Below are 242,497 nucleotides of genomic sequence, written 5' to 3'. Positions count from 1 at the left end.
CTCAGCATTTTAACAGATTTTCCTCTAAAGATGTAAGCCATTGGCTGACTGACTTGACTGAAAACTAGTTCTCAGCATTTTAACAGATTTTCCACTAAAGACGTAGACAGAGTTTGCATTTTGAGACAAGGACACAGGGTAACATTTAATCAATCTAATTAACAGCAGGAAATAAATGGGTATTACCCACTAGATTGTGATCGTCATTAAAAAAGGAGTAATGCCTATTTTGAAAGCTTTACAAACATATTTGAGTGATTGAATAAATAAATACACATTTGATTTTGTACATCCCAGATTCAGTACATTGTGATAAATTATAAAAAGAAAAAAACTCGTTATACTTTCCATTTCCAAAATATATTCAAAAGTAAAAATATTAACAAATTTCAATTTCCGATGATTACTACTACTTCACAATAAATGCAGGAAAAATTCCATAATAATTCACAAAAACTCTGTACTTAACAGGAAACAACTCTCATTGGTATTAGATAGATAGACCTTGCATTATTTATACCAAATGACATTTTCTTTTTTTTTATTTTGAAGGTTTAATAAAGTATAATTCAAAAATTGTGTGATTAATGTATACTATCTGATTATTTGGTATGTGTATATTATGTGAAATGATAACAACGATCAAGTCAGTTAACACATCTATAATCTCACCTAGTTAGTTTGCTTTGTTTTGCTTTTGTTTTTGTTTTAAATTTCAACTTTTAGTTTAGATATGAGGTTACATATGGAAGTTTGTTACACGAGTCTGTTGTGTGATGCTGAGGTTTGGGGTATGCATCACATCACCCAAGTAGTACGCATAGTACATGATAGGTAGTTTTTCAGTTCACATCACCCGTTTTTTCTACCCCATCTAGTAGTCCACAGTGTCTGTTTTTCCCATGTTTATGTCCATGTGTGCTCAGTATTTATTTCCCACTTATAAGTGAGGACATGCCATATTTGGTTTTGTGTTCCTGCACTAATTTGCTTATTATTATGACCACCAACTGCAACCATGTTTCTGCAAAGGACCTGATTTCGTTCTTTTTTCTATGGCTCTGTAGTACTCCATAATGTATTTATACCACATTTTCTTTACCCGATCCACCACCACTAATGAGCACCTCAGTTGATTCCATGTCTTTGCTGTAGTGAACAGCATGATGATGAACATTTAGGTACATGTGTCCATGTGGTAGAATGATCTATGTTTCCTTTGGGCATATATGCAATGATAGGGTTGCTGGGACAAATTGTAGCTCTATGATAAGTTCTTTGAGAAATCTCCAAACTACTTTCCACAGTGGCTGAACTAATTCATATACCCAGCAACAGTGTATACGCATTCCCTATTCTCCACAGCTTTGCTGGCATCTGTTATTATTATTTTTTTTTTTTTTACTTTTTAGTAATAGCCATTGTGAGTGGCATGAGATAGTATCTCATTGTGGTATAGATTTGCATTTCTTTGATGATTAGTGATGTTGAACTTTTCAGCCACTTGTATGTCTTCTATTCAGAAGTGTCTGTTAACGTCTGTTGCCTATTTATTAATGAGATTTTTTTTGTTTCTTGATTTGTTTAAGTTCATTATAGATTCTGGATATCAGACTTTTGTCAGATACAAGGTGATTGGTATATATTTGCGAATATTTTCTCCCACTCTATAGGTTGTCTACTTTGTAAATAGTTTATTTTTCTGTGCAGAAGCAATTTAGTTTACATCACACCTGTCAATTTCTGTTTTTGTTGAAATTGCTTTTGGGGACTTAGCCAAAAATTGTTGGCCATGGCCAACATCAAGAAGGGTATTTTCTAGGTTTTCTTCTAGGATTTTAGTTTGAGGACTTATTTTAAAAGCTTTAATCGATCTTGAGTTAGCTTTGTATACGGTGAAAGTTAGGGGTCCAGATTCATTCTTCTGTATGTGACTAGCCAACTATCCCAGCACTACTTATTAAATAGGTAGTCCTATCCCAATTGCTTATTATTGTCCACCTTGTTGAAGATCAGGTGATTGTGAGTGTGAGTCTTTATTTCCTGGTTTTTTGTTCTGTACCATTGATCTACATGTGTGTTTTTGTACAAGTATCATGCTATTTTTGTGACTGTGGCCTTACAGTATAGTTTGAACTTTGGTAGTACAATGTCTCTGGATTTGTTCTATTTACTTAGAATTGCACTGGTTATTTAGGATCTTTTTAGGTTCCATATGACATTGGTAGTTTGCTAGGAATAGTGTCGAATCTTTAAATTGCTTTGGGCATTATGGCTATTTTTATGATATTGATTCTTCCTATCCATGAGCATGTAATGCTTTTCCATTTATTAGTGTCATCTTCTTTTTCTATATGGATGCCTTTCATTTTTTTCTTTCACTTTATTACTCTGACTAGAACTTCTAGTATATGTTGAATAGGAGTGGTGAGAGTGGGCACCTTTGTCTTGCAGTTCTTAAGGGGAATGGCTCCAGCTTTGGCCTATTTGGTATGATGTTGGCTGTGAGTTTACCATAGATGGCTTTTATTATTTTGACCTATGTTTTGTGATGCCAACTCTGTTGAGAGTTTTTTATCATGGAGGGCTGTTGGATTTTATCAAAGTCTTTTTTTTATATCTGTTGAAATAATCATATGGTTTTACTGTCTAATTCTGTTTATGTGGTGAATCATATTTATAGATTTGTATGGGTTGAAACAACTTTGCATCACAGGAATAAAACCTTCTTGATCATGGTGAATTAATTTTTTGATGTGCTGCTGGATACAGTATGCTAGTATTTTGTTGAGTATTTTTATGGCTATGTTCATCAGGGATACTGGCGGGAAGTTTTGTTTTTGACTTTTTTTTTCACTGTGTCTCTGCCAGATTGTGGTATCAGGTTGATGCTTGTTTCATAAAATTAGTTAGGAAGGAGTCTCCCTCAATTTTTTGGAATAGTTTCAGTAGGATTGATGTCAGTTCTTTTTTATACATATGAGAGAATTTGACTGTAAATCCATCTGGTCCAGGGCTTTTTTTGGTTGGTAGGTTTTTTGTTACTGATACAATTTCAGAACTTGATATTGGTCTATTCAGGATTTTATTTTTTTCCTAGTTCAATTCTGAGGTATTATCTGTTTCCAGAAATATATATATATTGTCTCCAGATTTTGTAATTTTTGTGCAGAGTTGTTCATAGTAGTCTGAGATGTTTTGTATTTCTGAAAAATCATTTGTAATATTTTCTTTCTAATTTCTGATGGGATTTTCTTCTTGTGCTGTTGTTGTTAATTCAGATAGTGCTCTATCAATCTTATTTGTTTGAATAACCAACTCTTGGTTTCATGTATCTTTTGTATGGATTTTTGAACCTCAATTACATATAGTTCTTCTCTAGTTTATTTTTATTTTATTTTATTTTATTTTTTGAGATGGAGTTTCACCCTGTCGCCCAGGCTGGAGTGCAGTGGCACAATCTTGGCTCACTGCAACTTCTGCCTCCCGGGTTCAAGCAATTTTCCTGCCTCAGCCTCCTGTGTAGCTGGGATTACAGGCACGCATCACCACGCCTGGCTAATTTTTTGTGTTTTTAGTAGAGACAGGGTTACACCATGTTGGCCAGGCTGGTTTCAAACTCCTGACCTCGTGATCCACCTGCCTCAGCCTCCCAAAGTGCTGGGGTTACAGGCATGAGCCTAGTTATTTTTACTGATAATTTGAGATCTTTCTAACTTCTTGATGAAGGTGTTTAGGGCTATAAGCTTTTCTCTTACCACTGCTTTAGCTACATCCCAGAGATTTTGATAAGTTTTGTCCTTATTTTCATTAATTCCAATGAATTTTTTATTTCTGCCTTAATTTTGATGTTCCCTGAAGAGTTAGTTATTCAGGAGTAAATTGTTTAATTTTAATGTATTTGTGTAATTTTGAGAGATTTTATTGATATTCACTTCTTTTTTTTACTGCATTCTGTTCTGAAAGTGTGCTTGGTATGATATCTAATTCTTTGAATTTATTGAGACTTGCTTTATGACTGACCATGTGGTCAATATTAGAACATGTTCTGTGTGAAGGTCAGAAGAATGTATATTCTGTGGTTGCTGGGTGGAGTGTTCTTTGGATGCCTATTAGATACATTTGGTCTAGTGTCAAGTTTAAGTCAAGTGTCAAAGTTAAGTTTCTTTGTTAGAGTTCTGCTTTGATAATCTGTCTAATGCTGTCACTGGGGTGTTGATGTCTTCCACTATGAATGTGTGGCTAAATAAGTCTTTTGGTAGATAAAGAGGAACTTGTTTTATCAATCTGGGTGCTCCAATGTTGGTTGCATATATATTTAAGACAGTTAGTTATGTCTTCTTGTTGGATTATATCCTTTATCATTACATAACGCCTTTCTTAATTATTATTGGTTTTAAGTCTGTTTTATCTGATACAAGAATAGTGATTCTTGCTCTTTTTTGTTGTTGTCCTTTTGCTTGGTAGATCATTCTCTATCATTTTGCTTTGAGCTTGTGGATTTCATTATAGGTCTCTTGAAGACAAAAGGCAGTTAATTCTTGTCTTTTTATCCTGCCTGCCACTCTGTGTCTTTTAAGTGGGGTGTTTAATCCATTTAAACTCAAGGTTAGTATTGATATGTGAGATTTTGATCCTTTCATCATGTTAGCTAAGTGTGATGTAGACTTGAACATGTAGTTGCTTTACAGTGTCTGCGGGCTATGTGCTTAAGTGTGTTTTTGCAGTAGCAGGTGTCATTTTTCAATTTCACGTTCAGCATTTCCTTAACGCCCTCTTGTAAGGCTGGTCTAATGGAAACAAATTTCCTCAGTATTTGCTTTTCTGAGAAGAATTTTATTTCTCCATTGATGAAGTTTAGTTTGGTGGGATATGAAAGTCTTCATTGGCATTTCCTTTTTTTAAGTTGCTGAAACTAAGCCCAATCTCTTCTGGTTTGTAAAACTTCTACTGAGAGGTCCATTGCCAGCCTGATGGGGTTCTGTCTGTATATAATATATATGACCTGACTCTTCTTTCTGGCAGCCTTTAAGATTTTTCCTTCTGTGTTGACCTTGGTGAATCTAATTTTGAGCCTTGGGGATGGTTGACTTTTACAGCATCTGGCCAGAATGCTCTCTATTTCTTGAATTTGCAAGTCAATTTCACTAGCAAGATTAAGAAAATTTTCATGGCCTGTGTCCTCAAGTGTATTTTACAAGTCTTTCATTCTTTCTCCTTTTCTCCCAGGAATTGCAATGAGTCATATATTTGATCTCCTTATAGAATCCCATATTTCTCTAAGGTTTTGTTCATTTTAAACTTACTTTGTATTTATTTTTTGTCTAATTAAGCCTGGTTTAAAGGACCAGTTACTGAGCTCTGAGATTCTTTCCTCACCTTGGTCCATTTTGCTGTTAATACTTCCGATTATATATCTTGTAGTGAGTTTTTGAGCTCTAGAATTTCAGTGTGGTTCTTTCTTTTAAAAGTTACTAATCTTTCAGTCCTTCCATCATTTTACTATATTCCTTGCATTCCTTGGATTGGGTTTTAATTTTATCCTAAGTCTTGATGTGCTTTCTTGCTATACAAATTCTGAATTCTACGTCCGTCATCTCAGTCATTTCAGACTGGTTAAGAACCATTACCGGGGAGCTAGTGGACTCCTTTGGAAGTAAGTACACACTCTGGCTTTTTAAATTGCCAGAGTACTTGTGCTGATTCTTTCTCCTCTGAGAGGGCTGGTGTTCTTTTAAAGGTGACTAAGTTGAGTACGGTCAGTTGGCTTTTCTTTTTGGGTGTTTTCAGAGGGCCAGACCTCCGTACAAGGTCTTTATTTGTGACTGAGTTCTTGCTCTTGGTTTCACGGGGAAGTATATTAGCAAAAGATATTTGATGTTTTAGTTTGGGCTGTGATCCACTAAATGACACATAAGAGACATAAGAGTAATGACAGTAGATAGGCTCTTTACTCAGTCACACAGCTCCTTTGTCTTTTCTTGCATTTGCAGCCATGCTCCACAGTGTGAGAGGGAGAGAAGTGACCCCCTCAGCAGGTCAACTTCTGGTCCTTGGGGGAGCTCCTCTCATCATTGGCACTGTGCCTCTGTGTCTTTTCTTTCCTTTTTTTTTTTTGAGATGAAGTCTCACTCTGTCACCCAGGCTAGAGTGCAGTGGCACAATCTCGGCTCACTGCAACCTCTGCCTCCCGGGTTCAAGCGATTCTCCTGCCTCAGCCTCCCAAGTAGCTGGAACTACAGGCGCGCACCACTACGCTCAGCTAATTTTTTGTGGTTTTAGTAGAGACAGGGTTTCACATGTTGGCTAGGCTGGTATCGAACTCCTGACCTCAGGTGATCTGCCCACCTCGGCCTCCCAAAGTGCTGGGATTACAGGCATGAGCCAGTGCGCCCAGCTGCCTCTGTTTCTTTTATTAGATGTTCTGGACTGTGGGGCTCCTTTGGGCAGATGCTGTATTATGGGGATAAGCCACACACTTTTTGAACTGGCCCGGTCAAGGGGGACATAACTATTTCCTGTGCCACCCCATCAATCCCCACCTATTCTGAGTGTAGGCTCCTCCCCTGCTTGAGTAATGGCCACAGATCTTGGCTCGGCACTCCCAAGCTGCATGCTGAATTCCTGGGACAACAGGACTGGCTTGTGGTTCCATTCTCCAGATCCTTGGGTTGGCTTCTGGGTACACTAGGAGATCTGAAATGCTCTCAGGCCACCAGGAAAGTACTCAGATGCAAGAAAGCACCCAGACACTCTGAGCTTTTGGTGTTATAACTGCAATTTATACCATTTGACTGACACCACCCTCTTTTTTATATGTCCATGCCCCTAGTAACCACCATTCTGCTGTCTACTTCTATAAGTTTAACTTTTTAAGATTCCACATATAAATGAGATTCTGCAATATTAGTCTTTTTTTGTCTGACTCATCATCAGGGTAATGCAAATCAAAACCACAATGAGATAACACTTCATACCCGAGATGATGGCTACTATCAAAAAAGATAAGAGATAACACAAGTGTTGGCAAAGATGTGGAGAAACAGCAAAGATTGCCAGAAAACCACTAGAAACAATGGGAAAAGCATGAAACAGATTCTTCCTCACAGCCCTTAGAAGGAGCCAACCCCAGGCCCGGGGCGGTGGCTCACTCCTGTAATCCTGGCACTTTGGGAGGCTGAGGCAGACAGATCACGAGGTCAGGAGATCGAGACTATCCAGGCTAACACGGTGAAACCCCGTCTTTATTAAAAACACAAAAAATTAGCCGGGCCTGGTGGCAGGCGCCTGAAGTCCCAGCTACTCGGGAGGCTGAGGCAGGAGAATCGCTTAAACCTGGGAGGCAAAGGTTGCAGTGAGCCAAGATCGCGCCACTGCACTCCAGCCTGGGTGACAGAGTGAGACTCAATTAAAAAAAAAAAAAAAAAAGCAGAAGAAGGAGCCAACCCTGCCAACACATTCATCTTAGACTTCTATCCTCTAGAACTAAAAGACAATAAATTTCTGTTATTAAATCCACTCACTTTGTGATACTTTGTCATGCCAGTCCTAGCAAGTCAGCACACAAGTGACATAATTCCTTTATGAGTCTATGTCCATTAACCAAAAATGGACATTTATGGAGGTCAGGAATTTATAATTGACAAGCATTGTAATTATGACCCAAGCAACATATTGATTTATTTGTTTTGTTTTCTTTAGAATGCAGTTTTCCTAAAACATTATTAGAGTACTACAAATTTTCAGTTTGTGAAATCATTTGAGTCTGTGAAGTTGAAAGCATGTGTGTGTATGCATGTGTGTATCATCTTTCCAATCTAAAGCACGTTCGCTAATACCCTGCAGATGAGAAATCTATCATGAAAGAAGAATTTTTTTAATTTTACCACCTCTTCAAAATGTAGACTTTCTAATCCCCATAGGGATGTCCTGAGAACACCAAATAAAGCTATCCATCCTAACAAGTGTTCACAATTTTGACCAACAAACAACAACCTACATATATTATCTCTAGTTGTCTGACTTATTTCTCATACGAATATTTATCAATAATTTATCATATTGAACAAGTTTTATTCTTAATGTATTGGACAGTGTTAATAACTTTGGAATTAATAATATTTCTATATTCTCAAACAAAATTTATGTCATCCTAATGCTGTTTAATCTCCTTTCCTCTCTAAGAACTCAGAGTCCTCATGATTCACTCTGAGGACAATGGGACAGTATTCTTTAGAAAAACCCAGATGATTTCCCAGCTGGCTCAGACTGGAAGCACACACATCTCCCAAACAATATTCATGAATTACTGATACAGTCTGCCAATCCTAGAATAAAGATTCTAATTCTTCCTTCTGCAGTGACATTTTTATTTCTCCTTTCATTTCATATAGCTCTGGTTCTCCCAAAAGAAAGCTCCTCAAATCTTCAACTCTCCGCTGAGTCATAGGTATTGCTCACAACTTCAATGGCTATATCCTCCAATGTGACAGTGTGCCCTGAATTCTTTGTTGAGGATGTGCTGGTGCAGAGAGTAAAATCAGTGGGTGTCTGTACTTCTATATTAAGCTATAACCAATAATGAATATTGACATTTTGTTCTACTAGATTTATGTTCCAGCTTTGGTCTGTGGTGTCCAATTTAGCAAGTGTAAGCACCTACGTGATTTGCTCATTTTCTGACCAGAAATAAGACGGTACTTCAGATAAACATATTCTTTTCATTTATTAATGTTAACCCATTTCAACAGACTCTAATACATCACTGGATAATCAGATCTTGCTAATTTCTTTTAATTTTGGGTGCCTAGGATCTCCTAGATGATGCAGAGAGAAATAGTGATTCTAGGTCAGTTTATTGTACTCTTTAACTTAATGAGATTAGTTCTATCATTTTATTTCTGAAGCAATGTTAAGTTTTAGTTGATGCAGTTTGTCAAGTAAAAAAATATATATATTGTTTCTAGTAATCCAAACATTTTATACCAAGATCTGTATAGAACTTTATCAAAGGATATTTTCTATGATAGTTGAATTGATTGTATTTTTCCTTTTAATTGGTTAAAGTGGTTAAGTTCATTATTTCCTACTCTATCTATGAAGATCTCAAGAGTAATTTAGGGATTCTACTAATTTTGAGAGGAGAGGATAGGGTGATGAAATTTTGCTATGTTTTTTATGAAGTATACTTTAATGTGCTTAAAGAAATTGGGTAAAATACTTAAATTTACTTTTAATTATTTTTTAATATTCTATAATATTTTACTTTTAACTTACCACACTTCTCCAAAATGTATCATGATTACATAGAAAAATAAGTCCGTGTGTGTATGTGTAAGTATATATAAGCACACATATATGTATGCATATGTGTATATATACACACATATTTACATTCAAATATATGTATACGTATGCTTATATATTATGAATACCTTCATATATAGAAATGTGTACAATATGTATATACAAACATACTTAGATACATACAATATGTCTAAGCTTCATCATTTGGGAATCCTCCTTCAGGCTAACCCTTCTTAAAAATATTGCGTGACACTTAGAAGCCTTGGTTTAGAATTTGAATAATCCCTAACATTGGTTTTGTTGATTACTAGTTTTGCAATCTTAGGCAAATTATTTAATTTTCTGAACCTTTTGTCTGTAAATTAGGAAGACACAGGTATGATGCGTGTGTTGTGATGCTTAAAACAATGATGCTTGTGTTGTAACTAGCATAAGACTTTATACACAGGAAGTGCTCAAAAAAAGTATTTTTTTCAAAAATTATGTAATGTGACTATTCAATACAAAAGGCACTCTATAAAATAAAATGAAATTGATTAGTGTACCTCAAAGATTCAGCTGTGTAGGTAATTTTTTCTCAGTTTTTCTTTTGGTGATTTTATTTATTTTAAATTCACACCAAAAAAATTCATGATGGGAAAAGTAAAATTGTCCCTGCCAACATCATAGAATTCAAATGAGAGATTAATTATGTCATATATAAAGCATCACTTTGAACTTCAGAAAGTCAATTAAATTTAAATTAAAAAAAAACAAATACTCAAACCTTTCTAGGTTTCAAGTTTCTATCTAAGCTATAAGAAAAAGTTACAATATAGTCACTCGTATGTTAAAGTACATGAGTCAATGATAGTGATATTTTTCTGTAATTTATGGAGTAATTATTTTATATGTTATATATATTATTATCTGTACATAAGGTAATAGGTACCAGGTGGAAAAAAAAATAATGTTCACGTTAGTATTACTATGCTTGTTAAGATAATTTTAATTCAAAATCTATTAAGCACCACATATTATTTTACCAGGGCTGCCACAACAAAATACAAGAGACTGGATGGCTTAAACAACAGCAATGTATTTTCCCACAGTTCTGGAGTTGGGAAATCTGACATCAAGGTGTCAGCGGGTTTGGTTTTTGCTGAGGCCTCTCCTTGGCTTGCAGATGGCTGCCTTCTTGCTGTGTGTTCACATGATTGTCTCTTAGTGTGTGCATTTGTCTGGTGTCTCTGTCTGTCTTAATCTCTTTTTAAAAGGACACCAGATATATTGGATTAGAACTCATCTTATTGACCTAATTTTTGCTTAATTCCTTCTTTAAATATCTTGTCTCCAAATGGGTTGCATTCTGTGGTACTCAGATTTAGGGATTCAATATATGAATTGGGGGGAACACAAATCAGCCAATATCACATGAATTCTTTTTCTAGCAAAGAAAGCATCCATTCTATTAGGAGTCTTCCTTTACTTAATAGAAAACCAGCAGAACAGTACTATGTTTATACAAATGTAAATTAATTTACTTATTCCTGTATGAGAGCACTCATATGTGTGTGCATGTGAAAACAAAAGTCATAAAGTCACTGTATATCTGAACACATGAATTTTAGTATACTTTTAAGAGGATTGTCTTTCAGAGACTTAGAAAATCATTTGAAGTTTTCAAATGGAGTTAGACTAGACTGCTGGTTGCCCACATACAGTGTTTTGTATTTTGTGATGAATTATTTCAGACTTTGAAAAAATACTGTGATATTCTCTGGGAGACCTGGAGATTGAATGATCCACAGCAGATAGGAGAGAGGACTTCACACATAAATAAATGGATATGTGTGCTGTGTCTAACTTTTGAGTGGTAACAATCCTTGAATTTGAAGGAAGACGACATTTTCATGACTGTTGAAGCTTTTGGAATCAGGACGTAGAAATGAAGAATGTGGTGAACTAAGGCATTAAAGTTAAAATAAAACCAGAAAATTTTGATAGATTGTGATTAAGTAGACCTTGAACATATGAAAACTTTCAGGGATCCTGATATTTGTCTTGGACCTTTGGGCCCTGAAAGTAATCACCTTTGTTACTAGGGGAAGTCACTTTTTTTTTTTTTAATTATACTTTAAGTTCTAGGGTACATGTGCACAACGTGGAAGTTTGATAAATAGGTATAACCTGTGCCGTGTTGGTTTGCTGCACCCATCAACTCGTCATTTACATTGGGTATTTCTCCTAATGCTATCCCTCCCCCAGGCCCCCACCCCCAACAGGACCTGGTTTATGATGTTACCCACCCTGTGTCCAAGTGATCTCCTTGTTCAATTCCCACCTATGAGAGAACATGCAGTGTTTGGTTTTCTGTCCTTGTGATACTTTGCTGAGAATCATGGCTTCCAGCTTCATCCATGTCCCTGCAAAGGACATGAACTCATCCTTTTTTATGGCTGCATAGTATTCCATGCTATGTGCCACATTTTCTTAATCCAGTCTATCATTGATGGACATCTGGGTTGGTTCCAAGTCTTTGCTATTATGAATAGTGTTGCAGTAAACGTATGTGTGCACGTGTCTTTATAGTAGCATGATTTATAATCTTTTGAGTATATACCCAGTAATGTGATTGCTGAGTCAAATGGTATTTCTAGTTCTAGATTCTTGAGGCATTGCCACACTCTCTTCCACATGGTTGAACTAATTTACACTCCCACCAACAGTGTAAAATTGTTCCTATTTCTCCACATCCTTTCCAGCATCTGTTGTTTCCTGACTTATTAATGATTTCCATTCTAACTGGTGTGAGATGGTATCTCATTGTGGTTTTGATTTGCATTTCTCTGATGACTAGTGACGATGAGCATTTTTTCATGTGTCTGTTGGCTGCATAAATGTCTTCTTTTGAGAAGTGTCTGTTCGTTTCCTTTGCCCACTTTTGGATGGGGTTGTTTGTTTTTTTTCTTGTAAATTGGTTTGTGTTCATTGTAGATTCTGTATATTAGCCTTTTTTCAGATGGGTAGATTGCAAAAATGTTCTCCCATTCTGTAGGTTACCTGTTCTACAGAACAGGTAGTTTCTTTTGCCATGCAGAAGCTCTTTAGTTTAATTAGATCCCATTTGTCAATTTTGGCTTTTGTTGCCATTGCTTTTGGTGTTTTAGTCATGAAGTCCTTGCCCATGCCTATGTCCTGAATGGTATTGCCTAGGTTTTCTTCTAGGGTTTTTATGGTTTTAGGTCTAAGATTTAAGTCTTTAATCCATCTTGAATTAATTTTTGTATAAGGTGTAAGGAAGGGATCCAGTTTCAGCTTTCTACACATGGGTTGCTAGTTTTCCCAGCACCATTTATTAAATAGGGAATCCTTTCCCTATTTCTTGTTTTTGTCAGGTTTGTCAAAGATCAGATGGTTGTAGATGTGTAGTATGATTTCTGAGGGCTCTGTTCTGTTCCATTGATCTATATCTCTGTTTTGGAACCAGTACCATGCTGTTTTGTTTACCGCAGCCTTGTAGTATAGTTTAAAGTTGGGTAGCATGATGCCTCCAGCTTTGTTTTTTGTTTGTTTGTTTTGTTTTGTTTTTGCTTAGGATTGTCTTGGCAATGCAGGCTCCTTTTTGGTTTCATATGAACTTTAAAGTAGTTTTTTCCAATCCTGTGAAGAAAGTCATTGGTATTTTGAGCCTACCAACCAAAAAAAGTCCAGGACCAGACAGATTCACAACTGAATTCTACCAGAGGTACAAAGAGGAGCTGTTACCATTCCTTCTGAAACTATTCCAATCAATAGAAAAAGAGGGACTCCTCCCTAGCTCATTTTATGAGGCCAACCTCATCCTGATACCAAAGCCTGGCAGAGATGCAACAAAAAAAAAGAGAATTTTAGACCAATATCCCTGATGAACATCAGTGCAAAAATCCTCAATAAAATACTGGCAAACTGAATCCAGCAGCACATCAAAAAGCTTATCCACCACAATAAGATCGACTTCATCCCTGGGATGCAAGGCTGGTTCAACATACACAAATCAATAAACATAATCCATCACATAAACAGAACCAATGACAAAAACCACGATTATCTCAATAGATGCGGAAAAGGCCTTCAATAAAATTCAATAGCCCTTCATGCTAAAAACTTTCAATAAACTAGGTTATTGATAGAATGTAACTCAAAATAGTAAGAGCTATTTGTGACAAACCCACAGCCAATATCACACTGAATGGGCAAAAACTGGAAGCATTCCCTTTGAAAACCGGCACAAGACAAGGATGCCCTCTCTCACCACTCCTATTTAACATAGTGTTGGAAGTTCTGGCCAGGGCAATCAGGCAAGAGAAAGAAATAAAGGGTATTCAATTAGGAAAAGAGGAAGCAAATTGTCCCTGTTTGCAGATGACATGGTTGTATATTTAGAAAACCTCATCGTCTCAGCCCAAAATCTCCTTAAGTTGATAAGCAACTTCAGCAAAGTCTCAGGATACAAAATCAATATGCAAATATCACAAGCATTCCTATACACCAATAACAGACAGAGAGCCAAATCATGAGTGAACTCCCATTCACAATTGCTACGAAGAGAGTAAAATACCTAGGAATCCAACTTACAAGGGATGTGAAGGATCTCTTCAAGGAAGTCACTTTCTGTATTGTACTTCGCTTAATACTTAAGCCTCCAGGAAAGTTTTGTTAGATATTGCAGTCAGGTCTAGGCTAAGTATTTTAAATTTTTTATTTTTATTTTATTTGGTTATAAGCGGTGCTCTGATCAGTGACAGAAGTGACTTGGTTCCACCTTTAACAGAACGTTGGTGTAGAGCAAATCAGCACAATCTTCTCCTCTATGAACATGTGTGTTGACTCATGCATACTCAAGAAACCCTGTGAAGCAGCCTTGAAAAGAGATTTTTCTGGCCAAGGTAATAAGCAAATACTTGTATAGATGTTATGACTGTGCAAATGGTTTGCAAGAAGACCTCAGAAATGACTTGCAGAAGAGAATTTTGAAAAAAAAAATTTAACTGGCTGTAACACAATAGAAAGCCAGTCATTAATTGTAATAACTCTCTAGTGTTGATACTCTAAGGTATGAGCATACCTCAGAATTAGGACCAGTTCATATTATACTAAAAAATAAATATTGTCTTAAATGATATGGTGTTATTAGGTCACATTAAAATGAGGAACACTCATTTTGCTTCTATTATAATTATCATGGAGTCATTCACAGCTAAAATATCTGGAATTGGTTCATACAGATATTTACATTAGTCACCAAACACTCACTCATTTGGATAGTCAGCTGGGCTAAAGTAAAATATGTATTATAAAGATTACCTTAATTACTGAAAACACATCCTGGAGTATTTCTGCTTTCGTGAAACAAACAGCCAATAAAAAGTTTCTGGATTTTGAAAGGCCCAATTCACTATGGTATTGTAGTCCATAGAGAAAAGAAGCCTCTGGCATTTCCTTGTTTATCATAATTATGTTGCATTTCAATTATTATTCTAATTAATCATTAAACAGGCACTTCAGGCTTTGCTATGATGATAGAATTGATTTCCACGTTGCTTTGATGTCCCATGAACATGACCTCGTCAGTGTAACTCTAACCTTGAGATGCCTCTTCGTTTCCTTTTAGTAACTAGAGACTAAATCCCTCAGACACATTCTGGAATCTGATGCTCTATATGTCTAATGTGTTAGAAGCTCCATTAGGATGTAACAAGATTTTAGCCACATTCCCCGCAGCACTTTGGAGTACTGCTGCTTCATGAGATTTTTCTCTAAAGTAACCTTTCAAAGTCAGCCACAAAACCTCTTATTCTAGATCATACTGGCATCTGACCTTTGTAAACTTACAAGAAAAAATAGGAAAAAGGAAGATGCTAAGGGAGACACAGTTATCTTTTTCAAAATGCAGCTAAACCCACAAGCTACAGAGATATCATGACCTATAAAGTTCAGAGCTGTGTTTTTTTTTTTTTTGTATTTTTGTATTATACTTTAAGTTTTAGGGTACATGTGCACATTGTGCAGGTTAGTTACATATGTATACATGTGCCATGCTGGTGCGCTGCACCCACTAACTCGTCATCTAGCATTAGGTATATCTCCCAATGCTATCCCTCCCCCCTCCCCCCACCCCACCACAGTCCCCAGAGTGTGATATTCCCCTTCCTGTGTCCATGTGATCTCATTGTTCAGTTCCCACCTATGAGTGAGAATATGCGGTGTTTGGTTTTTTGTTCTTGCGATAGTTTACTGAGAATGATGATTTCCAATTTCATCCATGTCCTTACAAAGGACATGAACTCATCATTTTTTATGGCTGCATAGTATTCCATGGTGTATATGTGCCACATTTTCTTAATCCAGTCTATCACTGTTGGACATGTGGGTTGGTTCCAAGTCTTTGCTATTGTGAATAATGCCGCAATAAACATACGTGTGCATGTGTCTTTATAGCAGCATGATTTATAGTCATTTCTTTCTAACAATTACCCACAGCTATTATGATTTGCTCCCATCACTAAAACTGTCATTGCTAAGATAATTGCTCCAGTTTGAGAAGGTAGAAGATTTAACAAGTAACTAATATGTAAAGGATAGAGAGAAGAAGGGGAGAGGTTGATATGATCCCTGTCCTTTCACACTGTTAATATGCCAGGTGATAAAATGTCTCATTCACTCTGAAACATTATCACTATACAGGCACTCCTTACAGTGTTTGTTCTCATATATGTCCTCGTATTTTTTTTTTCTTTTAAAGTGGCTCTGAGAAATGGCTAATGCACAATCTAATTATGTGATAATAAATGTTAATGACAGTATTATCAGATGATAACTAGGCTTCATTAATGTGTCTCATTATGATTCTCAGTCCCTTGTGGAAGATTGTGAAGAAAGCACCTTAGATATTCCAGATTATATTTGAATGTAGTAGTTACAGAGCCCATATCCAGGGAGAAAGGAAGATATCAGAGACACCTTTAAGCTCTTTCTCTAATTTTGCTTCTTCAAACCTAAGCATCCATCAATCACATCTCAAAATTTATCATATACCTTCAGCATAATAAAAATAGTAATTATAATAATAGTAATAGTCCTGATATGACAAATAATATGTAAGATCATTTTAGTTGTAACTGCTGATATATTTTGGTATAAGTATGCAGGCATTTATGTCCCAAACATTATGACCTTGATTATCCATAAGCAAGTTCAAATCATTTAGAGAGGATACACTTATTTAAAGGTTTGCACCTGTTAAATTTTGGTTCTGCTACACTATATATATATATATATATATATATATTTTGTTGTTGTTGTTGTTGTTGTTGTTGTTGTTGAAATGGAGTCTCCCTCTGTTGCCCAGGCTGGAGTGCAGTGGCACAATCTCAGCTCACCGTAACCTCCGCCTCCTGGGTTCAAGTGATTGTCCTGCCTCAGCCTCTCAAGTAGCTTGGATTACAGGCATCTGTCAACACGCCCAACTAATTTTGTATTTTTAGTAGAGACAGGTTTCTCCATGTTGGTCAGGCTGGTCTTAAACTCCCGACCTCAGGTGATCCACCCACCTCAGCCTCCCAAAGTGCTGGGATTACAGGCATGAGCCACTGCACCCAGCCAGCTACACTATTCTTAATATTCAAAGTAGCACTGTCAAGTTATCACCAAGATTTCATCACAATTTTTATTATTTTTCTATATTTACCCTCTATTTTAACTATGTAAATTTATCAAATGTTTTAATATTTGAGAGGGCAAATCTACTATCACCGTTATTTAATGTTTTGTATTTTTTCTTAATTATTATATTTTTTAAATTGACGTGATAATTGTACATATTTATGGGGTATGTAGTGATATTTCGATACATACAATGAATAGTTAACAGATTCGTGTAATTCACATATCCATCATGTCAAAATTTATTATTTCTTTGTGATGGGAACATTCAGTTTACCCCTTCTAGCAATTTGAAACTATATATTATTGTCAACTACGGTCATCCCACAATGCTATAGAACACTAGAACTTATTTGTCTCTAGCTTTAATTTTGTATCCCTTGACAAATCTTTCTTTATCCTTCTCTCATCCCACCCTTCCCTGTCTCTAGTATATTCCATTCTACTTTTTCCTCCTCTGAGATCAACTTTTTTTTAGTTTCCACATATGAGTGAGAACATGCAGTGTTTAACTTTCTGTTCTTACCTTATTTTACGTAACATAATGTCCTCTTGATTTGTCGAGGCTGCTTCTTATAGTTTCTATTAGAAATATGTGTGTGTGCGCCTGTGTGTGTATAATGTAGGATATTTTAGGTAACTAAATAGTTGTAAATAAGGCTGAACTGTATTTTTAAGGTTTTATTTGTGACTAATAATTTGTCTTATTAATAAAGCCTAGGTTAAAAAAATAAGTGGAAGACATATCTGTCACACACTATATCTTGGGAGTTTTGAAAAATAAAGTGTTGATTTCAGGCAAAATACTTAGTTCAACTGTAACTAAATCAGCAAAGATGTCATGATTCCATAAGGGATCCACTCTAAATATAATGTTAAATGGAATATTTCATTATATTTTAGAAGTAGGGACTACTAGTTTGACATTTATGTTTTTGAGTATATGTGGTTGCATTCTTATATCTAATAAAATATTCAGTTGTCTTAAACTTAACATTCTTAAGGCCTAGGGCAAGAATAATAATCAAAACCTATATAGTGTATGTTTGCATATTTAAAAGTTATAAATCAAGTTAACAAACTGTTAAATAAAGTATGCTGTGTTCTCTCACTTTGACACATATACCTTCTCAATGAAATTCAGGTTTGGAACTAGAATTCTTGGGCCGTCAACATCCAGCATAGAATATGACGACATAGAGAGAGCCGGTGCCCTGACCTGGTCTCATACCATGAGAGGCCTTCTGTGTATACGTTTTGGGTACCTCTGTTGATATGTTGAAACTCAGTCTACCACTGTAGCTCTAGCAAAAAGCTTCCCATTGGCCCACAGGGCCTCTAGTTGTGCACTCTGTATACGTGGTTCACCATGAAAGACAGAACTGGTGGAGAGGAACATGGACGCTGGAAGCAGTCTCAAAACCCTTTGAAGACAGAATTCTAAGTCTTTATGTTCTACAGCATGATCTAAAAGGTGGTAGGTGGGGGTGAGCAGCATCACCTCCAACTAACCTCATCCCCTTGGACCAGGTAAACTCCTTGTACTTTGGGGAGGAATGTGGCCAGAGAGAGGACCATAGTGGAGCCCTTGAAAGCACAGGCTCCAGGGCAAAGTGTTCTTTTGCTCAATTATATGGGCATTCTTCTTATGGGTGTAGTTATTTGCTTATTGCTATGTAATGATTTGGATTTAATAATGCTATATTGAAAGTGCAATGGCCTACAGAACTGAGGGATCACGTTTTAGCTTAAATTCAATAGAAAAAAATGACTCTTTTATAAAAAAAAGTATTTAAATTTGTAAGTTGTCATCCCTATCCACTAAGGGATATTAAATGTATTAAATACTGGGAAATATATATGCACATATATATTTATATATGTATGTATGTGTGTGTGTGTGTGTGTGTGTGTGTGTATAATAGTGATCAGAGAAAAAGACAAATGAAGACAAACAGCAATAAGGATAAAAATAGTCCAATCATATGAACTCCCAGATGCCATTTTGGAGGAAAATAAAAATTTCCATAGAAATCAATAGATAAGGAACAGATATTTAAGAAAATGTGCTTGGAACAAGTGCACATAAAATAACTAAAATTTAGCATAATGGTCATGAAGGAAAAAAATGTTATGCATGAAAACAAGACATTATGGAATATGAGAAAATTAGATGCTGAAGAAAATAATTGATTGGACTAAAATTATTCCATTAGGCACTCTGATTAATACTCATTATTTAGTGGGGAGAAATATAGAGGTTGTTATTAGAAGACCCAATAGGCCCACTATAACCTTTATATAACATTATATATATTTATATTGATCAATTTTACAGCTTCCAGTTTAAATAAAGGTTCATTCAGTCTCAGTAGATGCATTTTCTATATATTATAGGTATCTTTATATAATTACATATATGTGTATATAATATTGAATATTGACAGATTATAATCACTTACATTTATGGCGTATAGAGTTATGCTTTAATGTATGCATCCAATTTGATATGACTAAATCAAGTTCATACCCATCGCCTCTAATAATTACCATTTATTTCTCCTGTCTCACAGAAACTTTGCACTCTTTCAACAATATCTCTTCATTCCTCTCACTCCTAAATCTCTGGTAACTATTCTGTTCTCTACTTCTAGAATTCAACTATTATAAAGTCCACATAAAAGTGAGAACATATGGTATTTGTCTTTCTGTGCCTGGCTTATTTCACTTAGCATAATGTCTTTGTATTAGTCCTTTTACACACTGCTGTAAAGAACTACCTGAGACTGGGTAATTTGTAAAGAAAAGAGGTTTAATTGACACACAGTTCCTGAGGCTGGAGAGGCCTCAGGAAATGTACAATCATGGCAAAAGACAAAGGGGAAGCAAGACACATCTTACATGGTGGCAGGAGAGAAAGAGTGTGAAGGGGGAAGTGCCACCAGATCTTATGAGAACTCACTCACTATCACAAGAACAGAAAAGGGGAAGTGTGCCCCCATGATTCAATTACCTCCCACCAGGCCCCTCCCCCAACATGTTAGAATTACAATTTGAGATAAGATTTGGGCAGGGATGCAGAGCCAAACCATATTGTTCTGCCCCTGGCCCCTTTAAAATATCATGTTCTTTTCACTTTTCAAAGCCAATCGTGCCTTCCCAAGAGTTCCCCAAAGTCTTAACTCATTCCAGCATTAAACCAAAAGTCCAGTCCAAAGTCTTTCTGAGACAAACAAGTCCATTCCACCTATGAGCCTGTAAAATCAAAAACAGATTAGTTACAATGGGGTTACAGGCATTGGGTAAATACTCCTGTTCCAAAAGGGAGAAATTGGTCAAAACAAAGGGGCTATGGGCCCCATCCAAATCCAAAACCCAGCAGGACAGTCATTAAGTCTCGAAGCTCTGAAATAATCTCCTTTGACTCCATGTCTCACATCCAGGGAATGCTGATGCAACAAGTGGGCTCTCAAGGCCTTAGGCAATTCTACTCTTGTGTGTCTGCAAGATACAGCCCCTTTGATTGCTTTCGTGGATTGGCATTGAGTGCCGACAGCTTTTCCAGGCAGCCAGGGCGAGCTATCGGTGAATTTATCTTTCTGGGTTCTATAGGACTGTGGCCCTCTTCTCACAGCTCCACTAGGCAGTGCCCCAGTAGGAACTCTGTGTGAGGGCTCCAGCCCCACATTTCTCCGGTGCACTGCCCTCATAGAGGTTTCCATGACAGCTCCATTCCTGCAGCACACTTCTGCCTGGATATCCAGGCACTTCCCTATATTATCTGAAATCTAGGTGGAGGTTCCTAAACCTCAATTCTTGTGCACACCTGCAGGCCCAGCAGTATGTGGAAGCTGCCAAGGCTTGGGGCTTGCACCCTCTGAAGCAGTGGCCTGAGCCATGGCTGGAGCTGGAGCTGCTGGGACACGGGTCTTCACGTCCCAAGGCTGCACAGAGGACCGAGGACCTGGGCCCAACCCAAGAAACAATTTTTCCCTTCTAGGCCTTTAGGACTGTGATGGGAGGTGCTGCCGTGAAGATCTCTGAAATGCCCTGGAGACTTTTTCTTCACTTTCTTGGAGATTAACATCAGGATCCTCTTGATTTATGCAAATTTATGCAGCCAGCCTGAATTTCTCCCCAGAAAATGGTTTTTATTTTTTTAACCACATGGTCAAGTTGCAAATTTTCCAAACTTTTAATGTCTTCTTTCCTTTTAAACATAAATTCCAATTTCAAACCATCTCTTTGTGAATGCATGTGACTGTACACTTTTAGAAACTGCCAGGTCAGGGCGTGGTGGTGCATGCCTGTAATTTTCCCAGCTACTTGAGAGGCTGAGGCAGGAGAATCGCTTGAACCTGGGAGGTAGAGGTTGCAGTGAGCCAAAATCACACCACTGCACTCCAGTCTGGGTGACACAGTGAGACTCCATCTCAAAAAAAAAAAAAAAAAAAAAAGGAAAAGAAAAAGAAACCACTCGGTCAAATCTTGAATGCCTTTCTGCTTACAAATTTCTCCTGCCAGATGCCCTAACTTATCTCTCTCAAGTTCAAAGTTTAACAGATCTCTAGGAGAGGGACAAAATGTCACCAGTCTCTTTGCTAAAGCATAGAAAGAGTGACCTTTACTACAGTTCACAATAAGTTCCTCATCTCTATCTGAGACTACCTCAGCCGGGACTTTATTGTCCATATCACTATCAACATATTGATCAAAACTATTCAACAAGTCTCTAGGAAGTTCCAAACTTTCCCATATCTTCCCGTCTTCTTCTGAGCCCTCCAAACTCTCCCAACCTCTGCCTGTTACCCAGTTCCAAAGTCACTTCCACATTTTCAGGTATCTTTGTAGCAGTGCCACACTTTCCTGGTACCAGTTTTCTGTATTAGTCCATTTTCACATTGCTATGAAGAACTACCTGAGAGTGGGTAACTTATAAAAAAAAGAAGTTTTAATTGACTCATAGTTCATGGCTGGAGAGGACTCAGGAAGGTTACAATCATGGCGGAAGGCAAAGAGAAAGCAAGGTACATAGTGACAGGAGAGAGCACAAAACGAGAAGTGCCACACATATTCAAATAATCAGTTCCTTCTCATGTCACTTCGTTCTAATCCTCTGTCATTTAATTGCTCTCTGAAACAGCAGAGAGAGGTTGTTTACTTTTAAGGATTCATGTGATTAAATTAGGCTCACCTGGATAATCCAGGCTAATCTCTCTAGCTCAAACTCCTAACTTTAATCACATTTGCAAAGTCATTGTTCCCATGCAAAGTAATAGATTCACAGGTTCTGAGGATTAAAATATGAATATCTTGGAGGGGGGCATTATTCTGCCTATGCAGAATTTTAATTATACTTTCCCCATTTTCCTTCTTTCTTGACTGATTTTTGTCACGATTTGGAAAATTATAAATTTCCCAAGAAATGCCAGGAAGGAATTTCCATATGGAAACATGGCAATACAGCCTGGAAAACACTATGGACAGTTGCATGGACCTCACAGTAAGGAAATCTAACATAGGCTTCAGGCTGGGGAAAGCTTTATAGACAATGGATGTCATAAATAGGTTTTTGAAGAATGTGTAGTAGTTATCTTTGTGAAAGTTAAGGGAAGAGAGGATTGGAGTCATTAATTCACAGGACTGTGATTAAACTGAGACATACAAATTTCATTTTTAGGGGGAAGTTAAAAATAGTTTAGTATGAGTTCAAATGTAGGAGGAGAGGGATATAAAATTTGAGAGTTAAGCATTGGACCTGTGTAAGTCTATTCTCATGCTGTTAATAAAGACATATCTGAGACTGGGTAACTTATAAAGGAAAGAGGTTTAATTGACTCACAGTTCAGGATGGCTAGGGAGGCCTCAGGAAAGTTAGAATCATGGCAGAAGGGGAAGCAACCATGCCCTTCTTCACATGGTGGCAGCAAGGAGAAGTGCCAAGCAAAAGGAGAAAAAGCCCCTTATAAAACCATCAGATTTAGTGAGAACTCATTATCATGAGAACAGCATGAGGGTAACTGACCCCCATGATTAAATTACCTCCCACAGGGTCCCTCCTGAGACATGGGGGTTGTCAGAACTACAGTTCAAGATGAGATTTGGGTGGGGACACAGCCAAACCATATCAGACCAAACATGAAAGTCTAAGAAGCTTTGACTTTTAAGACAACATTAGGAAGTGCTTGAAGGGTTGTAAACAGTGGCACCACAAAAAAAAAAAAAAAAAAAAAAAAAAAAAAATGTGTTTTTAAGATAACTTCAGAGGCTACAGTACAGAGTATACATTTAAATACAATCAATAGATTAAAATGAAATAAACAGGGATATGGTTCGAGAACATGCATAGTAATCACAATGAGAAACATTACAGTGACTTCAACTAAGTAGAGCAAGAAAAACACTAATATACAGCTACTGCAAGTGCAAGTGAATGCAGTAAATTTGGAAAAGAGTGTGGCAGTATCTAGTTGAAGATACACTTTTCTTACCAGCAATTCTGTAATCACTTGATAGGTTCTTCTTGTCTGCCACGCAGAAAAGCCAATGCAGTGAGAACAGCAGGTTTTGCAGCAAAGAAAGAGTTTAATAATTGCAGGGCCAGCCAAGTGGAAGGATGAAAGATAATGCTCAAATCCACCTCCCTGAGAATTTGGAGGCCAGAGTTTTTCAAGGATAGTTTGGTGGACAGCGGGTAGGGACTGGGGAATGCTAATTTGTTGGGTAAGGGATGAAATCATAAAGGGTCAAAGCTGTCTTCTTGCACTGAGTCAGTTCCTGGATCAGGGGTTCATGAGACCAGCTGAGCCAGTTTTTTTTGTTGTTTGCTTTTTGTTTTTTTGTTTTTTTGAGACGGAGTCTCACTCTGTCACCCAGGCAATGGTGTGATCTCGGCTCACTGCAACCTCCACCTCCTGGGTTCAAGCGATTCTCCTGCCTCAGCCTCCTGAGTAGCTGGGATTACAGACGCGCACCACCATGCCTGGCTAATTTTTATGTTTTTAGTAGAGATGGGGTTTCCCCATGTTGGTCAGGCTGGCGGCTTTTTGTTTGTTTGTTTGTTTGTTTCTTAATGGGTTACCTGTCCAGGTGACATCAGCTGGTCCATCAAAATACAGGGTCTAAAAAATACATCAAGCACCAATCTTAGGCTTTACAGTAGTGATGTTATCTATAGGAGCAACTGAGGAGGCTACAATCTTGTGACTTCCAGCTACATTATTCCTGAACCATAATTTTAACCTTATGCCTAATTTGTTGGTTTTACAAAGGTAGTTTCAGTCCCTTAGCAGGGAGGGGTTACTTTTGGGAAGCAGCTATTATCATCTTTGTTTTAAAATTAAACTATGAATTCCTCCATAGTTAGCTTGGCCTATGCCCAGGAATGAACAAGGACAGTTTGTGAAGTTAGAAGCAAGATAGTCAGCTATGTTAGATTTTTCTCACTCATAATTTTTGCAAAGATGGTTTCAATTCCACTCATTTTTGCATAGAAAATGCATGCTTATGTGTACCAGGATACACATTCAGGAATGTTTAGAGTGGCATCATTTGTAATAACTGAAGGATAGATATAATGTAATAGCTATCAATGGCAATATGGTTATACAAACTGTGATGTGTTCATACGTGGAAGTCTGTATTGCAATGAACAGTATCAGGCAAGTGGTCATCCAACAACATAGATGGAATTTAAAAACATAATGAAAAGTTGATATCAAAGAAGCCAGATCTAATAATATCGTAAATGATTCCATGTGTATAAATATTGAAAACATACATGTATACATGCATGCATGTATACATACATACACTCAGAAGAGTTTGGAAAAGGAAGACTTGCTGAGTCTTCTGGCCTCCATCTTTCTCCCATGCTGGATGCTCCCTGCCCTCAAACATTGGACTCCAAGTTCTTCGGCTTTTGGACTCTTGACACCAGTGGTTTGCCAGGGGCTCTTGAGCCTTTGGCCACAGACTAAAGGCTGCACTGTCAGCTTCCCTACTTTTGAGGTTTTGGGACTCGGACTGGCTTCCCTGCTCTTCAGCTTGCAGACAGCCTATTGTGGGACTTCAACTTCCGATTGTGTGAGTCAATACTTCTTAATGAGCTCTGCTTCATATACACATCTATCCTGTTAGTTCTGTCCTTCTAGAGAACCCTGACTAATACAGATCTAGGTGTACATACAAACAGATTTTGTGTACATACATACATGTATACACACATACACGTATACAACATACATCCCTACACATGCCTGTGTGCACACATACATGTACACGTGCATGCAAGAATACACGTGTCCATACATACGTGTGCACATCCACATACATGCCTACACGCATGTGTGCACACATGTGCACACACGTATGCAAATACATGCATGCACACACATAAATAACGTGTGCATACATGCATGTACATACATGCACACACGTGCACATATGTGCATACACACATAATGCATGTACAATATATACATACATGTAGGCACACATGAGCACAATGTATACATGTACACGTGCATACATGTGCATACACGTGCACACAAACGTACATGTGTATACACGTGTATACACACATGCATACACACATGTACACGTGTAAACAAATGCATGCAAACATGCATGTGCACATTTATGCATACACGAATACCTACACACAAAACACACAAACATACAAACATTCTGTGTACACACATACCTGGATACACATGCATGCACACACACACATGCATCCATGCCTGCAGGCATGCATGTGCAGACATATGTGTACACAAATGCATACCCGCAGATGCATGTACACATGGGTACACACACATACATATAGTTATACACATATGTAGATGCATGTGCACACAGGTGTACATACATGTATACATACACGTGTGTGTTCACATGTACATGCATGTATGTATGTACGTATGCATGTGCAGATACACGTGTACAAACACATGTACACATGTATAGTGCACATATGCACGCACTTGTACACACATTTAGGCATACACATGCATATGTAGATGCATGTGTACATGCATGTATACATCTACACATGCACAGACACATACATGTACACATGCATACTGTGTACATAATACATGTATACAGATACATGTGTGCATGCACGTGTACACACATGCATGCATACACACATGCATTTGTAGATATATGTGTAGGTGTGTACACACAACATACACATATGCATCCACACATACACATATACACATGAGGTGGCACGTTCAGCTTTCAAGAGGACCATCAGGGACTTTGTCACCTTGACAACTTTAGCCTTGCCTTCTAGTCACCTTGCCGGAACACTTGTGCCCGTGTTTTTCTAGCACTGTCATAAGAATACTTTTACCTATCAAGGCAACTGGGGGTTAGGAGAGCTTTTTGCACAGGAGGCTACTTGGCTTTGTTTGAAAACTGATGATACATGAGGATTGGGGTGGTGAATCACTCACATGTTTCTTCATATGAAAAATGAGGACTGTGGGATTCTCTGGCTGGATCTCAGCACCTAGAAATGGATCTGGGCAATAGGAACTGCTCAGTATTAGCTACCGCTTTGGTTGCCTTCTCCTTGCGGAAAGCTGGCCTCTCACACTGAATTTGTATCATAGGCACTCATGAGGGTCTTGACTGTATCAATATCTGATGAGAGATTTTAGTGCAGTTCTGTTATCGTGGCTGATTTGCTCATTTGGTAGCTAGCATCCAGCTTCTTGTGAACATTAAAATAAAATAAAATAGATTATGGAGGAATAGAATACAGATACGTAGTAAGGTATTATTTTCCAGACAAAATGGATTTGGATAAAAGAATCTAATTAAGAACTTGTGCATGATTCTTTTAAAATTCTTTTGAATCCATTTTTTTTTTTTTGGCCTGTTTTCAAGTCTCCGATTTTTGTCACCCTTCTCACACCAGGTCAGAGAGATAGCTAATGGTCAGAAGGAATCTTCCAGCAATGACCATAGCGCTTTCTCCTGCCTGCAGATGCCTCTTTTTATTCAGCCTTTATGGGAAGTAGCAGCACCATCCAGTTCTCAGAGAGCAAGCTCTGGAGTAACTGAGCTAACCCCAGTTACCCCAGTGGATTTACAGATTGAGGTTACAACCCAGCAGGGTTCTCTTCCTGGAAAGAATAGCCTTCCCTCTAAGGTTTCAAATAGACCCTGGGTGAGGAAGGAGCCCTAAACAGCTTGAAAAATTGAATGCTCTTTGGGCAAAGCAGGAAGCCGTCCTATGGAAGAGCATCATTTGAGCATAAATCAGGTTATCAGGACAAACAGAGTGTTCAGGAGGTCAAGATGGTTAAGCAGAGACCCTGACCAGAATGTCCGTGGCGGAGAGAAACAATCTTGTTGGGAAAAGGATGACAATAATTGGGGACTTAGAATAAAGGCTAAAAATGATTCAAAGAGAATGCAAAAAGAATCAGGCACAAATCGTTTACTATACTCTGTTATGCAAATCTCACCTTACTATGTGTTTGTATTCTATTCCTCCACAATCTTTATTTTATTTTAATGTTCAAAGAGACTTGTAGGTGCCAATTAAATGAACAAAACAGCCAGAGACAACAGAACTGCCCTAAAAAAAGTCCCGCATCAGCTCTTGAGAGCAGGTTCCTTAAAGGTGAACAATATTCCACATACAAGGACTTTTTCAGCACCATGCATTAGAAATGGAAGTGAATGTTTATTATTTTTTGTATAAGTTGGTTGATATGGCTTTTCAGCTTCCCTCAGTATCATTATCCAAATTTTGTAGATGACACTAAAGCTCAGAGGAGTTAAACCATTTTCCTTAAATCACATAGCTTTAAATAGGAAAACCAGATATGAAAAGCAGATTTTTTTTCTAAATTAAAAAACCAAAAACAAAAACACGTGAGCTCTTGCTTTACCCTAGCACATAGTCTTGCCATCTGTTTTCTCCACACCAGGTGATTCCTGTAACATTCATTCACATAACAAATACAAATAAATGAGTGGATTCATTCATCAGATATTAATTCAGAATCCCTTTTGTGCCTTCCAGAAATCTGGACCATCTCACAACCCCCAGAGAGTCTCAGCTACAAGGAACAAGTGATAATGCCATCCCACTTTTATAAACACACACACACACACATGCAATACACACACAATCATTTAATCATTTTTAATTATTTAATTATTTTTTAAAAATCAGTGACACTTTAGCTGGGCAGGTCTAGATAGGTCTTCTTTGCTGGGACGTGTCTTTTTCTGTCCTGGAATACCCTAAACTTCACATTTTGGCAGCGTGAGTTTTCCCTTTGTGACTTTCTCCTTCTTCCCTTTTTTCCTCCTTCTTTGCAGAGAATGAGTAGCCACTGCACCTTGCCCTGCGCCATCAATGAGAAGATCTGCTCTTAGTAGAGCCCTGCTTTCCCGCTGAAGGCCCTGAAATCACCTGTGTTCCAGGCCACCCACTAAGGATAAACAAAGCTTCCCTGATATGGGGAATTAGCTCAAGTGGTAGAGCGCTTGCTTAGCATGCAAGAGGTAGTGGGATCAATGCCCACATTCTCCAAGCTTTATTATTTAGGTACCCAAACCCGAGTCAGTGTCTGAGAGCAAGACACTGCTCTCGGTGTCTTTGGTTCAAGACATAGGAGCAGCAACAATACAGGACTGGTGACAGCTTCCTGCTGGCATTCAGTATAGTGTAGATCTACTGTGTAATTAATTTTCTGTTTCTTCGAGGAGCTGTGAAACCAAAGGACATATAAAACTGCTCTTTTCTCCCTGTTTCTGCCTGCAGCTTGGTCCTAAATGTGAGACAATTGTGAAAAGTGGAGGACAGAGCCACCTGGTTAAATACAGCCCCAGCTTTCTGGTGAGAGGACTGAAACCAAGATGTGTCAAGTAACTAGAATGTGCCTGGACAGATACTGTAGAAAGCAAAACCATAAAGTTGTTCATGAGCTTGTGGACGCACCTGCCAGCTGTGAATAAGTGGCTCTAATCCCGAACAACTTACCTAAAAAGAGCCTGAGAGCTGAACTGTGCAATGGCCCACTTTCCAGTCCTCACTGACCACTGGGTTGCACACACTTTGGAGATCTCTGAACAGCAGTGTCAAGGCTTTCAAATAGAGTTATCTTTGAAACGACAACACATGAAAGTCTGGTTGGTACTTGGAGCTTAAATACAAGGCAATTGTGTGCCTGCAAAAACAAAAATAGCAATATTATCCTTAAGATTTCAACAAGACACAGTGTCTCATCACATAATCCAAAGAAGTCCAGGTTACAAGCCCCACAATATTCAGCATTATGAAAAAACAGGGAGATCTTAATTCACATGGCAAAGAGAATCCTCGAATAACAATATTGAGAGGACACAGATGTCAAAATCATCTGACACATACATTAAAGCAGATATTATAACAATGCTCCTAGAATCGGGGATAACATTCGTGAAGTGAATGGAAAGTTGGAAAGTCTCACCAAATATTTCGAATACATAAACACCAATTTAAACTTAAGAATTAAAAAAATGTATTAACCAAAACTCTTAGGGGAAATAAAAAGCTTAATTGGAGGATCTCCATAATCGAATGCAGAAGACTAAGGAAAAAGTCAATGAACTTGAAAACAGAACACGAATACCTACATAATCTGAACTATAGAGAGAAAGGAGGATTTTATTGTCTCTGAACAGAGGCTCAGGCACAAATAAAAAATAACAAATCCAACATTCACATTATTGTAATCTGGAAAGAAGAGGACAAAGTGGTCTTTGTGGGATAAAACTTTGAACAATTAATAGCTGAAAATGGTTCAAATTTGTCAAAAGATATAAACCAGATTTTTAAAGTTCAGTAAATGTCAATCAGGATAAACCCAAAGAAACCCATAGCAAGGCATATCATAATCAAACTGCTGAAAACTAAGAAAATACAAAACAATTTTGAAAGCAGCCAAAGGGAAATGAAAGAGAAACTACCAAATGAATGATTGTAGATTTCGCATCAGGAACCATAGGGGCCAGAAAAAATGTCATAACATTCGGTAAGTAACAAAAGAAAAAGACATATCGACCCAGAATGCTATGTGGAGCAAAAGTATCTTCCAGACATAAAGGCAAATAAATGCATTCTCAGTGGAAGGTAAGTAAATACATTCTCATTCTTAGGAAGACTGCTGGAAAAGAATTAGCAAAGATTTGAGATAAGAAAAATGATACCAGAAGGAAACTTAGAACATCATCAGTGAAGGAACAAAAGCAGAAATAGAACATGTCTGGGTAGACATAACAGACTATTATTCTTCCCTTGAGTTCCTTAAGGTATGTTTGATGATTGAAAGCAAAAATTGTAACTTTATCAGAAGCAGTTGTCATTGTATCTAGATGTACTACATACAGAAGATAAAAGGGTAAGTGTAATGGGACTAACTCTTGATGAAGTTTCTTTATTCAACTTGAATGGTAAAATATTGATTCTAAGTATACTGTGAAAGGTTATATATGTATATGGTAAACCCTAGACCACCTACTAACAAGATTTAAATAAACCAAAACAAGATAGAAAGAGGAACATAGATGAATTAAAACAAAGGGAAACAAGGTTAATACATTATTAAATAATAGACCTATCTAAAAACTTATCTATAATGACATTACATGTAAATAATCTAAACGCATTAATTAAAAACTAGAGATCATCAGAATGTGTTAAAAATAAATATGCTGACTAAAGAAAGCCACCTGCTATACACTTATATATAAGAATAAAAGTTATAGAGCAGATTGAAAGAAAAGAGTGGGAAAAGATACCTCATGCAAGCACTAATCAAAGACAGCTGTGATGTATATATAAAAAAATCAGACAAAGTACATTTGAAAGCAGAGAAACTTTTCAGGAATAATGAGGCCTGCTAAATAATTATGATTGTCAATTTTCCAGGGGAATATTGTCCCAAGTGTATATGAGAACATAGAGCTTCAAAACTCATAAACAAAATTGGATACGCAAGGTAAAAACAGAAAAATCCAATTAGAGTTGCCGACACTAACACTCCTCTCTCGGTAATTGGTAGACTTAGTAGAAAACAAATCAGCAAACATATTGGAGAATTAAACCATACCATCCAGTAATGGACCTATTAACTTCATAATGCAAAATAAAAATTTAGGTAGAAGGCAAAGACAAAAGTTAAAAGAAAAGTAAAGATCATGTTATAACCAGGAAATTAAGAGTAGTCCAGCATATAGAAGAGTGCTATTATTGGAAGAGTTATTTAGTTATTTTGAGACATTTTTTGAAAGAGTTATTTAGCTGGAAATGACAGAAAGACTGAAAATGGTGAATCTGGAGGTGGATCTCCCCTTGTCCATATTTATTTTGTCTTTTTTTGAGGTCTAGGGTGTCTATACTTCCTCTGAATTACCTACAGTGTCTGGCACAGAGCATCTCCCCAGTGAATATGTATTAAATGAGTAGAAAGTAATTTATAGATTCAAAAGAACTGGGCAAGAATAATGTTCATTATTTGACAAATCCTTGAATGTAGTGTTTGAAGGAAGACAATAAGTCAAAGTTGACTTGAAAGGTAAGCCCAAGTCCAGACTCTTTTCTGTAATCCCAGCACTTTGAGAGGCCGAGATGGGCAGATCCCGTGACACCAGGAGTTTGAGACCAGCCTGGACAACACAGTGAAACCCTGTCTCTACAAAAAATACAAAAATTAGCCAGGTGTGGTGGTATGCATCTGTAGTTCCAGCTACTCAGGAGGCTGAGGTGGGAGGATCGCTTGAATCTGGGAGGCGGAGGTTGCAGTGAACAGAGATTGCACCGGTGCCTGGACAACAAAGTGAGACCCTGTCATAAAATAAAATAAAATAAAATAAAATAAAATAAAATAAAATAAAATAAAATAAAATAAAATAAAATAGTTAAACCCAGGCCGGGAGGGGTAGCTCACACATGTAATCACAGCACTTTGGGAGGCTGAGGTGGGCGGATCACCTGAGGTCAGGAGTTTGAGACCAGCCTGGCCAACATGGTGAAACCCCATCTCTACTAAAAATACAAAAATTAGCTGGGCGTGGTTGCAAGCACCTGTAGTCCCAGCTACTCAGGAGGCTGAGACAGGAGAATTACTTGAACCTGGGAGACAGAGGTTGCCGTGAGCCAAGATCTCACCAGTGCAGTACAGCGTGGGTGACAGAGCAAGTAAGTAAAGAGGAGGTTTGGAATTAGATATTTGGTGTATGAATGAATGGGCTAAAGTGCAAAAGAACAGGCAGAATAACTGAGCTGGTACAGAGGAAAAAAATCACACTTAAAATCTAAAAGTATCTGCTTCTCAATTTGGGCTTTCCCACTTAGCAGCTTTGACACCTTAGAAAGAACACTTAACTTACCTGAGCTTCTATTACTTCTAAAAAGTGCATAAAGTGCAGGCTAAGACATAGTTTTTTTGGCAAAATTCAGTCAGACTACATCAAGTAAACTCCCTAAGTCTCCTAGTATAATTCATGGCACAAAAACTGGGGAAAAAACAGGGAGGATATGTTTATAAGTTCAGTTTGGGTTTTTTGTTGAGTGAATGTCTCCAGTCATAGAGATGCAAGTGTAGATACACCGTAAGAGTAGTATGAACAGGAGACACCTTGGAAGGCTATTTCTTCCTTCATTCATTCAGTTGGTCACTCAATGAACTATCATGAATTGAGCACTACCTCTGTTTCTTATCAACAAAGGAGACTACGGAAAAGAAGAGTGACTAAGATCTCTGAAGAAGGGAAAAGCTAGATGACTGGGCCACAAGAGAAAAAAAGCAGCAAGACAGGTACAATTGTTTCTGGTCCCTCAAGCCAGAAGGTCCTATCATTATGTGAATACTGGAAACGGGTGGACTCCACCTGTCCTGAGTGGGGAATTCTTCCAGTGCAGCACTGGCTGATAAGCAGTGATTTCCAAGTAGCATTGATTGTGTTCTTTAAAAGCTAGGAATTGATAAAGCAGCAGTGTGTGGGAAATGAGATTTAATAATCTGGATCTCAGCTCTTAGGAACAGTTGCTCTCTTAGAGCAGCAGGCCACCTGTCAATCTCGTATTCTGAAGGTCCTGAGTTTGAACATCAGACAAGGTACAGCTTTTGCCGCTCTTTCCGTTAAGGGAAATGAAATAGGTGTGATAAATAATGTAACACAAATGCTATGAGATAATGATTTCAAGACAGTCCAAATATTAGCTTAAAATTTAAAAATGAGCTTTTCTTTTTTCTTTCTTTCTTTCTTTCTTTCTTTCTTTCTTTCTTTCTTTCTTCCTTTCTTCTTTCTTTCTTTCTTTCTTTCTTTCTTTCTTTCTTTCTTTTTCTCTTTTTCCTTCTTTTGGCTTCTTAGTGGTTTGAATACAAGGCGTGGTGAAGAGATATAAATTACACAAGAAACTACAAGCTATGTCATATGTCTACCTCTCTAGCTGACAAGGGAAGCAGGGGAAATTTCTCTTCCAATTGTCTGCTCTGAAGGTCATCCAAACATAATTATCAGGTGGGGTGGGTGAACTCTTTTATTCTTTTAATCATCCAACAAATATTTCTCAAGCGCATACCTTGTTAAGAGACTGTTTTGGGTACAGTAATTCACAGTGAATAAAACACAGATATTCTCACCTTTGTGATACTACGTCATAGTTGCAAGGAGTGGGGAGAAACAGACAGGAAGCAAAGAAGAAAAATAAACAAGAAGTCATGTGATAATATCTACTGGGAGGGACTCATTAGGCAGTAAAGGACTCGGCAGTGTGGAGGTGACACATTCAGTTTTCAGTAGAAGAATCAGGGAAGTTGTCACTTTGAAGCTATCATTTAGCTTCCCTTTCTTTCAATCTTCTTTCTTTACATGGGAAATAAGGATTGTGGGATATTTTTGGGTGGATCACAGCACCTAGAGATGGACCTGATCAATAAGAACTGCTCAGTAAGCATTAGCTACTGCTTCGGTTGCCTTCCCCCTGTGGAGTGCTGGCCTCTTGGATTGAGCTTGCATCATAGGTGTTCAGTAGGAGCTTGCTTAGTGGATTTATAGGTTGAGGTTAGAACCCACTGGAATTCTCTTCCTGGAAAGAACAGGCTTCTCTTTAAGGTTTCATACAGACCCTGGTTGAGGAAAGAGCCCTAAATTGCTTGAAAAATTGAATGCTCTATGGGCAAAGCAGGAAGCCCTCCTATGGAAGGGCATCATTTGGGCATATATCAGGGTCTCAGTAAAAACATGAGTGCTCAGGAAGTCAAGATGGTTAAGCAGAGAATCTGACCAGAATGTTCATGGTGCGAAGAAATAATCTTGTTGGGTGTAGGATTACAACAACTGGGAAATTAGAATACAGGCTAAATGAGATTCAAAAATAATACAACAAGAATCAGGCACAAATCCTTTACTACTACATTCTTTTGTACAAATCCATTTTGCCTAGAAAATCGTACCTTACTATACATCCCTATTGTGTTTCTCCACCATCTATTTTACTTTTTAAACTTTATTTCATTTTTGTCATCACAGAAGCTTGTTGCTACAAAATAAATGAGCAAATCAGCCAATGGCAACAAAGCTGCACTGATCTCTCTCCTTAGACCTTCAGAACATTTTCCTTAAAGGTGAACAATACTCCACGTTCAAGGACTTTTTCAGCACTATGTGCTAGAAACTATGCTGACTGTTTATTAATTTTTATGTAAGTTGGTCGATATAGTTTCTCAGCTTCCCCAAGTATTATTACCACAGTACTATAGATGACACTGAAGCTCAGAGCAGTTAAACCATTTTCCTCAGATCACATAACTTTAAAGAGGGAAACCAGATATGGGAAGCAGATTTCTTTCTAAATGAAAAAATCATGAGCTCTTGCTTTCACTTAGCACATAGTCTCATCATCTGTTTTCTTCACACCAGCTCACTCATGTAACATTCATTCATTTACCAAATACAGATAAATGAGTGGATTTATTCTTGCTTTCATCAGATACTAATTCAAAATCGCTTCTGTGTCTGCTACACTGTGCTCAAGACTTGCCAGTGCCTTTGTCTCCTCTCCCTCAAATCTCTCCACCCAATGTCTTGACAAATACTGTAGATTCTTCCTGCATAACCTCTCCAGAATCTTTTCCTTCTGTTATCCATGCTACAGTGTTTATGGAGGATGTTTTCTTCACCTATGAAGTGTGATGGGGGCTGAAGCTGCAGCAAGACTCATGCTGTTCACCTCAGGAGCTGACACAGTAAATGTGGATAAACCTCAATCCTTTAATATCTTTATGACTTCTTTCCCAGTTACCCCAGCGAATTTACAGATTGAGGTTAAAACCACAACAGGATTATCTTCCTGGAAAGAATAGGCTTCCCTTTAAGGTTTCACATAGATACTGGGTGAGGAAGGAGCCCTAAATTGCTTGAAAAATTGAATGCTCTTTGGGCAAAGCAGGAAGCCTTGCTATGGAAGAGCATCATTTGAACATAAATCAGAGTCTCAGTACAAACAGAGTGCTCAGGACATCAAGATGGTTAACCAGAGAGCCTGGCCAGAATATCTGCGGTGGAGAGAAACGATCTTGTTGGGAGAAGGATGACAATAATTGGGGACTTAGAATAAAGGCTAAAAATGATTCAAAGAGAATGCAAAAAGAATCAGGCACACATCCTTTACTCTGTTGTGCAAATCTCACCTTACTGTGTGTTTGTATTCTATTCCTCCACAATCTTTATTTTATTTTATTTTTATGTTCACAGAGATTTGTTGGTGCCAACTAAATGAGCCCAACAGCCAGTGACAACAGAACTGCACTAAAAAAAGTCCCTCATCAGCTCTTGAGAGCAGGTTCCTTAAAGGTGAACAATATTCCACATACAAGGACTTTTTCAGCACCATGCATTAGAAATGGAAGTGAATGTTTATTATTTTTTGTATAAGTTGGTTGATACGGCTTTTCAGCTTCCCTCAGTATCATTATCCAAATTTTGTAGATGACACTAAAGCTCAGAGGAGTTAAACCATTTTCCTCAAATCACATAGCTTTAAATAGGAAAACCAGATATGAAAAGCAGATTTTTTTCTAAATTAAAAAAAAAAAAAAAACTTGAGCTCTTGCTTTACCCTAGCACATAGTCTCACCATCTGTTTTCTCCATGCCAGGTCATTCATGTAACATTCATTCACATAACAAATACAAATAAATGAGTGGATTCATTCATCAGCTATTAATTCAGAATCTCTTTTGTGTCTACCACACTAGGCTCAAGACTTCCCAGTGTCTTTGTCTCCTCTCCCTCAAATCTCTCCACCCAATGTCTTGACAAATACTGTAGATCCTTCCTGCACAGCATCACCAGAATGTTTTTCTTTCTTTTCATTCACCTCTGTCATCATCCATGCTATGGTGTTTATGGAGGATGTATTCTGCAGCAGGAAGTGTGATGGGCACTGACGCTGCAGAAAGACTCCTGTTGTCCACCTCGGGAGCTGACACGATAAATGCGGGTAAATCTCAATCCTTTAATATCTTTATGACTTCTTTCTCTTTCTCTTCAATTTCTATTTTCTCATGTTCAAGCTCTGACATTCAAAACTAAACACCTTTCTCTAACATGTTGCTTTAATTATTTAAGCATTCTGCCTGGGATTTTTTCAATTACTCTTGGGAGTTTTCATAAAACTCTACCAACATATCTCCAAGTGGCCAGGCTTTTCAATCACTGCTTCCCTCCGTGTGTATTTCACACACACACACACACACACACACACACACACAGCACTTAAATTGAACAGGTTTATTTCTTCACACAGGAATTCCTACGAACAGCCCGGTTTTCTCCACCATATGTCCACTCCTTCTCTGCATAGCTGAATTTTGATTCTTACACTCTAATATTTTACATATTCTTACACTCTGATATGATCTTGTCTCTTATTCTTTATGGCTCTGCTCTGTAATTTTGTTGTTGTTGTTCTGAGATATAGTTGGACATGTAACTTGTACATGACACACCTTAGCAAGGAGGCAACCTATATCTCAGATGCAAGTGAAAGAAGCACTCCCCAGGGGTTTCCTAAGGTAGTGGTCAGCACGCTGGCTTCATTCCTGAAAGGGCCTAGTTATGAAAACAACAGGAGCTTTTTGCCTTCCAGAAATCTGTACCATCTCAAAATCCCCAGAGAGTCTCAGCTACAAGGAACAAGTGATAATACTATCTCACTTTTATAAACACACACACACAACACACACACACAAAATCATTTAATCATTTTTAATTATTTAATCATTTTTTAAAAATCAGTGACACTTTAGATGGGCAGGTCTAGGCAGGGCCTCCTTTCCTGGAATGTGCCTTTTTCTGTCCCGGAATACCCTAAACTTGACATTTTGGCAGTGTGAGTTTTCCCTTTTTGACTTTCTCCTTGTTCCCTTTCCTCTTCCTTCTTTGCAGAGAATGAGTAGCCACTGCACCTTGCCCTGGGCCATCAGTGAGAAGATCTGCTCTTAGTAGAGCCCTGCTTTCCCGCTGAAGGCCCTGAAATCCCCTGTGTTCCAGGCCACCCACTAAGGATCAATAAAGCTCCCCTGATGTGGGGGAATTAGCTCAAGTGGTAGAGCGCTTGCTTAGCATGCAAGAGGTAGTGGGATCGATGCCCACATTCTCCAAACTTTATTATTTAGACCCTGGGTCTCCAAACACTCAGGTCTCCAAACCCAAGTCAGAGAACAGGATGCTGCTTTGGTTCAAGATGTAGGAGCAGCAACAATACAGGGCTGGTGACGGCTCCCTCCTGGCATTCAGTATAGTGTAGATCTACCGTGTAATTAATTTTCTGCTTCTTTGAGGAGCTGTGAAACCAAGGGACATAAACAATTGCTCTTTTCTCCCTGTTTCTGCCTGTAGCTTGAATGTGAGGCAACTGTGAAAAGTGCAGGGCAGAGCCACCTGGGTAAATACAGCCCTGGCTTTCTGGTGAGAGGACTGAAACCAGGATGTGTCAAGTAACTAGAATGTGCCTGGACAGATACTGTAGAAAGCAAACCCATAAAGTTGTTCATGAGCTTGTGGACGCACCTGCCAGCTGTGAATAAGTGGGTCTAATCCCAAACAACTTACCTAAAAAGAGCCTGAGGACTGAACTAAACAATGGTCCGCTTTCCAGTCCTCACTGACCACTGGTTGCACACACTCCAGAGATCTCTCATCCGCAGTGTCAAGGCTTTCAAATAGAGTTATCTGTGAAACAACAACACATGGAAGTCTGGTTGGTACTTGGAGCTTAAATACAAGGCAATTGTGTGCCTGCAAAAACAAAAAGAGCAATATTATCCTTAAGATTTCAACAAGACACAGTGTCTCATCACATAATCCAAAGAAGTCCAGGTTACAAGCCCCAAAATATTCAGCATTATGAAAAACCAGGGAGATCTTAATTCACATGGCAAAGAGAATCCTTGCATAACAATATTGAGAGGACACATATGTCAAAATCATCTGACACATACATTAAAGCAGTTATTATAACAATGCTCCTAGAATTACGGGATAGCATTCATGAAGTGAATGGAAAGTTGGAAAGTCTCACCAAATATTTGGAATATGTAAACACCAATTTAAACTTAAGAATTAAAAAAAGTATTAACCAAAACTATTAGGGGAAATAAAAAGCTTAATTGGATGATCTCAATAGCAGTATGCAGAAGACTAAGGAAAAAGTCAATGAACTTGAAAACGGAACAAGAATACCTACAGAATCTGACCTATAGAAAGAAAGGAGGATTTTATTGTCCCTGAACAGAGGCTCAGGGACAAATAAAAAATAACAAATCTAACATTCACATTATTGTAATCTGGAAACATTCACATTATTGTAAGAGGACAAAGAGGTCTTTGTGGGATAAAACTGTGAAGAATTAATGGCTGAAAATGTATCAAATTTCTCAAAAGATATAAACCAGATTTTTAAAGTTCAGTAAATGTCAAGCAGGATAAACCAAAAGAAACCCATTGCAAGACATATCATAATCAAACTGCGGAAAATTAAGAAAACACAAAACAATTTTGAAAGCAGCCAAAGGGAAATGAAAGATAAAATACCAAATGAATGATTGTAGATTTCTCATCGGGAACCCAGGAGCCAGAAAAAAATGTCATAACATTCAGTAAATACCAAAGGAAAAATACATTATCAACCCAGAATGGTATGTGGAGCAAAAGTATCTTCCAGACATAAAGGCAAATAAATGCATTCTCATTGGAAGGTAAATAAATACATTCTCAGTCCTAGCAAAACTGCTGGAAAAGAATTAGCAAAGGTTTGAGATAAGAAAAGTGATACCAGAAGGAAACTTAGAACATCATCAATGAAGGAACAAAAGCAGAAATAGAAAATGTCTGGGTAGACATAACAGACTATTATTCTTCTCTTGAGTTCCTTAAGGTATGTTTGATGGTTGAAAGCAAAAATTGTAACTTTATCTGATGCAGTTGTCATTGTATCTAGATGTACTACATACATAAGATAAAAGGGTAAATGTAATGGGACTAACTCTTGATGAAGTTTCTATATTCAACTTGAATGGTAAAATATTGATTCTTAGTATACTGTGAAAAGTTATATATGTATATGGTAATCCCTAGACCACTTAACAACCAGATTGAAATAAACCAAAACAAGATAGACAGAGGAACATAGAAGAATTAAAACAAAGGGAAAAAAGGTTAATAAATTATTAAATAGTAGATCTATCTAAAAACTTATCTATAATAACATTATATGTAAATTATCTAAATGCATTAAGTAAAAACTAGAGATCATCAGAATGTGTTAAAAATAAATATGCTGACTAAAGAAAGCCACCTGCAATACACTTATAAATAAGAATAAAAGTTATAGAGCAGATTGAAAGAAAAGAGTGGGAAAAGATACCTCATGCAAGCATTAATCAAAGACAGCTGTGGTGTATATATATAAAATCAGACAAAGTAGATTTGAAAGCAGAGAAACTTTTCAGGAATAATGAGGCCTCCTAAATAATTATGATTGTCAATTTTTCAGGAGAATATTGTCCCAAATGTATATGAGGACACAGAGCTTCAAAACTCATAAACAAAATTGGATACGCCAAGTAAAAATAGAAAAATCCAGTTATAGTTGCAGTCATTAACACTCCTCTCTGAGTAATTGGAAGATTTAGTGGAACACAAATCAACAGACATACTGGAGAATTGAACCATGCCATCCAGTAATGGACCTATCAATTTCATAATGCAAAATAAAAATTCAGGTAGAAAGCAAAGACAAAAATTAAAAGAAAAGCAAGATCATGTTATAATGAGAAAATTAAGAGTAGTCCAGTGTATAGAAGGGTGCTATTATTGAAAGAGTTTGAAATAGTGACTTAGTTATTTTGAAACATTTTTGAAGACGTTATTTAGCTGGAAATGACAGAAAGACTGAAAATGGTGAATGTGGAGGTGGATCTTCCCTTGTCCATATTTATCTTGTCTTCGTTTGAGGTCTGGGGTGTCTATACTTCCTCTGAATTACCTGATCTTACTACAGTGTCTGGCACAGAGCATCTCCCCAGTGAATATGTACTAAATGAGTAGAAAGTAATTGATAGATTCAAAAGAGTTGTGCAAGAATAATGTTCATTATTTGACTAATCACTGAATGTGGTGTTTCAAGGAAGACAATGAATCAAAGTTGACTTGAAAGGTAAGCCCAGGGCCAGACGTGGTGGCTCATTTCTGTAATCCCAGCACTTTGGGAGGCCGAGATCAGTGGATCCCTTGACACCAGGAGTTTGAGACCAGCCTAGGCAACACAGTGAAAACCTGTCTCTACAACAAATACAAAAATTAGCCGGGTGTGGTGGTATGCATCTGTAGTTCCAGCTACTCAGGAGGCTGAGGTGGGAGGATCGCTTGAACTCAGGAGGTGGAGGTTGCAGTGAACAGAGAACGCACCGGTACCTGGACAACAAAGTGAGACCCTGTCATAAAATAAAATAGTTAAACCCAGGCCAGGAGGGGTGGCTCATGCCTGTAATCCCAGCACTTTGGAAGGCCAAGGTAGGCTGATCACGTGACGTCAGGAGGTTGAGACCAGCCTGGCCAACATGGTGAAACCCCGTCTCTACTAAAAATACAAAAATTAACCAAGCGTGGTGGCAGGCACCTGTAGTCCCAGCTACTCTGGAGGCTGAGACAGGAGAATTACTAGAACCCGGGAGGCAGAGGTTGCAGTGAGCCAAGATCTTACCATTGCACTGCAGCCTGGGCGACAGAGTGACACTCTGTCGAAAAAAAAAAAAAAAAAAAAGTTAAGCCCAAAAAGTAAGTAAGGAAGAGGTTTGGAATTAGATATTTGTTGTATGAATGAGTGAGCTAAAGTGCAAAAGAACGGGCAGAATAACTGAGCTGGTACAGAGGGAAAAAATCACATTTAAAATCTAAAAATATCTGCTTCTTAGTTCAGGCTTTCCCACTTAGCAGCTTTGGCACCTTAGGAACACTTAACTTATCTGAGCCTCTATTACTTCTAAAAAGTGCATAAAGTGCAGACTAAGACAGTTTTTTTGGCAAAATTCAGTCAGACTACATCAAGTAAACTCCCTAAGTCTCCTAGTATAATTCATGGCACAAAAAATTGGGGAAAAAACAGGGAGGATATGATTATAAGTTCAGTTTATGTTTTTTGTTGAGTGAATGTCTCCAGTCATAGAGATGCAAGTGTAGATACACAGTAAGAGTAGTATGAATGGGAGACACCTTGGAAGGCTATTTCTTCCTTCCTTCATTCAGTTGGTCACTCAGTGAACTATCATGAATTGAGCACCGCCTCTGTTTCTTATCAACAAAGGAGACTGCGGAAAAGAAGAGTGACTAAGATCTCTGAAGAAGGGAAAAGCTAGATGACTGGGCCACAAGAGGAAAAAAAGCAGCAAGACAGTTACAATTGTTTCTGGTCCCACTTTTATAAACACACACACACACACACACACACACACACACACACACAAAATCATTTAATCATTTTTAAGTATTTAATCATTTTTTAAAAATCTGTGATGCTTTACCTGGGCATGTCTAGGCAGGTCCTCCTTTGCTAGGACGTGCCCTTTTCTGTCCCGGAATACTCTAAACTTGGCATTTTGGCAGCGTGAAGTTTTCCCGTTGTGACTTTCTCCTTGTTCCCTTTTCTCCTCCTTCTTTGCAGACAATGAGTAGCCACTGCTGTTTGCCCTGGCCCATCAATGAGAAGATCTGCTCTTAGAGCCCTGCTTTCCTGCTGAAGGCCCTGAAATCACCTGTGTTCCAGGCCACCTGCTAACAATAAATAATGCTGCCCTGATGTGGGGAATTAGCTCAAGTGGTAGAGCGCTTGCTTAGCACGCAAGAGGTAGTGGGATCGATGCCCACATTCTCCAAGCTTTATTATTTAGACATCGTGTCTCCAAACACTCAGGTCTCCAAACCCAAGTTAGTGTCTGAGAACAGGATGCTGCTTTGGTTCAAGACGTAGGAGCAGCAATAATAGAGGGCTGGTGATGGCTCCCTCTTGGCATTCAGTATAGTGTAGATCTACCATGTAATTAATTCTCTGTTTCTTTGAGGAGCTGTGAAACCAAGGGACATATACAACTGCTCTTTTCTCCCTGTTTCTACCTGCAGCTTTGTCCTAAATGTGAGACAATTATGAAAAGTGCAGCGCAGAGCCACTTGGGTAAATACAGCCCCGGCTTTCTGCTCAGGGGACAGAGTTTGAGGCACTGCAGAGGAACCGGCCAAAGTATGAGACCCATATATTGAGAGTAACAGAGTGTAAAGTTCAAAAAAATCAAAATATTTAAAGATTTATCATGGGTCTTGATGACATGATGGAATCTCTCTACTCTCTGGACTTATTATGTGTGGTAATAAATTTACTTTTTAAAAGCCAGTTGAGTGTTTTTAATGTTGTGGAGCTATTGCTAAGAGTTTCCTGAGTTTTTTCCAGTAATGTAGAGATCTTTGTGCTAAATATTTCATAAAGAAGTTTGGTGGGTTATGTGTTCTAAATCCTAATCACTGGCATTAACTCAAACCAGCCATATAAAAGGTATGAAAAATGTCTGTCTGGCGTGCACTTGGTTCACTGAGCTTTTGCTTTCCTGTCAGCAAATTAGACATTCTCCTCACTTAGGAGGCCAACTTCTCAGCCACTGGCTCCAGCCTAGCCCTATGGTCTGTCAGTGGCTTTAGATTTAATTGACACATGCCCAGCCCCAACTCTCTCCTGCCTTAAGGATATAAGAGCCATTGTGAGCCGCAAAGTTATTATATCCGAGAACCCAGAAAACCACTTTTGTATATAGCAGTCCGCTGTTTTCTCATTTAAACATATGGGTTGGAATAGCATAGGATCATACACCTGTGAGCCTACCTGTTTTACAAGTTAAAACTTTTTCCTGATTCTTGCAAGCATTTTTTCTCACTCAACCCTACATGCATGTGTGCAGAATTTTAAGGTAAAATTAGTTTTTGTAGACACTGAATGTGCTGCCCTCAAGGAATATTACAATGGAGTAGGGAAGACAGTTGAGCAAACAGCTGTTTACAATTCTGATAAAAGTCACAATTGAGATGAATACTCTGTACACTAAAAGTACAGAAAGGAACACTACTCTTGAGAATGAGTAGCCTGATAGGATTTGCCAGTGTTTCTGTTATTTCATTTGTTCATACCGGTCCCTGACACCTGGTTTCCTTTTCAAGCAACAAAATCCTAAAATCTCCATCATCTGCTGCTTTCACGTTCCTCACCACTGAGGTCAAGGACCCGAGGCTGGCAGGAAATTGAACTAATGACACTTCAAGAAGACCATGAATCTTTTCATTTTTTCAGCTGGAAAGCTGAGAGCAGACAAATGGCAGGGAGGCCAAGTGCTATCAACCACATTTAGAAATTTTATTTAATCTGCACATCTTTATTTGGTAGAAAGTTTTACAAATAAAATTTAACACAAAACAATTTTTTTGAAAAACCATGTTGACTTAAGCAGAGCCAATGATGCAAAGCATAATGTATCAGAAGATTCCTGATTCAACTGCTAGCTTGAAGTCGCCCCCTCCTTGTGTTCTGGAAAGATGGGGTGTTGTTTATCATCCACATATCAAAAAGTAAACAGAAAGCAGTATTTCCGAAACCTTTTCTTTATAAGGAGATCTTCATAAAACTTGCATTATTACCCTTGTTGGATCATAACACACCTGAGAAAGATTGGGTGGAGGAAGGTGAAGAAGGCTGGAAAAGATTTACAAGGGAATAAATCAAGAATCTGGTACAAATTGACTAATGGTATCTTCTGCATCAGCCCATTTCGAGTGAAAAGTCCCCCGTTTTAGAACTTTTGGCTCTTTGTTTTAATGCTCCCTCCTGAGAATTAACAAAAATTTTGATTACTCTGGGCACGCTACCTGATTAGCCCTGCTCCGCAAGGAGCAGTTATATATATATAATCACACACTCACACACACACATTTTTCAGGGAATCCTGCCTAATTTCTTCCGAAGTTCAGCTGTCTCAGTTCACACCAAACAAGTTACACGATTTCATAACGGATAGAGGACAGAAGCTTAAGGAGGGAGGGCCGAATGCACCGGGAACCCTAGTCAAGTGTAGGAAATCATCACGAGCGAGGCGAAGCAGGTCGTGGGAGACGAGACCTTCACTCAGGAACGGGGACGATGTGAATCGTGTTTCTATCGAGTGGCTGGGGGACCGGGTTGGGATCAGCCAGGAGGAGGTAGCCGCACAAGGCTTAGCTGGGTCTCCCGCGCAGACATCTCCTGGACAGCGACCCAGCGCCGCGCAGGCGCTCACGGCCCGGCTCCAGGGCTGCGGGTGGCGAGTCCCTGCCTGCCCGGAGCTCGCCCTCGGGGAAGGACGGACGCCTCGCGACGGCCGCGGACGCACCAGCGCAAGTGGTTCCTTGGAATCTCCCCATGTAATTCCACATGAGATTAAATTTTTAAAGCGCCTCATACTCGTGACCCATGGGTCAATGCCATCTAGCAACCATTCAGTGGCTGAATCCTCAGACAGGCACTCAGCATCCCCAGAGCCTAGGGGCATGCCATATGCCCCCACATAAAGATTTGTTGAATGAATGAAGGTGTCTAACTCCATTGTCTTGCCCTATTAAAGATGTATACTTTCTCTGCCTAGACCATTATGGTAATACCCTGACCTTCCTCATGATCTTTGCACTCAATTCTCAACTCTGTGCCCTATTGGAATGGTACTGAAATGCAAATTCAGTTACAGTCTCTCCTAAATTCATTTACCAGCAAACTTTGCTTACAGTGCTTAAACATTTTATCCTGACATTCAAAGCCCTTCCTAAAAAGCTGGCCTCTCTCGCAGCTTTACTCCTGGAATTCAATCCTATGCACACTCTCAGAAAACAAAATCATTGTTAATTCACCTTCAAAACCTGTTGTTTTATTCTTCTGAGACTTTGCAAATACCTTTGAGCAAGGCATCTTGATAGCTCCTCATTTTTAAATGTAACTGTGGATACCACCTTGAGTGGAGATGGAAAGAAAAGGGAAGCTGAAGGATAATGGATTGTAAAAATTCATGCTTTCTCATTCTTGTCTGGTTTGATAATCAGTGCCTAGAAAGGAGTCAAAGAAGGTTTTCTTTATATATGTTCTAAATAACACAAAACCTAGCTCCGCATTAAAGCCTTAGAATTAGTTTCTGGGATTAATTAAAAAAGCAGTCGACTTCAGACTGTCATATTCAGATTCCCACAGATGTTGCAGCCACAAGGCAGAATACTAACCACTATAGGATCATGACAGGCCACTGGGAAAAGCTGATGACTTCTACTTATTACAAATTTGTCATGCCAATTGCCTTTTCATCAAACCAGTAAGAGCTCAAAAGGGCATACTTTATGATTACAAAGTGGAAATAACTTTGCAAAATCTTCATGGGTAGACGAATCTTGCTTATTTTCACCTGTGGCTAATTATCTTGCTCATTCCAGAAAACCAGAAAGGCTCACAGCTTGCCATCTTATCTTGGTTTAAGAATTCTTTTTGAACTTACCCTGTGAAAGAAAACACACAGAAGAAAGCTTTCCCTCTGCATGTCACTGATTTCTGAACAGGAAAATACAAGAAAAGTATTATCATAACTGTAGACACTGGGTATAAACTGGGGGATCTAGATTGTCAGCTTTTCAAGAAGCTTATATTCTAGGGGAGAGATAGAAAATAAAACAATAATTTAATATGTTTTCCAATTTATTAAAAATTTTATTTAAAAGATGGAGAGAGAGACAGGACATTGATTCAGCTGGAGAGGTCAAAGAAGGGCTCTCTGAGACAGTGACATTTGAGTTGTGGCCTCAGTGTTGAAAATGAGTCCACTCTTCTGGGTCTGGAGCAAAAGTGGCGGAGTTCAGAGGCTGACAGCTGGGGTCTGGGCCTCTGTGGGCAGCCAGAAGATGAGCCAATAGAGTACCCCACTTACCAGACTGACGGCAGAGCCAAATATGAAAATGTTCTTTTTTCTCAAGCCTCGAGACTGCACACCAAAGTCCCAAGCAATCAAGGAAACTCCATTTCCAGTTCCTTGGTGTCTCTAAGGCATAGGCTCAAAGTGAAGCAGACTTTTCCCTGAGGTGAAATGCAGAGACAGTCCCACTGCTCAGCTCAGTGTGGATCATGACCTTCCTGCCCTTCCCTTCTAGCTCACCCTCACCAGATTCTGAGGACTGATGAGGAAGGAATTGCTTTACAGCATTTTCTGCTGAGCATTTATTGCATGATTAGGTCAATCTCCAGCTCACTGTGCACTTACAGAAAAAAAATCTACCAGGTTTCATGTGTGACCTTGAAAAATGTCCTCATTTCTTCTGTTTGTAATTTAGTAGGTTATCCAGAGGAATTTTCCCTGGATGTTATCACATTACACAGTAGACAGAGTACTGCAAAGGTGAGGCCCAAGGCAGATGGAAATAACCACAGTTAACTGCCTGCTGCCACATACACCGTATTCCTGATCTGCCTGTGAGACTTTTTTCTAAGGATTTAGTTTATGCCAAATGTTTCATTCCCTGACTCTGGCTTTCTCTCTGTCTGTCATCTCCAGTGTCAGATACCAGCCTTTCTTATTTTTGAGGCTAAATCTCCACATAAATCTCAGTCTCAATTAGCAAAAAGCTCTTCCCATCACCACTAAAATAACCTTATTTTGGGCCCAGAGTATGGGGAATGGATGTCTGCTCCAACCCTCTGTAATGCAGCCTGCGTTCTCTTGGTTTTCTTTACCTTTTACAGTCCTTTACTTGGAGTGTTAGTGAAATAATTGCCAAGCCCAACCTGTACATGCCCAATGAAGAAAGAACCAAAAACCCCAACATCCATTACTATCTACATTTGAACCTCTGAATAAGTGGAATAGTTCTTCTATTTATCAGACATTAATTCAGAATCTCTTTTGTGTCTGCCACCCAGGTTCAAAACTCCCAATTGCCCTTGACTTCTCCTCCCTCAAATCTTTATACTTAGGGTTTTTATAGATACTGTAGAGCCTTCTTATACAACCTCTCCAGAATATTCTTTTCTCATTTGTCTGTTCTTTCATCCATTCTACAACATTTATTTAGAGTGTATTTTGAATTAGGCGCTGATGATGAAGAAAGACTCATGCTGTTGACCTCAGGACCTGACAGAATAAATGAGGATGAACCTGGATCCTTAATTTTTTTAATAATTTATTTCGCTTTCTCTCCAATTCCAACCTCTTTAAACTTCACAACTAAAATCCTCTTCCTAAAATGTTGCTTCGATTACATAAGCCACCCGCCTGGAGTTAATCCTCTCCTCAATATATCTGCAAATGTCTAGGCTTTCCCAACACTATTTCCATCAATACGCATTTTACAAACATACACACACACACCCACCAATTAAATAGGTATGTCCCACAATACACACTGAAAGATTTCTATACCATCACTGTTCTTTCTGTCCTGTGTGCCATCTTCATCTTCATTTCTCAGCTATATCTATTTTTATTTCTTCTCTTTAATATGGCCTTGCCCCTTGCCACCTTTCTGTAATACATTTCTGGTTTTTTGCTATTCACTTATATGGTATGGTTATGTGACTACATATGAAATACATAAACAGGGATTGAAATTTAAGTTGTTATAAGTTTAAAATAGCCGGTTATAATTATATAATTATAAAATGTTTTAGGTAAACCTCACGATAACCACGAGACAAAAACCTATAGTAAATCCACAAAAGATAAAGAGAAACAAATAACAGCATACTACCACAGAAAATAATTGAATCACCAATCAAAACAGCAAGAGAGGAAGAAAGGAACAAAAAACCCTAAAAAACAACCAGAAAATACTTAACAAAATGTCAATACTATGTCCTTAACTGCCAATAATTGCCGTCATGTAAATGGATTAAATTCTTCAATACAAAGATATAGAATGGCTAACTGGATTATTAAAAATATATCCCAAAAAAGACCCAACTGTATGCTGCCTACAAGAAATTCACCTCACCTTTAAGGACACACAGATTGAAAGTGAAGAGATGGGAAAAGACATTCTGTGCAAATGGAAATGAAAAGAGAGCAGATATACTTATATCAGATAAAGTAGACTTAAAGTCAAAAATTGTGAAAAGAGAGAAAGGGGTCTTTATATTATGATAAAAAGGTCAATTCATCAACAGGATATAACAATTATCAATTTATATGCACCCAACATTAGAGCACCTAAATATAGAAAGCAAATATTCATAGATCTAAAGAAAGAGATAGACTGCAATAGAATAATATGAGGGGACTTCAGTCCCCCACTTTCAACTATGAACAGATCATCCAGAGAGAAAATCAATAGAAAATATTGGACTTGATATATACGTTAGACTAAATGGACCTAACAGACATATACAGAATATTCCACCCAACAACAGTAGAATGTCACTTCTATTTAACATGGTGCTGGAAGTCCTAGCCAGAATACACATTCTGGTCAGGTGCACATGAAACACTCTCCAGGACAGGCCATAGATAAGGCCACAACATGAGTCTTAACAAATTTGAGAAGACTGAAATCATATCAAGTATCCTTTCTGGCCACAATGGCATGAAACAAGAAATCAACAACAGGAGGAATTTTTGAAAATTCACAACTATGTGGAAATTAAACAACATGCTCCTGAACAACCAATGGGTCAAAGAAGAAATCATAAGGGAAATTGAAAAATTACTTTGGGACAAATGAAAATGGAAATACAATATACCAAAACTTACAGGATACAAGAGCAGTTCTAAGAGAGTTTTCATCAAAAAAGATGAAAGATCACAAATAGACTACCTAGCATCCATTACACCTCAAGGACTGGAAAAACAATCAACTAAGCTAGTTACAAAGTTAGTAGGAAGACGGAAATGATAAAGATCAGAAGAAGTAAACAGAAGATAGAAAAAATAAAGAGACCAACCAAACTAAGAATTTTTTTTAAAGGTAAATAAAATTTACAAACCTTTAGCTAGACTGATTAAGAAAAAAAATGCAAAGACTCAAATAAAATCAGAAATGTAATCAGAAATGAATTGAAGAGGTAACGACTGTTACCACAGAAATACAAAGGATTATTTAAAAACTACTATGAACAATTATATGCCAACAAATTGGATAACCTAAAAACTGGATAAATTCCTAGACACATGCAACTTGCAAGACAGAATCAGAAACTCTGAACAGAGCAAAAACAAGTAAGGAGATTAAATCAGTGATAAATCTACCATCAGAGAAAAGCCTAGGACCTGACAACTTCACTGCTGAATTTGATGAAACATTTAAAGAGGAAATACCAGTTCTTCTCGATCTCTTTCAAAAAACTGAAGTAGAGGAAATACTCCCAAACACATTTCACAAGGCCAGCATTACCGTGAACCCATTGCCTGAGGAGAGCACTACAAAGAAAAAAAAATTACAAACCAATATCCCTGATGAACATGTATGCAAATATACTCAACAAAATACTAGCGAATTGAATTCAACAGCACATTTAAACAATTATTTACCATGATCAAGCAGGATTTATCACAGGGATACAAAGATGGTTCAACTTATACAAATCTGTAAATGTGTGATCCACCGTATTAACAGAATGAAAGACAAAAACCATCTCATCATCTCAATAGATGCAGAGAAAGCATTTGACAAAATTTAACATTCCTTCATGATTAAAAACTCTCAAAAATTAGGTATAGAAGGAATGTACCTTAACACAATAGAGGCCTTTATAGGACAAACCCACATCTAACATCATACTCAGTGGGGAAAAAAATTGAAAGCTTTCCTTTTAAGATCAGGAATAAGACAAGGATATCCACTCTTGCCACTTCTATTTAACATAGTACTGGAAGTCCTAGCCAGAGCAATTAGGCAAGAGAAAGAAATAAAAGACATCCAAATTAGAAAGGAAGAAGTTAAATTGTCCCTGTTTGTAGATGACATAATCCTATATATAGAAAACCCTAAAAAACTCACCAAAAATCAAAACTGTTAGAAATAAAAAACAATTTCAGTACAGTTGCAGAATACAAAACAACATACAAAAATCAACATACAAAAGCTAGCATTTCTATACACTAATGGCAACCTAACCAAAATAAAAAATTTTAAAGATCCCATTTACAGTAGCTACAAAAAATACTTAGAAATAAATTTAACCAAGGAGGTGAAAGGTCTGTATACTGAAAACTATTAAACACTGATGAAAGAAATTGAGGAAGACACAAATGGAAAGATATCCTGTGTTTATAGATTGGAAGAATTAATATTATTAAAACATCCATACCCCCCCAAAGTGATCTACAGATTCAGCGCAATCTCTATCAAAATCCCAATGACATTTTTCACAGAAATAGAAAAAAAAAACCCTTAAAATTCATATGGAAGCACAAAAGGCCCCAAATAGCCAAAGCAATCTTGAGCAAAAACAAAACTGGAGGCATCATACTACCTGACTTTAAAAATATACTACAAATATATAGCAATCAAAACAGCATAGTACTGGTGGAAAAACAGACATATAAACCAGTGGAACAGAATAGAGAGGGCAGAAATAAATCCACACATTTATAGTCAATTAATTTTTGACAGACGTGCCTAGACACATAATGAGGAAAGGATAGTCTCTTCAATAAATGGTGTTGGGACAACTGGATATCTACATGCAGAAAAATGATAGGAGGCCCTTATCTCATACCACATACAAAAATCAACTAAAAATTGATTGAAGACAAACATAAGATGTGAGACTCTAAAACTTCTAGAAGAAAACATATGGGGAATGCTCCATAACATTGGTCTGTGCAATGATTTTTTGGATATGAACCCCCCCAAAAGCAAAAAGACAAAAATAGATAAATAAGATTACATGAAACTAAAGAACTTCTGCACAGCCCCCCCCAAAAAAAATCAACAGTGAAGAGACAACCGATAGATTGGGAGAAAATATTTGCAAACCATACTTCTGTAAGTGGTTGATATAAAAAATACATCAGGAACTCAACTCAATAGCAAGAAAACAAATAACCCAATTAAAACATGGAGAAAGGACCTTAATAGACATTTCTCAAAGGAAGACACATTGCCAACAGGCATATGAAAACTTGCTTAATGTCATTTATCATCAGGCACATGCAAATCAAAACCACACCTGTTAAAATGGCTGCTATCAAAAAGGCAAAAGATAACAGGTGTTGGCAAGAATGTGGAGAAAAGAGAATCCTTGTACGTTGTTGGTAGGAATGTAAATTAGTGCAGCTGTTTTGTACAGCAGTTCCTCAAAAAACTAAAAAGAGCACTATCATATGATCCAGCAATCCCACTTCTGGGTATATGTTCAAAAATCGGGCTATTGAAGAGATACCTGCACTCTCATGTTCATTGCAGAATTACTACTAAAGTAGCTGAATCAACCTAAGCGTCTATCAGCAGATGAATGGATAAAGAAAATATTACAACTGCACAATGAAATACTATTCAGTCTTTTAAAAAACAGAAATCCTGTCATTTTCGATGTCGATGAACCTGGAGGGCATTGTGTTAAGTGAAATAAGCCAGGCGCAGAAAGACAAATACTGCACGATCTCACTTAAATGTGAACTCTAATAAACGTCAAACTCATCAAAGCAGAGAGTAGAATGGTAGTTACCAGGGGCTAGGGGAGGAGATGGGAGGTAGGAATGGAATTAGAGAGATGTTTGTCAAAGGACACAAAATTTCAGTTAAACAGGAGGAATAAGGTCAGATCTACTGTGCCGTATGGTGACTACAGTTAATAATAAGTGTATTCTGTACTTTATAGTTGCTAAAAGAGTAGACTTAAGTGTTCCCATCACACACACACACTAAGTAATAGATACGTTAATTAGCTCGAGTTAACCATTCCACAATGTATGCATATATGAAAACATCATGTTGTACATCATAAATATATACATTTTGTACTTGTCAACTAAAAAAATTGTAAAAACCAGTATTTAATGCTCATCTCAAAATATAAAAAGCCTGTGATGCAAAGGGTTTCTATGGTGTAGTCGTTACCACGCTGGCCTAACACATGGAAGGTCCTCTATTTGAAACTCAACGGAAACAACAGGTTTCTCTGGTCTCCCAGAATCTGACCGGGAGTGGCCGCTTCTTCCCGGGAGTCCAGAGCTGCAAGGAACAAGTGATAATCCCGCCTCTTTTAAAAGAAAGATCGTCATCCTGGGATAGCTGTGCCAAATTAGCAGGCCGCTCTGGGCGGGCGCTCCCCAGCTGGGACGTGCTCGCTTCTCTCCCTGAAAATCTGGAACGTGAAATCTTACAGCACCAGACTTTTCCAGTGTCCACTTTCTCCTGGTTACGTTTTCCCCTCTCCCTCGCAGAGGAATAGCCATCATGCCCTTGCCCTTGGCCATTTTTGAGTAGACTCGCCTTAGGTCGAGTCCTGGTTCCCCACTAATAATCGAGACATTTCCTTTGTTCCGAGACGCAAGAAATGGTGGGTAGTCGCGCACATCTACTCCTGAATAAAGGAAAGGGCAGAAAGTTTTGCGGTAGGTGACGAGTGAGCGCAAGTGGTAGAGTACTCGCTTAGCATGTGAGAGGTAGTGGGATCGATGTTGTCACTTGGGGCCGCATGTCCATACAGTACAACGTGGAGAACGGCTTCATTAGTCACCTGTCGAAGAAAACGAGGAAGTACCAGCCATCTTGAATGCTTCACTGGTAAAAGACCTATGGGCATAAAGAAACAGTGCTAATAATAGCCCCTAAAACGTTCAGTGGACAGTACCCATTTTCTAAGTTGTTTTCTCTTTATTCAGAGGAAAGAGGAGATCCCAAGAGGGTGGGATATACCCAATTGTTCCTTTTCTCTCCTTCCTGCAGCTTGACCCAAAATGCCAAAATGCAGCACAGCTCTGGAAAATGCAGGGCAGAGCAGGATGAGTAAAACCCCAGCTTTCTTTCTGGTCAGGGCGCTGTAAAGTGGAGTTCCGAGTCACCGGGAAGTCCTGCTGAGAGTGTGGAAAGCAAACCCACAAGTGGTTTGTCAACTCACCGAGTGCACCCCTGAGTTGCGAATATGTAGCTGTAAAGAGCAAAACCAAATACAGAAAGCTTATTTTTTCCCAATTTAAAAACATGTTTTGTGATTCTACTTTAGACATCTTGAATAGGCAAATTCATGTAGACAGAAAGAATAGAGGTTGTTGGGGAGAGGGAAATGTGGAGTTATTGTTTAATGGGTACAGAGTTGCTGTTTGGGATGCTGAGAAACTTCTGGAAATGGGTAGTGGTGATAGTTGCTCACATTGTAAATGTACGTAATGCCACTAAATTGAACACTTAGAATTTTAAATGTAAAATGGGTTAAGTATATTTTACCACAATAAGAAAACACAAACTCTTGTTCATTCTGTAATTTAGCACATAGTCTCATCATCTGTTTTTCTCCACACCAGCTCATCTGTTCATCCTTCTATTCATTTGACAAATACTTAGAAATGTCTAGATTTATTGTTCCATTCATCAGACATTAATTCAGGATCTCTTGTGTGCCACAGTGTCAAGACTTCTCCCTCAAATGTTTACACCAATGTCTTGACAAATACCATAGATCTTTCCTGCACAGCCTCTCCAGAATGTTTTTCTTACCTTTCACTCATGTTTCTCTTGCCCATTCTACCACGTTTATGGAGGACGTAGTCTGCACCACAAAGTATAATGGGCACTGGAGCTACGGAAAGACTCATGCTGTTCACTTCAGAAGCTGACGGAATAAATGTGAATAAACCTCAATTCTTTAATCTATTTATAACTTCTTTCCATTTCTCTTCAATTACAGTCTTCCTGTTCCCAAGCTCTTTGACATCCAACACTAAACACCTTTTTCTTAAATGTTAATTTGGTTATGTAAGCTGTCTGCAATTTTTTCAAGGGTTCTTAAGTCTCAATGTTTTCCCAATCATTATCTCCATGTGCACAGGCATTTCAATCACTACTTCCTTTCATTTTATAAACAGGCACACACACAAGCAGGCACATATGCACTTGTGCACTACACATCCCAAGTGAACAGGCATGTTTCCTCACACAGGAATTCCTACATCTATGCCTGTTCCTTCAAACTCATGTGCATTCTTCCTCATCTGCATCCTTCAAGGTTCATATTTATCCCTTTACTACAAACTGATCTTTTAATCCCCATGGTTCTTGTCTGTAATACTTTTGTGATTTTTGCTGTTTTCTTATGTGATGTGAATATGTGAGTTCTATATGATGTAACTTAAAAAGACTTGAATATAAGTATGTGTATATATATATATATATAAATCTAACATAAATATATCCTATATATCTTAGAAATCTAAGATATATACATACCTTGAATATCTTAGATATATCTATCTTAGATTTAGGAAGTCTGAGGGTTTCCTCAGTGTAGTGTAGAGGTTATCTCACTCACTTGCCTAACACGAGATGAGGCCCTCAGATAGAAAGACAGATGTTATATAATTATAAAGCGTCTATTCACCGAAGGGACACAACTGTCCTAAATATGTCTGTTTCTGGCCACAGAGCTTCAAAACTTATGAACAAAATGGATAAACCAGAAAGAAAATAGAAAAATCCAATTACAGTTGCAGACGTTAACACTCCTCTCTCAGTAATTGATAGATTCAGGAGAAAACAAATCAGCAAACATTTTAGAGAACAGAACAACACCATCCACCAATGGATCTAATAGACTTTATAAAGCAAAATCACAATTTATGTAGAAAGGCGAGCCAAAAAAATCAAAGAAAAGCAAGATCATATTATAAGTAGGAAATCACGAATGGTCAGAGTGCAGAAAAGTGACATTATTGAAACTGATATTTCTGAAACAGTTACTTAAATAGCAGGAAGACCGATAACGGCGAATCTGTAAGTGAATCTTTCCTTGTCCATATGTATCCTGCTTTTTCTTGAGGTCTGGGCTGGCCAAATGTCTCCTGAAATTCCTGGGCCTACTACAGTGTCTGGCACAGAGCATCTCTCCAGCAAATATGTACTGAATGAGTAGAAAGGAACTGACGGATTCAGAAGAGACCTGCAAGAATAATGTTCAGTATTTGGCAAATCACTGAATGTGGTGTTTGAAGGAGGACAATGAGTCAAAGTTGACTTGGAAATCTAGGCCCAGGAGGAGGTTGAGAATTAGATATGTGGTATATGAATGAATGGACTACTGTGGAGAAAAACAGGCAGAGAGATAATGAGCAGGAGCAGAGAAAAGACTCACCTTTTGGAATCTAAAATAAATGTGCTTGTCAGTTCAGGCTTTGCCACCTAGCATCTCTGGCACCTTAGAAACAATAATTATCTGAGCCTCCAGTACATCTAGAAAGTGCACATTAGGATACATCGTTTTGTTAGCGAAATTCAACTGGACTACGTAAACGCAAGAAATCTCGTAGTATACTTAATAGCACACAAGAAAAAACAAAGGGGTAAAAAACAAAGAGGGTGCCATTATAAGTATTTTGTGTTTTTTTTTGTAGCGGCAATGTCTTCAGTCATGTAGATGCAAGTGGAGATATGAAGGAAGACAGTAGTATGATCAAGAGACAGGTTTGATGGCTATTTCTTCATTCATTTATCCAGGTGGTCAGTGAACTATCATGAACTGAGAACCTCCTGTCTCTTTTCAACAGAGGAGACTATGGAAAGTGTAAGAGTGACTAAGGTTTCTGAGGGAAGGAAAAGGGAAAAAGAGCAGCAAAAGACAGGTACAATTGATCCTGGTAACGCAGAACCCAGACGGTCCTATGAAATACTGGAAAGGCGTAGACTCCTCTGGTCGTGGGTATGGAATCTTCCTAGTGCAGCGTTGATTGATACAGAGTAATTTTCAAGTAGGATTGATTGTAGTTTTTGAAAGCTGAAACCGTAACGTAGGTGGGAAATACACTTCGACAAAATGGATGTTGCCCGAGCTCAACAGCAAGCCCTCTTAGCGCAGCTGGCAGCGCGTCAGTCTCATAATCTGAAGGTCCTGAGTTCAAGCCTCAGAGAGGGCATCACTTCTGCCAAAGAAGTTGGATACACTAAATATCGGAACGCAACGCAAATGCTATAGCAGATAAGGATTTGAAGACTGACCCAATATTTGTAGAAAATGGAAATATAATTTAGGTTTTCTTGTTTTTTCGACTTTCCAGTGGTTTGAGTAAAATGAGTGGTGAAAACAGAAGAGTAGATTACACCAGAAACTACAAGCTATGTCATATAATTGGTCTTTCTAGCTGACACAGGAAGCAGGGGAAATTTCTCTTCCAACTTCCCGCTCTCAGGGTCACCTCACACTAATTATTGGGTGGATGGGTGAAGTCATTTATTCTTTTAATCATCCAACAAATATTTCTTGAACACATATCTTGTTAAGAGACTGGGGTCAAGAGTGAATACAACGCAAACATTCCTACCACTGTGAAACTACATCCTACTTGGGAGGAGTGGGGTGAAAGTGTATTCAGCACAAATATTCCTACTATTGCGAAACTACATCATACTTGGGAGGAGTGGGGAGAAACAGACAGGAAACAATCAAAAATATGTAAGAAGTGATTTGACGATGTCTACTGTGAGGGAATCGCTAGGCAGTAAAGGGTTTGGGAATGTGGAGGTGGCACATTCAGCTTTCAGGAGGACAATCAGGGACTCTGTCACCTTGACAACTTTAGCCTTGCCTTCTTCTAGCCATCTTGCTGGAACACTTGTGCCCGTGTTTTTCTAACACTGTCATAAGAGTACTTTTACCTATCAAGGCAACTGGGGGTTAGGAGAGCTTTTTGCCCAGAAGGCTAGTTGGCTTCCTTGGAAAACTGATGATACATGAGGACTGGGGTTGTCAATCCCTCACATGTTTCTTCATATGAAAAATGAGGACTGTGGGATTCTCTGGCTGGATCTCAGCACCTAGAGATGGATCTGGGCAATAGGAACTGCTCAGTATTAGCTACCGCTTTGGTTGCCTTCTCCTTGTGGAAAGCTGGCCTCTCACACTGAATTTGTATCATAGGCACTCATGAGGGTCTTGACTACATCAATATCTGATGGGAGACTTTAGGGCAGTTCTGTTGTCGTAGCTGATTTGCTCATTTGGTAGCTAGCATCCAGCTTCTTGTGAACATTAAAATAAAATAAAATAAAATAATAAAATAAAATAAAATAAAATAGATTATGGAGGAATAGAATACAGATACATACTAAGGCATAATTTTCCAGACAAAATGGATTTGGATAAAAGAATCTAATTAAGAATTTGTGCATGGTTCTTTTAAAATTCCTTTGATTTTTTTTTTTTTTTTTGGCCTGTTTTTCAAGTGTCCAATTTTTGTCACCCTTCTCCCATCAGGTCAGAGAGATAGCCAATGGTCAGAAGCAATCTTCCAGCAACTGCCATAGCGCTTTCTCCTGCCTGCAGATGCCTCTTTTTAGTCAGCCTTTATGGGAAGTAGCAGCACCATCCGTTCCCAGAGAGCAAGCTCTGGAGTAGCTGAGCTAACCCCAGTTGCTAATCTGAGCTAATCCCAGTTACCCCAGTGGATTTACAGATTGAGGGTAGAACCCAGCAGGGTTCTCTTCTTGGAAAGAATAGGCTTCCCTCTAAGGTTTCACATAGATACTGGGTGAGGAAACAGCCCTAAATGGCTTCAGAAATTGAATGTTCTTTGGGCAAAGCAGGAAGCCCTGCTGTGGAAGAGCATCATTTGAGCATAAATCAGGTTATCAGGACAAACAGAGTGTTCAGGAGGTCTAGATGGTTAAGCAGAGAGCCTCATCAGAATATCCGTGGTGAAGAGAAACAATCTTGTTGGGAGAAGGATAACCGTAACTGGGGACTTAGAATAAAGGCTAAAAATGATTCAAAGAGAATGCAAAAAGAATCAGGCACAAATCTTTACTATATTCTGTTGTGCAAATCTCACCTTACTATGTGTTTATATTCTATTCCTCCACAATCTTTATTTTATTTTTATGTTCACAGAGACTTGCTGGTTCCAACTAAATGAGCACAACAGCCAGTGACAACAGAACTGCACTTAAATAGTCCCTCATCAGCTCTTGAGAGCAGATTCCTTAAAGGTGAACAATATTCCACATACAAGGACTTTTCAGCAGTATGCATTAGAAATGGAACTGAATGTTTATTATTCTTTATATAAGTTGGTTGATACGACTTTTCAGCTTCCCTCAGTAACATTATCTAAATTTTGTAGATGACAGTAAAGCTCAGAGGAGTTAAACCATTTTCCTCAAATCACGTAGCTTTAAACAGGAAAACCAGATATGAAAAGCAGATTTCTTTCTAAATTAAAAAACAAAAACAAAAAAACTTGAGCTCTTGCTTTACCCTAGCACATAGTCTCGCCATCTGTTTTCTCCACACCAGGTCATTCATGTAACATTCATTCACATAACAAATACAAATAAATGAGCGGATTCATTCATCAGATATTAATTCAGAATCTCTTTTGTGTCTACCACACTAGGCTCAAGACGTCCCAGTGTCTTTGTCTCCTCTCCCTCAAATCTCTCCACCCAATATCTTGACAAATAAAGTAGATCCTTCCTGTACAACGTCTCCAGAATCTTTTCTTCCTTTTCTTTCACCTCTGTCATCATTCATGCTACAGTGTTTACGGAGGATGTGTTCTGCAGCATGAAGTGTCGTGGGCACTAGCTCTGCAGAAAGACTTCTGCTGTCCACCTCAGGTGCTGACATGATAAATGTGGGTAAACCTCAATCCTTTAATATCTTTATGACTTCTTTCCCTTTCTCCCCAGTTCCTGTTTTCTCATGTTCAAGCTCTGACATTCAAAACTAAACACCTTTCTCTAACATGTTGCTTTAATTATTTAAGCATTCTGCCTGGGATATTTTCAGTTAGTCATGGGATTTTTCATAAAACTCTCCCAATATATCTCCAAGTGGCCAGGCTTTTCAATCACTGCTTCCCTCCATGTGTATTTCACACACACACACACACACACACACACACACTCTCCACTTAAATTGAACAGGTTTATTTCTTTACACAAGAATTCTTACAAACAGCCCGGTTTTCTCCACCATATGTCCACTCCTTCTCTGCATAGCTCAATTTTGATTCTTACACTATATTTTACATATTCTTACACTCTGATACGATCTTGTCTCTTATTCTTTATGGCTCTGCTCTGTAATTTTGTTGTTGTTGTTCTGAAATATAGTTGGACATGTAACTTGTACATGACACACCTTAGCAAGGAGGCAACTCATATCTCAGATGTAAGTGAAAGAAGCACTCTCCAGGGGTTTCCTATGGGAGTGGTCAGCACGCTGGCCTCATTGGTGGAATGGCCTAGTTACGAAAACAGCAGGAGCTTTTTGCCTTCCAGAAATCTGGACCATCTCACAACCCCCAGACAGTCTCAGCTACAAGGAAAAGTGATAATTCCATCCCACTTTTATAAACACACACAAACACACACACACACACACACACACACACACACACACACACACACACAATCATTTAATCATTTTTAATCATTTAATCATTTTTTTAAAATCTCTGACACTTTAGCTGGGCAGGTCTAGACATGTCCTCCTTTGCTGGGATGTGCCTTTTTCTGTCCCGGAATACCCTAAACTTGACATTTTGGCAGCACGAGTTTTCCCTTTGTGACTTTCTCCTTGTTCCCTTTCTCCTCCTTCTTTGCAGAGAATGAGTAGCCACTGCGCCTTGCCCTGGGCCATCAGTGAGAAGACCTGCTCTTAGTAGAGCCCTGCTTTCCCGCTGAAGGCCTTGAAATCCCCTGTGTTCCAGGACACCCACTAAAGATCAAGAAAGCTCCCCTGACGTGGGGAATTAGCTCAAGCGGTAGAGCGCTTGCTTAGCATGCAAGAGGTAGTGGGATCGATGCCCACATTCTCCAAGCTTTATTATTTGGACCTTGGGTCTCCAAACACTCAAGTATCCAAACCCAAGTTAGTGTCTGAGAGCAGGATGCTGCTTTGGTTCAAGACATAGGAGCAGCAACAATACAGGCCTGGTGATGGCTCCCTCCTGGCATTCAGTATAGTGTAGATCTACTGTGTAATTCATTTGCTGTTTCCTCAAGGAGCTGTGAAACCAAGGGACATATACAACTGCTCTTTTCTCCCTGTTTCTGCCTGCAGCTTGGTCCTAAACCTCAGACAATCGTGAAATGTGCAGGGCAGAGCCACCTGGGTAAACACAGCCTCGGCTTTCTGCTCAGGGGACTGAAACCAGGATGTGTCAAGTAACTAGAATGTGCCTGGACAGATACTGTAGAAAGCAAACCCATAAAGTTGTTCATGAGCTTGTGGACACACCTGCCAGCTGTGAATAAGTGGCTCTAATCCCAAACAACTTACCTACAAAGAGCCTGAGAGCTGAACTGCGCAATGGCCCACTTTCCAGTCCTCACTGAAGTTGCACACACTCCGGAAATCTCTGAACAGTGGCGTAAAGGCTTTGCAAATAGAGTTATCTTTGAAACAACAACACGTGGAAGGCTGGTTGGTACTTGGAACTTGAATACAAGGCAATTTTGTGCCTGCAAAAACAAAAATAGCAATATTATTCTTAAGATTTCAACAAAACACAGTGTCTCATCACATAATCCAAAGAAGTCCAGGTTACAAGCCCCAAAATCTTCGGCATTATGAAAAAAACAGGGAGATCTTCATTCACATGGCAAAGAGACTCCTCGAATAACAATACTGAGAGGACACAGATGTCAAAATCATCTGACGCATACAGTGGAGCAGTTATGATAACAATGCTCCTAGAATTAGGGGATAACATTCGTGAAGTGAATGGAAAGTTGGAAAGTCTCAGCAAATATCTGGAATATATAAACACCAATTTTAAGCTTAAGAATTTAAAAAAATGTATTAACCAAAACTCTTAGGGGAAATAAAAAGCTTAACTGGATGATCTCGATAACAGAATGCAGATGACTAAGAAAAAGTCAACGAACTTGAAAACAGAACAAGAATACCTACATAATCTGAGCTATAGAGAGAAAGGAGTATTTCTGTAAATGAACAGAGGCTCAGGGACAAATTAAAAAATAGCAAATCTAACATTCACATTATTGTAATCTGAAAAGAAGAGGACAAAGAGGTCTTTGTGGGATAAAACTTTGAAGAATTAATGGCTGAAAATGTATCAAATTTGTCAAAAGATATAAACCAGGTTTTTAAAGTTCAGCAAAGGTCAAGCAGGATAAACCCAAAGAAACCCAACCCATTTCAAGACGTATCATAATCAAACTGCTGAAAACGAGGAAAGTACAAAACAATCTTGAAAGCAGTCAAAGGAAAATGAAAAAGAAACTACCATATGAATGAGTGTAGATTTCTCATCAGGAACCATAGCGGCCAGAAAAAAATGTCATAATGTTCAGTAAGTAACAAAAGAAAAAGACCTATCAACCCAGAATGCTATGTGGAGCAAAAGTATCTTTCAGACATAAAGGCAAATAAATGCATTCTCATTGGAAGGTAAGTCAATACATTCTCATTCTTAGCAAGAATGCTGGAAAAGAATTAGCAAAGATTTGAGATAAGAAAAGTGATACCAGAAGGAAACTTAGAACATCGTCAATGAAGGAACGAAAGCAGAAATAGAAAATGTCTGGGTAGACATAACAGACTGTTCTTCTTCTCCTGAGTTCCTTAAGGTATGTTTGATGATTGAAAGCCAAAATTGTAACTTTATCAGAAGCAGTTGTCATTGTATCGAGATGTACTACATAGATAAGATAAAAGGGTAAGTGTAATGGGCCTAACTCTTGATGAAGTTTCTATATTCAACTTGAATGGTAAAATATTGATTCTAAGTATACTGTGAAAAGTTATATACGTATATGGTAATCCCTAGACCACTTACTAACCAGATTGAAATAAACCAAAACAAGATAGACAGAGGAACATAGAAGAATTAAAACAAAGGGAACAAAGGTTAATACATTATTAAATAGATCTATCTAAAAACTTATCTATATTAACATTACACGTAAATGATCTAAATCCTTAATTAAAAACTAGAGATCATCAGAATGTATTAAAAGTAAATATGCTGACTGTAAGAAAGCCACCTGCAATACACTTATATATCAGAATAAAAGTTATATAGCAGATTGAAGGAAAAGAGTGGGAAAGATACCTCATGCAAGCATTAATCAAAGACAGCTGTGGTGTATACATTAAAATCAGACAAAGTAGATTTGAAAGCAGAGAAACTTTTCAGGAATAATGAAGGCTGCTAGATAATTACGAATGTCCATTCTCCAGGGAATACTGTTCCAAATGTATATGAGGACACAGATTTTCAAAACTCATAAACAAAATTAGATAAGCCAGGTAAAAATAGAAATATCCAATTTTAGTTGAAGACACTAAAACTCCTCTCTCAGTCATTGGTAGACTTAGTAGACAACAAATCAGCCAACATATTGGAGAACTGAACCACACCATCCACCAATGGATCTGATCAACTTCATAACGCAAAATAAAAATTTAGCCAGAAAGCAAAGACAAAAATTAAAAGAAAAGTAAGATCATGTTATAACCAGGAAATTAAGAGTGGTCCATCATATAGAAGGGTGCTATTATTGAAAGAGTTTGAAATAGTGACTTAGTTATTTTGAAAGAGTTTTGAAGGCATTATTTAGCTGGAAATGACAGAAAGACTGAAAATGGTGAATCTGGAGGTGGATCTTCCCTCATCTATATTTATCTTGTTTTCTTTTGAGGTCTAGGGTGTCTATACTTCCTCTGAATTACCTGATCCTACTACAGTGTCTGGCACAGAGCATCTCCCCAGTGAATATGTACTAAATGAGTGGAAAGTAATTGATAGATTCAAAAGAGTTGTGCAAGAATAATGTTCATTATTTGGCAAATCATTGAATGTGGTGTTTGATGGAAGACAATGAATCAAAGTTGACTTGAAAGGTAAGCCCAAGGCCAGACGTGGTGGCTCATTTCTGTAATCCCAGCACTTTGGGAGGCCGAGGTGGGCAGATCCCTTGACGCCAGGAGTTTGAGACCAGCCTGGGCAACCCAGTGAAATCCTGTCTCTACAAAAAAAAACAAAAATTAGCCGGGTGTGGTGGTATGCATCTGTAGTTCCAGCTACTCAGGAGGCTGAGGTGGGAGCATCACTGGAACCCGGGAGGCGGAGGTTGCAGTGAACAGAGATCACACCAGTGCCCTGGCAGTAAAGTGACACCTTGTCTTAAAATGAAATGAAATGAAATGAAATAAAATAAAATAAAATAAATAAAATAAAATAAAATAAAATAAAATAAAATATAAAAGTTAAGCCCAGGCCGGGCGCAGTGGCTCGCACCTGTAATCCCAGCACTTTGGGAGACCAAGGCAGGCAGATCACCTGAGGTCAGGAGTTTGAGACCAGCCTGGCCAACATGGTGGAACCCCGTCTCTACTAAAAATTCAAAAACTAGCGGGGCACCTGTAGTCCTAGCTACTCGGGAGGCTGAGGCAGAAGAATCACTTGAACCCAGGAGGCAGAGGTTGCAGTGAGCCAAGATTGTGCCACTACACTGCAGCCTGGGCAACAGAGTGAGACTCCAACTCAAAAAAATTTTTAAAAAAAATTTTTAAAAAGTTAAGCCCAAAAGGTAAGTAAAGAGGAGGTCTGGAATTAGATATTTGGTGTATGAGTGAATGAGCTAAAGTGCAAAAGAATGGGCAGAATAACCGTGAGCTGGAGCAGAGGGAAAAAAATCACATGCAAAATCTAAAAATATCTGCTTCTCAATTCGGGCTTTCCCACTTAGCAGCTTTGGCATTTAAAAAAAAAAAAAAAAAAAAAAACACTTGACCGGGCACGGTGGCTCACGCCTGTAATCCCAGCACTTTGGGAGGCCGAGGCGGGCGGATCAGGAGGTCAAGAGATAGAGACCATTCTGGCTAACACGGTGAAACCCTGTCTCTACTGAAAAAATACAAAAAAATTAGCCGGGCATGGTGGCGGGTGCCTGTAGTCCCAGCTACTCGGGAGGCTGAGGCAGGAGAATGGCCTGAACCTGGGAGGCGGAGCTTGCAGTGAGCCCAGATCGGGCCACTGCACTCCAGCCTGGGAGACAGAGCGAGACTCCGTCTCACAGAACAAACAAACAACAAACAACAACAACAAAAACGCACTTAGCCTATCTGATTCTCTATTACTTCTAAAAAGTGCATACTAAGGCATAATTTTGTTGGCAAAAGTCAATCAGACTACATCAAGTAAACTCCCTAAGTCTCCTAGTATAATTCACGGCACAAAAATATGAGGAAAAACAGGGAGGATATGATTAAAAGTTTAGTTTGTATTTTTTGTTGAGTGAATGTCTCCAGTCATAGAGATGCAAGTGTAGATACACAGTAAGAGTAGTATGAATGGCAGACACCTTGGAAGGCTATTTCTTCCTTCATTCATTCAGTTGGTCACTCAATGAACTATCATGAATTGAGCACTACCTCTGTTTCTTATCAACAAAGGAGACTACGGAAAGGAAGAATGACTAAGATCTCTGAAGAAGGGAAAAGCTAGATGACTGGGCCACAAGAGGAAAAAAAGCAGCAAGACAGGTACAATTGTGTCTGGTCCCTCAAGCCAGAAGGTCCTATCATTATGTGAATACTGGAAACGGGTGGACTCCACCTGTCCTGAGTGGGGAATTCTTCCAGTGCAGCATTGACTGATAAGGAGTGATTTCCAAGTAGCATTGATTGTGTTCTTTAAAAGCTAGGAATTGATAAAGCAGCAGTGCGTGGGAAATGAGATTTAATAATCTGGATGTCACCTCTTAGGAACAGTTGCTCTCTTAGAGCAGCAGGCCACCTGTCAATCTCGTATTCTGAAGGTCCTGAGTTTGAACATGAGACAAGGCACAGCTTATGCCGCTATTTCCATTAAGAGAAATGAAATAGGTGTGATAAATAATGGAACACAAATGCTATGAGATAATGATTTCAAGACAGACCAAATATTAGCTTAAAATTTAAAAGTGAGTTTTCTTTTCTTTTCTTTCTTTCTTTTTCTCTTTCTTTCTTTCTTTCTTTCTTTCTTTCTTCCTTGCTTCCTTCCTTCCTTCTTTCCTTCCTTCCTTCCTTCCTTCTTTCCTTTCCTTTCTCTGTCTGTCTTTATTTATTTTTTCCTTCTTTTGGCTTCTCAGTCGCTTGAGTACAAGGCGTGGTGAAGGCATATAAATTACACCAGAAACTGCAAGCTATGTCTTATGTCTACCTCTCTAGCTGACAGGGGAGGCAGGGGAAATTTCTCTTCCAATTGCCTGCTCTGAAGGTCATCCAAACATAATTATGGGGTGGGGTGGGTAAAGTCTTTTATTCTTTTAAGCGTCCAACCGATAGTTCTCAACACATATCTTGTTAAGAGACTGTTTTGGGTATAGCAATTCGCAGTGAATAAAATACAGATATTCTCACCTTTGTGATACTACGTCAATGTTGGGGGGAGTGGGGAGAAAGAGACAGAAGCAAAAAAGAAAAATAAACAAGAAGTCATGTGATATTATCTACTGGGAGGGAGTCATTAGGCAGTAAAGGACTCGGCAGTGTGGAGGTGACACATTCACTTTTCAGGAGAAGAATCAGGGAAGTTGTCACCTTGAAGATATCATTTAGCTTCCCTTTCTTCCAATAGTCTTTCTTTACATGGGAAATGAGGACTCTAGGATTCTCCGGCTGGATCTCAGCACCTAGAGATGGATCTGGGCAATAGGAACTGCTCAGTAAGCATTACCTACTGCTTTGGTTGCCTTCTCCCTGGCCTCTTGGATTGAGCTTGCATCATACGTGTTCAGTAGGAACTTGCTTAGTGGATTTACAGGTTGAGGTTAGAACTCACCGGGATTCTCTTCCTGGAGAGAACAGGCTTCCCTCTAAGGTTTCATATAGACCCCGGGTGAGGAAAGAGCCCTAAATGGCTTGAAAAATTGAATGCTCTTTGGGCAAAGCAAGAAGCGCCACTATGGAAGGGCATCATTTGGGCCTATATCAGGGTCTCAGTACAAAGATGAGTGCTCACGTGGTCAAGATGGTTAAGCAGAGAATCTGACCAGAATGTTCACGGTGCAAAGAAATAATCTTGTTGGGAGAAGGATCACAACAATTGGGGAATTAGAATACAGGCTAAATGAGACTCAAAAATAATACAACAAGAATCAGGCACAAATCCTTTACTACTACATTCTTTTGTACAAATCCATTTTGCCTAGAAAATCATACCTTACTATGCATCCCTATTGTGTTTCTCCACCATCTATTTTACTTTTTAAACTTTATTTCATTTTTATCATCACAGAAGCTTATTGCTACAAAACAAATGAGCAAATCAGCCAATGGCAACAAAACTGCACTGATCTCTCTCCTTAGACCTTCAGAACATTTTCCTTAAAGGTGAACAATACTCCACGTTCAAGAATTTTTCAGCTCTATGTGCTAGAAACTATACTGACTGTTTATTAATTTTTATGTAAGTTGGTCGATATAGTTTTTCAGCTTCCCCAAGTATTATTACCCTAGTGTTACAGATGACACTGAAGCTCAGAGCAGTTAAACCATTTTCCTTAGATCACATAACTTTAAAGAGGGAAACCAGATATGAGAAGCAGATTTCTTTCTCAATGAAAAAAATCACAAGCTCTTGCTTTAGTCTAGCACATAGTCTTATCATCTATTTTCTTCACACCAGCTCACTCATGTAACATTCATTCATTTACCAAATACAGATAAATGAGTGGATTTATTCTTGCATCGATCAGATATGAATTCAAAATCTCTTCTGTGTCTGCCACACCGGGCTCAAGACTTGCCAGTGCCTTTGTCTCCTCTCCCTCAAATCTCTCCACCCAATGTCTTGACAAATACTGTAGATCCTTCCTGCATAAACTCTGCAGAATCTTTTTCTTCTGTTTTACTCACCTCCTTCTTTATCCATGCTATGATGTTCATGGAGGATGTTTTCTTCACCATGAAGTGTGAAGGGGATTGAAGCTGCAGAAAGACTCATGCTGTTCACCTCAGGAACTGACACAGTCAATGTGGATAAATCTCAATCCTTTAATATCTTTATGACTTCTTTCTCTTTCTCCCCAGATCCAGTTTTTCCATTTTCAAGTTCTTTGACATTTAAAACTAAAAACCTTTCCCTAAAATGCTGCTTTTCTACCTGGAATTTTTTCAATGAGTCTTTAGCTTTTATAATATTCTCCCAACATATCTCCAAGCATCCAGGCTTTTCAATCACTACTTCCCTCCGTGTATATTTTACACACACACACACACACACACACACACACACACTCCACTTAAATTGAACAGGCATATTTCTTTACACAGGAATTCCTACAAACATTCCACCCTATACCTACCCTAGGTTTTCTCCACCCTATGTCCACTCTTTCTCTGCATTGCTGAATGTGTTTTCTTTATTCTTTCACTCTGATATGATCTTTGTCTCTTATTCTTTATGCCTCTTATCTGCATTTTTTTGTTATTATTGTTCTGCCATGCAGTTGGATATGTAACTTTTACATGACACACCTTAGCAAGAAGACAACACATGTCTCAGATGTAAGTAAGAAAAACACTCTCCAGGGATTTCCTGGTGTAGTGCTCAGCACCCTGGCCTCATTCCTGAAAGTCCCTCGGTGTGGAAAAAGCAGGAGCTCTTTGCCTTCCAGAAATCTGCATCATCCCACAGCCTCAGCTACAAGAAACAAGTGACAATGCCATCTCTTTTCTTTTAAAAAAATCATTTAAGCTTCCTGAGATATCTGTGACACATTAGCTGGGCAGGGTCCTTCTGTGGGACATGTCATTTTCCGTCTCGGAATATGTGAAACTTGACATTTTGGCAACACCAGAGTTTTCCCTTTGTGACTTTCTCCTTGTTCCCTTTTCTCCTCCCTCCTCACAGAGAATAAGTACCCACTGCACTCTTGCCCTGGGCCATCAATGAGAAGATCTGCTCTTAGTGGAGCCCTGCTTTCGCGGTGAAGGCCTTGAAGTCGCGTGTGTTCTAGACTGCCCACTAAGGATGAAAAAAGATGCTGTGAGATGAAGAAGTAGCTCAAGTGGTGGAGTGCTCGCTTAGCATGTGAGAGGTAGTGGGATTGATGCCCACATTCTCCAGGTTTCACTAGTCGGACCTCAGGTCTCCAGGTTACAGTGGAAAAAAATATGTGTTAGACACTGATCTCAGAAAACAGTAAGTTAGACACTCATCTCAGTAGCAGCCTGGACACTTCTTTGGCTCATTATGTAAGGGCAGCAACAATACGGGCTTGACTAAGATTCTACTGGTATGTGGTATAGTATAGATCTATCGATGTGTAATTAGTTTTCTGTTTCTTTGAGGAGCTGTGATACAAAGGGACATATCCAGTTGCACTTATTCTCCCTGTTTCCTCCTGCAGCTTGGTCCTAAATGCAGCATAATTATGGAAAGCGCAGGGCAGAGCCACTCAGGTAAATACAGCCCCAGCTTTCTGATCGGGAGACCGAAACTAGGAGTTGCCAAGTAACCAGGAAAGACACTGTGGAGAGCAAACCTGTCAAGTTGTATGTGAACTCCTGGATGCGCCTGTGAGCTGTGAATAAGTGGCTCTGATCAAAGACAACTTATCTAAAAAGAGCCTGAGAATCGAACTAAGTGATAGCCTACTTTCCAGTCCTCACTGGCCACTGGGTTGCACATACTCCAGAGTCTCTGAATAGCAGTGTTAAGGCTTTGAAAATAGAATCGACTTTGAAACTACAACACACAAGGCTGGCTGGTTATTGGAACTTGAACACAAGGCAATCACATGCCTGCAAAAACAAAAATAGCAATATTATCCTTAAGATTTCAACAAGACACAGTGTCTCATCACATAATGCAAAGTACAACCCCAAAATATTCAGCATATGAAGAACCAGGGCAATCTTAATTCACTTGGCAAAGAGAATCCTCGAATAACAATACTGAGAAGACACAGATGTTACAATCATCTGACACATACTTTTAAGCAGTTATTACAACAATGCTCCATGAATGAAAGGATAACACTCTTGAAGTGAATGGAAAGTTGGGAAGTCTTAGCAAGTATCTGGAAGCTCTAAACACTGATTTTAAACTTAAAAATTAAAAAATGTATTCATCAAAACTATTAGGAGAAAAAAAACTTCAATGGGTTATTTCAATAACAAAATTGAGACACTCAGAATAAAGTCAATGAACTTGAAAACAGAACAAAAATACCAACCTAACCTGAACAATAGAGAAAAAGGAGTGCTTTTGCAAATGAACAGAGCCTCCCGGACAAACAGAAAAATAAGAAAAATCTAACACATCATTGTAATCCTGCAGGAAGAAGAGAAAGAGGTCCTCCAGAAAGAAAACTCCGAAGAATTAATGGCTGAAAACATATCAAATTTATCAAAACACTTTAGAAGTTCAATAAATGTCAAGTAGGTTAAACCCAAAGAAATCCATACCCAGACACATCATAATCAAACTGCTGAAAACTAAGGAAAACCATAAAAATCTTGAAGGCAGCCAAATGAAAATAAAAGGGAAACTGCCACTTGAATGACTGTGGACTTCTCATCAGAAACCATAGGGGCCCAAGGAAACATTTACTAAATACCAAAAGAAAAGACCTGTCAACCCAGAATGCTATGTAGAGCAAAAATATCTTTCAGACTAAAGGTAAATAAATACATTCTCACAGGAAGGTAAACTGAGAGAATTCATTGCTGGTAGAACTGCTGGACAAGAATTAGCAACGATTTAAGATGAGAAAAATGATACCAGAAAGAGACAGGACACCATCAGTGAAGGAACGAAAGCCGAAATAGAAAATGTCTGGGTAGACATTACAGACTATTATTCTTCTCTTGAGTTCCTTAAGGTATGTTTCATGATTGAAAGCAAAAATTGTAACTTTATCTGATGCAGTTGCCATTGTATCTAGATGTGCTACATACATAACATAAAAGGGTAAAGGTAAAGGGCCTAACTGCTGATGAAGTTTCTATATTCAACTTGAATGGTAAAATATTGATTCTACGTATACTGTGAAAGGTTATATATGTATATGGTGATCCCTAGACCACTTAGGAACCAGATTTAAATAAACCAAAATAAACTAGGAAGAAGAACATAGAAGAATTAAGACAAGGGGAACAAATGATTAATAAATTATTAAAAAGTAGATCTATCGGCTGGGCACGGCGTCTCACGCCTGTAATCCCAGCACTTTGGGAGGCCGAGGTGGCTGGATCACCTGATGTCAGGAGTTTGAGACCAGCCTGGCCAGCATGGTGAAACCCTGTCTCTACTAAAAATACAAAAAATTAGCCAGGCATGAAGCCGGGTGCCTGTAATCCCAGCTACTTGGGAGGCTGAGACAGGAGAATCACTTGAACCTGGGAGGCAGAGGTTGCAGTGAGGGGAGATTGCACCATGGCACTCCAGCCTGGGTGGCAAGAGCAAGACTCCATCTCAGAAAGAAAAACAATAGATCTACCTAAAAACTTATCTATAAAAACATTAAATGTAAATGATCTAAAACAATGAATTGAAAACCAGAAATTGTCAGAATGTATTATAAATGAATATGCTGACTACAGGAAAGTCACTAGTAATATACTTATATGTGAGATTAAAAGTTATATAGCATATTGAAAGTAAAGAATGGGAAAAGATATGTCATTTAGGCATTACTCAAAGAAAGCTGTGGTGGATATATTCAAATCAGACAAACCAGATTTTAAATTGTAGAAAACTTCCAGGGATAAAGGGGGCTGTTACATAATTAGAGGTGCCAACACACCAGAGAAATAATGTCCCAAATGCATATAAGGACACAGGGCTTCAAAACTCGTAAGCAAAATTGGATAATCCAGATAAAAATAGAAAAATCCAATTACATTTGCAGACGTTAACAGTCCCCTCTCAGTAACTGATAGATCCAGTAGACAATAAATCAGTAAACACATTTGAGACCCGAACAACATCCATACAGCAATGGATCTAATCAATCAACTTTCTACAGCAAAATCACAATTTGGGTAGAAAGAAGAGAAAAAAAATAAAAGAAAAACAAGATCATGCTATAACTAGGAAATCAGGAATGTTCAGGGTGCAAAAGAGTGATATATTGAAACTGACATTTTTGAAAGGGTTATTTAGCTGTAAATGACATGACACGGAGACTGAAATCGTAAAACTGGACGTGGATCTTCCCTTCTCCATATTTGTCCTGCCTTCTCTTGAGGTCTGGGCTGCTTGAATCTTTAGAATCTCCTGAACTTACCACAGTGTCTGGCACAGAGCATCTTCCCTGTGAATGTGTACTGAATCAATGGAAAGGAATTGACAGGTTCAAAAATGTTGTGCAGGAATAATGTTTACTATTTCACAAATCACTGGATGTGGTGTTTGAAGGAGAAAAATGTGTCAAAAGTTGACTTGGAAACAAAGCCCAAAAGGTAAGTGAAGGGGATTTGGGGAATGAGATATTTGGTGTGTGAATGAATGGGGTGCTGTGGAGAGGAGTAGGGAGTAAGATTGTGAACTGGAGCAGAGAAAGAATCACGTTTTAAAATCTAAAACATCTTCTCCTCAGTTCAAGCTTTGACACTTAGCAGCTCTGGCACCTTGGAAACAAAACTTATCTGAGGTTCCATTACTTCTAGAAAGTCCAGATTAGGACACATAGTTTTGTTGGTGAAACTCTGTTGGACTACATGAAGTAAATTCAATAAATCTCTTAGTATAATTAATGGCATACAAGATTTGCTTTACACTTTTTGTAGCAGGATTGTCTCCAGTCGTGTAGATGCAAGAGGAGATAGAGAGTAAGACACAGTAGTATGGACAGGAGACACCTTTAAAGACTATTTTTTCATTCCTTCATTCGTTCAGTTGGTCAGTCAGTGAACTATTATGGACTGAACATGTCCTGTGTGTCTTTTCAAAAAAGGACACCATAGGAGGTGTAAGAGTGATTAAGATCTCTGAAGGAGGGAGAAGTCAGATCACTGGGCCACAAGAGGGAAAAAGTCAGCAAAACAGGTACAATTGTTCTTGGCCTCTTGCCTCAAGATGGTCGTCTTGTTAGATGAATACTAGAAATGGGTAGATTCCACCTGTCCTGAGGATAAAATTCTTTGGGTGCAGGATTGGCTGATAAAGAGTGATTTCCAAGCACCATTGATTGTGTTCTTTGAAAGTTAGGAACTGATAAAGCAGCAGTGCTTGGGAAAATAGCACGTGGGATGTCAATTCTTGGGTGAGAACCGCCCTCTTTCTGCAGCAGGCCACACATCAATCTCATAATCTAAAGGTTTTGAGTTTGAACATCAGAGAGGATACAGTTTTTGCTGCTATTTCAGTTGAGGGAAACAAAATGGGTGCACTAAATAATGAAATGCAAATGCTATGAGATAACAGTTTGAAGACTGACTCAACATTAGCTTAGAATGGAAAAGTGATTTCGGTTTTTTGGAGTTTTTTTGTTGTTGTTTGTTTGTTTTTTGGCTTGTCAGTGGTTTGAGTAAAATGAGTGGTAAAGGGATATAGATTACAGAAGAAACTGCAAGCTATATCATATAATTGGTCTTTCTCACTAGCTGATGGAAGAAACAGGAAATTTTTTGTCGAGCTTTCTGCTCTCAAGGTTACCCAATTGTAATTATGAGGTGAGTGGGTGAAGTCATTTATTCTTTTATCCTACATGTATTTCTCGAGCACGTATCTTGTTAAGAGACTGTTCGGGGTACAGCCATTCAACAGTGAAAAAACGCATATATTCTTCACCTTTGCGAAGCTAGTTTCTAGTTGATAGGGGTGAAGAGAAACAGATCAGAAGCAAACAAGAAAAATACATAAGATGTTATGTGACAACGTCTACTGGGAAGGAACCCACAGGCAGTAAGGGACTTGGGAGTGTGGAGATGGCCCATTCAGAAGCTTTTAGGAGCGGAATCTGAGAAGTTGTCACCTTGAAGACATCCTTTACCCACCCTCCACCCCCTCCCCACTCCCCACTCCTGCTCCTTCCTTCAATCATCTTTCTTCACGTAGGAAATGAGGACTGTGGGATTCTCTGGCTGGATCCCAGCACCTAGAGAGGGATCTGATCAATAAGAACTGCTCAGTAAGCATTACCTATTGCTTTGGTTGCCTTCCCCTTGCAGAGTGCTGGCCTCTTGGATTGAGCTTGCATCATAGGTGTTCAGTAGGAGCTTGCTTAGTGGATTTACAGGTTGAGGTTAGAACCCACCGGGATTCTCTTCCTGGAAAGAACAGGCTTCCCTCTAAGGTTTCACATAGACCCCGAGTGAGGAAAGAGCCCTAAATTGCTTGAAAAATTGATTGCTCTTTGGGCAAAACAAGAAACCCTCCTATGGAAGGGCATCATTTGGGCATATATCGGGGTCTCAGTACAAAGATGAGTGCTCAAGAGGTCAAGATGCTTAAGCAGAGAATTTCACCAGAATGTTCGTGGTACAGAGAAACAGTCTTGTTGGGAGAAGGATGACAATTGAGGCCTTGGAATATAAGCTAAATAAGCTTCAAAGGGGATACAAAAAAGAATCAGGCACAAATCCTTTACTACATTATTTTGTACAGCTCAATTTTTGCCTAGAAAATCATACCTTACTTTGCATCCCTATTGTGTTCCTCCACCATCTATTTTGTTTTTTTAAGCGTTATTTCATTTTTATGTTCACAGAAGCTTGTTGCTACAACTAAATGAGCAAAACAGCCAGTAGCAACAGAAATGCGTTACTATCTCTCCTCAGACCTTGAAAGCATTTTCCTTAAAGGTGAACAATATTCCACATACAAGGAGGTTTTCAGCACTATGTGCTAGAAATTATACTGAATGTTTCTTAATTTTTACGTAAGTCGGTCAATATAGTTTTTCAGCTTCCCCAAGTATTATTACCCCAGTGTTATAAATGACACTGAAGTAAAGGGCATATCACTCTCTTTATTCTGTGTAGGTGTGTCTGCTTACAGCTAAGGATTTCCTAAATTATAGTTTTGTAAACATTAGTTCTAAATCATTGTGATCACTTGAATTTTGAAAATGTCAAAACCAATCACATTAATGTAATAGAAAATAGAGGTTTGAGGTGCATTGGCTCGCTGTTTTATTTACTATGGATCAGTGGAGTAGAAATTCCCATCGCGGAAGAGGGTTCATTCCTGTCTCTCAGCCTCAGCAAAGTTAAACATTTCAGACCTTGCCTGACTTTGGATCTATTGCGCATGCTCTGTCCTTTACCACTATCCAGTCCTGGGGGGCATATAGAGCCACTCAGAGCCTTAGAGGTACGTTCAGTGAAATGGAGCCAATCACCATATAGTGTAGCCTATTGTTCGTCTGACCAAAATGCACTATGTTGCGATAGCATGGATTCTACAGACCCGTGAAGCCCATTTGGACCACAAGACACTCTTTCCATCATGCCTGCACACCTATCCTTCACTCTTCATTGGCTCATGCAGACTTTTGAAAGTATTTAGCAATAAGCATCCTACCCCCAAGAAGCTTATGGTCTCATGGAGAAGATGGCCAAGCAACAGACAATCCCAACATGGTGAATGCCGCTAAAACAAATGCGTACCTGGATCTCCGTGAGTGCTAGGAGGAAAGCAACCCAAACTCAGAAAAGTAGGAGAGGTGTCAGGGAAGACATTTTCCAGAAGATGGTTTCGTGTCTAACAAAGCCGTGAGACGAGCAAAGAGGAGGTGAAAGGCTCAGCGTTCTATGGGGACATTTCCTTAAGTCCAGTATCTCTAGAGTTGAGTGAGGGAAGCTAAAAGAGAGGAAATAGAAATGAAAAATGGGAGTTCTTGAGAGGCTTTACTTACCCTGCACAAGCCAAGGACAGGTCTGCGGGAAGTAAGCAGATGCACAGTTAGGAAAGCCCATATCAGGAGTTAGTCACGACAGAGAAAGATTTGTACACTTTGGAAATCGTAAAAGAATGAAAAGCCCAGGTCCTTATTTCCCTGTTTTCGTCTCTGTTTTTCACGTTCCTCCCGGATTTCAATTTCTTTCTGGAATCTTAGCTCTCTTCGTCATCTGCTCTTGCAGGAACACTGAACTGCAAACGCAACCCTACGATTCAGCGAACTACGTCCTATCAAGGTTACTGGGTACAAATACATTTACTTTCGTGAGTTCTCTTGTGACTTTCTGTATCACTGCCCACAGTTGCTACTGTGAGACAAGCATTAGAAGTCTGTGTAGATTGCTGGGTTCACACACATTTACATTCTTTTTCTCTTGTGAGCTTTGACGTGGCTACACATAATTGTTACTGTGAAATAAACATTAGAAAAGCCTGTGGCCCGTGAAATAAACATTAGAAAAGCCTGTGGCCCGTACGGGGATCGAACCCGCGACCTTGGCGTTATTAGCACCACGCTCTGACCAACTGAGCTAACCGGCCCCGCCGGCGGAACGGACCCTACCTCTCTTGAGAAGTTTAAAGGCGAACGTTATTCCAATCACCAAAGAAACTTTTCTGAAGTTCTTGGAGTTGGAAAGAACCTACGATCTTTGCTAACTTGGTTACGATCCTCGGCAAATTTCTTCTAACCTGGAAATTTCAGTTAAAATACAATTCTGCGGAAGGAAAGTTCAAATGTCACCTGCTTCAGTGTTTCACGACAAAGGGTTTCAGTGACCACCCTTTTAAACGCAACGCCATCACCGTCCGCCGGTACTGTGGCCTGTCCCTATCACTCCTTTCTACTTTGCTTCCGTAGCTTCTGAGCGACCCGTGAAGAAATTGACGGAAAACGGAAGGAATTGCCGCCAGTTCCTTTCCACGGGCCGTCAAGGCCAGTATAAGTCCCCACCCAGGCTCCTCTGCTCGTAACTTCTAGCACGATTCCCACTGAATTCGCCCATGTTTCCCAGAAGTGAGTATTTGATCCCTACCCCACCCCATTTTTAGAAAACTCAGGAAAACGCTCTCGTATTTCTATCTGAAAAGGACACTTTAGAGAAATACGTTCCATTACAGTCTTTGTGTTCGCATTGTATTCCTTCTCGATGAAACAGGTATAAGTCCATTGGTATTTTACGCACGACAAGACAACTTTGCAGCCCGACTCATGACCTTTAGATTAAGAAACACTCTCCGGGAGCTCTGCTGATCGCTGGGTCTTACGAGGTTGATGCCTTCTGTCCCAAAGAGAACTATTTCCCTGCGTGTTTCCGCCTGGCTGCCCACTTCTCCAGTAGAGAAACAGCTGTTCCTCGGGATTCATTTTTGGAAGTTCTTTGGGTCCTGGGTAATGGGGCCGCATCCTGCAGCGTCGACAAGGTGGTTGAATACGCAGGAACACCCACAGTACCCAGGGACTAATAAATAGCTCAATAGATACATTTCGAATAACTGAATAAAGGAAATCTCAACCAACCCCCTTGCCGTATTACAGGTGGTCCAGCTCTCTGCCTAGACTATTGTGCTAATGTCCTGTTCCTTCTCCCGGCTTTTGAACTAGATTCTCACCTCTCTCCAATCCATCTTTCGCAGGGCTGGCCTGTCTTTCCGCCTCACTTCTGAAATTCTATCCATTGCAGCCTCTATGCAAACCGACTCTGGTTAATACTTCAGTCGGTATGGCTCCCCTCTTCCGCACTTTGCACTGCGAGAAATGCCCTTCCTTGAGGCAGCTGGAGGCCTCCTCCTCCTGAGAGCTTAATTGTGGACACAGTCTTGAGTAGAGGCGAAAAGGAAAGAAGGCTGGGAGATAATGGGGGAAAAGCACACCTTTGGTCTGGTTTGAAAGCTGGCGCCCGAAAAGGGGAGCGAAAGGACAAGAAAAAAAAACACGCTCCGAAAGTGTCTGAGATTGCTGCGGCCATAAAGCAGAGCACTAACCGCGGTACTGATAAGGGAGGGGAGCAGGGCTCCGCCGCCGGGCCTGTGCCCATGGATCTAGGTGAGGACGGGCACTCCTTCCTCCGCGGCCAAATGTTGCATTTCCCAAGACCACCCTGGCCCGCCACGCCCCCATCCTGTGCCTATAAAAACTCCCGAGACCCTAGCGGGCACGGACACAAGCGGCTGGACGTGAAGAGGAACACACCGGCGGGAGAACACAGAACACCCACCCTCTCTTTAGTCACCCTGGAGGCCTCGGAGAAGGCGGTTTCGGTGATCCGTGAAGAGACCCCGAGTCTGTTACATCCCGGAGAATGACAAGAGAGCGAGTACCTGGGTGACGTTTACGTTCTGGGATTTCGGGAGATGCGGTTTTCTGCACGCCAGGGGCCAAGCCTGAGACGTAGATGGACGGCAGGGATAGGAGCTCTCTCCGCGCCACAAACGCCCCTGCTCATACCTGGGTTCCTTGATTTTCCTGCCTATATAACCGAGCCTCCCATGGCCGGGCTCTGAGCTCTCATTCTGCGGACTGGGACAAAGGGGTTAACTGTGATGAGCTTTGTATAACCCCAGGATTCTGCACTTGCCCAAGGGCGAGGCGCAAATCAAAAACTACGCACAACTGAACACCGAGATCAGGTGAGTCCTGAGTGTCTCACGACATAAAATCCTTACGATTTTAACAAGAGTTGTATTTGTGCTAGCACTGTTAACTGACAAACGCATGCCAGATCCCATCTGTCTTTAAAGCTCAATGTGTGACGTTAGACACGTCGTTTTGCTCTTCAACTTTCTTATTTGGAAAAAAAAAAAAAAAAACAAAAAAAAACAAGTGTTCTAGATTTGCAGAGGACCTTTTCGGAGCTAAGTTCCAGTAGCTATACTGTAAGTTGATTTCTTGGGCAGTTCTGTTGGTGAGGAAAGAGGGCAAATTGAGAAATGAACAAACACAGAAGTTGCAAAAGCCCTGTGACTTACAGCACAGGACGAGTCTACAAACCCTGCCATACCACACTAAGCTCAAATTGTTTTAACACCAGCTTACTCAGACCCGATGATCCAAGATAAGACCAAAGCCAAACGGATCCAGCAACTCTGCGCAGATCTTCATGTTCCAGCAGCTAAGTTCCACTGAATAAACCTATGATTCGCCTAGTTTAGAAATTCTGGCCGTGCGCGGTGGCTCACGTCTGTAATCCCAGCACTTTCGGAGGCCGAGGCGGGCGGATCACAAGGTCAGGAGACCGAGACCATCCTGGCTAACACGGTGAAACTCCGTCTCTACTAAAGATACAAAAAAAATTAGCCGGGCGTGGTGGCGGGCGCCTGTAGTCCCAGCTACTCGGGAGGCTGAGGCAGGAGAATGGCGTGAACTCGGGAGGCGGAGCTTGCAGTGAGCCGAGATCGCGCCACTGCACTCTAGCCGGGACGACAGAGCAAGACTCCGTCTCAAAAAAAAAAAAAAAAAAAAAAAAAGAAAAGAAAAGAAAAGAAAAGAAAAAGAAAAAGAAATTCTGTCCAGTCCCTCCTGAGAAGGACCTTACTAACCTTCCCCCTAAAAGTGTCCTATGAATAGCTCCAGTCCCCAGACCCTTTAAATTCTGGTCTCTGACTCACCCTTGTTTTAGGCAGTACTGGGACTCCATAGAGGTACGGCTCTTTGCTCAGCAAGTTTAATAAATCCAAGGTAGTAGAATCAATTTGTTTTCTTGGTCGTCTTGTTTGGAGGGAGTGGGTCTTCTCAATGTTGGTTCTGATCCCTGCCTATGGATATTTATGAATAAATAGATATTTGCACTCCATCATCATGTGGAGCTACAAGTGTTAAATTTAACGATCTAATTACCTCTAAAATAACCACTAAATTCAACAATCTGAAACTTATCTAATTAGTTCCACATCCTGGAATGAAGGGATTTAATAGGTAATAACAGGTCTCAGTCTCTAATGGAGACATAATCACACAGACACCAGATGAAAGATGAGTAAAGTGGAAAGCAATAGGTAGAACAATAATTTGCTTTATGCTATGATTTTTGGAGCGAAGCAAGAAAATTAATCAAGGAAACAAAGAAGAAATCCAAGACTTAGTAGTGTTGGATTTGCATTTTTGTCATATGACACTACTTGTATTTTACAGGATTCACTTGGTCTCCATCTGACCTCCTCAGAGTAGACTGCTCTTTCCCAATCACTCCTGCAATTACCCTAGGAGATGTGTGATCCTAAAGTAAGGGGGAGTTTTAAATTTACTTCTAAGTACACCTGCATGATGCCATTAGTCAGGGCAGGGTAGCTGAACAAACTCAGCTCTGAATCCTTTAAGCAGAGGTAATAATTGCTGACACTATTTAATCGGATTCTGAACATGATGTGCCACTTTTCCTTTTGCGTCTGAAGTGACACCAGCCATTTTCACAGTTTCTTCCACTAGGAGGTCCTGGGAGAAAAGTGATAAAGGTAGATTCAAGAATGGTTAGTTTGATAAGAGAAATATAAAGGCAAGTATCTTTTTCACTCAGTTCACCTTGGTTCTAAGAGTGGGTCTATATAAAGAAATGGAGCATGCTTCTGCTAATTAATGTTCAGGCAGAAAAAGTCATGAATTCCACTACAAACCCATGTCCCTTCTTCCGAAGACATGACAAATTGATGAGGGTATGCTTTCTTCTGTCGGTAAAACGAAGTCTGGGATATAGATTGCAATATTAGCAGTGCCATAGTGCAGAATTTCTCATAATTAACACTTTTCACTTGAATACATAAGAAAATAGAATTGGAATGTAAAGTTAATAAATTAATCATGTTATAAACAATATGAACATAAAAGCAAAAATTGCAAGGTCTTTGGCATGCAGTCTTTGATTTGGGGAATGCATTTTTTCTATTGTTATCAGGAAGAAAGAACAGAAACAGTTCATATTCACATGGACTAGACAAAAGTATGCATTTATGTTCTTACTCCAGAGGTATACCAAGTCCCCCAATTTTTCCTAATCTAGTCCAAAGAGAATTGAACTGTCTGCACCAACAGCAAAACATTGGTACACTGTATTGATAGTATCATTTAAATCTTCGATGAGCAAGAAGTGTCAAGTAAGTTGCAGATTTTGTTAAGCCCTGCATGCTCCAGAGGGTGGGAGAGAAACACAGAAACCATTCATCGACCTGGTTCGTGAATGAAAGTTTTTAGGATCTGTGAAATTCTGAGACATTTCCTCCAAAGTAAAGTCTCATTGTTGTATCTCGAAGCTCCCGTCACTTAGAAGGGAGCACTGTGCTCACCATGTTTCTCTGAGCTGTGAAAGCGGCGCGTTCCACACTTGGAGACCCTTCTCTGACACATTTACCAACAGATACTGAATTAAAATATTAACAAATTGAATCCAGCATTATCTGTAAAGCATAATGCACCATGAGTTAGGGGAGATTGCCTCGGGAATAAAAAATTAGTTAGGCATTGAAAAGTCAATTAAATGTAATATACCACATTAACAAAACAAAAAATACATGTAATCATCTCACTAGATGCAGAAGAAATATTGGACCAAATTTGCCATTCATTCGTGGTGTTTAAAAAATATCCCAGTAAGCTAAGAATAGAAGGAAAATTCCTCAGATGAATAATGGGCGTTTAAGAAAGTCCTACAACTAGCAATAGAGTTAATAGTGGAAGAATAAATATGTACCCTTTAATATTGGAGAAAAGTGCAAAATATCTGTCCTTACTACTTCTACATTTTACTGAAAGTCCTAGCTAGTGTCAGAAAGTAAGGAACGCATGAATGAAGAATAAATGGCATACTCACTTTAGAATAAGAAAAATATATTCGTTTGCAAGCAACATGATCAGATACACAAAAAATCCTAGTGTATCCACAAAAATAAGCATTATAAGTAAATGCAGCTATGTCACAGATTACAGTATACAAAAATTAATTGTATTTCTATGTACTAGCATCAAAAAAATGGAAAATTAAATTACCACTTTCAATAGGTTTAAAACAAATGAAATATTTAGAGATAAACTTGTCAGTGTGCACAGGACTTGTACCTAGGAATCTACAAAAGATGGCTGAGAAAAACTCAGGAAAGCTTGACTAATTGGTGTTGTTTGACATATTTACAGATTGAAAAAGGTAATATTATTAAGATATCATTTTTTTCCCTCTGAGTTGATCTATAGATTTACTACAATCCCAACAAATATCCCAGCAGGAGATTTTTGTTTTGTTTGTTTTGTTTTCTTTTCTTTTTGTTTGTTTGTTTTTACAGAAATTGACAAGCTTATTCTGTAGGACCTAGAGTAACCTAAATAATTAGGAAAAGAAAAACAAAGTTAGAGGACTTACACCAGGTGATGTCAAGACTTATTATAAAGCTAAGGTAATCAAAATAATGTGGTATTGTCTCAAGGATACTTACCCAGATTGACGGAATAGAACAGATAGTCCAGAAACAGACCAACGTATGTGGTCAACTGATTTATGACAGAGGTAAAATGTTATTTAATGAGTTTTTTAAACAAATGGTCCCAGGCAACTGAGTATGGAAAAAATGATTCCCTACCCTTAACTCACATCCTATACAACAATTAAATCAAAATGGTTTATATACGTAAAGCTTCACGTTAAAGTTATCAAACTTGTAGAAGAAAAGAAGTCTGCACATATCTGATGTAGGCAAAGCTTTTTCAGAAGGAACCAGAAAAGCATGAGCCCTTACAAAAAAAGATACACTGGATTTCATAAAATATTAAAATGCTTTTTCTTTGAAAGACAATATTAAGAAAATGAAAAGGCAAGACATAGACTTGAAAAGAAATGTAATATATGTTATATGCACACATAGTTGTTATACAACATATGTGTTATGGATACACATATAACAAAGGACTTTTATGGAGAATATAGAACACATTTTAGAACTCAGTGATACAAACACTCAGTAAGGATAAGGGCAAAAAACTTGAGCAGGCATTTCACAAAATAAGATGCTTATATGGCCAATAAGGCACACTAAAAGATGTTCAACAACATTAATCAGTACAAAAATGCAAATTAAATCTATCAAGGATTAATAGGTAACAACAGATCTCAACTCCCCTGAATGGAGAAACAATTAGTAACACAGATACTAGATAAGTTACTTGAAGGATCAATCGATAAAAAGATACTTGGGCTTATTTCCAGGTTTGTGTTCTTAAAAAGTGATGCATTCAACAGAGCATTTGAGGTAACTGCTAATTAGGGACGGTACTTCCTTCTCTTTCATCTAATGGGAGAGTGAAATCAGATTAGAACTAGTGCTTTCCTAATGAGATCTTTTCTCTCTTTCTCAGGATCCCGACTCAGATTGAAAAAGCAGAGGATGGTCACTGCCTTCCAGGTCTGAGGCTGTCTCCCAGAAACTTCATTCCTCGCTTCGCCTTGGTAGGGAAGTTCCCGGAGGTGTTTGAAAAGCTGGAAACTTAAGTGGGACATGGAACGATATTTGTGTCCCGGTTATCAAAACAGGCAGAAAAGACAAATGCGGTGTGGGGGAATTGGCTCAAGCGGTAGAGCGCTTGCTTAGCATGCAAGAGGTAGCAGGATCGACGCCTGCACTCTCCAGCTTCTTTTAATCCCTAGGCTACCAATGGTATCTGGTAAATACTTTCAGCGGATTTACCGCTCTTTATTTGACTCAGTTTCATCTTGTTATGTACATTTTTTTTTTAAGGAAATTATACATAGCATTCCATGCAAAAGCAAAAAAGGAAGCGATTAGTCACAAGTGAGTTTTGCCAATACAGGTTTTGGGGCTTCAGCTCGAAGTTAATACAATGTATTTTTGTGGGGAAATCAAACTTTAGCCTTTTGGGTACAAAATATGAGGAACAGCCTGGAAATAGTGTCAGGAGGCAAAAGCAGGAGACTTGAATGTGCCAACCTTTTGCTTTTATTCACATTGACAACACATGGTCAGGTAGAGGATGAAAACGTGTCTTCTACCAGATTATCTGAGAGTTGGCCAGGCTCCCACCTTCACTTATACTCCTTCCTTACCTCTCTCCTGTGTAGGTAAGAGAGGTAAGGAGAGAGGTAAGGAAGGAGTATAAGTGAAGGTGGGAGCTAGCATATTAACTCTAGTGGTCGGATACACTCTCACTAAGAAAAGTGACATTTATTCCTTCTATTCATCTCTCTGAAAGCTCGTTCTGACAAAAATGTGCTCAAAATAAATGGGGACCTAGGTCTTCCTCTAATTTCCAAGATGAACCAAAACGTAAAAAAATGTATTTTTGAAATTGCAACACTATCCCCTATTTAAAGAAACTACATGAGGCGCTGTATTAACAACACATATGTTGACTAGCTCAACTGGCCCAAGCAGAGCTCAGAATGCTGGAGAGAGTGGTCTTTGGATAGATGACTCCAGGAAGCTCTTGTAGGTCCCTGGGACGTGCCCCTCTTTCCATCCTTCTTTCTTTCCCATCACTCAAATCTCTCTCTGACACCATTTGACTTCTCAGCATTGCCCTTTGTTAATCGTAATAGAAAGACAATGTTATTGATTACATGTTTTTCTATTTTATCTTCTTATTCATAAATGATCTCAAAAATGAATGTCATAAATAATAAACATGTTGTTGAATTTTTGTCCCATAGGAGCAGCCTCTTTCCTTCTCAGGATGTGCACTCCTAATAAACTGGGACCGTGAAGGAGGGACCTGAAGCTGCCCCAAACCACCTGCAGTTCCATGAAGGCCATGCCTCCACCCACTAATCACTCTGAAAGTAGTGCCCCTCCACTCTTCCCCAACCACATTTCCTTTTCAGGCAAAAACATTTCTATGGGTTTGTTAGACCCTAGCTTCTAATCCTTTCTTCAGTCTTTACTGATCTGAAGCCACTCTCTCCTTTGAGGCTTCTAAATTATCTGTATAGCCTTTCTCCATTCAGCAAATTTTCATCAGGCAAAAATCCTACTTGACGCTAGTTATACTCAGAGTAAAATAACTATGTTCCTGTCTTAAATGAGAATTCTTCACAGGTGGAAAGCAGATTTGGAATCCACTACAACTCCAAGGCAGTGGAGCTAATGTAGCCTCCCCTGGGCTACAGGGGAAGCCTTCTTCTGTGGGCCCGGGAATTGAAGAACTAGACAGGCATAAGAAGGACAAGTGTGGTGCCCAATGGAGCAAGAGAAGGGGGGAGGAAGGTGACAGGGAAGGGAAATGGCAGGAGAAGCACCTACACAGCAGACACGGTATAGCCTGCATCTGTTTTTCCTTTTGGCTGAGAGATCCCTGAGCTCTGTGGTGACAATTTTCCATAATTTTTCATATAAAAAATGAAGATTATAAACTATTTCTAGGCATTTTACCTGCATTACTATTAATATGTGTACAGCATCTAAAATAGGGTCTAGACGGCAATTGCACAGTACTATTACTTGCTATTGTTGTGGCACTTTCTATGTGGATCACTGGCCTCATCCACTGTGCCTGGTGCTGAAGAAGTGCTTCAGGAATGAATCCACAGATTGAGATGAAAATTCTCAAGCTTTCTCTTTCTCAACTCCTCCAAGGTTCTCCATCACTTTCTGAGTCCTACAGGAGGAAAGTGCTATTGAAGATGCGGCGCGTATGGCGTGAAGTTCTGGGGCTGGGAGAAGCTGCCCCACTACTTCCGGGCGGCCTTGCCTGCAGGGAGCAGGTGAGGATCACAGCTCTAGAGCGGGCTGCAATAGCTGTGCCCGCAAGCCAGGCAGTTCCGGGTGGTGCTTCTCCAACTGGAACGTGCTCTCTACTTCCGAGAGATGAAGAAGGCGAAATTGAGAAGTGAGGAGAGAGGTCTCCCTCATGACCTATTTTGGAAATCCGTATTCTTCACACTCTCAGGCTCGTAGAACTTTGCCCAAGGCAGTATCTGAGAAGCTCCGCCCTCAATCTTGTCCTGCCAGGGATTTGGCGGCCCAAAGTACCGGCAGGCTCCTGATAACCAGGAAAATGGGTGGGGGGTGGTGTATCCTCAGTGGGGAATTAGCTCAGGCGGTAGAGCGCTCGCTTAGCATGCGAGAGGTAGCGGGATCGACGCCCGCATTCTCCAGTTCCTTGTCCGGTTTATGTCTCTTGGTTTGTATACCCGCTTCTTTCTCCTGTTGACAACGGCGGTGCTTCTTACCTGGGAGAAGATCAGAGGAACCTGCCCCCTCCCCCGATCTCGTGTTTTACTGCTCCCCATGTAAGAGTCTTGTTGCCCCTGCTTCCATCCTCCCATGTTTTCCACTCCTGCCACAGGTTTGGCACTTCTAGCTACTCAGGTCTCAATGCAAATTTCCCGTCTTTAGACAAGTACAGCTAAAAGTGATGCCCACACGATCTCTCAATTCCTACTACATCTTCACAAATATCGTCTCCTCCAGAAAGTATGTCTTTAAGTTACTGGTTTGTTTTTCTCTCCCCTAGAGTGGGAGCTTCCTGAGTACCGAAACGCTGTCTATGTACACTGTGTTCAACTCGCTTCATCCCCATGCGTAGAGTTAAGGTTCTGTAAAATACGGTTACTGCCTTGAACAGATAAGGAAACAGGGAGATCAAAGACAGAGCAATACTTAAAAACATTATCCTGCCACATTTCTCAAATCTTAATAATAGCATTCACTAATGTTTTTGGTTTTTCTTTGTGCTTTCTCCATATCCCCTTATTATTATTATTATTTTACATTTGGCTGACCATTTTACACTTCTTTTTCAAATGACCAATCAGATTTTGCAATTTTCTAGTTAATTCCTGTGTTTCCTTCACCATTCTATTTTCTTTTTTTTTTTCTTTTTCTTTTTTTTTTTCGGGCTTCTTCTTCTTCTTCTTCTTCTTCTTCTTCTTCTTCTTCTTCTTCTTCTTCTTCTTCTTCTTCTTCTTCCTTCTTATATTTAATGCACTGATTTCTTCTAATGTTTTGTAACTTGGGTATTAAAAGGTGTAATTTAAAATGAGAAAGCAGTTTCTACAGAGTCCTTAGAAATATGTCATTTTAAGTCCCCATTTTCATTATATTCTAAGGAGCTCGAAGATATACTTTTGATTCTTTTCTAAACTGTGCATTCGAGAGTTAATCTCTTCTTGTTTACTTTTACGTTCATTCTTTCAATGTTATTTTCTAATTTTTGTGTATCATTTTGTTTATCAACACATAAATATGTACATTCACATAAGTATACGAGTTATATATACATGTATTTATGAATGGCAGCTGAACCACACATTAGTGCTAATATTGGTGACTAAAAGTTGGAGAACCAGACATTATGTACCTCATAAAGCGAAGCAATGGAAAGTGCACAAGCCCACCTATCAAATTGTCTTGTTAAAAGATTTGAAGCTGAATCTAAGTGAGCCTCTACTTGTAACTACCAGTTTACAAGAAATAGAGTAGGTGAAGAAACATGTCAAGGGGCAGGAAATAGATACAATGAAATAAATACAACATAGAGGTGTTTCTAAGGATAAAAGGCCCAGTTCCTTCAACAACTAACTGGCATTAACTCTTTATGATACTATAATGGTAAATATATGTCATTATACATTTGTTAAAAAAAAAAAAACCCAGGATGTATAACACAAAGAGCAAACTGTAATGTAAACTGTGGACTTCAGTTAACAATAATGTATTAGTAATTACTGGTTTACCAGTTGTAACAAGTGTACCATACTGATGCAAGATGTTAATAATAGGGAAAATTGTAAGAGAGGTAGAGTGATGGAGTTTATGGAAATTCTATCTATTCTGGTCAATTTTTCTTTAAACCCAGAACTTCTCTAAAAAATAATGTCTATCAATTTTAAAAAATAATATCCATAAAAGAAAGACCAGGGACCTTTTATGGATGAAAAGAGTCTTAAAAAACATAAAAATCTGTAGATTTTACTTTATTATTTATAATCAGCCATTAAGAGAAATTTTTTTTGTATGGGTGACAATCAGAAAAAAAAGTTAATATTAGATCATATTTATGATCTATTACCAATTTGTTAACAACAAGTACATACACACATGCAAACATGGCCCTAAAATTTCCTAGTTCTCTCAAGCTATTGATTTCATCATTCTCTCTGCTGCTGAGTTCAAGAAAGTGAAATGCGTAATGGGTATCTCTCCTTTCCCACCTTCCTTCCAGTTCACAACCTAGTGCTGTCCACTTGCATGGGATGTTTCTTTTCCATCACAATGCTCTGAGATAACTAAGTCAAGGGAAGTTTGCGCAGCCCTCCAGACCCTCCAGATTTCAAAGGAAAGCCCACCGCTGCTGGTCTGGGGGAGCTGATGGCCTATTCATGGATGAGATGGACTAAGGACAGTGGGAAGCACAATGGACCAACAGCATTGTTGGAGGGGACTGCGTGAGGAAGCAGGAGCCTAAACAACACTCTCCAGATACTGCGTGAACACTGTCTCCAGAGGGGTCTTGTAGCATCAAAAATTAAAGCTAAATGTTGATTTCTTTCTGGTAATTATTTTGTTCAGCAACCTGGAAAAACGAACAAAAATTATCTCATTCCCTTTCCTATTTAAAGCCTGAAATATTTAATTAAAATGATAAAACTTAAAAAAAGTGCTTATTAGGCCAGGCTCGGTGGGAGGCCGAGGCGGGGGCGGGGCGAATCACTGGAGGCCAGGAGTTTGAGACCAGCCTGGCCAACATGGCGAAACCCCGTCTCTACTAAAAATACAAAATTAGCTGGACGTGGTAGCGCACGCCTGTAATCCCAGCTACTCGGGAGGCTGAGGCAGGAGAATCGCTTGAACCTGGAAGGTGGAGGTTACAGTGGATCGACATCGCACCACTGCACTCTCAAAAAAAAAAAAAAAAAAAAAAAAAGTCTTTATTGAAAGTTTCAAACTTAAAAGTGCTCTCACATATAAATAAAATCATTTTCTCTATATACATGGTTTTTGCAAGTGTACATGTCTAGACACCCTAGGAATGGTGGTGCCGTGGTGTGAACGTGGAGCCTGGAATGGCCAGCCCCAAAACCTCCTCCTCATCAACTGTTGACTCGTCAACAGTCAGTCAGTAATCAAAACTTCCTTAAAATACAAAGAGCCGCAGAACATTCCGGGATATCTGTGCTACTTAATCTGGCAGTTCCTACTGTGTCTTGCCCCCGGTGTGACGTGCTCTCTTCCATGAAATTAATAACTGCAAACTGTAATGGGAACAATGCAATTGATTGTCTCCGCACTCTTGCCCAAAGCGTTCTCTGAGATGTTTGGTAGTTATTTGGGTCCTTACTTGACCTTCGTGGCCTTAAAACAAAGGGAACATGGCATTTGTGAATCTGAAAGAATTGTGATAATTTTCTCATTTCCTCCTGGCTGTGTGCATCACCCTGAGTTTGCGGAGGGATCAGCCCTTTTTCAGAGCCCCCTCACGTCCTGAGTATCATCCTCAGAATGTGGGGCTTGGGCTCAATTTGAAGAGGGTGTGAGGGAGAGCCAAAATGCAGGGATTGTCCCACAGTGCAGTCCTGCTTTGTAAACCCCTTCCTCTGACTAGCTTGATTTTAGTCTCTGAGAATGGATGGGGTGGGATGGCTTTTCAGTACTTTCTGCTGAGACATTTTTGTATATTCATTTCTCTCTCAAGGAGCCTCTGTAACAAAAGAGAAAAAACTGTCTCGGGTTCTGTGTGTGGCACATGAGTTTGAAGGATTTCTGAGACTATTGTTCAGGACTGGCGTTACAGATGAAATATAGATTCAGGACCAGTGACGGTGGGATCCTTGGCAGGCGGACATAACGCCTCGTTAAGGACAGACTGCCCACCACTCTCTTTCTTTCTTTCTCTCTTTCCGAAATCATTTTCTATAAATTCCACTGGGTATCAGAACCTTCCTTAGGCTGACTGGCGCTTCGCAGTCTCCTCTCCAAGCCCGGATCTATTCCCCAAAATTCTCTCGTTCATGCTTCTAGCTTCTCTTCTTAGCTTCTCTAGGTTCGCGTCATCGGCTTTCCTTGTTTCCCAGGTTGAATCCCCAGTTCCAAGCGGCTCCTGTAACAGGGAGTGGGAGCCCACCCTCCCACTCGCCGTGTAGCACTCTGCATCTCTGAGAAGAAAGTGACCACCCCAGCCCAGCACAGATTTTCTTCGTCTTTGAGCACCTGCTCGGAGTTCCCGCCCCTCGTCGCTCCTTGGTTTTCCCTCATTGCCTACATAGAGTCTGTTGGATGTCGGTCAAGGTATCCCCAGCCCCTGCCGTGGGAACCGTTTGGGGAAAAACAGACCTGATTTATTTATACTTCAAAGATGCCCAATGATTCCCTGTCGTCTGTGTACCATAAAAATAAAAACAGATAAAAATAAGAAGATCAATGTATTCGACATCTACACCCAGGCGTACAGCTCTCAGATGATCAACTGGGAAGCGACTGTTGCCCACCCAGAGGGAAGAAAGGGGCAAAGCCGGAGGATGAGGACGCGGACCCTGCAGGCCGCTGCCTCCCAAGTGAGCGGGTTACAAATTCCGCTAACCCCAGCCCGCCACCCCGCTATTGGCTATTTGAGGCATGTGGGGGATTTTTCCGGACTAGAAGTCTTGTGTTCCACCTGGTTTTTCGGGACCACTCAACATTCCTGAGCTCCATCCCTGCCAAGGTGGAGCCAGCACAGGACTGCAGGCGGAGTCTCCAGACTCATCCGGAAACAGCCACTGCGCGGAGCCGGGAGCGCGTGTCAAACGAGCACCCACAGAAGCTCTGGGCCCGACACGGTTCCACTTGCTTGATATTTCAGAAAAGAAGGAATTATACCTCAGCTGTAAAGGGAATACGGGTTACAGCTATCACAAGTGCCGGGAAGGTAAGCGTTCACTTGCAAAAGCTGCCCTCTCTGAGGCTCGAACTCAGGACCTTCAGATTATGAGACTGACGCGCTGCCCGCTGCGCTAAGAGGGCGACGAAGTGCATCAACGCGCCAGCTTCCACAGGAATTTCCTAATTTCTTTCCCCAGGCGGGTTATTTTGGGACTTCAGTTTTCTTCGCCCAAGGTCGCTAGTTTTCCAAGATTATTTCCAATAGGCACGCGTAGGCTCCTTTTTAGCCCATCGGAAGAACCTCACAATCGGAAGCCATAGTGTACTGAACAATTATGCCTGACCTCATTCTCTATTGATCTGGATCTTCGTCCCCTCAGAGATATAAGGCAATAATTACTGTCCACAGTCTCCTTAGTTGGAATAGCGGGCTCTCACTAAATGCTAGTTGAATGAATGAAAAGCTCCCAAACATGCCTGCAGTTTACACTTACCTCTCTTAATTTAAATTTGCATTTCCACTTATGTCACCTGAGATAGTCCCCTCAAAATATCACCAACTGATTTTATGATGAGTCTTCATGTTTTCTTCACCTCTATGTTGCAAATACCCTATTAAAGATTTTATTCCCGTAATTTCATTTAGTCCAATTTATTTATTTATTTATTTGCCATAAATCTATACATCATTATCCCCATCTTACTGATGAAACTGAGGCTCAGCAGAACTAAATCCACAGCTGATAAGGGGCAAAACCAGATCTTGAAAGCAGATTTTGTTTTCCAAAAAGCGTGCTGCCCTCTTTCTCCCTCTAGATCATGTAATCTCCCCTTTTCCTCTCCACACCACCACACTCATTTGTTAAGCAAATAGCTATAGAATTTTAGATTCGTTGGTCCATTCAACAAACTTTAATTCACCACCTGCCATGTACCCGGCATTTATGCTCTAGATTTCCAAGGCATCCTTGGCCCTTTATCCCTCACATCCCTACAAACACCTTAAATCATTAGTTCTCGAAGTGCGGTGCCCAGACCCACCACATAATTCTCGAGGACACATTCCATTTCAGGTACTGTGCTACCCGAAGGCTTTGAGGATTCAGAGGAAATTGAGCCATCCCTGACCTCAGGAGCTGACAGGACAAACTGTCCTATCTGGTCCGGTTCCTATACTCTCAAACTTCCGGATTCTTATAAATGCATCTTCCTAAATATTTTATTTTGATACTGTAACTCCCATTCTGCACTAGTTTGCTAGGGCTGCCATAATAAATATCATAGACTGAGTGCCTTAACCAACAGAAAATTTTCTCAGTTCTGGAGGCTAGAAGGGTTGTTAGCTTTGGTTTCTCCTGAGGCCTCTCTCCTTGGCTCGCAGATGGTCACTTACCTTCTTGCTATATTCTCCCACGGTCTCTCTCTCTACACATGTTTCCATCTTTTCTTATAAGAACTCCTATTGGGAGTTAGGGTTTCGACATGAATTTGATGACAGGTGGGGCGGGACAAAATTCCACCATGACAGGCTCAAAGTTGTTTACATTTTCACCCTCATATTTGCAGTAGACTTTGTTACTGGAAAACACTACTTGCTTTTTTTTTTTTTTAACACGTATTTTAAAGCCCCTTAATTAAACAGACCATATACCTTTCCTTATCTAGGAATTCCCATTCCAGTGCCTGGTCCACACATCCATTATTTCTCCTCATCTCCATTCCTCAAGGCCCATTCTTGATTCTTTCATTCTTATTTGAAAGAATGTAGCATGGAGGAATGTAGCATACTAGTTTTTCCCTCGGAATTGCATGACTCATTGTCATGCAAATTACGCAGTCTCAGGTGTTCCTTTTAGCAACACAAAGTAGACTAAGGTGTGTACATTTTTGTACTTGTCAAATGTGGTTAGAATACCAAATGAGGTACTGCCTCACAGATCCCTGAGATGTCATTACTTGGCATAACAAAATCATAATATAGATATCATAATAATGCATAAGCAGACAGGAAAAAACCATAATAATAACAAAACTCATTAAGGGATAGCCACGTAAGTTTATCAGTTAGTTCTCTCTAAACTCTGTAATATGAATGTGGCCAATCTCTGGGATTTAATAATACAAAAAACATGTTTTGGTCTCCCAGTGTCATTTTAATCTTATTCAGTAGGATATATTCTTTCCCTATCTCCATATGAAGACATACACAGTTTTATGCCTCATCCCAGGCAATACAGTCTCAGTCTCAAAGTTAAGATGCTGAGCTCCATGTAACACTCTAAAATTTAAACTTGACATAAAGATCAGATCTCTTCCTTTACCTACTGGGCCTGTTGAGTCAGCTAAAACTATTTGGATAGTTTTCTAAGGAAAATGTTTCATCTCTCTTTTCTTACCCTAACATTCTACCATTTGTTAACCACTGTTCTGAGACTTCCGTGTTTCAATCGTGGTGGAAGATGAGTTAAAGCCAGGGAGGGGTGGTGGGGAGAATAATAAAGTTCTTACTTTTAAATGGTGTTGTCATTAGCCAGTGTCATGCTTTCCATTCAGCTGTTTGAATACGAATAATTTTTTTAATACGATCCATGATTGTGGATTCTCGTGTGCATTTCCCTTGATGATGATGTACTCTCCTGTACCCCCTTCTTTATGACTGCTTTTCCAGCCACTGCAAAACTCAAAGCTTCCTTTTGCTTCTTTTTCCTTAGTTACGTTCATCCTTCCACATAGCCCACTGGGACTGGCTCAAAGTTGACCTCATGCTAGTGCTCCCTCTCTCCTGATTCCCACACCTGTCTTGTGGGAAAGGCCTACATCTGGTTGTCCCTGAAAAGCCCTGGGACTACAGGCCAATCCCAATATAGAAGGAACTTCAGGCAGTCAATCTGCCCATTTCTCCCCTTTACATTTCTCATGCATCTAACTACCGTATCTCCCATATTTTGGTGCCAGTGATTGAACTTGTTGGCACCTGTATTAGTCCATTGTCACACTGCTATAAAGAACTACTGGAGACTGGGTAATTTATGAAGAAAAGAGGTTTCATTGACCCACAGTGCCACAGGCTGTATAGGAAGCATGGCTGGGAGGCCTCAAGAAACTTACAATCATGGCGGAAGGCGAAGGAGAAGCAAGCATGCCTTACCATGGCAGAGTCGGAGAGAAAGAGCAAAGGGGAAAGTGTTACACACTTTTCAACAACCAGATCTCAGGAGAACTCACTCATTGTCATGAGAACAGCATGAGGGAAATCTGTCTGGAACAGGTTTGTGAACCCATTGAGGTGTTCATCCAGTGCTGTTTCAGAGAAATCTCTATTTCAATCTATTCCTATACATTAGTTACTGAAAAACAACAGACAATCACAAAAACAAGTTGACCTTTTTGTGATCCTTGAGCCCAGTTGCGAAGGGCCCTCGTGACCGGGCCTCATGCCAAACAACTCGTTACAAAAAGAGCTAGGGTTCCAGACTGGGCTGAAGCTTCATGAGACTTCTCCTCGTCTGTGCGCAGACAGCTGGCCAACTCTGGAGCCCAGGCTGTTGCTTCCCGGTCTGTTGGTGAATCCTCCATAGTCTGGTGAGTGTACATATATATGTATATACATATATATATATATATATATATATATATATATGTCTTTTTCCTTCCCATTGCAATTTGCTTATTATATCAGTCTGCTTATTATTTCATTTGCTTATTATATCTGCATTGCCATTTACGTGGGATAAAGGTTGTTTACCCTTAAAGGTGTTGTGTGGGTGTCTTTTCTTCTCCCTTTACATGTCTTCCACACAGAACATGTACACATGTATCTACAGGTGCATGTGTGTATGTAGAAGTGATTGCACCTGTGTTTATGTATACATGTCTGTGTACACCACATGCATGTGTAAATGTATGTGGGTACACGTGCATGCATGTGTATGCATACATGCATGTACACATGCACAAAGGTATCTACACATACATGTGTATACATGCATGCATGCATGTTTATGTATACATGCATGTACACCGTATGTATGTGTGTATGCATGTGTGTATTTTCAGACGCATATGCATATGCATACATGCATGTACTTGCATGTGCACACGTAGCTGCACATTCACGTGTGTATGTATACATGTATGTACACGTGTGTGCATGTGTGAGTGTGTAAAGATATGTAAACATGTATGTGCAAATGCATGTGGGTGTGTGTGCATGGATGTAGGTGTATCCATGTATTGTGTACACAGTATGCATGCATGTATGTGTGTAGATATATGTGCAGATAGACATGTGCTCACACGTCTGCATGTATGTGTGTACATGTGTATGTGTTTACCCACGTACGTGTGTATGCACGTGTGTACGCATGCATGTACATGCGTATGCATGTGTGTATGCATGCATGCACATGCGTATGCATGTGTGTATGCATGCATGCACACATGTATGCATAAATGTATGCATTGTGCACATGTATGCACATGTTTGTATGAATGATGTATATATACATACACGTATACACCATGTATACCAGCCTACAAATGCATCTGTGCACACACATGTGAAGGCGTGTGTATGCCTGAATACAAGTGTCCATACATACGTGTGCATATCCACACATACATGTGTACAACACGCATGTGTGCACACATGCATGTGCACACACAAAAATTCGTGTGCAAACACATGCATGCATGACATATATGTGTACATGGATATGTGGGTATACATGCATGTGCATACACACGTGCACGTGCATGCACACATGCACACATAATACATGTATATATACATACATGTTTGCGTGAAAAGCACGATGCATACATGCACACAAACATAAATGTGCATACGCACGTACTTGTGCATACAAATGCACATGTGTACCCATACATGCATTCAGACGTTTGTGCAATGTATACATACACCTATAAGTACATACACACATATACACTCATACATGTTTGCACACACGCATACGTACACACATGCACGTGTACAAATACATGTGTGCGTGTGCATGCATTTGTGCATATTCATTGATTGTGTGCACAATATGTATGTGTGCATGTATGTGTGTATACGTGTATGTGTAGATGCATACGTGTATGTTAACATGCATGTACACTCATGTAAACATGCATCAACACATTTATACACGTATTTATTTGTGTATCAGGTTTGTATACACGTACCTAAACATGCATGCGAGCATTCGTGCATGTATGTACACGAGAATGCATATGTGTATGCATACGTGTATGTACACATATAAGCACAGGCATCTACACGTGTGCGTGCGCACCTATGTGCACACTTATGTATACATGTATGTGCACGTGCATAAATGAATTAAGAAAGAAACAATTCACCCAAACAAGGAGGAAAAGATGAACATCTCAAGTACCTATGAGCATTTTTACATGCAGACCCCTTACTGACATTGACCAAGACAGATGACAAGAGATCATCAAGGAGAGAGTTCATTAGAAAAAGATACTGCTAACATTAGAGAAACATAGCATCAATCACCCATAGCATGGATGCTGTTGAGCTTCCACCTGAAAAACAAACAACAACAACAACAAACCTGGCGGGTAGAAATAGGAACAGGTTTAGCATTACATCCCTCCCTCCTTTTCCTGGGACCTGCATTGGGCCCCATAAGCTTGGCATGAACCTAAGTGAATAAGACACCAAAGGACTGAAGTTTACCACTACCTTCAGAATTAGGACTCAGAGCCAGGAATTTCTTTAGACTACATAACCAGTCTATGCATATGTGAGGATTTGGACTGTAGTTCACACTGGCTGCGCTTCCTTATGGAAACAGTGACTACAAGATGGAGGATATTAATGAAAGATAGCACACATCTATACTAAATGTCATAACAGCAAAAACCATAAGATAGTTACTGACAATGAGTCATGCAATTCCGAGGGAAAAACTAGTATGCTACATTCCTCCATGCTACATTCTTTCAAATAAGAATGAAAGAATCAAGAATGGGCCTTGAAGAATGAAGATGAGGAGAAATAATGGGTGTGTGGACCACGCAATGGAGTGGGAATTCCTAGATAAGGAAAGGTATATGGTCTGTTTAATTAAGGGACTCTAAAATACTTGTTAAAAAAAACAAAAAAAACAGCAAGTAGTGCTTTCCAGTAACAAAGTCTACTGCAAATTTCTTTCTGTACATGGGAAATAAGGACTGTGGGATTCTTTGGGTGGATCCCAGCACCTAGAGTTGGATCTGATCAAAAAGAAGTGCTCAGTAAACATTTACCTACTGCTTTGGTTGCCTTCCCCCTGTGGAGTGCTGGCCTCCAGGATTGAGCTTGCATCATAGGTGTTCAGTAGGAACTTGCTTAGTGGATTTACAGGTTGAGGTTAGAACCCATCAGGATTCTTTTCCTGGAAAGAACAGGCATGTGTTCTTCCCTTCCCTCTAAGTTTTCACATAGACACTGGGTGAGGAAAGAGCCCTAAATTGCTTGAAAAATTGATTGCTCTTTGAGCAAAGCAAGAAACCCTCCTGTGGAAGGGCATCATTTGGGCATATATCGGGGTCTCAGTACGAAGATGAGTGCTCAAGACGTCAAGATGCTTAAGCAGAGAATCTGACCAGAATGTTCGTGGTACAGAGAAACAGTTTTGTTGGGAGAAGGATGACAATTGAGGCTTTCGAATATAAGCTAAATAAGCTTCAAAGGGTATACAAAAAAGAATCAGGTACAAATCCTTTACTACATTCTTTTGTACAAATCAATTTTTGTCTAGAAAATCATACCTTACTATGCATCCCTATTGTGTTCCTCCACCATCTATTTTGTTTTTTTAAGCGTTATTTCATTTTCATGTTCACAGAAGCTTGTTGCTACAACTACATGAGCAAAACAGCCAGTAGCAACAGAAATGCATTAATATCTCTCCTCAGACCTTTAAAGCATTTTCCTTAAAGGTGAACAATATTCCGCATACAAGGACTTTTTCAGGACTATGTGCCAGAAATTATACTGAATGTTTCTTAATTTTCACGTAAATCGGTCAATATAGTTTTTCAGCTTCCCCAAGTATTATTACCCCAGTGTTATAAATGACACTGAAGTAAAGGGCATATCACTCTCTTTATTCTGTGTAGGTGTGTCTGCTTACAGCTAAGGATTTCCTAAATTATAGTTTTGTAAACATTAGTTCTAAATCATTGTGATCACTTGAATTTTGAAAATGTCAAAACCAATCACATTTATGTAGTAGAAAATAGAGGTTTGAGGTGCATTGGCTCGCTGTTTTATTTACTATGGATCAGTGGAGTAGAAATTCCCATCGCGGAAGAGGGTTCATTCCTGTCTCTCAGCCTCAGCAAAGTTAAACATTTCAGACCTTGCCTGACTTTGGATCTATTGCGCATGCTCTGTCCTTTACCACTATCCAGTCCTGGGGGCATATAGAGCCACTCAGAGCCTTAGAGGTACCCTCAGCGAAATGGAACCAATCACCATATAGTGTAGCCTATTGTTCATCTGACCAAAATGCACTATGTTGCGATAGCATGGATTCTACAGACCCGTGAAGCCCATTTGGACCACAAGACACTCTTTCCATCATGCCTGCACACATATCCCTCACTCTTCATTGATTCATGCAGACTTTTAAAAGTATTTAGCAATAAGCATCCTACCCCCAAGAAGCTTATGATCTCATGGAGAAGATGGCCAAGCAACAGACAATCCCGACATGGTGAATGCCGCTAAAACAAATGCTTACCTGGATCTCCGTGAGTGCTAGGAGGAAAGCAACCCAAACTCAGAAAAGTAGGAGAGGTGTCAGGGAAGACATTTTCCAGAAGATGGTTTCGTGTCTAACAAAGCCGTGAGACGAGCAAAGGGGAGGTGAAAGGCTCAGCGTTCTATGGGACATTTCCTTAATTCCAGTATCTCTCGAGTTGAGTGTGGGAAGCTAAAAGGGAGGAAATAGAAATGAAAAATGGGAGTTCTTGAGAGGCTTTACTTACCCTGCACAAGCCAAGGACAGGTCTGCGGGAAGTAAGCAGATGCAGTTAGGAAAGCCCATATCAGGAGTTAGTCACGACAGAGAAAGATTTGTACACTTTGGAAATCATAAAAGGATGAAAAGCCCAGGTCCTTATTTCCGTGTTTTCGCCTGTTTTTCACGTTCCTCCCGGATTTCAATTTCTTTCTGGAATCTCACCTCTCCTCATCATCTGCTCTTGCAGGAACACTAAACTGGAAACGCAACCCTACGATTCAGCGAACTATGTCCCATCAAGATTACTGGGTACAAATACATTTACTTTCGTGTTCTCTTGTGACTGTCTGTATCACTGCACACGTTTGTTACTGTGAAACAAGCATTAAAAGTCTGTGTAGATTACTGAGTACATATGCATTTCTTTTTTTTTCTTTTTTTTTTATTATACTTTAAGTTTTAGGGTACATGTGCACATTGTGCAGGTTGGTTACATATGTATACATGTGCCATGCTGGTGCGCTGCACCCACTAACTCGTCATCTAGCATTAGGTATATCTCCCAATGCTATCCCTCCCCCCTCCCCCCACCCCACCACAGTCCCCAGAGTGTGATATTCCCCTTCCTGTGTCCATGTGATCTCATTGTTCAGTTCCCACCTATGAGTGAGAATATGCGGTGTTTGGTTTTTTGATCTTGCGATAGTTTACTGAGAATGATGATTTCCAATTTCATCCATGTCCCTACAAAGGACATGAACTCATCATTTTTTATGGCTGCATAGTATTCCATGGTGTATATGTGCCACATTTTCTTAATCCAGTCTATCATTGTTGGACATTTGGGTTGGTTCCAAGTCTTTGCTATTGTGAATAATGCCGCAATAAACATACGTGTGCATGTGTCTTTATAGCAGCATGATTTATAGTCATTTGGGTATATACCCAGTAATGGGATGGCTGGGTCAAATGGTAATTCTAGTTCTAGATCCCTGAGGAATCGCCACACTGACTTCCACAATGGTTGAACTGGTTTACAGTCCCACCAACAGTGTAAAAGTGTTCCTATTTCTCCACATCCTCTCCAGCACCTGTTGTTTCCTGACTTTTTAATGATTGCCATTCTAACTGGTGTGAGATGGTATCTCATAGTGGTTTTGATTTCCATTTCTCTGATGGCCAGTGATGATGAGCATTTTTTCATGTGTTTTTTGGCTGCATAAATGTCTTCTTTTGAGAAGTGTCTGTTCATGTCCTTCGCCCACTTTTTGATGGGGTTGTTTGTTTTTTTATTGTAAATTTGTTTGAGTTCATTGTAGATTCTGGATATTAGCCCTTTGTCAGATGAGTAGGTTGCGAAAATTTTCTCCCATTTTGTAGGTTGCCTGTTCACTGTGATGGTAGTTTCTTTTGCTGTGCAGAAGCTCTTTAGTTTAATTAGATCCCATTTGTCAATTTTGTCTTTTGTTGCCATTGCTTTTGGTGTTTTGGACATGAAGTCCTTGCCCATGCCTATGTCCTGAATGGTAATGCCTAGGTTTTCTTCTAGGGTTTTCATGGTTTTAGGTCTAACGTTTAAATCTTTAATCCATCTTGAATTGATTTTTGTATAAGGTGTAAGGAAGGGATCCAGTTTCAGCTTTCTCCATATGGCTAGCCAGTTTTCCCAGCACCATTTATTAAATTTCTTTTCTTGTTCTCCCGTGACTTTTGATATCACTGCACACAACTGTTACTGTAAGATGAACATTAAAAAGTCACGTCTGGCCAGTACGGGGATCGAACCCGCGACCTTAGCGTTATTAGCACCACGCTCTAACCAACTGAGCTAACCGGCCCCGCTTACTAAAACCCCCCCTAAACCTCTTGAGAAGTTTAAAGGCGAACGTTATTTCAATCACCAAAGAAACTTTTCTGAACTTCTCGGAACTGGAAAGAACCTGCGATCTTTGCTAACTTGTTTATGATCCTCGGCAAATTTCTCCGAACCCTGACATTTCAATTAAAATACAATTCTGAGGAAGGAAAGTTCAAATGTCACCTGCTTCACTGTTTCATGACAAGGGGTTTCAGTGACCACCCTTTTAAACGCAACGCCATCACCTTCCGCCGGTACTTTGGCCTGCCCTTCTCACTCCTTTCTACTTTGCTTCCGTAGCTTCTGAGCAACCCGTGAAGAAATTGACGGAAAACGGAAGGAATTACCGCCAGTTTCTTTCCACGGGCCGTCAAGGCCAATATAAGTCCCCACCCAGGCTCCTCTGCTCGTAACTTCCAGCACGATTCCCACTGTATTAGCCCATGTTTCCCAGAAGTGAGTATTTGATCCCTACCCCACCCCATTTTTAGAAAACTCAGGAAAACGCTCTCGTATTTCTATCTGAAAAGGACACTTTAGAGAAATACGTTCCATTACAGTCTTTGTGTTCGCATTGTATTCCTTCTCGATGAAACAGGTATAAGTCCATTGGTATTTTACGCACGACAAGACAACTTTGCAGCCCGACTCATGACCTTTAGATTAAGAAACACTCTCCGGGAGCTCTGCTGATCGCTGGGTCTTACGAGGTTGATGCCTTCTGTCCCAAAGAGAACTATTTCCCTGCGTGTTTCCGCCTGGCTGCCCACTTCTCCAGTAGAGAAACAGCTGTTCCTCGGGATTCATTTTTGGAAGTTCTTTGGGTCCTGGGTAATGGGGCCGCATCCTGCAGCGTCGACAAGGTGGTTGAATACGCAGGAACACCCACAGTACCCAGGGACTAATAAATAGCTCAATAGATACGTTTCGAATAATTAAATAAAAGAAGTCTCAACCAACCCCCTTGCTGTATTACAGATGGTCCAGCTCTCTGCCTAGACTATTGTGCTAATGTCCTGTTCCTTCTCCCGGCTTTTGAACTAGATTCTCACCTCTCTCCAATCCATCTTTCGCAGGGCTGGCCTGTCTTTCCGCCTCACTTCTGAAATTCTATCCATTGCCGCCTCTGTGCAAACCGACTCTGGTTAATACTTCAGTCGGTATGGCTCCCCTCTTCCGCACTTTGCACTGCGAGAAATGCCCTTCTTTGAGGCAGCTGGAGGCCTCCTCCTCCTGAGAGCTTAATTGTGGACACAGCCTTGAGTAGAGGCGAAAAGGAAAGAAGGCTGGGAGACAATCGGGGAAAAACACACACCTTTGGTCTGGTTTGAAAGCTGGCGCCCGAAAAGGAACAAGAAAAAAAACACGCTTCGGAAGTGTCTGAGATTGCTGCGGCCATAAAGCAGAGCACTAACCCTGGTACTGATACGGGAGGGGAGCAAGACTCCACCCCCGGGCCTGTGCCCATGAACCTAGGTGAGGAGGGGCACTTCTTCCTCCGCGCCCAAATGTTGCATTTCCCAAGACCACCCTGGCCCGCCACGCCCCCATCCTGTGCCTATAAAAACCCCCGAGACCCTAGCGGGCACAGACACAAGCGGTTGGACATGAAGAGGAACACACCGGCGGGAGAACACAGAACACCCACCCTCTCTTTAGTCACCCTGGAGGCCTCGGAGAAGGCGGTTTCAGTGATCCGTGAAGAGACCCTGAGTCTTTTACATCCCGGAGAATGACAAGAGAGTACCTGGGCGACGTAACTTTCTGGGTTTTCCGGAGATGCGGTTTTCTACACGCCAGGGGCCAAGCCTGAGAAATAGGTGGACGGCAAGGACAGGAGCTCTCTCCGCGCCACAAACGCCCCTGCTCACACCTGGGTTCCTTGATTTTCCTGCCTATATAACCGAGCCACCCATGGCCGGGCTCCGAGCTCTCATTCTGCGGACTGGGACAAAGGGGTTAACTGTGATGTGCTTTGTATAACCCCAGGATTCTGCACTTGCCCAAGGGCGAGGTGCAAATCCAAAATCACGCACGACTGAACGCCGAGATCAGCTGAGTCCTGAGTGCCTCACGACACAAAATCCGTATGATTTTTAAAAGCGCTGTATTTGTGCTGACAATGCATGTCAGATCCCATCTGTCTTTAGCTCAATGTGTGACGTTAGACACGTCGTTTTGCTCCTCAACTTTCTTATTTGGAAAAAAAAAAACGAGTGTTCTAGATTTGCAGAGGGCCTTTTCAGAGCTAAGTTCCAGTAGCTATACTGTAAGTTGAACTCGGGCAGTCCTGTTGGTGAGGAAAAAGGACAAATTGAGAAATGAACAAACACAGAAGTTGCAAAAGCCCTGTGACTTACAGCACAGGACAAGTCTACAAACCCTGCCATGCCACACTAAGCTCAAGTTGTTTTAACATCAGTTTACTCAGACCCGATGATCCAAGGTAAGACCAAAGCCAAACGGATCCAGCAACTGGGCAGATCTTCATGTTCCAGCAGCTAAGTTCCACGGAATAAACCTATGATTCGCCTAGTTTAGAAATTGTCTAGTCCCTCCTCAGAAGGACCTTACTAACTTTCCCCCTAAAAGTGTCCTATGAATAGCTCCAGTCCCCAGACCCTTTAAATTCTGGTCTCTGACTCACCCTTGTTTTAGGCAGTACTGGGACTCCATAGAGGTACGGCTCTTTGCTCAGCAAGTTTAATAAATCCAAGGTAGTAGAATCAATTTGTTTTCTTGGTCGTCTTGTTTGGAGGGAGTGGGTCTTCTCAATGTTGGTTCTGATCCCTGCCTATGGATATTTATGAATAAATAGATATTTGCACTCCATCATCATGTGGAGCTACAAGTGTTAAATTTAACGATCTAATTACCTCTAAAATAACCACTAAATTCAACAATCTGAAACTTATCTAATTAGTTCCACATCCTGGAATGAAGGGATTTAATAGGTAATAACAGGTCTCAGTCTCTAATGGAGACATAATCACACAGACACCAGATGAAAGATGAGTAAAGTGGAAAGCAATAGGTAGAACAATAATTTGCTTTATGCTATGATTTTTGGAGCGAAGCAAGAAAATTAATCAAGGAAACAAAGAAGAAATCCAAGACTTAGTAGTGTTGGATTTGCGTTTTTGTCATATGACATTACTTGTATTTTACAGGATTCACTTGGTCTCCATCTGACCTCCTCAGAGTAGACTGCTCTTTCCCAATCACTCCTGCAATTACCCTAGGAGATATGTGATCCTAAAGTAACGGGGAGTTTTAAATTTACTTCTAAGTACACCTGCATGATGCCATTAGTCAGGGCAGGGTAGCTGAACAAACTCAGCTCTGAATCCTTTAAGCAGAGGTAATAATTGCTGACACTATTTAATCGGATTCTGAACATGATGTGCCACTTTTCCTTTTGCGTCTGAAGTGACACCAGCCATTTTCACAGTTTCTTCCACTAGGAGGTCCTGGGAGAAAAGTGATAAAGGTAGATTCAAGAATGGTTAGTTTGATAAGAGAAACATAAAGGCAAGTATCTTTTTCACTCAGTTCACCTTGGTTCTAAGAGTGGGTCTATATAAAGAAATGGAACATGCTTCTGCTAATTAATGTTCAGGCAGAAAAAGTCATGAATTCCACTACAAACCCATGTCCCTTCTTCCGAAGACATGACAAATTGATGAGGGTATGCTTTCTTCTGTCGGTAAAACGAAGTCTGGGATATAGATTGCAATATTAGCAGTGCCATAGTGCAGAATTTCTCATAATTAACACTTTTCACTTGAATACATAAGAAAATAGAATTGGAATGTAAAGTTAATAAAGTAATCATGTTATAAACAATATGAACATAAAAGCAAAAATTACATGGTCTTTGGCATGCAGTCTTTGATTTGGGGAATGCATTTTTTCTATTGTTATCAGGAAGAAAGAACAGAAACAGTTCATATTCACATGGACTAGACAAAAGTATGCATTTATGTTCTTACTCCAGAGGTATATCAAGTCCCCCAATTTTTCCTAATCTAGTCCAAAGAGAATTGAACTGTCTGCACCAACAGCAAAACATTGGTACACTGTATTGATAGTATCATTTAAATCTTCGATGAGCAAGAAGTGTCAAGTAAGTTGCAGATTTTGTTAAGCCCTGCATGCTCCAGAGGGTGGGAGAGAAACACAGAAACCATTCATCGACCTGGTTCGTGAATGAAAGTTTTTAGGATCTGTGAAATTCTGAGACATTTCCTCCAAAGTAAAGTCTCATTGTTGTATCTCGAAGCTCCCGTCACTTAGAAGGGAGCACTGTGCTCACCATGTTTCTCTGAGCTGTGAAAGCGGCGCGTTCCACACTTGGAGACCCTTCTCTGACACATTTACCAACAGATACTGAATTAAAATATTAACAAATTGAATCCAGCATTATCTGTAAAGCATAATGCACCATGAGTTAGGGGAGATTGCCTCGGGAATAAAAAATTAGTTAGGCATTGAAAAGTCAATTAAATGTAATATACCACATTAACAAAACAAAAAATACATGTAATCATCTCACTAGATGCAGAAGAAATATTGGACCAAATTTGCCATTCATTCGTGGTGTTTAAAAAATATCCCAGTAAGCTAAGAATAGAAGGAAAATTCCTCAGATGAATAATGGGCGTTTAAGAAAGTCCTACAACTAGCAATAGAGTTAATAGTGGAAGAATAAATATGTACCCTTTAATATTGGAGAAAAGTGCAAAATATCTGTCCTTACTACTTCTACATTTTACTGAAAGTCCTAGCTAGTGTCAGAAAGTAAGGAACGCATGAATGAAGAATAAATGGCATACTCACTTTAGAATAAGAAAAATATATTCGTTTGCAAGCAACATGATCAGATACACAAAAAATCCTAATGCATCTACAAAAATAAGCATTATAAGTAAATGCAGCTATGTCACAGATTACAATATACAAAAATTAATTGTATTTCTATGTACTAGCATCAAAAAAATGGAAAATTAAATTACCACTTTCAATAGGTTTAAAACAAATGAAATATTTAGAGATAAACTTGTCAATGTGCACAAGACTTGTACCTAGAAATCTACTAAAGATTGCTGAGAAAAACTCAGGAAAACCTGAATAATTGGTGGTGTTTGCCATATTTACAGATTGAGAAATTTAATATTATTTAGATAACTTTTTTTTTCTCTGAGTTGATCTATAGATTTAGTACAATCCCAACAAATATCCCAGCAGGAGTTTTTGTTTTGTTTTGTTTGTTTGTTTTTACAGAAATTGACAAGCTTATTCTGAAGGACTTAGAGTAACCTAAATAATTAGGAAAAGAAAAACAAAGTTAGAGGACTTACACCAAGTAATTTCAAGACTTACTATAAAGCTAAGGTAATCAAAATAATGTGGTATTGTCTCAAGGATACTTACCCAGATTGATGGAATAGAATAGATAGTCCAGAAATAGACCAATGTATGTGGTCAACTGATTTATGACAGAGGTAAAATGTTTTTTTAAACAAATGGTCCCAGGCAACTGAGTATGGAAAAAATGATTCCCTACCCTTAACTCACATCCTGTACAACAGTTAAATCAAAATAGTTTATATACAAAAAGCTTAACGTTAAAGATATCAAACTTGTAGAAGAAAAGAAGAAAAGAAGTCTACACATATTTGATGTAGGCAAAGCTTTTTCAGAAGGGACCAGAAAAGCATGAGCCCTTACAAAAAAAGATACACTGGATTTTATAAAATATCAAAATGTTTTTATTTGAAAGACAATATTAAGAAAATGAAAAGGCAAGACATAGACTTGAAAAGAAATGTAATATATGTTATATGCACACATAGTTGTTATACAACATATGTGTTATGGATACACATATAACAAAGGACTTTTATGGAGAATATAGAACACATTTTAGAACTCAGTGATACAAACACTCAGTAAGGATAAGGGCAAAAAACTTGAGCAGGCATTTCACAATATAAGATGCTTATATGGCCAATAGGCACACTAAAAGATGTTCAACAACATTAATCAGTACAAAAATGCAAATTAAATCTATCAAGGATTAATAGGTAACAACAGATCTCAACTCCCCTGAATGGAGAAACAATTAGTAACACAGATATTAGATAAAGATAAGTTACTTGAAGGATCAATCAGTGAAAAGATACTTGGGTTTATTTCCAGGTTTGTGTTCTTAAAAAGTGATGCATTCAACAGAGCATTTGAGGTAACTGCTAATTAGGGACGGTACTTCCTTCTCTTTCATGTAATGGGAGAGTGAAATCAGATTAGAACTAGTGCTTTCCTAATGAGATCTTTTCTCTCTTTCTCAGGATCAGGACTCAGATTGAAAAAGCAGAGGATGGTCACTGCCTTCCAGGTCTGAGGCTGTCTCCCAGAAGCTTCACTCCTGGCTTCGCCTTGGTAGGGAAGTTTCCGGAGGTGTTCGAAAACCTGGAAACTTAAGTGGGACATAAGACGATATTTGTGTCCCGGTTATAAAAATTGGCAGAAAAGACAAGTGTAGTGTGGGGGATTAGCTCAAGCGGTAGGGTGCCTGCTTAGCATGCAAGAGGTAGCAGGATCGACGCCTGCATTCTCCAGCTTCTTTTAATCCCTAGGCTACCAATGGTATCTGGCCTAGATGACAGTTGCACAGTACTCGTTATTGTTGTGGCAGTATCTATGAGGATTATTGGCCTCATCCACTGTGCCTGGTGCTGAAGAAGTGCTTCAGGAATGAATCCACAGATTGAGATGAAAATTCTCAAGCTTTCTCTTTCTCAACTCCTCCAAGGTTCTCCATCACTTTCTGAGTCCTACAGGAGGAAAGTGCTATTGAAGATGCGGCTATGCCGTGAAGCTCTGGGGCTGGGAGAAGCTGCCCCACCACTTCCGGGCGGCGGTGGCGGCAAGGAGCAGGTGACGATCACAACTCTAGAGCGTGCTGGAATAGCTGTGCCCCCAAGCCAGGCAGTTCCGGGTGGTGCTTCTCCATCCAGAATGTGCTCTCTGATTCCGAGAGATGAAGAAGGCGAAATTGGGAAGTGAGGAGAGAGGTCTCCCTCATGACCTTCTTTGGAAATCCCTATTCTTCGCACTGGCAGGCTCATAGAACTTTGCTGAAGGCAGTATCTGAGAAGCTCGGCCCTCAATCTGGTCCTGCCAGGGGTTTGGCGACACAAAGCACCGGCATGCTCCTAATAACCAGGAAAATGGGTGGGGTGAAAAGTTTCTCCTCTGGGGAATTAGCTCAGGCGGTGGAGCGCTCGCTTAGCTATGCGAGAGGTAGCGAGATCGACGCCCGCATTCTCCAGTTTCTTGTCTGGTTTATGTCTCTTAGTTTGTATTCCCCGTTGTTTCTCCTGTTGATGACATCGGTGCCTCTTACCTGGGAGAAGATCAGAGGAAACTGCCGCCTCCCTAGAGCCCGTGTTTTATTGATCCCCGTGTAAGAGTCTTGTTGCCCCTGCTTCCATCCTTCCTTCTTTTCCACTCCTGCCACAGGTTTGGCACTTCTAGGTACTCAGGTGTCAGTGCAAATTTCCCGTCTTTAGACAAGTACAGCTAAAAGTGATGCCCACACGATCTCTCAGTTCCTATTACATCTTCACAAATATCGTCTCCTCCGGAAAGTATGTCTTTGAATTATTGGTTTGTTTTTCTCTCCCCTAGAATGGGAGCTTCCTGAGTACCGAAACACTGTCTATGTAGACTGTGTTTAACTCACTTCATCACCATGTGTAGAGTTAAGGTTCTATAAAATACGGTTACTGCCTTGAACAGATGAGGTGAGTAGTATAAGGAAACGGAGATCAAACACAAAGCAATACTTAAAAAAATTACCTGCCACATTTCTAAAATCTTAACAATAGCATTCACTAATGTTTTTTGGTTTTCCTTTGTGCTTTCTCCATAGCCCCTTATTATTATTATTATCATTGACATTTGACTGACAATTTTCCATTTGTTTTCAAATGACCAAGCAGATTTTCCAATTTTCTAGTTAATTCCTGTGTTTCCTTCACCATTCTATTTTCTGGTTTTCTTTTGGGCTACCGTCTTCTTCTTCTTCTTCTTCTTCTTCTTCTTCTTCTTCTTCTTCTTCTTCTTCTTCTTCTTCTTCTTCTTCCTCTTCTTCTTCTTCTTCTTCTTCTTCTTCTTCTTCTTCTTCTTCCTCTTCTTCTTATCCTTTTCCTTCTTCTGCTTCTGCTTCTTCTTTTCTTCTTTTTCTTACTTCTTATATTTGATGCACTGATTTCTTCTAATGTTTTGTAACTTGGGTATTAAAAGGTGTAATTTAAAATGAGAAAGCAGTTTCTACAGAATCCTTAGAAATATGTCGTTATAAGCCCCCATTTTCATTATATTCTAAGGAGCTCAAAGATATACTTTTGATTCTTTTCTAAACTGTGCATTCGAGAGTTAATCTCTTCTTGTTTACTTTTATGTTCATTCAATGTTATTTTCTAATTTTTGTGTATCATTTTATCAACATATAAATATATATATTCACATAAGTATACGAGTTATATATACATGTATTTATGAATGGCAGCTGAAACACACATTAGTGCTAATATTGGTGACTAAAAGTTGGAGAACCAGACATTATGTACCTCATAAAGCGAAGCAATGGAAAGTGCACAAGCCCACCTATCAAATTGTCTTCTTAAAAGATTTGAAGCTGAATCTAAGTGAGCCTCTACTTGTAACTACCAGTTTACAAGAAATAGAGTAGATGAAGAAACATGTCAAGGGGCAGGAAATAGATACAATGAAATAAATACAACATAGAGGTGTTTCTAAGGATAAAAGGCCCAGTTCCTTCAACAACTAACTGGCATTAACTCTTTATGATACTATAATGGTAAATATATGTCATTATACATTTGTTTAAAAAAAAAAAACCCAGGATGTATAACACAAAGAGCAAACTGTAATGTAAACTGTGGACTTTAGTTAACAATAATGTATTGATAATTACTGGTTTACCAGTTGTAACAAATGCACCACGCTGATGCAAGATGTTAATAATAGGGAAAATTGTAAGAGAGGGAGAGTGATGGAGTTTATGGAAATTCTATCTATTCTGATCAATTTTTCTTTAAACCCAGAACTTCTCTAAAAAATAATGTCTATCAATTTTAAAAAATAATATCCATAAAAGAAAGACCAGGGACCTTTTATGGATGAAAAGAGTCTTAAAAAACATAAAAATCTGTAGATTTTACTTTATTATTTATAATCAGCCATTAAGAGAAATTTTTTTTGTATGGGTGACAATCAGAAAAAAAGTTAATATTAGATCATATTTATGATCTATTACCAATTTGTTAACAATAGGTACATACACACATGCAAACATGGCCCTAAAATTTCCTAGTTCTCTCAAGCTATTGATTTCATCATTCTCTCTGCTGCTGAGTTCAAGAAAGTGAAATGCGTAATGGGTATCTCTCCTTTCCCACCTTCCTTCCAGTTCACAACCTAGTGCTGTCCACTTGCATGGGATGTTTCTTTTCCATCACAATGCTCTGAGATAACTAAGTCAAGGGAAGTTTGCGCAGCCCTCCAGACCCTCCAGATTTCAAAGGAAAGCCCACCGCTGCTGGTCTGGGGGAGCTGATGGCCTATTCATGGATGAGATGGACTAAGGACAGTGGGAAGCACAATGGACCAACAGCATTGTTGGAGGGGACTGCGTGAGGAAGCAGGAGCCTAAACAACACTCTCCAGATACTGCGTGAACACTGTCTCCAGAGGGGTCTTGTAGCATCAAAAATTAAAGCTAAATGTTGATTTCTTTCTGGTAATTATTTTGTTCAGCAACCTGGAAAAACGAACAAAAATTATCTCATTCCCTTTCCTATTTAAAGCCTGAAATATTTAATTAAAATGATAAAACTTAAAAAAAGTGCTTATTAGGCCAGGCTCGGTGGGAGGCCGAGGCGGGGGCGGGGCGAATCACTGGAGGCCAGGAGTTTGAGACCAGCCTGGCCAACATGGCGAAACCCCGTCTCTACTAAAAATACAAAATTAGCTGGATGTGGTAGTGCACGCCTGTAATCCCAGCTACCCGGGAGGCTGAGGCAGGAGAATCGCTTGAACCTGGAAGGTGGAGGTTACAGTGAAGCAAGATCACACCACTGCAGTCTCAAAAACAAAAAGTGTTTATTGAAATTTTTAAACTTACAAGTGCTGTGACATTTAAATAAATCATTTTCTCTACATACACGGTTTTTGCACTTATACATGTCTAGACACCCTAGGAATGGTGGTGCCGTGGTGTGAACATGGAGCCTGGAATGGCCAGCCCCAAAACCTCCTCCTCATCAACTGTTGACTCATCAACAGTCAGTCAGTAATCATAACTTCCTTAAAATACAAGAGCCGCAAAACTTTCCGGGATATCTGTGCTACTTAATCTGGCAGTTCCTACTGTGTCTTGCCCCCGGTGTGACGTGCTCTCTTCCATGAAATTAATAACTGCAAACTGTAATGGGAACAAGGCAATTGTCTCCGCACTCTTACCCAAAGCGTTCTCTGAGATGTTTGGTAGTTATTTGGGTCCTTACTTGACCTTCGTGGCCTTAAAACAAAGGGAACATGGCATTTGTGAATCTGAAAGACTTGTGATAATTTTCTCATTTCCTCCAGGCTGTGTGCCTCACTCTGAGTTTGCGGAGGGATCAGCCCTTTTTCAGGGCGCCCTCATGTCCTGAGTATCATCCTCAGAATGTGAGGCTTGGGCCCAATCTGAAGAGGGTGTGAGGGAGAGCCAAAATGCAGGGATTGTCCCACAATGCAGTCCCGCTCTGTAAATCCCTTCCTCTGACTAGCTTGATTTCAGGCTCTGAGAATGGATGGGGTGGGATCGTGAAAGGGTGGCCTGTCCCTCCACACCTGTGGGCGTTTCTCGTCGGGTGGGACGAGAGACTGAGAAAAGAGACAGAGACAAAGTATAGAGAAAGAAAAGTGGGCCCAGGGGACCGGTGTTCAGCTTACGGAGGACCCGCGCAGCCCGGGTCTCTGAGTTCCCTCAGTATTTATTGATCATTATCTCTACCATCTCGGAGAGGGGGATGTGGCAGGACAACAGGGTAGTGGTGGGGAAAGGGTCAGCAGGAAAACATGTGAACAAATGTCTCTGTATCATATACAAGGTTAAGAAAAAAGTGCTGTGCTTTGATGTGCACATACATAAACATCTCAGTGCATTAAAGAGCAGTATTGCAGGCAGCATGTCTCACCTCCAGCCGTAAGGCGGTTTTCTCCTATCTCAGTAGATAGAATATACAATCGGGTTTTACACCAAGACATTCCATTGCCCAGGGAGGAGCAGGAGACAGATGCCTTCCTCTTATCTCAACTGCAAAGAGGACTTCCTCTTTTACTAATCCTCCTCAGCACAGACCCTTTACGGCTGTCCGGCTGGGGGACGGTCAGGTCTTTCCCTTCCCACCAGGCCATATTTCAGAATAGTACATGGGGAGAAATCTTGGACAATACCTGGCTTTCCTAGGCAGAGGTCCCTGCGGCCTTCCACAGTGTTTTGTGTCCCTGGGTACTTGAGATTAGGGAGTGGTGATGAGTTTTAACAAGCATGCTGCCTTCAAGCATTTGTTTAACAAACACATCCTGCATATCCCTAAATCCATTAAACCTTGAGTCGACACAGCACATGTTTCTGCGAGCACAGGGTTGGGGGTAGGGTTACAGATTAACAGCATCTCAAGGCAAAAGAATTTTTCTTAGTACAGAACAAAATGGAGTCTCTTTGTCTACTTCTTCCGACATAGACACAGTAACAGTCTGATCTCTCTTTCTTTTCCCCACAGATTGCTTTTCAGTACTTTCTGCTGAGACATTTTTGTATATTCATTTCTCTCTCAAGGAGCCTCTATAACAAAAGAGAAAAAAGTATCTCGGTTTCTGTGTGTGGCACATGAGTTTGAAGGATTTCTGAGACTGTCGTTCAGGACTGGCGTTACAGATTAAACGCCAATAAGATTCAGGACCAGGGACGATGGGATCCCTGACAGGCGGATATAACTCCTCGTTAAGGACAGACTGCCCACCACTCTCCTTCTTTCTCTGTTTCTGAATTTATTTTCTATAAATTCCGCTGGGTATCAGAACCTTCCTTCGGCTGACTGACGCTTTGCGATTTCCTCTCCAAGCCCGGATCTGTTCCCCAAAAGTCTCTCGTTCCTGCTTCTAGCTTCTCTTTTTAGCTTCTCTAGGTTCGCGTCATCGGCTTTCCTTTTTTCCGAGGTTGAATCCCCAGTTACAAGAAGCCGAGAGGTCTTCTTGTCATAAAATTAACTTCCCTCGGCTCCTGTAACAGGGAGTGGGAGCCCACCCTCCCACTCGCCGTGTAGCACTCTGCATCTCTGAGAAGAAAGTGACCACCCCAGCCCAGCACAGCACAGATTTTCTTTGAGCACCTGCTCGGAGTTCCTGTCCCTCGTCGCTCCTTGGTTTTCCCTCATCGACTACATACAGTCTGTTGGATGTCGGTCAAGGTATCGCCAGCCCCTGCCATGGGAACCATTTGGGGAAAAATAGATCCGATTTATTATACTTCAAAGATGCCCAATGATTCCCTGTCGTCTGTGTACCATAAAAATAAAAACAGATAAAAATAAGATCAATGTATTCGACATCTACACCCAGGCGTACAGCTCTGAGGTGATCAACTGGGAAGCGAAGGTAGCCCACCCAGAGGGAAGAAAGGAACAAAGCTGGAGAATGCAGACGTGGATCCTGCAGGCCGCTGCCTCCCAAGTGAGCGGGTTACAAATTCCGCTAACCCCAGCCCCCCACCACGCTATTGGCTATTTGAGGCATGTGGGGTTTTTTTCCGGACTAGAAGTCTTGTGTTCCACCTGGATTTTCGGGACCACTCAACATTCCTGAGCTCCACCCCTGCCAAGGTGGAGCCAGCACAGGACTGCAGGCGGAGTCTCCAGACTCATCCAGAAACAGCCACTGCGCGGAGCCGGGAGCGCGTGTCGAAAGCGCACCCCTAGACAGCTACTGTGGGAAAGCTCTGGGCCGGACACAATTCCACATGCTTGATATTTTAGAAAAGAAGGAATTATACCCTAGCTGTAAAGGGAGTGTGGATTACAGCTATAACAAGTACCAGGAAGGTAAGCTTTCCTTGCAAAAGCTGCCCTCTCTGAGGCTCGAACTCAGGACCTTCAGATTATGAGACTGACGCGCTGCCCGCTGCGCTAAGAGGGCGACGAAGTATAATGCCGCGCCAGCTTCCACAGGAATTTCCTAATTTCTTTCCCCAGGTGGGCTATTTTGGGACTTCAGTTTTCTTCGCCCAGGGTCGCTAGTTCTCCAAGATTATTTCCAATAGGCACGCGTAGGCTCCTTTTTAGCCCATCGGAAGAACCTCACAATCGGAAGCCATAGTGTACTGAACAATTATGCCTGACCTCATTCTCTATTGATCTGGATCTTCGTCCCCTCAGAGATATAAGGCAATAATTACTGTCCACAGTCTCCTTAGTTGGAATAGCGGGCTTTCACTAAATGCTAGTTGAATGAATGAAAAGCTCCCAAACATGCCTGCAGTTTACACTTACCTCTCTTAATTTAAATTTGCATTTCCACTTATGTCACCTGAGATAGTCCCCTCAAAATATCACCAACTGATTTTATGATGAGTCTTCATGTTTTCTTCACCTCTATGTTGCAAATACTCTATTAAATACTTTATTCCCATAATTTCATTTAGTCCTATTTATTTATTTATTTATTTATTTGCCATAAATCTATACATCATTATCCCCATCTTACTGATGAAACTGAGGCTCAGCAGAACTAAATCCACAGCTGATAAGGGGTAAAACCAGATCTTGAAAGCAGATTTTGTTTTCCAAAAAGCGTGCTGCCCTCTTTCTCCCTCTAGATCATGTAATCTCCCCTTTTCCTCTCCACACCACCACACTCATTTGTTAAGCAAATAGCTATAGAATTTTAGATTCGTTGGTCCATTCAACAAACTTTAATTCACCACTTGCCATGTACCCGACATTTATGTTCTAGATTTCCAAGGCATCCTTGGCCCTTTATCCCTCACATCCCTACAAACACCTTAAATCATTAGTTCTCGAAGTGCGGTGCCCAGACCCACCACATAATTCTCGAGGACACATTCCATTTCAGGTACTGTCCTACCCGAAGGCTTTGAGGATTCAGAAGAAATTGAGCCATCCCTGACCTCAGGAGCTGACAGGACAAACTGTCCTATCTGGTCCAGTTCCTATACTCTCAAACTTCCGGATTCTTATAAATGCATTTTCCTAAATATTTTATTTTGATACTGTAACTCTTCCGCTCTGTACTAGTTTGCTAGGGCTGCCATAATAAATATCACAGACTGAGTGGCTTAACCAACAGAAAATTTTCTCAGTTCTGGATGCTAGAAGAGTTGTTAGCTTTGGTTTCTCCTGAGGCCTCTCTCCTTGGCTCGCAGATGGTCACTTACCTTCTTGCTGTATTCTTGCATGGTCTCTCTCTCTCTACACATATTTCCATCTTTTCTTATAAGAACGCCTATTGGGATTTAGGGTTTCGACATGAATTTGGTAACGGGTGGGGCAGGACAAAATTCCACCGTAACAGGCTCAAAGTTGTTTAAATTTCCACCTTCAGATTTGCAGTAGACTTTGTTACTGGAAAGCACTACTTCCTTTTTTTTTTTTTTTAACAAGTATTTTAGAGTCCCTTAATTGAACAGACCATATACCTTTCCTTACCTAGGAATTCCCACTCCAATGCGCGGTCCACACACCCATTATTTCTCCTCATCTTCATTCTTCAAGGCCCATTCTTGATTCTTTCATTCTTATTTGAAAGAATGTAGCATGGAGGAATGTAGCATACTAGTTTTTCCCTCGGAATTGCATGACTCATTGTCAGTAACTATCTTATGGTTTTTGCTGTTATGACATTTAGTATGGATGTGTGCTATCTTTCATTAATATCCTCCATCTTGTAGTCACTGTTTCCATAAGGAAGCGCAGCCAGTGTGAACTACAGTCCAAAACCTCCCATATGCATAGACTGGTTGTGTAGTCTAAAGAAATTCCTGGCTCTGAGTCCTAATTCTGAAGGTAGTGGTAAACTTCAGTCCTTTGGTGTCTTATTCACTTAGGTTCATGCCAAGCTTACGGGGCCCAATGCAGATCCCAGGAAAAGGAGGAAGGGATGTATGCTAAACCTGTTCCTATTTCTACCCGCCAGGTTTGTTGTTGTTGTTGTTTGTTTTTCAGGTGGAAGCTCAACAGCATCCATGCTATGGGTGATTGATGCTATGTTTCTCTAATGTTAGCAGTATCTTCTTCTAATGAACTCTCTCCTTGATGATCTCTTGTCATCTGTCTTGGCCAATGTCAGTAAGGGGTCTGCATGTAAAAATGCTCATAGGTACTTGAGATGTTCATCTTTTCCTCCTTGTTTGGGTGAATTGTTTCTTTCTTAATTCATTTATGCACGTGCACATACATGTATACATAAGTGTGCACATAGGTGCGCACGCACACGTGTAGATGCCTGTGCTTATATGTGTACATACACGTATGCATACACATATGCATTCTCGTGTACATACATGCACGAATGCTCGCATGCATGTTTAGGTACGTGTATACAAACCTGATACACGAATAAATACGTGTACAAATGTGTTGATGCATGTTTACATGAGTGTACATGCATGTTAATGTACACATATGCATCTACACATATGCGTATACACACATACATGGACACATACATACTGTGTACACAATCAATGAATATGCCCAAATGCATGCAGACGCACACATGTATTTGTACACATGCATGTGTGTACATATGTGAGTGTGCACACATGTATGAGTGTATATGTGTTTGTATGTTTGTACGTATAAGTGTATGTATACATGTGCACAGACGTCTGAATGCATGTGTGGGTAGACATGTGCATTTGTATGCACAAGTACGTGCGCATGCAGATATATGTTTGAGTACATGTATGCATCGTGCTTTTGTGTGTAAACATGTATGTATATATACATGTATTATGGGTGCATCTGTGTATGCAAGTGCACGTGTGTATGCACATGCAGGTATACCCACATATCCATGTACACATATATGTCATGCATGTATGTGTGTGCATGCATGTATTTGCACACAAATTTTTGTGTGTGCACATGCATGTGTGCACACACGTGTGTGTGTAGACATGTATGTGTGGATGTGCACACGTAAATATGGACACTTGTATTCAGGCATACACATGCTTTCACGTGTGTGCACAGATGCATTTGTAGGCTGGTATACATGGTGTATACGTGTATGTATATATACATTATTCATAAAAACATATGTGCACACATGTGCACAATGCATACATGTATGCATACGTGTGTGCATGCATGAGTACACATGTGCATACACACGTAGGTGGGTAAACACACATGTACACACATGCATGCAGACATGTGAGCACATGTCTATCTGCACATATATCTACACAAATACATGCATGCATACTGTGTACACGATACATGGATACACATACATCCATGCACACACACCCACATGCATTTGCACATGCATGTGTACATATCTTTATACACTCACACATGCACGCACGTGTATATACATGTATACATACACATATGAATGTGCAGCTACGTGTGTACATGCATGTACTTGCATGTATGCATATGCATATGTGTCAGCAAATACACACATACATACACACATACATACGGTGTACATGCATGTATACATAAACATGCATGCATGTATACACATGTATGTGTAGATACCTTTGTGCATATGTGTACATGCCTGTATGCATACACACATGCATACACGTGTACACACATACATTTACACATGCATGTGGTGTACACAGACATGTATACATAAACATGTGTGCAATCACGTCTACATACACACACATGCACCTGTAGATACAAGTGTACATGTTCTGTGTGGAAGACGTGTAAGGGGAGAAGAAAAGACACACACACAATACCTTTAAGGGTAAACAACCTTTATCCCACGTAAATGGCAATGCAGATATAATAAGCAAATGATATAGTAAGCAAATTGAAATAATAAGCAGACTGATATAATAAGCAAATTGCAACGGGAAGGAAAAAGACATATATTTATATGCACTCCAGGCTGCACTCCAGGCTGCTTCTAAAGGTGTCCCATAATGAAACAATCCCCAATATAAGGCAGGTCCTCTTTTTTTCCTCTTTGAGAAGATTCCTCAAACATCTATTCTTAAATTTAAAAAACGTTATTTATTTATTTATTTATTTTTGAGACGGAGTCTTGCTCTGTTTCCCAGTCTGGAGTGCAGTGGCGTGGTCTCGGCTCACTGCAACCTCCACCTCCTGGATTCAAGCTATTCTCCTGCCTCAGCCTCCCAAGTAGCTGGGACTACAGGTGCATGCCACCATGCCTGGCTAATATTTGAATTTTTAGTGGATACTGGGTTTCGCTACGCTGTCCAGGTTGGTCTCAAACTACTGACCTCAAGTAATCTGCCCACTTCGGCCTCTCAAAGTATATACATATATATGTATATACACACTCACCAGACTATGGAGGATTCACCAACAGACCGGGAAGCAACAGCCTGGGCTCCAGAGTTGGCCAGCTGTCTGCGCACAGACGAGGAGAAGTCTCATGAAGCTTCAGCCCAGTCTGGAACCCTAGCTCTTTTTGTAACGAGTTGTTTGGCATGAGGCCCGGTCACGAGGGCCCTTCGCAACTGGGCTCAAGGATCACAAAAAGGTCAACTTGTTTTTGTGATTGTCTGTTGTTTTTCAGTAACTAATGTATAGGAATAGATTGAAATAGAGATTTCTCTGAAACAGCACTGGATGAACACCTCAATGGGTTCACAAACCTGTTCCAGACAGATTTCCCTCATGCTGTTCTCATGACAATGAGTGAGTTCTCCTGAGATCTGGTTGTTGAAAAGTGTGTAACACTTTCCCCTTTGCTCTTTCTCTCCGACTCTGCCATGGTAAGGCATGCTTGCTTCTCCTTCGCCTTCCGCCATGATTGTAAGTTTCTTGAGGCCTCCCAGCCATGCTTCCTATACAGCCTGTGGCACTGTGGGTCAATGAAACCTCTTTTCTTCATAAATTACCCAGTCTCCAGTAGTTCTTTATAGCAGTGTGACAATGGACTAATACAGGTGCCAACAAGTTCAATCACTGGCACCAAAATATGGGAGATACGGTAGTTAGATGCATGAGAAATGTAAAGGGGAGAAATGGGCAGATTGACTGCCTGAAGTTCCTTCTATATTGGGATTGGCCTGTAGTCCCAGGGCTTTTCAGGGACAACCAGATGTAGGCCTTTCCCACAAGACAGGTGTGGGAATCAGGAGAGAGGGAGCACTAGCATGAGGTCAACTTTGAGCCAGTCCCAGTGGGCTATGTGGAAGGATGAACGTAACTAAGGAAAAAGAAGCAAAAGGAAGCTTTGAGTTTTGCAGTGGCTGGAAAAGCAGTCATAAAGAAGGGGGTACAGGAGAGTACATCATCATCAAGGGAAATGCACACGAGAATCCACAATCATGGATCGTATTAAAAAAATTATTCGTATTCAAACAGCTGAATGGAAAGCATGACACTGGCTAATGACAACACCATTTAAAAGTAAGAACTTTATTATTCTCCCCACCACCCCTCCCTGGCTTTAACTCATCTTCCACCACGATTGAAACACGGAAGTCTCAGAACAGTGGTTAACAAATGGTAGAATGTTAGGGTAAGAAAAGAGAGATGAAACATTTTCCTTAGAAAACTATCCAAATAGTTTTAGCTGACTCAACAGGCCCAGTAGGTAAAGGAAGAGATCTGATCTTTATGTCAAGTTTAAATTTTAGAGTGTTACATGGAGCTCAGCATCTTAACTTTGAGACTGAGACTGTATTGCCTGGGATGAGGCATAAAACTGTGTATGTCTTCATATGGAGATAGGGAAAGAATATATCCTACTGAATAAGATTAAAATGACACTGGGAGACCAAAACATGTTTTTTGTATTATTAAATCCCAGAGATTGGCCACATTCATATTACAGAGTTTAGAGAGAACTAACTGATAAACTTACGTGGCTATCCCTTAATGAGTTTTGTTATTATTATGGTTTTTTCCTGTCTGCTTATGCATTATTATGATATCTATATTATGATTTTGTTATGCCAAGTAATGACATCTCAGGGATCTGTGAGGCAGTACCTCATTTGGTATTCTAACCACATTTGACAAGTACAAAAATGTACACACCTTAGTCTACTTTGTGTTGCTAAAAGGAACACCTGAGACTGCGTAATTTGCATGACAATGAGTCATGCAATTCCGAGGGAAAAACTAGTATGCTACATTCCTCCATGCTACATTCTTTCAAATAAGAATGAAAGAATCAAGAATGGGCCTTGAGGAATGGAGATGAGGAGAAATAATGGATGTGTGGACCAGGCACTGGAATGGGAATTCCTAGATAAGGAAAGGTATATGGTCTGTTTAATTAAGGGGCTTTAAAATACGTGTTAAAAAAAAAAAAAAGCAAGTAGTGTTTTCCAGTAACAAAGTCTACTGCAAATATGAGGGTGAAAATGTAAACAACTTTGAGCCTGTCATGGTGGAATTTTGTCCCGCCCCACCTGTCATCAAATTCATGTCGAAACCCTAACTCCCAATAGGAGTTCTTATAAGAAAAGATGGAAACATGTGTAGAGAGAGAGACCGTGGGAGAATATAGCAAGAAGGTAAGTGACCATCTGCGAGCCAAGGAGAGAGGCCTCAGGAGAAACCAAAGCTAACAACCCTTCTAGCCTCCAGAACTGAGAAAATTTTCTGTTGGTTAAGGCACTCAGTCTATGATATTTATTATGGCAGCCCTAGCAAACTAGTGCAGAATGGGAGTTACAGTATCAAAATAAAATATTTAGGAAGATGCATTTATAAGAATCCGGAAGTTTGAGAGTATAGGAACCGGACCAGATAGGACAGTTTGTCCTGTCAGCTCCTGAGGTCAGGGATGGCTCAATTTCCTCTGAATCCTCAAAGCCTTCGGGTAGCACAGTACCTGAAATGGAATGTGTCCTCGAGAATTATGTGGTGGGTCTGGGCACCGCACTTCGAGAACTAATGATTTAAGGTGTTTGTAGGGATGTGAGGGATAAAGGGCCAAGGATGCCTTGGAAATCTAGAGCATAAATGCCGGGTACATGGCAGGTGGTGAATTAAAGTTTGTTGAATGGACCAACGAATCTAAAATTCTATAGCTATTTGCTTAACAAATGAGTGTGGTGGTGTGGAGAGGAAAAGGGGAGATTACATGATCTAGAGGGAGAAAGAGGGCAGCACGCTTTTTGGAAAACAAAATCTGCTTTCAAGATCTGGTTTTGCCCCTTATCAGCTGTGGATTTAGTTCTGCTGAGCCTCAGTTTCATCAGTAAGATGGGGATAATGATGTATAGATTTATGGCAAATAAATAAATAAATAAATTGGACTAAATGAAATTACGGGAATAAAATCTTTAATAGGGTATTTGCAACATAGAGGTGAAGAAAACATGAAGACTCATCATAAAATCAGTTGGTGATATTTTGAGGGGACTATCTCAGGTGACATAAGTGGAAATGCAAATTTAAATTAAGAGAGGTAAGTGTAAACTGCAGGCATGTTTGGGAGCTTTTCATTCATTCAACTAGCATTTAGTGAGAGCCCGCTATTCCAACTAAGGAGACTGTGGACAGTAATTATTGCCTTATATCTCTGAGGGGACGAAGATCCAGATCAATAGAGAATGAGGTCAGGCATAATTGTTCAGTACACTATGGCTTCCGATTGTGAGGTTCTTCCGATGGGCTAAAAAGGAGCCTACGCGTGCCTATTGGAAATAATCTTGGAAAACTAGCGACCTTGGGCGAAGAAAACTGAAGTCCCAAAATAACCCGCCTGGGGAAAGAAATTAGGAAATTCCTGTGGAAGCTGGCGCGTTGATGCACTTCGTCGCCCTCTTAGCGCAGCGGGCAGCGCGTCAGTCTCATAATCTGAAGGTCCTGAGTTCGAGCCTCAGAGAGGGCAGCTTTTGCAAGTGAACGCTTACCTTCCCGGCACTTGTGATAGCTGTAACCCGTATTCCCTTTACAGCTGAGGTATAATTCCTTCTTTTCTGAAATATCAAGCAAGTGGAACCGTGTCGGGCCCAGAGCTTCTGTGGGTGCTCGTTTGACACGCGCTCCCGGCTCCGCGCAGTGGCTGTTTCCGGATGAGTCTGGAGACTCCGCCTGCAGTCCTGTGCTGGCTCCACCTTGGCAGGGATGGAGCTCAGGAATGTTGAGTGGTCCCGAAAAACCAGGTGGAACACAAGACTTCTAGTCCGGAAAAATCCCCCACATGCCTCAAATAGCCAATAGCGGGGTGGCGGGCTGGGGTTAGCGGAATTTGTAACCCGCTCACTTGGGAGGCAGCGGCCTGCAGGGTCCGCGTCCTCATCCTCCGGCTTTGCCCCTTTCTTCCCTCTGGGTGGGCAACAGTCGCTTCCCAGTTGATCATCTGAGAGCTGTACGCCTGGGTGTAGATGTCGAATACATTGATCTTCTTATTTTTATCTGTTTTTATTTTTATGGTACACAGACGACAGGGAATCATTGGGCATCTTTGAAGTATAAATAAATCAGGTCTGTTTTTCCCCAAACGGTTCCCACGGCAGGGGCTGGGGATACCTTGACCGACATCCAACAGACTCTATGTAGGCAATGAGGGAAAACCAAGGAGCGACGAGGGGCGGGAACTCCGAGCAGGTGCTCAAAGACGAAGAAAATCTGTGCTGGGCTGGGGTGGTCACTTTCTTCTCAGAGATGCAGAGTGCTACACGGCGAGTGGGAGGGTGGGCTCCCACTCCCTGTTACAGGAGCCGCTTGGAACTGGGGATTCAACCTGGGAAACAAGGAAAGCCGATGACGCGAACCTAGAGAAGCTAAGAAGAGAAGCTAGAAGCATGAACGAGAGAATTTTGGGGAATAGATCCGGGCTTGGAGAGGAGACTGCGAAGCGCCAGTCAGCCTAAGGAAGGTTCTGATACCCAGTGGAATTTATAGAAAATGATTTCGGAAAGAGAGAAAGAAAGAAAGAGAGTGGTGGGCAGTCTGTCCTTAACGAGGCGTTATGTCCGCCTGCCAAGGATCCCACCGTCACTGGTCCTGAATCTATATTTCATCTGTAACGCCAGTCCTGAACAATAGTCTCAGAAATCCTTCAAACTCATGTGCCACACACAGAACCCGAGACAGTTTTTTCTCTTTTGTTACAGAGGCTCCTTGAGAGAGAAATGAATATACAAAAATGTCTCAGCAGAAAGTACTGAAAAGCCATCCCACCCCATCCATTCTCAGAGACTAAAATCAAGCTAGTCAGAGGAAGGGGTTTACAAAGCAGGACTGCACTGTGGGACAATCCCTGCATTTTGGCTCTCCCTCACACCCTCTTCAAATTGAGCCCAAGCCCCACATTCTGAGGATGATACTCAGGACGTGAGGGGGCTCTGAAAAAGGGCTGATCCCTCCGCAAACTCAGGGTGATGCACACAGCCAGGAGGAAATGAGAAAATTATCACAATTCTTTCAGATTCACAAATGCCATGTTCCCTTTGTTTTAAGGCCACGAAGGTCAAGTAAGGACCCAAATAACTACCAAACATCTCAGAGAACGCTTTGGGCAAGAGTGCGGAGACAATCAATTGCATTGTTCCCATTACAGTTTGCAGTTATTAATTTCATGGAAGAGAGCACGTCACACCGGGGGCAAGACACAGTAGGAACTGCCAGATTAAGTAGCACAGATATCCCGGAATGTTCTGCGGCTCTTTGTATTTTAAGGAAGTTTTGATTACTGACTGACTGTTGACGAGTCAACAGTTGATGAGGAGGAGGTTTTGGGGCTGGCCATTCCAGGCTCCACGTTCACACCACGGCACCACCATTCCTAGGGTGTCTAGACATGTACACTTGCAAAAACCATGTATATAGAGAAAATGATTTTATTTATATGTGAGAGCACTTTTAAGTTTGAAACTTTCAATAAAGACTTTTTTTTTTTTTTTTTTTTTTTTTGAGAGTGCAGTGGTGCGATGTCGATCCACTGTAACCTCCACCTTCCAGGTTCAAGCGATTCTCCTGCCTCAGCCTCCCGAGTAGCTGGGATTACAGGCGTGCGCTACCACGTCCAGCTAATTTTGTATTTTTAGTAGAGACGGGGTTTCGCCATGTTGGCCAGGCTGGTCTCAAACTCCTGGCCTCCAGTGATTCGCCCCGCCCCCGCCTCGGCCTCCCACCGAGCCTGGCCTAATAAGCACTTTTTTTAAGTTTTATCATTTTAATTAAATATTTCAGGCTTTAAATAGGAAAGGGAATGAGATAATTTTTGTTCGTTTTTCCAGGTTGCTGAACAAAATAATTACCAGAAAGAAATCAACATTTAGCTTTAATTTTTGATGCTACAAGACCCCTCTGGAGACAGTGTTCACGCAGTATCTGGAGAGTGTTGTTTAGGCTCCTGCTTCCTCACGCAGTCCCCTCCAACAATGCTGTTGGTCCATTGTGCTTCCCACTGTCCTTAGTCCATCTCATCCATGAATAGGCCATCAGCTCCCCCAGACCAGCAGCGGTGGGCTTTCCTTTGAAATCTGGAGGGTCTGGAGGGCTGCGCAAACTTCCCTTGACTTAGTTATCTCAGAGCATTGTGATGGAAAAGAAACATCCCATGCAAGTGGACAGCACTAGGTTGTGAACTGGAAGGAAGGTGGGAAAGGAGAGATACCCATTACGCATTTCACTTTCTTGAACTCAGCAGCAGAGAGAATGATGAAATCAATAGCTTGAGAGAACTAGGAAATTTTAGGGCCATGTTTGCATGTGTGTATGTACTTGTTGTTAACAAATTGGTAATAGATCATAAATATGATCTAATATTAACTTTTTTTTCTGATTGTCACCCATACAAAAAAAATTTCTCTTAATGGCTGATTATAAATAATAAAGTAAAATCTACAGATTTTTATGTTTTTTAAGACTCTTTTCATCCATAAAAGGTCCCTGGTCTTTCTTTTATGGATATTATTTTTTAAAATTGATAGACATTATTTTTTAGAGAAGTTCTGGGTTTAAAGAAAAATTGACCAGAATAGATAGAATTTCCATAAACTCCATCACTCTCCCTCTCTTACAATTTTCCCTATTATTAACATCTTGCATCAGTATGGTACACTTGTTACAACTGGTAAACCAGTAATTACTAATACATTATTGTTAACTGAAGTCCACAGTTTACATTACAGTTTGCTCTTTGTGTTATACATCCTGGGTTTTTTTTTTTTTTTAACAAATGTATAATGACATATATTTACCATTATAGTATCATAAAGAGTTAATGCCAGTTAGTTGTTGAAGGAACTGGGCCTTTTATCCTTAGAAACACCTCTATGTTGTATTTATTTCATTGTATCTATTTCCTGCCCCTTGACATGTTTCTTCACCTACTCTATTTCTTGTAAACTGGTAGTTACAAGTAGAGGCTCACTTAGATTCAGCTTCAAATCTTTTAACAAGACAATTTGATAGGTGGGCTTGTGCACTTTCCATTGCTTCGCTTTATGAGGTACATAATGTCTGGTTCTCCAACTTTTAGTCACCAATATTAGCACTAATGTGTGGTTCAGCTGCCATTCATAAATACATGTATATATAACTCGTATACTTATGTGAATGTACATATTTATGTGTTGATAAACAAAATGATACACAAAAATTAGAAAATAACATTGAAAGAATGAACGTAAAAGTAAACAAGAAGAGATTAACTCTCGAATGCACAGTTTAGAAAAGAATCAAAAGTATATCTTCGAGCTCCTTAGAATATAATGAAAATGGGGACTTAAAATGACATATTTCTAAGGACTCTGTAGAAACTGCTTTCTCATTTTAAATTACACCTTTTAATACCCAAGTTACAAAACATTAGAAGAAATCAGTGCATTAAATATAAGAAGGAAGAAGAAGAAGAAGAAGAAGAAGAAGAAGAAGAAGAAGAAGAAGAAGAAGAAGAAGCCCGAAAAAAAAAAAGAAAAAGAAAAAAAAAAAGAAAATAGAATGGTGAAGGAAACACAGGAATTAACTAGAAAATTGCAAAATCTGATTGGTCATTTGAAAAAGAAGTGTAAAATGGTCAGCCAAATGTAAAATAATAATAATAATAAGGGGATATGGAGAAAGCACAAAGAAAAACCAAAAACATTAGTGAATGCTATTATTAAGATTTGAGAAATGTGGCAGGATAATGTTTTTAAGTATTGCTCTGTCTTTGATCTCCCTGTTTCCTTATCTGTTCAAGGCAGTAACCGTATTTTACAGAACCTTAACTCTACGCATGGGGATGAAGCGAGTTGAACACAGTGTACATAGACAGCGTTTCGGTACTCAGGAAGCTCCCACTCTAGGGGAGAGAAAAACAAACCAGTAACTTAAAGACATACTTTCTGGAGGAGACGATATTTGTGAAGATGTAGTAGGAATTGAGAGATCGTGTGGGCATCACTTTTAGCTGTACTTGTCTAAAGACGGGAAATTTGCATTGAGACCTGAGTAGCTAGAAGTGCCAAACCTGTGGCAGGAGTGGAAAACATGGGAGGATGGAAGCAGGGGCAACAAGACTCTTACATGGGGAGCAGTAAAACACGAGATCGGGGGAGGGGGCAGGTTCCTCTGATCTTCTCCCAGGTAAGAAGCACCGCCGTTGTCAACAGGAGAAAGAAGCGGGTATACAAACCAAGAGACATAAACCGGACAAGGAACTGGAGAATGCGGGCGTCGATCCCGCTACCTCTCGCATGCTAAGCGAGCGCTCTACCGCCTGAGCTAATTCCCCACTGAGGATACACCACCCCCCACCCATTTTCCTGGTTATCAGGAGCCTGCCGGTACTTTGGGCCGCCAAATCCCTGGCAGGACAAGATTGAGGGCGGAGCTTCTCAGATACTGCCTTGGGCAAAGTTCTACGAGCCTGAGAGTGTGAAGAATACGGATTTCCAAAATAGGTCATGAGGGAGACCTCTCTCCTCACTTCTCAATTTCGCCTTCTTCATCTCTCGGAAGTAGAGAGCACGTTCCAGTTGGAGAAGCACCACCCGGAACTGCCTGGCTTGCGGGCACAGCTATTGCAGCCCGCTCTAGAGCTGTGATCCTCACCTGCTCCCTGCAGGCAAGGCCGCCCGGAAGTAGTGGGGCAGCTTCTCCCAGCCCCAGAACTTCACGCCATACGCGCCGCATCTTCAATAGCACTTTCCTCCTGTAGGACTCAGAAAGTGATGGAGAACCTTGGAGGAGTTGAGAAAGAGAAAGCTTGAGAATTTTCATCTCAATCTGTGGATTCATTCCTGAAGCACTTCTTCAGCACCAGGCACAGTGGATGAGGCCAGTGATCCACATAGAAAGTGCCACAACAATAGCAAGTAATAGTACTGTGCAATTGCCGTCTAGACCCTATTTTAGATGCTGTACACATATTAATAGTAATGCAGGTAAAATGCCTAGAAATAGTTTATAATCTTCATTTTTTATATGAAAAATTATGGAAAATTGTCACCACAGAGCTCAGGGATCTCTCAGCCAAAAGGAAAAACAGATGCAGGCTATACCGTGTCTGCTGTGTAGGTGCTTCTCCTGCCATTTCCCTTCCCTGTCACCTTCCTCCCCCCTTCTCTTGCTCCATTGGGCACCACACTTGTCCTTCTTATGCCTGTCTAGTTCTTCAATTCCCGGGCCCACAGAAGAAGGCTTCCCCTGTAGCCCAGGGGAGGCTACATTAGCTCCACTGCCTTGGAGTTGTAGTGGATTCCAAATCTGCTTTCCACCTGTGAAGAATTCTCATTTAAGACAGGAACATAGTTATTTTACTCTGAGTATAACTAGCGTCAAGTAGGATTTTTGCCTGATGAAAATTTGCTGAATGGAGAAAGGCTATACAGATAATTTAGAAGCCTCAAAGGAGAGAGTGGCTTCAGATCAGTAAAGACTGAAGAAAGGATTAGAAGCTAGGGTCTAACAAACCCATAGAAATGTTTTTGCCTGAAAAGGAAATGTGGTTGGGGAAGAGTGGAGGGGCACTACTTTCAGAGTGATTAGTGGGTGGAGGCATGGCCTTCATGGAACTGCAGGTGGTTTGGGGCAGCTTCAGGTCCCTCCTTCACGGTCCCAGTTTATTAGGAGTGCACATCCTGAGAAGGAAAGAGGCTGCTCCTATGGGACAAAAATTCAACAACATGTTTATTATTTATGACATTCATTTTTGAGATCATTTATGAATAAGAAGATAAAATAGAAAAACATGTAATCAATAACATTGTCTTTCTATTACGATTAACAAAGGGCAATGCTGAGAAGTCAAATGGTGTCAGAGAGAGATTTGAGTGATGGGAAAGAAAGAAGGATGGAAAGAGGGGCACGTCCCAGGGACCTACAAGAGCTTCCTGGAGTCATCTATCCAAAGACCACTCTCTCCAGCATTCTGAGCTCTGCTTGGGCCAGTTGAGCTAGTCAACATATGTGTTGTTAATACAGCGCCTCATGTAGTTTCTTTAAATAGGGGATAGTGTTGCAATTTCAAAAATACATTTTTTTACGTTTTGGTTCATCTTGGAAATTAGAGGAAGACCTAGGTCCCCATTTATTTTGAGCACATTTTTGTCAGAACGAGCTTTCAGAGAGATGAATAGAAGGAATAAATGTCACTTTTCTTAGTGAGAGTGTATCCGACCACTAGAGTTAATATGCTAGCTCCCACCTTCACTTATACTCCTTCCTTACCTCTCTCCTTACCTCTCTTACCTACACAGGAGAGAGGTAAGGAAGGAGTATAAGTGAAGGTGGGAGCCTGGCCAACTCTCAGATAATCTGGTAGAAGACACGTTTTCATCCTCTACCTGACCATGTGTTGTCAATGTGAATAAAAGCAAAAGGTTGGCACATTCAAGTCTCCTGCTTTTGCCTCCTGACACTATTTCCAGGCTGTTCCTCATATTTTGTACCCAAAAGGCTAAAGTTTGATTTCCCCACAAAAATACATTGTATTAACTTCGAGCTGAAGCCCCAAAACCTGTATTGGCAAAACTCACTTGTGACTAATCGCTTCCTTTTTTGCTTTTGCATGGAATGCTATGTATAATTTCCTTAAAAAAAAAATGTACATAACAAGATGAAACTGAGTCAAATAAAGAGCGGTAAATCCGCTGAAAGTATTTACCAGATACCATTGGTAGCCTAGGGATTAAAAGAAGCTGGAGAGTGCAGGCGTCGATCCTGCTACCTCTTGCATGCTAAGCAAGCGCTCTACCGCTTGAGCCAATTCCCCCACACCGCATTTGTCTTTTCTGCCTGTTTTGATAACCGGGACACAAATATCGTTCCATGTCCCACTTAAGTTTCCAGCTTTTCAAACACCTCCGGGAACTTCCCTACCAAGGCGAAGCGAGGAATGAAGTTTCTGGGAGACAGCCTCAGACCTGGAAGGCAGTGACCATCCTCTGCTTTTTCAATCTGAGTCGGGATCCTGAGAAAGAGAGAAAAGATCTCATTAGGAAAGCACTAGTTCTAATCTGATTTCACTCTCCCATTAGATGAAAGAGAAGGAAGTACCGTCCCTAATTAGCAGTTACCTCAAATGCTCTGTTGAATGCATCACTTTTTAAGAACACAAACCTGGAAATAAGCCCAAGTATCTTTTTATCGATTGATCCTTCAAGTAACTTATCTAGTATCTGTGTTACTAATTGTTTCTCCATTCAGGGGAGTTGAGATCTGTTGTTACCTATTAATCCTTGATAGATTTAATTTGCATTTTTGTACTGATTAATGTTGTTGAACATCTTTTAGTGTGCCTTATTGGCCATATAAGCATCTTATTTTGTGAAATGCCTGCTCAAGTTTTTTGCCCTTATCCTTACTGAGTGTTTGTATCACTGAGTTCTAAAATGTGTTCTATATTCTCCATAAAAGTCCTTTGTTATATGTGTATCCATAACACATATGTTGTATAACAACTATGTGTGCATATAACATATATTACATTTCTTTTCAAGTCTATGTCTTGCCTTTTCATTTTCTTAATATTGTCTTTCAAAGAAAAAGCATTTTAATATTTTATGAAATCCAGTGTATCTTTTTTTGTAAGGGCTCATGCTTTTCTGGTTCCTTCTGAAAAAGCTTTGCCTACATCAGATATGTGCAGACTTCTTTTCTTCTACAAGTTTGATAACTTTAACGTGAAGCTTTACGTATATAAACCATTTTGATTTAATTGTTGTATAGGATGTGAGTTAAGGGTAGGGAATCATTTTTTCCATACTCAGTTGCCTGGGACCATTTGTTTAAAAAACTCATTAAATAACATTTTACCTCTGTCATAAATCAGTTGACCACATACGTTGGTCTGTTTCTGGACTATCTGTTCTATTCCGTCAATCTGGGTAAGTATCCTTGAGACAATACCACATTATTTTGATTACCTTAGCTTTATAATAAGTCTTGACATCACCTGGTGTAAGTCCTCTAACTTTGTTTTTCTTTTCCTAATTATTTAGGTTACTCTAGGTCCTACAGAATAAGCTTGTCAATTTCTGTAAAAACAAACAAACAAAAAGAAAAGAAAACAAAACAAACAAAACAAAAATCTCCTGCTGGGATATTTGTTGGGATTGTAGTAAATCTATAGATCAACTCAGAGGGAAAAAAATGATATCTTAATAATATTACCTTTTTCAATCTGTAAATATGTCAAACAACACCAATTAGTCAAGCTTTCCTGAGTTTTTCTCAGCCATCTTTTGTAGATTCCTAGGTACAAGTCCTGTGCACACTGACAAGTTTATCTCTAAATATTTCATTTGTTTTAAACCTATTGAAAGTGGTAATTTAATTTTCCATTTTTTTGATGCTAGTACATAGAAATACAATTAATTTTTGTATACTGTAATCTGTGACATAGCTGCATTTACTTATAATGCTTATTTTTGTGGATACACTAGGATTTTTTGTGTATCTGATCATGTTGCTTGCAAACGAATATATTTTTCTTATTCTAAAGTGAGTATGCCATTTATTCTTCATTCATGCGTTCCTTACTTTCTGACACTAGCTAGGACTTTCAGTAAAATGTAGAAGTAGTAAGGACAGATATTTTGCACTTTTCTCCAATATTAAAGGGTACATATTTATTCTTCCACTATTAACTCTATTGCTAGTTGTAGGACTTTCTTAAACGCCCATTATTCATCTGAGGAATTTTCCTTCTATTCTTAGCTTACTGGGATATTTTTTAAACACCACGAATGAATGGCAAATTTGGTCCAATATTTCTTCTGCATCTAGTGAGATGATTACATGTATTTTTTGTTTTGTTAATGTGGTATATTACATTTAATTGACTTTTCAATGCCTAACTAATTTTTTATTCCCGAGGCAATCTCCCCTAACTCATGGTGCATTATGCTTTACAGATAATGCTGGATTCAATTTGTTAATATTTTAATTCAGTATCTGTTGGTAAATGTGTCAGAGAAGGGTCTCCAAGTGTGGAACGCGCCGCTTTCACAGCTCAGAGAAACATGGTGAGCACAGTGCTCCCTTCTAAGTGACGGGAGCTTCGAGATACAACAATGAGACTTTACTTTGGAGGAAATGTCTCAGAATTTCACAGATCCTAAAAACTTTCATTCACGAACCAGGTCGATGAATGGTTTCTGTGTTTCTCTCCCACCCTCTGGAGCATGCAGGGCTTAACAAAATCTGCAACTTACTTGACACTTCTTGCTCATCGAAGATTTAAATGATACTATCAATACAGTGTACCAATGTTTTGCTGTTGGTGCAGACAGTTCAATTCTCTTTGGACTAGATTAGGAAAAATTGGGGGACTTGATATACCTCTGGAGTAAGAACATAAATGCATACTTTTGTCTAGTCCATGTGAATATGAACTGTTTCTGTTCTTTCTTCCTGATAACAATAGAAAAAATGCATTCCCCAAATCAAAGACTGCATGCCAAAGACCTTGCAATTTTTGCTTTTATGTTCATATTGTTTATAACATGATTAATTTATTAACTTTACATTCCAATTCTATTTTCTTATGTATTCAAGTGAAAAGTGTTAATTATGAGAAATTCTGCACTATGGCACTGCTAATATTGCAATCTATATCCCAGACTTCGTTTTACCGACAGAAGAAAGCATACCCTCATCAATTTGTCATGTCTTCGGAAGAAGGGACATGGGTTTGTAGTGGAATTCATGACTTTTTCTGCCTGAACATTAATTAGCAGAAGCATGCTCCATTTCTTTATATAGACCCACTCTTAGAACCAAGGTGAACTGAGTGAAAAAGATACTTGCCTTTATATTTCTCTTATCAAACTAACCATTCTTGAATCTACCTTTATCACTTTTCTCCCAGGACCTCCTAGTGGAAGAAACTGTGAAAATGGCTGGTGTCACTTCAGACGCAAAAGGAAAAGTGGCACATCATGTTCAGAATCCGATTAAATAGTGTCAGCAATTATTACCTCTGCTTAAAGGATTCAGAGCTGAGTTTGTTCAGCTACCCTGCCCTGACTAATGGCATCATGCAGGTGTACTTAGAAGTAAATTTAAAACTCCCCCTTACTTTAGGATCACACATCTCCTAGGGTAATTGCAGGAGTGATTGGGAAAGAGCAGTCTACTCTGAGGAGGTCAGATGGAGACCAAGTGAATCCTGTAAAATACAAGTAGTGTCATATGACAAAAATGCAAATCCAACACTACTAAGTCTTGGATTTCTTCTTTGTTTCCTTGATTAATTTTCTTGCTTCGCTCCAAAAATCATAGCATAAAGCAAATTATTGTTCTACCTATTGCTTTCCACTTTACTCATCTTTCATCTGGTGTCTGTGTGATTATGTCTCCATTAGAGACTGAGACCTGTTATTACCTATTAAATCCCTTCATTCCAGGATGTGGAACTAATTAGATAAGTTTCAGATTGTTGAATTTAGTGGTTATTTTAGAGGTAATTAGATCGTTAAATTTAACACTTGTAGCTCCACATGATGATGGAGTGCAAATATCTATTTATTCATAAATATCCATAGGCAGGGATCAGAACCAACATTGAGAAGACCCACTCCCTCCAAACAAGACGACCAAGAAAACAAATTGATTCTACTACCTTGGATTTATTAAACTTGCTGAGCAAAGAGCCGTACCTCTATGGAGTCCCAGTACTGCCTAAAACAAGGGTGAGTCAGAGACCAGAATTTAAAGGGTCTGGGGACTGGAGCTATTCATAGGACACTTTTAGGGGGAAGGTTAGTAAGGTCCTTCTCAGGAGGGACTGGACAGAATTTCTTTTTCTTTTTCTTTTCTTTTCTTTTCTTTTCTTTTTTTTTTTTTTTTTTTTTTTTTGAGACGGAGTCTTGCTCTGTCGTCCCGGCTAGAGTGCAGTGGCGCGATCTCGGCTCACTGCAAGCTCCGCCTCCCGAGTTCACGCCATTCTCCTGCCTCAGCCTCCCGAGTAGCTGGGACTACAGGCGCCCGCCACCACGCCCGGCTAATTTTTTTTGTATCTTTAGTAGAGACGGAGTTTCACCGTGTTAGCCAGGATGGTCTCGGTCTCCTGACCTTGTGATCCGCCCGCCTCGGCCTCCGAAAGTGCTGGGATTACAGACGTGAGCCACCGCGCACGGCCAGAATTTCTAAACTAGGCGAATCATAGGTTTATTCAGTGGAACTTAGCTGCTGGAACATGAAGATCTGCGCAGAGTTGCTGGATCCGTTTGGCTTTGGTCTTATCTTGGATCATCGGGTCTGAGTAAGCTGGTGTTAAAACAATTTGAGCTTAGTGTGGTATGGCAGGGTTTGTAGACTCGTCCTGTGCTGTAAGTCACAGGGCTTTTGCAACTTCTGTGTTTGTTCATTTCTCAATTTGCCCTCTTTCCTCACCAACAGAACTGCCCAAGAAATCAACTTACAGTATAGCTACTGGAACTTAGCTCCGAAAAGGTCCTCTGCAAATCTAGAACACTTGTTTTTTTTTGTTTTTTTTTTTTTTTTCCAAATAAGAAAGTTGAAGAGCAAAACGACGTGTCTAACGTCACACATTGAGCTTTAAAGACAGATGGGATCTGGCATGCGTTTGTCAGTTAACAGTGCTAGCACAAATACAACTCTTGTTAAAATCGTAAGGATTTTATGTCGTGAGACACTCAGGACTCACCTGATCTCGGTGTTCAGTTGTGCGTAGTTTTTGATTTGCGCCTCGCCCTTGGGCAAGTGCAGAATCCTGGGGTTATACAAAGCTCATCACAGTTAACCCCTTTGTCCCAGTCCGCAGAATGAGAGCTCAGAGCCCGGCCATGGGAGGCTCGGTTATATAGGCAGGAAAATCAAGGAACCCAGGTATGAGCAGGGGCGTTTGTGGCGCGGAGAGAGCTCCTATCCCTGCCGTCCATCTACGTCTCAGGCTTGGCCCCTGGCGTGCAGAAAACCGCATCTCCCGAAATCCCAGAACGTAAACGTCACCCAGGTACTCGCTCTCTTGTCATTCTCCGGGATGTAACAGACTCGGGGTCTCTTCACGGATCACCGAAACCGCCTTCTCCGAGGCCTCCAGGGTGACTAAAGAGAGGGTGGGTGTTCTGTGTTCTCCCGCCGGTGTGTTCCTCTTCACGTCCAGCCGCTTGTGTCCGTGCCCGCTAGGGTCTCGGGAGTTTTTATAGGCACAGGATGGGGGCGTGGCGGGCCAGGGTGGTCTTGGGAAATGCAACATTTGGCCGCGGAGGAAGGAGTGCCCGTCCTCACCTAGATCCATGGGCACAGGCCCGGCGGCGGAGCCCTGCTCCCCTCCCTTATCAGTACCGCGGTTAGTGCTCTGCTTTATGGCCGCAGCAATCTCAGACACTTTCGGAGCGTGTTTTTTTTTCTTGTCCTTTCGCTCCCCTTTTCGGGCGCCAGCTTTCAAACCAGACCAAAGGTGTGCTTTTCCCCCATTATCTCCCAGCCTTCTTTCCTTTTCGCCTCTACTCAAGACTGTGTCCACAATTAAGCTCTCAGGAGGAGGAGGCCTCCAGCTGCCTCAAGGAAGGGCATTTCTCGCAGTGCAAAGTGCGGAAGAGGGGAGCCATACCGACTGAAGTATTAACCAGAGTCGGTTTGCATAGAGGCTGCAATGGATAGAATTTCAGAAGTGAGGCGGAAAGACAGGCCAGCCCTGCGAAAGATGGATTGGAGAGAGGTGAGAATCTAGTTCAAAAGCCGGGAGAAGGAACAGGACATTAGCACAATAGTCTAGGCAGAGAGCTGGACCACCTGTAATACGGCAAGGGGGTTGGTTGAGATTTCCTTTATTCAGTTATTCGAAATGTATCTATTGAGCTATTTATTAGTCCCTGGGTACTGTGGGTGTTCCTGCGTATTCAACCACCTTGTCGACGCTGCAGGATGCGGCCCCATTACCCAGGACCCAAAGAACTTCCAAAAATGAATCCCGAGGAACAGCTGTTTCTCTACTGGAGAAGTGGGCAGCCAGGCGGAAACACGCAGGGAAATAGTTCTCTTTGGGACAGAAGGCATCAACCTCGTAAGACCCAGCGATCAGCAGAGCTCCCGGAGAGTGTTTCTTAATCTAAAGGTCATGAGTCGGGCTGCAAAGTTGTCTTGTCGTGCGTAAAATACCAATGGACTTATACCTGTTTCATCGAGAAGGAATACAATGCGAACACAAAGACTGTAATGGAACGTATTTCTCTAAAGTGTCCTTTTCAGATAGAAATACGAGAGCGTTTTCCTGAGTTTTCTAAAAATGGGGTGGGGTAGGGATCAAATACTCACTTCTGGGAAACATGGGCGAATTCAGTGGGAATCGTGCTAGAAGTTACGAGCAGAGGAGCCTGGGTGGGGACTTATACTGGCCTTGACGGCCCGTGGAAAGGAACTGGCGGCAATTCCTTCCGTTTTCCGTCAATTTCTTCACGGGTCGCTCAGAAGCTACGGAAGCAAAGTAGAAAGGAGTGATAGGGACAGGCCACAGTACCGGCGGACGGTGATGGCGTTGCGTTTAAAAGGGTGGTCACTGAAACCCTTTGTCGTGAAACACTGAAGCAGGTGACATTTGAACTTTCCTTCCGCAGAATTGTATTTTAACTGAAATTTCCAGGTTAGAAGAAATTTGCCGAGGATCGTAACCAAGTTAGCAAAGATCGTAGGTTCTTTCCAACTCCAAGAACTTCAGAAAAGTTTCTTTGGTGATTGGAATAACGTTCGCCTTTAAACTTCTCAAGAGAGGTAGGGTCCGTTCCGCCGGCGGGGCCGGTTAGCTCAGTTGGTCAGAGCGTGGTGCTAATAACGCCAAGGTCGCGGGTTCGATCCCCGTACGGGCCACAGGCTTTTCTAATGTTTATTTCACGGGCCACAGGCTTTTCTAATGTTTATTTCACAGTAACAATTATGTGTAGCCACGTCAAAGCTCACAAGAGAAAAAGAATGTAAATGTGTGTGAACCCAGCAATCTACACAGACTTCTAATGCTTGTCTCACAGTAGCAACTGTGGGCAGTGATACAGAAAGTCACAAGAGAACTCACGAAAGTAAATGTATTTGTACCCAGTAACCTTGATAGGACGTAGTTCGCTGAATCGTAGGGTTGCGTTTGCAGTTCAGTGTTCCTGCAAGAGCAGATGACGAAGAGAGCTAAGATTCCAGAAAGAAATTGAAATCCGGGAGGAACGTGAAAAACAGAGACGAAAACAGGGAAATAAGGACCTGGGCTTTTCATTCTTTTACGATTTCCAAAGTGTACAAATCTTTCTCTGTCGTGACTAACTCCTGATATGGGCTTTCCTAACTGTGCATCTGCTTACTTCCCGCAGACCTGTCCTTGGCTTGTGCAGGGTAAGTAAAGCCTCTCAAGAACTCCCATTTTTCATTTCTATTTCCTCTCTTTTAGCTTCCCTCACTCAACTCTAGAGATACTGGACTTAAGGAAATGTCCCCATAGAACGCTGAGCCTTTCACCTCCTCTTTGCTCGTCTCACGGCTTTGTTAGACACGAAACCATCTTCTGGAAAATGTCTTCCCTGACACCTCTCCTACTTTTCTGAGTTTGGGTTGCTTTCCTCCTAGCACTCACGGAGATCCAGGTACGCATTTGTTTTAGCGGCATTCACCATGTTGGGATTGTCTGTTGCTTGGCCATCTTCTCCATGAGACCATAAGCTTCTTGGGGGTAGGATGCTTATTGCTAAATACTTTCAAAAGTCTGCATGAGCCAATGAAGAGTGAAGGATAGGTGTGCAGGCATGATGGAAAGAGTGTCTTGTGGTCCAAATGGGCTTCACGGGTCTGTAGAATCCATGCTATCGCAACATAGTGCATTTTGGTCAGACGAACAATAGGCTACACTATATGGTGATTGGCTCCATTTCACTGAACGTACCTCTAAGGCTCTGAGTGGCTCTATATGCCCCCCAGGACTGGATAGTGGTAAAGGACAGAGCATGCGCAATAGATCCAAAGTCAGGCAAGGTCTGAAATGTTTAACTTTGCTGAGGCTGAGAGACAGGAATGAACCCTCTTCCGCGATGGGAATTTCTACTCCACTGATCCATAGTAAATAAAACAGCGAGCCAATGCACCTCAAACCTCTATTTTCTATTACATTAATGTGATTGGTTTTGACATTTTCAAAATTCAAGTGATCACAATGATTTAGAACTAATGTTTACAAAACTATAATTTAGGAAATCCTTAGCTGTAAGCAGACACACCTACACAGAATAAAGAGAGTGATATGCCCTTTACTTCAGTGTCATTTATAACACTGGGGTAATAATACTTGGGGAAGCTGAAAAACTATATTGACCGACTTACGTAAAAATTAAGAAACATTCAGTATAATTTCTAGCACATAGTGCTGAAAACCTCCTTGTATGTGGAATATTGTTCACCTTTAAGGAAAATGCTTTCAAGGTCTGAGGAGAGATAGTAACGCATTTCTGTTGCTACTGGCTGTTTTGCTCATTTAGTTGTAGCAACAAGCTTCTGTGAACATAAAAATGAAATAACGCTTAAAAAAACAAAATAGATGGTGGAGGAACACAATAGGGATGCAAAGTAAGGTATGATTTTCTAGGCAAAAATTGAGCTGTACAAAATAATGTAGTAAAGGATTTGTGCCTGATTCTTTTTTGTATCCCCTTTGAAGCTTATTTAGCTTATATTCCAAGGCCTCAATTGTCATCCTTCTCCCAACAAGACTGTTTCTCTGTACCACGAACATTCTGGTGAAATTCTCTGCTTAAGCATCTTGACCTCTTGAGCACTCATCTTTGTACTGAGACCCCGATATATGCCCAAATGATGCCCTTCCATAGGAGGGTTTCTTGTTTTGCCCAAAGAGCAATCAATTTTTCAAGCAATTTAGGGCTCTTTCCTCACTCGGGGTCTATGTGAAACCTTAGAGGGAAGCCTGTTCTTTCCAGGAAGAGAATCCCGGTGGGTTCTAACCTCAACCTGTAAATCCACTAAGCAAGCTCCTACTGAACACCTATGATGCAAGCTCAATCCAAGAGGCCAGCACTCTGCAAGGGGAAGGCAACCAAAGCAATAGGTAATGCTTACTGAGCAGTTCTTATTGATCAGATCCCTCTCTAGGTGCTGGGATCCAGCCAGAGAATCCCACAGTCCTCATTTCCTACGTGAAGAAAGATGATTGAAGGAAGGAGCAGGAGTGGGGAGTGGGGAGGGGGTGGAGGGTGGGTAAAGGATGTCTTCAAGGTGACAACTTCTCAGATTCCGCTCCTAAAAGCTTCTGAATGGGCCATCTCCACACTCCCAAGTCCCTTACTGCCTGTGGGTTCCTTCCCAGTAGACGTTGTCACATAACATCTTATGTATTTTTCTTGTTTGCTTCTGATCTGTTTCTCTTCACCCCTATCAACTAGAAACTAGCTTCGCAAAGGTGAAGAATATATGCGTTTTTTCACTGTTGAATGGCTGTACCCCGAACAGTCTCTTAACAAGATACGTGCTCGAGAAATACATGTAGGATAAAAGAATAAATGACTTCACCCACTCACCTCATAATTACAATTGGGTAACCTTGAGAGCAGAAAGCTCGACAAAAAATTTCCTGTTTCTTCCATCAGCTAGTGAGAAAGACCAATTATATGATATAGCTTGCAGTTTCTTCTGTAATCTATATCCCTTTACCACTCATTTTACTCAAACCACTGACAAGCCAAAAAACAAACAAACAACAACAAAAAAACTCCAAAAAACCGAAATCACTTTTCCATTCTAAGCTAATGTTGAGTCAGTCTTCAAACTGTTATCTCATAGCATTTGCATTTCATTATTTAGTGCACCCATTTTGTTTCCCTCAACTGAAATAGCAGCAAAAACTGTATCCTCTCTGATGTTCAAACTCAAAACCTTTAGATTATGAGATTGATGTGTGGCCTGCTGCAGAAAGAGGGCGGTTCTCACCCAAGAATTGACATCCCACGTGCTATTTTCCCAAGCACTGCTGCTTTATCAGTTCCTAACTTTCAAAGAACACAATCAATGGTGCTTGGAAATCACTCTTTATCAGCCAATCCTGCACCCAAAGAATTTTATCCTCAGGACAGGTGGAATCTACCCATTTCTAGTATTCATCTAACAAGACGACCATCTTGAGGCAAGAGGCCAAGAACAATTGTACCTGTTTTGCTGACTTTTTCCCTCTTGTGGCCCAGTGATCTGACTTCTCCCTCCTTCAGAGATCTTAATCACTCTTACACCTCCTATGGTGTCCTTTTTTGAAAAGACACACAGGACATGTTCAGTCCATAATAGTTCACTGACTGACCAACTGAACGAATGAAGGAATGAAAAAATAGTCTTTAAAGGTGTCTCCTGTCCATACTACTGTGTCTTACTCTCTATCTCCTCTTGCATCTACACGACTGGAGACAATCCTGCTACAAAAAGTGTAAAGCAAATCTTGTATGCCATTAATTATACTAAGAGATTTATTGAATTTACTTCATGTAGTCCAACAGAGTTTCACCAACAAAACTATGTGTCCTAATCTGGACTTTCTAGAAGTAATGGAACCTCAGATAAGTTTTGTTTCCAAGGTGCCAGAGCTGCTAAGTGTCAAAGCTTGAACTGAGGAGAAGATGTTTTAGATTTTAAAACGTGATTCTTTCTCTGCTCCAGTTCACAATCTTACTCCCTACTCCTCTCCACAGCACCCCATTCATTCACACACCAAATATCTCATTCCCCAAATCCCCTTCACTTACCTTTTGGGCTTTGTTTCCAAGTCAACTTTTGACACATTTTTCTCCTTCAAACACCACATCCAGTGATTTGTGAAATAGTAAACATTATTCCTGCACAACATTTTTGAACCTGTCAATTCCTTTCCATTGATTCAGTACACATTCACAGGGAAGATGCTCTGTGCCAGACACTGTGGTAAGTTCAGGAGATTCTAAAGATTCAAGCAGCCCAGACCTCAAGAGAAGGCAGGACAAATATGGAGAAGGGAAGATCCACGTCCAGTTTTACGATTTCAGTCTCCGTGTCATGTCATTTACAGCTAAATAACCCTTTCAAAAATGTCAGTTTCAATATATCACTCTTTTGCACCCTGAACATTCCTGATTTCCTAGTTATAGCATGATCTTGTTTTTCTTTTATTTTTTTTCTCTTCTTTCTACCCAAATTGTGATTTTGCTGTAGAAAGTTGATTGATTAGATCCATTGCTGTATGGATGTTGTTCGGGTCTCAAATGTGTTTACTGATTTATTGTCTACTGGATCTATCAGTTACTGAGAGGGGACTGTTAACGTCTGCAAATGTAATTGGATTTTTCTATTTTTATCTGGATTATCCAATTTTGCTTACGAGTTTTGAAGCCCTGTGTCCTTATATGCATTTGGGACATTATTTCTCTGGTGTGTTGGCACCTCTAATTATGTAACAGCCCCCTTTATCCCTGGAAGTTTTCTACAATTTAAAATCTGGTTTGTCTGATTTGAATATATCCACCACAGCTTTCTTTGAGTAATGCCTAAATGACATATCTTTTCCCATTCTTTACTTTCAATATGCTATATAACTTTTAATCTCACATATAAGTATATTACTAGTGACTTTCCTGTAGTCAGCATATTCATTTATAATACATTCTGACAATTTCTGGTTTTCAATTCATTGTTTTAGATCATTTACATTTAATGTTTTTATAGATAAGTTTTTAGGTAGATCTATTGTTTTTCTTTCTGAGATGGAGTCTTGCTCTTGCCACCCAGGCTGGAGTGCCATGGTGCAATCTCCCCTCACTGCAACCTCTGCCTCCCAGGTTCAAGTGATTCTCCTGTCTCAGCCTCCCAAGTAGCTGGGATTACAGGCACCCGGCTTCATGCCTGGCTAATTTTTTGTATTTTTAGTAGAGACAGGGTTTCACCATGCTGGCCAGGCTGGTCTCAAACTCCTGACATCAGGTGATCCAGCCACCTCGGCCTCCCAAAGTGCTGGGATTACAGGCGTGAGACGCCGTGCCCAGCCGATAGATCTACTTTTTAATAATTTATTAATCATTTGTTCCCCTTGTCTTAATTCTTCTATGTTCTTCTTCCTAGTTTATTTTGGTTTATTTAAATCTGGTTCCTAAGTGGTCTAGGGATCACCATATACATATATAACCTTTCACAGTATACGTAGAATCAATATTTTACCATTCAAGTTGAATATAGAAACTTCATCAGCAGTTAGGCCCTTTACCTTTACCCTTTTATGTTATGTATGTAGCACATCTAGATACAATGGCAACTGCATCAGATAAAGTTACAATTTTTGCTTTCAATCATGAAACATACCTTAAGGAACTCAAGAGAAGAATAATAGTCTGTAATGTCTACCCAGACATTTTCTATTTCGGCTTTCGTTCCTTCACTGATGGTGTCCTGTCTCTTTCTGGTATCATTTTTCTCATCTTAAATCGTTGCTAATTCTTGTCCAGCAGTTCTACCAGCAATGAATTCTCTCAGTTTACCTTCCTGTGAGAATGTATTTATTTACCTTTAGTCTGAAAGATATTTTTGCTCTACATAGCATTCTGGGTTGACAGGTCTTTTCTTTTGGTATTTAGTAAATGTTTCCTTGGGCCCCTATGGTTTCTGATGAGAAGTCCACAGTCATTCAAGTGGCAGTTTCCCTTTTATTTTCATTTGGCTGCCTTCAAGATTTTTATGGTTTTCCTTAGTTTTCAGCAGTTTGATTATGATGTGTCTGGGTATGGATTTCTTTGGGTTTAACCTACTTGACATTTATTGAACTTCTAAAGTGTTTTGATAAATTTGATATGTTTTCAGCCATTAATTCTTCGGAGTTTTCTTTCTGGAGGACCTCTTTCTCTTCTTCCTGCAGGATTACAATGATGTGTTAGATTTTTCTTATTTTTCTGTTTGTCCGGGAGGCTCTGTTCATTTGCAAAAGCACTCCTTTTTCTCTATTGTTCAGGTTAGGTTGGTATTTTTGTTCTGTTTTCAAGTTCATTGACTTTATTCTGAGTGTCTCAATTTTGTTATTGAAATAACCCATTGAAGTTTTTTTTCTCCTAATAGTTTTGATGAATACATTTTTTAATTTTTAAGTTTAAAATCAGTGTTTAGAGCTTCCAGATACTTGCTAAGACTTCCCAACTTTCCATTCACTTCAAGAGTGTTATCCTTTCATTCATGGAGCATTGTTGTAATAACTGCTTAAAAGTATGTGTCAGATGATTGTAACATCTGTGTCTTCTCAGTATTGTTATTCGAGGATTCTCTTTGCCAAGTGAATTAAGATTGCCCTGGTTCTTCATATGCTGAATATTTTGGGGTTGTACTTTGCATTATGTGATGAGACACTGTGTCTTGTTGAAATCTTAAGGATAATATTGCTATTTTTGTTTTTGCAGGCATGTGATTGCCTTGTGTTCAAGTTCCAATAACCAGCCAGCCTTGTGTGTTGTAGTTTCAAAGTCGATTCTATTTTCAAAGCCTTAACACTGCTATTCAGAGACTCTGGAGTATGTGCAACCCAGTGGCCAGTGAGGACTGGAAAGTAGGCTATCACTTAGTTCGATTCTCAGGCTCTTTTTAGATAAGTTGTCTTTGATCAGAGCCACTTATTCACAGCTCACAGGCGCATCCAGGAGTTCACATACAACTTGACAGGTTTGCTCTCCACAGTGTCTTTCCTGGTTACTTGGCAACTCCTAGTTTCGGTCTCCCGATCAGAAAGCTGGGGCTGTATTTACCTGAGTGGCTCTGCCCTGCGCTTTCCATAATTATGCTGCATTTAGGACCAAGCTGCAGGAGGAAACAGGGAGAATAAGTGCAACTGGATATGTCCCTTTGTATCACAGCTCCTCAAAGAAACAGAAAACTAATTACACATCGATAGATCTATACTATACCACATACCAGTAGAATCTTAGTCAAGCCCGTATTGTTGCTGCCCTTACATAATGAGCCAAAGAAGTGTCCAGGCTGCTACTGAGATGAGTGTCTAACTTACTGTTTTCTGAGATCAGTGTCTAACACATATTTTTTTCCACTGTAACCTGGAGACCTGAGGTCCGACTAGTGAAACCTGGAGAATGTGGGCATCAATCCCACTACCTCTCACATGCTAAGCGAGCACTCCACCACTTGAGCTACTTCTTCATCTCACAGCATCTTTTTTCATCCTTAGTGGGCAGTCTAGAACACACGCGACTTCAAGGCCTTCACCGCGAAAGCAGGGCTCCACTAAGAGCAGATCTTCTCATTGATGGCCCAGGGCAAGAGTGCAGTGGGTACTTATTCTCTGTGAGGAGGGAGGAGAAAAGGGAACAAGGAGAAAGTCACAAAGGGAAAACTCTGGTGTTGCCAAAATGTCAAGTTTCACATATTCCGAGACGGAAAATGACATGTCCCACAGAAGGACCCTGCCCAGCTAATGTGTCACAGATATCTCAGGAAGCTTAAATGATTTTTTTAAAAGAAAAGAGATGGCATTGTCACTTGTTTCTTGTAGCTGAGGCTGTGGGATGATGCAGATTTCTGGAAGGCAAAGAGCTCCTGCTTTTTCCACACCGAGGGACTTTCAGGAATGAGGCCAGGGTGCTGAGCACTACACCAGGAAATCCCTGGAGAGTGTTTTTCTTACTTACATCTGAGACATGTGTTGTCTTCTTGCTAAGGTGTGTCATGTAAAAGTTACATATCCAACTGCATGGCAGAACAATAATAACAAAAAAATGCAGATAAGAGGCATAAAGAATAAGAGACAAAGATCATATCAGAGTGAAAGAATAAAGAAAACACATTCAGCAATGCAGAGAAAGAGTGGACATAGGGTGGAGAAAACCTAGGGTAGGTATAGGGTGGAATGTTTGTAGGAATTCCTGTGTAAAGAAATATGCCTGTTCAATTTAAGTGGAGTGTGTGTGTGTGTGTGTGTGTGTGTGTGTGTGTAAAATATACACGGAGGGAAGTAGTGATTGAAAAGCCTGGATGCTTGGAGATATGTTGGGAGAATATTATAAAAGCTAAAGACTCATTGAAAAAATTCCAGGTAGAAAAGCAGCATTTTAGGGAAAGGTTTTTAGTTTTAAATGTCAAAGAACTTGAAAATGGAAAAACTGGATCTGGGGAGAAAGAGAAAGAAGTCATAAAGATATTAAAGGATTGAGATTTATCCACATTGACTGTGTCAGTTCCTGAGGTGAACAGCATGAGTCTTTCTGCAGCTTCAATCCCCTTCACACTTCATGGTGAAGAAAACATCCTCCATGAACATCATAGCATGGATAAAGAAGGAGGTGAGTAAAACAGAAGAAAAAGATTCTGCAGAGTTTATGCAGGAAGGATCTACAGTATTTGTCAAGACATTGGGTGGAGAGATTTGAGGGAGAGGAGACAAAGGCACTGGCAAGTCTTGAGCCCGGTGTGGCAGACACAGAAGAGATTTTGAATTCATATCTGATCGATGCAAGAATAAATCCACTCATTTATCTGTATTTGGTAAATGAATGAATGTTACATGAGTGAGCTGGTGTGAAGAAAATAGATGATAAGACTATGTGCTAGACTAAAGCAAGAAGAGCTTGTGATTTTTTTCATTGAGAAAGAAATCTGCTTCTCATATCTGGTTTCCCTCTTTAAAGTTATGTGATCTAAGGAAAATGGTTTAACTGCTCTGAGCTTCAGTGTCATCTGTAACACTAGGGTAATAATACTTGGGGAAGCTGAAAAACTATATCGACCAACTTACATAAAAATTAATAAACAGTCAGTATAGTTTCTAGCACATAGAGCTGAAAAATTCTTGAACGTGGAGTATTGTTCACCTTTAAGGAAAATGTTCTGAAGGTCTAAGGAGAGAGATCAGTGCAGTTTTGTTGCCATTGGCTGATTTGCTCATTTGTTTTGTAGCAATAAGCTTCTGTGATGATAAAAATGAAATAAAGTTTAAAAAGTAAAATAGATGGTGGAGAAACACAATAGGGATGCATAGTAAGGTATGATTTTCTAGGCAAAATGGATTTGTACAAAAGAATGTAGTAGTAAAGGATTTGTGCCTGATTCTTGTTGTATTATTTTTGAGTCTCATTTAGCCTGTATTCTAATTCCCCAATTGTTGTGATCCTTCTCCCAACAAGATTATTTCTTTGCACCGTGAACATTCTGGTCAGATTCTCTGCTTAACCATCTTGACCACGTGAGCACTCATCTTTGTACTGAGACCCTGATATAGGCCCAAATGATGCCCTTCCATAGTGGCGCTTCTTGCTTTGCCCAAAGAGCATTCAATTTTTCAAGCCATTTAGGGCTCTTTCCTCACCCGGGGTCTATATGAAACCTTAGAGGGAAGCCTGTTCTCTCCAGGAAGAGAATCCCGGTGAGTTCTAACCTCAACCTGTAAATCCACTAAGCAAGTTCCTACTGAACACGTATGATGCAAGCTCAATCCAAGAGGCCAGGGAGAAGGCAACCAAAGCAGTAGGTAATGCTTACTGAGCAGTTCCTATTGCCCAGATCCATCTCTAGGTGCTGAGATCCAGCCGGAGAATCCTAGAGTCCTCATTTCCCATGTAAAGAAAGACTATTGGAAGAAAGGGAAGCTAAATGATATCTTCAAGGTGACAACTTCCCTGATTCTTCTCCTGAAAAGTGAATGTGTCACCTCCACACTGCCGAGTCCTTTACTGCCTAATGACTCCCTCCCAGTAGATAATATCACATGACTTCTTGTTTATTTTTCTTTTTTGCTTCTGTCTCTTTCTCCCCACTCCCCCCAACATTGACGTAGTATCACAAAGGTGAGAATATCTGTATTTTATTCACTGCGAATTGCTATACCCAAAACAGTCTCTTAACAAGATATGTGTTGAGAACTATCGGTTGGACGATTAAAAGAATAAAAGACTTTACCCACCCCACCCCATAATTATGTTTGGATGACCTTCAGAGCAGGCAATTGGAAGAGAAATTTCCCCTGCCTCCCCTGTCAGCTAGAGAGGTAGACATAAGACATAGCTTGCAGTTTCTGGTGTAATTTATATGCCTTCACCACGCCTTGTACTCAAGCGACTGAGAAGCCAAAAGAAGGAAAAAATAAATAAAGACAGACAGAGAAAGGAAAGGAAAGAAGGAAGGAAGGAAGGAAGGAAAGAAGGAAGGAAGGAAGCAAGGAAGAAAGAAAGAAAGAAAGAAAGAAAGAAAGAAAGAAAGAAAGAAAGAAAGAAAGAGAAAAAGAAAGAAAGAAAAGAAAAGAAAACTCACTTTTAAATTTTAAGCTAATATTTGGTCTGTCTTGAAATCATTATCTCATAGCATTTGTGTTCCATTATTTATCACACCTATTTCATTTCTCTTAATGGAAATAGCGGCATAAGCTGTGCCTTGTCTCATGTTCAAACTCAGGACCTTCAGAATACGAGATTGACAGGTGGCCTGCTGCTCTAAGAGAGCAACTGTTCCTAAGAGGTGACATCCAGATTATTAAATCTCATTTCCCACGCACTGCTGCTTTATCAATTCCTAGCTTTTAAAGAACACAATCAATGCTACTTGGAAATCACTCCTTATCAGTCAATGCTGCACTGGAAGAATTCCCCACTCAGGACAGGTGGAGTCCACCCGTTTCCAGTATTCACATAATGATAGGACCTTCTGGCTTGAGGGACTAGACACAATTGTACCTGTCTTGCTGCTTTTTTTCCTCTTGTGGCCCAGTCATCTAGCTTTTCCCTTCTTCAGAGATCTTAGTCATTCTTCCTTTCCGTAGTCTCCTTTGTTGATAAGAAACAGAGGTAGTGCTCAATTCATGATAGTTCATTGAGTGACCAACTGAATGAATGAAGGAAGAAATAGCCTTCCAAGGTGTCTGCCATTCATACTACTCTTACTGTGTATCTACACTTGCATCTCTATGACTGGAGACATTCATTCAACAAAAAATACAAACTAAACTTTTAATCATATCCTCCCTGTTTTTCCTCATATTTTTGTGCCGTGAATTATACTAGGAGACTTAGGGAGTTTACTTGATGTAGTCTGATTGACTTTTGCCAACAAAATTATGCCTTAGTATGCACTTTTTAGAAGTAATAGAGAATCAGATAGGCTAAGTGCGTTTTTGTTGTTGTTGTTTGTTGTTTGTTTGTTCTGTGAGACGGAGTCTCGCTCTGTCTCCCAGGCTGGAGTGCAGTGGCCCGATCTGGGCTCACTGCAAGCTCCGCCTCCCAGGTTCAGGCCATTCTCCTGCCTCAGCCTCCCGAGTAGCTGGGACTACAGGCACCCGCCACCATGCCCGGCTAATTTTTTTGTATTTTTTCAGTAGAGACAGGGTTTCACCGTGTTAGCCAGAATGGTCTCTATCTCTTGACCTCCTGATCCGCCCGCCTCGGCCTCCCAAAGTGCTGGGATTACAGGCGTGAGCCACCGTGCCCGGTCAAGTGTTTTTTTTTTTTTTTTTTTTTTTTTAAATGCCAAAGCTGCTAAGTGGGAAAGCCCGAATTGAGAAGCAGATATTTTTAGATTTTGCATGTGATTTTTTTCCCTCTGCTCCAGCTCACGGTTATTCTGCCCATTCTTTTGCACTTTAGCTCATTCACTCATACACCAAATATCTAATTCCAGACCTCCTCTTTACTTACCTTTTGGGCTTAACTTTTTAAAAATTTTTTTTAAAAATTTTTTTGAGTTGGAGTCTCACTCTGTTGCCCAGGCTGCAGTGTAGTGGCACAATCTTGGCTCACTGCAACCTCTGCCTCCTGGGTTCAAGTGATTCTTCTGCCTCAGCCTCCCGAGTAGCTAGGACTACAGGTGCCCCGCTAGTTTTTGAATTTTTAGTAGAGACGGGGTTCCACCATGTTGGCCAGGCTGGTCTCAAACTCCTGACCTCAGGTGATCTGCCTGCCTTGGTCTCCCAAAGTGCTGGGATTACAGGTGCGAGCCACTGCGCCCGGCCTGGGCTTAACTTTTATATTTTATTTTATTTTATTTTATTTTATTTTATTTATTTTATTTTATTTTATTTCATTTCATTTCATTTCATTTTAAGACAAGGTGTCACTTTACTGCCAGGGCACTGGTGTGATCTCTGTTCACTGCAACCTCCGCCTCCCGGGTTCCAGTGATGCTCCCACCTCAGCCTCCTGAGTAGCTGGAACTACAGATGCATACCACCACACCCGGCTAATTTTTGTTTTTTTTTGTAGAGACAGGATTTCACTGGGTTGCCCAGGCTGGTCTCAAACTCCTGGCGTCAAGGGATCTGCCCACCTCGGCCTCCCAAAGTGCTGGGATTACAGAAATGAGCCACCACGTCTGGCCTTGGGCTTACCTTTCAAGTCAACTTTGATTCATTGTCTTCCATCAAACACCACATTCAATGATTTGCCAAATAATGAACATTATTCTTGCACAACTCTTTTGAATCTATCAATTACTTTCCACTCATTTAGTACATATTCACTGGGGAGATGCTCTGTGCCAGACACTGTAGTAGGATCAGGTAATTCAGAGGAAGTATAGACACCCTAGACCTCAAAAGAAAACAAGATAAATATAGATGAGGGAAGATCCACCTCCAGATTCACCATTTTCAGTCTTTCTGTCATTTCCAGCTAAATAATGCCTTCAAAACTCTTTCAAAATAACTAAGTCACTATTTCAAACTCTTTCAATAATAGCACCCTTCTATATGATGGACCACTCTTAATTTCCTGGTTATAACATGATCTTACTTTTCTTTTAATTTTTGTCTTTGCTTTCTGGCTAAATTTTTATTTTGCGTTATGAAGTTGATCAGATCCATTGGTGGATGGTGTGGTTCAGTTCTCCAATATGTTGGCTGATTTGTTGTCTACTAAGTCTACCAATGACTGAGAGAGGAGTTTTAGTGTCTTCAACTAAAATTGGATATTTCTATTTTTACCTGGCTTATCTAATTTTGTTTATGAGTTTTGAAAATCTGTGTCCTCATATACATTTGGAACAGTATTCCCTGGAGAATGGACATTCGTAATTATCTAGCAGCCTTCATTATTCCTGAAAAGTTTCTCTGCTTTCAAATCTACTTTGTCTGATTTTAATGTATACACCACAGCTGTCTTTGATTAATGCTTGCATGAGGTATCTTTCCCACTCTTTTCCTTCAATCTGCTATATAACTTTTATTCTGATATATAAGTGTATTGCAGGTGGCTTTCTTACAGTCAGCATATTTACTTTTAATACATTCTGATGATCTCTAGTTTTTAATTAAGGATTTAGATCATTTACGTGTAATGTTAATATAGATAAGTTTTTAGATAGATCTATTTAATAATGTATTAACCTTTGTTCCCTTTGTTTTAATTCTTCTATGTTCCTCTGTCTATCTTGTTTTGGTTTATTTCAATCTGGTTAGTAAGTGGTCTAGGGATTACCATATACGTATATAACTTTTCACAGTATACTTAGAATCAATATTTTACCATTCAAGTTGAATATAGAAACTTCATCAAGAGTTAGGCCCATTACACTTACCCTTTTATCTTATCTATGTAGTACATCTCGATACAATGACAACTGCTTCTGATAAAGTTACAATTTTGGCTTTCAATCATCAAACATACCTTAAGGAACTCAGGAGAAGAAGAACAGTCTGTTATGTCTACCCAGACATTTTCTATTTCTGCTTTCGTTCCTTCATTGACGATGTTCTAAGTTTCCTTCTGGTATCACTTTTCTTATCTCAAATCTTTGCTAATTCTTTTCCAGCATTCTTGCTAAGAATGAGAATGTATTGACTTACCTTCCAATGAGAATGCATTTATTTGCCTTTATGTCTGAAAGATACTTTTGCTCCACATAGCATTCTGGGTTGATAGGTCTTTTTCTTTTGTTACTTACTGAACATTATGACATTTTTTTCTGGCCGCTATGGTTCCTGATGAGAAATCTACACTCATTCATATGGTAGTTTCTTTTTCATTTTCCTTTGACTGCTTTCAAGATTGTTTTGTACTTTCCTCGTTTTCAGCAGTTTGATTATGATACGTCTTGAAATGGGTTGGGTTTCTTTGGGTTTATCCTGCTTGACCTTTGCTGAACTTTAAAAACCTGGTTTATATCTTTTGACAAATTTGATACATTTTCAGCCATTAATTCTTCAAAGTTTTATCCCACAAAGACCTCTTTGTCCTCTTCTTTTCAGATTACAATAATGTGAATGTTAGATTTGCTATTTTTTAATTTGTCCCTGAGCCTCTGTTCATTTACAGAAATACTCCTTTCTCTCTATAGCTCAGATTATGTAGGTATTCTTGTTCTGTTTTCAAGTTCGTTGACTTTTTCTTAGTCATCTGCATTCTGTTATCGAGATCATCCAGTTAAGCTTTTTATTTCCCCTAAGAGTTTTGGTTAATACATTTTTTTAAATTCTTAAGCTTAAAATTGGTGTTTATATATTCCAGATATTTGCTGAGACTTTCCAACTTTCCATTCACTTCACGAATGTTATCCCCTAATTCTAGGAGCATTGTTATCATAACTGCTCCACTGTATGCGTCAGATGATTTTGACATCTGTGTCCTCTCAGTATTGTTATTCGAGGAGTCTCTTTGCCATGTGAATGAAGATCTCCCTGTTTTTTTCATAATGCCGAAGATTTTGGGGCTTGTAACCTGGACTTCTTTGGATTATGTGATGAGACACTGTGTTTTGTTGAAATCTTAAGAATAATATTGCTATTTTTGTTTTTGCAGGCACAAAATTGCCTTGTATTCAAGTTCCAAGTACCAACCAGCCTTCCACGTGTTGTTGTTTCAAAGATAACTCTATTTGCAAAGCCTTTACGCCACTGTTCAGAGATTTCCGGAGTGTGTGCAACTTCAGTGAGGACTGGAAAGTGGGCCATTGCGCAGTTCAGCTCTCAGGCTCTTTGTAGGTAAGTTGTTTGGGATTAGAGCCACTTATTCACAGCTGGCAGGTGTGTCCACAAGCTCATGAACAACTTTATGGGTTTGCTTTCTACAGTATCTGTCCAGGCACATTCTAGTTACTTGACACATCCTGGTTTCAGTCCCCTGAGCAGAAAGCCGAGGCTGTGTTTACCCAGGTGGCTCTGCCCTGCACATTTCACGATTGTCTGAGGTTTAGGACCAAGCTGCAGGCAGAAACAGGGAGAAAAGAGCAGTTGTATATGTCCCTTGGTTTCACAGCTCCTTGAGGAAACAGCAAATGAATTACACAGTAGATCTACACTATACTGAATGCCAGGAGGGAGCCATCACCAGGCCTGTATTGTTGCTGCTCCTATGTCTTGAACCAAAGCAGCATCCTGCTCTCAGACACTAACTTGGGTTTGGATACTTGAGTGTTTGGAGACCCAAGGTCCAAATAATAAAGCTTGGAGAATGTGGGCATCGATCCCACTACCTCTTGCATGCTAAGCAAGCGCTCTACCGCTTGAGCTAATTCCCCACGTCAGGGGAGCTTTCTTGATCTTTAGTGGGTGTCCTGGAACACAGGGGATTTCAAGGCCTTCAGCGGGAAAGCAGGGCTCTACTAAGAGCAGGTCTTCTCACTGATGGCCCAGGGCAAGGCGCAGTGGCTACTCATTCTCTGCAAAGAAGGAGGAGAAAGGGAACAAGGAGAAAGTCACAAAGGGAAAACTCGTGCTGCCAAAATGTCAAGTTTAGGGTATTCCGGGACAGAAAAAGGCACATCCCAGCAAAGGAGGACATGTCTAGACCTGCCCAGCTAAAGTGTCAGAGATTTTAAAAAAATGATTAAATGATTAAAAATGATTAAATGATTGTGTGTGTGTGTGTGTGTGTGTGTGTGTGTGTGTGTTTGTGTGTGTTTATAAAAGTGGGATGGAATTATCACTTTTCCTTGTAGCTGAGACTGTCTGGGGGTTGTGAGATGGTCCAGATTTCTGGAAGGCAAAAAGCTCCTGCTGTTTTCGTAACTAGGCCATTCCACCAATGAGGCCAGCGTGCTGACCACTCCCATAGGAAACCCCTGGAGAGTGCTTCTTTCACTTACATCTGAGATATGAGTTGCCTCCTTGCTAAGGTGTGTCATGTACAAGTTACATGTCCAACTATATTTCAGAACAACAACAACAAAATTACAGAGCAGAGCCATAAAGAATAAGAGACAAGATCGTATCAGAGTGTAAGAATATGTAAAATATAGTGTAAGAATCAAAATTGAGCTATGCAGAGAAGGAGTGGACATATGGTGGAGAAAACCGGGCTGTTTGTAAGAATTCTTGTGTAAAGAAATAAACCTGTTCAATTTAAGTGGAGAGTGTGTGTGTGTGTGTGTGTGTGTGTGTGTGAAATACACATGGAGGGAAGCAGTGATTGAAAAGCCTGGCCACTTGGAGATATATTGGGAGAGTTTTATGAAAAATCCCATGACTAACTGAAAATATCCCAGGCAGAATGCTTAAATAATTAAAGCAACATGTTAGAGAAAGGTGTTTAGTTTTGAATGTCAGAGCTTGAACATGAGAAAACAGGAACTGGGGAGAAAGGGAAAGAAGTCATAAAGATATTAAAGGATTGAGGTTTACCCACATTTATCATGTCAGCACCTGAGGTGGACAGCAGAAGTCTTTCTGCAGAGCTAGTGCCCACGACACTTCATGCTGCAGAACACATCCTCCGTAAACACTGTAGCATGAATGATGACAGAGGTGAAAGAAAAGGAAGAAAAGATTCTGGAGACGTTGTACAGGAAGGATCTACTTTATTTGTCAAGATATTGGGTGGAGAGATTTGAGGGAGAGGAGACAAAGACACTGGGACGTCTTGAGCCTAGTGTGGTAGACACAAAAGAGATTCTGAATTAATATCTGATGAATGAATCCGCTCATTTATTTGTATTTGTTATGTGAATGAATGTTACATGAATGACCTGGTGTGGAGAAAACAGATGGCGAGACTATGTGCTAGGGTAAAGCAAGAGCTCAAGTTTTTTTGTTTTTGTTTTTTAATTTAGAAAGAAATCTGCTTTTCATATCTGGTTTTCCTGTTTAAAGCTACGTGATTTGAGGAAAATGGTTTAACTCCTCTGAGCTTTACTGTCATCTACAAAATTTAGATAATGTTACTGAGGGAAGCTGAAAAGTCGTATCAACCAACTTATATAAAGAATAATAAACATTCAGTTCCATTTCTAATGCATACTGCTGAAAAGTCCTTGTATGTGGAATATTGTTCACCTTTAAGGAATCTGCTCTCAAGAGCTGATGAGGGACTATTTAAGTGCAGTTCTGTTGTCACTGGCTGTTGTGCTCATTTAGTTGGAACCAGCAAGTCTCTGTGAACATAAAAATAAAATAAAGATTGTGGAGGAATAGAATATAAACACATAGTAAGGTGAGATTTGCACAACAGAATATAGTAAAGATTTGTGCCTGATTCTTTTTGCATTCTCTTTGAATCATTTTTAGCCTTTATTCTAAGTCCCCAGTTACGGTTATCCTTCTCCCAGCAAGATTGTTTCTCTTCACCACGGATATTCTGATGAGGCTCTCTGCTTAACCATCTAGACCTCCTGAACACTCTGTTTGTCCTGATAACCTGATTTATGCTCAAATGATGCTCTTCCACAGCAGGGCTTCCTGCTTTGCCCAAAGAACATTCAATTTCTGAAGCCATTTAGGGCTGTTTCCTCACCCAGTATCTATGTGAAACCTTAGAGGGAAGCCTATTCTTTCCAAGAAGAGAACCCTGCTGGGTTCTACCCTCAATCTGTAAATCCACTGGGGTAACTGGGATTAGCTCAGATTAGCAACTGGGGTTAGCTCAGCTACTCCAGAGCTTGCTCTCTGGGAACGGATGGTGCTGCTACTTCCCATAAAGGCTGACTAAAAAGAGGCATCTGCAGGCAGGAGAAAGCGCTATGGCAGTTGCTGGAAGATTGCTTCTGACCATTGGCTATCTCTCTGACCTGATGGGAGAAGGGTGACAAAAATTGGACACTTGAAAAACAGGCCAAAAAAAAAAAAAAAAATCAAAGGAATTTTAAAAGAACCATGCACAAATTCTTAATTAGATTCTTTTATCCAAATCCATTTTGTCTGGAAAATTATGCCTTAGTATGTATCTGTATTCTATTCCTCCATAATCTATTTTATTTTATTTTATTTTATTATTTTATTTTATTTTATTTTAATGTTCACAAGAAGCTGGATGCTAGCTACCAAATGAGCAAATCAGCTACGACAACAGAACTGCCCTAAAGTCTCCCATCAGATATTGATGTAGTCAAGACCCTCATGAGTGCCTATGATACAAATTCAGTGTGAGAGGCCAGCTTTCCACAAGGAGAAGGCAACCAAAGCGGTAGCTAATACTGAGCAGTTCCTATTGCCCAGATCCATCTCTAGGTGCTGAGATCCAGCCAGAGAATCCCACAGTCCTCATTTTTCATATGAAGAAACATGTGAGGGATTGACAACCCCAGTCCTCATGTATCATCAGTTTTCCAAGGAAGCCAACTAGCCTTCTGGGCAAAAAGCTCTCCTAACCCCCAGTTGCCTTGATAGGTAAAAGTACTCTTATGACAGTGTTAGAAAAACACGGGCACAAGTGTTCCAGCAAGATGGCTAGAAGAAGGCAAGGCTAAAGTTGTCAAGGTGACAGAGTCCCTGATTGTCCTCCTGAAAGCTGAATGTGCCACCTCCACATTCCCAAACCCTTTACTGCCTAGCGATTCCCTCACAGTAGACATCGTCAAATCACTTCTTACATATTTTTGATTGTTTCCTGTCTGTTTCTCCCCACTCCTCCCAAGTATGATGTAGTTTCGCAATAGTAGGAATATTTGTGCTGAATACACTTTCACCCCACTCCTCCCAAGTAGGATGTAGTTTCACAGTGGTAGGAATGTTTGCGTTGTATTCACTCTTGACCCCAGTCTCTTAACAAGATATGTGTTCAAGAAATATTTGTTGGATGATTAAAAGAATAAATGACTTCACCCATCCACCCAATAATTAGTGTGAGGTGACCCTGAGAGCGGGAAGTTGGAAGAGAAATTTCCCCTGCTTCCTGTGTCAGCTAGAAAGACCAATTATATGACATAGCTTGTAGTTTCTGGTGTAATCTACTCTTCTGTTTTCACCACTCATTTTACTCAAACCACTGGAAAGTCGAAAAAACAAGAAAACCTAAATTATATTTCCATTTTCTACAAATATTGGGTCAGTCTTCAAATCCTTATCTGCTATAGCATTTGCGTTGCGTTCCGATATTTAGTGTATCCAACTTCTTTGGCAGAAGTGATGCCCTCTCTGAGGCTTGAACTCAGGACCTTCAGATTATGAGACTGACGCGCTGCCAGCTGCGCTAAGAGGGCTTGCTGTTGAGCTCGGGCAACATCCATTTTGTCGAAGTGTATTTCCCACCTACGTTACGGTTTCAGCTTTCAAAAACTACAATCAATCCTACTTGAAAATTACTCTGTATCAATCAACGCTGCACTAGGAAGATTCCATACCCACGACCAGAGGAGTCTACGCCTTTCCAGTATTTCATAGGACCGTCTGGGTTCTGCGTTACCAGGATCAATTGTACCTGTCTTTTGCTGCTCTTTTTCCCTTTTCCTTCCCTCAGAAACCTTAGTCACTCTTACACTTTCCATAGTCTCCTCTGTTGAAAAGAGACAGGAGGTTCTCAGTTCATGATAGTTCACTGACCACCTGGATAAATGAATGAAGAAATAGCCATCAAACCTGTCTCTTGATCATACTACTGTCTTCCTTCATATCTCCACTTGCATCTACATGACTGAAGACATTGCCGCTACAAAAAAAAACACAAAATACTTATAATGGCACCCTCTTTGTTTTTTACCCCTTTGTTTTTTCTTGTGTGCTATTAAGTATACTACGAGATTTCTTGCGTTTACGTAGTCCAGTTGAATTTCGCTAACAAAACGATGTATCCTAATGTGCACTTTCTAGATGTACTGGAGGCTCAGATAATTATTGTTTCTAAGGTGCCAGAGATGCTAGGTGGCAAAGCCTGAACTGACAAGCACATTTATTTTAGATTCCAAAAGGTGAGTCTTTTCTCTGCTCCTGCTCATTATCTCTCTGCCTGTTTTTCTCCACAGTAGTCCATTCATTCATATACCACATATCTAATTCTCAACCTCCTCCTGGGCCTAGATTTCCAAGTCAACTTTGACTCATTGTCCTCCTTCAAACACCACATTCAGTGATTTGCCAAATACTGAACATTATTCTTGCAGGTCTCTTCTGAATCCGTCAGTTCCTTTCTACTCATTCAGTACATATTTGCTGGAGAGATGCTCTGTGCCAGACACTGTAGTAGGCCCAGGAATTTCAGGAGACATTTGGCCAGCCCAGACCTCAAGAAAAAGCAGGATACATATGGACAAGGAAAGATTCACTTACAGATTCGCCGTTATCGGTCTTCCTGCTATTTAAGTAACTGTTTCAGAAATATCAGTTTCAATAATGTCACTTTTCTGCACTCTGACCATTCGTGATTTCCTACTTATAATATGATCTTGCTTTTCTTTGATTTTTTTGGCTCGCCTTTCTACATAAATTGTGATTTTGCTTTATAAAGTCTATTAGATCCATTGGTGGATGGTGTTGTTCTGTTCTCTAAAATGTTTGCTGATTTGTTTTCTCCTGAATCTATCAATTACTGAGAGAGGAGTGTTAACGTCTGCAACTGTAATTGGATTTTTCTATTTTCTTTCTGGTTTATCCATTTTGTTCATAAGTTTTGAAGCTCTGTGGCCAGAAACAGACATATTTAGGACAGTTGTGTCCCTTCGGTGAATAGACGCTTTATAATTATATAACATCTGTCTTTCTATCTGAGGGCCTCATCTCGTGTTAGGCAAGTGAGTGAGATAACCTCTACACTACACTGAGGAAACCCTCAGACTTCCTAAATCTAAGATAGATATATCTAAGATATTCAAGGTATGTATATATCTTAGATTTCTAAGATATATAGGATATATTTATGTTAGATTTATATATATATATATATACACATACTTATATTCAAGTCTTTTTAAGTTACATCATATAGAACTCACATATTCACATCACATAAGAAAACAGCAAAAATCACAAAAGTATTACAGACAAGAACCATGGGGATTAAAAGATCAGTTTGTAGTAAAGGGATAAATATGAACCTTGAAGGATGCAGATGAGGAAGAATGCACATGAGTTTGAAGGAACAGGCATAGATGTAGGAATTCCTGTGTGAGGAAACATGCCTGTTCACTTGGGATGTGTAGTGCACAAGTGCATATGTGCCTGCTTGTGTGTGTGCCTGTTTATAAAATGAAAGGAAGTAGTGATTGAAATGCCTGTGCACATGGAGATAATGATTGGGAAAACATTGAGACTTAAGAACCCTTGAAAAAATTGCAGACAGCTTACATAACCAAATTAACATTTAAGAAAAAGGTGTTTAGTGTTGGATGTCAAAGAGCTTGGGAACAGGAAGACTGTAATTGAAGAGAAATGGAAAGAAGTTATAAATAGATTAAAGAATTGAGGTTTATTCACATTTATTCCGTCAGCTTCTGAAGTGAACAGCATGAGTCTTTCCGTAGCTCCAGTGCCCATTATACTTTGTGGTGCAGACTACGTCCTCCATAAACGTGGTAGAATGGGCAAGAGAAACATGAGTGAAAGGTAAGAAAAACATTCTGGAGAGGCTGTGCAGGAAAGATCTATGGTATTTGTCAAGACATTGGTGTAAACATTTGAGGGAGAAGTCTTGACACTGTGGCACACAAGAGATCCTGAATTAATGTCTGATGAATGGAACAATAAATCTAGACATTTCTAAGTATTTGTCAAATGAATAGAAGGATGAACAGATGAGCTGGTGTGGAGAAAAACAGATGATGAGACTATGTGCTAAATTACAGAATGAACAAGAGTTTGTGTTTTCTTATTGTGGTAAAATATACTTAACCCATTTTACATTTAAAATTCTAAGTGTTCAATTTAGTGGCATTACGTACATTTACAATGTGAGCAACTATCACCACTACCCATTTCCAGAAGTTTCTCAGCATCCCAAACAGCAACTCTGTACCCATTAAACAATAACTCCACATTTCCCTCTCCCCAACAACCTCTATTCTTTCTGTCTACATGAATTTGCCTATTCAAGATGTCTAAAGTAGAATCACAAAACATGTTTTTAAATTGGGAAAAAATAAGCTTTCTGTATTTGGTTTTGCTCTTTACAGCTACATATTCGCAACTCAGGGGTGCACTCGGTGAGTTGACAAACCACTTGTGGGTTTGCTTTCCACACTCTCAGCAGGACTTCCCGGTGACTCGGAACTCCACTTTACAGCGCCCTGACCAGAAAGAAAGCTGGGGTTTTACTCATCCTGCTCTGCCCTGCATTTTCCAGAGCTGTGCTGCATTTTGGCATTTTGGGTCAAGCTGCAGGAAGGAGAGAAAAGGAACAATTGGGTATATCCCACCCTCTTGGGATCTCCTCTTTCCTCTGAATAAAGAGAAAACAACTTAGAAAATGGGTACTGTCCACTGAACGTTTTAGGGGCTATTATTAGCACTGTTTCTTTATGCCCATAGGTCTTTTACCAGTGAAGCATTCAAGATGGCTGGTACTTCCTCGTTTTCTTCGACAGGTGACTAATGAAGCCGTTCTCCACGTTGTACTGTATGGACATGCGGCCCCAAGTGACAACATCGATCCCACTACCTCTCACATGCTAAGCGAGTACTCTACCACTTGCGCTCACTCGTCACCTACCGCAAAACTTTCTGCCCTTTCCTTTATTCAGGAGTAGATGTGCGCGACTACCCACCATTTCTTGCGTCTCGGAACAAAGGAAATGTCTCGATTATTAGTGGGGAACCAGGACTCGACCTAAGGCGAGTCTACTCAAAAATGGCCAAGGGCAAGGGCATGATGGCTATTCCTCTGCGAGGGAGAGGGGAAAACGTAACCAGGAGAAAGTGGACACTGGAAAAGTCTGGTGCTGTAAGATTTCACGTTCCAGATTTTCAGGGAGAGAAGCGAGCACGTCCCAGCTGGGGAGCGCCCGCCCAGAGCGGCCTGCTAATTTGGCACAGCTATCCCAGGATGACGATCTTTCTTTTAAAAGAGGCGGGATTATCACTTGTTCCTTGCAGCTCTGGACTCCCGGGAAGAAGCGGCCACTCCCGGTCAGATTCTGGGAGACCAGAGAAACCTGTTGTTTCCGTTGAGTTTCAAATAGAGGACCTTCCATGTGTTAGGCCAGCGTGGTAACGACTACACCATAGAAACCCTTTGCATCACAGGCTTTTTATATTTTGAGATGAGCATTAAATACTGGTTTTTACAATTTTTTTAGTTGACAAGTACAAAATGTATATATTTATGATGTACAACATGATGTTTTCATATATGCATACATTGTGGAATGGTTAACTCGAGCTAATTAACGTATCTATTACTTAGTGTGTGTGTGTGATGGGAACACTTAAGTCTACTCTTTTAGCAACTATAAAGTACAGAATACACTTATTATTAACTGTAGTCACCATACGGCACAGTAGATCTGACCTTATTCCTCCTGTTTAACTGAAATTTTGTGTCCTTTGACAAACATCTCTCTAATTCCATTCCTACCTCCCATCTCCTCCCCTAGCCCCTGGTAACTACCATTCTACTCTCTGCTTTGATGAGTTTGACGTTTTTAGAGTTCACATTTAAGTGAGATCGTGCAGTATTTGTCTTTCTGCGCCTGGCTTATTTCACTTAACACAATGCCCTCCAGGTTCATCGACATCGAAAATGACAGGATTTCTGTTTTTTAAAAGACTGAATAGTATTTCATTGTGCAGTTGTAATATTTTCTTTATCCATTCATCTGCTGATAGACGCTTAGGTTGATTCAGCTACTTTAGTAGTAATTCTGCAATGAACATGAGAGTGCAGGTATCTCTTCAATAGCCCGATTTTTGAACATATACCCAGAAGTGGGATTGCTGGATCATATGATAGTGCTCTTTTTAGTTTTTTGAGGAACTGCTGTACAAAACAGCTGCACTAATTTACATTCCTACCAACAACGTACAAGGATTCTCTTTTCTCCACATTCTTGCCAACACCTGTTATCTTTTGCCTTTTTGATAGCAGCCATTTTAACAGGTGTGGTTTTGATTTGCATGTGCCTGATGATAAATGACATTAAGCAAGTTTTCATATGCCTGTTGGCAATGTGTCTTCCTTTGAGAAATGTCTATTAAGGTCCTTTCTCCATGTTTTAATTGGGTTATTTGTTTTCTTGCTATTGAGTTGAGTTCCTGATGTATTTTTTATATCAACCACTTACAGAAGTATGGTTTGCAAATATTTTCTCCCAATCTATCGGTTGTCTCTTCACTGTTGATTTTTTTTGGGGGGGGCTGTGCAGAAGTTCTTTAGTTTCATGTAATCTTATTTATCTATTTTTGTCTTTTTGCTTTTGGGGGGGTTCATATCCAAAAAATCATTGCACAGACCAATGTTATGGAGCATTCCCCATATGTTTTCTTCTAGAAGTTTTAGAGTCTCACATCTTATGTTTGTCTTCAATCAATTTTTAGTTGATTTTTGTATGTGGTATGAGATAAGGGCCTCCTATCATTTTTCTGCATGTAGATATCCAGTTGTCCCAACACCATTTATTGAAGAGACTATCCTTTCCTCATTATGTGTCTAGGCACATCTGTCAAAAATTAATTGACTATAAATGTGTGGATTTATTTCTGCCCTCTCTATTCTGTTCCACTGGTTTATATGTCTGTTTTTCCACCAGTACTATGCTGTTTTGATTGCTATATATTTGTAGTATATTTTTAAAGTCAGGTAGTATGATGCCTCCAGTTTTGTTTTTGCTCAAGATTGCTTTGGCTATTTGGGGCCTTTTGTGCTTCCATATGAATTTTAAGGGTTTTTTTTTTCTATTTCTGTGAAAAATGTCATTGGGATTTTGATAGAGATTGCGCTGAATCTGTAGATCACTTTGGGGGGGTATGGATGTTTTAATAATATTAATTCTTCCAATCTATAAACACAGGATATCTTTCCATTTGTGTCTTCCTCAATTTCTTTCATCAGTGTTTAATAGTTTTCAGTATACAGACCTTTCACCTCCTTGGTTAAATTTATTTCTAAGTATTTTTTGTAGCTACTGTAAATGGGATCTTTAAAATTTTTTATTTTGGTTAGGTTGCCATTAGTGTATAGAAATGCTAGCTTTTGTATGTTGATTTTTGTATGTTGTTTTGTATTCTGCAACTGTACTGAAATTGTTTTTTATTTCTAACAGTTTTGATTTTTGGTGAGTTTTTTAGGGTTTTCTATATATAGGATTATGTCATCTACAAACAGGGACAATTTAACTTCTTCCTTTCTAATTTGGATGTCTTTTATTTCTTTCTCTTGCCTAATTGCTCTGGCTAGGACTTCCAGTACTATGTTAAATAGAAGTGGCAAGAGTGGATATCCTTGTCTTATTCCTGATCTTAAAAGGAAAGCTTTCAATTTTTTTCCCCACTGAGTATGATGTTAGATGTGGGTTTGTCCTATAAAGGCCTCTATTGTGTTAAGGTACATTCCTTCTATACCTAATTTTTGAGAGTTTTTAATCATGAAGGAATGTTAAATTTTGTCAAATGCTTTCTCTGCATCTATTGAGATGATGAGATGGTTTTTGTCTTTCATTCTGTTAATACGGTGGATCACACATTTACAGATTTGTATAAGTTGAACCATCTTTGTATCCCTGTGATAAATCCTGCTTGATCATGGTAAATAATTGTTTAAATGTGCTGTTGAATTCAATTCGCTAGTATTTTGTTGAGTATATTTGCATACATGTTCATCAGGGATATTGGTTTGTAATTTTTTTTTCTTTGTAGTGCTCTCCTCAGGCAATGGGTTCACGGTAATGCTGGCCTTGTGAAATGTGTTTGGGAGTATTTCCTCTACTTCAGTTTTTTGAAAGAGATCGAGAAGAACTGGTATTTCCTCTTTAAATGTTTCATCAAATTCAGCAGTGAAGTTGTCAGGTCCTAGGCTTTTCTCTGATGGTAGATTTATCACTGATTTAATCTCCTTACTTGTTTTTGCTCTGTTCAGAGTTTCTGATTCTGTCTTGCAAGTTGCATGTGTCTAGGAATTTATCCAGTTTTTAGGTTATCCAATTTGTTGGCATATAATTGTTCATAGTAGTTTTTAAATAATCCTTTGTATTTCTGTGGTAACAGTCGTTACCTCTTCAATTCATTTCTGATTACATTTCTGATTTTATTTGAGTCTTTGCATTTTTTTTCTTAATCAGTCTAGCTAAAGGTTTGTAAATTTTATTTACCTTTAAAAAAAATTCTTAGTTTGGTTGGTCTCTTTATTTTTTCTATCTTCTGTTTACTTCTTCTGATCTTTATCATTTCCGTCTTCCTACTAACTTTGTAACTAGCTTAGTTGATTGTTTTTCCAGTCCTTGAGGTGTAATGGATGCTAGGTAGTCTATTTGTGATCTTTCATCTTTTTTGATGAAAACTCTCTTAGAACTGCTCTTGTATCCTGTAAGTTTTGGTATATTGTATTTCCATTTTCATTTGTCCCAAAGTAATTTTTCAATTTCCCTTATGATTTCTTCTTTGACCCATTGGTTGTTCAGGAGCATGTTGTTTAATTTCCACATAGTTGTGAATTTTCAAAAATTCCTCCTGTTGTTGATTTCTTGTTTCATGCCATTGTGGCCAGAAAGGATACTTGATATGATTTCAGTCTTCTCAAATTTGTTAAGACTCATGTTGTGGCCTTATCTATGGCCTGTCCTGGAGAGTGTTTCATGTGCACCTGACCAGAATGTGTATTCTGGCTAGGACTTCCAGCACCATGTTAAATAGAAGTGACATTCTACTGTTGTTGGGTGGAATATTCTGTATATGTCTGTTAGGTCCATTTAGTCTAACGTATATATCAAGTCCAATATTTTCTATTGATTTTCTCTCTGGATGATCTGTTCATAGTTGAAAGTGGGGGACTGAAGTCCCCTCATATTATTCTATTGCAGTCTATCTCTTTCTTTAGATCTATGAATATTTGCTTTCTATATTTAGGTGCTCTAATGTTGGGTGCATATAAATTGATAATTGTTATATCCTGTTGATGAATTGACCTTTTTATCATAATATAAAGACCCCTTTCTCTCTTTTCACAATTTTTGACTTTAAGTCTACTTTATCTGATATAAGTATATCTGCTCTCTTTTCATTTCCATTTGCACAGAATGTCTTTTCCCATCTCTTCACTTTCAATCTGTGTGTCCTTAAAGGTGAGGTGAATTTCTTGTAGGCAGCATACAGTTGGGTCTTTTTTGGGATATATTTTTAATAATCCAGTTAGCCATTCTATATCTTTGTATTGAAGAATTTAATCCATTTACATGACGGCAATTATTGGCAGTTAAGGACATAGTATTGACATTTTGTTAAGTATTTTCTGGTTGTTTTTTAGGGTTTTTTGTTCCTTTCTTCCTCTCTTGCTGTTTTGATTGGTGATTCAATTATTTTCTGTGGTAGTATGCTGTTATTTGTTTCTCTTTATCTTTTGTGGATTTACTATAGGTTTTTGTCTCGTGGTTATCGTGAGGTTTACCTAAAACATTTTATAATTATATAATTATAACCGGCTATTTTAAACTTATAACAACTTAAATTTCAATCCCTGTTTATGTATTTCATATGTAGTCACATAACCATACCATATAAGTGAATAGCAAAAAACCAGAAATGTATTACAGAAAGGTGGCAAGGGGCAAGGCCATATTAAAGAGAAGAAATAAAAATAGATATAGCTGAGAAATGAAGATGAAGATGGCACACAGGACAGAAAGAACAGTGATGGTATAGAAATCTTTCAGTGTGTATTGTGGGACATACCTATTTAATTGGTGGGTGTGTGTGTGTATGTTTGTAAAATGCGTATTGATGGAAATAGTGTTGGGAAAGCCTAGACATTTGCAGATATATTGAGGAGAGGATTAACTCCAGGCGGGTGGCTTATGTAATCGAAGCAACATTTTAGGAAGAGGATTTTAGTTGTGAAGTTTAAAGAGGTTGGAATTGGAGAGAAAGCGAAATAAATTATTAAAAAAATTAAGGATCCAGGTTCATCCTCATTTATTCTGTCAGGTCCTGAGGTCAACAGCATGAGTCTTTCTTCATCATCAGCGCCTAATTCAAAATACACTCTAAATAAATGTTGTAGAATGGATGAAAGAACAGACAAATGAGAAAAGAATATTCTGGAGAGGTTGTATAAGAAGGCTCTACAGTATCTATAAAAACCCTAAGTATAAAGATTTGAGGGAGGAGAAGTCAAGGGCAATTGGGAGTTTTGAACCTGGGTGGCAGACACAAAAGAGATTCTGAATTAATGTCTGATAAATAGAAGAACTATTCCACTTATTCAGAGGTTCAAATGTAGATAGTAATGGATGTTGGGGTTTTTGGTTCTTTCTTCATTGGGCATGTACAGGTTGGGCTTGGCAATTATTTCACTAACACTCCAAGTAAAGGACTGTAAAAGGTAAAGAAAACCAAGAGAACGCAGGCTGCATTACAGAGGGTTGGAGCAGACATCCATTCCCCATACTCTGGGCCCAAAATAAGGTTATTTTAGTGGTGATGGGAAGAGCTTTTTGCTAATTGAGACTGAGATTTATGTGGAGATTTAGCCTCAAAAATAAGAAAGGCTGGTATCTGACACTGGAGATGACAGACAGAGAGAAAGCCAGAGTCAGGGAATGAAACATTTGGCATAAACTAAATCCTTAGAAAAAAGTCTCACAGGCAGATCAGGAATACGGTGTATGTGGCAGCAGGCAGTTAACTGTGGTTATTTCCATCTGCCTTGGGCCTCACCTTTGCAGTACTCTGTCTACTGTGTAATGTGATAACATCCAGGGAAAATTCCTCTGGATAACCTACTAAATTACAAACAGAAGAAATGAGGACATTTTTCAAGGTCACACATGAAACCTGGTAGATTTTTTTTCTGTAAGTGCACAGTGAGCTGGAGATTGACCTAATCATGCAATAAATGCTCAGCAGAAAATGCTGTAAAGCAATTCCTTCCTCATCAGTCCTCAGAATCTGGTGAGGGTGAGCTAGAAGGGAAGGGCAGGAAGGTCATGATCCACACTGAGCTGAGCAGTGGGACTGTCTCTGCATTTCACCTCAGGGAAAAGTCTGCTTCACTTTGAGCCTATGCCTTAGAGACACCAAGGAACTGGAAATGGAGTTTCCTTGATTGCTTGGGACTTTGGTGTGCAGTCTCGAGGCTTGAGAAAAAAGAACATTTTCATATTTGGCTCTGCCGTCAGTCTGGTAAGTGGGGTACTCTATTGGCTCATCTTCTGGCTGCCCACAGAGGCCCAGACCCCAGCTGTCAGCCTCTGAACTCCGCCACTTTTGCTCCAGACCCAGAAGAGTGGACTCATTTTCAACACTGAGGCCACAACTCAAATGTCACTGTCTCAGAGAGCCCTTCTTTGACCTCTCCAGCTGAATCAATGTCCTGTCTCTCTCTCCATCTTTTAAATAAAATTTTTAATAAATTGGAAAACATATTAAATTATTGTTTTATTTTCTATCTCTCCCCTAGAATATAAGCTTCTTGAAAAGCTGACAATCTAGATCCCCCAGTTTATACCCAGTGTCTACAGTTATGATAATACTTTTCTTGTATTTTCCTGTTCAGAAATCAGTGACATGCAGAGGGAAAGCTTTCTTCTGTGTGTTTTCTTTCACAGGGTAAGTTCAAAAAGAATTCTTAAACCAAGATAAGATGGCAAGCTGTGAGCCTTTCTGGTTTTCTGGAATGAGCAAGATAATTAGCCACAGGTGAAAATAAGCAAGATTCGTCTACCCATGAAGATTTTGCAAAGTTATTTCCACTTTGTAATCATAAAGTATGCCCTTTTGAGCTCTTACTGGTTTGATGAAAAGGCAATTGGCATGACAAATTTGTAATAAGTAGAAGTCATCAGCTTTTCCCAGTGGCCTGTCATGATCCTATAGTGGTTAGTATTCTGCCTTGTGGCTGCAACATCTGTGGGAATCTGAATATGACAGTCTGAAGTCGACTGCTTTTTTAATTAATCCCAGAAACTAATTCTAAGGCTTTAATGCGGAGCTAGGTTTTGTGTTATTTAGAACATATATAAAGAAAACCTTCTTTGACTCCTTTCTAGGCACTGATTATCAAACCAGACAAGAATGAGAAAGCATGAATTTTTACAATCCATTATCCTTCAGCTTCCCTTTTCTTTCCATCTCCACTCAAGGTGGTATCCACAGTTACATTTAAAAATGAGGAGCTATCAAGATGCCTTGCTCAAAGGTATTTGCAAAGTCTCAGAAGAATAAAACAACAGGTTTTGAAGGTGAATTAACAATGATTTTGTTTTCTGAGAGTGTGCATAGGATTGAATTCCAGGAGTAAAGCTGCGAGAGAGGCCAGCTTTTTAGGAAGGGCTTTGAATGTCAGGATAAAATGTTTAAGCACTGTAAGCAAAGTTTGCTGGTAAATGAATTTAGGAGAGACTGTAACTGAATTTGCATTTCAGTACCATTCCAATAGGGCACAGAGTTGAGAATTGAGTGCAAAGATCATGAGGAAGGTCAGGGTATTACCATAATGGTCTAGGCAGAGAAAGTATACATCTTTAATAGGGCAAGACAATGGAGTTAGACACCTTCATTCATTCAACAAATCTTTATGTGGGGGCATATGGCATGCCCCTAGGCTCTGGGGATGCTGAGTGCCTGTCTGAGGATTCAGCCACTGAATGGTTGCTAGATGGCATTGACCCATGGGTCACGAGTATGAGGCGCTTTAAAAATTTAATCTCATGTGGAATTACATGGGGAGATTCCAAGGAACCACTTGCGCTGGTGCGTCCGCGGCCGTCGCGAGGCGTCCGTCCTTCCCCGAGGGCGAGCTCCGGGCAGGCAGGGACTCGCCACCCGCAGCCCTGGAGCCGGGCCGTGAGCGCCTGCGCGGCGCTGGGTCGCTGTCCAGGAGATGTCTGCGCGGGAGACCCAGCTAAGCCTTGTGCGGCTACCTCCTCCTGGCTGATCCCAACCCGGTCCCCCAGCCACTCGATAGAAACACGATTCACATCGTCCCCGTTCCTGAGTGAAGGTCTCGTCTCCCACGACCTGCTTCGCCTCGCTCGTGATGATTTCCTACACTTGACTAGGGTTCCCGGTGCATTCGGCCCTCCCTCCTTAAGCTTCTGTCCTCTATCCGTTATGAAATCGTGTAACTTGTTTGGTGTGAACTGAGACAGCTGAACTTCGGAAGAAATTAGGCAGGATTCCCTGAAAAATGTGTGTGTGTGAGTGTGTGATTATATATATATAACTGCTCCTTGCGGAGCAGGGCTAATCAGGTAGCGTGCCCAGAGTAATCAAAATTTTTGTTAATTCTCAGGAGGGAGCATTAAAACAAAGAGCCAAAAGTTCTAAAACGGGGGACTTTTCACTCGAAATGGGCTGATGCAGAAGATACCATTAGTCAATTTGTACCAGATTCTTGATTTATTCCCTTGTAAATCTTTTCCAGCCTTCTTCACCTTCCTCCACCCAATCTTTCTCAGGTGTGTTATGATCCAACAAGGGTAATAATGCAAGTTTTATGAAGATCTCCTTATAAAGAAAAGGTTTCGGAAATACTGCTTTCTGTTTACTTTTTGATATGTGGATGATAAACAACACCCCATCTTTCCAGAACACAAGGAGGGGGCGACTTCAAGCTAGCAGTTGAATCAGGAATCTTCTGATACATTATGCTTTGCATCATTGGCTCTGCTTAAGTCAACATGGTTTTTCAAAAAAATTGTTTTGTGTTAAATTTTATTTGTAAAACTTTCTACCAAATAAAGATGTGCAGATTAAATAAAATTTCTAAATGTGGTTGATAGCACTTGGCCTCCCTGCCATTTGTCTGCTCTCAGCTTTCCAGCTGAAAAAAATGAAAAGATTCATGGTCTTCTTGAAGTGTCATTAGTTCAATTTCCTGCCAGCCTCGGGTCCTTGACCTCAGTGGTGAGGAACGTGAAAGCAGCAGATGATGGAGATTTTAGGATTTTGTTGCTTGAAAAGGAAACCAGGTGTCAGGGACCGGTATGAACAAATGAAATAACAGAAACACTGGCAAATCCTATCAGGCTACTCATTCTCAAGAGTAGTGTTCCTTTCTGTACTTTTAGTGTACAGAGTATTCATCTCAATTGTGACTTTTATCAGAATTGTAAACAGCTGTTTGCTCAACTGTCTTCCCTACTCCATTGTAATATTCCTTGAGGGCAGCACATTCAGTGTCTACAAAAACTAATTTTACCTTAAAATTCTGCACACATGCATGTAGGGTTGAGTGAGAAAAAATGCTTGCAAGAATCAGGAAAAAGTTTTAACTTGTAAAACAGGTAGGCTCACAGGTGTATGATCCTATGCTATTCCAACCCATATGTTTAAATGAGAAAACAGCGGACTGCTATATACAAAAGTGGTTTTCTGGGTTCTCGGATATAATAACTTTGCGGCTCACAATGGCTCTTATATCCTTAAGGCAGGAGAGAGTTGGGGCTGGGCATGTGTCAATTAAATCTAAAGCCACTGACAGACCATAGGGCTAGGCTGGAGCCAGTGGCTGAGAAGTTGGCCTCCTAAGTGAGGAGAATGTCTAATTTGCTGACAGGAAAGCAAAAGCTCAGTGAACCAAGTGCACGCCAGACAGACATTTTTCATACCTTTTATATGGCTGGTTTGAGTTAATGCCAGTGATTAGGATTTAGAACACATAACCCACCAAACTTCTTTATGAAATATTTAGCACAAAGATCTCTACATTACTGGAAAAAACTCAGGAAACTCTTAGCAATAGCTCCACAACATTAAAAACACTCAACTGGCTTTTAAAAAGTAAATTTATTACCACACATAATAAGTCCAGAGAGTAGAGAGATTCCATCATGTCATCAAGACCCATGATAAATCTTTAAATATTTTGATTTTTTTGAACTTTACACTCTGTTACTCTCAATATATGGGTCTCATACTTTGGCCGGTTCCTCTGCAGTGCCTCAAACTCTGTCCCCTGAGCAGAAAGCCGGGGCTGTATTTACCCAAGTGGCTCTGCGCTGCACTTTTCATAATTGTCTCACATTTAGGACAAAGCTGCAGGTAGAAACAGGGAGAAAAGAGCAGTTGTATATGTCCCTTGGTTTCACAGCTCCTCAAAGAAACAGAGAATTAATTACATGGTAGATCTACACTATACTGAATGCCAAGAGGGAGCCATCACCAGCCCTCTATTATTGCTGCTCCTACGTCTTGAACCAAAGCAGCATCCTGTTCTCAGACACTAACTTGGGTTTGGAGACCTGAGTGTTTGGAGACACGATGTCTAAATAATAAAGCTTGGAGAATGTGGGCATCGATCCCACTACCTCTTGCGTGCTAAGCAAGCGCTCTACCACTTGAGCTAATTCCCCACATCAGGGCAGCATTATTTATTGTTAGCAGGTGGCCTGGAACACAGGTGATTTCAGGGCCTTCAGCAGGAAAGCAGGGCTCTAAGAGCAGATCTTCTCATTGATGGGCCAGGGCAAACAGCAGTGGCTACTCATTGTCTGCAAAGAAGGAGGAGAAAAGGGAACAAGGAGAAAGTCACAACGGGAAAACTTCACGCTGCCAAAATGCCAAGTTTAGAGTATTCCGGGACAGAAAAGGGCACGTCCTAGCAAAGGAGGACCTGCCTAGACATGCCCAGGTAAAGCATCACAGATTTTTAAAAAATGATTAAATACTTAAAAATGATTAAATGATTTTGTGTGTGTGTGTGTGTGTGTGTGTGTGTGTGTGTGTGTTTATAAAAGTGGGACCAGAAACAATTGTAACTGTCTTGCTGCTTTTTTTCCTCTTGTGGCCCAGTCATCTAGCTTTTCCCTTCTTCAGAGATCTTAGTCACTCTTCTTTTCCGCAGTCTCCTTTGTTGATAAGAAACAGAGGCGGTGCTCAATTCATGATAGTTCACTGAGTGACCAACTGAATGAAGGAAGGAAGAAATAGCCTTCCAAGGTGTCTCCCATTCATACTACTCTTACTGTGTATCTACACTTGCATCTCTATGACTGGAGACATTCACTCAACAAAAAACATAAACTGAACTTATAATCATATCCTCCCTGTTTTTTCCCCAATTTTTTGTGCCATGAATTATACTAGGAGACTTAGGGAGTTTACTTGATGTAGTCTGACTGAATTTTGCCAAAAAAACTGTCTTAGTCTGCACTTTATGCACTTTTTAGAAGTAATAGAGGCTCAGATAAGTTAAGTGTTCCTAAGGTGCCAAAGCTGCTAAGTGGGAAAGCCTGAACTAAGAAGCAGATATTTTTAGATTTTAAATGTGATTTTTTCCCTCTGTACCAGCTCAGTTATTCTGCCCGTTCTTTTGCACTTTAGCTCACTCATTCATACAACAAATATCTAATTCCAAACCTCTTCCTTACTTACTTTTTGGGCTTAACTTTTTTTTTTTTTTTTTTTTCGACAGAGTGTCACTCTGTCGCCCAGGCTGCAGTGCAATGGTAAGATCTTGGCTCACTGCAACCTCTGCCTCCCGGGTTCTAGTAATTCTCCTGTCTCAGCCTCCAGAGTAGCTGGGACTACAGGTGCCTGCCACCACGCTTGGTTAATTTTTGTATTTTTAGTAGAGACGGGGTTTCACCATGTTGGCCAGGCTGGTCTCAACCTCCTGACGTCACGTGATCAGCCTACCTTGGCCTTCCAAAGTGCTGGGATTACAGGCATGAGCCACCCCTCCTGGCCTGGGTTTAACTATTTTATTTTATGACAGGGTCTCACTTTGTTGTCCAGGTACCGGTGCGTTCTCTGTTCACTGCAACCTCCACCTCCTGAGTTCAAGCGATCCTCCCACCTCAGCCTCCTGAGTAGCTGGAACTACAGATGCATACCACCACACCCGGCTAATTTTTGTATTTGTTGTAGAGACAGGTTTTCACTGTGTTGCCTAGGCTGGTCTCAAACTCCTGGTGTCAAGGGATCCACTGATCTCGGCCTCCCAAAGTGCTGGGATTACAGAAATGAGCCACCACGTCTGGCCCTGGGCTTACCTTTCAAGTCAACTTTGATTCATTGTCTTCCTTGAAACACCACATTCAGTGATTAGTCAAATAATGAACATTATTCTTGCACAACTCTTTTGAATCTATCAATTACTTTCTACTCATTTAGTACATATTCACTGGGGAGATGCTCTGTGCCAGACACTGTAGTAAGATCAGGTAATTCAGAGGAAGTATAGACACCCCAGACCTCAAACGAAGACAAGATAAATATGGACAAGGGAAGATCCACCTCCACATTCACCATTTTCAGTCTTTCTGTCATTTCCAGCTAAATAACGTCTTCAAAAATGTTTCAAAATAACTAAGTCACTATTTCAAACTCTTTCAATAATAGCACCCTTCTATACACTGGACTACTCTTAATTTTCTCATTATAACATGATCTTGCTTTTCTTTTAATTTTTGTCTTTGCTTTCTACCTGAATTTTTATTTTGCATTATGAAATTGATAGGTCCATTACTGGATGGCATGGTTCAATTCTCCAGTATGTCTGTTGATTTGTGTTCCACTAAATCTTCCAATTACTCAGAGAGGAGTGTTAATGACTGCAACTATAACTGGATTTTTCTATTTTTACTTGGCGTATCCAATTTTGTTTATGAGTTTTGAAGCTCTGTGTCCTCATATACATTTGGGACAATATTCTCCTGAAAAATTGACAATCATAATTATTTAGGAGGCCTCATTATTCCTGAAAAGTTTCTCTGCTTTCAAATCTACTTTGTCTGATTTTATATATATACACCACAGCTGTCTTTGATTAATGCTTGCATGAGGTATCTTTTCCCACTCTTTTCTTTCAATCTGCTCTATAACTTTTATTCTTATTTATAAGTGTATTGCAGGTGGCTTTCTTTAGTCAGCATATTTATTTTTAACACATTCTGATGATCTCTAGTTTTTACTTAATGCATTTAGATAATTTACATATAATGTTATTATAGATAAGTTTTTAGATAGATCTACTATTTAATAATTTATTAACCTTTTTTCCCTTTGTTTTAATTCTTCTATGTTCCTCTGTCTATCTTGTTTTGGTTTATTTCAATCTGGTTGTTAAGTGGTCTAGGGATTACCATATACATATATAACTTTTCACAGTATACTAAGAATCAATATTTTACCATTCAAGTTGAATATAGAAACTTCATCAAGAGTTAGTCCCATTACATTTACCCTTTTATCTTATGTATGTAGTACATCTAGATACAATGACAACTGCATCAGATAAAGTTACAATTTTTGCTTTCAACCATCAAACATACCTTAAGGAACTCAAGAGAAGAATAATAGTCTGTTATGTCTACCCAGACATTTTCTATTTCTGCTTTTGTTCCTTCATTGATGATGTTCTAAGTTTCCTTCTGGTATCACTTTTCTTATCTCAAACCTTTGCTAATTCTTTTCCAGCAGTTTTGCTAGGACTGAGAATGTATTTATTTACCTTCCAATGAGAATGCATTTATTTGCCTTTATGTCTGGAAGATACTTTTGCTCCACATACCATTCTGGGTTGATAATGTATTTTTCCTTTGGTATTTACTGAATGTTATGACATTTTTTTCTGGCTCCTGGGTTCCCGATGAGAAATCTACAATCATTCATTTGGTATTTTATCTTTCATTTCCCTTTGGCTGCTTTCAAAATTGTTTTGTGTTTTCTTAATTTTCCGCAGTTTGATTATGATATGTCTTGCAATGGGTTTCTTTTGGTTTATCCTGCTTGACATTTACTGAACTTTAAAAATCTGGTTTATATCTTTTGAGAAATTTGATACATTTTCAGCCATTAATTCTTCACAGTTTTATCCCACAAAGACCTCTTTGTCCTCTTACAATAATGTGAATGTTTCCAGATTACAATAATGTGAATGTTAGATTTGTTATTTTTTATTTGTCCCTGAGCCTCTGTTCAGGGACAATAAAATCCTCCTTTCTTTCTATAGGTCAGATTCTGTAGGTATTCTTGTTCCGTTTTCAAGTTCATTGACTTTTTCCTTAGTCTTCTGCATACTGCTATTGAGATCATCCAATTAAGCTTTTTATTTCCCCTAATAGTTTTGGTTAATACTTTTTTTAATTCTTAAGTTTAAATTGGTGTTTACATATTCCAAATATTTGGTGAGACTTTCCAACTTTCCATTCACTTCATGAATGCTATCCCGTAATTCTAGGAGCATTGTTATAATAACTGCTTTAATGTATGTGTCAGATGATTTTGACATATGTGTCCTCTCAATATTGTTATGCAAGGATTCTCTTTGCCATGTGAATTAAGATCTCCCTGGTTTTTCATAATGCTGAATATTTTGGGGCTTGTAACCTGGACTTCTTTGGATTATGTGATGAGACACTGTGTCTTGTTGAAATCTTAAGGATAATATTGCTCTTTTTGTTTTTGCAGGCACACAATTGCCTTGTATTTAAGCTCCAAGTACCAACCAGACTTCCATGTGTTGTTGTTTCACAGATAACTCTATTTGAAAGCCTTGACACTGCGGATGAGAGATCTCTGGAGTGTGTGCAACCAGTGGTCAGTGAGGACTGGAAAGTGGACCATTGTTTAGTTCAGTCCTCAGGCTCTTTTTAGGTAAGTTGTTTGGGATTAGACCCACTTATTCACAGCTGGCAGGTGCGTCCACAAGCTCATGAACAACTTTATGGGTTTGCTTTCTACAGTATCTGTCCAGGCACATTCTAGTTACTTGACACATCCTGGTTTCAGTCCTCTCACCAGAAAGCCAGGGCTGTATTTACCCAGGTGGCTCTGCCCTGCACTTTTCACAGTTGCCTCACATTCAAGCTACAGGCAGAAACAGGGAGAAAAGAGCAATTGTTTATGTCCCTTGGTTTCACAGCTCCTCAAAGAAGCAGAAAATTAATTACACGGTAGATCTACACTATACTGAATGCCAGGAGGGAGCCGTCACCAGCCCTGTATTGTTGCTGCTCCTACATCTTGAACCAAAGCAGCATCCTGTTCTCTGACTTGGGTTTGGAGACCTGAGTGTTTGGAGACCCAGGGTCTAAATAATAAAGTTTGGAGAATGTGGGCATCGATCCCACTACCTCTTGCATGCTAAGCAAGCGCTCTACCACTTGAGCTAATTCCCCCACATCAGGGGAGCTTTATTGATCCTTAGTGGGTGGCCTGGAACACAGGGGATTTCAGGGCCTTCAGCGGGAAAGCAGGGCTCTACTAAGAGCAGATCTTCTCACTGATGGCCCAGGGCAAGGTGCAGTGGCTACTCATTCTCTGCAAAGAAGGAAGAGGAAAGGGAACAAGGAGAAAGTCAAAAAGGGAAAACTCACACTGCCAAAATGTCAAGTTTAGGGTATTCCGGGACAGAAAAAGGCACATTCCAGGAAAGGAGGCCCTGCCTAGACCTGCCCATCTAAAGTGTCACTGATTTTTAAAAAATGATTAAATAATTAAAAATGATTAAATGATTTTGTGTGTGTGTGTTGTGTGTGTGTGTTTATAAAAGTGAGATAGTATTATCACTTGTTCCTTGTAGCTGAGACTCTCTGGGGATTTTGAGATGGTACAGATTTCTGGAAGGCAAAAAGCTCCTGTTGTTTTCATAACTAGGCCCTTTCAGGAATGAAGCCAGCGTGCTGACCACTACCTTAGGAAACCCCTGGGGAGTGCTTCTTTCACTTGCATCTGAGATATAGGTTGCCTCCTTGCTAAGGTGTGTCATGTACAAGTTACATGTCCAACTATATCTCAGAACAACAACAACAAAATTACAGAGCAGAGCCATAAAGAATAAGAGACAAGATCATATCAGAGTGTAAGAATATGTAAAATATTAGAGTGTAAGAATCAAAATTCAGCTATGCAGAGAAGGAGTGGACATATGGTGGAGAAAACCGGGCTGTTCGTAGGAATTCCTGTGTGAAGAAATAAACCTGTTCAATTTAAGTGCTGTGTGTGTGTGTGTGTGTGTGTGTGTGTGTGAAATACACACGGAGGGAAGCAGTGATTGAAAAGCCTGGCCACTTGGAGATATGTTGGTAGAGTTTTATGAAAACTCCCAAGAGTAATTGAAAAAATCCCAGGCAGAATGCTTAAATAATTAAAGCAACATGTTAGAGAAAGGTGTTTAGTTTTGAATGTCAGAGCTTGAACATGAGAAAATAGAAATTGAAGAGAAAGAGAAAGAAGTCATAAAGATATTAAAGGATTGAGATTTACCCGCATTTATCGTGTCAGCTCCCGAGGTGGACAACAGGAGTCTTTCTGCAGCGTCAGTGCCCATCACACTTCCTGCTGCAGAATACATCCTCCATAAACACCATAGCATGGATGATGACAGAGGTGAATGAAAAGAAAGAAAAACATTCTGGTGATGCTGTGCAGGAAGGATCTACAGTATTTGTCAAGACATTGGGTGGAGAGATTTGAGGGAGAGGAGACAAAGACACTGGGAAGTCTTGAGCCTAGTGTGGTAGACACAAAAGAGATTCTGAATTAATAGCTGATGAATGAATCCACTCATTTATTTGTATTTGTTATGTGAATGAATGTTACATGAATGACCTGGCATGGAGAAAACAGATGGTGAGACTATGTGCTAGGGTAAAGCAAGAGCTCAAGTTTTTTTTTTTTTTTTAATTTAGAAAAAAATCTGCTTTTCATATCTGGTTTTCCTATTTAAAACTATGTGATTTGAGGAAAATGGTTTAACTCCTCTGAGCTTTAGTGTCATCTACAAAATTTGGATAATGATACTGAGGGAAGCTGAAAAGCCGTATCAACCAACTTATACAAAAAATAATAAACATTCACTTCCATTTCTAATGCATGGTGCTGAAAAAGTCCTTGTATGTGGAATATTGTTCACCTTTAAGGAACCTGCTCTCAAGAGCTGATGAGGGACTTTTTTTAGTGCAGTTCTGTTGTCACTGGCTGTTGGGCTCATTTAGTTGGCACCAACAAATCTCTGTGAACATAAAAATAAAATAAAATAAAGATTGTGGAGGAATAGAATACAAACACACAGTAAGGTGAGATTTGCACAACAGAGTAAAGGATGTGTGCCTGATTCTTTTTGCATTCTCTTTGAATCATTTTTAGCCTTTATTCTAAGTCCCCAATTATTGTCATCCTTCTCCCAACAAGATCGTTTCTCTCCACCGCAGATATTCTGGCCAGGCTCTCTGGTTAACCATCTTGATGTCCTGAGCACTCTGTTTGTACTGAGACTCTGATTTATGTTCAAATGATGCTCTTCCATAGCAAGGCTTCCTGCTTTGCCCAAAGAGCATTCAATTTTTCAAGCAATTTAGGGCTCCTTCCTCACCCAGTATCTATGTGAAACCTTAAAGGGAAGCCTATTCTTTCCAGGAAGATAATCCTGTTGTGGTTTTAACCTCAATCTGTAAATTCGCTGGGGTAACTGGGAAAGAAGTCATAAAGATATTAAAGGATTGAGGTTTATCCACATTTACTGTGTCAGCTCCTGAGGTGAACAGCATGAGTCTTGCTGCAGCTTCAGCCCCCATCACACTTCATAGGTGAAGAAAACATCCTCCATAAACACTGTAGCATGGATAACAGAAGGAAAAGATTCTGGAGAGGTTATGCAGGAAGAATCTACAGTATTTGTCAAGACATTGGGTGGAGAGATTTGAGGGAGAGGAGACAAAGGCACTGGCAAGTCTTGAGCACAGTGTAGCAGACACAGAAGCGATTTTGAATTAGTATCTGATGAAAGCAAGAATAAATCCACTCATTTATCTGTATTTGGTAAATGAATGAATGTTACATGAGTGAGCTGGTGTGAAGAAAACAGATGATGAGACTATGTGCTAAGTGAAAGCAAGAGCTCATGATTTTTTCATTTAGAAAGAAATCTGCTTCCCATATCTGGTTTCCCTCTTTAAAGTTATGTGATCTGAGGAAAATGGTTTAACTGCTCTGAGCTTCAGTGTCATCTATAGTACTGTGGTAATAATACTTGGGGAAGCTGAGAAACTATATCGACCAACTTACATAAAAATTAATAAACAGTCAGCATAGTTTCTAGCACATAGTGCTGAAAAAGTCCTTGAACGTGGAGTATTGTTCACCTTTAAGGAAAATGTTCTGAAGGTCTAAGGAGAGAGATCAGTGCAGCTTTGTTGCCATTGGCTGATTTGCTCATTTATTTTGTAGCAACAAGCTTCTGTGATGACAAAAATGAAATAAAGTTTAAAAAGTAAAATAGATGGTGGAGAAACACAATAGGGATGTATAGTAAGGTACGATTTTCTAGGCAAAATGGATTTGTACAAAAGAATGTAGTAGTAAAGGATTTGTGCCTGATTCTTGTTGTATTATTTTTGAATCTCATTTAGCCTGTATTCTAATTTCCCAGTTGTTGTAATCCTACACCCAACAAGATTATTTCTTCGCACCATGAACATTCTGGTCAGATTCTCTGCTTAACCATCTTGACTTCCTGAGCACTCATGTTTTTACTGAGACCCTGATATATGCCCAAATGATGCCCTTCCATAGGAGGGCTTCCTGCTTTGCCCATAGAGCATTCAATTTTTCAAGCAATTTAGGGCTCTTTCCTCAACCAGGGTCTGTATGAAACCTTAAAGAGAAGCCTGTTCTTTCCAGGAAGAGAATTCCAGTGGGTTCTAACCTCAACCTATAAATCCACTAAGCAAGCTCCTACTGAACACCTATGATGCAAGCTCAATCCAAGAGGCCAGCACTCCACAGGGGGAAGGCAACCGAAGCAGTAGCTAATGCTTACTGAGCAGTTCTTATTGATCAGGTCCATCTCTAGGTGCTGTGATCCACCCAAAAATATCCCACAATCCTTATTTCCCATGTAAAGAAAGAAGATTGAAAGAAAGGGAAGCTAAATGATAGCTTCAAAGTGACAACTTCCCTGATTCTTCTACTGAAAACTGAATGTGTCACCTCCACACTGCCGAGTCCTTTACTGCCTAATGAGTCCCTCCCAGTAGATATTATCACATGACTTCTTGTTTATTTTTCTTCTTTGCTTCCTGTCTGTTTCTCCCCACTCCTTGCAACTATGACGTAGTATCACAAAGGTGAGAATATCTGTGTTTTATTCACTGTGAATTACTGTACCCAAAACAGTCTCTTAACAAGGTATGCGCTTGAGAAATATTTGTTGGATGATTAAAAGAATAAAAGAGTTCACCCACCCCACCTGATAATTATGTTTGGATGACCTTCAGAGCAGACAATTGGAAGAGAAATTTCCCCTGCTTCCCTTGTCAGCTAGAGAGGTAGACATATGACATAGCTTGTAGTTTCTTGTGTAATTTATATCTCTTCACCACGCCTTGTATTCAAACCACTAAGAAGCCAAAAGAAGGAAAAAGAGAAAAAGAAAGAAAGAAAGAAAGAAAGAAAGAAAGAAAGAAAGAAAGAAGAAAGGAAGAAAGAAAGAAAGAAAGAAAGAAAGAAAGAAAGAAAGAAAGAAAGAAAAAAGAAAAGCTCATTTTTAAATTTTAAGCTAATATTTGGACTGTCTTGAAATCATTATCTCATAGCATTTGTGTTACATTATTTATCACACCTATTTCATTTCCCTTAACGGAAAGAGCGGCAAAAGCTGTACCTTGTCTGATGTTCAAACTCAGGACCTTCAGAATACGAGATTGACAGGTGGCCTGCTGCTCTAAGAGAGCAACTGTTCCTAAGAGCTGAGATCCAGATTATTAAATCTCATTTCCCACACACTGCTGCTTTATCAATTCCTAGCTTTTAAAGAACACAATCAATGCTACTTGGAAATCACTGCTTATCAGCCAGTGCTGCACTGGAAGAATTCCCCACTCAGGACAGGTGGAGTCCACCCGTTTCCAGTATTCACATAATGATAGGACCTTCTGGCTTGAGGGACCAGAAACAATTGTACCTGTCTTGCTGCTTTTTTTCCTCTTGTGGCCCAGTCATCTAGCTTTTCCCTTCTTCAGAGATCTTAGTCACTCTTCTTTTCCGTAGTCTCCTTTGTTGATAAGAAACAGAGGTAGTGCTCAATTCATGATAGTTCATTGAGTGACCAACTGAATGAATGAAGGAAGAAATAGCCTTCCAAGGTGTCTCCTGTTCATACTACTCTTACGGTGTATCTACACTTGCATCTCTATGACTGGAGACATTCACTCAACAAAAAACCCAAACTGAACTTATAAACATATCCTCCCTGTTTTTTCCCCAGTTTTTGTGCCATGAATTATACTAGGAGACTTAGGGAGTTTACTTGATGTAGTCTGACTGAATTTTGCCAAAAAAACTATGTCTTAGCCTGCACTTTATGCACTTTTTAGAAGTAATAGAAGCTCAGGTAAGTTAAGTGTTCTTTCTAAGGTGTCAAAGCTGCTAAGTGGGAAAGCCCAAATTGAGAAGCAGATACTTTTAGATTTTAAGTGTGATTTTTTTCCTCTGTACCAGCTCAGTTATTCTGCCTGTTCTTTTGCACTTTAGCCCATTCATTCATACACCAAATATCTAATTCCAAACCTCCTCTTTACTTACTTGCTCTGTCACCCACGCTGTACTGCACTGGTGAGATCTTGGCTCACGGCAACCTCTGTCTCCCAGGTTCAAGTAATTCTCCTGTCTCAGCCTCCTGAGTAGCTGGGACTACAGGTGCTTGCAACCACGCCCAGCTAATTTTTGTATTTTTAGTAGAGATGGGGTTTCACCATGTTGGCCAGGCTGGTCTCAAACTCCTGACCTCAGGTGATCCGCCCACCTCAGCCTCCCAAAGTGCTGTGATTACATGTGTGAGCTACCCCTCCCGGCCTGGGTTTAACTATTTTATTTTATTTTATTTTATTTTATTTTATTTTATTTTATTTTATTTTATTTTATTTTATTTTATGACAGGGTCTCACTTTGTTGTCCAGGCACCGGTGCAATCTCTGTTCACTGCAACCTCCGCCTCCCAGATTCAAGCGATCCTCCCACCTCAGCCTCCTGAGTAGCTGGAACTACAGATGCATACCACCACACCTGGCTAATTTTTGTATTTTTTGTAGAGACAGGGTTTCACTGTGTTGTCCAGGCTGGTCTCAAACTCCTGGTGTCACGGGATCTGCCCATCTCGGCCTCTCAAAGTGCTGGGATTACAGAAAAGAGTCTGGACTTGGGCTTACCTTTCAAGTCAACTTTGACTTATTGTCTTCCTTCAAACACTACATTCAAGGATTTGTCAAATAATGAACATTATTCTTGCCCAGTTCTTTTGAATCTATAAATTACTTTCTACTCATTTAATACATATTCACTGGGGAGATGCTCTGTGCCAGACACTGTAGGTAATTCAGAGGAAGTATAGACACCCTAGACCTCAAAAAAAGACAAAATAAATATGGACAAGGGGAGATCCACCTCCAGATTCACCATTTTCAGTCTTTCTGTCATTTCCAGCTAAATAACTCTTTCAAAAAATGTCTCAAAATAACTAAATAACTCTTCCAATAATAGCACTCTTCTATATGCTGGACTACTCTTAATTTCCTGGTTATAACATGATCTTTACTTTTCTTTTAACTTTTGTCTTTGCCTTCTACCTAAATTTTTATTTTGCATTATGAAGTTAATAGGTCCATTACTGGATGGTATGGTTTAATTCTCCAATATGTTTGCTGATTTGTTTTCTACTAAGTCTACCAATTACCGAGAGAGGAGTGTTAGTGTCGGCAACTCTAATTGGATTTTTCTGTTTTTACCTTGCGTATCCAATTTTGTTTATGAGTTTTGAAGCTCTATGTTCTCATATACACTTGGGACAATATTCCCCTGGAAAATTGACAATCATAATTATTTAGCAGGCCTCATTATTCCTGAAAAGTTTCTCTGCTTTCAAATGTACTTTGTCTGATTTTTTTATATATACATCACAGCTGTCTTTGATTAGTGCTTGCATGAGGTATCTTTTCCCACTCTTTTCTTTCAATCTGCTCTATAACTTTTATTCTTATATATAAGTGTATAGCAGGTGGCTTTCTTTAGTCAGCATATTTATTTTTAACACATTCTGATGATCTCTAGTTTTTAATTAATGCGTTTAGATTATTTACATGTAATGTCATTATAGATAAGTTTTTAGATAGGTCTATTATTTAATAATGTATTAACCTTGTTTCCCTTTGTTTTAATTCATCTATGTTCCTCTTTCTATCTTGTTTTGGTTTATTTAAATCTTGTTAGTAGGTGGTCTAGGGTTTACCATATACATATATAACCTTTCACAGTATACTTAGAATCAATATTTTACCATTCAAGTTGAATAAAGAAACTTCATCAAGAGTTAGTCCCATTACACTTACCCTTTTATCTTCTGTATGTAGTACATCTAGATACAATGACAACTGCTTCTGATAAAGTTACAATTTTTGCTTTCAATCATCAAACATACCTTAAGGAACTCAAGGGAAGAATAATAGTCTGTTATGTCTACCCAGACATGTTCTATTTCTGCTTTTGTTCCTTCACTGATGATGTTCTAAGTTTCCTTCTGGTATCATTTTTCTTATCTCAAATCTTTGCTAATTCTTTTCCAGCAGTCTTCCTAAGAATGAGAATGTATTTACTTACCTTCCACTGAGAATGCATTTATTTGCCTTTATGTCTGGAAGATACTTTTGCTCCACATAGCATTCTGGGTCGATATGTCTTTTTCTTTTGTTACTTACCGAATGTTATGACATTTTTTCTGGCCCCTATGGTTCCTGATGCGAAATCTACAATCATTCATTTGGTAGTTTCTCTTTCATTTCCCTTTGGCTGCTTTCAAAATTGTTTTGTATTTTCTTAGTTTTCAGCAGTTTGATTATGATATGCCTTGCTATGGGTTTCTTTGGGTTTATCCTGATTGACATTTACTGAACTTTAAAAATCTGGTTTATATCTTTTGACAAATTTGAACCATTTTCAGCTATTAATTGTTCAAAGTTTTATCCCACAAAGACCACTTTGTCCTCTTCTTTCCAGATTACAATAATGTGAATGTTGGATTTGTTATTTTTTATTTGTGCCTGAGCCTCTGTTCAGAGACAATAAAATCCTCCTTTCTCTCTATAGTTCAGATTATGTAGGTATTCGTGTTCTGTTTTCAAGTTCATTGACTTTTTCCTTAGTCTTCTGCATTCGATTATGGAGATCCTCCAATTAAGCTTTTTATTTCCCCTAAGAGTTTTGGTTAATACATTTTTTTAATTCTTAAGTTTAAATTGGTGTTTATGTATTCGAAATATTTGGTGAGACTTTCCAACTTTCCATTCACTTCACGAATGTTATCCCCGATTCTAGGAGCATTGTTATAATATCTGCTTTAATGTATGTGTCAGATGATTTTGACATCTGTGTCCTCTCAATATTGTTATTCGAGGATTCTCTTTGCCATGTGAATTAAGATCTCCCTGTTTTTTCATAATGCTGAATATTGTGGGGCTTGTAACCTGGACTTCTTTGGATTATGTGATGAGACACTGTGTCTTGTTGAAATCTTAAGGATAATATTGCTATTTTTGTTTTTGCAGGCACACAATTGCCTTGTATTTAAGCTCCAAGTACCAACCAGACTTTCATGTGTTGTCGTTTCAAAGATAACTCTATTTGAAAGCCTTGACACTGCTGTTCAGAGATCTCCAAAGTGTGTGCAACCCAGTGGTCAGTGAGGACTGGAAAGTGGGCCATTGCACAGTTCAGCTCTCAGGCTCTTTTTAGGTAAGTTGTTCGGGATTAGAGCCACTTATTCACAGCTGGCAGGTGCGTCCACAAGCTCATGAACAACTTTATGGTTTTGCTTTCTACAGTATCTGTCCAGGCACATTCTAGTTACTTGACACATCTTGGTTTCAGTCCTCTCACCAGAAAGCTGGGGCTGTATTTAACCAGGTGGCTCTGTCCTCCACTTTTCACAATTGTCTCACATTTAGGACCAAGCTGCAGGCAGAAACAGGGAGAAAAGAGCAGTTTTATATGTCCTTTGGTTTCACAGCTCCTCGAAGAAACAGAAAATTAATTACACAGTAGATCTACACTATACTGAATGCCAGCAGGAAGCTGTCACCAGTCCTGTATTGTTGCTGCTCCTATGTCTTGAACCAAAGACACCGAGAGCAGTGTCTTGCTCTCAGACACTGACTCGGGTTTGGGTACCTAAATAATAAAGCTTGGAGAATGTGGGCATTGATCCCACTACCTCTTGCATGCTAAGCAAGCGCTCTACCACTTGAGCTAATTCCCCATATCAGGGAAGCTTTGTTTATCCTTAGTGGGTGGCCTGGAACACAGGTGATTTCAGGGCCTTCAGCGGGAAAGCAGGGCTCTACTAAGAGCAGATCTTCTCATTGATGGCGCAGGGCAAGGTGCAGTGGCTACTCATTCTCTGCAAAGAAGGAGGAAAAAAGGGAAGAAGGAGAAAGTCACAAAGGGAAAACTCACGCTGCCAAAATGTGAAGTTTAGGGTATTCCAGGACAGAAAAAGACACGTCCCAGCAAAGAAGACCTATCTAGACCTGCCCAGCTAAAGTGTCACTGATTTTTAAAAAATAATTAAATAATTAAAAATGATTAAATGATTGTGTGTGTATTGCATGTGTGTGTGTGTGTGTTTATAAAAGTGGGATGGCATTATCACTTGTTCCTTGTAGCTGAGACTCTCTGGGGGTTGTGAGATGGTCCAGATTTCTGGAAGGCACAAAAGGGATTCTGAATTAATATCTGATGAATGAATCCACTCATTTATTTGTATTTGTTATGTGAATGAATGTTACAGGAATCACCTGGTGTGGAGAAAACAGATGGCAAGACTATGTGCTAGGGTAAAGCAAGAGCTCACGTGTTTTTGTTTTTGGTTTTTTAATTTAGAAAAAAAATCTGCTTTTCATATCTGGTTTTCCTATTTAAAGCTATGTGATTTAAGGAAAATGGTTTAACTCCTCTGAGCTTTAGTGTCATCTACAAAATTTGGATAATGATACTGAGGGAAGCTGAAAAGCCATATCAACCAACTTATACAAAAAATAATAAACATTCACTTCCATTTCTAATGCATGGTGCTGAAAAAGTCCTTGTATGTGGAATATTGTTCACCTTTAAGGAACCTGCTCTCAAGAGCTGATGCGGGACTTTTTTTAGGGCAGTTCTGTTGTCTCTGGCTGTTTTGTTCATTTAATTGGCACCTACAAGTCTCTTTGAACATTAAAATAAAATAAAGATTGTGGAGGAATAGAATACAAACACATAGTAAGGTGAGATTTGCATAACAGAGTATAGTAAACGATTTGTGCCTGATTCTTTTTGCATTCTCTTTGAATCATTTTTAGCCTTTATTCTAAGTCCCCAATTATTGTCATCCTTTTCCCAACAAGATTGTTTCTCTCCGCCACGGACATTCTGGTCAGGGTCTCTGCTTAACCATCTTGACCTCCTGAACACTCTGTTTGTCCTGATAACCTGATTTATGCTCAAATGATGCTCTTCCATAGGACGGCTTCCTGCTTTGCCCAAAGAGCATTCAATTTTTCAAGCTGTTTAGGGCTCCTTCCTCACCCAGGGTCTATTTGAAACCTTAGAGGGAAGGCTATTCTTTCCAGGAAGAGAACCCTGCTGGGTTGTAACCTCAATCTGTAAATCCACTGGGGTAACTGGGGTTAGCTCAGTTACTCCAGAGCTTGCTCTCTGAGAACTGGATGGTGCTGCTACTTCCCATAAAGGCTGAATAAAAAGAGGCATCTGCAGGCAGGAGAAAGCGCTATGGTCATTGCTGGAAGATTCCTTCTGACCATTAGCTATCTCTCTGACCTGGTGTGAGAAGGGTGACAAAAATCGGAGACTTGAAAACAGGCCAAAAAAAAAAAAATGGATTCAAAAGAATTTTAAAAGAATCATGCACAAGTTCTTAATTAGATTCTTTTATCCAAATCCATTTTGTCTGGAAAATAATACCTTACTACGTATCTGTATTCTATTCCTCCATAATCTATTTTATTTTATTTTAATGTTCACAAGAAGCTGGATGCTAGCTACCAAATGAGCAAATCAGCCACGATAACAGAACTGCACTAAAATCTCTCATCAGATATTGATACAGTCAAGACCCTCATGAGTGCCTATGATACAAATTCAGTGTGAGAGGCCAGCTTTCCGCAAGGAGAAGGCAACCAAAGCGGTAGCTAATACTGAGCAGTTCCTATTGCCCAGATCCATTTCTAGGTGCTGAGATCCAGCCAGAGAATCCCACAGTCCTCATTTTTCATATGAAGAAACATGTGAGTGATTCACCACCCCAATCCTCATGTATCATCAGTTTTCAAACAAAGCCAAGTAGCCTCCTGTGCAAAAAGCTCTCCTAACCCCCAGTTGCCTTGATAGGTAAAAGTATTCTTATGACAGTGCTAGAAAAACACGGGCACAAGTGTTCCGGCAAGGTGACTAGAAGGCAAGGCTAAAGTTGTCAAGGTGACAAAGTCCCTGATGGTCCTCTTGAAAGCTGAACGTGCCACCTCATATGTATATGTGTATGTGTGGATGCATATGTGTATGTTGTGTGTACACACCTACACATATATCTACAAATGCATGTGTGTATGCATGCATGTGTGTACACGTGCATGCGCACATGTATCTGTATACATGTATTATGTACACAGTATGCATGTGTACATGTATGTGTGTCTGTGCATGTGTAGATGTATACATGCATGTACACATGCATCTACATATGCATGTGTATGCCTAAATGTGTGTACAAGTGCGTGCATATGTGCACTATACATATGTGTACATTACGTGTGTGTATGTTTCTACACGTGTATCTGCACATGCATACGTACATACATGCATGTACACGTGAATACACACGTGTATGTATATATGTATGTGCACCTGTGTGCACATGCATCTACATATGTGTATAACTGTATGTGTGTGTACTCATGTGTACATGCATCTGCGGGTATGCATTTGTGTACACATATGTCTGCACATGCATGCCTGCAGGCATGGATGCATGTGTGTGTGTGTGCATGCATGCATGTGTATCCATGTATGTGTGTACACAGAATGTTTGTATGTTTGTGTGTAGGTATTCGTGTACGCATAAATGTGCACATGCATGTTTGCATGCATTTGTTTACACATGTGTACATGTGTATGCACATATATGCATGTGTACATGTATACATTGTGCTCATGTGTGCCTACATGTATGTATATATTGTACATGCATTATGTGTGTATGCACATATGTATGTGCACGTGTGTGCATGTGTGTACATGCATGTATGCACACATATGTTATTTGTGTGTGCATGCATTTGCATACATGTTTGTGTGTGCACATGTGTGCACACATGCATGTGTGTAGGCATGTGTGTGGATGTGCACACGTATGTATGGACACGTATTCTTGCATGCACGTGTACATGTATGTGTGCACACAGGCATGTGTAGGGATGTATGTTGTATACGTGTATGTGTGTATACATGTATGTATGTACACAAAATCTGTTTGTATGTACACCTAGATCTGTATTAGTCAGGGTTCTCTAGAAGGACAGAACTAACAGGATAGATGTGTATATGAAGCGGAGTTCATTAAGAAGTACTGACTGACACAATCGGAAGCTGAAGTCCCACAATTGGCTGTCTGCAAGCTGAAGAGCAGGGAAGCCAGTCCGAGTCCCAAAACCTCAAAAGTAGGGAAGCTGACAGTGCAGCCTTTAGTCTGTGGCCAAAGGCTCAAGAGCCCCTGGCGAACCACTGGTGTAAATCCAAGAGTCCAAAAGCCGAAGAACTTGGAGTCCAATATTTGAGGGCAGGGAGCATCCAGCATGGGAGAAAGATGGAGGCCAGAAGACTCAGCAAGTCTTCCTTTTCCAAACTCTTCTGAGTGTATGTATGTATACATGCATGCATGTATACATGTATGTTTTCAATATTTATACACATGGAATCATTTAGGATATTATTAGATCTGGCTTCTTTGATATCAACTTTTCATTATGTTTTTAAATTCCATCTATGTTGTTGGATGACCACTTGCCTGATACTGTTCATTGCAATACAGACTTCCACGTATGAACACATCACAGTTTGTATAACCATATTGCCATTGATAGCTATTACATTATATCTATCCTTCAGTTATTACAAATGATGCCACTCTAAACATTCCTGAATGTGTATCCTGGTACACATAAGCATGCATTTTCTATGCAAAAATGAGTGGAATTGAAACCATCTTTGCAAAAATTATGACAGTGAGAAAAATCTAACATAGCTGACTATCTTGCTTCTAACTTCACAAACTGTCCTTGTTCATTCCTGGGCATAGGCCAAGCTAACTATGGAGGAATTCATAGTTTAATTTTAAAACAAAGATGATAATAGCTGCTTCCCAAAAGTAACCCCTCCCTGCTAAGGGACTGAAACTACCTTTGTAAAACTAACAAATTAGGCATAAGGTTAAAATTATGGTTCAGGAATAATGTAGCTGGAAGTCACAAGATTGTAGCCTCCTCAGTTGCTCCTATAGATAACATCACTACTGTAAAGCCTAAGATTGGTGCTTGATGTATTTTTTAGACCCTGTATTTTGATGGACCAGCTGATGTCACCTGGACAGGTAACCCATTAAAAAACAAACAAACAAACAAAAAGCCGCTAGCCTGACCAACATGGGGAAACCCCATCTCTACTAAAAACATAAAAATTAGCCAGGCATGGTGGTGCGCGTCTGTAATCCCAGCTACTCAGGAGGCTGAGGCAGGAGAATCGCTTGAACCCAGGAGGTGGAGGTTGCAGTGAGCCGAGATCGCACCATTGCCTGGGTGGCAGAGTGAGACTCCGTCTCAAAAAAACAAAAAAACAAAAAGCAAACAACAAAAAAAACTGGCTCAGCTGGTCTCATGAACCCCTGATCCAGGAACTGACTCAGTGCAAGAAGACAGCTTTGACCCTTTATGATTTCATCCCTTACCCAACAAATTAGCATTCCCCAGTCCCTACCCCCTGTCCACCAAACTATCCTTGAAAAACTCTGGCCTCCAAATGCTCAGGGAGGTGGATTTGAGCATTATCTTTCATCCTTCCACTTGGCTGGCCCTGCAATTATTAAACTCTTTCTTTGCTGCAAAACCTGCTGTTCTCACTGCATTGGCTTTTCTGCGCAGCAGACAAGAAGAACCTGTCAAGTGATTACAGAATTGCTGGTAAGAAAAGTGTATCTTCAACTAGATACTGCCACACTCTTTTCCAAATTTACTGCATTCACTTGCACTCGCAGTAGCTGTATATTAGTGTTTTTCTTGCTCTACTTAGTTGAAGTCACTGTAATGTTTCTCATTGTGATTACTATGCATGTTCTCAAACCATTTCCCTGTTTATTTCATTTTAATCTATTGATTGTATTTAAATGTACACTCTGTATTGTAGCCTCTGAAGCTATCTCAAAAACACAGCTTTTTTTTTTTTTTTTTTTTTGTGGTGCCACTGTTTACAAACCTTCAAGCACTTCCTAATGTTGTCTTAAAAGTCAAAGCTTCTTAGACTTTTATGTTTGGTCTGATATGGTTTGGCTCTGTCCCCACCCAAATCTCATCTTGAACTGTAGTTCCGACAACCCCCACATGTCTCAGGAGGGACCCTGTGGGAGGTAATTTAATCATGGGGGTCAGTTACCCTCATGCTGTTCTCATGATAATGAGTTCTCACTAAATCTGATGGTTTTATAAGGGGCTTTTTCTCCTTTTGCTTGGCACTTCTCCTTGCTGCCACCATGTGAAGAAGGGCATGGTTGCTTCCCCTTCTGCCATGATTCTAACTTTCCTGAGGCCTCCCTAGCCATCCTGAACTGTGAGTCAATTAAACCTCTTTCCTTTATAAGTTACCCAGTCTCAGATATGTCTTTATTAACAGCATGAGAATAGACTTACACAGGTCCAATGCTTAACTCTCAAATTTTATATCCCTCTCCTCCTACATTTGAACTCATACTAAACTATTTTTAACTTCCCCCTAAAAATGAAATGTGTATGTCTCAGTTTAATCACAGTCCTGTGAATTAATGGCTCCAATCCTCTCTTCCCTTAACTTTCACAAAGATAACTACTACATATTCTTCAAAAACCTATTTATGACATCCATTGTCTATAAAGCTCTCCCCAGCCTGAAGCCTATGTTAGATTTCCTTACTGTGAGGTCCATGCAACTGTCCATAGTGCTTTCCAGGCTGTATTGCCATGTTTCCATATGGAAATTCCTTCCTGGCATTTCTTGGGAAATTTATAATTTTCCAAATCGTGACAAAAATCAGTCAAGAAAGAAGGAAAATGGGGAAAGTATAATTAAAATTCTGCATAGGCAGAATAATGCCCCCCTCCAAGATATTCGTATTTTAATCCTCAGAACCTGTGAATCTATTACTTTGCATGGGAACAATGACTTTGCAAATGTGATTAAAGTTAGGAGTTTGAGCTAGAGAGATTAGCCTGGATTATCCAGGTGAGCCTAATTTAATTACATGAATCCTTAAAAGTAAACAACCTCTCTCTGCTGTTTCAGAGAGCAATTAAATGACAGAGGATTAGAACGAAGTGACATGAGAAGGAACTGATCTTTCATTGCTTGTTTTGAAGATGAAAGAAGAGGGTCATAAGCCAAGGAATGTAGGAAGCCTAGAAGCCAGAAAGAGCAAGGAAACAGATTCTCCAGAAAGGGACACACACTGCCAACATAGTGAAACCCAGTTTAAACTTCTGATCTACAGAACTTTAAGATAATACATTTATTAATATATTTTTAATACACTAAGTTGTGGTAACTTGTTACAGCAACAACAAAAAACTAATTCACATTCCTCTTAGGGCAGGGGTCCCCAAACCCCAGGGCGCAGACTAGCAACAATGTGTGACCTGCCATAGCAGGTGATGAGTGGCAGGCAACCGAGCATTACCACCGGAGCTCCGCCTCCTGTCAGATCAGATTTTCATAGCAACACGAACCCTATTATGAACTGCTCATGCAAGGGATCTAGGTGGTGTGCTTCTTATGAAAACCTAATGCCTGATGATCTGAGGTGGAACAGTTTCATCCCAAAACCACCTTGCCCCACCAGTCTGTGGAATAATTGTCTTGCATGAAACCAGTCCCTGGCCCCCACAAGATTGGGGACTGCTGTTTTAGGGTATACAGGGTCATATCTGTCTTGAGAACTGCTGCTTCCCTCTTCCAAAGCGATTTGGGGGCATGATTTCCCACACACATAAAGCCCTTTGGTGAGAGTCTGCTACTCACCAAATGAATAAATTAAAACTGCCCCAATTGTGTTCAAGAATGTCTACCTAGATTTTTGGTTAGCTTGAGGTTGAGGTACTTTATGATTGTTCTCCAAAAAGAAGAATCACTGGTATCTTACAAAACAATTCCATTGAACCAGAAGTTATTTCTTGACTATGTTTTACTTGCTTCTTATTTTTATTTTCTACTTTTTTCCTTCACTTGCAAAAGTTTCTCCCATTTGTTTTGAGGGCTTCTATTATCTTACACACATCAGCAAACAGTTGCTGATTGATAAACTGACAATTAATATGCTTTCTGTTAACTTAAAGATATTGTTCTTCAGCTGCAGAAGAGGAGGGACTACAAGGGTCTATACAAGGTTTTACTTGCTCATCTGAGCTGATAATGAATCCTTTTTAAACTACCTTCTTTTCTAAATTGAAACCTGAGTCTGCATGACTCACTAGGCAGGATTTACAGAAAATGTATTAACTAGGATACAGAGCCAATGAATATAAAAGGTACAGCACAATGAGACTTACAAATGTAACTCAAACACTCAGGTGCTGTCACCTCTACTGTGGGCAATCTCAGAAAGATTCACTCTATTCAGGGAATATGCTTTAGGTTCACCTAAACTTCCTTACAGTTTACCTTCCTCAGGTTGTGTTAGTACCCTTGAGGCTAGTCCTCCAAGTATATCTGCTTGAGGATGGGCTGAATGAAAGGAATCTTGGGAAACAGAAATAGCAAAAGAGAAATCTGAATGTAAATGAAAAACAAAGATATAATAAAATCAAGAGACAGAGACAAAGACAAAAAAAAAGACTCAAAAAGAAAAAAGTTTCAAATTTTTTTGCACTTGTTTGGCATCTACGGGCTCAGAAAACTTTGGATCCAAAAAGAAACAGAGAGCATGGTTCCCCTTAGAGCAGCAGTTCCCAACCATTTTGGCACCAGGGACTAGTTTCGTGGAAGACAAATTTTCCACAGATGGTGGAGGGGGATGGTTTTAGGATAATTAAAGCATATTACATTTATTGTGCACTTTACTTCTATTATTATTACATTGTAGTATATAATTAAATAATTATAGAACTCCCCATAATGTAGGATCAGTGGGAGCTCTAAGCTTGTCTTTGTGCAACTAGACTAGACTCACTGGGCAGGATTTACATAAAATGTCTCATTAACTTAGATACAGAGTCTATGAGTATAAAAGGTACAGCACAGTGAGGCTTACAAATGTAATTCAAATACTCATCTGGGAGTAATGGGAGACAGTGACAGATCATCAGACATTAGCTTCCCATGAGGAGCATGCAATCTAGATGTCTCTCATCTGCAATTCACAATAAGGTTCGCGGTCCTATGAGAATCTAATGCCACTGCTGATCTGACAGGAGGTGGACCTCAAGCAGTAAGGCGGGTGATGGGGAGCAGCTGTAAATACAGATGGAAGCTTCACTCACTTGCCCATCACTCACCTCCTACTGTACAGCCCAGTTCTGAAGAAGCAACTAACTTGTATGTGGCCCAGGGGTTGGGGACCCCTGCTTTAAAGAATTTTTTTCTTTTTTTGAGACAGGGTCTCACTCTGTCACCCAGGCTGAAGTGTAGTGGCACAATCTCAGCTCACTGCAGCCTCAACTTCCCAGAGGACTCCAGGGATCCTCCCATCTCAACCTCCTGAGTTGGTGGGACCACAAGTGTGCACCACTACATTCGACTAATTTTTGTATTTTAGGTGAAGATGGGGTTTCACCACATTACCTAGGCTGCTCTTGAGTTGATCTCGAACTCCTGAGCTCAAGCAATCCACCACCTTGGCTTCCCAAAGTGCTGGGATTACAGGTGTGAACCACCATGCCAGCCCTAGAACTAACATTTTAATGGGTATCTATTACATGCCGAGTCACTATGATGATACCTTTGCATTAATTACTACATTTCATTCTTACCTCAGCTCAGGGAGGGAGGTATTGTCTTATGAACTTGTAACAGTCAAGATGGAAAGACAAAGTAGAGCACTGTAAAACAGATAAGCTGGAGAGCTGGACGGAAAACACAGAAAAGGCAGCCACGCATCATTCAGGAAAAGGAATAATGGTGAATAGCCAGATAGATTCAATGTATGAGAGAAAAGGTAAATTAAGAAGAGATGGGCTGGATGCAGTGGCTCACGCCTGTAATCCCAGCACTTTGAGAGGCCGAGGCGGGCAGATCACCTGAGGTCGGGTGTTCGAGACCAGCCTGGTCAACGTGGTGAAACCCTGTCGCTACTAAAAATACAAAAATTAGCCAGGTGTGATGGCGCATGCCTGTGGTCCCAGCTACTTGGGAGGCTGAGGCAGGAGAACCGCTCAAACTCGGGAGGTGGAGGTTGCAGTGAGCTGAGGTTGTGCCACTGCACTCCAGCCTGGGCGACACAGCAAGAGTCCATCTCAAAAAAAAAGCCAGGCACAGTGGCTCACGCCTGTAATCCCAGCACTTTGGGAGGTCAAGGCAGGTGGATCTCTTGAGGTCAAGAGTTCCAGACCAGCCTGGCCAACATGGTGAAACCCCAACTCAACTAAAATATAAAAATTAGCTGGGCTTGGTAGCGCATGCCTGTAATCCCAGCTGCTTAGGAGGCTGAGGCAGGAGAACTGCTTGAATGAGGGAGGTGGAGGTTGCAGTGAGCCGAGATCATGCTACTGCACTCCAGCCTGAGCGACAGAGCGAGACTCCGTCTCAAAAAGAAAAAAAAACAAAGAAAAAAAGAAGAGATGACATGGATGAAAGACCTTTTCTGTACTAAGTTAAAATCTAGTTGGAGTAACAGGTACGGAACAATCACCAGAACTCTCAGTAACAAGCTGCAGCAGATGAAGAAAAATTGAGGCCACTAACGTTGATTTTGGGTCTGACTCCTGTAAATCTCCATTAACAGTGCATGCATCAGGATCCCAAAAATCGCAAATATGCCTGCCGTAGAGACACAGAAGAGGACTTTCTCTTTTTCAGAGTTCCTTCGTGGAAACTTTCAGCTTAGATTTCGGCAGGAAAAATTCTAACATAGCCAAAACCTGCCATAGTATTCTTTAGCCTTCCTCTGACCCCAGTTGTTTCCTTAAGTACCTTGGGAATTTCCACTGAAATCTTGATTATGTCCTGTTCTTTAGATCATCTGTCTGTCCTTTATTGCATGGTCTAAGGTATTCCTTTTTAGTGTGTAAATCACTTTGGAAAATGATTTAGAAAAATAAAAAGACTGCATGGTGTCTAAGAAGAATTTAAAGGGTTTTCAAATGGAATTCCAATGTATCTACACCTTCCAAAAAAAACTCTCTCCTCAGTCTCAAATCCATTGATCACTTTCCTCTACAACTCATCAACTATCCATACTTTATCCAACCCCAACTCATACCCTGCATGCCTCTGACTTGCTTGCCTAATCATGTTCATCCAACCAACATTAATTGATCATATAAGTAACCTATTTGACGTCACTTTCTACTCAAATTTACCTTTCCACCTCAATATGATTCATACACTAAACCTATGTTGTCCCCTGATCCTGCTCCTTTTCCCTGATCTCCAATCTCTTATCCTTCTACTTGACATTAGTCCAAACTTATATTTCTTATTTCCCAAATCGCCATGTCCTTATTCTTACCAAATATTTGGCCGAACTAAAGATATAACTCAATCTTTCTCTCCCATAATCAGATCTTATCACATTAGTTCAGTCACTCACATGATCTAACCCTCTTAGGTGATGTCTCTTTATTCTCTCAGAAGGAGAAATCCTAGGAAACTGCAATTCCCTGCCTCATCTTATCACAAATGCTGCCCCTTATAAACGAACTGCTTCCACAGAATATGTTTCCATACAAAGGCTACTTATATGATTGTCAGATGCAATACAGGATGCCCAGTTACATTTAAATATCGGATAAACAATGAACCATTTTTTTAGTGTATGTCCCATGGGAAAAATATATTCCCTAAAAACTTTTTTAAAATCTATTGTTTATCTAAAATTCAAATGTAACTGGGTTTCCTGTACTTTTTTCTTTCTAAATTTGGCAACCCTAGATACATACACTCTCCATAGGACCAATCTACTTTCCAGTGGATAATCTCAGAAAGAAGTTTCAGACCTACTGGCTTCTAGGAAACAAGATACTGAAATGCACCTTTCCAGGGGCTGCAGTTCACAATTTCCCACTTGCTCAACTCTAGTCACAATAGTCTTTCCATACCCTTCATCTCTATCCTCAAAGCCAGATCCTCTTCAGAACCACAAGAAGTATGTTGCCCAAGCTTGGTCTGGAACTCCTGGGCTCAAGTGATCCCCCCACCTATGCCTACCAAGCAGCTGGGGCTACAGGCATGTGCCACAGTGTCTGGTCAAAAACCTCTTAACTGAAACTCTCCTCCCTTGGTTGTCGTAGTCCACTTTTGTTTTCCTCATAATTTCCTGGCTGCTCCTTCTTACTCTTTATCCTCATACTTAAAACTAAAAATAATCTTTCTAAAGATTTTAAATGTGGGGATAATTGCCCTATTTCCACAGCTTGAAATTCCAAGAATTGCTTCCCATTTCATATAAGATAAATTCCACTAACTGAAATCACATTCAAATGTCTCTGTACTTATTTTCCATCTTCCATTTCAGGCTCATCTTCAGCCAACTCCTTACTTCTATTCCTTCGAGTCTCACCTTATGTCTCATCTCCTACAGAGTCTTTTCTGACTCTTTCTCAAAGTTCTTACAAAGTGCTTCACCTCTATGCCCCCAGATGACCTTATACAACTTCTACCTCTACCACACCACCTAAAACCCCTGCCGTCTCCATACCAGACTGTGAGCCATTAAAGGAGTGGTATTGAGTCTCACTGGCCTTTAATTCCTAACACACAGCATAGTGTCCTGTTTTTTTGGTTTTTGTTTCTTTTTGACATGGAGTTTCACTTTTGTTGCCCGGGCTGGAGTGCCCTTGGCTCACTGCAACCTTCACCTCCCAGGTTCAAGCGATTCTCCTGTCTCAGCCTCCCAAGTAGCTGGGATTACAGGCATGCGCCACCACGCCTGGCTAATTTTGTATTTTTAGTAGAGACAGGGTTTCACCATGTTGGTCAGGCTGGTCTCAAACTCGCGACCTCAGGTGATCCACCCGCCTCAGCCTTCCAAAGTGCTGGCATTACAGGCGTGAGCCACCGTGCCCGGCCTATGGTGTCCTGTTAATTGGAGGTGCTCAATAAATGTTTAACTGAATAAAACAATTAATAAAGAGTACTTTGGGCCAATGTATCCTGAAAGAAAAGGTTGAACAGTTCAATTCTACACATATTCAGACCTTGTTATATGCAGTGCAGAGATCAGAATCCAACTTGCTTAATTTTTATTCCAATAATTTTACACAATACACTCACCACTATTGAGGTAGCCATAAGTATAGTGACTGCAAGCACAGAATCTGGCATCAGACTGTTCACATTACAGCTTCATCAGTAATATGTGATCCTGGGCAAGCTACTTAATCTCTCTGTGCACCAGTTTCCTCCTAAAAGAATACATATCTCACACGATTTTTGTTACAACTGAATGAGACAATAGTGTAAAGTTATTAGAACAGTGTTTGATACATGCTACACACTCAAAATGTTATTATTCAAAATATTAAGACAACCCTGAGTGGAATATTTTGACCTTGAAAGTTTCATTAAAAATAAACATGAAAGTAGAATAAGCTGTAGACCCTCTGCGGAAGAATTCCACTAGTAGGAACATGATTAGTTAATACTGAATACGTGTCTCAGAGACTGCGCTCCCCAATTACTAAACCTCAGCAACTGGCTCACAATCCAAGTCCTTGGCCAGGCTGCCCAGGGTTTAGTTTTCCATATTCCTACTACTCATCTTTTCCCTTTGATAGCTGAGGACATTTAAAAACTGTTTTTTGTTGGTTTGTTTTTTTTAATTTAACAATTGAGCTGGGAGAATACCCAGTGTTCAACCTAAAGAACTGAGTTCTGTTCCAGCCCCACCACTAGGTGATTTACTCTTAGCTGATTCCAAATCAGAAACATAATCAGCAAGGACTGGGGAACCTCCCACAGTACTTTCTCTCGCTGCTGTTTTCTCCACCCACACAAGTCCACCACTTTTAAAAGCATTTCTTCCATCTCGCTGGCCACATCTTCGTGGATGACAGCGCTGCCACTGTGCTTCAGAATCCTCTATCTCTCCCAGATCTTTCCTGGTGTTTCTCTCAGGGTCAGTGGCATCTAATCTTTGTGACTCTACTCCTGGTTTGAGTCCTCGGTTAACAGCCTTGGGGAAACTGTAACATAAACTGCAACGCTGTTGGTGCCGTTTCTTCTTAGACAGGGTGGCAGCGATCGCCTCCCCCCGCAGCCGGCCTTCCACTGCGCCAGCAAGACCCCCTCCCACCAAAACGCCGAGGGCTCCCAGAGCGCAGGCGCCCCGGGCCCCGCCCCTTTCCGAAGACTCGGCTCCTATTGGCCCAGGGGCCGGGGTTGGAACGCCCTAGTGGCCGGAGAGGGGTGATCATGTGACTTGCGGGGGTGGGGCTGCGCCGGCCTCTTCCCAGCCAGCTTGAAAGGGTTTGCGTAGCCGGCCTTGTGGGCCCTTGAAGCGCTCTGTTAAAGCGCTCTGTGGGCGGCCTGGCCCCAACTCCTCTAGTCTAGGCGCACGAAGGGAGTTGCTCCTAGGTCTTGTCCGTGCCGGGTTCGCTTTTCTTTCCTTCCCGAAGCCTGGCCCTTAGATCTACTATCGCAGAGTCTGCGGCCGCCAGGAAGCCCAGATTCGAGTGTCCGGAGAGTAACCGGAAGTGCTGTCCCCAGGCCTAGGGGCGGCGCCGGCGGCTGCCAGGGTAAGCGCGGCCTGCGGGGCCCAGGGGTGGGATGGGTGCGCGGTGGGACCCAAGACCCACGGCCACAGTCGAGTGGGAGCAGCCCCTGTTCCTGGACACTGAGCATGGTCTGGTCTCCGCTGACGGCGGACGGAGGACTGAAAGATGGTCAATGAAAAGTTGAAAGAAGAGAACCTTAGTACGGTAGTTCCTAGAGATAGTAAACACTGCAAGGCACTTTTCAAAGCAATATAATCTTTCATATATATCGAGGAAAAAAAGGACCTTGAATGGATTTTTCGCTTCATCTTCAGTGCAGAAATTAGTTATGTTGCAGTTGAATCTATCTGCAGAAAAATCTGGTTTGTTTAATCTTCCTATAACCATTTCTTTTTGGAAAATGGAATTACAGATAACTTTATATTATATACACTTATCACATGCACTTTGGGGTTTGTAGTGGTAGACGAATGGGTCTTTGATCTTAGGAGTTGAGATAATACAAACAAAAACAATTAGCAGAAGGAGAAAAAACAAACGAAAAACGAGGCTTAGGGCTTTGTTATGAAGTTACAGTTAGTAATAGAAAGATTCTTGACATTTTGTCTAGAGCTGGTCGGAACTGATGGCTACCAGTGGCAGGTACTTCCTGCAGGAGAAACAGTGTAAGCAAAGATGGGAAGAGGTAAGCTATGGTTGAAGGATGCTCACTAGAATGGAGAGGAAATGGGACCAGTTTTCTAGGCCAGCTCTAGAAAAATTATGAATTATAAATTTCACAAGGTCATCGTCTACATTATTGATTTTTCCTCTAGGAGAGGCAAGAATTGAGTGTTGTGAATAGTTCTGAACTAGAGACCTTTTGAAACCAAAAGGAAGATGGTCTTGAGTCTTTCTTGTTACGGTAAGTGGTATACCAGGCTCTGTTTCTGTATAAATGTGGATGGGGGTGTGGGGTGGGGCAGGGTGAAAGACAGGAAAGTATGGGAGAAGATATATGGAAAAAGAGAATGCCCCTTTCTTAGCTCCTAAGATAGCAGAGTGATAAAACTGAGCCCTATCCTACCAACTTAAGGCTATTTTCTACTCCTTTTCAACATGCATGCATATTCACATTAGGCTTGCAGTAATTGCTTTTTGATTGATTTGTAGCACAAAGAGGGTAGTATGCCTAATGCTTAGGCAGGCTCTGGAGTCAGAAGATAGGTATTGAAATCCTGGCTCTGCTGCTTACTATTTGTAAGTTGTTGGGTGATTATCTAACTGCCCTAAGCATCAGGTTTTCCATCTATAAGATCCAAACACTGGTATTAATACCTATTTCATAGGGTCCTTGGGAGGACTAAATGAGATAATCCATGTAATCAATGAAAAATAAATGAGAAATTTCCAAGTCTAAGGCCTATAAACACCATCTAATTTTTAAATAATGCTTTACTAACTTTGTCTCTTGGTCCCATATACCCTTTAAGGATAACCATGAACTCTCAAGTTGTATGAATTAGCCTGTCTGCTTGGACTTTTGTCGTGTTCCAGTTTATTCCTTTCACTTCGACCCTAGGCAGGAAAGAGTACTAGTCTCTTCCTAGGATGGGGCAAGAGAAGCATCCTGAAGGAGGGTACCCTGGAGCTAAGACTTGAAAGATGTATTTGGGCTTGCTAGATGAACCAGCCAGGGCTACTGGTCTAGTCTGTTATACAGCTACTGGGGGTCCAAGGATAATGATTGCCTTTTTGTTCTGGTATTTGTTCACACTTTTCATTTATTCAACAAATGTACTCTAGGTAGTAGGGATATTACAGTAAGCAAAAGACTAAGTCCTAACCCTAATAGAAGTTATATTTTAGTAAAAAGACAAACGAATAAATATAAAATGTATACCATAAAGTTGAATGGTGATAAGTGCTGTGGAGAGAAATAAAATGTGATAAAGCAACACAGGCTATTTTAGATAAGGTAGTCAGGGTATGCTGCTTTTTGAGGAAGTGATCTTCAGGCAGAGACTTGAGTCCAATAAAGGAGTAAGCTGCATGGGGAAGAGCATTCTAGGCAGAAGGAACAAGTGCAAAAGCTCGGAGATGGCCTGTGAGGCTGAAGATAACGCAGAGGTGCCACATTATGTAGAGCAGTAAAAACTTTGGATTTTATTCTGAGTGTGCTAGAAAACAGTATTTTAAATTAGGGAAGTGTCGTGATTTTTTTTTTTTTTTGAGATGGAGTCTTCGCTCTGTCATCCAGGCTGGAGTGCAGTGGCACAATCTCAGCTCACTGCAAGCTCTGCCTCCCAGGTTCACACCATTCTTCTGCCTCAGCCTTCCAAGTAGCTGGGACTACAGGCGCCCGCCACCACACCTGGCTAATTTTTTTGTACTTTTTAGCAGAGACGGGGTTTCACCGTGTTAGCCAGGATGGTCTCAATCTCCTGACCTTGTGATCCGCCAGCCTCGGCTTCCCGAAGTGCTCGGATTACAGGCATGAGCCACCACGCCCGGCCTTATGATCTGTTTTGAGGTTTGACACCCAGACTTATTTTTTAGGTGTTGACATCTAAAAAAAGCTTGGATATGAATAGGAAAATTATTTCCTTATTTATTCAGTTTTTTTTTTCTTCTTCTTAATGCCCCACACTTCATTGGTTGTTTAGGGCAAATAAGACATCTTGGACTGATAACTTTAGGGAATAATGTAAATGATTTGCCTGGCTGTGACAAAACTAAGAATCCTTTATTTTCACTCTATTCTCCTTTTGAGCTTAACACTAATACAAATTTTAAAAGACAAAACCTTTTATGAACCCCCCATCTTATAACAGCTATTTGTCTGTATCCCGGCATATCTTTACTTAGTTGTGATTCTGAGTTGGAATTCTTCCTTTTCCTTCTAATATTTCTCCATAATTTTTTTCTAGTTTTTGCATAATCTTCATATTAATCATTAACTGGCCAAATTGTTTTATTAGTTATTGCAAGTGGGTTTTGAACAAGGCTTTGCACAAGAATCAGGCATAGAAAATGGGCTTAATACATGTTAGTGGTTTTGTGCATGTGAAGGTAGAATTAAGAAAATAATAGAATCTACCATTTATTAAGCATCTACTGAGACCTAGGCATTGAGCTTAGTACCGGCAGTGTCTTTGTTCTCATAGCAACTCTGTGAGGAAAAAAGAGAATATTGAAGTTGAAGGAAATTAAGTTACTAACCCAAGTTCTCACAGCTACAAAGGAGGAGAGTGGGAATTTGAACCAAAATCTGCATCCAGAGCTTAAACTGTCAGTATTAACCACCAAAATAAACCAATCTTTAGCCACCATGTTTTTTGAAAACCAAAATAAAATACCTTTTAATTTTGAATAAGTACAGATATACAAAAAATTGCAAAATGGTACAAAGAACTCCCATATACCCTTCACTCATATGCTCTAAATGTTAACATTTTACCATGTTTGCTTTATGATTTTGCCTCTGTCTATTAAACAAACGTTTTAGTCTGTTTTGGGCTGCTATAACAGAATACCATAGACTGAGTAATTTATAATGAACAGAAATTTATTGGCTCATGATTCTGGAGATTCGAAAGTCCAAGACGGGGGCTGGCATCTAGTGAGAGCCTTCTTGCTGTGTCATTTCATGGCAAAAGGGCAAAGAGAGGGTGAGAGCAAGCAAGAGTGCTCAGAAAGGGACCAAACTCATCTTTTTGTGAGGAACCGACTCCTGAAATAATGGCATTAGTCTATGAGGGTGGTGCCCCTGTTACCTACATACCTCCCATTAGGATCTGTTTCCCGACATCATTGAATTGGGGATGAAGTTTCCAATGCATTAACTTTGGAGGACACATTCAAAGCATAGCAATACACATATACATATGTATAGATTTTTCCCTGAGCCATTTGAGAATAAATTGTAGACATGTCTCTTCTCAAACAGAGAATCAAGCCATGGAATCCTGCTCTCCTATGCATGTACAGTACTGCTAGCTACATGCCATCCCTAGGAGAACTGAGAAAACAGTCATTCGAATACATTTTCTTTGGGGACTTCTTTTCTAGAACCCTAATTGAGAAAGCCTGTCCTAAATATTCAGTTGTATATTTACTAAAAACAAGGATATTCTCTAGAAATTATCATTACCATTATCGGAGTCAGGAAATTAACATTCATACAATAAGTACTATTATCTAATCTCCAGACCTTATTCAAACTTAGCCAATTGCTCCACTCATGTTGTTTAAGACAAAAAGAAAAAAATGTTTTCTGTGGACCAAGATCTAATTCAGCATCAGTCATTTAATTTAATTATAATGTTGTCCCTATTGTGAACATATCTTCAGACTTTGTCTTTCATACCTTTGACATTTTTTGAATATTTAGGCCATTTATTTGGTAGTTTCCCTCAGTTTGGGTTTTTCTGATGTTCCCTCGTGATCAGATTCAGTTTAGACATTTTTGGCAAGATACCGCAGAAGTGATGTTATGTTTTTCTCTTTGCATCATATTAGGAGGCTCATGATGTTTTATCTCATTACTGGTCATGTTCACTTTAGTTGAGGATACCATTAGGTTAAGGTGGTGTCTTCCAGGTTTCTATACTGTGAAGTTACTCTTTTTATATTTATAATTATTAAATATCTAGTGGGGAGATATTTTCAGATTATGTAAATATCTTGATTCTCATAAAATTTTTCATCCAGTAGATTTTTGCACAGTACTCTTCTTTTGATTGAACATCGTGAAATTTTTAATTCCATCATTTCTTCTATATTTGTTTGCTTTTCTAATGCAAAAAAACTTTCCCTTCTATACACTTTTTTTTAATGAGTACAAATTCATGGATTCTTATTGTGTGACTAATTTATTACTGTTATTACTTATTTCAATGTTCTGCTTGTTCCAGATTTGTACAGTGGCAGTCCTTCCATCCTGAATTGTGGGTCCTTCTGGCATATTGCACCACTTTTTGAGCACTTCCTTACTTTCTGACACATCAGGATGGTCCAGGCTTATCTTATACTTTCCAAACCGTGGAAACAGCCATTTCTCCAAAGAGTCTTGATTCTTTTCAATGTAGAATGGTATTTAGAAACCCATGTCTGAATGCTTGGTATACTCATTACTACTAGGATTTTATTGTTTCCATGACTTCTCAGCAAACATTACTAGGAAAAAAAAATAAACATACGTAATTTCACACATATATACGTTTCTTTATTCTCTATATAAACCTTAAAATCTTGACTTATACTGGTACTTCTAATTCCAGTTAAACACTACAGAGTTCATTCTAGCCTTTCTCTTTTCTGTTTGTAGCCTTCTTCATTGACAATGGGGAATCTAGGTGACATTATCCATAGTATATTTACTTATTTATTCGGTCCTAGGATACACATTAAGTAGTGTACCCTTATCCCAACAGGGGAGAAAATCTGTACTGATTCGAGTTATTTTTATCTTTAGATTGAATATACATAGTCCCAATATTGTGTTAGAGTTATTTTTTTTTCTCTTCTGTGTAGTTGTTATTTATTTGAAACACAGGCGCATTTGTTTTTATGCTTTTCTCTTCCATCTTGACTATTTAGTTCATTAGTTCATTCATGTATTGAATATGTAAAATGTAACATAATTCTAAAAGTAAAAATATGTGTGCTGTGTATTCATATTCTCAGAGAAATGTGACTCTTCTCCTCCACCCAATTCTGTTTTCCTGTGCCATCAATTCCATTTTTATCTGCCTTGTAATGATAACCAATCTCATTAGTTTCTTGTTTTTTGGGGCAAGTGGAGAACTACATATATAATTTTTTATTTTTACTTTCTTACATAAAATACAACATACTTTTTTACACTTTGCTTTTTTAAATTTATAATTTATCCTGGAAATCACTCCACATCAGTTGATAAAGATTTTCCTCATTCTCTTTTACAGTTGCATAGTACTCCATTATGTGTGGATGTATGTACCATAGTTTATTCACCATTTTCTTACATACAGATATTTATTTTAAATATTTTCCCGTTACAAACATTACTATGAGTAATTTTATGCTTTATATTTTCATGTTATTGGAGGTGAATCTTCAGAGTCCATTTCTAGAAATGGGATTGCTGAGTCAAAAGTAAATGTATATCTAGTTTTGTTACATATTGCCACATTCCCCTCCGGACGAGATTGTACCCATATGCATTCCCTCCAGCAACGTATGAGTTTGTTTGTTTCCTTACAGTGTTGACCGCAAAATGCATTGTCATGCCTTTTAATGTATACTGATTTAATTGGTGATACTGGTATTTCATGTACTTTTAAAAAATTATTTCTTTTTTTATAGACTTACCAGTTTGCATTCCCTCCAGCAACATATGAGTGTGTCTGTTTCCTTACAGTGTCGACAACAAAATGCATTGTCATACCTTTTAATATATGCAGATTTAATTGGTGAGAACTGGTATTTCATGTACATTTAAAAAATTATTTCATTTTTTATAGACTTTATTTTTTAGAGAACTGTTAGGTTCATAGCAAAACTGAGCAAAAAATACAGAGAGTACCCATATGTCCCCTACCACTCTCTTTACCCTGACACATGCACATACCACACACATAGCACACACAGCATCCCCCGCTGTTAATCTCTTCAACAGAGTGATACATTTCTTACAATCAGTGAACTTAAGTTGATACATCATTGCCACCCAAACTCCATAGGTTACATTAGGGTTCACTCTTTATGTTGTACATTCTATGGGGTATCTACAATTTTTTTTTTTTTTTTGAGACGGAGTTTCACTCTTGTTGCCCAGGCTGGAGTGCAATGGTGCGATCTCAGCTCACTGCAACCTCTGCCTCCCAGGTTCAAGTGATTCTCCTTCTTCAGCCTCCCTAGTAGCTGGAATTACAGGCTCCTGCTACCAGGCTCAGCTAATTTTTTGTATTTTTAGTAGAGAAGGGGTTTCACTATGTTGGCCAGGCTGATCTCGAACTCCTCACTTCAGGTGATCCACCCGCCTCAGCCTCCCAAAGTGCTGGGATTGCAGGCATGAGCCACCATGCCTGGCTTGACTTGCCAGTTTTTTTAAACTGGTTTGTTTTCTTGTTGAGTTTTAAGGGTATATGTATATTTTTGTATATTTTGGAGATTTTTAAATGTTTGGAATAACAGTCTTTAATCAGATGTGTCTTCTGCAAATATTTTCTCCCAGTCTGTGGCTTGTCTTCTCATTCTCTAGACAGTTTATTTCATAGAGCAGACATTTTTAATTTTAAAGTCCAGCTTATCAATTTTCCTCCATGGATCATACCTTTGTTGTTGTATCTAAAAAGTCATTGCCAGCACAGGCATGGTGGCTCACGCTTATAATCCTAGCACTATGGGAGGCCAAGGTAGGCAGATCAGTTGAGCTCAGGAGTTCAATACCAGCCTGGGCAACATGGTAAAACCCATGTCTCTACCAAAAATAGAAAAAATTAGCCTGGAGTAGTGACACATGCCTGTGGTCCCAGCTACTCAGGAGGCTGAGGTGGGAGGACCACTTGATCCTGGGAGGCGGAGATTGCAGTAAGTTGAGATCGCACCACTGCACTCCAGCCTGGGACACAGAGCGAGACCCATCCCAAAAATATAAAGTCATTGCTATACCCGAGTTTATCTAGATTTTCTCCTATGTTATCCTCTAGAAGTTTTATAGTTTTGTGTTTTATACTTAGGTATCTGATTCATTTGGGGTTTGTAAATTTTTTTTAATTGAGAAGTAAGTATGTATGTATTTATGATGTAGAACATGATGTCTCAATATATGTATACATTGTGGACTGGCTAAATCAAGCTATTTAACATATATTACCTCACATACCATTTCTTGTGGTGAGAACATAAAATCTACTGTCAGCAATTTTCAAATATGCAATGTATTTTTATTAGGCATGATGTAGAACTCTAGAACTTACCTACAGTACAACTCTAGAACTTATTCCTCCTGTTTAACTGAAATTTTGTATCCTTTGACCAATTTCTTCCCAACCCTGCTATGTCTCAGCCTCTGGTAACCACCATTTTACCATCTGTTTCTATCAGTTAGACTGTTTTATACTCCATATGTAAGTGAGGTTATGTGGTATTCATCATTCTGTGTCTGTCTTATTTCACTTAACATAATGTCCTCCAAGTTCATTTATGTTGATGCAAATGAGAGAATTTTATTCTTTTTTTTTTTTTTTGCATGTGAATGTCTAGTTACTTCAGCACCATTTGTTGAAAAGACTGTCTTTTTCTGCCTTGTATTTATTGCCTTTGTTCCTTTATCATGGATCAGCTGACTCTATTTATATGGGTATATTTTTGGACTCTATTCTGTTCCATTTATCTATTTGTCTGTTTTTTCACCATTACCACACTTTCTTGATTACTATAGCTTTAGTCTTGTAACTTCAAATAGTATAGTAAGTGTTGAAGTTAGGTAGCATCAGTCCTCCAACTTTGTTCCTGCCCTTCAGCATTATGATCGCTAATCTAGGTCTTTTACCTCTTCATATAAACTTTGTATCAGTATGTCAATATTCACAAGATAATTTGCTGGGATTGTGTTGAATCTGTAGTACAAGTTGGGAAGAACTGACTATTTGACAATATTGAATCTTCTTATCCATGGATGTGGAATATCCCTCCATTTATTTAGTTCTCTTTTTTATTTCTTAGAGTTTTCAAATTTTCTTTGCATAAATTATGAACATATTTGGTTAGATTTATACTTAAGATGTTTTATTTTTTAGAGTGTTAATGTAAATGGTATTGTGTTTTTAATTTCAAATTTTACTTGTTCATTGCTGGTATAGAGGAAAATAATTGATTTGTATGTTAACCCTGTATTGTACAACCTTAACTGTAATCACTTCCTAGTCCCAGGAGTTTTTTGTCAATGATTTTTTCAGATTTTTACATATATGGTCATGTCACTTACAAAGACAGTTTTATTTCTTCCTTCCTAATCTCTATACCTTTTATTTCCTTTTCTTGTCTTGTAGCATTATCTCTCTATTCCAGTATTATGTTGAAAAGCAGTGGTGAGAGAGAACATTCTTACCTTGTTCCTGATGTTAGCTGAAAGCTTCTAAGTTTTCACCATTAAGTATGATGTTAGCAGTGGTTTTCTTGTAGATGTGCTTTATCAACTTGAAGAAGTTTCTCTTTGTTCCTAGTAATATCACTTATTTTAATTTGCATTTCTCTAATTATGAGATTGAACAGCTTCTCATATATTTAAGGGACATTTTTATATTTTGTGTGTGTGAGAATTGTCTTTTGCTTATTTTTCTATCAGATGTTTGTCGTTTTCCCTCAATTTTTAAGAGATCTTTATATATTAGGTATATTGTCCCTGTATCTCAAATATTGTTACAAATATTTTCTCTTAGTTTGCCCATTGACCGTTGACTTTGTTCATTTTTTATATATATAAAATGTTTTTGGCTGGCACAGTGGCGCACGCCTGTAATCCCAGCACTTTGGGAGGCTGAGGCGGGCAGATCACCTGAGGTCGGGAGTTCGAGATCAACCTGACCAACATGGAGAGACCCCGTCTCTACTAAAAATACAGAATTAGCCAGGCATGGTGGTGCATGCCTGCAATCCCAGCTACTCAGGAGGCTGAGGCAGGAGAATCACTTGAACTCAGGAGGCAGAGGTTGTGGTGAGCCAAGATCACGCCATTGCACTCCAGTCTGGGCAACAAGAGCGAAACTCAGTCTCAAAAAAAAAAAAAAAAAAATATATATATATATATATATATATATACACACACACACACACACACACACACACACACACACACATATGTATGTATATATAAAAGAAAACTTTAAAAAAAGTTTTTATTTTTAGTCAAATGATCAGTCTTACAGATAGAAAATTTTTGGTACCCTAAGATTAATGTAGAATTTACTTTAGTTTTCTTGTAGTATCTTATCATTTCCATGTATACATTTAGAACCCTAACCAATTGGGAGTTTATATTGGTGTGTGGTATGAAGTGTAGACCAAATTGTACCTATTTTCATGTGGCTACCTTGATGTTTTACCATCATTTATTAAAAAGTCCATTTTTGCCCTGGTGATTTGAGATGTCATCTTTATTGTATACTAAATTTCTATATGTGTTTATTTCTGGATTTCCTTTTCTATTTGTCCCTTTATCTAATTGTGTTTTGGAACTCTGTTGTTTTAATATTAGAAGCTTTAAAGTTTATTTTAATGTCTCATGGGTTTAGTTACCCTTCATAGTCTGTCTTTTCATTGCTTCATGGCTGTCCTTGTTGGTCTTTTCAAAGTGAACTTGAGTAGCAACTGTACAGCTTAGGCATTGGAGATTTTTCTTTAAAGGGCCAGAAAGTATTGTATTTAGGCTTTGGTGGCTATCTGGTCTCTATTGTGACTACTCAATTCTGCCTTTCAATACATTAATGAATAAGTATGACCCTATTTCAGTAAAATTTTATTTGAAAAAAACAGGTGGCAGGCCAGAATTGGCCTGTGGGCCATAGTTTGCCACCCCTTAGTCTAGTTTCATAAAGAAGCTTGTTATTTTTATTGAGATTGCATTGTTTATAAATCTTAGGAGGGAACATCTTCATAATGTTGAATTGTTCTATGCAAGAACAAAGGCTGTCCTTCCATTTATTCGAGTCTATTTTTGGGTCTCAGGAGGGAGAAGTTTTCCTATGCTTTATTTGGCATGGCTATGTTTTATTTATTTCTAAGTAGTTTTATATTGCTGCTGTTATACAAAGGTTGTTCTCTATCATTGTGTGTTCCAATTAGTTATTCTTTATATTTATGTAAAAAACTGGTGGTTTCTGTGTGGCAAATTTTATATCCTGCTACCATACTGAATTCCTTTATCATTTGAGTTAGTTTTAGCATTGGTCCTTTGTAGGGTTTTCTAATTCTACTATTAAATCACCTCCAAATAGAGATAGTTTTACTTCTTTCACACCTCTAATTGATTTTTCTAATTGCATTGATTAATACTTCCAGGTCAGTGATTGAAAAGAGAAGTATTGGCCATACTTGCCTTGTTCCTGATCTTAGTAAAAATTATTGTAGTTTTTCTAACTTAAGGTACTGGATGAAGGAATGTATGTTTTATCATATTAAAAGGAAATATCTATTAATTTCCACTTTCTTGAGTGTTTTTATCCAGAATAGATGTTGATTTCTGTTGCAGGTTCTTTCACTATCTATGGAGATAATATATTATTTTTCTCCATAGGTCTGTTCATATGGGGTATTATATTTAGTGGATTTCCTCATATTGAAAGATAGTCTAATTTTGAACCAATTTTGCAAAAATTCCACTTGGTCATGGTATATTATTTTCTTAATGTGGTATTGATTTTTGTTAGTATTTCTCACATTCATAAAAAATGTTAGCCAGGCATGGTGGTGTGTACCTATACCCCAGCTATTCAGGAGGCTGAGCCAGGAGAATTGCTTGAGCCTAGGAGCTTGAGGCTACAGTGGGCTATGATTGTGCCACTGCTCTCCAGCCTGGGTATCAGAGCAAGACCCCGACTCTTTAAAAAAAAAAAAAAAAGCGATATTGGATATTAAAATTTTTTTATGCTCTCTTCATCAGGTTTAGTTACCAGTGCTATCCTTATTTCACAAAAAGAATTAGGAAGTTGTGCTTCATTTTCGGTGCTCTGGAAAATATGTATGAAGCATTGTATTTATTTGGTCTGTGTAGATTTATAGAATTATTTCGTGAAATAATCTGGGCCTAGTGCTTTTTATGGAATGGTTCCTTTATAACTTTTTCTATTTATTCTCTGCAAATTGGTGTTTTAAGACTTTATATCTTTAATGGAGTCAACTCTAATAAATTGTGTTTCATAAAGAAACCCTTATTTTATAGTTAATCATATTTATTTATATAGAGATTTGCAAAGTGGTTTCATGTATGTGTGTTTTTCTTTTCGGTGGTTATTCTTCCTTGTCATTTCTTATTTTGTAAATGTGTGCTTTCTTCCTTTTTTTCAATTAAGTAACCTAGTGGTTTATCTGTTTCTTTAAGTTTTACAAAATAAGTATGATTTTGATTTATCATTAGATTTACTGTCTTTTTGTTCTCTAGTTCATTGATTTCTCCTTTTATCTATTTTTGTTATTATTTTGATTTTTTTTCCCATTAAAAAACAAAATAGAGACAGGATCTTGCTATGTTGTCCAGGCTGGTCTTGAACTCCTGGGTTCAAACAATCCTACTGCCTCGGCCTCCCAAAGCACTGGGATTGTAGGTATGAGCTACCATACCTACTTATTTATTTAAAATAGAAATTGGGTCTCATTAATATTGCCCAGGCTGGTCTTGAACTCCTGGGCTCAATTGAAATTTATTTTTTTCTTAGCTTTTGATCTAAGAATTTAACTTGTTCATTTAAATTCTTCTGTTTTTATTGATTAAAGAAATATAGGCATGAACTGGTTTAAATTTATCCCATAGATTGTAATATATAATATTTTCAATTATGAATACTTAAAAATTTTGTTAACTTTTTCATTGCCCCTTTTACTGAATAGTTTTTTAACAGTTTATTTTCCCCCCATTTGAAAGGACCTTTGGTCGCTTGATATTTTAATAAATTTCTAGTTTTGTTGCAGATTGTTTCTTGTAATGTTTCTTTGCGATAATGATGCTTCCTTTATTACATAATATATGACAGATTTTTGTGGATGATTCATGTGTTCTTAAAAAGAATGTGTACTTATCAGGACATACGGTTTAATATAAATAAGATTTACTTATTAATTAGGTTATTTAGGCCTTCTGCATCATTACTTCTTGGTCCAGTTTGTATGTCTTTTATTGAGAGTGGTATATTAAGCTTTCCTATTATTAATATTTTTATCTCTGTTTCTTTGTATCTGTTTCTCTGTTTTTCCTTTGTAAATGTGCCTGCTGTGTAATGTGATACATAGATAACCATGACTTTAGTGTAATTTAGAAAGTATTATTATGTTTAATTCTTTTGGCTTGAACTCTACTTTGCCTGATATCAGGATCAAAAGCCCTACTTTTATTGTTTCTGTTTGCCTAGTGTTCCTTTTCCCACCTCCTTATTTTTAGCCTGCCTGAATCACTTTGCTTTAGGTGTCTCTTGTATTTAGCATATAGTTAGGTCTTGCTTGTGAGCCAAAATGAAAATCTCTTTCTTTTAATAGGTGTGTTAAGCTCATTTATATTTATTGATATAGTTGATGTTTGGTTTTAACAATGTCATATTGTTATAACTGTATTTTGTTACTTTTTTTTCTACGATAGGTTTTCATAGCTCTTTCATGACTTTCTGTTTTGAATGTTTGATTTTTGTTATATTAGCTACTTTTGTACTTAGATTTATTTATTTATTTATTTATTTATTTATTTATTTATTTATTTTGAGGCGGAGTTTCGCTGTTGTTGCCCAGGCTGGAGTGCAATGGCCTGATCTTGGCTCACCGCAACCTCCACCTCCTGGGTTCAAGTGATTCTCCTGCCTCAGCCTCCCAAGTAGCTGGGATTACAGGGATGTGCCACCACACCCGGCTAATTTTGTATTTTTAGTAGAGACAGGGTTTCTCCATGTTGGTCAGGCTGGTCTCGAACTCCCGACCTCATATGATCCGCCTGCCTCGGTCTCCCAAAGTGCGGGGATTACAGGCGTGAGCCACCGCACCTGACCATACTTAGATCTTTTTTAATGCCTTTAGTTCATTAAAAAAATAAATTTTTATATTTAACCTTTAATTATTTGGTTTTTAAGGGTTTCTAAAATTTTTCTTTTCTAAAAGGCCATTTCAGCTTCAGATGGTTTTTTAGTTTAATAGTGTACTTTAATTCTCACCTGCCATAAATACAATATAGTAATCCCACCTTATTTGTGGGGGATATGGTCCAAGACTCCCAGTGTATACCAGAAACTGCAGATAGTATTGAACCCTAAATGGCTTTTTTTTTTCTATACATACTTACTGTGATAAAGTTTTTTGTACTTAGAGTGGGTTTTTCTTTCTGGCAATGAATTTTAGGTCAGTCTTGCCCACTGCTAGCTCTCTTCTCTTTACCTCTCATTCTCAGATTGTCCTTGCTCTCCTTGATAGCTTATGGCTAGAATGTGAGAGACAGCTATATGGGATTTGGTGACAGTGTGGGCTTTGTATAGTACATTTGTTCTTCTTATTCTTACTGCTTTTAAAGGATGTGTTGAGAGATTTGGATTTCTGTAGCCACTGTTATCCCCTCTGACTGTGTTTTATTACCACATTCTTTATATTTCCTCTAGAGATATTTTCCTTTTTTTTTTCATATTTAAGTCAGTTTTCTGTCCACTGACTTCCATGGCCAATTTTAAATAATTGGTGTGCAAACACCGCATGTTCTCACTTATAAGTGGGAGCTGAACAATGTGAACAGTTAGACACAGGGAGGGGAACAACACACACTGGGACTGTAGCAAGGTGCGGGGGGAGGGAGAACATCAGGAAAAATAGCTAATGCATGGTGGGCTTAATAACTAGGTGATGGGTTGATAGGTATAGCACATGTTTACATAGGCACACATTTACCTATGTAACAAAACTGCACATCCCGCACAGGTACCCTGGAACTTAAAATAAAAATAAATAAATAAATAGATAAATAAATAAATGGTGTGAAAACTTACAGGTTTTCTGAGAAGTCTCAGTTGACAATTACGTTTTACAACTTCCCTCACTTCTATATTTAGGGCTACACCGAGCTTAGGCCCCATACTGAAGAGGACCAAAAGGGGGAAAAAAAAGAAATAAAATCACTGCTGGTTGAATGGCATTTAAAATTCTGCTCTTTCCTGACTTGCATGCTATGTGCTTTTTGGAGTTGTCAAATAACTGGGCCATACATTCTGTCCAGACTTCATAGTTGGATTCAATGGGATGACATCTGTGACATGTATTTACTCCATCTTACCTGGAACTAGAGCCATAAAACATGTCATTTTAATACTAGCAGCTATAAGCTAAGTGTCATAGAGAGCCTCAGCTGTATGGCCCTATATGTTGCCTGGGTCCAAGTAGTTCCATTTTTGCTTCTGATCCTCAGTAGCAGGAAGGTTGTTGAGGGAACTGCAAGTCCCATTAACCTAAGGATAAGGCAGGTTAAAACTTCTAGAGAAAGACATCAATGGTTAAGTGTGGACTCTCTAACTTCTTTTTGTGCCCCTAATTGACCACCTCCTGGGTTGTTTGTGGTTGAAATATAAATCAGCTTAGGGTGTTATAAATTTTGAATTACCAAAATTGTGATGATTACGTGGGTTGCAGTGGTGGTAAGGTGGTAATTTTGTTATAATCCCAAAAATACTTTGTAGTCCCTATTACACTTTGGATCAGGACAGCCTGAGTTCCTGTAGGGAAGATAATGCCTTCGTGTTTTCAAGATACCACCAAGATTTAGTGTTAGGAGCCCTTTCCTTCAATGTTGTTATAGTTGCAAAGGAAGCTATAGATTGTGCAGATGGGTTATAGATTCTGTATTGTCCTTTTCTCTAAAGAGTCATATGGGATGATTTAAGACTCTACAGAATTGAATTTAAGGGATTAGATAAGAAAACCCATCTGTTCTTTTTAACTGTAGTTTACCCATTGTTAAATCCTTTGAGTGTAAATGATCTAGTGCTAAATTCTCTCATTTATGGCTTTTTATCCTTGTCTTTGTGTTTTACAGAATGCTATCTTCTTTGAGAAGTCAAATTGTCAGGATCAGGAATGTATGTTTTCTTCCATCTGGATTCTAGGTAAGCTGCAGTTACTTCAGTATTTTGAAGTATCCCTTCTCTTTCCCAGACTCCATCTCATCAGAGTACCTCCCATTCTTTGTGACATTCAGTCCTTTTATCAGACAAGGAGAGAAGTAGAATTTCAATGAGAATTCATACATGTACTCAGCAGATGCTTATTAAGCACCAACTTTGTACCTGGCATTACTGTATATGGTAAGGAAAGATAAAACAGACATCCTTGTCATATTTTAGCAATAGACAATAAACTGAATAAAGTGAATTATATAGTATGTTAGAAGGTTTTAAGTGCCATGAAGAAAAGTAAAGCAGAAAAGGGGAATAGTGAATGCTGGGGCATGAAGACTATTCACAACTTTAAACAGAGTGGTTAGGAAAGGCCTTCCTCAGAATTGACATCTGAAAAAATAGTCTTTGAAGGAATTAAGAGAAATTCATACACACATCTGGAGGAAGAAAGCTGTAGGCAGAAGAAAGAAAGGGCAAAGGCCCTAAGGATAGTATGTTTGGATGAGGAACAGCTAGGAAGCCATTGCGGCTGGATTAGAACATGCAAAGAGAAGAATAATATAAAAGGGTGTCAGAGAGGCAGTGACAGGCTAGCAGGGCAGCTCAAGTGGGCCTCTTGGGCTATTGTGAAAGTAAGAAATAAGAGTGGTTTGGACTGGAATGTAACAACAGAAGCTGGTGAGAAGTGGTTAGACTCTGGATGTGTTTTGAAATGGAGCCAACAAATTTGCTGATGGCTTGATTGTGAGGTGTGAGAAAGAAGAGTGCAGGATGACTTCAAGGTTTTAGCCTGAGGAAATAAAGGATGAACTTGCCATAAACTGAGATGAGGCAGGTGATAGGTGGAGTAGATCTGGAATCCAGCCCCAGTATAAGTCCTTTGCTCACTTCCTTTGACTATAAGGCAAAAACAGATACTTGCCATTTAGCTCTGTAAACTGAATTTAATAAAAGAAAATAGGAGTAATGCTTGTGATACGTTAGGCTTTGAGGATTGAGATTATGACGGTGACAGAGTATACTGTGGACTTGTAGTCTAAGGAGTTCTGTGATACCGTGAAAGTCACCTGAAAGATGTAATTTGGACCAAAAAAAAGTAATTTCTAGGACAGTTCATAGATCATGGAGATATGCTCAAATATTTCTGAAGGGGGCCTACCCCTCCACACCTGTGGGTATTTCTTGCAAGGTCCTGTGGGTAAGGTGGAGACGAGAGACTGAGAAAAGAAGACAAAGAGAGACAAAGACAGAGACAAAATATAGAGGAAGAAAAGTGGGCCCAGGGGACCGGCGCTCAGCAAGTGAGGACCTGCACCAGCACTGGTATCTGAGTTCCCTCAGTATTTATTGATCACTCTCTCACTATCTTGGTGAGGGGGATGTGGCAGGACTATAAGGTAATGGTGGGGAGAGGGTCAGCAGGAAAACATGTGAGCAAAGGACTCTGTGTCATAAATAAGTTTAAGGAAAGGTGCTGTGCCTGGATGTGCACATAGGCCAGATTTATGTTTGACTTTACACAAACATCTCAGTGCAGTGAAGAGCAGTATTGCCTCCAGCATGTCTCACCTCCAGCCATAAGGCGGTTTTCTCCTATCCAAGTAAATAGAATGTACAATCGGGTTTTACACCGAGACATTCCATTCCCAGGGATGAGCAGGAGACAGATGCCTTCCTCTTATCTCAACTGCAAAGAGGCCTTCTTCTTTCACTAATCCTCCTCAGCACAGACCCTTTACGGGTGTCGGGCTAGGGGACGGTAAGATCTTTCCCTTCCCACGAGGCCATATCTCAGGCTGTCTCAGTGAGGGGAAATCTTGGACAATACCCAGGCTTTCTTGGGCAGAGGTCCCTGCGGCCTTCCACAGTGCATTGTGTCCCTGGGTACTTGAGACTGGAGAATAGCAATGACTTTTACCAAGCATACTGCTTGCAAACACATTTTTACCAAGGCACATCCTGCACAGCCCTAAATCCATTAAACCTTGAGTCAATACTGCACATGTTTCTGCGAGCACAGGGCTGGGGCTAGAGTTACAGATTAACAGCACCTCAAGGCAGAAGAATTTTTCTGAGTACAGATCAAAATGGAGTTTCTTATGTCTTCCTTTTTCTACATAGACACAGTAACAGTCTGATCTCTCTTTCCCCCACATATTTGAAATGTAGGATTTTAATCACTGTATTTAGCATAAACATGTCTGTTTTGTTTAGCTTGTCTACTTCAGTTTTGACTTCCCTATTCTTGTTAGCCTTGCAGTGCATTTTTCTCCCATTATGTCCCGCGGTGGTCACAATACTACATTTCTTGTGGATCTGTGTTTTGACTCTGAAGAAATTGCACTACTCCCACCTCATTCAGTTCTTTCTCCTATCCCTTTAAGTTTTAGAACAGTTCTGAGTTGACATTTGAAATCTTGGTATATCTTTTTATATTTATAAATAACTTTTACTTACTACAATAAAATTGAGTAAAAGTAGCAGCCTCTGTGCCTTTCGCAAGGAAAGCATACAAATTGCTGAATGGAAATTAGAAAACTGTTGTTAACAAATTGATGAAACAGAATGTTATGTATCATCTCATTACCCAGAGGTAACCATGTTAGTACCATGTGTTTTGGATCCTTTTGACTTCCTGTTTTCTCTGAGTGCACATGTTCCTTTGTGTTCTGGTCCATTACACTTACTAATTTGCTGTATTCAGTGAGCTTTAATATCATTTCCTTTACAAATAGGCTCCAATCTAATATCTAGTTTCTTGGATTCTGGACCTTTTTGATAATTTAAGAAACCGTGTACCTTCTCCCCAGAAAAGTGCACATATACTGTACATTTTGCAGTCAAAGTTTTCATAAATTACCTGGGAGTCTGTGGATGCCAAGTAAGAACTCCTCTTCTAGGTTTGAGTGCCTACTCTGTGCCAGGCACTTTTCTGAGTGCTGGGGAAACAATAGTGAATGAAGTGAGCCAAAAATCCCTGTCTTTTAGGGGCTTACATTCTATGGAGAAAAACAAAATAGGAAAGGAGAGGAGTGTTGTTTTTGTGAGTCAGCTGGGACGGAGATGTGGTACAGTTTAGAATAGGGTGGTTGGAAATGACTTCACTGAGAATATGCCTGTTGAGCAAAGATGTGAATGAGGTGAGAGAGAGAGCCTTGAAGATTCCTGGAGGAAGAGCCCTTCATCCAGGAAGAGATATCAAGGATAAAGACCCTGAAATGGGAGTGAGTCTGGCTTGTTTGAACAACAGCAAAGACTCAGGGTGACTGGAGTGCAATGAGTAAGTAGAGGAAGAGCAGAGAAATGGATCAGAGTAGTAACTACGAGTCAGATTTCTTAAGAGCTTGTAGGTTTCTAACAGAAGCAGTTTTGGTGGAGTAGTGAGGGTTGATTGTTTAATTGGAGTATGTTCCAGAAACCTTGGAAGACAGAATTGGAGACAATGAGCAGGTTTATTTATTTCAAAGCGTTTTACTGCGGAGAGGAACAGAGAAATGGGACAACAGCCTGAGTGTGAGGCAGTTGAGAGGTTTTTCTTGTTGATTGTGCTTTTGTTTTTGAGAAGAGAAATAATATTGGAATGGTCCAATACGAAGGAATAAATTGATAATGCAGGAGAGGGAGGGTGGAATTGCTAGAGTGATGTCCTTGTGAACAAAGGGGGTATACAGATGGAAAGGCTATCCTTAGATTGAGCAAGGAAGTTTGTCATCCCTGGTAGCTGAAGGAAAGATGCAGTACGTGACCACACTTACAAGAGGTTGGTTGATGTGGTGGGGGCATGTGGAAAGGATTTTGGTTTTTGTGTATGTGTTGTTGTTTTGCTTGCTTGCTTCCATTTTCTTGGTAAAATAGGAAGCAAAATTATCAGGTTATACTCTTTAGGTGACAGACGAGGGGTCTGAATGTATGAGGGAGGGTCAAACATGAAAAGATCACTGAAGAGAGTTAAGTGTGAAGGATATGGAAAATGGCTTTTTTTCTTCCTTTTATTTCTGTTCTTTAGTCTATTTTTGGTAATTGATAAATGCATTGACTTATTACTCCCTCTGAACTCTCTTGTATCAACCTAACTTTTTTTTAAGATACTTGATCCTTTAGGTGTTTCTGTATGTGTACATACCTCTAAACCACAGAATGAGGAGGAAAAAACTTTTTTTTACAACTTTTCACCATGTAAAGAAAAGCCTGTTATAAAATCTATGTTCCAAGCCTAGACTTGTATCTATAATCAGTCAGGATTTTTCTTTTTGAGCAAGTTATGTGCTTATATAATCATATCAAAGCAGAATCTTAAGCCCCTTTGTCATAATAACAGTGATAGTAAGAGCCAAAACAGAGGGCTTACCAGGAGATTCATAGCGATTTAATATTCCACAGAACCGTGTAAGGTAGTTTCTATTATTAATCCACTTTACAGATGAGGAAACGAGGCATACAGTGGTTAAGAAACTTGCCTGATATCACCACTACGAATTAGAGTCATAGAAACCTTACTTTTCTCTCTGGTCACTTGGAATTCTAATGATCATTAACTACTTTCTTCCAAGCTTTCTGCAGAAAGGACTCCAGAGATACTCATTCACTGTCCCTTTTGATTTGCTTTCTTCATGAGCAGGCATAATAATTATTAGTCTTGTCTTGATTTCTCAACTGAAGCAAGGAAAGATGAAGAGCTCTTGTTTAAAATTACCCAGATTCATAGAGAAAAGAGTTCTTACTTGCAGTTTCCCATATGTATTGCTGATCAGTTTTATATTAGCAAAGAGTAAAAGTAAATAACTGATTTCAAGCCATATAAAACCTAGAAGACTTAGGGACTCTGATACAGAGTTTGTCTTTTCTGCAGTGATTTTAATTTTGAGAATTCTTTTCTTAGTCATAGGAATATAAATAATATTTCTACTTTGTCTCACAGGGTTGGAAATACCAAGTAAGGAATTAACATATATGATGCTGGAAACTTGTAGAGGCTCATGATTGAAAGGCCTGAAACAGATGTATCTTCCAAGTTCTTATCAAGAAAATGACTGTGAGGGCAACGATGGGTCAAGAAGACCAGCGGAAAACTCCCTAGGAGAGAGCCATAGAAAATGTACACTTCAGAAGAGAAATGTAATCAGAGAACTCAAAAAAGGAAAATATATAATGTATGCCCTCGGAAGGGTAAAAAGATTTTTATTCATATGCATGAGATTATTCAGATAGATGGTCATATATACCAGTGCCTTGAATGCAAGCAAAACTTCTGTGAAAACTTAGCTCTTATTATGTGTGAGAGAACCCATACTGGGGAGAAACCTTATAAATGTGATATGTGTGAGAAAACCTTTGTCCAAAGCTCAGATCTTACTTCACACCAGAGGATCCACAATTACGAGAAACCTTATAAATGTAGCAAATGTGAGAAGAGCTTTTGGCATCACTTAGCGCTTTCAGGACATCAGAGAACACATGCAGGTAAAAAATTCTATACATGTGACATTTGTGGCAAGAATTTTGGTCAGAGTTCTGATCTGCTTGTCCACCAGCGAAGCCATACTGGCGAGAAACCATATCTATGTAGTGAGTGTGACAAATGCTTCAGTAGAAGTACAAACCTCATAAGGCATCGAAGAACTCACACAGGTGAGAAACCATTTAAGTGTCTCGAGTGTGAAAAAGCTTTTAGTGGGAAATCAGATCTTATTAGCCACCAGAGAACTCACACTGGGGAAAGGCCCTACAAATGTAATAAGTGTGAGAAAAGTTACCGACACCGTTCAGCCTTCATTGTACATAAAAGAGTTCATACTGGGGAGAAGCCCTATAAGTGTGGTGCCTGTGAAAAATGCTTTGGCCAGAAATCAGACCTTATCGTGCACCAGAGAGTCCACACAGGTGAGAAGCCGTATAAATGCCTGGAATGTATGAGAAGTTTTACTCGGAGTGCCAACCTAATTAGGCACCAGGCAACTCACACTCACACTTTTAAATGCCTTGAATATGAAAAAAGCTTTAACTGTAGCTCAGATCTTATTGTACATCAGAGAATTCACATGGAAGAGAAACCACATCAGTGGTCTGCGTGTGAGAGTGGCTTCCTCCTAGGAATGGACTTTGTTGCCCAACAGAAAATGAGAACTCAAACAGAGGAGCTACACTATAAATACACTGTATGTGATAAAAGCTTCCACCAGAGTTCAGCCCTTCTTCAACATCAGACAGTACACATTGGTGAAAAACCGTTTGTCTGTAATGTGAGTGAAAAAGGTCTTGAGCTTAGCCCTCCCCATGCGTCAGAAGCCTCACAGATGTCTTGACCAGGCGAGAAGCTGTAATACCAATATTAAAAATTATTTATGTATCAGAGAACTCATTAAGATGAGGACAAATCTCAGACTTTGCTCAGAGCTCAGAATTCAGTGGGGACCAGAGAGCCTGCAATTGGAAATATGAGAAATTCTTTGCCCAGAGAGCTGCCCTAACAGAACACTTCATCCTCACTCCAACGAGAAATCTACAGATGCCCAGAGGTTTTGAAAACTTACCGTCTGAGCTCAAATTTGATCACTCACAAGAGGATTCATACAAGTGGGAAACCTTAGAAATGCACTGAGTGTGAGAGAGCTTTCTACTAATGCTCAGCCCTTCTCGTTGTAAGAGAATTCACACCGGAGAACAACTTTTTAAATGCCTTCAGTGTCAGTTGTGCTGCAGACAGTATGAACATCTCATTGGACCTCAGAAAACCCACCCTGGGGAGAAGCCCCAGCAAGTGTGAAAAAAGCTTCTAACAAAACTCTGACTTACCCATCAGAGAAGCCATACTGGTGAAAAATTGTATATTTGTCTTAAGTATGGCAAAAGCATTCGTTGGAGAGCCTTACTTGGGTTTGCACCCAAAAAAAAAAACCCAATCTGAGGAAAGACTGCAAGTGTCTGAATGAAGAGTGCTTGTCAATGATCAACTCTTGTGGTACATCAGGGAACTCACATAGGTGAAAAAACCCATACTTACCTTGAGTCTGAGAAAACCTTTGGTAGAAGCTCCTGTCTTATCAGGCCCCAAAAAACCTGTTCTGCAGTGAGAGATTTAATTGTGGGTGAGAATCTATGTACATATAATATGTATGAGAAGACTGTTCTCATAGTTAGTTGACTCATATGGTAGAGAGGACTTTACATGAAATCAGTATGAAAATAGTTTTTTAGATACCCAGAAGCTTGTTCTGGGAGAAGCTAGGGTGGGTCAGAGTAGACCTGATGGGTAACTCAGGTAAAGATGCTTTTCTTTTATCTGAACTACTTAATGATTGCTTTACTTTTACTTTTTAAAAAATTCAGAAATCCAATAAAGGAAAGGACGGTAACCTTATGATAGAAGGTGTGGCATGTGTTACTGTTGGGGGAAAGGAGTATATTGACTTTGCCTTGGTTGATATTTTTATGCTTGTCTAGGATGGGACTAGAGTGTTGATAGTAACATGGCAGCCTTTTGCTGGCAGTGAAATGAACTTAAGAAGCTAGGGAGTAGCTATCCTAGATCAAAACTCTCCTAATAGTTTTTCCTTTGCAGGACCAATCTTATAAAGAAACAGCATACTCAGCTTTTTACTTAGTGTCAGTTGAGGCATACTCTCAAAAGTTTTTTCCCCTAAAATATCTTTCAAGTTATTACTGGTATTTGAAATTTCAAGTTTAGAAATTCATTTCTTTTTAACTCAAAGTGCAAATTTCATATAATGATTATGATGGTTTTAGTGTCCATATTTTTGTGGCTTCACTTATCATCTCTTTCAGCAGTAGCTACCCACAGTCAGCTCCTAGTAAAATGGCTACAGGAAAACTGAAAGAAAAGTTTAAGCCTGAGTAGGCATAGAGTAAAAAATGCATAATGATGCATTATTAATATAAGAGTAAGGCTTTTTTTATTTTGAGTATCCTAACTCCAAACCTAGTGTTCTTTTCACTCCATTATCCTGCTGTTTATAGCAAATCAAGACCCATAATGATACGTCTTTCATTTATTTCAGTTCTGCCAAGGAAAGAGAAAATACCTTTTAATCCCAGGGAAAGGATTGCAATCACCACATTATAAGGTATATGGCGTGGAATGCAGAATTCTAAATACTAGAAGGGAAAAGTAGTTGGCAGATTCATCAGAGGCTTAAGGATAAGTACTTGTTTCCAATTTAAAAGTATAATTAGGATTGTCTTTAATGTTCTCTAGAAATACTATAATTAATCTAGAGATCTATCAATGGTCACATCTCAGTTTTTTTCTTCCCTGAGATTCAAAGACGTGTAATACCAATACTTCAGATTCCTATAGTATTTGGGACTTTGTAGACTAGTGAATAGATACTTTGTTGCTAGTCCAAATCCTCTGATTTTGGTTTGATTTGTCCTAGCAGATCCCTGAACTTCAGAGAGTATTGCCATTTGGATTCATGGAGTTGGCGAACTGCTACACTGCTACCTTGTGTATGGCTCTAAGCTTTGATCCTAATGACTGGTTGATGATCATGATAATATTAGGGCCAGTGAATATAGCTCATAGTGATAATAAGGATTCTAGGGTATTTTTTTTTCTTTTAGAAAAAGATCCTGGAAGTTTATTTGATCTGACATGTTTTTGTAATATTTAGAAATAGCTCTTGTATCATAAAAAGTTGCCCAGTATAAGACACACAAGATGTATTTTTTTTCTCTGGTGAAAATCATGCCTATCACTAGTATATGTTTGACATTTGTAGTATACTTAAAATAGTATTGGGTGTGAGGCATGGTGGTGATGAAAAGTAGTCCTTACGGCTACTTGTTAGTCATTAGAGAGAACATGGAGAAGGGGTCAAAGTTGGTATCATTAACAGGGCAATGACTTGACCCTTCTTTCAACTGATCTTACTGGTAGTTGTCTCTAGTTTTTAAGTAAATTAATGATGGACCATCCCCCAAACAGAGAACTATGGGGGTATGAAACAAGGCTGAAGGCTTTTAACCATGGGAGAAAAAGGTGTTGGTATTATTCATATAGCATAACCTGAGGTTGGAGAGGACCACTTGGGAGCCTGTAACCAAAACTAGAAGGTAACTTCTGGGATGGACGGAGGTTCCCTTGAAGCAGTGCCAACCTAAATCTACCTCAGGTAAGTAGTTAGATTAACTTTTTCAAGATTTCAGACCAAACAAGACAACTTGTATTCAGTTGATGTATTCCTATGCTTTAATGTTTTTGTTTGCCCTTAATTATTAAATAAACATTTGTTCTGAAAAACTCCATTTCCGTCTCCACTGTACTGAGAGAAACAGCATTTCCTCTACACTTGGATTAGAATGAAGTGGTTAATAATGTGATACTTAGACATGGAGGTAGAGATAACCACTGGACCATCTCTATAATTCCAGCAATTTTGGATGCCGAGGCAGAGAGGAACAGAAGGAATATTGTCTATGCTCCGCTGTGGACATTGCATCCTTTTGGAACCTCTGCACCACATTCCATAAATGGGGCTAATAGTTTGAACTGACCATGTTTGAGGCCCTGCTGAAATTCATTAGCAGCAAAACCATCTATGGTTTTTTTGTGTGAGTGACCCCCTCAAAATTAGGGAAGATTTTACATTTATAATTCCTAGTGAAATCCACATTTGGTTCCAATTCTTCCCTCTTGGTCTTATTTGTTGAATTAGAGTGGGATGGAGATGGTATAAAAATAGTTGCTCTAATTTACCCACCATTATAAAGTTTGTCCTAGTTTATGTCTGTCTGCTCTACCAACAGAGTAGATGCCAGAGTTTTAAGTGGCTTTCATTGTGAGAAGAGGATAAGAAGGAGGTATGATGTGGATGAAACAGGGAAGGGAAAAGGTACAGCTTTAAGTTTGTTTTTTCCTCCTGAGATTCATATAGAGTTGTGTAGGTAGAACAAGACTTGCAGCCTTCATGCTTATTTTTCTAACTTAAAGTGATACTACTCCCAACATTGAAGTGGACTGTTGTGAGAAATATTTCTGGGAAAAATAATAACCGTGACCCCCAGAAGTAACTGAAAGAGAAATGATGTGTGCTTCAGTGTCTCTGGTGAAGTAGACAGGGAAAAGTGCTATCCAGCGCACACACCGCAAGTGTTTCTTGAAATGGTCTTTACATTGTTTATTGAGAAAAGAAACTCATAGTGCAATTGAAGCTTCTTTGTCCCTGAAACATCAGCTTGTGTCATCACTTTCCCCAGGCAGGGATTTGGATTTTAAATGAGTGAGAGAAGCTGAAAGCAGTTAACACTTGCAGAGGGAATCCTTCCATCTGGCAAAGGAAACTTAAAAAGTTGGGGTAGGCCAGACGCAGTGGCTCACGCCTGTAATCCCAGCACTTTGGGAGGCTGAGGCGGGTGGATCACGAGGTCAAGAGATGGAGACCATCCTGGCCAACACCTTATTCTTTGAAAAAGCTAATAAAAAAGATAGTCCCCTAGACAGGAAAGTTAATAGAAAATAACAAAAAGATAATGCAGAGAATCAGTAAAACCAACACCTTATTATTCTTTGAAAAAGCTAATAAAAAAGGTAGTCCCCTAGACAGGACAGTTACTAGGAAAAGCAGGAAAAAATAATTAAGATTTTTAAGTGGTGGCATTTATGTATCTAAGACACTTGATGCAAACACTTAGACACTTAGACTCAAGCAGAATGAAGCCAAACACGGTGGCTTATACCTGTAACCCAGTACTTTGGGAAGTGGAGGCAGGCGGATTGCTTGAGCTCAGGAGTTAGAGACCAGACTGGCAAGACCCTGTCTCTACAAAAATTAGCCAGGCATGGTAGTGCCCACCTGTAGTCCTAGCTACTCTGGAGGCTGAGGTGGCAGGATCGCTTGTGCCCAGGAGGTAGAGGCTGCAGAAAGCTGAGATTGTGCCACTGCTCTCCAGCCTGGGTGACAGAGCCAGACCCTATCTGGAAAAAAAAAAACAAAAAAACTCAAGCCAAATGGCATAAAGATTGAGTTGTATGATTGTTTTCCCTTAGAGTACTGACTTTGTGGCCCCTTCATTGCTGTAATAGGTTCTGCTTCTGAAACTCAAGAGCTACAAAAAACAAACAAACAAACAAACAAAAAACCCAGTACCCATTTTGCTACTTTCTGCTATCTCCTTTCCCAGATGCAAGAACACAGACCAGTCTAAGAGTGTGACAAATGGATTTAGGAAATGGAGGTGGGCTGCAAATGCTGCTAAATAATACAAATGCCATTGTAACATACACACTTAGCTCAGTTCCAATTGAACTCAAATGCATGAGACTCCAAAGTGACAAGAGCAATCTTCTCCACCAAATAAAAACCTAGAAGTTAACCATACAGCAGAGTCAGTTTGGAAAGTAAGTCACAATCTATAGGGTTAAATAAAACCCATCTGATGAGAATTTATGATTTTCAGGGCATGACTCTCCAAACCCCTTAGATAGGAATTTAGGCAGGATAAAAAACTGGAGTTTAGTCCTCACAGGTAATAATCACTAAATTGCAGAATTTTAAAAAACAGGTTATAGAAGTTGATCCTGCAGTTACGCAGCTTATAAAGTGTTGGATTGATTTCAACACATGGCATCCTGGCAATTGTTTTATTTTATTTTATTTATTGTATTTATTTTTTGAGACAAGGTGTGTGTCTGTTGCCCAGGCTGGAGTACCGTGGTGCAGTCTCTGCTTACTGCAACTTTCACCTCCTAGGCTCCAGCCATTCTCCCACCTCAGCCTCCTGAGTAGCTGGGACTACAGGGACAAGTCACCACACCCAGCTAATTTTTGTAGAGATGGGGTTTTCACTATGTTGTCCAGCTGGACTTGAACTCCTGAGCCCAAGCTGAAGTGATCTGCCCACCTCAGCCTTCCAAAGTGCTGGGATTACAGAACTAAGCCACTGCACCTGCCCGCTTTTCTTTTCTAAGCTAGACTTGATGTCATGGGGAATGCCATTCTCTTTGTGAGCTATGCTCATATTTTCATTGTGAGTCTCAAGCAGAGGCCCATATGCCTACTAATAACCCACTTCTCATTGGTCCACATGTTAGTGGCTTGTATTATAGGAATCCCCAAGGATTCTTAAGCTTTGGTCTTGAGAACTCTCATACATTATGTTATTTTTAAGACAAATAGCTACACAGTGTCACGTGGCCTTTCCATCTGTTAGACAAGCCACTTAAGCATTCTTTATGCCATCATCATTGGCCTTTGTAACCCCTATTGATCAGTGCTCAAAACCAGAAAACCATTGTGTGCCCTTTACTCCTTTTTGTTTGAATTCTTAATTTAATTTACTCATATTTTCCAACTTAATTTTATCTCAATTACAGCCCTCAAGAATGAGACTGTATCCAGATACATTGTGAAATCTTGCTCTGTTTTGCTAACGGATAATTTTATTAGGTGATTCTTTCTCACGTTCATGGCATTTCACATTCATGACGTTTCCCCTCCTGGGTTTTATGTGCTGGACGAGTGGGTATAGGATGCATCCCCTCTACAGACATCACGAGCAAATACAGCACCTTCACAGGTCGGGCCCCTAATTCAAAATGAACCCTGGGGCCGGGCGCGGTGGTTCAGGCCTGTAATCCCAGCACTTTGGGAGGCTGAGGCAGGCGGATCACCTGAGGTTGAGAGTTCGAGACCAACCTGACCAACATGGAGAAACCCCATCTCTACTAAAAATACAAAATTAGCTGGGCGTGGTGGTGCATGCCTGTATCCCAGCTACTCGGGAGGCTGAGGCAGGATAATCACTTGAACCCGGGAGGCAAAGGTTGCAGTGAGCCGAGATCGCACCATTGCACTCCAGCCTGGGTAACAGGAGTGAAACTCCATCTCCAAGAAAAAAAAGCCCTGGGATGAAAGCAACTAAAGAGACGATCATTTTGACCCTGTGCTTCATTTTTTCCTGTGGGCTTGATATGATTGTTTCCTTCAGTCTAGGTTATTTTTCAAAAACTGAACCTGTTTTTGAATACTAAGAAGTTCATTGGGGTGAACTTTGCCTTTTTAAGCCCTGTGGTACTTCTTTGCAATGACAACCACCTCCACAGATTTTGGGCATCTGCTTTGAGAAAATGAGAAATCAACAACCAAAAAGAATGCAGTTCAATAATCATAATTCAATTACAAATATAATTATCTCAACTAATAAAGAATAAAACCTGATCATCCAGGCCAGACACAGTGGCTCAAACCTATAATCCAGCACTTTGAGAGGCCGAGGTGGGCGGATCACCTGAGGTCAGGAATTCAAGGCCAGCCTGACCAACATGGAGAAACCCCATCCCTACTAAGAATATAAAATTAGGTGGGCATGGTGGCGCATGCCTGTAATCCCAGCTACTTGGGAGGCTGAGGCAGGAGAATCGCTTGAACCCGGGAGGCAGAGGTTGCGGTGAGCCGAGATCACTCCATTGCACTCCAGCCTGGGCAACAAGAGCAAAACTCCATCTCAAAAAAACAAACAAAAAAACCCTGATCATCCATATTGTCTTGTCCTTAGAAAAATAAATCATAATTCCTCAAGCAGGAAAATAATATCTACTAGTAAGAAAATTAAAATAATTGTTCTGAGTGAAAAAAGCCAATACTAAAGTTTATATACTGTATGATTCCATTTATAACATTCTTAAAATGATAAATTATAGAAATGAACAGCTTAGTGGTTGTCATGTATAAGGGTTGGGGAGTGAGGTAGGTGTAGTTATCCAAGGATACATGATGTATCCATGGGGTGATAGAAATGTTCTGTAGCTTGGCTGTATCATTGTCAATATCCAGGTTGTATGATTGTACTAATTTTGCAAAATAGTGGTTATCATTGGAAGAAACTGGGATTTCTCTGTATGATTTCTTACAACTGCATGTGAATCCACATTTATCTCAACATTTAAAGGTTAAAAATTTTGAAACATTACATTTAAAACGTCTCCTTTGATCATCCTTACTTAAATCTAGTCACTTAATTCCTTTCCAAAGACAGTGTTATCACATTGTCATGTGTCCTTCTACAGACATTTGATACATATGCACATAAAAATATTAAGTAATATTTGGTAAGATGTAGAAATACAGTTGCACAATCTCTTTACACTTACATATATGTTTCCAAGAAAGAGAAATGCAGAAATGATGAGGAGAGATGATATCACTAGGTAGGTGTATATTAACAAATATACAATATATGAAACAATAATGGTAAGTGATTTACACAGAGTGAACAGCCTACTGAACAATAATATCACAAAATTTGAGAGGAAAGTTGTAAGACAAAAGTGTTCTAGTGTCATTCTATTGGGAGAATTGTAAACATGTTGATTAATTTTAATTGTTTAATTATGGGTCTTAAAGTTTTATGACAAATGCAAAAAGTAATAGATATAGAATATAGAGCTTCTAAACAAATGGGACACAAAAATTGATTTTGAAGAAAAAAAAAAGTACAGCCATCTCTCAGTAGGTGCAGCAAATTGTTTCCAGGACCCTGTGGTATACCAAAATCTGGACTTACTCAAGTCCAGCAGTCAGCCCTGCAGAACCACGGAAACTAAAAGTCAGCCCTCCCTGTAGGCAGATTTCACATCCCACAAATACTGTATTTTCCATTTGCGTTTAGTAGGAAAAAAATTCACGTAACAATGGACCTTGGTAATTCAAACCAGTGTGGTTCAAAGGTCAACTGTATAGCCATAAAAGACAAGAAAAAATGAATCATATTTTATATTGAAAAAATATTTTATATTGAAAAGAGAAAACTGAGTTCTAAGCTTGCAGTGGGAAAAGCTAAAAATCAGCCTAAGTTACACCACAGGATTTTCTAAAGACTCAGAAATTTATGACCATAGGTACTTCTGGATCTGAGGGATAATTGGTGAAGGGCTAAAATAAGGAAGAATGTATAAAAGCTCTCTCTCTCTCTTGTCTTTCCAACCCTGGCAGAAAGAGGATGAAACAGATAGTATCTTGAATGAAGGACACAAGGCACAGATGATGTGATGGGTAGCATGGAGTGGGAGGATGGAAATAGAATTATCACACAAATTTATTCATGCTAGCTACAAAATCGTGGCAGTCTTATCCAACTCTACTGCCAGATTTCAGGCTAGGCAGTCCTTAGCTTCCAGGCATGTCATTGAAAGAGTTCTACTTGGTAAATCTGACCAAGTGAAGAGGAGAGCTGTAAAGAAACGAACATCATCAATGCCGAAAACATGGCCCTACCACATTACCCTCTAGTGAAGATCACTGTCAACAAGCCCCACTACATTTTAAATGTTGCCAGTTTTTTTGTTTTTTTTTTGTCTTGTTTTGTTTTGTTTGAGATGGAGTCTTGCTCTGTCGTCCTGGCTGGAGTGCAGTGGCGCGATCTCTGCTCACTGCAACCTCTGCCTACTGGGCTCAAGCAGTTCTCCTGCGTTAGCCTCCTGAGTAGCAGGGATTTCAGGGATGCGCCGACATGCCCGGCTAATTTTTGTATTCTTAGTAGAGATGAAGTTTCCCCATATTGGCCAGGCTGGTCTTGAACTCCTGACTTCAAGTGATCCACCCACCTCTGCCTCCCAAAGTGCTAGGATTACAGGACAGGCGTGAGCCATCGTGCCTGGCCTGCTGCCAGTTTTTAGCCTATGATTTTTAAACATGGATAGATCAAATAAGAAACACCAGGCATCTGAAAAAAATCTGAAATAAATGAATGGGAGGGAGAACCATGGATGACAGAATATTCAAGGAGAAAGTTATCAGTATGCACACACAATAAAAGTTACACGTAAATGAAACAAGGAAAAGATGTTGATGTTAAAAATATGATAGCAAAAATGAAAAATTCAGTAAATGTTTGGAAAATAAAGATGAGGTTTCAGACAAAAAGAATTTTGATAATAAGAAAGAGAAAAAAAATGTTAGAGGAACAGCCCAGGAATCTCCAATGCCAAAGTATTTGGAATTCCAAAGAAAACAGATAAAATAGTTCATTAGATAAAAGAAAATAAATGTTAACCCTAAAGAATATAGGTTTTCAAATTGAAAGACCTGCCAGTAGGCTGGGTGCGATAGCTCACACCTGTAATTCTAGCACTTTGGGAGGCTGAAATGGGTGGATAACTTGATGTCAGGAGTTCCAGACCAGCCTGGGCAACATGGCGAAATCCCATCTCTATTAAAAATACAATAGTTAGCTGGGCATGGTGGCACACACCTGTGGTCCCAGCTACTCAGGAGACTGAGGTGAGAGGATTACCTGAGCCCAGGAGATCAAGGCTGCAGTGAGCCATGCACTCCAGCCTGGGTGATAGAGTGAGATTCTGTCTCAAAAAAAAAAAAAAAAAAAAAAAAAAGAAAGGAAAGAAAGACCTAGTATCTCAGAACTGTGGATAAAATGGACCCAATTAAGGCATGTCATCTTGAAATTCAAAACACTACGATGAAGAGTAGATTTTATTCACTTTCTCACAGAAAGATACAGATAACATACCAAAACTTAGGAATGAAAATTTTCTTCTTATGGCAACATTGAAAGCTATAAAACAATGGTCATGCCTTTAAAATACAGAAGTAAAATGTTTTGTGGCCTACAATTCCTTAACCCATCAGATTTTTAATTAAACGTGAGGGTTAGCCTGGCGTGGTGGCTCACGTCTGTAATTCCAGCACCTTAGGAGGCCAAGGCGGGTGGATCACTTGACATCAGGAGTTTGAGACCAGCCTGGCCAACATGGTGAAATCCTGTCTCTACTAAAAATACAAAAATTTGCCGATTGTAATGGTGTGCACCTGTAATCCCAACTACTTGGGAGGCTGAGGCAGGAGAATCGCTTGAGCCTGGGAGGCGGAGGTTGCAGTGAGCTGAGATGGCGCCACTGCACTCCAGCCTGGACAATAGAGTGAAACCCTGTCTCAAAAAAAAAAAAAAAAAAAAAAGTGAGGGTGACAAAAATACATTTAAGGTCTCAAAAATCTATCCCAAATGCACATTTTCTCAGAGAAAATTTGACAAGAGTTTCTCTCTTGTTGCCCAGGCTGGAGTGCAATGGCACAATCTGGGCTCACTGCAACCTCTGCCTCCCGAGTTCAAGTGAATCCCATGCCTCAGCCTCCCGAGTAGCTGGGATTACAGGCATGTGCCACCATGCCCGGCTAATTTTTTGTATTTTTAGTAGAGACAGGGTTTCACCATGTTGGCCAGGCTGGTCTTGAACTCCTGACCTAAGGTGATCCACCCGCCTTGGCCTCCCAATTTGATGAGATTACAGGTGTGAGCCACTGCGCCTGGCCAAGAAAAATATTGAGTGATATGATCCATTGAATTGAGTGAAGAAACCAAGCCACGAGAAGATATGAGATAGAGGGAAAAGGAGATTTAATACTGCAGAAACACAAAATAAATATCCAAAATAATGATAGGAGAGTTACTGGAAGAGAATGAAATCTAGACACAGACCTTACAACTTTCACAAAATTTAACTCAAAATGGATTATAGGCCTAATCTGTAAAACACAAAACTATAAAACTTCTACAAGATGATGTAGGAGAAAATCTAGGGACACTTGATTTGATGATTTTTTTTTTTTTTTAGGAGTTTTGCTCTTGTTGCCCAGGCTGGAGTGCAATGGTGCCACCTCTGCTCACTGCACCCTCTGCCTCCTGGGTTCAAGCAATTCTCCTGCCTCAGCCTTCTGAGTAGCTGGGATTACAGGCATGCGCCACCATGCCCAGCTAATTTTGTGTTTTTAGTAGAGATGGGATTTCACCATGTTGGTCAGGCTGGTCTCGAACTCCTGACTTCAGGTTGATCCACCTGCCTCAGCCTCCCAAAGTGCTGGGATTAGAGGTGTGAGCCACCACGCCCGGGCAATGGTGATTTTTTTTAGACACGACACCAAAAGTACAATCCATGAAAGACATAACTGGTAAGCTGAACTTCACTAAAATTGAAAACTTCTCTGTGAAAGATCGTGTTAAAAGAATGAAAAGACAAGCCACATATTGAGAGAAAATGCTGGCAAACCATGTATCAATAAAGAACTTGTATTCAAAATATACAAAGAAGGCTTTAAAAATTCACTAAGAGGGGCCGGGCGCGGTGGCTCACGCCTGTAATCCCAGCACTTTGGGAGGCCGAGGCGGGTGGATCATTAGGTCAGGAGATCGAGACCATCCTGGCTAACAAGGTGAAACCCCGTCTCTACTAAAAATACAAAAAATTAGCCGGGCGCGGTGGCGGGCGCCTGTAGTCCCAGCTACTCGGGAGGCTGAGGCAGGAGAATGGCGTGAACCCGGGAAGCGGAGCTTGCAGTGAGCCGAGATTGCGCTACTGCAGTCCGCAGTCCGGCCTGGGCAACAGAGCGAGACTCCTCTCAAAAAAAAAAAAAAAAAAAAAAAAAAATTCACTAAGACAACAACCCAATTTTTAAAATGGCAAAAGATCTAAACAGACACCACCAAAAAAGATATACAGATGACAAATTACCATATGAAAAGATACCCAACATTGTATGCCATTAGGGAACTGAAAATTAAACCAACAATGAAATTGCATTACACACTATTAGAATGTCAAAAATCCAAAACACTGACACCACCAAATGCTGGCCAAGATATGCAACAGTAGAAATTCTCATTCATTGCTGATAGGAAAAAGCCATATGATACAGCCACTTTGGAAGACATTTTTGCAGTTTCTTTTAAAGCTAAACATAATCTTAACATATGATGCAGCCATCCTATTCCTTAATATTTACCCAAATGAGTTAAAAACATATGTCCACACAATAACCTGCACACAGATGTTTATAGCAGCTTTATTTATAATTGCCAAAACTTGGAAGTAACCAAGAAGTCCTTCACTACGCAAATGGATAAACAAACTGTGGTACATCTATACAATGGAATAGTATTCAACAAATAAAAAGGAATGAGCTATCAATCCACAAAAAAGACATGGAGGAACCTTAAAAGCATTCTTCTAAGTGAATGAAGCCAATCTTAAGGGGCTACATACTATATACTTTCAACTATATGACATTCTGAAAAGGATAAAACTATTAGAAGACAGTAAAAAGATCAATGTTCTCCAGAATGGGGGTGAGTTGGGGGAGGGACAAATGGATAGAGCACTGGGAATTTTTAGGTCAGTGAAACTATTTTTATGATACTGTAGTGGTAGATATATTACATTATACATTTGTTAAAACCCCTATAATGTACAACACAAAGACTGAACCCTAATGTGAACTATGGGCTTTAGTTAAATAATAATATATCAATCTTGGCTCATCAGTTGTAATAAATGTATCACACAAATGTAATATATTAATAGAAGAAACTGTGGGTGGTGTGGGGGCATATAGAATCTCTCTGTACTTTCTGCTCAAGTTTTCTATAAACCTAAAAGTACTTCAAAGAAATAAAGTCTATTCGCCAGGAGTGGTGGCTCACACCTGTAATCCCAGCACTTTGGGAGGCTGAGGCGGGCAGATCACCTGAGTTTGGGAGTTCGAGACCAACCTGACCAACATGGAGAAACCCCGTCTCTACTAAAAATACAAAATTAGCTGGGCATGGTGGCACATGCCTGTGATCCCAGCTACTGGGGAGGCTGAGGCAGGATAATCACTTGAACCCGGGAGGCGGAGGTTTGTGGTGAGCTGAGATTGCACCATTGCACTCCAGCCTGGTCAACAAGAGCGAAATGTGGTCTCAAAAAAAAAAAAAAAAAAAAAAGGAAAAAATAAAGTCTATTAATTAACATTTTTAAATTTTATTAAAAGATGAAGTCAAAAAATATAATATTTTAATGGTTGCTGAAACAGTTGTGTCCTTCTTAAAATAAAAATACTGGTTTTCAGATATAAAGACTGACACAATAACCGTCAACAAATTGATTGCAAAAAAGATTTTGTCTCTGGCCTTAAATACCTTCATCATTAAGTGGTATTCATATTATACTCTATGAGAAAAATTAAAGGCTCTGAAGATGTTATGCCTTTCCTATCTATTTCATCTTTACATATCCACTATTCATCTTTATAATACCCTTAATCTAGTAACACTTTCCCTTATCTCATTTCTCTTTTTCTTTCTCTTTCTTTCTTTCTTTTTTCTTTCTTTCTTTCTTTCTTTCTTTCTTTTCTTTCTTTCTTTCTTTCTCTTTCTTTCTTTCTCTCTCTCTCTTTCTTTCCTTGTTTCTTTTTTTTTTTTTTTTTAACAAAGTCCCTGTCTTTTGCCCAGACTGGAGTGCAGTGGTGTGAACATGGCTCACTGTAGCCTCTGCCTCCTGGGTTCAAGTGATCCTCAGCCTCCTGAGTAGGTGGGCCTACAGGCATGCGCCACCACACGCAGCTCATTTTTTTTTTAAATTTATTTGTAGAGATGGGGTTTCGCCATGTTGCCCAGACTGGTCTCGAACTCCTAGGCTCAAGCCATCCACCTGCCTCAGCCTCCCAAAGTGCTGGGATTATAGACATGAGCCACTGCTCCAGGCCCACACAATATTTTAACTTCTGTTTGTGAACTACCCATACCCCTTATAGTTCTCTTGGAAACTCCTTTGGATAACCCTGATTTAATTTTGTTTGTTCAAGGTTCATACCTGAAAATAAAAACTAAAACTATCAATCAAGCTAAGCCAAAACTGACATATTCACCATTGGTATTTGAACCTCTTCTAGAAGCTAAATCAGCAAACAGCTAAATCAATGTCTTCAACTGGAGGTGAAGACAGCTAGTACAGGCCAAACCCTATTTTTCTAAAAAAATTAACTTCCCATCTCTTCCTTACTGATTTCTGCAGGTTCCTCTGGGGTGCATTCTGGTTTACCACAGGAAGCTTAATAAATCTAATTTTGTTTATCTGTAAGTGTGCTCCCTGCTGGCCTTTGGTTGGTGGGCTTTTGCATTAAGTGTAATATTCTATAAGTAAAATTATTAAACTTGTGAAAAAAGCAGAAGAAAATCTTTGAGATCTAGTGCTAAAAATTAAGAGTTCTTAGACTTGACACCAAAATTACAATCCATAAAAGTAAAAATTGGTCAATTTGCCAGACCTCTTGGTGTAATGATTAGCACTCTGGACTTTGAATCCAGGATCCACTGGGACCTGATCATCTTCATTCCTCAAAACTGTGAAAGACGTCAAAACTAAAAATATATGTATGAGAAACTGGCATAGCCAAGAGGAGCCTAAGGAGATATGACAACTAAATGTGGTACCTTGGATTGGATCTTGGAACATAAAAAGGACATTAGGTAAAAACTAAGGAAATATGAATGCTACATCTATTAGTTAATAATGTGATAATAATGTAATAATTAGTTCATCAATTGTAACAAATAATTATACTGCTATAATATGTTAATAATAGAAGAAATTACAAGAAGAAGAAATAAAAGGCATCCAGATTGGAAAGGAAAAGGTAAAACCATCTCTATTCACAGATAACAGAATCCTCTATGAAGAAAATCTCAAAGAATCTACAAAAGGCTACTTGAGCTACTAAACTAATTTAGCAAAATTTCAGTTTTCAAGATCAACACACACCAATCAGTTGTGTTAATATACACCAACAGTGAATAATCAGAAAGGGGAAATTAACAACCAAGTCCATTTATAATAACATCTAAAATAATTAACTGCTTAGGAATAAATCTAACCAAGAAGCTGAAGGACATGTATACTGAAAACTACAAAACATTGCTGAAAAAAATTTACAAAAAATAAATGGAAAGACATCCCACATTCATGGATAGGAATACTTAATATTCCACTGCTAACACTACCCAAACTGATCTACAGATTTAAAGAAATCTCTATTAAAAATCCAACAGCCCTTTTCACCTAAATGGAAAAGCAGATTCTCAAGTGCTTATGGAATTGCAAGGAGCCATTAACAGCCAAACCAATCTTGAAAAATAAGAATAAAATTAAAGGATTCAAACTTCCTGACCTGTCTGAAACTTACTATGACACTCCAGTAATCAAAACTGTATAGTAGTAGCATATGAAGATATAGGTCCATGGAATAGAATAGTGTCCAGAAATAAATCCTCAGATATATGACTAACTCATTTTTGATAGGGTGGCAAGAGAATTCAATGGGGAAAGGAGAGCCTTTTCAAGAAATGGTGCTAGAGACCCACATATTGTGAACAAAAGTTCTCTGAAAAGAAATTTACAGGAAAGTGACTTTTGTCCAGTGAACAGTTTGCAAATGGGGAGATGCAGCAGCCTTTAAAAACAAAGGTGTGTTCCAGAGGACAAAGAGAGGGTTTTATAGCAAACGTTCCCGCCAAGGTTCCCAATTAGTCCCTTTATGCAAATTAAAGTTTGAAATTTGCTTTAGTTCCCATGGGTTGATGCAGCTGAGTTCTGATTCATCAATACAGCTGAGCCCTGATTGGGTGGTACAGGTGAGCTCTGATTGGTTGGCTCAGATCAGCTCTGAAAGTTCCTAAGTTGAACAGAGATAGCGTTTTCAAGGAATCTCAGAGTACCGGTGTGACCTCTAATCAATAAAAGGCCACTTGGCTGTATTTTAAATCTAGGCCCAATTAGCCACTTAAGGTCCATCTTAAAGATTGGCTCTTTCAGGTTCACATTTGTTCACAATGTGAAAGATTCAAGTTAGACCCTTACTTTATATCATACACAAAAATTAAACTCAAGAGCTAAAACTATAAAACTTTTAGAAAAAGAATTGGGGGAAATCTTTATGACATTGGATTTGACAACGATTTCATAAATATGACAGACACCAAAAGTCCAGGCAGCAAAATAAATAAATAAATTGGACTTCATCAAAATTAATAACTTGTGTATCACAGTACACTATCATAGAAAGTAAAAGACAACCTACAGAATGGTAGAAGATATTTGCAAATCATATCTCTGATAAGAGATTAATATCCAAAATGTGTAAAGAACTCCTACAACTCAGTAGCAAAAACAACTAATTTTAAAATGGGCAGTGGACTTGAATAAACATTCCACCAAAGAAATGTTAGGCTAGTTCTAGTATCTAATATCTAAGAAGTCTTTGCCTAATGTCAGCTCACAAAATTCTTCTCATGCTTTCTTCTAAAAGTTTTAATAGCTAATTTAGATTTTACATTTAGGTCTATGATTCATATTAAGTGAATTTTTATATACAGCATGAAGTTTTGGTGAAGGCTTGTTATTTTTACATACGGATGCTGAATTGTTTCAACAGCGCTTGTTAAAAATACTTTATGTGGGGTGCAGTGGTTCATGCCTGTGATCCCAACACTTTGGGAGACAAAGGCAGGAGGCTGCTTTGAGCTCAGGAGTTTGAAACTAGCCTGGGCAACATAATGAGACCCCATCTTTACAAAAAAATGAAAATTAGCCCGGCATGGTGGTGCACACCTGTAAGTCCCAGCTACTTGGGAGGCTGAGGTAGGAGGATCACTTGAGACCAGGATATGGAGGCTGCAGTGAGCCATGATCATGCCACTGCACTCCAGGCTGAATGACAGAATGTGACCCTGTCTCAAAAAAACAAACAACAACAACAACAAAATACTTTATTTTTTCTCCGTTGAATTCCTTTGCACCTTTATCAAAAATCAATTGCCCACACTCACGTAACAGTGTGTGTTCAAAAAGGCCTTTTCAAGTTTCACTGAAGATGCTACATTCAGAGTTTCATCCCTGAACTGTTTGTGATCTGTACTGTTTTCCAGTGACATCTGTTTACCCACTGCTACTTCTTTAACTGTAAACGGCCTGTGATTCAGTTAGTATGTTAAAAAAAAAAAAGTAATCTTCAATAAAAATACATATCTGAATCAGGAATTATGGCTGTAGATTCGGCTAAAAAAGACAAAGCTGCTCATGAGCAAGTGTCTTCTGAATCTGTGTTTGACTTTGTAGTTCTTTGCTTGTTATCTTTTCTATGGCAAAAAGTTATACTTTATTATTTTTTGGTCCATTTTCTTTTTTAAAGAATAGAAAATTCCAGAACGTTTTTGTTGTTCTTTTTTGTGGCATTTCTCAAGAAACCTATCAAAGATCATGATTCCTTGAAAACCAGGAGAAATAAGGCCAGGTACATGCTCTCTGTTGTTCATCTTTGAACTGAGCATTAAATCTCTGCACAACGTGTATAATTTTGAAAGCATCCTTTTTTTTTTTTTTTTTTTTTTGAGACACGAGTTTTGCTCTGTCACCCAGGCTGGAGTGCAATGGCGTGATCTTGGCTCACTGCAACCTCTGCCTCCCAAGTTCAAGCGATCCTTCTGACTCAGTCTCCTGAGTAGCTGGGACTACAGGCGCACGCCACCACGCCTGGCTAATTTTTGTATTTTTAGTAGAGACGGGGGTGTCACCATATTGGTCAGGCTGGTCTCAAACTCCTGACCTCGTGATCCGCCCACCTCAGCCTCCCAAAGTGCTGGGATTACAGGCATGAGCCACTGCGCCCGGCTGAAAGCATCCTTTCCTATAATGTCAGTCTGTCAATTTTAAATATTTTCTTCATTCTATATTGACATGATTAGAACATTAATATGCAGACAGATTTTTTAAAGAAAATGAGGAGATGATGGAGTCCCTTGAGTTTTTGACACTAAAAGAATAAGTGAATTATTCTTAAATCTCTTAATATTTTTAGCTATGATGTTATGATTAAAATTATTGATTTTGTATGAGTTCACAGTTGTTTTCTTATTCATTTCCATTATACATAGTAAATGGCCTTGCTCTAGATACCACACACATATTTTTGATAATATCATTCCAAACTCTTTCCTCTGTCTCTACTCCAAATAAAGTAGTATAATTTTCAAGGAAAAAAAATCAACTATGTATATTTGTATGTGTCTATTTCTGGACTCTCTGTTCTATTTCACTGGTTTGTGAGTCTATCTTTTCACTAATACCAAACTTTTTTTTTGGGTGGGGGGTGGAGGGGAATGGAATCTTGCTCCCTTGACCAGGCTGGAGTGCAGTGGCATGAACTTGGCTCACTGCAACTTCTGCCTCCCGGGTTGAAGCCATTCTCCTGCCTCAGCCTCCTGAGTAGCTGGGATTACAGGCATGTGCCACCACACCAGGCTAATTTTTGTATTTTTAGTAGATACCGGGTTTCACCATGTTGGTCAGGCTGGTCTCGAACTCCTGACCTCGTGATCCGCCCATCTTGGCCTCCCAAAGTTCTGGGATTACAGGCGTGAGCCACCGAGCCCAGCTGCCAAACTTTTAATGACTGTTTCTTTATAATAATTTTTATAATAGCTAGTTTGAGATCTCCAATTGTGTTCTTTTTCAAAATTGTTTTGGCCATTCTGATTCTTTGCCTTTCCATATGAATTTCAGAATCATCTTGTATACATATACAAACAAAATAATGATGGGTTTTAATTTAAATTGGGTTACATTCATAGATCAGATTGTGAGAACTAACATCTAAACTGTGTTTAGTCTTCCAATCTATGAACATGGTATATCCCTCCATTAATTTATCTGTTCTTTGATTTAGGTCTATAACACTTTGTAAATTTTAATATACAGACTCTGCACATGTTTATTAGATTTATATCTAAGTAATTTAATATTTTGGAGCTTCTGTACACAGTATGTTTTAAAATTTTAGTTTCCAATTATTCAATGATAGTATATATAGTATTGATTTTTTTATGATGAATTTGTATTCTGCAAACTCATTACTTATTGGTGCTAAGAATCTTTTATTTTTTATTTTTTTGAGATGGAGTTTCACTCATGTTGCCCAGGCTGGAGTGCAATGGTGCAATCTCAGCTCACTGCAGCCTCTGCCTCCCAGGTTCAAGCGATTCTCCTGCCACAGCATCCCGAGTAGCTGGGATTACAGGCATGCACCACCAAGCCCGGCTAATTTTGTATTTTTAGTAGAGACAGGGTTTCTCTATGTTGGTCAGGCTGGTCTTGAACTCCTGACCTCAGGTGATCAGCCTGCCTGGGCCTCCCAAAGTCCTGGGATTATAGGCATGAGCCACCATGCCCAGCCAGTGCTAAGAACTTTTTATAGATTTCCTTGGATTTTCTATGTAGACAGAAATGTCATCTGTGAATGGGAACATTTTTTATTGCTTCCTTTCCACTTTTTATGCCAATTTCTTGCCTTATTACACTGTCAAAAATATCAGTAAGACATTGAATAAGAGTGATGATAGTGGGCATCTTTAACTTGTACCTGAACTTCAGGAAAAGCATTCAGTCTTTTGCCATTAAATATGCTGTCTAATATACATAATTTGTAGATGTCATTTATTAGGTCAAAAATAGTTGCTAGGAACAGCAAACTCCTCCTAGTTTGCTGAAAGTTTTAATCATGAATGGTGGTTGATTTTTGTCAAATGCTTTTTCACATTCATTGATATGATAATGTGATTTTCTTTTTTAATCTGTTAATGTAGTAGAGAATATTGATTGATTTTCAAATATTCAAACAGCCTTGCACTTAAGGGATTAACCCCATTTACCAGTGGTGCGTTTTTAAATAGATTTATTTTTTAGAGAAGTTTTAGGTTTACAGCAAAATTGAGCAGAAAGTACAGAGAATTCCGACATACCTGCTACCTCCTCCACTATGCAGAACCTCCTCCACTATCAACATCCTGTACCAGAGTGGTACATTTGTTAAAATTGGTGAGCCTACACTGACACATCACTATCACTCAAAGTCTATAGTTTACATTAAAGTTCACTCTTGGTATTGTACATTCCATGGACTTTGACAAATGTATAATGACATGTATCCACCATAATAGTATCATATAGAACAGTTTTTCCCTAAAATCCTCTGTACTTTGTCTATTCATCCCTCCCTACTACCCTCCCTTACTCTTAACTCCTAGAAACCACTGGTTCTTACATTGTCTTCATATAGTTTTGCCTTTTCCAGAATGTCATATACATTATTTGGAATCATACAGGATGTAGCCTTTTCAAATTGGCCTTTTTCACTTAGTGGTATGCATTTAATGTTCATTTTGGGTGGGTGTAAATGGTATTGTGTTTTTAATTTCAAATTCAACTTGTTTTTTGTTGGTATATAGAAAACATTTCACTTTTGTATATTAACCTTATATCCTGCAACATTGCTATAATCACTTATTAGTTCCAAGAATTTTTTTCAGTTCTTTCAGATTTTCTACATAGACAATACTGTGAACAAAGACAGTTTTTATTTCTTCCTTTCCAATCTGTATACCTTATATTTTCTTTTCTTGTCTTATTGCATTAGCTAGAACTTCCAGTAAAATGCTGAAAAGGAGTGATGAGAGGGACATCCTTACCTTTTTCCTAATTGTATTTCTAAATATATATTGCCAGATTCAAATTCCTATTATTTTGCTGGGAATTTTTGTGTCTATATTTATGAAGGATAGTAGTAGTTTTTCTTTTCCTGTACTGTCTTTATTTGATCTTGATATCAGGATAATGTTGACTCTTCCAATGAACTGTTTCACATCTCAGCCTCCAAACTCTTGGTTTCCAATCCATTCTTCCAAGTTGCCAAAATGAACTCTTTTTTTCTTTGCCTTTAAAATTAAAATTATGGCTGGGCGTGGTGGCTCACACCTGTAATCCCAGCACTTTGGGAGGCCGAGGAGGGTGGATCACCTGAGGTTGGGAGTTCAAAACCAGCCTGACCAACATGGTGAAACCCTGTCTCTACTAAAAATACAAAATTAGCTAGGCATGGTGGCACATGCCTGTAATCCCAGCTACTCGGGAGGCTGAGGCAGGAGAATCGCTTGAACCCAGGAGGCAGAGGTTGTGGTGAGCCGAGATCGCGCCATTGCACTCCAGCCTGGGCAACAAAAACAAAACTCTGTCTCAAAAATAAATAAATAAATAAAATTATAATTATGTTCACTGTTTTGTTACTGGAAAGATATAATACAAGTAGAAAATTTGGAACAATATACCACTATAACATTGCCATTCCTCCCAATCCAGTCCCAAACCAGAGTTAATCACTTTATTACAGTTCAATCTATATCCTTTCAATTGTTCTTTTATGCCTTTGTAAACACATCTCTATCTATATATCAATAGCCATTTTAAAATATAAATAGAAGTATGATTTACATAATATACTGTGTATCAGGGACAAGATACAGAACACTCACACACACAGTCTGTCTTGTCTGTTTTCCCATCACATGACTTTATCTAAATTATCTTTATATTAATTAAACACTCCAATTTTTTTTTGGATATTTCCATTGTTTCCATTTTCCACTCTCCACTCTAATAAAGAAGCCCACTGTGAACACACCCCAGATCTGTGCTGAGGTCTTGGTGCCTTATCCAGACTTCCAGCACTGAGGTGTCTCCCTGCCACATCTCCATCAGGCCTGCACTGCTCGCCCCGGTGTTGATGTCCTGCTGCTAAATCCTTCCTCACCCCCTGCTGCTCCCTGGGGTCTGTGAGTTGGGAATATCCCAATTAGCTTTACTGATAACTCATTTTGTATCCAAAGGTTGAGGAGCCCTTGAAATAACAATTTTTTTATCGTTGGGCAGTATAAAGGTGGGTTTGATGTCCCGCGTAGGATGAGTTGGAGTTTGGAGAGGCTGGAGATGCAGATCCTATGGGAGATCAGTGCGAGAGCAAGGGCAAAAGCAGCTCCACATCTGACTCCTGAGAAGCACAGGACCAAGATCCCATGGTCTGTCTTCAGAAATCACCACCTCCCCAGTGAATTCTAAATATAATCTTGTCCTTTCCCGATAACTTCCCTCCCATCCTTGGTGCACAATCTGAAGTTGTCATAGGTGAGAGAGACGTGAAGGAAGAGGGACCCAGGAAGAATTTTCACTCAACGAAAAATTTCTAAAGACCTGTGGGGCAAAAACCCTGGAAACTTGAATTTTCCTGCGAGAGAGTTTGCCATTTGACCCTTTCCCCCCGGGATCGCCAGCGATGGGCAGTAAGAAGAAAAAGCCAGAGCCCCCAGAGACCGAAGAATGAAGGTGGCACCTTCCACACCACCTGCCTGCTGTGTCCGAGGCTCCCCGCGATCCTCAATCCCTGAGGTCTCAAGCTCCAAGAGGGGCGCCGCCGCAGGGACTCAGGGAATGAGAGGGGCCAAGGGCCTCTCCCCGCCCGTCCCCTCCTCTCCCGAGAGGCAGTTCCCTGGAAGGCCGCTACCACGCCGCTGTCTGGCGCTCACCGTCAGAATTTCTCGGGTAGTCTCGGAAAGGCCGCGCCGAGCATTTGACCTGGAGAGGGGGGCTCGGAATTCGGGAAAGGGAAGTAGCGCCGCCCGCAAAGACAGAGAAAGAGGAAGGGGAGGCGGTCAGCGCTCCTACGCTTCTTCCCGACCCCTCCCAGCAAATTCTCAG

The 242,497-nt window shown here is 39.6% G+C and overlaps 1 protein-coding gene, 5 long non-coding RNA genes, 18 other non-coding genes and 2 pseudogenes across 39 annotated transcripts, besides 16 other annotated features; 14 read left to right on the top strand and 12 right to left on the bottom strand.

Moving 5' to 3' along the window:
* The first annotated feature begins 13,856 nt into the window (after window positions 1–13,856).
* LOC124901290 (uncharacterized) lies at window positions 13,857–41,655 on the top strand. 2 transcript variants are annotated; one of them, XR_007059532.1, is made up of 4 exons: window positions 13,857–14,213; window positions 28,787–30,315; window positions 32,734–32,822; window positions 35,764–41,655. It is a non-coding gene; the product is annotated as an uncharacterized LOC124901290 (long non-coding RNA). The 2 variants fall into 2 exon arrangements; XR_007059533.1 differs by lacking the exons at window positions 13,857–14,213; window positions 28,787–30,315 and having other exon boundaries at window positions 32,132–32,822; window positions 36,423–41,655.
* On the top strand, window positions 28,483–28,555 carry TRA-AGC14-2 (tRNA-Ala (anticodon AGC) 14-2). The gene has a single exon. It is a non-coding gene; the product is annotated as a tRNA-Ala (tRNA).
* Window positions 37,601–37,673, top strand: TRNAA-AGC (transfer RNA alanine (anticodon AGC)). Its single transcript has one exon. It is a non-coding gene; the product is annotated as a tRNA-Ala (tRNA).
* Window positions 41,562–42,761: an enhancer, noted in NCBI's record as "MED14-independent group 3 enhancer chr6:26686676-26687875 (GRCh37/hg19 assembly coordinates), duplicate 2 on the GRCh38 assembly". NCBI's record gives its function as "activates an origin of replication core promoter dependent on BRD2, BRD4, P300/CBP and CDK7 cofactors, and independent of MED14, by STARR-seq in HCT116 cells {active_cell/tissue: HCT116}" and the evidence as "EXISTENCE:reporter gene assay evidence [ECO:0000049][PMID:35650434]".
* Window positions 41,562–42,885: a biological region, named in NCBI's record as "MED14-independent group 3 enhancer GRCh37_chr6:26686676-26687875 duplicate 2".
* Window positions 41,884–42,384: an enhancer, noted in NCBI's record as "H3K27ac-H3K4me1 hESC enhancer chr6:26686998-26687498 (GRCh37/hg19 assembly coordinates), duplicate 2 on the GRCh38 assembly". NCBI's record gives its function as "activates a minimal SCP1, AML or CMV promoter by ChIP-STARR-seq in naive and primed H9 embryonic stem cells {active_cell/tissue: H9 hESC(naive and primed)}" and the evidence as "EXISTENCE:reporter gene assay evidence [ECO:0000049][PMID:30033119]".
* Window positions 42,371–42,443, top strand: TRNAA-AGC (transfer RNA alanine (anticodon AGC)). Its single transcript has one exon. It is a non-coding gene; the product is annotated as a tRNA-Ala (tRNA).
* Window positions 42,385–42,885: an enhancer, noted in NCBI's record as "H3K27ac-H3K4me1 hESC enhancer chr6:26687499-26687999 (GRCh37/hg19 assembly coordinates), duplicate 2 on the GRCh38 assembly". NCBI's record gives its function as "activates a minimal SCP1, AML or CMV promoter by ChIP-STARR-seq in naive H9 embryonic stem cells {active_cell/tissue: H9 hESC(naive)}" and the evidence as "EXISTENCE:reporter gene assay evidence [ECO:0000049][PMID:30033119]".
* On the bottom strand, window positions 53,198–75,636 carry LOC105374992 (uncharacterized). The gene is made up of 3 exons (XR_926638.2): window positions 75,329–75,636; window positions 61,037–61,218; window positions 53,198–53,340 (listed from the first exon to the last, which is right to left on the bottom strand). It is a non-coding gene; the product is annotated as an uncharacterized LOC105374992 (long non-coding RNA).
* On the top strand, window positions 56,597–56,669 carry TRM-CAT5-2 (tRNA-Met (anticodon CAT) 5-2). Its single transcript has one exon. It is a non-coding gene; the product is annotated as a tRNA-Met (tRNA).
* On the top strand, window positions 60,501–60,573 carry TRNAA-AGC (transfer RNA alanine (anticodon AGC)). Its single transcript has one exon. It is a non-coding gene; the product is annotated as a tRNA-Ala (tRNA).
* LOC124901289 (uncharacterized) lies at window positions 61,956–69,189 on the top strand. Its single transcript, XR_007059531.1, has 4 exons — window positions 61,956–62,349; window positions 63,424–63,625; window positions 65,180–65,269; window positions 68,622–69,189. It is a non-coding gene; the product is annotated as an uncharacterized LOC124901289 (long non-coding RNA).
* A 450-nt stretch (window positions 75,637–76,086) lies between the features above and the next one.
* On the bottom strand, window positions 76,087–76,160 carry TRI-AAT7-2 (tRNA-Ile (anticodon AAT) 7-2). The gene has a single exon. It is a non-coding gene; the product is annotated as a tRNA-Ile (tRNA).
* A 9,469-nt stretch (window positions 76,161–85,629) lies between these two features.
* On the top strand, window positions 85,630–85,702 carry TRNAA-AGC (transfer RNA alanine (anticodon AGC)). The gene has a single exon. It is a non-coding gene; the product is annotated as a tRNA-Ala (tRNA).
* Window positions 85,703–90,475: 4,773 nt separating this feature from the next.
* On the bottom strand, window positions 90,476–90,548 carry TRM-CAT4-3 (tRNA-Met (anticodon CAT) 4-3). The gene has a single exon. It is a non-coding gene; the product is annotated as a tRNA-Met (tRNA).
* A 9,608-nt stretch (window positions 90,549–100,156) lies between these two features.
* On the bottom strand, window positions 100,157–100,230 carry TRI-AAT6-1 (tRNA-Ile (anticodon AAT) 6-1). Its single transcript has one exon. It is a non-coding gene; the product is annotated as a tRNA-Ile (tRNA).
* TRUND-NNN1-1 (tRNA-undetermined (NNN) 1-1) lies at window positions 107,510–107,583 on the top strand (annotated as a pseudogene).
* Window positions 113,447–113,519, bottom strand: TRM-CAT4-2 (tRNA-Met (anticodon CAT) 4-2). Its single transcript has one exon. It is a non-coding gene; the product is annotated as a tRNA-Met (tRNA).
* Window positions 113,520–121,339: 7,820 nt separating this feature from the next.
* On the top strand, window positions 121,340–121,412 carry TRM-CAT4-1 (tRNA-Met (anticodon CAT) 4-1). Its single transcript has one exon. It is a non-coding gene; the product is annotated as a tRNA-Met (tRNA).
* A 4,763-nt stretch (window positions 121,413–126,175) lies between these two features.
* TRA-AGC9-1 (tRNA-Ala (anticodon AGC) 9-1) lies at window positions 126,176–126,248 on the bottom strand. The gene has a single exon. It is a non-coding gene; the product is annotated as a tRNA-Ala (tRNA).
* Window positions 133,610–134,111: an enhancer, noted in NCBI's record as "H3K4me1 hESC enhancer chr6:26778725-26779226 (GRCh37/hg19 assembly coordinates)". NCBI's record gives its function as "activates a minimal SCP1, AML or CMV promoter by ChIP-STARR-seq in primed H9 embryonic stem cells {active_cell/tissue: H9 hESC(primed)}" and the evidence as "EXISTENCE:reporter gene assay evidence [ECO:0000049][PMID:30033119]".
* Window positions 135,717–135,790, top strand: TRI-AAT7-1 (tRNA-Ile (anticodon AAT) 7-1). Its single transcript has one exon. It is a non-coding gene; the product is annotated as a tRNA-Ile (tRNA).
* Window positions 135,791–136,240: 450 nt separating this feature from the next.
* Window positions 136,241–158,698, top strand: LOC105374991 (uncharacterized). Its single transcript, XR_926636.2, has 3 exons — window positions 136,241–136,548; window positions 150,688–150,869; window positions 158,556–158,698. It is a non-coding gene; the product is annotated as an uncharacterized LOC105374991 (long non-coding RNA).
* Window positions 151,017–152,216: an enhancer, noted in NCBI's record as "MED14-independent group 3 enhancer chr6:26704795-26705994 (GRCh37/hg19 assembly coordinates)". NCBI's record gives its function as "activates an origin of replication core promoter dependent on BRD2, BRD4, P300/CBP and CDK7 cofactors, and independent of MED14, by STARR-seq in HCT116 cells {active_cell/tissue: HCT116}" and the evidence as "EXISTENCE:reporter gene assay evidence [ECO:0000049][PMID:35650434]".
* TRNAA-AGC (transfer RNA alanine (anticodon AGC)) lies at window positions 151,333–151,405 on the bottom strand. Its single transcript has one exon. It is a non-coding gene; the product is annotated as a tRNA-Ala (tRNA).
* Window positions 155,227–155,299, bottom strand: TRM-CAT5-1 (tRNA-Met (anticodon CAT) 5-1). Its single transcript has one exon. It is a non-coding gene; the product is annotated as a tRNA-Met (tRNA).
* Window positions 168,941–185,662, bottom strand: LOC102724851 (uncharacterized). 12 transcript variants are annotated; one of them, XR_926628.4, is made up of 4 exons: window positions 181,588–185,662; window positions 179,080–179,169; window positions 176,032–176,130; window positions 168,941–173,984 (listed from the first exon to the last, which is right to left on the bottom strand). It is a non-coding gene; the product is annotated as an uncharacterized LOC102724851 (long non-coding RNA). The 12 variants fall into 12 exon arrangements; XR_007059524.1 differs by lacking the exon at window positions 176,032–176,130 and having other exon boundaries at window positions 168,941–169,663; window positions 172,448–173,984; window positions 179,080–185,662; XR_007059526.1 differs by having other exon boundaries at window positions 168,941–169,663; window positions 172,448–179,169.
* Window positions 169,011–169,511: an enhancer, noted in NCBI's record as "H3K27ac-H3K4me1 hESC enhancer chr6:26687499-26687999 (GRCh37/hg19 assembly coordinates), duplicate 1 on the GRCh38 assembly". NCBI's record gives its function as "activates a minimal SCP1, AML or CMV promoter by ChIP-STARR-seq in naive H9 embryonic stem cells {active_cell/tissue: H9 hESC(naive)}" and the evidence as "EXISTENCE:reporter gene assay evidence [ECO:0000049][PMID:30033119]".
* Window positions 169,011–170,334: a biological region, named in NCBI's record as "MED14-independent group 3 enhancer GRCh37_chr6:26686676-26687875 duplicate 1".
* Window positions 169,135–170,334: an enhancer, noted in NCBI's record as "MED14-independent group 3 enhancer chr6:26686676-26687875 (GRCh37/hg19 assembly coordinates), duplicate 1 on the GRCh38 assembly". NCBI's record gives its function as "activates an origin of replication core promoter dependent on BRD2, BRD4, P300/CBP and CDK7 cofactors, and independent of MED14, by STARR-seq in HCT116 cells {active_cell/tissue: HCT116}" and the evidence as "EXISTENCE:reporter gene assay evidence [ECO:0000049][PMID:35650434]".
* TRA-AGC10-1 (tRNA-Ala (anticodon AGC) 10-1) lies at window positions 169,453–169,525 on the bottom strand. Its single transcript has one exon. It is a non-coding gene; the product is annotated as a tRNA-Ala (tRNA).
* Window positions 169,512–170,012: an enhancer, noted in NCBI's record as "H3K27ac-H3K4me1 hESC enhancer chr6:26686998-26687498 (GRCh37/hg19 assembly coordinates), duplicate 1 on the GRCh38 assembly". NCBI's record gives its function as "activates a minimal SCP1, AML or CMV promoter by ChIP-STARR-seq in naive and primed H9 embryonic stem cells {active_cell/tissue: H9 hESC(naive and primed)}" and the evidence as "EXISTENCE:reporter gene assay evidence [ECO:0000049][PMID:30033119]".
* On the bottom strand, window positions 174,223–174,295 carry TRA-AGC12-1 (tRNA-Ala (anticodon AGC) 12-1). Its single transcript has one exon. It is a non-coding gene; the product is annotated as a tRNA-Ala (tRNA).
* Window positions 183,348–183,420, bottom strand: TRA-AGC14-1 (tRNA-Ala (anticodon AGC) 14-1). Its single transcript has one exon. It is a non-coding gene; the product is annotated as a tRNA-Ala (tRNA).
* Window positions 196,605–197,105: an enhancer, noted in NCBI's record as "H3K27ac hESC enhancer chr6:26659905-26660405 (GRCh37/hg19 assembly coordinates)". NCBI's record gives its function as "activates a minimal SCP1, AML or CMV promoter by ChIP-STARR-seq in primed H9 embryonic stem cells {active_cell/tissue: H9 hESC(primed)}" and the evidence as "EXISTENCE:reporter gene assay evidence [ECO:0000049][PMID:30033119]".
* Window positions 196,626–196,825: an enhancer, noted in NCBI's record as "active region_24255". NCBI's record gives its function as "activates an Ori minimal core promoter by ATAC-STARR-seq in GM12878 lymphoblastoid cells {active_cell/tissue: GM12878}" and the evidence as "EXISTENCE:reporter gene assay evidence [ECO:0000049][PMID:35858748]".
* Window positions 196,846–196,905: an enhancer, noted in NCBI's record as "active region_24254". NCBI's record gives its function as "activates an Ori minimal core promoter by ATAC-STARR-seq in GM12878 lymphoblastoid cells {active_cell/tissue: GM12878}" and the evidence as "EXISTENCE:reporter gene assay evidence [ECO:0000049][PMID:35858748]".
* ZNF322 (zinc finger protein 322) lies at window positions 197,036–222,399 on the top strand. 4 transcript variants are annotated; one of them, NM_001242797.2, is made up of 5 exons: window positions 197,036–197,341; window positions 197,931–198,005; window positions 198,136–198,224; window positions 213,054–213,123; window positions 218,054–222,399. In NM_001242797.2, the coding sequence occupies exon 5, from the start codon at window positions 218,229–218,231 to the stop codon at window positions 219,435–219,437; it is 1,209 nt and encodes a 402-aa protein (NP_001229726.1). In that variant the 5' UTR covers window positions 197,036–197,341; window positions 197,931–198,005; window positions 198,136–198,224; window positions 213,054–213,123; window positions 218,054–218,228; the 3' UTR covers window positions 219,438–222,399. The 4 variants fall into 4 exon arrangements, with proteins under 4 accessions (NP_001229726.1, NP_078915.2, NP_001229728.1 ...); NM_024639.5 differs by lacking the exon at window positions 197,931–198,005; NM_001242799.2 differs by lacking the exons at window positions 197,931–198,005; window positions 198,136–198,224.
* Window positions 197,106–197,606: an enhancer, noted in NCBI's record as "H3K27ac hESC enhancer chr6:26659404-26659904 (GRCh37/hg19 assembly coordinates)". NCBI's record gives its function as "activates a minimal SCP1, AML or CMV promoter by ChIP-STARR-seq in primed H9 embryonic stem cells {active_cell/tissue: H9 hESC(primed)}" and the evidence as "EXISTENCE:reporter gene assay evidence [ECO:0000049][PMID:30033119]".
* Window positions 197,136–197,325: an enhancer, noted in NCBI's record as "active region_24253". NCBI's record gives its function as "activates an Ori minimal core promoter by ATAC-STARR-seq in GM12878 lymphoblastoid cells {active_cell/tissue: GM12878}" and the evidence as "EXISTENCE:reporter gene assay evidence [ECO:0000049][PMID:35858748]".
* Window positions 197,336–197,385: an enhancer, noted in NCBI's record as "active region_24252". NCBI's record gives its function as "activates an Ori minimal core promoter by ATAC-STARR-seq in GM12878 lymphoblastoid cells {active_cell/tissue: GM12878}" and the evidence as "EXISTENCE:reporter gene assay evidence [ECO:0000049][PMID:35858748]".
* Window positions 225,046–225,697, top strand: VN1R14P (vomeronasal 1 receptor 14 pseudogene; annotated as a pseudogene).

This window comes from Homo sapiens, chromosome 6, assembly GCF_000001405.40.
Source record: "Homo sapiens chromosome 6, GRCh38.p14 Primary Assembly".
Taxonomy (NCBI): domain Eukaryota; kingdom Metazoa; phylum Chordata; class Mammalia; order Primates; family Hominidae; genus Homo; species Homo sapiens.
The sequence above is the reverse complement of the archived record's forward strand: the minus strand, read 5'-3'. Positions and strand labels throughout refer to the sequence as shown.

Coding starts and splice junctions, on each gene's coding strand:
- ZNF322 (NM_001242799.2), top strand. CDS start 218,229: ATGTACACTTCAGAAGAGAAATGTAATCAGAGAACTCAAAAAAGGAAA.